General features: G+C 43.8%; 1 protein-coding gene across 4 annotated transcripts; it reads right to left on the bottom strand.

Moving 5' to 3' along the window:
• Positions 1-52,979: 52,979 nt before the first annotated feature.
• Positions 52,980-280,757, bottom strand: LOC138304529 (sideroflexin-1). Of its 4 annotated transcripts, XM_069244665.1 has the most exons (13): positions 280,598-280,757; positions 210,375-210,424; positions 202,040-202,117; positions 175,479-175,651; positions 150,693-150,863; positions 139,359-139,457; positions 138,122-138,197; positions 126,844-126,929; positions 123,274-123,401; positions 121,694-121,743; positions 94,524-94,573; positions 78,562-78,609; positions 52,980-59,156 (listed from the first exon to the last, which is right to left on the bottom strand). In XM_069244665.1, the coding sequence occupies exons 4-13, from the start codon at positions 175,640-175,642 to the stop codon at positions 59,060-59,062; spliced, it is 969 nt and encodes a 322-aa protein (XP_069100766.1). In that variant the 5' UTR covers positions 175,643-175,651; positions 202,040-202,117; positions 210,375-210,424; positions 280,598-280,757; the 3' UTR covers positions 52,980-59,059. The 4 variants fall into 4 exon arrangements, with proteins under 4 accessions (XP_069100766.1, XP_069100768.1, XP_069100765.1 ...); XM_069244667.1 differs by lacking the exon at positions 210,375-210,424 and having other exon boundaries at positions 202,040-202,152; XM_069244664.1 differs by lacking the exon at positions 210,375-210,424.
• Positions 280,758-288,358: the final 7,601 nt, after the last annotated feature.

Genomic DNA, 288,358 nt, shown 5'->3' with positions numbered 1-288,358 from the left:
CCCCATCTTGGATTCCCCTAGGTCTCTAGTTTTCAGAAATGCACAGGTTTGGTAGGTTTCCCTAGGTGGCGGCTGAGCTACAGGCCAAAATCTACAGGTAGTCACTTTGCAAAAAACACCTCTGTTTTCTTCCAAAAATTTGGATGTGTCCACGTTGCGCTTTGGGGCGTTTCCTGTCGCGGGCGCTTTGCCTACCCACACAAGTGAGGTATCATTTTTATCGGGAGACTTGGGGGAACGCTGGGTGGAAGGAAATTTGTGGCTCCTCTCAGATTCCAGAACTTTCTACCACAGAAATGTGAGGAACATGTGTTTTTTTAGCCAAATTTTGAGGTTTGCATATGATTCTGGGTAACAGAACCTGGTCCGAGCCCCGCAAGTCACCCCATCTTGGATTCCCCTAGGTCTCTAGCTTTCAGAAATGCACAGGTTTGGTAGGTTTCCCTAGGTGCCGGCTGAGCTAGAGGCCAAAATCTAAAGGTAGGCACTTCGCAAAAAACACCTCTGTTTTCTTCCAAAAATTTGGATGTGTCCACGTTGCGCTTTGGGGCGTTTCCTGTTGCGGGCGCTAGGCCTACCCACACAAGTGAGGTATCATTTTTATCGGGAGACTTGGGGGAACGCTGGGTGGAAGGAAATTTGTGGCTACTCTCAGATTCCAGAACTTTCTGCCACAGAAATGTGAGGAACATGTGTTTTTTTAGCCACATTTTGAGGTTTGCAAAGGATTCTGGGTAACAGAACCTGGTCCGAGCCCCGCAAGTCACCCCTCCTTGGATTCCCCTAGGTCTCTAGTTTTCAGAAATGCACAGGTTTGGTAGGTTTCCCTAGGTGCCGGCTGAGCTAGAGACCAAAATCTACAGGTAGGCACTTCACAAAAAACACCTCTGTCCCGGGCGCTAGGCCTACCCACACAAGTGAGGTATCTTTTTTATCAGGAGACTTGGGGGAACATAGATTAGCAAAACAAGTGTTATTGCCCCTTGTCTTTCTCTACATTTTTTCCTTCCAAATATAGGAGAGTGTGTAAAAAAGACATCTATTTGAGAAATGCCCTGTAATTCACATGCTAGTTTGGTCAACCCGGAATTCAGATATGTGCAAATAACCACTGCTCCTCAACACCTTATCGTGTGCCCTTTTTGGAAATACAAAGGTTTTCTTTATAGCAATTTTTTACTCTTTATATTTCAGCAAATGAATTGCTGTATACCCGGTATAGAATGAAAACGCACGTCAGGGTGCAGCTCATGTATTGGCTCTGGGTTCCTTGGCTTCTTGATGAACCTACAAGCCCTATATATCCCCGCAACCAGAGGAGTCCAGCAGACGTAACGGTATATTGCTTTCGATAATCTGACATTGCAGGGAAAAGTTACAGAGTAAAACGTAGAGAAACATTTATGTTTTTTTCACCTCAATTTCAATATTTTTCTTTTTCAGTTGTTATTTTCTGTAGGAAACCCTTGTAGGATCTACACAAATGACCCCTTGCTGAATTCAGAATTTTGTTTACTTTTCAGAAATGTTTAGGTTTCCGGGATCCAGCATTGGGTTCATGCCCATTTCTGTTACTGACTGGAAGGAGGCTGAAAGCACAAAAATTGCAAAAATGGGGTATGTCCCAGTAAAATGCCAAAATTGTGTTGAAAAATTGGGTTTTCTGATTCAAGTCTGCCTGTTCCTGAAAGCTGGGAAGCTGCTGAGTTTAGCACCACAAACCCTTTGTTGATGCCATTATCAGGGGAAAAACCACAAGCCTTCTTCTGCAGCCACTTTTTCCATTTTTTTTAAAAAAAACGAAATTTTCACTGTATTTTGGCCAATTTCTTGGCCTCCTTCAAGGGAACCCACAAAGTCTGGGTACCTCTAGAATACCTAGGATGTTGGAAAAAAAGGACGCAAATTTGGCTTGGTTAGCTTATGTGGACAAAAAGTTACGAGGGCCAAAGCGCGAACTGCCCCAAATAGGCAAAAAAAGGCCTGGCACAGGAGGGGGAAAAGGCCTGGCAGCGAAGGGGTTAAACGGGTCTCCTGAGTAGTTTTCTTTTGTGTGCCCAAGGTGCCCTACTCATCTTAATATGGAGACATCCATAGTGTAGAGATAATATCCTCCTCAGCAGTACAAGAAGCACCTATATTTGTATGTAGGTTTTTCAAGCTTGAACCTTTAAAAGGATACCCCACTTTAGTATTTCTTTCTCTGAATTCGGTTTATAAAAATAATAAATCCATTCAATATTCTTTTCAATTGTAGACACGCTGTCACACAACATTTACTACAAAATGGGCAAAATAATATGGGTGGAGATCTTACATTCATTGGTGGGTCACACAATGCAAATAAAACTGAATTATTTTCCATGTAACCTCTCCTGCTGTCAATTCCACAAATACATTTCATACATATCCAGTAGGCAACCTAACAGGCCATTACAGACCATATCAACACTTAGAAATATCCTTAACCTATCAAGAACATGAAAATTGGTTCCAAGGCACCCTACTATACTTTGGTGATGTTAGATTGGGTCCCCTTAGTAATGACTGGGCCACATGGCCAGTTCTAGCTGCCTACATATCATAACTAAACATACAAAATTTAGCAGCTGGTGATTTACACCCTTTATATAATAATGTAGTAAGATCATATAGCTGCCTAACACAATTTGTTATTTGCACCTCAACTACTAACCTAGCAAGGGCTGTTGAAGCTGCTCAGCCAGAAATGGCTATGTCTAGGATTAACCCAGTGACCATTAATGCTATTATGGGTAAAAGGGAGGAAGTTCCATTCTGGATTGCTAAAAAAGCAAACCATCTTGATGCAGTGTCTCCTGATACGGGACCCCAAGATAAACATAGAATTCTCACAATGTGCTCACCACTTGGGATGATATGTTCTATTGACAACTGTGAAACATGGGTTACAGTCTTTGCTTCAATCTACACCATTTCTTGCTGTTTTACCATATGTGTTGAAACAGATACTTGACTGCCACTACCCTTGATTTGGGGATGAAATTAATATGCATTTCTTTCACAGTATCCTCAATTATTTTAGGAAACGAAAAAGGGGAAGCAGCAGCAATGGCAGTTCATCAATGCCTACTGAAGTTCCTTTAGTAGAGCAGGAGTGAAAGTTATCAACATTTTTTGCCAAACCTATACATACATAGGTCATGATAATATAGGGGCTAGACAAAATAAGCCACAGGTTAAAGGTGATCCTGAAAAGGATAATACCAAACAAGCAAAATAGTCTTCTAAAAAATGCTCAGACGAACAAAGATCTAATAAAGATAAAATAAAATCTCCACACCCGGAGAGCTTTGAAAAATGTTATAATTTATTTAACCATGATAATTTGAAACAGCCTGACAGATATCAGTATACTGAAACATGCCCTTCATATTCCTTCAAGGATTCATCCGATAAATGGTCTGAGAGATGGGACAGTCAGACTAGAAGAGTAAGTGAAACTCAAAAAGGAATCATAAGTCTCATTTGACATCATAAAAAAGGGAAGAGCAACTTCCTCAACAAAAACCTCAATTCAAAAACAAGAAGATTGCAGGAAGTTTGGCTATATATACCACATATACTGAGAACATTACTGCGGAAAATGACGTGGGCAGTGACTCTGCTAGACAGTGCAGCAGAGGTCATAATAGGTCCTCAGAATCTTCAAGAGTTTCTGTATGTGGGAGCAACTAACGAATACATGTAATTTGAAACCCCAGATAGGCGGGTCGCCCCTCCAGATAGAGTTTATAAATTGAATATACAGATTGAGAGGGACATAACGTGCACTGTTAAAGTGATTTTCTCGGAAACCCTAATGCTTAATTATGACATCCTCTTGGCTGAAATGGATTGGCCAATGGAGTTTGTTAGAACCTTCCCACAGGGGAAAGATGTGATATTACAATATTTTTTAGTCCATGTTCATGAGCAAGTAAAGAAAGCGTATGCTGCAAAATGGCCTCTGCTCTATATCCACAACAATGTGGGATAGGATAAGGACTCACCTTATAACCATAAGGTCCAGCCCAAACGTGCAACCACAATACCCAAAAACATGAAGCAAAAGTGCCAGTGAGAGAAGTTCTCTCACAACGTGAGTATCAGCGAGTAACTGAACCCCATATATCTTCCGTGAACAACCCCCTGTTTCCAGCAGCTAAGCACTGCTATAGAATCGCTTTAGACACTTGAATAGCTACTTTATCCACGCTTGGCTCTCAACTGTATTTCTGCCATCTTCCACAAGGGTGTAAGAACAGTCCAGGTCTGTTCGCTGTCTGTATGACATCTATATTGCATAATATTGATCTAGAGGCATTGTCCTGTGTCATTGACATATATTTGACCCATGATGAATTAAACACTCATTTAGCCAGAGTATATCACATTATTTTGTGATTTGCAGAACATGGCTATAAATTAAATTAAAAACAAATCACCTTTCTCAGTGTCCTGTTTGTAGGATATGAGTTGTAAAATGCAGGAAGGAGCCTGACATCACACTTCCTTGAGAAGTGTGCTCAATTACATCCAACAAATACCCTAAAAAACCTACAATCCTTGTTATGATTTTTCAGTTTTAGCAGCACATACATACCAGATTATGCACAACACATAAAACCACTGTACAATTTAATTTGGCAGGATTTCTCCAGCAAACATTGGACACTAGAAGACACAAAAATACTCAGATCACTATAGACTAGCATGCTTGACGCATGACATGCACACACACATGTAAACAAAACACACCTGGTCATCCAGATTTTACCGGGTGTCATTGGCTTTGCCCTAGTCACAATCAATGAAGGTGACAGTGCCAATTGCAAATATATCACATTTATATTCTATTGCTGAAGTGCATTTTGTATCCACTGAAAAAATACAGATTGCAGTTCAGTAGGCTGTCATTAAGAAAAGACCACTGTCTCAGGGAAAATGCATCATTGCTGTTACTTCCGTTCCAGCCTTAGAGGCTGTCACAAAGGCTAGAGTACCAAATGAAAAAGCCTAACAAAACAGATCGATACAATGGGCCACTTCCTTGACTTCCCCTGATGCAGAATATATGTTTGACCCTAAATTACAAACCCAAGCATTTCTCCAGTATGACCTGGAATGCCCCATGCCAACTAACAGTTTGCCTCTTGATCAGTATAAATACATTATATATACTGACGGTTCATCTCAACCTGCTATTGGTACCAAACACCAACACCCCAAAGCTTGCTCAGTTGTTTATGGCTAATGAGGGATGGAGAGTTCCACCCTCAACAAGCTTTCACGTAGTCCCTAGTGGATTGCACTACCCAATTAGCTGAAAGAAAAGCTTTGATTCTGGCACTGGAGCATACGGATCCTGAGTTCCCCACTCTTATGGTATGTGATTCCTATTAGATTGTCTAGTCCTTTAATGAAAACTTGCATTACTGGTGATTAAATGGATTCAGAGACTCTAAAGGAAATACTATCAAGCATATAGTGCTTAGGGGAAAGGCGGCAGAACTTAAAGACAGACTGCCACAGACTCATGTAATACATACACTGAATCACCAACGTGTTGGAATACACATAGGGAATTAGTTGGCTGAACAAGCAACCAAATCTGCAGTTATAACTGCCGCAGTAGCTGCGATTTCTCATCCTCATACAAGGGTGGAGGAAGAAATTGTGTCTGCCATTAATGCTTTGGCCAATGGCACCCCTCTACCAAAAGCATATCCAGCAAAACATTTCTACCACTTATGTGCCCAAAATATTCCTTATGTAACCATTTCAGGGGTGGGTGATCGGGTGATCCCCAACCAAGACCGAAGGCTAGAATTAATTAAAGGAGCACCTGAAGGGGTAGCATCTGTCCATGCTGGTGTGGTGGCTACATTTCCTTTACTACAAAACTGCTATTGTTGGCACCCTCAGCACAAACACACAAAGCAGTATATCCTTAGCTGTGACATTCGTCAACAAATTAGAAGCTCCACCATTAAACGCCTACTGCAGGCACTCCTCCTAGTTTCAAATAAAACAATGCAGTGTGTATATATAGAACACAGGGGCCCCCTAAATTCAGAGGGTGCATTCAAATACATTCTGCTTGCTGTAGATTTGTGCTCCAGATTTCTCTGGGTGAGGCCAAAGTGAACGGCTGGTGCTCACACTGTTAGTAAAAATTTGCAAGTCTTTATAAGGACATATGCAGTAGCTACATTCCACTTGGACCAGGACCCTGCTTTTGCCTCCATAGCATACAGGGATACCATGGGAACCTTGGGTGTAGCTGTGCATTATTTCTCACCCACCATTCTGAGGGAAAATCACTAGTGGAGAGCAAAAACTGAGCCTAAACAGCTAGAGTATTAGGTTCAGGTTGCAATTGGATCCTCACCATTGAGGAGTCCAGAGAGCATTAAATAATCTGCCTAGAAGACTTTTGGGTATTTTGGGTGGCTGAACCCTACATGAAGTCCTGTTTGGCATCCAGATGTATGTCCCAGATCTTGATGGTCCTGGCCTAGTGGTGGCAGAGACACCTTTTGACATAAATGAACATCTCACTGTCTTACAGGAACGCCAGGACTTCCAAGGTTAGCATTCCACTACATATGCTGCCACTACAGGTGTGGGGGATCAACCAGCGCCTACCGACTGGATTCCAAAAGTTGATGGTCTGGTTTGCCAGTACTTGGAATTCAAGGTACAAGAACTGTGATTTTGCCACCACTTGCTTTGTCTTCATTGATCAAGTAAAATTGCATCATGTGGCCGATCCTACACAGTAGGAAGCAAGGACTCTTGTGCAGTTCCTTATCCCTTCGCATTGCCATTCAGGAAATACCTCTTCAAGCGGAGAATGAACTCTGGATTTCAGTTATAGATGTAAACGCAAGAAACACACCAGACGTAAATCTAAGGTTCATACTATTCCTCAAAGCAACAGAGAAGTTTATGATTAACCACCATTAGAGGCATCTACCAGTTCACTTTGACTTGCTGAGGCTCCTGTTTTCACACAGACTGCTTCTGGGTACTTTGTCAACATTGATGTCTTATCTTCAAATTTTACTCACACTTCACTTCATGGTATACGTAAATTTATGATATACATAAACACACTTTTCTGATCCATCGATTGTCCTATTTGTGGAATATACTTTCCTTGTTTGCTCTCTTGTTGAGGATTGGATTTGTGACTGTTGTTTTCTTGCTTATAAATGGGCATTATCTTCCTGAATGCTTTGCTGTTGTACTGGTAGATGAGCTTCTGAAGCTTCATTTGTCTTCCCATAAACTGCGAAGAGATAAGCCTCTTGTGAATATTTTTGCTGTTCCACTTTCTGATGGAATTGAGTGGAATGGGTTTCCATGTGATAATTTTGGTCCTACAGAAACTATTCAAATTCCATATTCTTTTAAGATAGCTATAGATTATGTGATAACATCAGGTGTCATATCTGACGATTGGGTTTAAAAAAAGTTCCTTCAATGCTTTCTGAGCTTGAATATTATACTGTATTTAAACGTGAAAATATGTACATGAACAAAGCCAATTATGGTGAAATACTTGTTACCATTACTACACACACCATTACCTACATGGAGCTAGTACTCTATGTGCAATTTTTTATTATACACAATGTGAACATTGCCCGACTCCACCAGTAGGGAGTTCTAAAACATATTTAGACAAACTCACATATTTTTCTGGGCATTATACTTCAGATCCTGTAGCTTATTATTTTATAGTTCAATTCTCTTTATTTGGTATTTCAAGAAAAGAATATAGCGGTGCTTTAAGCATACAGTGCTTTCTCTCATGATATTTATGCAGGTAATACAACAGGACTCAAACAAATACCCCCCTCTTCCTCCCACCCCCTGAATTCACAGAGCTGTTAAACAGTATGCTATGCAACCAATGTGTCTGGTGTTGGCATCCTAGGCATAATCCTCAGAGTGGACAATGTTAGTAACATTGGTGAAGTGCAGTAGGTTGAGATATTTGGGAAATGTGAGTTTCCAAAACTCCTCTGGGAGTAAATCAATATAGGGGCATCAGAGTTTGCTAAAGGAATTGACTTGTGCAGTGAGAGTTAAGGTGAGTTTCTAAATCCCTAGTATGTACCAAAGGTGATGTATCCATCCTTGATGAGTGGGGGTAATACCTGTGCCCCAGTGTGTCAAAATATTCTGAAGAGTGGTACTTAAGATTAGTCAATCTGTCAGACCCTGAGGGAATTGAATGGGAAGGTGAGTGCATTCAGGACCCCAAAACTGTGTAAGCAGGCAAGCATTTGCAGCTGGGTGTCAATGTCATCAAGAATCTTGGTCCAGTAGGGGGTGAGTTTAGGGCAGTCCCATAGCAAGTGGAGTGGGGTCCCCGTGGATCAGCAGCCACACCAGCACGTGAGCCTTCACGTGAGATTGCCTATATGTAGTCACACTCATGTGAGGTACCAGTAAGGGACTATTTTGGTGGCTGTTTCAATGCTAGCGGTGTTGCAGGCTGTGTGCCTGTTCCCCCCACTCCTTCTGTGTCAGCTGTCTCCCAAGCTCTAGTTCCCAGCGCTTTTGACTAGTTTTTTTAAGCTGTAGGATGGTCTGGCATAAAAGGCCATACAGTTTTGTGACTAGACATTTATCTGATATTTTGGTCACCAGCCACTTCTCAAACGGCGTAAGAGAGCGTTGCGCCCCAGGGCAGACAGTCGGTGTGTCAACCAGTATCAGATTTGGAGGTAGTGTAACCTCTAAGTTTCAGGGAGTGCATATCCAGTGCGTAGTTGATCAAAGGTCTGGAGACCCTCCTCGTCAAAGAGGTGACCAACAGAATGACAGCTTGCCCCCTGCCAATGTTGGAACACCACTTGGTCGAGGCCTGAAGTGAAGACTGCATTGCCAATTATCGGTGTCAGGTGGGAGGGGAAAAAGATCAAGCCTTTAGGTTCTCATACCTGGGTTCAGATGTCTAATATACCTTTTGTGTCTGGGGATATGTAGAGGCTTCATGGTCTGGCTGTCTTGTGTACAAATGGCACTTTCCACATCTGCTGCCCTGCGATTGCATGGTCCATGAACAGACAGTGCTTCTCCAATTCCTCTGTACAGGGAACCAAAGTTGCGACACCTGGTAATATTGTAGGTGATTTGGTACACCCATGCTTCCCTTCCCTGGGGGTCAATAGCTCAGTTCCCTCCTCATCCGAAAAAGACTCTCTGCCAAGACAAAGCGATTTATGTCTCTCTGGAGGGCTTGAATGGAACCTGTGGGAGGTTCCACCAGGAGGGCCTGGAATAGGAAAAATATCTTCAGCAGTGCTGACGTCTTCAGGGAAGCCACGCGACCAAGCCAAGAGAGGTGGTACTGCTTTCCTCTAATTAAGTCAGCTTTGATGTGCTGTCATAGAATTTTGTAGTTTAGAGATACAGTTTCCCTGGCTGAGGAAGCTAGCTGAATACCCAAAAGGGAATAGAGATAGTGTCCCACTGAATCGGATACTGACAGGCAGGTTCAGTCCCAGTAGCCGGCGATAACAAAAGATTGAGTGCATGGGACTTGTGAACGTTGACCTGAACTCCAGCTGCTTGCCCGAAAGACTCCAGCTCATCCAAAAAGGCCAGAAGGGACATGATTGGTTCCTCCATAGCTACTATGACATCATCCACATAAAGGCTGATAGTGTGCTTTTCCCCACTGAAGAAGTTGCCTTTAATAGTAAATTTATTGCATATAGGTTGGGCCATGGGTTCCATGCGTAGCACGAAGAAAAGGGGTAAGAGGGGACACCCTTGGTGTGTATCCCCTGCATATGGGAAATAGAGGAGACGCTTGCCCATTCACCTGGATGGTCGTGGTTGGGTGGGCATGTATGAAATCATTTATTGAATCCAAAGTGTTTAAGAGCGGCCCCCAGGTAGGACAAATGGATCTGATCAAATACCTTCTCAGTATCTATGGCCAAGAGCATGGGCCTTCAGGGGGCAGACTTTGTTCGGCATAGGGCTCCTTGTAAAAATCTCAACAAGCTGTGGAAATGGGACCGTTGCTGGTGAGTTCTAAACTGTCCACAGTTAGCAGGGAGTGCATGTCAGCCTCTTGCTGCTACGCTTTCAACCTATTGGCTAAAAGATGCCTGCATTTGTCACCTTCAACATAAAAGGTGTGCCGGAGTCTGAATGCAGTGTACTCAGCCCTGTCCAAGACAAAGCCCTGCAGTTGCTCATGTGCCGTCTCCAGCTGTTGCTACATTCTCTGGGCCTCAGTGCGTTTATGTATGTATTTGAGTTCCCAGACCTGTTGGGATAATTGCTCCCTTTTATCCCTGCAGAGCTTGTGGTCCACCGCTGAGATAGCTAACAGCTTGCCACTTAGGACTGCCTTCAATGTTCCCCATAGTGTGGAGATGGAAGTGTCAGCTGTGTCATTCAGTACCAGAAAATCTACTAACACCCAGTTGATCTTCTTAATGACTTCATGTCTATTTCATAGGGTTTCCTGCATCCACCATGGCCTGGGGGGTTAGTCTCAGCGGAGAGAGGACTATGAAGACAGAGACAGCTGCATGATCAGATAAAGAGCGGGGCTCGATCTCTGATGCCGTGACTAAGGACTGGAGGTCTGTTGTTCTCAGGACATTATCTATGCGGGAATAGGTTTTATGAATATGGGCGTGTGTAGGAGGCTGGCCTGATTTGTAGAGGGTACCTTGGATACTTACACCTTATACCAGGTCCAGTTATCCTTTATTAGTGAAATGTAGTAGTGTTCTAGCAGCTTAGGCTGATAGAGGTAGCTATAGCAGAGCAGCTTAGGCTGAACTAGGAGACATGCAAATCTCCTGCAATACCAATTATAGTTATACAGTACTTATACACAATCAAAGACAATACTCAGTGTTACCAAAAATGAAGGTCGTTTATTTGGATGACACAGTACCAAAAATATCTTAGAGGCAATACTCCTTCAGGAGGTGAGTATTATACACAATATATACACTAGACACCAAAATAAGGCAAGTAATTAGACATAGGATAGTGCAACAAAAGGAAATGCTATAGGATGCAATGGGAGTTAATAGGTCTACTGGCAACACAAACCATATACTAAGAAAGTGGAATGCGAATCACAAATTCCCCCCTAGACAAGTGTAGTGTGTGCAGAATCACCGCGAGAGTAAGACTACAGTAAAGGTGAGTAAATTACCCCACGCCAGAGCCCAGAAAAGCAGGAATAAAGTACTGCAAGTTTCCTTAGGACACACTACACCTCGTGATTGGGATTATGCAGTAACCAACAAAGTCTGCAAACAACAAATGGTGGATTCCTGGACCTGAAGACCTGCAAAGGAAGGAGATCAGGTACAGAAGTCGAAAGAAGTTCCAGGATGGACAGGAGCCCCTGCTAACCCAGAAGAGGGAGCAAAAAAAGAGTCCCAGGTTGGACGAAGACTGCAGAAATGCACCCCAGGAAGATGCCCGTGGGTTCTTGCATGATGAAAAGGATGTCCCATGTCGTGAAGTTGGATGCAGGTGAGTTTTGGTGCTGGATTCCTCCAACAAGCCTTGGTTCCGGCAAAGTCGCATTTTGCATCAACTAGGTGCTATCTGGACCCAGGAGGGACCTGGGGGGCCTCAACTCCATATGAGGAGGAAGAGGGGTGTCTCAGCACTACAGGGAGCCCTCAGAGCACCAAATAGCACCCACGGGAGTCCCAGGACACGGGGACAAAGGAGGTGCAAAATGCGGTTGGTGCAGCACTACAGAGGAAGGTGCCACGCCGCCGGAGAACAACTCAGTGAGTTGAGCGTTGCAGGATAGAGTGCTGGGGACCTGGGCCAGGCTTTGCACAAAGGAATTTTGCAAATAGTGCACAGAGGCCTCAGGAGGTGATGAAGACGCGGTGCACAGGGGTACCGTTGTTCTAGGGGAAGGCAAGGTCTTACCTCCTCCAAATTGCGACAGCAGGACCTCAGGACAGTCTGTGTCGATGGGGTCCATCCTCTGTGTTCAAGGAGAACGCTCGTTGCTGTGAGAGGAGTCCAAGAGAACCGGTCGTCGACTTAGAAGGTGCATGCGTGAGCAGGGGAATGACTCTGTCACCCCACAGGAGATTTCTGTGGTCCTTCTGGTGCAGGGTGAAGACAGGGAGTCCTCAGAGTGTGCACACAGTGAAAACTGTTGCAGTTGCTGCCTGGAGCTGAAGTTGCAGGAGAAAAGTATCCCTTGTGGATACTTTGTTGCTGTTACAGCGTTTCCTGGAGCAGGCTGCGGTTGATCTGAGGTCAGAGGATGCAGTAGTAGCTGCAGATGATTCCTGCTGGAAACCTGCATGTAGAATCTGAAGAGAACCCACAGGAGAGACCCTAAATAGCCCTGAGAGGGGGATTGGCTACCTTATCAGGTAAGGACCTATCAGGAGGAGTCTCTGATGTCACCTGCTGGCACTGGCCACTCAGAGTCTTCCAGAGTGCCCCACACCTTGCAAAGCAAGATCACTGAAGTCTGGGGCACACTGGAGGAGCTCTGGGCACCACCCCTAGGGTGGTGATGGACAGTCGAGTAGTCACTCCCCTTTCCTTTATCCAGTTTCACACCAGAGCAGAGGACAAGGGGTGCCTAAACCGGTGTAGACTGGCTTATGCACGGAGGGAACCATCTGTGCCCTTCAAAGCATTTACAGAGGCTGGGGGAGGCTACCCTGCCCCAGCCTGTAACACCTAATTCCAAAGAGAGAGGGTGTAACACCCTGCTCCCAAAGGAAATGCTTTGTTCTGCCTTCCTGGGACTGAGCTGCTCAGACCGCAGGAGGGCAGAACCCTGTCTGTGAGGTGGCAGCAGCTGTAGCTGCAGTGCAAGCCTCAGAGAGCTGGTTTGGCAGTACTGGGGGTCCTGTGTGGAGCCCCCAGGATGCATGGAATTGGCTCCCCAATACCAGATTTGGAATGGGGGACAATTCGATAATCTTGGACACCTTACATGACCATCTTCGTAGTTAACATTGTGAAGCTACATATAGGTATTGACCTATATGTAGTGCACACGTGTAATGGCGTCCCCGCACTCACAAAGTCCCGGGAAATGGCCCTGAACTATGTGGGGGCACCTTTGCTAGTGCAAGGGTGCCCTCACACTCATTAACTTTGCACCTAACCTTCAGCAAGTGAAGGTTAGACATATAGGTGACTTCTAAGTTACTTAAGTCAGTGAAAATGGCTGTGAAATAACGTGTGCGTTATTTCACGCAGGCTGCAGTGGCAGTCTTGTGAAAGAGTTTGTCTGAGCTCCTTATGGGTGGCAAAAGAAATGTTGCAGCCTATAAGGATCTCCTGGAACCCCAATGCCCTGGGTACCTAGGTACCATATACTAGGGACTTGTAAGTTGAGTCCAGTGTGCCAATTGAAATTGGTAAATGAAGTCACTAGCCTATAGTGATAAATTTGAAAGCAGAGACAGCAGAAGCCCTGAGGTTCTGATTAGCAGAGCCTCAGTGACACAGTCAAGCACCATACAGACAGACATATTAGGCCATAAACTATGAGCACTGGGGTCCTCACCAGCAGGATTCCAGTGAGACAGGCAAAAACATACTGACATACAGGTAAAAACAGGAGTAATATGCCAAGAAAGATGGTACTTTCCTATAGGCTGGAATGTGTAGTCCCAGGTGTGGGGGTGTAGTGCACGCCAGATGTCACTCAGACCCATCTCCCAGAGCCAGAGCACACCCTCCCAGGACAGGGCCCCAGTATGTCCATAGCATTGTGCAGATCCATCCAAGTCATTGTCAAATACCAAGTTAAGACCCCGCACTAGGAGGACCTGCCTAACCTGGATGGCCATCACCTGAGCTACTGCATGGCGGAGGAAGGTTTTCTGCCCTTTGTTAGAGACGTAGATGGTCGCCAGGGGGAAGGTTTGACTGCCAAGGGTCAATGAATGGGCTACTAATCTACCTTTGACTTCGATCAGTTTAGGGCGTATCTTTCTTCAAAGGAACGAAACACTAGTATGGCCACCCTTATAGTTTAGAATATGGTAGAGGAAAATAATTGGTGCAGGAAGTCTTGCGAACGCCATCTGTGCCAGTCGCTTGCTGGTAAGTGGGTTTCCTGAAGGAGGCAGTGGTCTGCCCCAGACTGTTCCAGGTAAGACAGGATGGCACAGATTTGATGGGATTGTTCTGTCCTTTCATGTTAAGGGTAAAGATCTTTATGGAATGGGGCCCAGCAGGGATTTGTTGGACATGTGGTGGAATGCCCTAGAGGTGGGAGCCCATGGAACCAACTGCGGCTCTAGCCTTCGACTGCTAGTGTACTGAGAAAGAGGTGTGCCAGACAAAACGTATATGGTCACACTCTGCTAGTTTCCCCCTGAGGTAAAACCAACAAAACAAGAAAAAACAACAAGGTCAACATTGTTCGTAGATGAGTGGCCCAAAGGCCACACAGTTCCAGTGAGAGTGAAATATTTGGGTGTGTGAAGTGACACAAGATGCCTGCCGTATGCCCCCACAATGGACCCAGTCATCCAGGCCAGTGAAGTCTTCTCTGGGGTCTCAAGGAAGATCAGGTATTGTCTGTTACAGCAGAGTCACCAGATAGCATCTCTAGCACTGCATGTTGCTCCAGTGCTATGGTCTCTGGATCGGGTCTCAGCCCATCCAGCAAAGCCATGATGCCACACCGCTGATGCCTCCTGCAGGCGTTCTGCTCTCTATGAGTGGCCTGTGAGCCGTCGGTAGGGGAGTAGTCAATGATAAGCAACTGGCAGGCTTTCTTGTGGCAGCATAGCTGGTGCAGCTTGCCATCTGGGTGAAAGATCACCTGGCAGGGATTACCCCAGGTGTACAAGATGCCTTTACTTCATAATTAGTTATTGGGCAGAAAACTTTGTGCTTCCGTAACATGGAGGCTTCTAGGCAATGGTATAGCATTGCTTTTTGTCCTTTTAAACTGCACTGGTAGGCAATCCCTGGTGGTGGGGAAGATGCGTTCCTTAAGTTACAAGTGAACGCACACCAGTATGTCAGCAGGGGGTACTGTGTCCGGTCATGATGGGCCCACTCGGTGTTCCCTATTTGAATGCCAATCTGGTGATGCTTCGAAGATAAATCAGAAAAGACCCTGTACAGACTCTCCAATATCCGTGCCTTCCGTACTTCTGGGGACACCTTGATACGTATGTTGTTGTGCCGTGATCTGTTTTCCAAATCTTCGGCATGTGCCTGCAAGTTGAGCTGCTGGTTTTGGAGTCTGAGGACCTCCTATTATAACTGCTGGATTTCTTAATTGCGGTTCATGGCGTGGTCCTCAAGGGTAGAGACTCTGGGGGTGATTCTAACATTGGCGGGCGGCGGAGGCCGCCCGCCAATGTTCCCCCGACAAAATACCGCTCCGTGGTCACAAGACCGCTGAGGGTATTTTGAGATTTGCCCTGGGCTGGCGGGCGGCCGCCAAAAGGCCGCCCGCCAGCCCAGGGCAAATCTACCTTCCCACGAGGACGCCGGCTCCGAATGGAGCCGGCGTAGTGGGAAGGTGCGACGGGTGCAGTTGCACCCGTCGCGTATTTCAGTGTCTGCTTTGCAGACACTGAAATACTTTGTGGGGCCCTCTTACGGGGGCCCCTGCAGTGCCCATGCCATTGGCCCCGGGCCCCGCGGCACCCCCTACCGCCATCCTGTTCCTGGCGGGAGAGCCGCCAGGAACAGGATGGCGGTAGGGGGTGTCAGAATCCCCGTGGCGGATTCTCCCGAGCAGCGGAAAGTCGGCGGGAGACCGCCGACTTTCCGTTTCTGACCGCGGCTGAACCGCCGAGGTCAGAATGCTCGACGGAGCACCGCCAGCCTTTTGGCAGTGCTCCCGTGGTCGGTGACCCTGGCGGTCACCGACCGCCAGGGTCAGAATGACCCCCTCTGTCCCCACCTTATCAAGTTTGCAGCAAATATCATTGAGGTCACTTAAAAGGTCTTTCTTAATTGTTTGGAGCTCAACCCAGAGGGAAGCAAACAGGGCCTCTATGAAGAAATGAGTCACTGGTCTCTATTCCTCTTCACTGTCAGGCACGGTGCCTGCACCAGAAGGCGAGGTACGGTCACCAGAGGAGGGTCCAGCTGATTTGTTAGCATGTTTTTAAGGTACGGTTCTTCTTCCCACGGGTTTTTGGTCATGACTCCTCTTGTCAACAAAACTCTGGTGTGGGAGGGAGGCAACATGGTCCCCCCCCAGAGGGAGTGTTGTAGGTGGCTTGAGGTACAAGTGAGAGGCAGGGTGGCACCACCAGCAGCTCTATCCTCGATAGGTCTGCTGTCAATCTTTGAAGGAGCAAGCCATAGCTAGGCCAAGCCTTGTTTCTGTTGAGGGTCAGCATTGTCCAGTCTTCTGAGAGTGTCCCACTTAAGCTCCGCAGCCACCAGTAGTGCTGTCACTTCAATGAGGGAGGTCTTTAAATCCGTCCCTAGACTGGTCCCTGTGGGAAGTGTGTTGTCAGGAATAAGGCCAGGTGCGGTCCAGGTCTCGCCCGATACTCCACTGCGTGACTCTGCGGTGCTTTATGCGCACCACTTGTCATCCCCTCTTGTTTCAAAGGTGACCATCAGCGTTGTCTGCCCTGTGGCAAAGCTCAGGTTCAGGACATTGGTGGACAAGATGCACTTATCAGTGCTATTCTATGAAGGGACTACAATTCCCATGTTTTTAGAGGCAGCAGCCATCTTGGGGTGGGGCAGGCTTATAAAGCCCAGCCACACCCATGCACGTTGTTCACTATTTTGAAGACTTTGATGCAGCCAGACCTCGTGGGGGTTTCTCTGGAGAAGAACAGAGTTCCTGAATGGCAAAGTGTCAGCTAACCAAAGAATCCTTGTTTCCATGGTGCATTAAAAAATGAGTAGGTCGCACTTGTGGCTGTAAGGCCTTGCTGAATCCAAGTTTGGAGGAAGTCATTACTTCCAAAAGGTAAAGCACCCCTTAGCATAACGAGCAAAGTGTTTTCCAGTGTCTAGAATACAGAGGCCTTGGCACAGAAATTCTAAGCTTTTCCGTTCACAGAGGTACAGCGATCGTTTGCACAAGCAATTCAAAGCGATTCAGTTCACAGAGGTAAAGAGCTTTTGTGCACAGTAATTCAAAGCGTTTCCGTTCACAGATGTAAAGCGCTCTTTTGCACAAGCAATTCAAAGCGATTCAGTTCACAGATATAAAGCGCTTTTGTGCACAGCAATTCAAATCATTTCCGTTCACAGAGGTAAAGCGATCTTTTGCACAAGCAATTCAAAGCGTTTCCATTCACAGATGTAAATCACTTTTGTGTACAGCAATTCAAAGAGTTTCCGTTCACAGATGTAAAGCACTCTTTTGCACAAGCAATTCAAAGCGTTTCCATTCACAGATGTAAAGCGCTTTTGTGCACAGCAATTCAAAGCGTTTTCGTTCACAGATGTAAAGCGCTCTTGGCATAGCAATTCAAACGCTTCAGTCCCCAGGTTTAAAGTGCTCTTGGCACGACAATGAAAGCGCTTCAAATCACAGGAGTAAAAGGTTCTTGGCACAACAATCTAAGTGATTAGGCTACTTGAGTAAAAGCGCTTCCTGGTATTATTGAGTAAAGCGCTTCAAGTTCAATGAGTAAAACTTTTTAGCATTTATTGTTCTGAATGAGAAAGTATTTCTGGAGATAAACAAATCATAGCTTTCATTGTTCTTTGAAAAGCTTAAGATGTGAAAAGCATATTTAATTCTTTGAGATTTTCATGATCAAAAATTTATGTTGTGAATACATAGATGTTACAGGATTGATATTCTGTGTAGAATCATAGTTCAAAGTTCTTGCCATTTCTTAATTCTGAGGTCGTAGTTTACTCTTGTTCCATGTATCAAAGAAGGGGATTTGCCCTCATTTCAAAAGGGGTTTCCATCTGATATCTCGGAGACGCATTTAGTCAAGAGTCAATTGATGAGTTACATTTCTATGAATGAGTAAATGCATATTTGTTCTAACCTTTACTTTTCAGATCTCTCTCCCTGCTGTTCCCTACCCTAATTCCCTTCCCCCGACTGGCTTTGTCATAACTCTGTGCTATAATAGCTTTCTGAGTTGGTAACGCCGGAAGGTGGGCCTTTTGTTCAGCGACGTGCAGATCCTGAGGAAAGGACACAGTGACAGAATAGCGAGCCCACGAGTTTTATACTTTCCTCTTGGTCTGTACGGGAGCTGTTCAAAATGGCCACCCTAGATACCCTTATGCAAGTAGTCACTCAGACGCAAAGGGATTTGACAGACTCAAAAAATGTTACAGCTGATTTAGTGAATAAAGTAACTCAGTTACAGTGTAAGGTAGATGGTTCTGAATCTGAGTCTGGTCCTACACCTCCTGCATCTACTAACAGAGCTGTAAATGTGCTGACACAGATTCCTTTAGCTGCACCAGAGAGGTTTTCTGGGGACCCCAATAAGGTTCGAATTTTTCTGACACAGGTGGAATTACATTTTAAGTGTCGTCCTAGTGCTTTTCCAGACGCACAATCTAGATTTGCATTCCTTATATCATATCTGAATGGTGATGCAGCTACTTGGGCAGTGCTATTAGTCCGATTAGACAGTCATCTTTTATATAACTGGCGTCGCTTTGTAGAAGAATTCATAAAGGTTTTTGACAGACGCGCAATCACTATGACTGCAGACAAAGAGTTACTAGAATTACATCAAGGAAATAAAGACCTGATAACGTATTTGTCACACTTCATCCGGTTAGTGGTGGAAACCGCTTGGCCTGAGGAAAAAAGGTCAGCGTATTTTATCAAGGGCTAAAAGACGAACTAAAAGATGTATTGGCCCAAGTTTAACCAGAAACTTGTACTGATTTAATTAATCGAGCCCTACGGATAGATCACAGACTTTCTGAAAGAAAAGGAGTGAGGTAAAAATGGGAAAAAACAAACTGCTGAATGGAAAGATCCTGACAGTTTCAATTGTCCTCGGATTCTATGATAGAACCAATGGATATCGGAACTGTTCGCCCACCACTGACTAAAGAGGAGAAAGACATGAAACGAAAAAATGGTCACTGTCTGTATTGTGGGAAAAAGGGTCATTTTGTAAAAGGGTGCCAAAAGAAACCCAAAGGCAAAATTGATCCAACAGTTGTGAAAAAGAAAATGATAGAGGTTGCTTTGGAAAACTAAAGTGCCCAGGAAAAAACAAAGGGGACCTCTTGGGCAAATTGACAATCCCTTCAGTGTGCTTTTGCACAAATCGTTATGTCAAACATTTCCGAATATTAGTACAAATGACTGTGCGGGGAAAAAGACATAGGGGGTTATTCTAACTTTGGAGGAGGTGTTAATCCGTCCCAAAGTGACGGAAAAGTGACGGATTTACCACCAGCCGTATTACGAGTCCATTATATCCTATGGAACTCGTAATACGGCTGGTGGTATATCCGTCACTTTACCGTCACTTTTGGGACGGATTAACACTCCTCCAAAGTTAGAATAACCCCCATAATGTTCAAGTCCTAATTGATTCAGGGGCAACAGGAAATTTTGTGGACCAACAAACTGCATATACCCAGTGTCAAGAAAAAGGTTCCAGAAGTTGTGTATGCCGTTGATGGAAGTGAGTTGGCAGGAGGCCCTGTCACTAAACAAACTTCACGAATACAAATGATTTGATAAAATGAGGAGAATCAGAACCACTATGAGATAATTCGCTTTGATATAATCCAAGCAGATCAATATGATTTTATTTTAGGAATGCTGTGGTTAATGTTACATAATCCATGCAGAGACTGGCGCAACCAGGTTTTGCGTTTTTCTTCTTCTTGTGCAAAGAAATGTTTCAATCAAGACGAAACAAAGAAGGAATCTTCAACATTCCATAGCTACTACAGTTGAGAAGGAAATTGATTTACCATCACAGTATTCTGAATATACAGATTTTTTCAGTGAAAAGAAAGCGAGTTCATTACCACCTCACAGGCCGTACGATTGTCAGATCGATCTTGTACCGGGCGCCAATATACCAAATTGTAGGATCTATGCACTATCAGAAAAAGAAAATCAAGTCCTACGAGAATACTTTGATTAATGTTTAGCCAACAAGTTAATTCGGCCATCACGATCTCCAGCGGCTTCTCCCTTATTTTTCGGACCTAAAGCAAATGGCAATTTGAGGCCTTGTATTGACTTTAGAGCGATACATAAGATCACAGTTAAAAATAAATATCCACTACCTGTCATACCAGTCTTGTTAGACCAGGTAAAATCCGCCGTCATCTATACTAAACTTGACTTATGAGGTGATTAAGTCTAAGAATTTGAGAGAAAGATGAGTGGAAAAGGGCTTTTAAGACTCGTTATGGCCTCTTTGAGTATTTAGGGATGCCGTTTGGTCCGAGTAATGCCCCAGCAGCTTTTCAATATTTCCTAAACGATGTTCTGAGAGAATATCTAGACACCTTTGTCATCATTTACATTGATGATATTTCGATTTATTCAAACTCTGAAGATATACATGAAGAACATGTTAAAAAAGTGTTAAAAACTCTACAAACACCTAATTTGTTTTGTAAGCTAAATAAATGTGAATTCCATATCAAAGAAGTTGATTTCTAGGAGTCATTCTAACACCTGACGGCATGCAAATGACTGAAAGAAAGATTCAAGCGGTATCCGAATGGCCCCTACCAAAATCAGTGCATGATATTCAATGTTTTTTGGGTTTTGCGAATTTTTATCGACGCTTCATCCATCACTTCTCTCAAAAGGTGGCCCCAATCACCAAGTTGCTAAGAAAAAAGGCAGTTTTCAACTGGTCCCTAGAGACCGAGAAAGCATTTCAAGATTTAAAAAAGGCTTTTACTACCGCTCTCATCTTAGCTCACCCTAATGTGGAAGAACCATTCGTCGTGGAAGCTGATGCATCTGATGTTGCCGTTGGGCCCATCCTTTCCCCAACGTCATCGAGAAACTGGACAATTGCACCCCATGGCATGTGCATCAAGAAAATTGAATGAAGCAGAACAGAATTACACCATAGCAGAAAAAGAATGACTAGCAATTCGTAATGCCTTTAAAGAATGGAGACATTATCTGTTGGGAGCGAAACACACCATAACTGTATATTCTGATCATAGAAATGTACAATTTATGAGTTCTGCCAGGCTACTACCTACAAGACAACTAAGATGGATGCTCTTCTTTGCAGAATTTCATTTAATGGTGAGTTTTAGACAAGGAATAGATAATCGTAAGGCCGATGCATTATCTAGACAAGATTCTTCAATCACACCTACAGAACAAAAATCCATGCCTATTATAACACCTTCAAAAGTGTTGTGTTTAGTAGCTGCCGAATTTTTTTTCTATCTCATTCGTAATCATTTTCACATCACTAAGGGCCTGATTACAACTTTGGAGGACGGTGTTAAACCGTCCCAAAAGTGACGGATATACCACCTACCGTATTACGAGTTCCATAGGAAATAATGGAGTCGTAATACGGTAGGTGGTATATCCGCCACTTTTGGGACGGTTTAACACCGTCCTCCAAAGTTGTAATCAGGCCCTAAGTGGCAAGAGTGGTTACAACAAGACACCAAGCGGTCTATTCAACAAGGCTTACCGCTACATGAATCTCGAGTATTCCTGCCAACTGAAGAGTTAAGAGAGACAGCTTTTCATTGTTTACACAAGCATCCTTTGGCAGGTCATCCAGGACCTCAAAAAACAACAGAACTCATGAAAAGGTATTTTTGGTGGCCTACATTCGTTCACGACCTTAAGAAAATGCTACAATCACGTGAAGTATGTGCAAGATGCAAAAGCGAACATAGCAAGCCCAAAGGTCTATTGATACTTCTACCCATTCCCAATCATCCATGGGAACACATTTCTATGGATTTTATTACTGGTCTTCCTCAAATAAAACAATTTACAACCATTCTAGTGGTAGTAGATAGTCTTACTAAGTATGCCCATTTCATTGCTTGTAAAGGACTCCCAACTTCCGACACCTTAGCGACTATCATTTTAAAAAATATAGTTCGGCTTCACGGACTTCCAAGAGTTATCCTCTCTGATAGAGAGACACAATTTTCTGCACATTTTTGGCATCAATGGTGCAAGGCTCTACAAATTGATTTGACTTTATCTACTAGTTATCATCCACAATCGGATGGTCAAACAGAGAGACTAAATCAAACTCTGAAACAATATTCACGATGTTATGCAACAAAGTTTCCTACAACCTGGCTGGATCTTTTGTTGCTTGCAGAACTGGCCTATAATAACTCTCACTACTCTTCAATAAACTCAACTCCATTCTATGGTTTATATGGGCGTCATCCGCACATTTTGCCAGTTACGTTACCTGCATCTACTCAAACCACTCCAGCAGTCAAGGACATGCTAACACACATGAAAAAGATTCATGCACAATTACAAACAAATCTTTGTCAAGCAAAGAAAAAATATAAAATGCAATATGACAAAAAACACCAGCCTGGTCCTCAGTATACAATCAAAGATAGAGTTTGGTTATCCACAAAAAACTTTGTATTCAAAAATAAAAATATGTTTCATCCAAAATTCCTAGGGCCCTATGCAGTAATACGACAAGTAAATACAGTAACATATAAGCTAAAATTACCATTGTCTTTGAAAATTCATCCAGTGTTCCACACTTTGCTTCTTAAACCAACTCAAGCGTCACACAACCTGCTCCTCTATTAGTTCAAGGTCATTGGGAGTATGAGGTGCGATCTATTCTAGACTCTAAATATAGGGGGTCTTCCCTTTGGTACTTGGTGTCCTGGAAAGGATACGGACCAGAAAATGACTCTTGGGAACCTGCTAGACATGTCCATGCACCACGTTTGGTACGACGATTTCACCTCCTCCATCGTTATAAACCAGGTCCTGGACCACGCTTGGGAGAGGGGTATAATGTCAGGAATAAGGCCAGGCGCGGTCCAGGTCTCAGCCGACACTCCCCTGCGTGACTCTGCGGTGCTTTATGCGCACCACTTGTCTTCCCCTCTTGTTCCAAAGGTGACCATCAGCGTCGTCTGCCCTGTGGCAAAGCTCATAGAGCTGCAGGTTCAGGACATTGGTGGACAAGATGCACTTATCAGTGCTATTCTATGAAGGGACTACAATTCCCATGTTTTTAGAGGCAGCAGCCATCTTGGGGTGTGGCAGGCCTATAAAGCCCAGCCACGTCCAAGCACGTTGCTCACTGTTTTGAAGACTTCGATGCAGCCAGACCTCGTGGGGGTTTCTCTGGAGAAGAACAGAGTTCCTGAATGGCAAAGTGTTGGCTAACCAAAGAATCTTTGTTTCCATGGTGAATTAAAAAACGAGTAGGTCGTACTCGTAGCGGTAAGGTTTTGCTGAATACAAGTTTGGAGGAAGTCATTACTTCCAAAAGGTAAAGTGCCCCTTAGCATAATGAGCAAAGCGTTTTCCAGTTTCTAGAATACAGCGGCCGTGGCACAGCAATTCTAAGCGTTTCTGTTTACAGATGTAAAGCGCTCCTTTGCTCAAGTAATTCAAAGCGATTCAGTTCACAGAGATAAATCGCTTTTTTGCAATTCAAAGTGTTTCCGTTCACAGATGTAAAGCGCTTTTGTGCACAGCAATTCAAAGCGTTTCCGTTCACAGATGTAAAGTGCTCTTGCACAACAATTCAAAGCGTTTTAGTTCACAGATGTAAAGCGCTCTTGGCATAGCAATTCACGCGCTTCAGTCCCCAGGTTTAAGGCGCTCTTGGCATCACAGGAGTAAAAGGTTCTTGGCACAACAATCTAAGTGATTTAGGCTACTTGAGTAAAAGCGTTTCCTGGTATTATTGAGTAAAGCGCTTCAAGGTCAATGAGTAAAACTCTTTAGCATTTATTGTTGTGAATGAGAAAGTATTTCTGGAGATAAACAAATCATAGTTTTCATTGTTCTTTGAAAAGCTTAAGATGTGAAAAGCATATTTAATTCTTTGAGATTTTCTAAGTCATGATCAAAGATTTATGTTGTGAATACATAGATGTTACAGGATTGATATTCTGTGTAGAATCATAGTTCAAAGTTCTTGCCATTTCTTGATTCTGAGGTCATAGTTTACTCTTGTTCCATGTATCAAAGAAGGGGATTTGCCCTCATTTCAAAAGGGGTTTCCATCTGATATCTCAGAGACGCATTTAGCCAAGAGTCTATTGATGAGTTACATTTCTATGAATGAGTAAATGCATATTTGTTCTAACCTTTACTTTTCAGATCTCTCTCCCTGCTGTTCCCTACCCTAATTCCCTTCCCCCGACAGGCTTCATCATAACTCTGTGCTATAATAGCTTTCTGAGTTGGTGATGCCGGAAGGTGGGCCTTTTGTTCAGCGACGTGCAGATCCCGAGGAAAGGACACTGTGACACGTGTGTTCTCTGTGTCCTTCACAGGGCTCTTGGACCAGTGCCCAGCTGTTCCCAGAGCCCTGCAGCACCTAGAGTCATGGCCGGTTGTAGCACAGTGGATACCCTTACTGCGATTGTGGGAGCCCCTCTGCCACTATAAACATGTGGCAGCACTCACCCCAGTATGATGTGGTAGCAAGCTGGCATCCGGGGCCAGGGAGGGACCACTGTGTAGCATGGGCCGGAGGCCGCCAGTGGTGTCCCAACCTGTGGGAGGCCACCACACAGTCATATCTGGAGGCCTGCGCTGCTGTAGTAGGTTGTACAGGGTTGTCTCTCTGGGACTCAGGTGGGACTCCTGTGCTTCTCATTGCAGGCAGTGTGGGTGGTGCAAGCCTTGCGCAACAGGCATCTCCTCTGGTAGAGTCCAGCTCATTCATGTTGCAGTGTCGGCCCCAGAGCTGAGGGTGGCCTAAGCCTCCCACAGTACCCCAAGCCCAGGCACCGCTCTGTCTTCTAGGCAAGATGTGTATGATGTCATCGCTGGGTCTATGAAGGCTGTGCAGGGAACCCTTGAGTACAGGGAAAGCTGCATCAAGCAGGCCACAATGAGGTTGGGGATCCACTGCTTTCACAGGTCTCTGTGACGTACTTGCATCTGTCTGGCTTCCTCCGTAGTAGCATTTGACTTGCAGGCCCTGGGCACCTCCGGTGCACTTTGCTAGGGACTTACTAGTAAATCAAATATGCCAATCAAGGATAAACCAATCACCAATACAATTTAGACAGAGAGCATATGCACTTTAGCACTGGTTAGCAGTGGTAGGGTGCCCAGAGTCCTCAAGCCAACAAAAAATGGCCAGAAAAAAATAGGGGTAGGAGGCAAAATGTTTGGGCATGACCCTGCAAAAAGGGCCAGGTCCAACATCCACAGTAATTGCATATATATAACTGCATTGTAAATACTGTAATCACTGAATATGAAGGGGAAGTGAAAGTGATTTGGGCGATGACATCACGATGAGAAATGGCTGTACTGCTGCTGACAGATCAAAGTCATCTCTTCCAACTGCAGATTTTGACTTGAACAGTTGAAATATGTGCACCAAACATATATACCCCTGTTGCCATGTTTCACTATGGGTTGACAGCTTCTAATTGCTAGAGGTGTGTGACTCCAGACCAATACTTTCTTCACAAGGCTCAGTTTTGCCCGATGATTATATCCTATGGGCAGAACTTCTTGCGGGAACTACAGTTGATTTCTACTTCTGACTTTATTCCTTCCCCTTTGGTTGTCATATTGGTGTGTGTTAAGGAAATCCCTAAGCCATACCTGGAACTGATACGTGACAAACAGAGAATTGCTATGCAATTGAGTAGTAGCAGAGCTTCAAGTTATGTACTTTGGCTACAGGCCCTTACCAACTGTTCTGTAAATGCTGAAACGTCTGAAACTTTGATTCCAGCGACATCTCAACCCAGGGATATGTGGGCCCCGCTGTACACCTTTTTGAACAACAAATCAACAATTATAACCCCAAAGGCTGATTATTATATATGATGATTATCTTTATCCCTCTTGCTATATTTTAGATATGGCAAACTGCTTGTCAGCTGTCTTATACAGAGCTTCACTATTTGGTAGAATTTTTATGGTGTCCTTTCATTGAACAATCATCACTGTGGTATAATGGTATTCCGTCCTGAATTCTGTATTCACCTGCAAATGTTTACAAAGCTAAAAATAAAAGTTGTGGTCTTCTATGCCAGTGGCTTCAATCCTCAGCACTGCAGTACTAGCGTTTGTCTAGTTGAATGGTTTGACACTTCTGTATTCCAACTTCCAAAATGTTTTGACAATTTTAATCTGGTTTCATCTCTGGTGCTTTGTTCTTTACCACAAATTGCTTGCAAGTGAAAGAGAGCCCAGCGACTGCTTTCAAAATAATCACAGTTGATGTAGTCTGTCAAATGTAGTTCACACTTTCTTGTCTTATACTATCTGACATCAAAAGGACCTAATATAGCATTATCAGTAATCACATACACCCAGGGCCTGATGCACAAACTACATTTTGTAGTGTTTTACAGTACTACAAAACGTATTACAAAATGCAATTCACATACTACATAGAGTTTTAAACTTTGCAATCCCCATACTTATGTGTGCAAATTTCCCCACCCTGACTGCAGATTCTCTGAGTGCAGAGAACTCTGCACATAGGTATAGGGAGTGCTGAGTCCTAAAACTCTGCACAACGTTTCTGAATTCAGAGAAAGTAGCAAATTTACTGCCAAGTGTAAGTTTAGCTGCATGAATCAGGCCCCACTGTTTAATTTGTAAAAATATGAGTGCTGGAGTCGAAGCTCTGCTCTCAGCCAGTTCTTTTAAATGTTGGTGGGCCAAAACCCAAGGCAGTGTATCCTTGAATCCACCTCATGCCTCTTTAAATATCTACCGACACCCACTGTCCCTTTATCTTGTTTTTGCGGTTCCTGCTTTCTCCATTTCTGACAGTGTTTCCTTTATAAGTTGAGGTTAGACCGCGCTTGCGCTGTCACTTAGCAACCTATTGTAGATGGTTTGTGAGATTCAGCTCCACCCTGTCTTTATGATTTGTATATGCCAGTGACCTTTAAAAATCCTTCTTGCTATTGGGTAATCTTACTATTTGTCCCACCTTTTTTGTCTCCTCCCAGGAGATCAGTCAAACTACTATCCAAAAACACTGCCCACCATTTTAAGATGCCTTCAGGGACTACTTTGATCTTTTATCTGGAGCACCGGAGAGGAGTGCTTGCTATTCTGAGCTCTGCTGTATACTGGGCTGTAAATTGCATCTGGTCACATTTGCTGTGCAATAAAAGACTGACATCGCTTAGATGTTTTTCAGCCTCGTTCAGTCTGCGTCTCGAGACCCCACTGTGAGCACCAGAATGGGCTTCATGTTGAAGATCCAAACAGTGCATATTTCCAAGACAGCAGGTAGCGCTACAAAGTTGTCCCAGATGCATGTTCACAGTGCAAGCCCAACTGTTTAATAACAATGTGTGCTTCCTTCGGCAGATAGTGCCCTTTCATCGAGCCGTGAATCCGGGTGGCATAGACCACACACGAGTCTGGACGCCTCAGATTCCCAGGGTATCCATCATTCACATTAATTATGCTGGGTGAGCGTTGCCACATCCTCTCTCAAAAACAATTGTCCTTTTTTTCTTTTTAAAAACACCATGGATGTTACACTCATTACTTTCTATAGTGGCAGTTGCAGTATCATAAACCGTGCACTTCTCTGTTTATGCTAAATGCTGCATTCAACTTGAAAATTGTGTCCCAGCATCTCTTATGGTCCGCACATTACTGCATGATTGATGGCTGTCTGGCCAGCAGCCGGGGCAGATTGTGCTAGGTGTAGAGGAACAGATGCCCACTGGATGCTGGGGCTTGGTGACCAATAAAGTTCAATCAGAACAAAAAACATTCAGGCCAGGGTGAAGGGCCCTCTCTCAGGGGAGCCGTCTGCGGCTGTCTCCTGGAGGACTGAGGTAATGGGATAAAAGAATAGTATCCATCACAAGCTCGAGCTGAACCTCACATCTCTGTTGTCAGCCGTCCAAGAGGCAGTCTGTGTTTGAGAGGCATTGCTTTCCACCTTCTCCAAGATTTTCTTTTTTTTTTTTGCCACAAGATTTGCATCTTTTGTTAGTTACGTCCTCTGAATGCTGGAGGTTTTCATTTGTGTAGAAGCCCTTCAGTGCCGGTGACCTTTTCATGCGAGAATCCACCCCTCTTCACTCATGCACACATGGCGGCCAGTGGGCTAAAAAAAAACATACAAAAGCACAGGAGTCTCTTAACTGGCTGTACATTTTTTTTGTGTGTTTCATATAGCACAAACTCAACCCGTAGGTATTGGAGAGCTTTACATGAGCACCGGATATGTTACACAAGGACACATTTATATTTGGTAGGCATGGGGAGATTAAGGCGGTCATTACAACCCTGGCGGTCGGTGTTAAAGCAGCAGTAATACCGCCAACAGGCCGGTGGAAAAATATTTACAATTACGACCATGGTGGAAACCACCAACAAAGACAGCCACTTTAACACTCCGACTGCCACGGCGGTACAAACAAACAGCTTGGCGGTCACCGCCAACAGACAGGCGGAAGACAATGTACCGCCCACACTATTATGACAGGCCATTCTGCCACCTTTTCCGGGGTGGATTCACAGCGGATAAAAACACGGCGGAAACAGGAATCCCGAAGGAAAAACGCTCACCTCTACACACCCCACGAGGAACGAGGACGCCATGGATCCGGAACTCCAAATTCTCCCTGTGATAGACTTCCTGCTCCTCTACCAGGAGCACGAACGCCGGCGGCGAAGACCACGGTGAGTCCTGCACCTACGACAGAGGGGAGGGGGGAGGCAAAAAACAAGGACACACACACGTAACACCCCCACCCTCACCCACTACAACACACACACTAATGCATATCAATACATCACAGTTACACCCCACAAACCCCCCAAAAGAATGCAAAGACAATAGAAAATGAGTGTAACCATTGTAATATATTAAAAGAAGTAGGCAGAAATATATATATGCACCATGTACATAATATATACCAAGCATAGTAGTCAGGTAGTACACTAAGAAAGTCAGTGGAACACTGGGACCTCACGGTATGGGCGAGGCCCACACACGATCCCCGACCATGATGGAGAGAACACTGCAGGGGCATCAGAGAGCAACTAAACAGGCACCTCAGGGGGAGGGAAAGGGGGGGCACCTCAGCCGCTTGAGTGCACGACGCCAAATCCACGAGGCGGCCACATGCCCACTGTTACATCCTGGGGAGTGCAAAGCCACAGTTTCTCAAGTCTCTACAGTGGGTGGTTTGCCCACTGTTCAATCCTGGGGAGTGCAAAGCCACAGTCTCTCAAGTCTATACAGTGGGTGGTTTGCCCACTGTTGAATCCTGGGGAGTGCAAAGCCACAGTCTCACAAGTCTCTACAGTGGGTGGTTTGCCCACTGTTCAATCCTGGGGAGTGCAAAGCCACCGTCTCTCAAGTCTCTACAGTGAGTGGGTTGCCCACTGCCATATCCTGGGGAGTGCAAAGCCACAGTCTCTCAAGTCTCTACAGTGGGTGGGTTGCCCACTGCCATATCCTGGGGAGTGCAAAGCCACAGTCTCTCAAGTGTATGACAGTCTGCACTTGTTCTGGAGGGGGCATGGTGCCTAGAGTGCTTCATCCTGCCAAGGACAGAGGCAGTGGATATATCTCTCCACTGGTTCTGGAGGGGGCATGGTGCCTAGAGTGCATCATTGACACCGTGACGGACTCAGTTGCGTCAGTGCCCCTGCCGCTCATGAACTAGCGGTGCTTGAGATGGCAGTGCCCTGTTCAGCGGTGCTTGAGGCGGCGGTGCCCTGTTCAGCGGTGCTTGAGATGGCGCTGACCTGTTCAGCGGAGCTTGAGATGGCGCTGCCCTGTTCAGAGGTGCTTGAGGCGGCGGTGCCCTGTTCAGCAGTGCTTGAGATGGCGGTGCCCTGTTCAGCAGTGCTTGAGATGGCGGTGCCCTGTTCAGCAGTGCTTGAGATGGCGGTGCCCTGTTCAGCGGTGCTTGAGGCGGCGGTGCCCTGTTCAGCGGTGCTTGAGATGGTGGCCTCCATTGCAGGGTCTAAGCTGCTTGCGGTCCTTCATGGCCCAGCGGGGCTTTTGAGGCGGTCATTCATGGCCCAGCGGGGCTTTTGCTGGCGGTGGCCTCCTGGGCAGCTGGGCTGGTGCTGGCGGTGGCCTCCTGGGCAGCTGGGATGGTGCTGGCGGTGGTCTCCTGGTCAGCTGGGCTGGTGCTGGCGGTGGCCTCCTGGGCAGCGGGGATGATGGCGGTCTTCTCCACTGTGCTGCTCTTCCCAGACTTGCCAGGTTTCTTGTGGCCCTTCCCCACCTTGGAAGGTGTCACAGCTGACTCCACACTCCGACTGGGACCCCTGGGAGCAGCTTTGGTGGCTGGAGTCTTCCCCCTCTCCCGCAGGGCACTAGCCAACTTCTGATGCTTCACAGGTGGGGGACAGACTGTGCTGTGGCTCCGTGCCACACTGGCTGCCCTGGTGGCCGGTGCACTCCAGATTCCGGTGACTACAGGCACACTACAGACTACAGGGTCCTGGAGATGTTGTGGCTGAGGTGCTAGTTCTGGACCTAGGAGACGGACGGGGTGGGGGAGGTGTGGGAAAGAGGTCAAGGTTGGACAGGAACATTTTTTGGACACACTGGGACGGGTAGCTGGAGGGGGTTTGGGAGTGGAGGTAGATGTGGTGGTGTAGGAGGTGTACGTTTGGTGACTTTGGGTCAAGGTGCATGCGCTGGAGGCTGTCGTGAGGTGGATGACTGTTGGGTGGGTGTGTGCCTACGTTTGTGTATCTTGGGATGGGGCGTCACAGACACACGGGTAGAGGACACAGGGGACGTGTGAATGGTAGTGGGGTGGTGACTGCACGTGAACGGGGTGTGGTGGTGGGTGTGCTGGAGAGGGACGTAGTAGTGGCTGTAGAGGTAGTGCATGCAGGTGTGAGTGTAGATGAGACTGGGAGGGAGGAGGGAGACGAGGAGGAGGGGGACACAGTGGAGGCAGTGGATGTTGGTGTGTCTGCATGTGTGTGATGCTTGCATGAGTGCCTGTGGGATGTGTGGTGCTTATGTTTGCCTGAGCTTCCCTTGGGTGTTGAGGTGTGTGCATGTTGGTCTGTAGGTGTGCTTGGGATAGGCTGAGGTACAGGGGATTGGGTCGGGGTGGAGGAAGTTGAAGGGGGGAGGCTAGAGACGGAGACAATAGCTGCGTACATCGTCACTGGCTCCTGGGACCCACAGGGTCCAATGTTAACCAATGCAGCTTTGCACCGCGGTCTTTGACCGCCTACCGTGACGGTGTACAACGCCAGCGCAGTTACCTCACATCCCATTGTCCCACTTTACAGGTCAGGCAGCCGCCATTTCAGGGGCCCACATGGCTTCATTTCCAACTGCGTCACACATACCTAGGCCTAGACTCAACACACATACAGGCCACCTTTTGTGTATGATTGGTGTTCTGGGTAAACTGTGGGTACATACCTCTGAGTTGTTTGACTCTGTGCTCGCTGTTGTCCTTCATAGGCACCGTTAGCTGGGACATGTGAGGAGATGGAGGCATCCTCTGGTGTACCGACCGTTGGTGGACCTGTCGACAATGGAGGCACGAAATTTGATTATCACATATAGGCTTGACCGTGCCACTATCCAGGAACTGTACCCAGCTGGAGCCAGACCTGATGTCAGCAATCCGCCAACCCACAGGAATCCCCCCTCAAGTGCAGGTGCTGTCAGTGATCCATTTCCTTGCAAGTGGGTCTTTTCAAACAACAGTGGCCATAGCATCAGGGATGTCCCAGCCTATGTTTTCCAACGTATTGTCCAGAGTGTTGTCTGCCCTTCTGAAACACATGCGGAGCTACATCGTTTTCCCTCAGGTGGAGGATTTGCCTACAGTGAAAGGTGATTTCTATGCCCTGGGACACATCCCCAACATCATAGGTGCCATTGATGGGACCCATGTGGCTTTGGTCCCCCCCCACAGGAGTGAACAGGTGTACAGAAACCGGAAGAGTTATCATTCTATGAATGTACAGATGGTATGTTTGGCAGACCAGTACATCTCCCATGTGAATGCTAAGTTTCCTGGCTCAGTGCATGACGCCTACATCCTGCGGAATAGCAGTATCCCATATGTGATGGGTCAACACCAGAGGCACTGTGTGTGGCTATTAGGTGAGCACCTGGAGGCAAGTCAGTGGGAATGGTTGTCTGGGGATATCCCTCCAGGTTAGTTGGTGCCTAACAGTTGTCCCTTACCATTTGCAGGTGACTCTGGTTACTCCAACCTGTCATGGCTACTGACCCCAGTGAGGAATCCCTGGACATGGGCAGAGGAATGCTACAATGAGGCCCATCGGCGAACTAGGAGGGTGATCGAGCGGACTTTCGGCCTCCTGAAGGCCAGGGTCAGGTGCCTCCATATGACAGGTGGATCCCTATTCTACTCACCAAAGAAGGTGTGCCAGATCATCGTGGCCTGCTGTATGCTTCATAACTTGGCTTTGTGACGACAGGTGCCTTTTCTGCAGGAGGATGGTCCAGATGGTGGTGTAGCAGCTGTGGAGCCTGTGGACAGTGAAGACGAGGAAGCAGAGGAAGAAGACATGAACAACAGGGACTCGGTGATCCAGCAACATTTCCAGTGAGACACAGGTAAGAGTATAGACCAGCCTACTACATGTACTTTAACACTACTACCTCTCTACTGTGTGTCGTTTTCACCCACTGTATGGTCACTGTGTTGTCACTTTCCCTTACGATTTCACAGATGTAGGTCCCACTGTGTGACATCTGCTTAGATTCCTCATGTATTAGAGCTGTGTGACATAGGTATGTTGACATTACAATTGAAAGAGCATTTTGTCACTGTAATTGCTAATACACTATTTCAAAATCACAGACAGACTCCAGATTGTTTTGTGCTTTAAGTGTGTTTGTTTAAATGCTCAATATTGGAGGGGCGAGTGAAATGGTGAGGGGAGGAATGTACATGGCAGAGTCCAGTCTATTAGTCTCACAGGTGCACTGCCCAAATGGGCATAGGAAGTGGAGCTGGGGCAGTTAAAGTATGGACAGGGTGACAAAGTGGGACAGTAGGATGACAATCAGGGTGGTCTCATTTCTTGGCTGGGGTCTTGGCATTGTGCTGTCTTTGTCCTGAATCTCAGGGACCGTTTGCGGGGTGGTTCTCCCTCTGCAGGGGGTGGGGTGCTGGTGTGGTGGTCCTGTAGCGGTGCCTCCTGTCCACTAGCGCCGGCGGAGGTGGTGGGCAGTTCATCGTCCATGCTAGTGTCAGGGGCTCCTTGTAGTGCTACAGTGTCCCTCCTGGTGTTGAGTAGTTCCTTCAGCACCCCTACGATGGTGCCCAGGGTGGAGCTGATGGTTCTGAGTTCCTCCCTGAAACACATATACTGTTCCTCCTGCAGGCGCTGGGTCTCCTCAAACTTGGCCAGTACCGTTGCCATCGTCTCCTGGGATTGGTGGTATGTTCCCATAATGGAGTAGAGAGCCTCGTGGAGAGTGGGTTCCCTTGGCCTGTCCGCCCCTCGTTGCACAGCAGCCCTCCCAGTTCCCCTGTGTTCCTGTGCCTCCGTCCCCTGGACCGTGTGCCTACTACCACTGCCCCCATGTCCCTGTTGTTGTTGGGGTGGTGGGTTATCCTGGGTTCCCTGTAGAGGTGGACACACTGCTGATTGACGTGTCCTGGGGACGGAGGTATGGGCCCGCTGGGTGGGTGCTGTGCTGGTGTTTCCAGAGGAGGGAAGGTCTGTGGTGGCCTGTGACTGGGTGAGGGGAACCGACTGTCCCGAGGTCCCCGATGGGCCGGGCTGGTCATCTAGATCCAGTTGGACAGAGCTGCTCTCATCACTGTGGGCCTCTTCTGTTGGTGGTGTGGACATGTGTGGACCCTCCTGTCCGGTGACGTTGGGTAGGGGTCCTGCAGGGGTATAAAAGAATGGTTAATACATCTGTGTGTGTCATGGTGTGCAATGGGTGGGTGACCGTGTACCCCAGTGCTTGCATTCCTGTGTGGGACCTTGTGTGAGGATGCTTTAGGGGGTTGTGTGGGTATGTGCAGTGGGCATGCTTTAGTGATGGGTGTCCATGTTTTGTTGTTGCATGCTGGGCTTGGTGTTGGGATGGGTGGTTTGTGATGTTGGGACATATGTGAGGATTTGGGGTGCTGGGGGTGAGGGTGAGGGTGGGGGTAGGTGGTGGCATGCAGGTACGGTGGGGGATGTAATAATTAAGATTTGTCTTACCAGAGTCCATTCCTCCAGCTACTCCTGCGAGGCCCTCAGGATGCAGTATCGCCAAGACCTGCTCCTCCCATGTTGTTAGTTGTGGTGGAGGAGGTGGGGGTCCGCCGCCAGTCCGCTGAACCGCCAGGTGGTGTCTTGAGACCACAGAACGCACCTTCCCCCGTAGGTCGTTCCACCTCTTCCTGATGTCCTCCCGATTTCTTGGGTGCTGTCCCACTGCGATGACCCTGTCCACTATTCTTCGCCATAGCTCCATCTTCCTTGCTATTGAGGTGTGCTGCACCTGTGATCCGAATAGCTGTGGCTCTACCAGGACGATTTCCTCCACCATGACCCTGAGCTCCTCCTCCGAGAACCTGGGGTGTCTTTGCCGTGCCATGGGGTGGTGTAGGTGATGTGTGGGGTGGAGTGTGTGGTGTTAAGTGTGCGGATATGTAGTGGTGTGTTGTGTGAGGTGGGTGGGAGTTGTGTGGGTGATGGTGTTGTGTGCCTGTGGATGCTGTTGTTCTTGCTGTTGCTATCTCTTTCTGGCCTTCTTTCAGAATTTTTGGTCGTGGGGGTTTGTGGGTGATGTGGGTGTGTGTTTTATATTGTAATGGGTGTGTGGGAGTGGTGTGTGTATGTGTATCAGGTGCGTGTATTTTGAATTGTCCAATGTGGCTGTGGTTTGTAAGAGTGTGTGTATTTTGAGCGCGGCAGTGTGTACTGCCAATGGAATACCGCGGTTGAAAGACCGCCGCGTGGATTCGTGTGTCGTGATAGTGTGGGCGGATTTCTGTTGGCGTGACGGTGGAGGTTTTGTTTTCGCCAGTTTATCACTGACCTTCGGTGTGGCAGACTTGTGTGGGTGTCTGAATTTTGGCAGATTCCGAAATGTGGGTCATAATAGCTGTGGCGGAATTCCGCGGGCGCGGCGGTGTGTTGGCAGTGTTCTGCACGGCAGGTAAGCGGCTTTTACCGCCAATGTTGTAATGACCACCTAAGTGATTTGCCCAGAATCACAGGATGATGAGCCGATGCCAAAACTAGAACCTACTTCCTCTGCTCCAAAGTCTGGCAGTAACATCCTTCTTTAGAAAAGTTATTTTTTCTCTTTCAGTTGCATTTCTTGTGATACATCCCTTGAGAACCGTGATATCCATGAACAAGTGAGCGTTCTTGAAGAGAGTATGCAGATTAAAAGAATTAAATAAAACAGAGGGTTAAGTCACAATTCTGCAACAGTCGCATAATGTAAATTCTTGTAATGTTGAGCGTTTTAGAATTTATTACACACCTTTTCTGGTTCTAACCTGACCTTAGTTATTTCACTTTGATCTACAAATTAAACGTGTTTCTTTACTCTGTCATCAAAAAGTGTGGCGAATTAGTTGAAGTAGGCCATTCTGCTCCCACAGGGACTGCCCCATTTTATTCTTGTCCTCCATCGAAAAACACTTGGTAGGCAGGTAAAAACTGGCTGAGGTGGCAACCCTAGCTCTCACCCTTTGACTTCTGGTGTAACGTGCTATGTGCCAGTGCTTCTTACTCATCTATTGATACACTATCTGCTGCTTGCTGGTACAACCACCTCAGACCTAAGACAGAAATGTCTGCCGTCAGGCATTTGGTGGGCCTATATATGTTCACAAGAAAATCATGCATAGATTGGAATGGCAGGATCATTGACAGTGACCCGACGATGAAGTATTTTTTTACACTGAAGTAGCCCTTACACCGAGCAGCAGCCAAGACACTCTAAGATGACAAGATTTTCTTCGCTCTTCTCCAATTCAAATGTTATTTTTCACTAGCACTCCATTGATGTTGTCCACGCCTATCTTGTTCATGTTAAGAATGTTGAAGTATAATCCAAATGTGTTGATATCTGGGGTTGTCCTATAAGCATCCCGGTGTATCACAATCAGGTGCCTAAGGATGGATTTTAGACATTGTCATTGACAACGCCAATAGCTCTACTCTTGCAAAAGCGAGACCTATTGCTAAATAGCAAGCTGCCTGATTTCAGTTTTATGTGTTTTAGGACCATATGTACGAACACATTTTCCCATAGACACAGAATGGGCAAAACTGCTTGCTACATCTGGCCCTTAGTGTGAAGAGTGCATAGAACAGTTTTGCGATTCGTGTATGTGACCTTTCAAGTGACGATTTAATTAGAGAACGATTTTGCCTATTTATTAATAGCAACAGAAATTAAACACACATTTCTTTTGTTGCCTCAGAATCATAGAACATTTTCTTAAATAACCTTCACAAGCACCCTCTCTTCTGTTACACTCCAATACTCTTGTCTACAATGTCTTTGGTATTTTTCAATCCATCCCATTTGATCTCTTCTCTGCCCCCACTCCTGTGCTCCAATCCATCATAAATATAAAAAACTCATCCCCATCTCACAGTAATCTAATGCCTATTTAATATTCCCACATCTACAATTCCAATACCTCCAAGTGTATCTTTTACCAACTATTATAACATCTATCCTTTCAGTACCATACAGAACAACCCCTTCGGTTATCAAAACATTAAAACTATAACAAATTGGGATTACTTTGATCCCCCATTAATACACAGCTTTTGAAACGGAATGAGGATACCCCGTCTCAAACCATACAGTGGTTTCTGTATTTTCTATAAAATATCCTACTCACGCTGCTCTCCAAAAACAGCCTTTCTATAAAGAAGGAGTCTCCAACATATTTTTATAATAAGGACTATTTATTTTTTTTAAAACTCATTGAAAACTTCTAATTGTATTACTATTGTAATACTGACTATATCAAACAAAATTAAAATAGTGGTCATCGTATGCCAGATTACTACCAGGCCCATTCACCACAGTGCATCAGGCATGTTTGCAAGAAATAATTTAATTAAAAAATAGTCAATAAGGAAACATTTTTCATAGGTAATATACAACAGCCATAACAGCAATGCCATTAGTACCAAGGTAGTGCCATTTGTAAAACGTCTCCCCTGTGCCACTTAATTTCTCATTCCAGTTCATTCATCTGTTCCTAAATAAAGTACCCATCTCGCTCAATCGTCCTATCTATTCTATGCAGCTCTCACTCCGACATATTCACCATGCCACGTAATTCCACTACACAAATACACTCTACGCCACACAATTCCATCCCACACAATTCCAAACTAACAACTGCAATTCCAACTACAAATTTCAACTGCACACCACATACATCCCCTACACTCAAAACCGAAACACATAAAATACATTGTGATTTACAAAGCCAATAGCTCTAACTCTCACAAACGTGACACCTATTGCATTGCACATGCTTGTTTTTTTTCTGCCTCCCTGTTTCCAATTTGAGAGTTTTTCCCTCTTGAGCCCTCTGTAAATGTCTGCTACTGAAAAATAAGTGATGTCCCCAAAAATGAATGCTGGCGGGCTCCACCGTTTCAAATTAAGAACAGCTCTCACTTATTGCGCATGTTTCCATTTTTTCAAAGGTCTCACATTGCCCTTTTTACATATTGTAACTAAAAGTCTTCATTAATTGAAAAAATTGTTTGAACCCAAATTTAATATAATATTTTAACTAGAAAAGGGTGTTGTTAACTGGTAATGGGTGTTGTTCAGAAGCAGCCACTCAGACGAATGCTGCTGTTTTGCTCTCACGCCCTTATCTTGAAAAATACGCTGTTAAACATATTATTTGGCATCAGGGGAAGGAGTCTTGAGATAACCTAAGGTTCAGTGATCCAAAGTCCGTTCTTTCACCTCTATGGACTGTAGTGTGTGCGATATCCAGCAAATATCTTACACTCCGGACGTTAAACTTGGTTTCTCTCAAGTTCAGCGTCCTTGCATGCCAAATGTCTCAGTCGCTCTGGTTGACGTCCAGCTTGGAGCTGCATGGACAAGTCAAATAAACATAATAGTGTCAGGAAATGTCATTTTGATGTTCACAATGCATCTGCAACCTAAATTCTTCACGTTTCTTTCTACACAATGTTTATTAGTGACATAGTCAAACATTGTTAGGAATGACTTAGAACATTACAAACACAGAGTTATACAATCCAAGGACAGAATGTAGCTGAAAATATTTTCTTCACTAGGCTAAAACCCGAATCACTGTAGATGAAAGTGGATGCCACCTAAGGAAGGGACATGGTCCTGAAACATTGTACAGGGTCCATGTTAGATTCGAGGTAGATTTAACAAATACTGACACTTAATCGAAATTTAATGGATCACAATCTTTCTGAAAAGGGTAACTATTCTATGTTTTTTAGAAAAAGGAAGCACCTCTGAGAGCCCCCTACCGGTTTGTAACTGGAAAGCAGTTTTACATTTCGCCTTCGTTTGTTTACTGTTTGGCCACATCTATATAATGAGTAGTACAGTAATGATGTACTCGAAAAGTCAGTCTGTGTGGTATATTTTACAAAAAATCTCAATGTACCCATTATTGGTAAGGAGGACTTCAGAAGAGATTCAACCAAACATGGTAGTTGCGGAGTGGTTACATTTCAGAAATAAGTGTTCTTCAGCATATATATCACAGATTTGATTATGCAGGGGTGGGACGCCGTGCGGGCCTCTGCACCCTGGGGACCACCACCTCCTTGGGACAATGAGCCAAGAATGCAGAGGGTGCCATGCAGGCCCCCGTACCCCTGGAAATGCCACCTCCCAGGGGCAATAAACCAAAAATGTGGGGGATGCTGCACGGGCCTCCCACGCTCCATGGACCACCACCTCCATGGGGCAATGAACCTAGGACGTAGGTCCCCCACACCACAGGTTCTCAAACTTAAAAGTTTGCAGAGGGAATACAATTACAATAAACCCCTGAATCCCGGGAACCACCACCTCCCTGGAGCTAATACTAAAACAATAATAGGACGGACCACATCCCCGGTGCTCAAATAACATTAAAGCAGGGGGTCTGTCCGACTTGGGGACCACCATCTCCCCGGGGCCAAATCGAAAGATGGAGGGGTGGACCCCTGGCCCCCGTCTTGGAGCCATAGATGGCCCTGGGGACCACCCCCAGGGCCGGCTCCCGATACCTCCAGAGATCCCTACTGTCAGGTGTCAGGCGGTAGCTGTTTGCATTTGCTTGGGGGGAGCTGACCGCTCCTGCCAAGCAAAAGCAAACATCAAGCAGGAGCTGTCAAACTGTTCCTGCTTGCTGAAAGCAGAGTTTTTATCTCTTTCCCTGCCTGCTGTCATGCTATTTGTAGCAGCTCCCACAGGAGATGGGATCCAGTGGGACTGCAGGGGCCTTGAGGCTTACCTCTCCGTCACCATAGGTTTATAGTAGATGCCTTGAGCACCCAGTAACATGTCACTGGTCCTGGGAGGATGGGGTCGATGGGGCCAAAATCGGCCTGGAGAGGGGGCCACGTGGACCCCTTCCTTTTATATAAGTATTTGTCGGAGGTGGTGGTCACTGGGCATGGTGGGTCCTTGTGGCCCCCTTTAAATATTATTAGAATAGTTCTGGGGAGGTGCTGGTCCCTGGGGCACAGGAGTCCATGCACTCCCCCCTACATTTTTTTTAAATGTAGCCCCAGGGAGGTGGTGGTCTCTGGGCAACAGGGGGTCCATGTGGCTTCCTTTATATATGTTTTTCTGTGCTTTCAGAGGGAGGTGGTGATCTCCGGGACTCTGTGGGGGCTATGCATCTCCTCCACATAGTTTTCAAATTTAACCCCAAGGAGGTAGTGGTCTCTAGGGCATGGGTCCATGGAAACCCCCTATAGGTGGTGGTCCCTGGGTCATTAGGGGGTGGGGTTTCCAGATGAACCTGCCCATATATTTTATGTTGTCCTGAGGAGGTGGTGGCTCCCCTAAGATTTGTTTTTAGTATGTAGTCGCGGGGAGGCGGTGGTCACCGGGCTGTCTGCGCTACCCCCCCTTCATTTGTTTTACTATGTAAGCCCGAGGAGGTAGTGGTCCCTGGGGCCCTGTGCAGCCCCCTTAAATATAGTTATAGTTAGGAAATCAAATTAAAAACATCATGGAAATTCACTCAAAAAACAAAGGATTTAGCAACGTTATAGTTAGGCCCACATGTTAAGTGTACAAAACCAACAAAATTCATCTGTTATAGTTAGAGTTATTTCAAATAACTATAACTCATGTCCTAAGGTTACTATAACTCAGGCCCCCGCCATGCACTGCTAATTACCCCAGATATTATAGCACTCATTACATCTTTTATAACATCATTGATGATATCAACAATATCACTCGCACCCTAAGGTAACTATAACTTGTACCCTCGCCATGCAAATTTTTTTCTTCATTAATTTGACTGCTAATGCTTCATTGATATTTTTAATGACATTATCAAAGTTGTCATGATGGCTGTAATATCTGAGGTAATTAACAGTGCATGGCGAGGGCGCAAGTTATAGCTACCTTAGGGCGCCAGTTATAGTTACTTGAAATAACTATAACTGCCGAATTCCTTAGGTTTTGTATGAGTAAATTCAGGAGCTCCACAGGTCCTGCAGTCAACCTCCTATAATCACTCAAACCGTGCTGCACACATCCAAATAGTCTGTCTCTTTGGGTATGAGAATAGGTGTGAGAGTAGGTGCATGAGGGTCTGAGTGGGTGTGAGAGTAGGTGCATGAGGGTCTGAGTGGTTCTGTGAGACGTTGTGTGATGGTCTGAGTTGGTCTGTGAGTGGGTGCTATATTTTCACTGAGAAAACCAAAGGTTACAGGGACATTATAGTTAGGTTCTGAATTTACTCGTAAGAAAAAATAGAACTTCAGCAGTTAGAGTTATATCAACTAATTATAACTCTTGCTCTAAGGTAACTATAACTCACGCTCTTGCCATGCACAGTTTTCTCATCAATATTTTTACTGTAAATGTTGCACTCATAATATCAAAGATGCCATAGAAGGTGTCATCAATGATATAATATGTGGAGTAACCAGCTGTGCATGGCAAAAGCGCAAGTTATAGTTACCTTAGGGTGCAAGTTATAGGTAGAGTTATTTCAACTAACTACAACGGCTGAATTTCCATGGTTTTGTACGAGTAAATTCAGCACCTAACTATAACGTCCATGTAACCCTTGCTTTTTTCAGTGAATTTCTATGTTTCGTTAATGTAAAATCTTTTTAATTACTATACGTTAATCTAACCAGTGCTGCGCATGGCCAAAGGCTGTGCACGGCGAGGGTTAGTCACAGAGTGGGGCCAGGCCCTGCAGCCAAGCCCTTATAACCACCCACCCTCTGCCACGCAGGACTTTTGGCTGTGCCAAGCGGGGGTTTACCACAGAGCCTGTCTCCGTCAGTGGGTGCGTGAGTGGGTCTGAAAGTGGGTGCCTGAGTCTCTGAGTGGGTGCATGAGTCTCTGAGAGCATGTATGAGTCAATGAATTAGTGCATGAATGAGTGTGATAATGTTTTTAAAAAATTTTTTTTTTTGCTTTTTCATGATTAATCTCGAATATCGTGCATGGAGAAGGAAAATAATTTTAAACCCATAATTTGACCATAAAGCACCCCTCCATGACACCCCTGGGGTCAGGGTCCCTCCACCTTTACCCCTAATGCTACTTTTAATTTTTTTTGAGGACCAGGGACCATCTCCCGGGACCTTAAAATGGCAGCTGCAACTTTCTGTTCAGGTTGTGGCCAGCCAATTACTGTGCTTCTATTTGCACATGCATTCCCTTTATTTTCTCACAAACAACCACATGGATTTACACCAAACATCCAAAAGCACAATCTGAGCACTAACAGCCAGCGTTCTGTCCAATTTGGTGTAATTCCATCCAGTGGTTCGGGCTGTAGCCGTGTTTAAAGGTCCTATGCAAATTAACATGGGAAACCCAACTTTTCTGATGCCCCCTTTTTCTCGCCCATTCCCCCACAATCAACAGATTACCCCCAAATTTTCCAGGAGCAACAAGAATCACTGGGGCACTTTTTTTTTTAGAAAATGTCGTGAAGATTCGTCAAACAGTGCCAAAGATATAGGCAGGTTAAAAAATGTGTCTTCTATGGCACCATAGTCCTAACTGTATCTACCTACTGGCGACAACCACTAGGATATACTGTGCTCTGTTGGTGACTAAGGGGGAGCCTCAATTCCCCCATGGTGCCTGCTGGCTAACTGCCTCCAGCAGGAGCTGGTATTGTTCCTGCATGCACAAAGCAGCAAAAAATGCTGCTCCCTGCATGCTGGAGTAATTCTCTCATCTGTTCTCCTGCTTGCTGGACAGCAGTTTTCCTGCTCACGCCCGCTGAGATGGACTTACTGTTTGCTCTCACTTGGTAGGAGCTGTCAAAGCTCTTGCCATGCAACAGCAAACAACTATGTTCCGAGGGTGAGCACCTCAGGATATAGGGAGCCGGGCCTGTGTGGTGGCGGTTCCCAGGGCCATTAATGGCTCCAGAACCAGCCTTGGGGCGTGGTGGTCCCTGGAGCCGAAAACGGCCCGGAAGGGGGGCACACAGCCCCCTTTGACTTAATCAGCCTGGCCTCAGGGAGGGGGTTGTCCCTGGGGCCCTAACGGGCCTTGGAGGTGGGGTGGGGCGGGGCCCACGCAGCCCCATTTTATAATTTAGCCTAGCCTTGGGGAGGTGGTGGACCCAGGGCCATAAAAGACTTTGGGAATGGGACTGTTTAGCCCCCCTCCACCTCAAATAAAATTGGCTTGTCCTGGGGAGGTGGCGGTTCAGGTGGCCAACATCAGCCGTGAAGAGAGGGGCTGCGTGTGCCCCTCCCCAACTTAATTATCAGTATTTGCCCCCAGGACCTGGCCCAATCGGAGGGGGCAGAGGTTTGAACAAGTGTAGGAGACCGTACTTTTTTTTTTTTTTTGCTAGCATTCGAAGATCCTCGGAGATTTTGACAGCAAATATTTTTTTTTTTAAAACCTTTTTGGTGTGGCGTGTCCCTGGGGGATAGCGTTACCAGGCCTAGGTGGTCAGGGTAGTCCTACCTTGCTGCCTTCTCTTTCTTCACTTTTTTTGTGGGACTCGGCTGAGTCAGAGTCCCAAAATGACTGCCAACTTTTCCTTGACGAAGTGTTGAAAGTCAATCAGATCTTAGCACGAGATCTGCCGGGTGTATGAAGGATCTGTGTCCCGAGATATCTAGATTTCTTTCTCTTTTAATATTTCAAAAACGATTGCACGAATTTGCACCAAATCACAAAAAGGGAACTCTCTGGAACAAGACTTATCTTTCTGCCAAATTTGGTGTAATTGCGTTCAGCAGTTATGCTGTAGTCACATTTAAAATCTCTATGGGATTTAACATAGGAAAACGCAAATTTTTCTGAACCCCCAACCCCTTTTTTTCGGCCCTCGCTTGACGAACCACCCTGAAACTTCCCATATACAACAAGCAGAGGGCGCTGTTTTTGGAAAATTTTAGAAGATTTGTCAAATGAGGCCAAAGTTATAAACCAATCAAAAGTTGCTTTTCCTATAGAAACTAGGACCTAATTATAACTACCTACTGGCGACAGCCAGGAGCATGTAGATATTTATAGTGATACATTTCACTTGCCACTGTGTAGTTATAGTTAGGTCAGATTTTCCTTAGGAAGTGCTTTGTTTGTTCCAGTAATAACTTTCTAACATTTAACAAGCCTTCACAAAACTTTCCCAAAATAATTATGCACATGGATAAACAGAATTACATCACATTTGGCAGAAAATGTTCTTTTTGTGATTGTGTAAATCTGTTCAGCTGTTTTGAGGAATGAAGGTTAAAAAATAGAGCTAGATGGATGTTTGGTCTAGCGGGAGTCCTGTGAGACCGCAAATTGGAAAACTAGAGTGGTTGTAAAGGCTTTCTTTTTTTCCATTGATCACTGCAGTCCTGCAGGACCCAGTGGTCACATGGATAGGCTGGCCACAACATGAAAGAAAATTTTGCAGCCGCAATCACATGACATGAGAACTGGGTCATTGGGTCTTGAAACTTAAAAAACATTAAAGCAGTACAGCATAGTGGTACACTGACACCTTGGCCCATATGTGCTGCCCCAGAGATACCACCATGGGAAAATATATATAAAAAAAAAAATCATCCCAATGGTCCCGCAGGAATCTCACTGGAGATTCTGAGGCCGTGTAACACACCCTGCCCCCTGTATGGGCCAGCACAGATCCATGTGTTTCAGTAGGATCATCGAAGACCATGGGCAGTTGGCTACTCTTGGAGACTTGATCATCTAGAGTAATTGGGAGACGATACTGGGGTGCAGTCAACCACAAGGCAGTGCACACCGGGGAGGTTGCCTGTCCACTTGGGGCAAGTGAGGTTGACTCTGCAGGCCAACCCTACTCTGCACATGGCAAGAGGCCTTTAGCCTTGCAGTGGTGAGTTAGCTGCCCACAGAGTGTTGGGTGCAGGGCCTGGCCACAGGCAGTGGGTGGTGGGAGGTTGGCCGCCCAAAGACCGTGAGTATGATAATAAGATCTCCCTTTACATTAAGGTAAAAACAGAAATTCATTGAAAAAACCCAAAGATTATAGTGATATTATAGTTAGGTACTGTAACAAGATACTACTTTATGTTAAAAAACACAAAGATTCACTGAAAACACAAAGGTTAAAGATCTGTTATAGTTATGTGAAGTTGTCTTTCATAATGCCATGTTTAAAACACAAAAAACGAAGAAGTTCACAAGTTATATTTTACTGAGCTAACTATAACTTTGCCATTGATGAGATCTCAAATGTTATCATTGCTGACATCATTGCTGACACCCTGAAACCTACTGCTGCTCAAACTACTCTATAAACCAATACAGGATTTCAGATATGAAACGGAGTACCAAATGGCACAGAATCATGTAAACCATAAATTACCATTCACACACAAGCTCCTTTAGGGTGAACTAATGTCAGCCGGTGCACAGGCTTTGTCCAGTACTGAACATTTTACGGATAGCAGAACTTGTGTGATCAATCAATCAGAAACGAATGGTCAAGCTTGTGCTGCAGACAATATTTGCAGGAAAAACAACTTTTCATTGAGAACATACACCATCCAGACAGCCAAGCCCCAGTAAGTGACCAAACCCCTACTATGCACAGTGCTTGCTCTGTCCTGAATCCTTCATAGAAAGTCAACCTCTTGAACGCAATAACACATAACAACACATAAGTGGGAATGTACCTATTACAAACAATGTTTGCCTTGGGCAGAACCTCTTCATCGAAAGCCATTCCCTTTAGACACCCAAGACCACCTAGGTGGTGAAGGCTCTACTACACAGATAGTTGACCTCTTGTGGGCAGTCAAGCACACATGGGTGGTCAACTACCTGGGGCATAGAGTGTCCGCTCCTATTAGCAACTTTTCATGCAGATACTACTTCTTCCAAACACTCAAGATGCCTGAGGAGAGTAAGCTTTTGCTATGTAGACCTTTCGCCCTGCAGTTTGCCTTTACAGATAGCCAACTTCATATGGGCAATCAGTTGGCAAGATGGAATGTCATCACTGATATCATCCATAATGTGAATCAGATTCCTCATTGAAGAAAATTGAGAAAATTGGCTCAAGAAGGCTGAACAAAGTTAATGAAACTGAAAAAAAGAATGGGTGAATAGGCGCTTAAGGGAGAAGAAATGATAAGGGTGGTGCTGAAAATGTTGGGGAAGCTAACAAGTCTGGTAGAGCACAGTACAAACCTACTTCTAAAGATTGTTAGCAGTGTGGAAGCACAATGCACACTGCAGACTACGAGGAGTTTTGCAGTGATAAGGATTGTCACATATGTGGAAACATGTTCACTTAGCCAGTGTGTGCAAATAAAACAGGAGAGGATGGATAGCCAGGTTAGAAGAAGGGGCCGGAGGGATCGTGAGAGTGTTCTGCATAGAAAATAGGGTTGAAGTGAAGAAGAGTAGACACAAAGAGAATCACAGAGGAATAGATTTAATGGGGTACTTGGGGTCCAATGTGTACAACGGTACTAAGAGGGCTGTTTGAGGAAACCTTGTCATAAGCAACATTGCAGCCAAATGACATTCACCAGTAAGCCTATGGGGGAGAGGAGATAAGCATATTAGGGTCCAATAGGTGAGGTTTTCCTCCAAAGAAAGAGTGCACAAGGAAAGAATATGTGTTATAAAGTTGCCCAGTAATTTTAGGATGTGCACAACAATATGATCTCAAAATTATATGAGATCTCAGATCAGCTGAGCAACTCTTGGAGATACTGGGGATCAAAGTGCTAAATAGCAATGTGAGTAAATTTGTAAACATTTTTTCAGGGGAATATTGAAGGAGTAGGTCAATAAAAATAAATTAAAAGATAGGTCAATCATAGTAGTACATGGCATGAGGGAGACTTGACTGGAGGCGTGGGAGGAAGTGAGGAAATGTTAATAGAAATGGAAAAAGAAGGCATCAGATGAAACTGAAACCTCCGAATGGCTTTCCACCAAAGCATTTATAAAAAAGGAAGATGGGTGTCTACGGCTGTGTCATCCTCAGGAGTTCTAAACAGAATATACTGATGGACAACTTTACATTCTTCAACATCAATGAGATGATCTGATTGCCTCCTTTCAAAGCAGCATTCCATTAGATCAATGTGCATTACAAGTCTGAATGTCTGGCCAGCTTCCATAACTACGGAAGGGGTGTTACCAATTAACCATGTTCCCTTTCAGATTGCTGGCTGCAGCCTGTATTCTCTATCAGTTGTTCAAAAACATATTTAATGTTCTTTTGGAGGACAGAGGAGTTGTGGAAACACCTTCAGCCTTTGCCTCAATGTCACTGAGTACTATATAACACAATTACTCAGTGACAGAGAGGGAGATACCGCCAGCTGTCAGGGACGGTGGTGTACTTTCGCACTCACCTGTGTCGTTTAAATTTCAAACTGAAGACGGACCACAAACTACTACTAAAGATACTGCAACAGGAGAGGCAGGCAAAAGCTTGGCAAGGATCCCCAAAATTACAAGAGTTTCCATAGAAACAACAGCAGAAATGGATGTGAAATCAATAGTCACGTCAGAGATAAACTTCCCAACTTGCTTTGGTATTTAAAATTAAAGGATTATTGACCTTTAGAAATAGTGGTAATTTAGTCTTGGAGAGTGACGAAAAAGTTAGTAGAGTTAATACATCAGGGACACTTGAGACAGACACTGCCACAGTGGAAGATGAAAGAAAAGTTATGGGTTGGATGAGGATATGAAAGGGCGAGTTGAGGTCTGTAGTTTGAGTTTGGAGAACGAGAAAAGGTTACAAGTGGTATGGGATAGGAAGGCTATCTGAGAAATTATGATAACTCAAAGGAAGTGTGGCAGGTTTGCCTGGAATATATTGGGCTAATGGATTTTTTTTTTTTGGGGGGGGGAGTCAGACCAAGATATAGTTGTGGTGGTGGATGTGTTTTCCATGTGACTGGCAGTAGAATCTATTCAGAACATAACAAGAGGATCCACAATGGAGTTGCAGAAATCTTTCAGGAGGGAATGGTACCTAGGGTTCTAAAGTCTTCTAAAGGATGTTGCGAAAACAAACCCTGTGGTTCAAAAAAATCACCTAGGTGGCAACCACACCATCCATATTTAGGTTAAAAAAAAAAAAAAAAAAAACTATTTTACAACAATTAATGTTTTTAAACTCATAAAATGCTTTCTACGACCCATACCGAGTTTCACATTGGAAGGGATATGAAAGGGGCATTGTAAACTAAGTATCAGGGGTTTTCAACTGCAAATCTGGTTGCAAACCACTGACAACCTACAGACTTCACAAAGGAGGTGGTAACCAATGGGACCACTGCCTACTCCCCTCTTGATTGTCCAGATGTGTAGGCCACAGTCCCTGTATTTGTAGACAATCACATGGGGGGGGAGACACAATTTGCGACCAAGCTAATTAATATGCAGATCTGCAACCCCCTGCAACTATAGATTTTAAGATCCAGCCTAACAGAACAAAAAAACACAGGTACTTGTAACAAAAAATCAATGTGCAATTATCAACCACTTTTTTAAACCATTTAGTACATCTGTCTCCCTGTTACAAATAACTATATAGAACTTCTTACCTGTGCATGGAGTGAAGCATTTAAGTATAGTGATACAACACACAACTTAATGGCATTGTGGAATGTGTCAGCTTACTGATCAAGGGTATCATACACATGGCTGTGAGTGGTAGGAAGTGTGTGGGGGATGAGGTCGATGAGATTGTTTGGTCGTACTGGGCCACTCACAATGTTGATACAGAGAAGGCTCAATTTTTCAAGGAATGAAAGGCAGGGAGACTAAGTCAAAGTTGTTTCTGCATTGGATGGGCTAGTATAAAGGGAAGGAGTAGAGAAGGCAGGGATGCAGAACACCAAAGAACACCAAAGCCTGCGACACATTGTTTGGGGTCAAGTGCAACAAGTTTTCATGTTTATCTTTGTCCTTGGGACAGGTAGGTCCAACCCCCTGCAGCACAAACCGTTTGGCTGCCAGTTTAAAGAGAAGGGAACTGTCTGCAGTTGAGGTAATGTGTGTCCACATGTTAATGCTGTTTCAACTTGTATTTATGGTTCATTAATGAAAAGCCTTTTTTATTAGAGTGAGCACTGTAAATAAAGATATAAAGGTCACAATGCACTACTGACAGTGGTTCCAGTAAAAAAAAAAAAAAATGTACACACTTTTGAAAGGTTTAACAATATGAGGCTACGTATAATGCTCTCAGAGTGCTCTATCATTATATGCAAATTTTTGCAGAAGCTTGTCAGCATGAGCGATGATTCTTTGCCTTTAAAATAAAATGTTCCAAAACAAAAACTGCAGGTAGAAAAAAATCATTTCGCTACTATGAAATTTTAGGTACTATTTCTTTGAAGCATCCTTTAGTAAAATGTGTTGATGCATGCTAGTATTTTCCCCAAATATTCTTAATGGAAAATCAGTGTAACCATTTTCAACAAGATTACAGGAATTATGAAAATAAACAAGCACTGGCAAAGCCAACCGATCCTTGCTTAGACAAGACTTTTTTTTAACACTTTATTGTTATGGGAGTTGCCAGGCCCTTACCATAGTAACAAACACTGGCAAAAACAAAAAAACAAGTTTTTGGTCTCAAAAAGCACACATTGCCACCAGTGGCATAACAAAGAGCCTGCACCCCCTCCCCCCCCCTCCAGAGGGGCCCCTTCAGCACAGCACATGCCCCGAGTCTGGAAAGGGGGCCCCTCATGTTCTTTGCAGAGGACACCCTCCAGTTTTGTTATGTCACTGATTACCACAGTAGTTCTTGGCACCGAACAAAACTACTCTGTGTGACAATATGCTACTTGTGGAAGAGCAGAACGTGATCACTCACAGTAAAGCCAGCCAATAGATAGAAAAATAGATGTTTAATAAAAACAAAGTGTCTTTGTTAATGCCAGACCTAATTAGGGAAATGATTCTTAAAGAAAGTCACAAACGTGCACCCATGGCATATGTCTTTGAATTAGTGGTTTTCATGAATTTACAAGAACTTACAGAAGTAGACCAGAAAATCGTACTCCTATAAAATATTTGTGAACTGTATTTTAGCATGAGCAAATAAGAATGTGTAGATTTGCTCATGTGAAAATCTATTGAGCGTTTACAATTTAACTTTTTTCCCAACCCAGGAAGAACTTCTACTTCTGCCACTGTCAGGAGTAAATTTCCAACCTTTCTTATTATGGGAAAAGATTAGAGAAGAGCAGGCGAAAATCTGTAAAACATACAAGTTTGCAGACTCAAGGGCATTCCAGCCCTATAACTATTGATTACTGCTTCCTCCATCCCCAATATGTAGATCTGTGGAAAGGTGGCAAAATAAGGAAATTACTATAGAAGGGATTGAAATTGTAAGTATTCAAGCCCTATTATATAGTAGTAGCACCGGAATATTCAGAGAGGCTATTATCAGAGCTCTTACATAATTAGATTGCTGCTACTATTTGTCACTGGACTACATGGCACCAAAAGGACAAGTAGATTGTTTTACAGGACATTTAAGAAGTAACCTGTCCTTTGGACAAGTAGATATTTTATTTAATTCCACACCCCTGTGAGGGAAAGGGAATTAGCGAGGAGATATAGCCAAAGGATTGGGTGAAGATCAAGTTGGGCAGGAAGAGAGAACCACTGCTGGCAGAGGGTGTGTATTGCTGGCATGTGGCGTTACAAAATGGTCAGGGATAGCACATAAGCAGGGTGGATATAGAAGGCAAGAATAAAAGGACCTGAGAGGATTTGGCAGAGGCAACAGTAAAAGGAAGGAGCATGTGGAAGGTTGCAGTAGCTTTGAGGTGGTGAGTGATGAGAAGTTATCAGGTAGTGAGCAATGCTACAGACAATGTGTGGAAGAGAGGTGCAGGTGAAGAGAGGGCACAGTGCATTTAGAAGGAGTTGCGGTTCACAGTCAAGGACAGAGGAACGCGGGGCGTGGTTGTTGCCAGCTATGTTACAAGATTTTGTATCCAATCACATTATATTAACCTCCACAGGTGTCTACATGTTCTCAATAGACAAGGGAACTATGTTATATTTGTGAAAAGATTACTGTTGTTGCTAGGTTGTATATGTAGACCTATTCATCAGCTACTGCTTCTAATTTGGAATGTTTACAGCGCCATCACCTAGTTGCCCCTGAGCAGGCATGGGAGAATCCATAGAACTGGTGAAAGACTAATAAATAAGGAGTTAAATTATGCACATTTTGTTAAGGTTCTTCCTTGTATCCAGGTTTCCAAACATGGATTTTGGGGTAATTGCAGCCAGTAAGTCAAACGTTACTAGAATACGCATATTTTAAATAGGTGAATGAATGCTGTAAGTTTTTCTCTCTAGGATTGTTCCAGAGGTCGGATAAGTTCCACTAAGAGTGCCACAAGTGTAGGATTGTCATGTCAAGTTTACCTGGTGCGGGCCATGAAGAGTTGCTACTATAAGCTAAGCATGGATGTCAACAATCTGGACATTTGTGGCACTCTTGATGTTAATAGGCCTTGATTTTTTCCTAAACAGACTTGGATGAAAGGACCACTTTATATTTTTTGACAAAATCTTTCACAATGCTGACAGTTAGAGGAACTTAAAATGGAAACTTGCAGAAACTCCACCTATGTTCTAATTTTGTTAGAGGTTTCGGATGTCTTTCATACCGTAGACCATAACATCATGGGGTCAGATTTAGTGTTCGATGGATTGAGTACTCTGTCACAAATGTGACAGACATTGTATCCACTTTATAACATGCGCCATAGAATGTAATGCACTTGTAATAAGGCAGACAGTCACATCAGTGACTAAATTACTCATTCGACAAACTTAAATCAAGCCCTTAGTTCCTAGACTGAAACATTGAGGTGTCAAAGGCATTACTCTTAATTGTTTGGTTTCCTTTATCACTGGAAGATCTCAAAAAGTGAAGTTCATCAACCTTTCTTCAACTATTGCTGTAAATAACAACGGAGTCCCTCAGTGGTCTAATGGTTCTCTTCTTTTTAATATATATGTGCTTCCACCGGCATGTTCAATCAGGAAATTTGGTAGCTCATTTTATACTTGCACATATGATATACAGCTGATCTTTCACCTCAGTAAGCCAGGTCCTAAACTTGATAGGTTAGTCAACTACCTTTGTAATGTCAATAAATGATGAATCACATTTGGTTAAAGATAAGAATGGAGAAGACAGATGTCATGATAGTGGGCACCAGCTCTCTCATCTGTTCACCATTCATCTGGCATGACTCCCTTGGTCTTTTTCCCAACCTTAAGACTGTAGTCAAATCACTGAAGCGAGTGTAGTCCGCCTTAAAATGAATTCTCAAACCTCAGCAGTGGTTTCTGACTATGCCTTAAACTTTCTTAAGACAAGACAAATGCTGAGGAGGATAAGGTAAATACAAGCAAGAATATGGAAACACGGCACAAGTATAACAACAGCACCAGGGGCAGAAACTCTTTACCAGAAGGAGAAACTGAGAAAGAGAAAAAACAACAAAGTAAAGAAATGCAGAGCTGGGTGACTAGTTAGTGAGAGAGAGAGTCAGTACAACTCTGCAGCACCTCTGGACTTTAGTGTCCCCCCCAAAGACATGGAAGTGCTATAGACATTTTAGCATGCTCTGCGGTTTAGTCTACATTCCAGGTGCCCCACTTTTACCAGTCTGAATTAAATTGTGGATTGGATTCGGTTTGATGTAACACAAGATGCTGCGTATACCTGAATACAAGTGTATTAGTAAATAGCCTATAACCATGCATAAGTTTCACATCATTAAATTGCCATTTCAAAGAAAGAATTTAAGATTGGGCTGCAACAGTCAACACTGTCAACATTGAACCAAAGCCAGAACAAAGACGTGGTGCTTTTCTACAATATGTTCTCCTAGTATTAATTACAACGCTTGAAGAAAATAATCAAAGAGCAACTATGACCAAAGAATGATGCGCTGGTGGTGACCAACTGCTGATATCTTACCAGCGCAACATCTTTTCAACAAAAGAGACAATCCATAACTACATCGGGGTTGTCTTTGTATTGTACATTGCAAAGTGACTCATGACAACAGATTTACCGCAAACTATTAATTTAAAAAATCCTGATCATGAAGCAGGCTCCAAAAATTACATTCAGATAAAAGAAATGAGAGCCACTCATTTAAATCGGTATTTTATTTTTTATCCAGTTCAATTTTAATAGGACTAAATCCATTTACACCGGCAATACATTGTTCTAATACATAAATTAAAAATGCAATCATTCACTTCTTCACGTTAAATTATATTCCCCAAGTAGAAATATTTCACTGTTCCCGTTTTACCAGTTTCAAAGTTTTTATTGCACTCTACCTGGATATTTGTAAAAAAAAAACTATCACAATCAGATCATTGGAAATTGTCTGATGTGAACTATTTTGTTCTGTTGCAAACCATGAGATTGAACATAAATGAACATTGCGGAAAAACAATGAGTCTCACGCATTTGGCAAACAGAAGATGATTGTGTTTTTAGCATATCCCTCTTTTGGCAGATGAGGTACTTTTAACAAGATGCATTGACTCAACCAAGAAAGAATACAAATTCCAAAAACCTGAAAAAATCCTATTTTACAAGCCAATTAAACAGCTCAATCTGCATTTGCTTTTCAATTGTACCCTGTCCACTGCTAGAGGCCCCTTCTGTCTACGTATTAAAATGTCCATCTCTAGTTCATGTGTTCTTTGGATGTAGACAACAGGCGAACTTGTGCTGCTTCTAGACCTGCAATTCAAGTGACCCACACTGAAAACTGTAATTGGAATGATGAAACCCAACTTTCAAAGCCTGAGGAATGTCACGGACTATTGGCCAAAAAGGAGTGCATGCCCGGTTTGGTCTAGTATCTGCTAAGACAAATAGGAATTTTTAGTGGTAAGATTGCTTTAAGTAGTCCAGCCTGCCCGTTTACATTGCTCAATACACATCCCCTGGATTTGTGTGCATATTTTATAACCCAGGGTGTAAGCAAAGCCATTTGGAAACATGCCCTCCATCAATGTTTTCTAATATTATTGGTGCATTTGAAGACTTGCAAACTACAGAACAGAATTGTGGCTTCCCTGATAAACTTTAGACATAATCTGAAACCAGGTTCTCCCTCGTGTGAATGCATTATGGACACGTTATGCCCCAAGCATGATTATTTTGGTGGTATAACTACAAAAACATTAGGTGCTGCTAGCGAACCCCTTGTTTACAAAAAGGCTGACAAGGAAGATGTATTCCATGTTGAAAGTGGCATGCTTATGCTATACAAAGAATTTCCAGGGGAGGAAAGGAGATATCTGATATGATGACAGGCAAGTCTTTAGAGCACATTCTCATCAATCAGTCTTTAAGTGAGGACTGTTTCCAAAGTGGACACAAAATATGAAGTTGACATTTTGAAATAACGGTGGGAAAGTCTCATCATATTCCAGGACGTTAGACCCTCATATACAGTAAACAAAAAAAAAAGCCTAGTCAGAACAAAATGCCTGAAAAGTCATAATGTACTTTGTACCTTCAAATGTAAACCTTCTTAACAAGCAACATGCACATTCTGGAACACGTCTAGTGTCTTTGGTTCTCTGGGACCTTTGCTACTTACATCTAATCTTTGTACATTAAATTCTCGAGATCCAATAAAAAAATCAATTTATGTTTTTGAAGTGTATCTTGAAGTACATAATGCAGACTAATAAGCGGTGTATAATTTGTCATGTTAACTTCTAAGGAGAACAGTTGTGTGAATATCATTTATAAGGTCTATACTGAACTATGATCTAGAACAGCATGTAAGTAATTTAGAGCTTACAAACGTTAAAAAGTATATTGTTATAGAAAAAGGCTATAAAATGACTGAGCCAAATCAGACTCTGTCAATATCAGTGAATTACTTGACCAAATAACAGAGCGTGTGATATTTTGCAATAGTCCCTGGAAGCTGTGCAATACCTGTAGATAAGATAACCCAAAACATTGAGCCTTAAGAGCAATGAGAGAAATCATATCACTGCACCAAGTGCCTGGGTGAAAATTTCAAGAGACAAATGATTTTAGAAACTAACTTTGGCAAACAAACTGCATGTTGCTAATTACACAAATGCACAAGTGTTCTACATCCATGATTTACTTAAATGTTTTCTACAGTGATGACACATGTGGTCTAATTATTTGCTATACAATCAAAACATCATAACTCCAGAACAGGTAATGATGCTAGTCAAAAATGAAGACTCACAACGTTTGTAGGATCATTTGTTACTAAATAAGGATACCCGGCAAATAAAATCTTAGAACAGAACGTAAGACAATATGCTTTTTGGTTTAGTACAGAGAATAATTTAACCTACAAACAGACAAGTCTGCAGAAAGTCATATTGGGAATCCCTGACTGGCCAAGTGGAGTTTAAGAAATGAATATCTCCATACCTTTTACAGCCTAAATAAGTGTATGTGCAAATTTTGATTCTATTTACTTTTACAAAATAATATAATTTCCAGTGCAAAATATGCCCCAAATGTTTGTCTTCTGTGTGCAACAAGGAAGTATAAAGGATTATTTTTTTAATTGAATATTTATACAAAATTAGTAACATTATTTTCTTTTATAAGGGACTAAGGATTTAAGGGCAAGTGAGCAGTAATGGTAATAGAATCAACCAAACAACTTTGCAAGTATAACCCTATGATGAAGCTGTACCTTCTTGCACAATAGTGCAACATATTGTGATTAACATATATGGCTGGTCACTACCCTCTAAATCTGTAGATGGAAGTGAGAGGAAAATTTGAATTGGACTTATGCATACTTCTGCTACATGGCTCAGACATCACTGCAGTTTCTAAAGGAAGTATACGTTTTAGGTCCACACATCTATAACTATGTGCCTTTCAAACTTGCAGTTTCACTCTCTACATTCATTAGTTGTAATTTTAGGTAAAGGTACATAATCTAATGAGGGTTCAGTGATGTTGTTCTTTAGTTATGGTGAGTCGGCATACTTACGTTTTCTGCCCAATGCTTTCCTTCACAAGGATAGTACTGAAACTACTGGGAGTTCTTAAGAAAGTGGGCATCTGTATCCATCAAACAGTGTGGTCGTTTGTGCAACAGAAACAATCTGCCTCTGTGACATTGTCAACCCACCAACCAACTGGACTGTTGAGTGAAAAGTTGCATCATATTGTCTTGCATTCCTGATTTAGCAGCCATATAATTTGACACAAATAGAGAGTCCTTCAGGTATCAGAGGAGCTGGAGTACTTGCTACAGACTAAAACCAAATTTGAAAATCAACATGTGCACAGTTAAACCTAGGCCACGGACTGAGTTGATGTCTTTTATCTTCATCTATTCGGGTAGACACGGACTTAAATACAGAGATTTTCATAGGGCGGCAGGGGGGTTCACCTGGAGGAAACACACAATGAAGGAGAGACACTACAAGAGTCCATTCAAGTCAGCAACTAAGAAGCACATCAGCACCACTTGTCTAAGAGTAATAAAAAGACTGCCAAGCATATAAGACATAACAAGATGGGGCAAACCTTTAAGGTAGTAACTGAAGGTCTAACTAACAATATCGCAAGGCATGTTCTGACCAAATAGAGAATGTCCTTGTGAGCAGATGTCTAGAGTATTTTTTTTTTAACTAAAGCATGCAGCTTATCTCATAAGGCTCTTTCACAGGTCATAAACAGGAGTAAGGGCTGGTGAAAAGTCATGACATTTGAACAGGGACGTTTCTCCTCACTGCTCTATCAAACACAGTTCCAATGAAAGACAAATGCTAATCAAGACCCAAAGATGACTTAGCTTTACTCAAAAGACAGAGAAGTCCCCTGGAGGAAGAATCCCAGGACATCATAAGGAAAAAGTGTTCTTTTCAGTTAGTCATCAAGATAGGGAAGATCTGTGCAACCAGACGTCTCAACAGGACCACTCCTACGGCTGTGAACTTGTCCTGAAAACGCAGGAAGACAGCAATCTAAGGAGAAATGCTTTGTATTGCTAGTCCACTCCCAGCTGCAAACCAGAGACAGTTCTCTTGAGTTGCAGGATGGGAACATGGAAATGTGCCTTGTTTAAATCAATGACACAAACAGTCCAAATGGCGGTAAGACATCTGCTGCACAGTAGCTTTCTTTGTGCTTTCTTATTTGCATGCTGAGCTGTGCACTTAAAAGGCAGTTTGTTTTTGCATCTCTCAAACATCTCATATAACCCAGTCAGCAAGACAGCCGTGAGGCTGTCCTTGAAATTGTGAATCTTCTTTCACATTTGTCATTACAGCTTGTCAAAGGTGCATTCACAATAATCAGTCATGAAGGGAGAGGGTCCAATGGTACAATCCCTAGTCTACGTTGCCACCATGCTTGGTTGTAGGGAGCTGGAATTTAAGAGAGAAGCTATTTTTGCCTTGTCAGGGCAGTCAAAACAAACCAGGCACAACTGATATGGCAGGTGGGAAGCGTTGTGCATTGCCTTAACTACAGGAGACTACAGTTTGTTGTCTCTACTTGGGTGACTACAATGAAAAGCTGTGGAGCCATAATGTCATAAACTTCGGTAAAAGTGCTTCATTTAACCAGTTCATCAATATTCAACCTCATGAAGTTGGCAAACGTGACCGGTAGTTCATCTAACCACAAGCTGCTTGAGCACATGGTCAATCTGAGGCCTGTCAAGGTGGTTGAGGTGCAGCTAACAGGAAAGGCAGGGAGGGCAGGGGTATCACAGCAGACTAAGCCATACCGAAGTACACACTGCCGGCACTAGTTATGGTAGCAGAGGAAGCCACATTATTACACAGGAAGAGGCAAATCAAAATGCAGAGGCAGACTTTAATGTCCTCGAGTCTTCACACGCCAGCTAATGGGGAGGATAACTCTGTTTTATTTTGTATCTTTAAATAAGAGCTTTGGTACTGGGTGTCAATGACCAATAGCAGCTGCTACCCCTGGCATCCCATTGCTGTCCCTCCCACCGCATGACACCTGATGTCAGAGGTCGTGAAGACTATGACAGGAACAGAAAGTAAACAGGATTTCTGTGAGCTCTCTTTACTTTCCATTGTTTGTATGCTTGCCTTTTCTCCTGCAGTTTTACACCAAAGAGTATGAGGTCAATGGCTTTGGCAAGAGCATGCTTCAGCGCTAGGGTGTCTTCACTGAGCTCAAAGGGGGCATGATATCACCTCATTTGTGAAATGACATAAAAAGTCTGTGCTGCTTCAGAAGGAAAAGGCATTGAGGTACTCTGGCGAAAACCCTGTGTGAGCATCCACGATGCTATGCCACTTCCAGTTTGGTCCCTATTAAATTAGAAAAAAATGGCTTAAGACGGAGGAAACTGTTGTGGGTGAGCTTATGCATTTACGTGCTATTTTCTGATGTGTTAACTGCTCCAGTCCGTGCGAGCAGGAGCCACGATTCACAGGAGTGTTGGCAAGGACTGTGCTGGGGGTACAACATTAAGACATTTCCCACAAGAACATGCAGACATTAAGGGGACTAAAGATAGAATAACACATCGCACAAAAACTGCAACAAAACATGGGCTACAAAAAACGATAAATCTGAGGAAATTAAATCTGCGAGTAGAAGCGAAAATGAACATAGGACATTACTGCATCAGTGTGGAAATATGGAGCACAATATGTGGTTTTAGGGAGGACCTGATTAAGAACATTAACACTCAAAAAGGCGTGGAACGTAGGGGAATTTGGTGAATATCGAGAGGTAGGCAGTGACCCAAGGTGTCAAGTTTATTCCCCTCCTTCTTACCCCGAGCGTCTTAGAACCTTTGGCGGCAATCAAGTCCTGCTTTGCACGTGGTACTTCATAAGACGGAAGAAGCAGAGATATGGCAATGCCATAGGTCCCTCTGCTATACCTCCCTCTACGTAAATGGTATAATTGCTTGGGAGTCAATGTAAACATTTTCGGATATGTGCTACCCAGCTTAAAAAATGGAGAAACAATATAAAGGAGAATGAAGCTATAACAATGATGAGGTACCGTGATTTAAGTTAAAAGTTTTTCTTTGTACAAAATGCATTAATTGCGAGTGTGTTTAAAATCGTTTTCACATTAAAAGGACGCCGTGGTAGAGCTAAAGGGCCCTGGCCCAGACGGGCACACATGCTTTAAAAACGAGTTCACGTGATTTTCCTTGGGTGCTTCCGTCGCGTGCCCTGGCGAGTTTGCATTACAATCCTTTATTAAAGTACACGCGCTCGAGGCCTGGGTTGCTTTCTCGAATCTTGGCTTGCAGTTCCGGTTCCAAGCGTGACACCGACATGGAACTATGAAAAAAACGATAAAAATATACAAGTTACAAAAATGGCTCGCTGTCATTGCACATTTATAGTTGCACGATCAGCAGGCCAAGCCGCAAAGTAGAACTATAGAGGAAGAGAGCGCTACAGGAATGCCTACAAACGAGAAGAGGACACTGCTACTGCTTAAGGGAGTCACCACACACTGGACCTCCTTTACTTACCTGTAACAACAGCAGCACTCCAGCTTAGTCTCCACTTGTGATTCACAGGCTGATTTTGATTGGATTTGTGTTAGCACATTTGTAAAACGTAGAAATAAAATTAAGCACGCTGACCGAAATCCCACAACATTTAGAAAAAATTGAGTAAAATGTAATAAATTGGGAACAAAACAGGAAAAAACACAATCATTACAACCGGAGATATGCAATTTCAAATTTTTAAGTGAAAACAGTGCCTAGAGGCACAAAGCACCAACTGTGGTTATTTGGTCGCGTCGGACCGAGTTGAAGTGACAAGTTCAGGCTGACTGCGATGGAGCTCAGACCTTATTGGGGGGCCAGGTTAGGCCCGCTCAACAAAGTACCTTCTTAAATCCTGGTTTGCAGAGGGTTGCAAGATTCTGTGTCGAGGTTGCATCGCACAGCAGCGGTTCCACGGTAGCTGCTTGGCTGTGATGCAGAGACCTGTGCCATCCTAGAGGATGATGTAGACAAGGGGCTTGCTATGCAAAGGCCTGCGATGTGAAGGCCTGCGTTGAGGATGCTGTGCAATGCAGTTACGAGGAAGCTACGGGCTGCAATGTTGTGCAATTGTGGTTCTGATGCGGCCGCAAGGAGCTGAATCTCACTGCATCAGTTCTGCTCACAGGACCGCGCTGGGTTGGCAGAACACCTACAAGCCCACTTCCATGGGTCCAGGTCTGGAGTGGCACCACTTGGAGTGTAAGACTCACACAGACAGACTCTAGGTGCAGAGTTTCAAGGTGGTTGGAGCCTTCCCTGTACTTGAGGCTCTGATTAGGAGGCCAGCCACCTAGCCCTTGGAGTCACTCTAGTAGTCCTGGGCTCAAGATGCAGGTCCAGAACTTTTCACTCAAGCAGCAGGGCAGGAGAGTAGCAGTCCTTCTTGCAGAGCAGCACAGTAGTCCTTCAGAGTCTTCCACAGGTCCAGAGGTGTACTTAAGAGTTGGGGTCTGAGGGTCTATTGTTTATACCTGGTGCCCAATTTGAAGAAGAAGTTTCTAGAGGCTTACACTCCCAGAGGTGCTTGGAATTTCTTGTCTAATTGCCATGGCCCCAGCCTGTCTGTTTAGCGCCATCTCTGGCATTTGTACAAAAGGCTTATTTTGACAGGTCAAAATGGTAGTTTGGAACTGCACACACAGGCTGCAATGGCAGGCCTGAGAGATGTTTAAAAGGTTACTTAAGTGGATGCAAAATCAATGCTACAGGCCTGCTAGAAATATTTAATTTACATACCCTGGCTAAAGGCAGTATCATGTTACTAGGGACTTACAAGTAAATTAAATGTGCCAATTGGGTGTAAGCCAGTGTTACCATGCTTAAAGAAGCAAGATCAGGCACTTAAGCAATGGTAAAGTGCCCAGAGTCCAAACGTTGTGAGAAAACCACTCCAAGGATGTCAGGACCAACAATGTTTCCCAAGAAGCAGACTGAAAAATAACGTATGTTCTGAAAGGCCCTGACTGTTGCTATGAGACTCCGAAGTCTATTGAGAGGAAACTCCCTGCGCTGGTGGGTCATTGTTATTTCGGTTTTCAAAAACAGACCACTGCTTTCGGGGTTTGTTTCTGAGAGGACGGGTTCAGAAAATCTTACCAGTACTGAAACTGCACTAAAAGCAGCCACATAGGAATTGAGATCTATCTCAGGTGAGGGTGGTAAGGCTGCATTGATTCTACTGGACCTGTGGGCAGTGTTTGATACTGTTGACCACTCCATCTTGAATGATCGTCTTAGACGTTTAGGGATAAGTGGCCTGGCCCTACGATTAACCAAATCATTCCTCACCAACAGAGTGCATAAGGTTGCCATGGAGGGCTTTGTTTCAGATTATTTTTCTCTACCCTGTGTGGTGCCGTAGGAATCCTCATTAGGTTCAACCTTTTGTAATCTTTATGTTACACCTCTGGCTAAACGTATTAAAGCTTTTGGCTTCTCTGCAAATAAATACACTGATGACACACAAATAGTGGTATCCATTTCTAGAAATCTAGATGAAACAGCCGTTAATTTCAGTTCCTGTAGGACGCAAATCAGCATATGGATGAACAAGAACTGTTTAAAGCTGAATTCAAGCAAAACTGAAGTCCTACTTATTGGGAACGGCATTTCAAACTAGACCCCTAAATGGTGGCCACAGGAAATGGGATCATCTAGATTCCAGAGCAGAAAGTTTAGAATCTGGGTATGCTCCTGGATTTAAAAAAAAACTTAAAAAAAAACGTACTTTTGAATCCCAGATCAATGCGCTAGCATCTACAGCTAAGGTTTGTCAATTCATTCCACTTGATCTTTAGAAGATGGTAGTCACTACTCATATATTATCCAAATTAGATTATGGCAACACATTGTTCTTGGGTACAAACAAAAGTCTTCTTCTTAAACTCAAGGTTCCTCAAAATGTAGCTGCCCGGCTTCTGTTGAATATTCCAAAATATCAATCTGCCTCACAAGGAATTGAAAAACTGCATTGGCTTCCCATAACAAAGAGAATACAATTCAGAGCCATTTGACTAGCCTATATGGCTACACACAAGAATACTCCCAAATACATTCAGGACAGACTTATAATTTATAGACAGTCTTGAAGTCTCAGATCCTCAGCAAACAAGAACCTTGTGCTACCCAGGTTCAAACGGGCCTCGTGGGGGTGGTAAGAGCTTCTTTCTTAGAAAAGCACAGCTCTGGAATTCCCTCCCCTTAAATCTTAAGAATTGCCCTGACTTCTTGAGTTTCTGAAAATTCCATAGGAACTGGTATTTTGCACAGAAGAATTTTCAAACCTGATATGCCTCTTTTTCCTCCCCCGTTGGCAGTGTCAGCGCCAAGACGCCCTCGGGCATTCAAGTGATATATAAAAACCAAAATCAAATCAATGACCTGAGCAGAGCAAATAAATGATGGTCCACATGGCACTAAGCTATGACTAAAGTATCCATCAATGCGTCAGATGCGCCTTGGACACCAAGATCTGTTTCAACCTCTGTCGCCTATATAATGTAGGAAACAAAAATGGGCTGTGCTTGGCATTGTTAAACCATTTTGATTTTCTACTGGTTTTACTACGTTTCGTTTTATAGAAAGAGGAGAATCTGGTGACAACGCAAGAACTGGCCTTTTATGAACAGAGAGCTGTTCCTTCTACAAAATAGAAGTGTTATTGAATCCCATATATATGTATTCGATGTTTATGATTTTAATGGATATCTCTTGAGATGAAATAGCCAAATTGCAATTTTTTTGTGTACCAAAACGTAATTCAGTTGCAAAAAAAGAAATGCAAATAGCTAAAACCTTTTCAGGGGTCCCAGCCAATCTGGCGCTACTGGGCTCCAATAGTGACAATGCAAGCATTTTACTGCTGGTACCTGGGGTGCACTTTTCTGTTGAACCAAAAACCCTTTCAGGGTAGGAGTAGGCCTGTGCAGAGATCTGCTTATGCAGAACTTTGCAAAGTGCTGAAAAACTCTGCCGCACTATGTGGAGTTCCCCGAGCAGCAGAGTTCGGGTAAGGTGCACTGTTTGCACTGAATTTCAGTGCAGGAATGCGCTGTAAAATCAGTTTGAATGGCTTCATGTGAGCGCCAGAGGGCACTAACTTCTTTTTGCCGCTCGAGTAGATTTTCTACTCGAGCGGCAACTTCCTCAACGCGAGTGGCAGCTTTCTCATCGCGAGTGGTTGCAACTACCTCGACCGCTCGCGTTCCGAAATCTCATTTGCGCTAGCCAACTTAACGATTTCTCTTGCTCGCTAATGTTTTTCGGAACGGAGTGGGGAAAACTCTGCGAACTCCCCCGGCAGAGCGGAATTCTTCCCCCACCCCTGGGTAGAAGAGTTGAGAAGGCCAAAGATCACTCAGGGAGATGGTCTGCAGTAGAAACTCGTAGTCTAAAAAACATCCAACAGCAATTAACAAATAATTTTCCAGACAGTGGTTCACTTGAAAAGAAAGTCATTTAATCATGATACACAGCTTCACAGCTTATACTACACATGAAATGCAGAGAGTGCAAATGTTATATATAATTATCACTTTGGAAGCGACTAAAGTTTGTACTAGTAACATAACAAAACTAGGATAGAGATACAGTAAATGACACCAAAGGACTCGTAAATTACAAATGCCTTTCACTTTCACGCACTTATGGCTGCATGTTCCATAAGGAATGGGAGTGTAATATGCAGGTGTCTCTTAATTCTCTGTAAACATATGTTAGGGTGCATCAATGAATACTAGGGCCCAGCAACCCAGTACTTTTGAATGTTGCTGTGCACTGAGCAGCACCAACCATCTTTGCCCTGGTCCTTCATGTTCTTGTGCTGCCCCAAGAGGTGCTGTAGTGCATTGGAATACTACTATGTTCCACAGGAATGTAGGCTCAGTGGTCCCTGGTGGACAGAACCTATGCTTACTCTGGCTAGTGGGAGACAGAGTTTACTTCTGCCTGGACTTTTTTGGGCCCAAAGATCCACTCCACCAAAATGAACAGCTCACCTCAGCCACAGTGATGATTTTTCTGATTCTGAGACCACAGAGGCGTGGTCACCGTCTTTCCCTAGCACCTAGGAATTTCCATTTCTGGTGGTGAAACTGATTGCGGTTACAAATATTTATGTGCATCAGGTTGTTACAGCTACTTTGTAGTTGGTTCTGTCTTGTGTTGTCAGATTTGTCAGCTGCCTCCTCCAGTGATCTGTGGACTAGGCAAAGGTGAGAGGAATGCCCCTCGCATGCACATATTCAAAGAGCGGATTACTTTGCTCTTAGTCACACTGCAGCGGAATCAGTGTCACAAGGCAGTTCCCCACAGCCTGAAAGTTTAGATAATTCCCTGGGTTACTGCAGGCCAATTTCTGTCCTTCCTGCACATCTGCTTATGGCCTTCATTTTCGAAATAGCCTTTCACTCATGCAAAGTGTTAGAAATGGGGTCTTTGGTTGGCAGTCAAGTTACCCCCTGTCCCTACCTCTAGTCAGGGTAAGTCACACACAATCCAAATTATCCTATGCCACACTCTGGTAGCTTGGCACTGAGCAGTCAGGCTTAACTTAGAAGGCAATGAGTAAAGTATTTGTGCAATAAATCATGCAATAACACAGTAAAGCACCACAAAATTACACTACAGTGTTTAGAAAAATATATAATATTTATCTGATAAAATGCAGGTCAAAACTATAAAAATGCAATAAGTAAATGCTGAGATATCACTGTAAAAGTGATATAAAATGTCTTAAGTCTTTGAAAAACAAATAAATGTTTCTTAAAAACAATAAAGGTCTCTTGCAAGCACAAAGTCCCTGGTTTGCGTTCAAAATCTCCGCAAGGGACCACAAAGGAGGCAATGCATGGAAAACGGGGAGGTGTGCGTCGGTTTCGCCCCTTCGCACACCGACTTACGTCGTTATTTTCCATGCAGGGGAAGACCGCGCCGATATCCAGAGCGCAGACTTGGTTCCTCTTTGGTCTGTGAGGTTTTCTGACGCCCCGGGGACGGTGCGTGGAATCCTGGGCTTGTGGAGCGAAGTCACACACGCTGCGTCGATCCAGTGGCCGTTGTGTGGAAATTTTTCCAGCACAGCATGCGCTGCGTCGATTCCTCTCTGGAAGTCGGGCGGCGTCGTCCCGGGTCGGCTGTGCGTCGATCCGGTGGGCCGTGCGTCAAAGTTCCGGTCACTACGCAGACGCTGTGTCGATCTTCTCCTTGCGACGTCGGGCTGCGTCGTTCCAGTTCGGCGTGCAGTGAATTTCTCACCGCAGGGCAGGCTGGGTGTTGTTTTTAGCAGGCTGTGCGTCGAACTGTCGCTGCACAAGGAGTCCAGTTGCAGGAGTGAAGTATTTTTGGTCCTGAGACTTCAGGGAACAGGAGGCAAGCTCTATCCCAGCCCTTGGATAGCACTTCTCAGCAGAGCCAGAGAGCAGCAAGGCAGCAGTCCTTCTCAGAAAAGCAGTCCCAGTGAGTCCTTTGGGCAGCCAGGTAGTTCCTCTTGGCAGGTCTGGTTCAGGGATTCTTTACCAGCAGGTTTCTTGTCCAGAAGTGTCTGCGAGGTAGAGTGTCTACCCCAAGAAGTGTCTGTGAGGTAGAGTGTCTACCCCAAGAAGTGTCTAAAGTCTGTGGTTTTCGGTGCTCTTCTTATACCCATTTTGGCCTTTGACGTAGGCATACTTAAAAGGAAAGACTCACTTGTTTGTAAAATCCTGCCTTGCCCAGGCAAGGCCTCAGACACACAACAGGGGGTTGGGGACTGCATTGTGTGTGGGCAGGCACAGCCCTTTCAGGTGCGAGTGACCACTCCTCACCTCCCTCCTAGCACAGATGGCTCATCAGGTTATGTAGGCTACACCCTAGCCATCTTTGTCTGGAGAGAGGTGCAAACAGCCCAACTGTCAAACTAACAAAGACAGGAAATCCACAAACAGGCAGAGTCACAAAAAAGGTTTAAGCAAGAAAATGCCCACTTTCTAAAAGTGGCATTTTCAAACACACAATCTCAAAACCAATTTTACTAAAAGATGGATTTTTAAATTGTGAGTTGAGCGGTCCCACACTCCATATGTCTATCTGCTCCCAAAGGGAATCTACACTTTAATCATGTTTAAAGGCAGCCCCCAGGTTAACCTATGAGAGAGATAGATCTTGCAACAGTGAAAAACGAATTTGGCAGTATTTCACTGTCAGTACATATAAAACACATTAGTATATTTCCTACCTTAACCATACACTGCACCCTCCCCATGGGGCTACCTAGGGCCTACCTTAGGGATGTCTTATATGTAGGACAAGGGAAGGGTGAGGCCTGGCAAGTGGGAACACTTGCCAAGTCTAATTTACAGTTTAAAACTGCACACACAGACACTGCAGTGGCAGGTCTGAGACATGATTACAGGGCCCACTAGTAGCATTTGAGTTACAGGCCCTGGGCACCTGTAGTGCCCTTTACTAGGGTCTTACCAGTAAATCAAATATGCCAATAATGGATAAACCAATCAACTGTACAATTTACACAGAGAGCATATGCACTACAGCACTGGTTAGAAGTGGTAAAGTGCTCAGAGTTCTAAAGCCAACAAAAACAGGTCAGGAAAAATAGGAGGAAGGAGGCAAAAAGTTTGGGGATGACCCTGCAAAAAGGCCCAGATCCAACACAAGGGTACCTCCAGCACCCTTCCTCAACAATCAGGTCGCTTCTACCCACGAGATGGGCTCACAACTGCAGGATGCATAGGTTCTTGTTACTGAAATGGACAGGGGAGCTCACTGACCTTGGCACACAGAAGAGTCTTGGTCTTCACAGGTGTGCAACATCAGGTTCTGGTTGAGGAGAAATTCTGGCAATAAGACTGGTAGTTTCTGCTTCAAGCTTATACCAAGCTTATATTCCTCTGTCTGTCTCTTACTATATGCAGGAAGGAAGGTTGGCATTAGAAGCTCCCTTTTAGTGGAGACCTAAAACAAATGTGCAAAATAGGAGCGACTTCCTAACACAGCTAACTCTCAATTTGTTGTGGGTATCATCTTTTTGGAAGAATAGATCATGAAGAGGGTGTGGTCTGACCCTAAACTTCAAAGTAGCCCTACTTCCTACCCTCCACGGCAGAGTCCAATCCAGTGCAAACTACAAAAAACAAAATACAAAACAGACTTGCTATTGAGAACTCAGAGCAGGGATGCACGCTCTTCTGAGCCAAATAGGAGACCTTTCCCATCCAACAATAATCAATATTAAACTGCAGCCGCAAACTGCAGATCTAGAGTTACAGCAGATTCAGTTTCTGTAGGCAATTACACCCCGACTAAAGTATGCCAGTGCATTGGTGATTCCTCAGGGCAAAGTTTAGGATGATAAAAGCCTGGCTACTTCCAGAAGATGGCCTGCACTTCATAATAGCTAAACTGTAATATCTAAAGAATATATGGAAAAGAAAACACAAACATATGCATTGCTAAAACATGATTATACTGTTTTACACTATAATCCAATAAACCGTAAAAAAACAATTATAATTAATCAATGCTAATTCTAATCCTAATCCTAACACTCTTGGGAAGCCCTAACCCATATCCTAAGCCTTAACATAAAGCTCCTCTATGCCGAAAATAAAAAAATAAAAATAAAGATTTGAAAGAATGATAGGATGGAAAGGGAACTAAGGAGGCACAAAGACAGAGGAAAAAGATGAAGAGAAAGACAGAATGAAGAAACTGCAGAATGAGGTAAGAAATGAAGATAAATTGGGATGAGAGAAAGAAATAGTAGGAAAAATGATGGAAGGAAAAGAAGACAGAAAGGTAGAAGTAATGAAGAAAAAGAATCTCAGAAGTTAAGGTGGAACAACAATTACAAGATGGAAACAAATAGCGAAATAAAACAAATCTGAAGAAAATAAAAAAGTAAAAAAGAAAGACATAGAAGAGCAAGCACTGGTAAAGCCAATATGTCTGGAATTGGTCAGGAATTCACCAGCGTGACATGGGTACATTATTTTTTCATTGCAAACATGTGCCATTAAATAAAAAGGAAAAAAAGAAACCACACAGTCACCTAAAACATAGTCGCCAAAAGCTTAGAACATAAGTTTTAAAATAAAAATAACAATCCCTGAATTGGCAATTTTACCAGTGAAATGTTTAGTCTAGTAAACCTTTCAGTAATGCCATGCACAGTATTATTATTTGTGATGGAGACAAGAATAAATTACCACCTAATCAAGCAACTGCATAAAGCTGCAACGTCAACTACCTTATAACAGCCCCTTTTTTTCAAAAATGTTCTTTGTAAGAAGTGGCTCCTTCAACACCTCAGAAGAGGTAGGCAGACTCTAATGAATTGGATTTTTTATGAATGTATGTATATGGAAAATATCACTTACCCAGTGTACATCTGTTCGTGGCATGAGACGCTGCAGATTCACATGCTGTGCATATCCCGCCATCTAGTGTTGGGCTCGGAGTGTTACAAGTTGTTTTTCTCCGAAGAAGTCTTTTCGAGTCACGAGATCGAGGGACTCCTCCCCTTTCGGCTCCTTTGCGCATGGGCGTCGACTCCATCTTAGATTGTTTTCCCCGCAGAGGGTGAGGTAGGAGTTGTGTATATAGTAATAGTGCCCATGCAATGGAGTAAGTATGTATGTACATAATGTGACTAAAAGTGATATATTTACAAATTTACAAATGTACAAGTTTTATTTTCATCAACTTATAACGGCTACAGGCTCCCGGGGAGGTGGGAGGGCGCATGTGAATCTGCAGCGTCTCATGCCACGAACAGATGTGAGTGACATTTTCCGTTCAATGGCATGTGTAGCTGCAGATACACATGCTGTGCATAGACTAGTAAGCAGTTATCTCCCCAAAAGCGGTGGTTTAGCCTGTAGGAGTTGAAGTTGTTTGAAATAATGTTCTTAATACCGCTTGTCCTGCTGTGGCTTGTTGTGTTGTTAACACATCCACGCAGTAATGTTTAGTGAATGTATGAAGCGTAGACCATGTGGCTGCCTTACAGATTTCTGTCATTGGTATATTTCCTAGAAAGGCCATGGTGGCTCCTTTCTTTCTAGTGGAGTGTGCCTTTGGTGTAATAGGCAGTTCTCTCTTTGCTTTTATATAACAGGTTTGAATACACTTAACTATCCATCTGGCAATGCCTTGTTTGGATATTGGATTTCCTGCATGAGGTTTTTGGAAAGCTACAAACAATTGTTTTGTTTTGCGAATTTGTTTGGTTCTATCAATGTAATACATAAGTGCTCTTTTTATGTCTAATGTATGTAATGCTCTTTCAGCTACAGAGTCTGGTTCTGGAAAGAACACTGGGAGTTCCACTGTTTGATTTAAGTGGAACGGTGATATGACTTTTGGCAAAAATTTGGGATTTGTGCGTAGAACCACTTTATGTTTGTGTATTTGTATAAAGGGTTCTTGTATGGTAAAGGCTTGTATTTCACTTACTCTTCTGAGAGATGTGATAGCTATTAAGAAGGCTACTTTCCAGGTTAGGTATTGTATCTCACAAGAGTGCATGGGTTCAAATGGTGGGCCCATGAGTCGTGTTAATACAATATTGAGGTTCCACGAAGGAACTGGTGGTGTTCTTTGTGGAATAATCCTTTTTAGCCCTCCATAAAAAAATTTATGACTGGGATTCTGAATAGTGAAGTTGAATGTGTAATTTGCAGATAGGTCCAAAATTGCTGTGAGATGTATTTTAATGGATGAGAAAGCTAACTTAGACTTTTGTAAGTGTAGTAAGTAGCTTACAATGTTTTTCGCGGATGCGTGTAATGGTTGAATTTGATTATTATGACAGTAATAAACAAATCTATTCCATTTATTTGCGTAGCAATGTCTTGTAGTAGGTTTTCTAGCCTGTTTGATGACCTCCATACATTCTTGTGTAAGGTCTAGATGTCCGAATTCTAAGACTTCAGGAGCCAGATTGCTAGATTGAGCGATGCTGGATTCGGGTGTCTGATCTGTTGTTTGTTTTGAGTTAACAGATCTGGTCTGTTTGGCAGTTTGATATGAGGCACTACTGACAGGTCTAGTAGTGTTGTGTATCAAGGTTGTCGTGCCCAAGTTGGTGCTATTAGTATTAGTTTGAGGTTGTTGTTACTCAATTTGTTTACAAGATACAGAAGGAGTGGGTGAGGGGGAAAAGCGTAAGCAAATATCCCTGACCAACTCATCCATAACGCATTGCCCTTGGAGTGAGGATGTGGGTACCTGGATGCGAAGTTTTGGCATTTCACGTTTTCTTTTGTTGCGAATAGGTCTATTTGTGGTGTTCCCCAGTTCTGGAAGTAGGTTTGTAGTATGTGGGGATGAATTTCCCATTCGTGGATCTGTTGGTGATCCCGACTGAGATTGTCGGCTAATTGGTTTTGATTTCCTGGTATGTATTGCGCTATTAGGCGAATGTGATTGTGAATCGCCCAATGCCAAATCTTTTGTGCTAAGAGACACAACTGTGTTGAGTGTGTCCCTCCCTGTTTGTTTAGGTAATACATTGTTGTCATGTTGTCTGTTTTGACAAGAATGTGTTTGTGGGCTATTAGTGGTTGAAATGCTTTCAACGCTAGAAACACTGCTAGTAGTTCTAACTGATTTATATGAAGTTGTTCCTGCTGAGTGTCCCATTGTCCCTGGATGCTGTGTTGGTTGAGGTGTGCTCCCCACCCTACCATGGAAGCATCTGTTGTGATCACGTATTGAGGCACTGGGTCTTGGAAAGGCCGCCCTTGGTTTAAATTTATAGGATTCCACCATTGAAGCGAGGTGTATGTTTGGCGGTCTATCAACACTAGATCTTGAAGCTGACCCTGTGCTTGTGACCATTGTGTTGCTAGGCACTGTTGTAAGGGCCGCATGTGTAATCTTGCGTTTGGGACAATGGCTATGCATGAGGACATCATGCCTAGTAGTTTCATCACTAATTTTACCTGAAACCTTCGGTTTGGGTGCTTGCTTTGTATTACGTTTTGGAATGCGTGTACCCTTTGTGAACTTGGAGTGGCAATCCCTTTTTTTGTGTTGATTGTTGCTCCTAAGTACTGTTGAATCTGACACGGCTGTAAGTGTGACTTTTGGTAGTTTAGTGAGAACCCTAGTTTGTGAAGGGTTCTATGACGTATCTTGTGTGTTGAAGACACTGTTCCTGCGTGTTGGTCTTGATTAACCAATCGTCTAGATACGGGAATACTTGTATGTGCTGTCTTCTGATATGGGCTGCTACTACTGCAAGGCATTTTGTAAATACCCTTAGTGTTGTTGTTATCCCGAATGGTAACACTTTGAATTGGTAATGTACTCCTTGGATTACAAACCTTAAGTATTTTCTGTGTGAAGGATGTATGGGTCTATGGAAGTACACATCCTTGAGATCTAATGTTGACATGTAGTCCTGTTGTTTGAGCAGGGGGATTACGTCTTGAAGTGTCACCATGTGAAAGTGATCTGATTTGATGTAAAGATTTAGGGGGTCATTCTGACCCCGGCGGTCTAAGACCGCCGGGGCCAGGGTCGGCGGGAGCACCGCCGACAGGCTGGCGGTGCCCCGCAGGGCATTCTGACCGCGGCGCTTCGGCCACGGTCAGAAGAGGCAAACCGGCGGTCTCCCGCCGGTTTACCGCTGCCCTTTGAATCCCCCATGGCGGCGCAGCTTGCCGCGCCGCCATGGGGGATTCTGACACCCCCTACCGCCATCCTGTTCCTGGCGGTTCGCCCGCCAGGAACAGGATGGCGGTAGGGGGTGCCGCGGGGCCCCTGGGGGCCCCGCAAAGTATTTCAGTGTCGAAATACGCGACGGGTGCAAACTGCACCCGTCGCACCCCTGCAACTCCGCCGGCTCAATTCTGAGCCGGCGTCCTCGTTGCAGGGGCATTTTCTCTGGGCCGGCGGGCGCTCTTTTGGAGAGCGCCCGCCGGCCCAGAGGAAATGTCTAAATGGCTGCCGTGGTCCAAGTGCTGTTTGGACATGTTGTGTGTTCTTGGAGGCACATTTGGTGGTAATTGTAGGAATTCTATGCAATAACCATGTTGGATAATGGCTAGGACCCACGAGTCTGTTGTTATTTCCTCCCAGTTTTGGTAAAAATCTGTGAGTCTCCCCCCCCCACTGGTGTTATGTGTTGGGGTTTTGTGACACTGAAGTCACTGTTTATTTTGAGGGGTCTTTGGGCTTTGGAACTTTCCTCTAGTTTTAGGGAACTGTGCCCCTCTGTATTGTCCGCGAAAGCCTCCTCTTTGATACTGGCCCTGGTATGTGGGTCTGGTTTGTGAGGTTGAGGGTTCTGTACTTTGGGCCCGAAACCCCCCTCTAAATTGTATCTTCCTAAATGTGCCTCTGCTCTGTGGGGAGTAGATCGCGCCCATGGCCTTGGCCGTATCCATGTCCTTTTTTAACTTCTCTATAGCTGTGTCCACCTCCGGCCCAAACAACTGCTGTCCATTAAAAGGCATGTTAAGCACAGCCTGTTGGAATTCGGGCTTAAATCCGGAGGTGCGTAGCCATGCGTGTCTCTGAATAGTGACCGCTGTATTCACAGTTCTTGTGGCTGTGTCCGCTGCATCCATTGCCGATCGTATCTGGTTGTTCAAGATACTTTGGCCCTCTTCCACCACTTGTTGTGCACGTTTTTGGAACTCCTTGGGCAGATGTTCTATAAAGTGCTGCATTTCATCCCAATGAGCCCTGTCATATCTTGACAATAAAGCCTGGGAATTGGCAAAGCGCCATTGATTGGCCGCTTGTGCTGCAACTCTTTTGCCCGCTGCATCAAACTTTTGACTTTCTTTGTCGGATGGTGGTGCATCTCCAGAGGTGTGTGAATTAGCCCTTTTACGTGCTGCGCCTACTACTACTGAGTCAGGTGTCAGTTGTTGTGTGATGTATACAGGGTCTGTAGGGGGAGGCTTGTACTTTTTCTCCACCCTAGGTGTGATGGTTCTGCCTTTGACGGGTTCTTGAAATACTTGTTTCGCGTGTTTCAACATCCCTGGTAACATCGGGAGACTTTGGTACTGACTGTGTGTCGACGACAAAGTATTAAATAAAAAGTAATCCTCAATGGGTTCTGTGTGCAGTGCCACATTGTGAAAAGCAGCTGCTCTGGACACCACTTGCGTGTGGGCAGTACTGTCCTCAGGTGGTGATGGTTTTGCTAGGTAGCAGTCTGGACTATTATCTGATACTGGCGCATCATATAGATCCCATGCATCTGGGTCATCCTGGCTGATCCCTGTGTGCGTTGGTGATTGCATCATGGGGGGGTTGCAATTGGTGACAGTTGTGGTGAGTGGTGTGGTGATGGTTGTGGCGAAGAGTGAGGTGGAGTTACTGCTTTTGCCACTTTTGCTTGTGGTTGTTTTTCTTTGTCTTGGAAAGCAAGTTTCCTTTTCATCCTTATAGGAGGGAGAGTTCTTATTTTCCCTGTTTCCTTTTGAATATGGAGCCTTCTTTGTGTATAATCTGGCTCCCCAGCTTCTAGCTCTTGTCCAAATCTATGGCCTTGTAGTTTTTCTGAAAGGCCTTGTTCTTCGGAGTAGGAGCTTGTTTTCGGCTCCAAAGCTGGATGTTTCTGCACCTAAACTTTTTCTACAGTCTTTTTCGGCTCCGAAGCCACTTTTTTAGGTTTCGATGTACCGCTCTCTTGGTGCCGACTTATCTCGGAGCCGGTCTCTCTGTGTCGAGTCTGGTCTGAGCCAGGTTCTCGGTGTCGAGTATGCTCCGTGCCGGGATCTCGACCGGAGTCGGATGACTTCGACACGTGTGTGCCCTTTTTCAGTGCCGATTGATGGTCACCGATTTTACGGGTTAAGCCATGGCCTGCTGGCGGTGGCGTCCCCTGGGCCTTCATGATTTTTGCTTGAGTTTTGGCCGGGGCTGGTTTACTCACGGTTTTCGGTGCCTGTTCTGTTTCGGGCTCGTCCGAGTCCGAGTCAGCGATGGAGAAAGTCTCTTCTTCCTCGACGTCGTGGTGTCCTGACAGCACCAATGCCATTTGAAGCCTTCGAGCTCTCCGGTCCCGTAGCGTTTTCTTCGACCGAATTGCCTGACAGGCCTCGCATGTATCCTCTTTGTGTTCGGGGGAAAAACACAAATTACAGACCAGATGTTGATCTGTGTAAGGATACTTGTTATGGCATTCGGGGCAGAAGCGGAATGGGGTCCGTTCCATTAGCCTTGAAGACGCACGCGGTCGGGCCGACTAGGCCCCGCCGGGGAATATAAGCCCCGAAGGGCTACCAGAGCTCTTCTTGATTCGGTGTCGATCTGCGCTAACTAACCCGATACCGAACGACAACAATACCGTTTATTTTTACGAGATTTAACTAACTTTCCAGACCGAAACACGGAGCAAAGAGGAACACGTCCGAACCCGATGGCGGAAAGTAAACAATCTAAGATGGAGTAGACGCCCATGCGTAATGGAGCCGAAAGGGGAGGAGTCCCTCGATCTCATGACTCGAAAAGACTTCTTTGAAGAAAAACAACTTGTAACACTCCGAGCCCAACACTAGATGGCGGGATTTGCACAGCATGTGTATCTGCAGCTTACACATGCCATTGAACATATATATATATATATATATATTGTCTGCGAGGTGTTGTTAAAAGATTGAATGCCCTCAGGCTGCTTCGAAATACAAACAACGCCAGCAGGTAAAAACCGGCATGATTAGGAGATATTGATTTTCTCTCAAATGAGAGACATTGCCGGCAACAGAAGATCTAAACAAACACGTGACACGTGTTAAATGTAACGCGGTTCAGATCTCTTCAAATAGATGCTAGGACTGGTGAAATCACAAAAGTAACAACGCGTGCAGGAAAATCTATACATGCGTTCTTCCAGAAAGCAATGAAAACATGAACAGCTGCCTAAGGTGAACTGAGCAGAATTGTCTATTGTGCTTTTACTGTGAGAGAAAAGGGAGCAAAGGAAGAGAGCAATGTGAAAGGCCAAAAAAGAATTTTGGAATTGGAACGAATGAAATGCGCAATGATATTAAACACGTGCCCCTTCGGGATCAGTAAAGCAATTGATCACCATTAAAAAGAGCACCAAGGTGGGAAAAAGGATTTAGTGGTGAAAAGGACACCACTTGACTGTACTCCATGAGCAGGTAGTGAATATATGCATTGAAGGTTTATAAATCATTGTGCACTACGAATGAGCGTATTCGACAATCCCAAGGAGGCAAATACAAACCACACAATATAAAGGCAATCTCCCACTTGTCATGATCATATATTATAAATCATCATATTGCTAGAAAAATTGGTACAGAGTATAGTGTACCTTATTGATATTTAATTTGGAGAACCTGGCCAATCCTCGCATCAACAAGTGCTCCAAATCTCAAATTTCATCCATGTTAATATAAAAAAAACACCAGGACTAGTAGGTGTAACAGTAATAGGAATCCCTTTCCAGTAGTGGCTACGAGATATAAGAAAGATAAATTCTCAAATAGCCACACAGGATCCTCCGGAGAAGAAATTTTAAACCAAAGAAAACCCCACTGAGTAACTACAACTCTACATACTTTGGAGCTGACATCATAACTCTTATTAAACATAGGTGGATCAGTCTTAGGGAAATATGGAAGAAAGACTAGCTAAACGTATTCAGAGAGCTGAATCAGTCTTTGAAATCACTAGTAACATTCGCAACCATGGGCAACCATCAATAAGCGCAGGAACGGTTCCGACAAACAATATTAAACAGATGTTTTTGCAATTGGAACTCCTTATGAAAAAAGAAATTTCAAAAAGCTGGGAAATAATGACATTGCAAAAATACATACAAGCAGGGAGAGTCCCAAGAGGACTGAGGATTTTCATTTTACCAAATCACTCGGATATAAGTCCTGAAATGCTTGGAGAATGGGGTATGAATACTATGGAATGTTCAAAACGTATGATGAAGATCCTAATTAAGTATGCCAAACTTGACATTGAAAAACTAAGGCAGAATATTAAAGAACTTGAAGAACAAATTGGCACGTTAGATCAAGAAGAAAAAGAAAAATGCAAAAAAAACATGAATACTTTTCTTGATAAATATGAAAATCAAATAGAACGGAAAAAAGTAAGTTTTTGAGAGACGCTCATGATTATGAATCAGGACGCATTCTAACCTTTGCAAAAAGATTCGATATATTGAAACAACAGTTACAGGCGGGACATATAGATATAGATTTGGACCAAACTAAGAATACAGAAACAAGTGGATCAGAAACAGATCTAAGCGAAGGTGAAGGCACTGTCAAAATCATAAGAAAAACAACTTTTTTTAGACGAAATTAAATTGGTATACCTGGATCAAACAACACCGAGGAACAGAGGAAGGGGAGGAAGAGGCAGGGGCCAGGGATGGCGAGACCCCACAGGAAGAGGAAGACGAGAAGGGGGAAAAGGAAAAGATTATATGCTACGCAGTCAGAAAGAACAATGAACTCGCAATCATCAGTTGGGCAATCTGTAAACGTGATCGTTAATCTCTCAAATTATGAACTAAATAAAGCAGAAACGGCAGTGTTATCGAAGGATTTGAGCTTTTGCCTGAAAAAACATCAGGACTTTGTCCAAACAAGGACTGATTTATACAAGTTCGTAAGAAAATTTAAATTGGCGAAATATTTTTCCAAAACAGGTCCTATTGTGGTATCAGAAGGAAGTTCTGACATTCGGAATTTAGACATAAAAATCGAACAAAGTACTGATTTAAAAACAACTTATGACTTGACCCATAATCTAAGAGATGAAGAGCTGACTGAAACACAAATTCTGGCCACACTGGGCATTGAGACAGATTCTAGTGTTAGAACAAAATTCAAACCTAAATCCAAGTTTTGCCCATCTCTCTCCCCAGGCAAACAAAATTGATATATTTCACGATTTAGTAGTGAGCGATTTAGAGAAATTACAGCCCTCTCAAAAACAAGACAAGGAAAATTTGACAAAGGATCAACGCGTTAAAAGGTCTGATGGATAATCAGACAATAGTGATTAAACCTGCGGACAAGGGAGGTAATATTGTAATTTGGAACAAGGACGACTATGTAGAGGAAGCACTCAGACAATTTAACATGAATATGAATTATTGTAAACTGATGCAGAATCCCATCAATGATCTAATATGGGATTTGAATGAAAGATTAGAAAAATGGTCCTCAGATGGATTGATCAGTTGTGACGAAAAACTATATATATAATGAATAAATGACAATCCAATTATGCCTACAATATATTTCTTGCCGAAAATCCATAAAACCTTAGATAAACCTCCGGGCAGGCCTATAATATCAGGTTGTGGTTCATTATATGAAGGCATTTCAAACTATGTAGATTATTATTTAGCCCCAATGGTAAAAGATTTAAACTCATACATACAAGATGCTGGAGATTTTCTAAGAGCATTGGATGGCGTAGTATGGCAGTCTGATTATCTGTTGGTTACGATAGATGTTGTGTCATTATATACCTCTATTTCACATCAGGTGGGGACAAATGCAGTGAAATTATTTCTGTGGCAAAAAAGTATCCATTTTTTGAAACACTCTAAGATGTTATTGGAGATGATAGAATTATGTCTCAATAACAATATTTTTTTGTTTAATCATCAGATTTACAAACAAATTTGTGGGACAGCGATGGGAATGTCCTTCTCCCCGAGCTATGCGAATGTCACGATGGGGTGTTGGGAGAGAAACATAGCTTGGGGTCAAGAGAATGATATATATATATATGGACAAAGTGATCATGTGGCTTCGCTACATAGATGATTTGTTCTTGATTTGGCATGGAACTGTACATGAATTTGAGGAATTCTTCTGTGTATTGAATAATAATGATGTAGGATTACAGTTTACATACAAAACAAGCAACAGCTCGATTGAATTCCTAGATGTACAAGTGTATATTGTAGCAGGAGAATTACAAACTACACTACACAGAAAACCCACAGCGATTAACAGTATCTTACATGGCACTAGTTTTCACCCTAGATCTTTGATTAAAAGTATCCCTTATGGTGAGTTCATTTGTATTAAAAGGAATTGTTCAGATGAACGGGATATGAACGAAAAATTCAGCGAGACTAGAAACTAGGCCAGTTAATAATTATAAAAGCCACAGCGAACGGCTCGCAAAGTGATACACAGAAATCCCTAGGAATCAAAAATTGAAAGTTCTGAGAAAAAGAAATGTCAGTCTTACATCGTAATAGTAAGGGTGTCAGACACAAGGAATAGGAGGTAAAGACCAGAGATCACAGTGGATGACTCACGTAAAAGAAAAAAAAGGATTATTTCTTTGGAAAACCCCTAGAAATGCTACAGTGAAGCAACTATAATAGTGCAGACAACACACTTACAACCAATATACGGTACACTAGGTATAGAAAGGCAGATGCGCAGAAAGGTAGCAGTGTGTCCATGATTACCTATTAGGGACAGCATTAGTTAAGTTATTCCTCACTTTCTCTTGCAGTGTTGGAAAATTACATTGGTGGGGAGAAAATTAAATGATTGGGTTAGACAGTTGAGTCATGGAAGGATAAAATAAATATTTCACATTTTTTTCATCTAAACCGGTTTCTGTCCGGGGGTAGGTCTTTTACAAGTATAAACTGACAAACCGGATAAAAGTGTAACATTTGCACAGCTCAATAAAATAATTACCTTTTCTGAGGAAATAACGCACAGCAAAGCGGTGTTGCAAATACCAAGCTGTAAAAGACAAACAACAGGATTTGATTCAAACAACGATCTCTAACCTTTTGTACAATGAGAGCTACTTCTGTTCACTGAAAATCATCCACTTTACTAACTGATATTACCACTGTCACAAAGATGGCTGTGAAAATTTGGACATAATAGTGGCCCCTTGATGTGGAAATACCAATGATGACCGTCCCAAATAATACTAGAAATACAACTACCCAACTTAACATGAATTATCATTCAAACAGCAGCTTAAAATATTTTTAGGAAATGCAATCACTTTAGCCCTCATTTTGAGTTTGGTGGACGGGGAAGCCCATCCGCCAAACTACAGAAAAGGTGGCTGCCGCCATAGTGGCGACCACTACGCCGGATCTATTAGTAGTTTCCTGGTAGTCCGGGGGCAATGCTGTAGCCCACACAGTGCACCAGCTTTCCAGCATTGTTCAATGTCTGCACACAGACAGTTAACATTGTGAGGGTGCTGGGCAAGGGTCCCCCTGAACTGCTCATGCCAAGTGCAAGGGGCCCCCCTGTACCTGTTCTCCATCAGCCTTTTCATGGCGGGGAAACCACCATGAAAAGGCTGGCAGAGAACGAGGTTGTAATCCGCAGGGCAGCGCTGCCCTGACAGATTGCGAGCTCAGCCACCGCCTGGCCGTTGGGATCACCAGGGCCTTTATGTAGAGGTTGCACCCCCACAGCAGTGTAATGAGACTGCCAGCCTCGTAATGAGGCCCTTTGTCTTCAAATATTAGTGAACTACTTTCTGAAAATGCATGTTTTGTATCAAACGCACATACTAAGTAACCAAACAAAATTCACATAAGAAAACTATTTTGCTTCTAAATGGCAGTTTTCCTTTTCAGTAAATTTGTGGTCCCCACTAGTCAATTATATCAAGAACTCACATGCAAACATACACAACATGGACAGACTCTGCCTCATTTGCCTATGGTTTACCAAAGCATGAATGTACAGGCACATACACACTTAAACAAATACATGTATACATGCCTGCACATGCCACACCCAACCCCCTGGGAAAAGAAGTGGCTTTAATACACAGAGCGACAGGTGGTCATGTTGCAGGTACATAAGCCACAACATTGTGTCTGTGTTTTATCAGGTACTCTGCTATTGGGTTGGTTGCATGTGATTTTGATATATTTAATACACAAAGCAATTTTTTAAAAACACTTTTTTACACTGTAATATGGTATTTATTTATTTCTGTCAGCACTGGAGTAAAAGTGTAATTTGTTTTGGCACATCTGTGCAGAATGACCCCAATATGAACAAAGTCTCATGATATGAACAACATAAGCTGTGATCTCATGAGAATTGGGCCATCATTGGGTCAGGTCATTGGTGTTGCAATCAACCCATGACATATCTAACATCAAAGCTGAGCAAGAGGGTGGCCTAGTGCTTACCTACATCACCAGTGCTGTCAGAAGCACAAATAACTATTATTTCAGAACATTAACTAGCACCTCTCGCCATGTGCTAGGAATAATTCAATGGTATGCATATCCTTTGGTAGAATATTTAATATTATTTCGGGGGGGCGGTGGCGCTAGAGGGCCCGAGGCAATGTGGCCACACTGTTGTGCTGCTCGGCTGCCTGGGATCGCAAATCCAACCATATTCTTTCCTTCTGCAGCCTAAATCATAAATACTGATGCAACACCTATAGCTGATCGCTGTGGGCTCCTGGAGGAGCTGTATATTAACCGTGCTGACAGAGACGATCATTAACAGCACCCACCGCAGACGACAGACAGTGTGTGCGAGGCAATGAGCTGGGGAGCAGTGAACTACAGGTCCTGCTGGGCTGTGGCCGGATAGCGGGGGAAGATGCAGACAGCTGAGACTTTCTGCGGCCCAAGCCAGCTTCCGATGGAGGCAAAAATACAGTGAGTGCGCCCAAACGGACGACACCAGCTAGCATTTGGGATAGCGGGGTGGAGCTGGTGAAGAGCAGTAGGCCACCCAAGTGGCTGACCCGAAGTCAGAGGTGTCTGTTGCGTGGTGATTGGCTGGTCCATTGCTGCAGGATATCAGTCAACAGTGGACGGGGAGGGGCTGCATGGCCTAGAGTCAGTGGGGGCACATACCTGAAACACCATGTGGGCCACAAGGAGGTGGCGCGATGCTGAGCTGGGCCGCTAGTGCCCCAGAGGCGGGCAGCCTAGAAAGAACTGCATGTCACTGGAGCTGCGGGCCACTGAGGGCCTTTAGACTCATGGCTTATGTGAGCGCCGCCGAGGTTACCAAGACAGCGTCTTGAACAAAGACAATCCTAGCGCCTATCAACTAGTGCTGCCCCCCCCCCCCTATTGACTGATAAAACTGAACGGCGTGGGGGCCCGTGCCTGGGCCTATGAGGTGAAGATGGCTTCTCTCACCAACTACCATTAGGAGGTGAATGGCACACACCACTGAGATTGCAAGGTGAGGCGACCTGTATTGGTGGGGTGCCCACAATTAGCTGTGAAGAAGCTGCAATGCTGTCCCACCGTGCGGACTGGTGCAACCTTATTGTAATATGTAGGCTTTCACGCTTTCCATCTGTGAGGGAGTAACACAAGGAACTCATTGCCTTCCTCAGAAGAGTGGGCCCACTGGGATGCTCAGCACCCTATAATATCTTATAGGATCCGTCAACTACTCCGCTGTTTAGTGCGTGGGACTAGACAGGTCAGGGCATAATCACAAGGCTGAGCAGTGCCACATCCGCATGACAACAATGGGAAAACAGATAAAAATCAATCCTGCTTGAACTTTGAGACTAGGAACTAGTCCTGGGCATCACTGGGAGCCACGCTTGATGGTGTACAGACATCAGGCACCGCCGGATCAACATCACTGGAGACCACACTACTAGCGATGCAGACCAGTCTAAAGTCTATAGATGGAAAATAGACACCCTCAGTCTACGAACAGATCCTATGACTGTCAAATTAGATCAACAGTCATCGTACATCAAAGCATGGAAACAAAGAATCTTGTCCACGGAAGATGATCTACAAACCATTAGAACAAAATGCCTCAATATGGGGGAGGTACTCGCCGTTATGCAAGCACAAAAAGAAGATTCAGAGGCATGCTTATGGCATAATAACTTGCACATCACAGGTGCGCCTGAATCGACCAATGTGGAAAAGGCGGAGACATATATGGAGAGGTTTCTACTTTCTGTGTTTGGGGCTGAGGCTCTGTCACAGTTGTTTGTTGCAGAACGGGCACACTGTTTGCTCATGGTGCAGCCCTCTCCGGGAGCGCCACCCAGGCTGATCATAGCAAAGCTACTGAACTATCAGGACCGAGACACAATTCTCAGACTAGCGTGCGAAAAAACAAACCATCAGCTATCAGGGGAACCAGATAGCATTCTACCCTGATTTCACAGTTGCAGCTCAGTTGGCCCGATGTGATTTCTGTCTGTAAAAAAGCAGCTCCAAACAGGAAAAATAAGATACGCCATGCTATACTCAGTGCGACTCCAGGAGGATTACAAAGGGAAACAGCACATATTAACCACTCCGAAAGAAGCGAAGGAATATTTCCAAACTGTAACGGCACGTAAATGCAATAGACCCGTTTATGGCTCACCAGAAGACAAAGATATATAAACACTGAATTGACAGCGAGTCATCCTAGGTAACCTATTGGAGACTGTGTAGAGCTGGCCTGAGGGTCAAAGGTGGCACGAGTATTTGTGGAGAAAAGGAGTGACTTCTTCTATCATGTACTTGTAGGCCAAGATGGTGAGCCAATGCTAATTCCCGGCCACCTCTGGTCACACAGAGGCACTGCTGGCCTGGCAACCCCCCTATGTGGGTGCACCCGCAAATGGTTTGGATACGCAGAATTTCCTTAATTCATTCTTATCACTGAACATTACCATGTATACAGTTATTTGGTTTGGGGGTCAATGTCTTTAGCAATGTTGCAATGCTGAAGTGAGGGGGTTGGTAGTTCTGTTCTGTTTGATATGGCACGGCCCCATTGTCACCCACAATATCATTAGTTATCTGCACAATGCAACTTCCCGGGTATCACACATTGCAGTCACCATGGCAACAATACTACGGAGATCACGACAGGGGGGTTGGGTGAACCTGTTAAATTAGAACATACATGAGCTTAATAATACCCTGTAAATCCAGGTTGGTTCTTAATTACTTGGACAGGCATGACATACATATCGCATTCCTCCAAGAATCTCATTTAAAGTTGAGCACAAATAGTATACAGACTGGCTTCATCATATTCCTCATTTGCCCTGGGAGTTTCATTATTAAGTGGGGAGACCTCTTCATGGTTACATCCCCACTGGGCTGCCTGGCCATTGTGCAAAACAGTATATATGGCATCCACCGTACTTTAGTCAATACATACGCACCCAATGTAGACAATCCAGACTTCTTTAAGTCAGTGCGGAGAAGACTGCACAACCTGACAGCGCCCGCCATACTTTGGGGTGGGGACATGAACACCTATTTAGATGCTGAGATGGATAGGTCCACCCTCACTGAGAGGCACAACTAAAAAATCGTCCCCATTGTTATACAAGGGAGCATGGAGGTATACGGAGTAGTGGATGCATGGCAACTCCGCCATCCAATCTTAAAGGAGGGTACATTTCTATTGTCGGTACACGGAACATGGTCCCTGATAGAAATGGGTTCTGTAGTTGGCAGTTGGTTTGCACCCTGTCCAATTAGGGGCCCTCACTCTAGTCAGGATAAGGGAGACAAACGCTCAGATAACCCCTGCTCACCGCCTTGGTAGCTTGGCATGAACCAGTCAGACTTATCTCAGAAGCAATGTGTAAAGCATTTGCACATAACACAGTCAAAACATTCCAAAAGGACACCACACCAGTTTTAGAAAAATAGCCAATATTTATGTATATAAAACAAGACCAAAACAATTAAAATCCGACATATAGTAATAAAGATATTCATTTTGCAAGATTAAAATTAAAAATACAGCTCCTTGAAGTTGATAGCTGCACCCACAGCGCCATGATCAACAAAACCAACAGTTTAGGCCGGCCACAGCGTCGTGGGCCAGCTACGGTGTAGGGAAGACCCGCAAACAGTACCTTTGGAATTGTAGGGTGCGATGATCCTCGCAGTGAGCTCCAGAGAGTGGCGTCGCTGTGTCGGTTCCGGAGTCTATGCGGGGGTCATTGGGCCCTTGAAGTCACGCATGTTGCAGGTCGAACTCTGGGGTGATGAAGCCAGGACCACTGGTGTGGATGGCGTTGGGACAGCGGTGTGAAGCGGGACGATGCAACGTGCGGTGCCCACAGGTCACGGTGCAGGCAGCGGCTCAGTGATGGCACCCAGCAGCGCTAGTGAGACCAGGGCTGAGGTGTGAAGTGGGGCAATGCGAGGTGCAGTGTCACCTGGTCATGGTGCATGCAGCGTAGTTGTTGCTGAAGCATTCTCATTGTTAGGCCCAAGTCGTCAGTGCGGCGTGGGACGGCTCCTGCTGGCATCTACGGGTTGCGGTGCAGATAGTGACGTCTGTTGGCGACACTGGAGTAAATGGTGCTGGCGTTGGTGGACCGTGTCTGCGGTGCAGGACGGTTCTTTGTGTATCTCACCAGCGGGTCCACAGGCCACAGTGCAGGCAGCAGCACCAGTGTAAGCAGGAGCAGCGGCGGGGATGCCCATGCTGTGGTGGGAGCAGGCGGTGCCGGAGTACGGGCCCACAGGTTGAGGTGCGAGCAGCTGCTCGGTGAAGTCATCTGAAGATGGCGTAGGTGAGAATAGGGTCGAGGTGCGAAGCAGGACAGTGTGGCTCCACATGGCATGGGCAGCTCATGGTGCAGGCCAGCAGCATCGTTTGATGACATTGCAGTGGTTTTTCTTCTTGAACAGCACAAAACACACAGTTCCCAGTGCTGTATGCAGATAAAACTGAAGTCTTTGATATCCCTGAGACTTCAAACAGGAGGCGAGCTCTGCTCATAGCCCTTGGAGAACTTTGTCAAGCAGGATACACAGCAAAGTTCACCCTTTGCTCTCCTTTCAGGCAGAAGCAGAAACTGCAAGCCAACCCAGCAAAGCAACACAGCAAAGGGGCAGGACTCTTCCTCCAGCTCTTTAGCTCTTCACCTTGACCGGGGTTCCTCTTGATCCAGAAAGATTCTAAAAGTCGGGGTTTTGGGTCCAATACTTATACCCATTTCTGCCTTTGAAGTTGGCAAACTTCAAAAGAAAATCTCAGGTCTTTGCAAGATCCTTCCTTGTCCAGGCCAGGCCCAAATACACATCAGGAGGTTGGAGACTGTATTGCGTGAGGGCAGGCACAGTCCTTTCAGGTGTAAGTGACCACTCTTCCCTCCACTCTAGCTCAGATGGCTGATCAGGATATGCAGGCTACACCCCTTTGTGTCACTGTCTAGAGGAGAGGTGTAAACAGCCCAACTGTCAAACGGACCCAGACGGGGAATCCACAAACAGGAAGAGTCACAGGATGATTTAAGTAAAAAAAATGCCTACTTTCTAAAAGTGGCATTTTCAAACTAACAATCTCAAGACCAACTTCACTAAAAGATGTATTTTACAATTGTGAGTTCAGGGACCCCTAACTCCATAATTCTATCTGCTCTTAAATGGAATCTGCATTTTAAAGTTAATTAAAGGCAGCCCCCATGTTAGGCCTTGCAACAGTGAGGACTGAATTTAGCAGTATTTCATTGTTAGGACATGTAATACACATCAGGACATGTCCCACCTTTCACATACACTGCACCCTGCCCATGGGTCTACCTATGGCCTACCATTGGGGTGCCTTACATGTAGTAAAAGGGAAGGTTTAGGCCTGGCAAGTGGGTACACTTGCCAAGTCCAATTGGCAGATTAAGAACTGCACACACGGACACTGCAGTGGCAGGTCTGAGCCATGTTTACATGGCTACTAATGTGGGTGGCACAACCAGTGCTGCAGGCCAACTAGTAGCATTTGATTTACAGGCCCTGGGCACCTCTAGTGCACTTTACTAGGGACTTAACAGGCCAATCATGGATAAACCAATCACCAATACAATTTACATAGGGAACACTTGCACTTTAGCACTGATCAGCAGTGGTAAAGTGCACAGAGACAATAAACCAGCAAAAATTCCAGTACACCATAAAAAACAGGAGGTCAGAAGACAAAAAGTCAGGGAGACCCGCCAAAAAGCTTCCAGGTCTAAGAGTCCCCATTAGATGACTTGTTAATATCAAAAGAGGCTTGCCTGTGGGTAACGGAGGCTACGCACCTGCCTAAACATTTGTCAGATCACTCCCCTGTGTTACTCCACCTCACGCTGCTGAGCAGGGTCTCTGCACCCTTCATGTGGAAATTCAGACCACTGGGGCTGCTTGATGTGGCATTCCGGGAATGAGTACGGTTGGCAATTATTGACTACTTTGTTACAAACGCGGGGTCTGTGAGTGGAAGGGACTTCTTGTGGGAGGCTTTCAAAGTGATAATCCAAGGTGTCTATATAAGCACACAAGCCAGGGAACATAAGTCAACTCCGAATCAACTTTGCACCATAGAAGCTACGCTACAATCCTTTGAGCGCGATTACAAGACCAGACAACTGCAGGCTACATTTGCCAAAATTCGCAAGCACCTCACAGAATTCCAAGATTTAGCAGAGCAGGAATCATAGTTCGTATAAAACAGCATGTGGCGCGAGTGTATGTTGAGGATGCACCCTGGACATAGCCTAGCAATTAAACTGGGGACACCTGAAGGACAGGAAGACACAGTAAAGATGAAAGAGGCAGAAACCCGGGACTGCTATGATACGCCATCCTTCCTCACGGCATTTCGGAAAAGTTATACTGAGCTTTATAAAACTCAGGCTTTGGCTCCAATCACTGATATAGTGGGGTACCAAGAAAATATTGCCATGGGCTGGCTATCATAGGGTCAATATGAATATCTACAACAGCCAATTACTGTGGAGGATATTAAAGAGACAATATGGTCCCTCCCTAATGGTACGGGCCCCAGGATGGTTGGATTAACTAGGGAATTCTATAAAGAATATGCAGATCAGTCAGCCCCATACTTATTTGCTATGTATGAAGGCGCGCACCATAAACAGACCTTGCCCGATCCGTCTGAGAAGCATTAATAGTGACACTACTGAAACCAGATAAATCCCCAGAATCTTTGAGTCCTACAGACCACTCTCTTTAATAAAAAATAGATGCCAAAATACTAGCAAACATTTTAGCAACTCGCTTATGACTACTGCTACCCTTGCTGGCCCTATTGGACCAATCTGGGTTTATTCCATCTCGTTCCACTGCACATAATTTGCGAACGATATTTGTGTCACTTCCTCAATTAGACCTCTCCATGCAGATGGCGGCCATGTTACTTGAGGCCGCTAAAGCGTTTTAATCTATCGCTTGGAGTATTATGGAACGTGTGGGTGGGTTTGCCAGAGGAATTTCTCTGCGGGTTCCGCTTACTATATACTGCACCAATGGCACGAGTACGTCTAAATGGACACACTTCAAATAGTTTCCCCGTCGGCAGACGTGTGCGACAGGGATGCCCATTGTTGACCGTGTTTGCCATTACGTTAGAACTGTTAGCATGTATTATTTGCGAACGGCACGCTGCCGCAGCACTGCGGTTTAGCCTGTGACCCATAGATATTTCACTCTATGCGAACAACATGGTGATATATGTACGGGACCCTTTGGTGCAACTCTCCCCGGTGATCAGGGAATCGTTTAGATTCGAACACTACTCTGGGCTGTGCATTAACTGGTCTAAATCTATTATACTTCCACTCACACCTCACACCCTGCAATGCCCCCTTGAATTCCCGCTGATGTGGGACAACAACCCGGTAAAGTATCTAGGAGTATGGATACACAGGGATCCTGAAATAGTGATCCGCCACAATTCTGGCACAGAAATCTTGAAGCTGAAAGCCCAGGTATCACGCTGGTCACACTTACCTCTGTCTCTGGCGGATAGCAATATTAATGATGGTGATGTTACCAAAATTTCTATCTATTTACACTGTCCCCATAATCCTGCCCACACATATTTTCAAGAAAATTTGGTCAATACTATTGGCTCTGGTGTGGGCGGGGAAGCAGCCCAGAATTAGTTGGGTTATCCTTACCTTGCAACATGAGAGGGGAGGATTTAATGTACCGGATTTATACCTCTATTACTTATGCGTGCAAGCTGGTATATAGCACATGAATAAATACCACACACAGCAGTGGAACAAGATGACTCTAATCCTGCCCTGTTTCAGGCTTTACTGCCACATAGTCAGGAAGGAATTCCACACATGGAGAGTATCACCGTACAATGTGCCACACATGCCTGGCAGATGCTGGGATGCTCGGTGGAGAAACTTTCGCTATACGTTCCAGCACTCCCCCTGCAATATCATCCTGAAATTTTGACTACACTGGAAGAAAAGGCAACTAAATTGTTCACCAGGCTGGGTTAAAGACGATGAGAAATGCACACTCAAATGACACATATGTGAATTTTGAGGACCTCGTCCCCACCTGGAAGTGCACCCCACTCTTCAGGTTCATTTACTATAGGATTAGAACTGCCATGTGCAAGTTATACCTCCAGTTCCCTGTGGTCCCTCCTACCCCTCATCTCCCAGCAGGTACTGCTTACCAGTGACACATGCAGACATTCATTAACTACACTATATATAGCAGGCAGCTGACTACAGACAGTGCTCGGGGGCTTGGAGTGACACACAGGGAAAAGAAATAGCGGAGGGAAAATTTTATTTTTGCTGTGCACAATTACACACACACTTACCTCCAACTGTAATTTACAAATAACACACTTTACATTTTTACGTCAAATGGATTATACCCCAGTGAAACTTAGTAGGTGTGATTTGCGTCACAACACAACTTGTGTAGACTGTGGGGCTGAGGAGGCTGACTTCCTATACCTCGCCTGCAACTGTACCACTATTCAGGAGTACTGGAAGCAGATCACAGATGCTCTCACTGAGATGATAATGCAACAAATAATGTGTGATCTGACAGTATGCTTGCTAGGTCTAATTCAGAATCTTCAACCAACTCATCAGCGATTTGTATCCATTGCGCTGCTGCTGGCGAAGTGCAATGTGGCTTCTCATTAGGGCAGCAGAACAGAGCTTACCAAGGAGAACTGGTTGACTGATATGACTTATTGCAAGACTCAACTAGAATTATATGTGGAGGAATTACCTAGAGAGTCGAGACCAAAAGAAATATGGGGCCCCTTAATAACATAACTAGTAGCGCATTCTGATGGAAGCAGCTGAGAATGGGGCTATGAGGGGCCTGGAAGCTGTAAAAATGACATGGGACACCGAATAATTAATGTACTTGTATTGTGATTGTAATGTCGTGTACAATCCGAAGGAGGGACCATGGGTAGGTGCATGTCTGGCTCGTAGTTTTTTTACTTGTTATGCATGCTAATGTTGTATACTTAAACGTGAATAAATCATTAAAAAAAACACATAGATCACATGTCAAAATACCTACCAAGAAAAAAAAGCATATGCAAATTAAAATGAGCTGAAATAAGATTTTTAAAAGCTTTTCTTCATTTTAAAATGTATTTTTGTAACATTTGAAAAAATACAAGCAGATAATAATAACTTGAATTCTATGAGAGATAATTTATTGGGAGGATGTCTTTGAAGACAAGGATGACTCAAACCTGCCAATCTTGAAAATAAATCTCAGCTTGGATAGGAAACTGTGGCGAGGGGATGGGGTTTGAGGCCACTGCCCTCGCAAGCCATGTGGACTTCTGATGAGGTATGGCTTTGGGTCAAACACTGCGTAACAACCACTTCACACTTCCTCTTCCCCACCACCCAGAAAGACAAAGAAAAGCTTCTGAGGCTGCTGATGTCCTAGAGAGGTTGTAAAACCCTTGATGGACATCAGGTGGGCAGAGGTCCATACACTCTGTACAGCGAGCAAATTCCATCTCAAGCTGCCTCACATCTTGGGATATCCACTTGTGAGAGTGTGAATTTTCTAATTTGTTTACTAATGATTTTAGTATACTAAATGCTATAATGAATTAACGTGTAAAACGGGTGACTTTTGAAAATGGTCACCACAGTTCATTTTCTGTTCCTAACTGAGCAAAATTCTAACTAAACAGTGTTGTTATTTTCCATGATTCAATGCTTACATAAATGTGCATTCAGTGATTTAATGGATGTGTCCACAGCTACCCCAAGTGAGTTGCTGCATTAGGTCTTACAAGACCATGCTTTAACTGAATGTTGCATAAGCTGAACATTCTATTGTTTGAAAATGTTACTAATATGTGATCTTTTTCTCGAGGACGGAAGTGGAATTTGTTACTGTAAGAGTTTCTGCCTGCGAAGAAAACTTTGGGCGAGATGGAACAATGAAGCTACAGACGAGACGGAAGAGGAAAAGTTACTGTTGAGAAAATGCTCTTTTTAATGTAGTATTGACCTATTTTAGGTGATCAATTTAGTTGTCGATTGGCTGAAGCGAAACCACCCCATGAATTGGCCAATCATAAGCATTTTAGAGATTAGTATAACAACTTGAGTAGGTTTAGTCTTTAGTCAGAAGATGATTGGTCAGGAGAGAGATCAGATGATGAAAGAGAGACTTCCACATGATGTTCGAGTTGCATTAGCAGTGTGGGTATAGCTGTTGTTAGGCCGATTCTTCTGAAGACATATCTGATGGTGTCCCTTTGCTGAAGTAGACCTGCTTGTTGCTGTCAATTCGATAATGTATGCCACTGAAATGTTATATGTGTCTCTTTAGCTTTCCAGGTACCAGCTGCAACTTATAAATTGATTGCTGCATATTAATAATAATTTTGATATTAACCAGAGTTAAAGAGTTTTCTAAATTTGTGTTACTAAATTCTTTTTACATGAAGCCCAACATGATAATGCTAATTTGTGGTTAGTGAGGGTAATAACTTAGAGTGCTCATGGTATATATTGACAACCTTTGAGTCTTGTATTAATGTATACATTGCCATTATTACCAGTTCTGGTATTATTAATAAGTGTATTTCTTTTGGAGATTATTTGTTTGGCTGTTTTGATTAAACTGAGATATATAAGACGTTCTAATCAACCACTATTAATTCTATATGCTTATCATTTGTGCTTGAGAGTTATTTTTGGTGACATTAGCATTGTTAATTTGGGAAATACATTTTATAATTCTTTGTAATAAACTGGTGTGGTTATTGTTTGAAGTTATATATCTTTGATTGTGTTGATTATTTTTGATGTTTACATTACTCATTGATGACATCCCCTCAAATCTATGTTGCTTCGATCAATTGACTTCTAGCGCAGAATCCACTATTCAGTATAAATAATAGGATTCCGTGGCGCTGCAGCACACTCTTCACGAGGACACTGTGTGAACAGAGCCCACATCATATGTTATACTGAAGCACAGAGCAAGTCTGCTGCCTAAATATTTGGGTTTGACGATGACACCTGAGCCAGTAGGATAATAATAAACTGCACAGAAGATGGTGGAATCCATTTACATCTTTTGTCTCCACCAGTACCTCGTTCTGTTGCTGTATGTCATCAGAGAGAAGAGCAAAGAAGCCTCCACCTCCCACTCCAAGAAGCGGACCCTCCTGTGACTAGGGGCCAGAAAGTTTCATTGTAATCCTGACCGTTCTTCTTTGTCTCTTTATTGTGTTTCCCTTTTGTTTTATTTGCAAGGCAAATCATCTACACAGAATATGCACAAATAGGTCTGAAAGGATGCACAGGCTGGCAAGAAGCAAATAGCGTGCTGCATTTGTGTTTGTTTAACAGGAAAAAGTGTTTGTACATTTGTGGTAGACCACCATGTCTGTGATTTCTTTTTTATGAAGCAACCTTTTTTTTAATGCAGCCCGTTTTTCTTAAATGAAAACGTAATGTATTTCAAAAAATAAAATTAAACATTTAAGTTTCATTTTTTAAGAGTAAGCAATCTTCTGTGGCACCACTGCTTGCTCTTAAAAAACACCTGTATCAACATTCACAAAGAGGCAGGGTCCCCCAAGGGACCACTGCCCATTTGCAAATGGTAACCACCTCCTTTGAGGTGTCAGTAAAATATGAAGAGTCTGCAACTCTAATTCGATCGCAAAACATTCACACCTTCCACTGTGAGTCTGTATTTGGAAGGGACACCCTAAAAATGCCCCTTCTAAATTCTGAATCGCTAACACAAAATGAGATTCAGTAAAATGTTACAGAATCACAGTTTGTGCTTTTGTACACTTAAAAAGCATTTTTGAGTTCGCCCGGTTTCAGACTGCAAAAATTCTCTGAACATAAGTACATTGTTCTATATTGTGAAAGACAACTTACCATACATCCACAAACAGCTCGCTCCTTGAGTTGTAATGCTGCCAAATATTTCCATGATATAATTTGGTATATACCCTCACACTTACAGCTACACATATATTGTCTTTAAAAGGCTGTTCTGCAAATGGGTTTCAGACCAGAACCTTTCATATTTCACATTGTTGTGGGTCCATTTGTAGTTCTCTGACTGGGCATGGTGATGGCTTAGCTTAGGTGTGAAGGCATGTGCCTTTTTACCCAGAAAACATGCTCTGAACTAATTTATATTCAATTTAGTTCAGCTTCTTTTAGTGGCAATGTTTTTATTTTCATAATCATTCGCTATTCTGCAAGAGCGTCACTATCCGTGTTATGGATGACATACTTTGCATCAGTCATTTTCCCTCGAGTTCACAAAAACAGAATGCAAGACACACAGGATAATATTTTGTATTGCTGTCATAAGACTATGTAAACAGTTGAATGCTTAGGTTCATACCTGAGTCAGGCTTCTGTGCAAGAACATAAACATCTCCTATAAAACATCTTGTAGGACAAAGGGCATTAGAGGGTGTTCCAGCCAAGATTTTTCATCAATGCGGAGTGCCGGTTTGTGGCCGACCTCAGCCTTTGTGTCTCTGCGGAGCCTAATCTGAAGACAGAAGGCCTGACCTTGTACCAAGGTAATGGGGGTAGGGTGTGCTTCTCATGGACACTGTACGGACAGATTTGGCTTAAATCACCATATTCTCGTTAAGGGGCTAGAGATTAGACTTTTAGGTAGGAATTGTATATTCAGGTCTCTGTAATATGTTGGGCTTGTCCATATTAATATTTCTGACTTGCACAATCCTGATTTTGTTTTTCCTCATTATCCTAATCAATGCAGCTCATGCATTTTATCGTAGATTGCAGCTTTTACAATAAATGTATTGAAAATTATCCTGCATCTCTTTTCTTTCCTATGTGTGTGTGTGTAAGAGAATCATATTGCCATGCGCAATGCTGCCCAAAATCACCTTTACTATTTAGGTTTGGGTGATGTCTTGCTAGAGAGGATTTGGCCGACAGCTGCCAACTGGTGTTGAAGTGACTCAGTCGCCTACAAGCAGAGGTGCTGCTTCCGCAAACCCAAAAGTCTTGTTGTTATACGAGAGTACTTATGACAACATGGGCAGGGAGACCTGATACTACGACTTTTGAAGAGTGAGCAAGTGTTTCAGCTGAATCATAAATGACAGGCACTTAAATGTCTCCTTGCTGAGGTGAGTCTCAGGAACCGTTGTCCCATTGCCATCTTTCTCAAGGCAACTTTTAACAATAGGTTTGCATTTTTTATCTTATTTTAGCTATTTAAGTTTTGGATACTTACTCTTTCACATTTTTACTAAGGTCGGTTACCGATCAGCAGGACGATTACGATTGTGTACACTAAATAATGAATTAGGTGTATTTGTTGACTGTAATCCATACTCTATCAAAACCCTCACAATTCCATGTCATTTTCTACACACATGCATACTTTCTCTGTTCCTTTCCCACAAACACACGTACATCCGCACACAAACACTCTCGACATATTTTACTTGTTTATTTCTTGCGGTTGCATATATCAAAAACTTGGTCCAAGAGTAATAGAGTGTACCAGATTACAAATACATGATAAGCATGGTTCCTGGTCGTGATGGCTTTGGAAATGATGCCTCTGATTTTGAAGATAGCTTGGGTTGGCAAGCAGAGCTAATGGAATTCCATCAGGAGGGGGGAAGATGTGATCATATTTCTCCAGGGCCTGGATGAGGTGTGCTGTGGTCTGTAAGATGCATAGGTTAAGTGATCTACCTAGAATCACACAATGTTGAATGAAGGCTGGGGCTCAACCAGGGACCCAAATCCAAAGTTGTCGGCTCTGCATATTAGAACACAAGTCCTCCATTGCTCACTCACATTCCCTACAACACACTCTCTGCCTTGTTAGATTTTCTTTGCAAAGATATGTATAGTCTTGCAATGCTATTTACTATGGACTTGCAGCACTGGTGAGTGTTGGTACCTTAGTAGTGACTGTGTTTATGGAATGTCAGCTATGAACCAGTACAGAATTGCATGAAGGGGTGAACTCTTCATTTTGAGTTCAAACCAGCAATGTAAAAACCCTCTCATCCCTAGCCCCCCAGCACTTGTGCCATGCCTACAAGTTTGGCTTTATTGTGCTATAGCATTGTCTCTGGTTTTTACATGTCTATGCACACTAAAGCCTATCCTAATGGCTCTTACAATGCTTATTTTAAAGTTAGAAACTAAATAAATCCAACAGAATCTAGGCAAGCTTTTTTTTATGCAACAGCATAATTAAATGAGATGGCGCAGGCCAAAACTGTTTATCTCACTATCATAAAGGAAGTCTAACATGATGCGTGGAATGGATTAAGAAAGCAAAGATGTGGATATGTTCTCGCTGCAAGACATACAAAGAACACATTTACATGATATACAAATTGTAAATTAAGGATGTTATTCTCACCAGAATCCTACCAATCCAACCTGAATTGGAGCACTCATCCATGGAAATCGCTGTAAAATGAAAAATAAAAAAAATAAAAATTACTTTTAACGTTTGGGCTGTATTGTGTCAGACAGACTTTCTGCGAGTTAAGAAATTCTGTAGATTTTGAATTCATAGAAACTAGAAAATCTGATCATTTGGAATTACAAGGAAATAAAATATAAAGCACAAGTTGAACTCTGACACAGGTAAACAATAAAAAATAATAAAAACAGGCGTTTTGCTCAAATAGAAACAGAAACAATACCTTGCAGTGGGCTCATTTCTGTACGCACAACGTTGGGCCCCACAGACCATTCTAAAATTAAGGCGCCATGCATATGAACCACGAAATTACAGCGTTACAGAGGTTATCACATTAGTTGATTCCTTCTAATAACTCACTAATGCGGTACATGGATTCTTGTTCATAGTGACTTTTGTTTTTAGCGTATTGTAACTTAATAACTTAACAAACACTCAAAAAGAAGGGGAAAAAAGGTTGACCATGACAAATTGTAACCCGGTCAGATTAGTAACAGTGCAATATGTAACTTAAGAATAAGTTATTTACCTTCAGTACGCCTTATCTTGTAGAGACAGGATCTAGCTGCAGATTTCTTACTGTAGAATTCTCCACTACGCACCAGTCTGGATCAGGAATTTTTTCCCAGCAGTACCTCTACACGTCGGAAAAAGGTGTCATGCAACTCAATAGCGAAGTCATCCACCGGATATGACGTCAATGGAGCCCATTAAGTACCCTCTCTGACGTGCTGATGTCAGTTTCTTTCGCAACTATATTCTGCACCAAAAACGCAGAGCCACCCATAGAAACTGCCTAGGGAAAGAGTGTGCCAAAAAAGACATCACTTTGTTGATTAATTACGATCTCCCAATGAAGGCATTGTAATGCCTAGAATGGGATCTTGGGAGAATAAGAAAAGTTACCTTGCAGAGCTACCCCTGTAGGGGGAAAAACCCTGTCCTCTGAAATCAGGTTGCAGAGCAGGAAGGATGGGTGGGTCAGTAAGGAATCTGTGGCTAGATCCTGTCTCTACCAGTTATTGCATTATTGAAGGTAAATAACTTGTTCATCTGATAGAGATATCTAGCTGTAGATGCCTGATCTTGGTAGGTGCTTCTGCAGACCAATTTCAAACAAGAAAGTCCTGCAGGGCCGAATGCGCAAAATGCCAGTCACAATGGACCTGATTTTCCAGACAGTAATGTTTGATAAACATGTGCAGGGAAGCCCATGTTGCTGCCGGGCAGATAACCAGAACCGCAACTCTACATTCTAATGCAGTGATTGCAGATCTGGCTCTGGTAGAATAAGTACACAAATCCTCAGAGGGATGCTTCTTCGCCAGTGCGTAGCAGATTTTAAAGCAGATCATGACTGACCCAATGGAAAGTCACTGACTAGAATAAGCCAGTCTAGAAAAAGAGAAAAGAGACTGGATGCTCTTAGGAATTTAGTAAAAACATATTCCACACCACAAGAACTGTCGGAAGGGCCACAGGCAAGCAAAGACATAAGGCAATGAAAAGCATAGGAACAGTGTTACCATGGGGGCCGGAGACAACAGGCACTGCCACCCAGCTATAGCTGTTTGCCATAGAAAGCCATTATTTTAGCCAAATCCGGTCTTTAAAAGCACTGATAAAAGGGAGGAAACCCAAGAACCCAGCTGTGATGGAGAAAGCATTGAACAATGCTTAATTAGAAATATGGCGAAGTCCTCTGAAAAAAAGTGCCCGAGCTAATGTTAACACCTCCAAGACCATCTGTAATGTATAACGCACATAGGAGAAGAAGGAAAATAATTGGCTATGTAAAGACAAAAAGGAAAATGTCACTTACCCAGTGTACATTTGTTCGTGACATGTTCCGCTGCAGATTCACATGGTATGCACAGGTCCTGCCATCTAGTGTTGGGCTGGGAGTGCTACAAGTTGTTTTTCTTCGAAGAAGTCTTTTCGAGTCACAGGACCGAATGACTCCTTCTTTTCGGCTCCATTGTGCGTGGGTATCGACTCCATCCTAGATTGTTTTTCCGCAGAGGGTAAGGTAGGAGTGATAGAGTGTAAAGAAAGAGATGTCCATGCAATGGAATAGAGATGTATACACATATGTACATATTTAAATGTAACTTAAACGGCTAGAGGCTCCTGGGGAGGAGGGAAGGCACATGTGAATCTGCAGCGGAACATGCCACGAACAGATGTACACTGGGTAAGTGACATTTTCCGTTCGATGGCATGTGTATCTGCAGATACACATGCTATGCATAGACTACAAAGCAGTTCTCCTCCCCTAAGCGGTGGTCGGCCTGTAGGAGTTGAAGTTGTTTGAAATAGTGTTCTTAGTATAGCCTGTCCTACTGTTGCTTGTTGTGTTGCTAACACATCTACACAGTAATGCTTGGTAAAAGTATGGGGTGTTGACCAAGTGGCTGCTTTACAGATTTCTGTCATTGGTATATTTCCTAGAATTGCCATTGTTGCTGCCTTTTTTCCTAGTGGAATGGGCTTTTGGTGTTATTAACAGCTGTCTTTTAGCCTTTAGGTAACAAGTTTGGATACATTTCACTATCCATCTGGCAATGCCTTGTTTTGATATAGGATTACCAGTATGGGGTTTTTGGAATGCGACAAACAGCTGTTTAGTCTTTCTGAATGATTTTGTTCTGTCAATGTAATACATTAAAGCTCTTTTAATATCTAATGTATCTAGTGCTCTCTCTGCCACTGAGTCTGGCTGTGGGAAGACTGGAAGTTCCACTGTTTGATTTAAATGAAACGGTGAGATGACTTTAGGTAGGAATTTAGGATTTGTGCGAAGTACTACCTTATGTTTGTGTACCTGTATAAAGGGTTGTTCAATAGTGAATGCTTGTATTTCAATAACTCTTCGTAATGAAGTGATTGCCACTAGGAATGCTACTTTCCATGTTAGGAATTGAATTTGACAGGAGTGCATGGGTTCAAAGGGTGGATCCATGAGTCGTGTGAGTACAATATTAAGATTCCATGAAGGTACTGGTGGCGTTTTTGGAGGTATGATACGTTTTGGACCCTCCATGAAAGCTTTGATGACAGGCACTCTAAATAGAGATTTGTTTTGTATATTTTGCAAATAAGCAGAAATTGCTGTGAGATGCATTTTAATGGATAAAAAAGCTAAATTTGCTTTTTGTAGATGAAGTAAATAACCTACGATGTCTTGTATGGTTGCGTCCAGGGGTGTTATGTGTTTGGCTTGGCAGTAGAAAATAAATCTTTTCCATTTGTTTGCATAACACTGCCTGGTGGTAGGTTTTCTTGCTTGTTTAATCACTTCCATGCATTCTGGTGGAAGATGTAGATATCCAAACTCTAAGATTTCAGGAGCCAGATTGCCAGATTGAGTATTGCTGGATTGGGGTGCCTGATCTGTTGTTTGTTTTGTGTCAACAGGTCCGGCTTGTTTAGAAGGTTGATGTGTGGTACTAGTGACAAGTCTAGCAATGTGGTGTACCATGGTTGACGTGCCCACGTTGGTGCTATGAGTATGAGTTTGAGTTTGTTTTGACATAGTTTGTTGACCAGAAATGGAATGAGTGGAGAGGGGGAAAAGCGTAAGCAAATATCCCTGACCAGTTGATCCATAGAGCATTGCCCTTGGATCGAGGGTGTGGGTACCTGGATGCAAAGTTTTGCCATTTTGCATTGTGGTTGGTGGCTAACAAATCTATGTCTGGTGTTCCCCACTGGCGAAAGTATTTGTGAAGCACTTGGGGGTGAATTTCCCACTCGTGTGTATGTTGATGATCTCGGCTAAGGCCGTCTGCTAATTGATTGTGAAAACCTGGAATATATTGAGCTACCAGGTGTATGTTGTTGTGAATTGCCCAATGCCAAATTGTTTGTGCTAGAAGGCAAATTTGTGATGAGTGGGTTCCTCCTGGTTTGTTTACGTAGTACTTTGTTGTCATACTGTCTGTTCTGATAAGAATGTGTTTGTGAACAAGATGTTGAAAAGTGCTAGGGATACTGCTAGCAGTTCTAAGTGATTTGTGTGAAGTTGTTTTTGTTTGTTGTCCCGTTGTCCCGTTGTCCCTGAATGTTGTGATTGTTGAGATGTGCTCCCCATCCAATCATTGATGCATCTGTTGTAAGAATGGCGTGAGGCACAGGGTCTTGATATGGCCGCCCTTTGTTTAAATTTGTGGGATTCCACCACTGAAGTGATATGTGTTTTGGCGGTCTATCAACACTAGATCTTGAAGATGACCATGTGCCTGCGACCATTGTTTTGCAAGGCACTGTTGTAAGGGCTGCAGGTTTAATCTTGCGTTTGGGACAATGGCGATGCATGATGCCATCATGCCTAGCAGTTTCATGACAAATTTGACAGTGTACTCTTGGTTTGGCTGGGTTTTTGGCAATATGCCGTGGAACCATTGCACCCTTTGTGGACTTGGGCTTGCAAGTGCTCTTTGGGTGTTTAATGTGGCTCCTAAATACTGATGAATTTGTGCTGGTAGTAGGTGCGATTTTTGGTAATTTATTGAGAACCCTAGTGTGTGTAGGGTGTTTATTACATAACGTGTATGATGTTGGCACTGTTTTTGAGTGTTGGCTTTTATTATCCAGTCGTCGAGATATGGAAAGACATGTATATGTTGTCTCCTTATGTATGCTGCGACTACGGCAAGGCATTTTGTAAATACTCTGGGAGCTGTTGTTATCCCGAAAGGTAACATTTTGAACTGGTAATGTTTTCCTTGTATTACAAATCTGAGATATTTTCTGTGAACTGGATGGAAGGGTATGTGAAAATACACATCTTTTAGATCCAGTGTTGCCATAAAATCTTGCTGTTGTAGCAGTGGGAATACATCATGTAGTGTTACCATGTGAAAGTGTTCTGATCGGATGTAGAGATTGAGAGTCCTGAAATCTAGTATTGGTCACAATGTTTTGTCCTTTTTGGGAATGAGGAAATACAGGGAGTAAACCCCTGTTCCTCTGATGATGTGGCACAAGTTCTATGGCTTGTTTGAGTAATAGTGCCTGTACTTCTGTTTGCAACATTGAAATGTGTTGAGATGGAAGTTTGTGCGTTTTTGGGGGAATGTCTGGAGGAGTTTGTGTGAACTCTATGCAGTAACCATGTTGGATAATGGATAACACCCAATTGTCTGTTGTGATGGGTAACCAGTGGGTGTGGAACTTTTGCAGTCCTCCTCCAACAGGGGAAGTGTGGTGAGGGAAGATGGAGGTAAAGTCACCGTTTGGTTTTTCCTCTAGATCTGGGAAATTGTCCTGTGTAGGTTCCCTGAAACCCCCCTCTCTGGTATTGCGTCTGGGTTTGGCTTGTAAGGTAGATGGCTCAGATGGTTGGGGTCTAAAGCCTCCCCTATATTGAGACTTTCAAAATGAGCCTCTGTATTGGGATGAATAAAGCGCCCCCATAGCTTTGGCAGTGTCGGCGTCTTTTTTCATTTTGTCATTGGCTGTATCAACTTGTGTGCCGAATAGTTGTTGCTCGTTAAAAGGCATGTTGAGGACAGCCTGCTGGATTTCAGGTTTAAATCCTAAGCCATTTGTGTCGCCTAATGGTGACAGCCGTATTGATAGTTCTTGCGGCTGTATCTGCGGAGTCTAACGCTGACCTGATCTGGTTGTTTGTGATTGCTTGTCCCTCTTCTACTATCTGCTGGACTCTCTTCTGTTGGTCCTTGGGGAGATGCTGAATAATGTCTTTCATCTCATCCCAATGAGCCCTGTCATATCTGGCCATTAGGGCCTGCGAATTGGCTATACGCCATTGATTAGCTGCCTGTGATGCCACCCTTTTACCTGCAGCATCGAATTTCTTACTTTCCTTATCTGGAGGGGGTGCGTCCCCAGAGGACTGGGAGTTAGCCCTTTTCCTTGCTGCGGTGACCACTACGGAATCTGGGGGTAGCTGTTGTGTAATAAAAATTGGGTCTGAGGGTAGTGGCTTATATTTCTTTTCTACCCTTGGAGTTACAGCTCTTGCCTTAACTGGTTCCTGGAAGATTTGATGTGCATGTTTTAACATGCCAGGAAGCATGGGTAGACTCTGGTAGGTGGCATGAGTTGAGGACAATGTGTTAAATAAGAAGTCATCGTCAAGAGGGTCTGTGTGCACGGCCACGTTGTGAAATGCAGCTGTCCTGGCTAGAACCTGTGTATATGAGGTGCTATCCTCAGGGGGTGATGGCTTTGATGGCTAGGAATCTGTACTATTGTCTGAAACTGGATCATCAGAGAGGTCCCATGGATCAGTGTCATCTTGTTGTGATTGTACAGTGTGTGATGGAGACTGTGCAGTGGGGGTAGCAGGCGGGGAGACAGGTGAGGAGAATGAGGAGGAGACTGGTGAGGTGAAAACTGAGAAGGCGGAGATTTTTCTCTTGGTTTTGGCACTTTAGCCAGTGGCTGATCAGTGTCCAAACGTCAATGGAAGGCCACTTTCCTCTTTGTTCTTAGAGGAGGTGCAGGGAGGATTTTGCCAGTGTCTTTATGGATTTGTATTCTGGCCTGTTTCTCATCAAAATCCTCCATTTGTGTCAGTTCCTCAGGATATGTATGGCTTTCTTTTAATTGCTTTGAAAGTCCATGCTTCTCAGTGTATGTATGCTTTTTTGGCTCCAAAGCCGGCTTTTTCGGGATCGAAGGGCCTGAAGTACTTTTGGCCTCGGCTCCGAGAGTGACTTTCGGGGCTTCGACTCGATGGGTCGGTGTCTTATAATTTTGGAGCCTGTGCCTCATCTCGAGTCCGAAGGCTTTGTTGTTGGCGTGGTCTTTCTCAGTGCCGAAGATGTTGCTTTGTCACCGGTAGTTTTCTTACGGTTAGAGCCATCGCCTTCTGGCAGTGGCGTCCCCGAGGCCTTGTATTTGGGCTTGGATTGGGTCGGGGCAAGCGTACTCACGTGCTGGCCCGCTGTTATTGGTCGGTCGATGTCGGACTCTTGTTCGGAATCGGACCCCCGAACGGAGACGGCGGTGTGGACCTTCTCCTCCTCTTCTGTGTCGAGGCGTTCAGTACTTCTGGATGCCATCTCTAACCTTCGCGCTCTTCGGTCTCTCAGAGTCTTTTTCTAGCGGAAGGATCTACAGGCCTCGCAGGTATCCTCTCGATGATCCGGAGATAAACACAGGTTACAAACCAGATGTTGGTCGGTGTAGGGATACTTGGTGTGGCACGATGGCAGAATTTAAACGGGGTCCGGTCCATGAGGCTTTGGTGATACTTTTGGTGGGGCCGACCAGGCCCAAGTTGGGCGCGGGTGCCCCGAAGGTCAAGTAGAGATCTGTATCCGCCGATACCGAGGTGTCGATGATGGATGATACTCGATCGAAAACAATACCGACGAATTTAGAGAGTTTGTAATATTTTTCTAACTCGAACAACCGGATTGAAAACAAACACGTCCGAACCCGATGGCGGAAAGAAAACAATCTAAGATGCAGTCGATGCCCATCCGCAATGGAGCCGAAAAGGAGGAGTCACTCTGTCCCGTGACTTTAAAAGACTTCTTCGAAGAAAAACAACTTGTAACACTCCAAGCCCAACACTAGATGGCAGGACCTGTGCATAAGCATATGTATCTGCAGCTACATATGCCATCAAACAAACACACACATATATATATCTATATACATACATATATATATCTATATACATATAGATATATATATATCTCCATATTGGCTACAGTCAGAAGCAGTCACTAAAATGATGCCAAATATATATGTGGCCAGAGCCGAGTAATCAGCAAGATAGTACTAATATAAGAGGATGGAAAGTGTGTAGAACATCACACACCCCAATAAAGCAAAGGCTTGACTAAGTAGCCCACAATCCAGTAGCTGATATCATGAGCTTAAAAGATGAGAGCAGGTGCGCAAAGACCTTGCTAGTATAGAAACAACAAGGCCACGACTTGGACCTACAAGGAAGTCAAGGTTAAATAGAAGCAAACACAGAAGGCCTAGAACAGGTATTCAGTATCAACACCCAACGTTAAGTGATGTCAGACAGAAGGGTACCTGACTGAAGTAAAGAACGAAAGGTCAAGTACATAGTCGTCTAGGGACAAAACCCCACAAAGTGGAAATCCGCAAACAACGTAGTAAAAGCCAAATCAACGGAAGGAGTTGCAACCTACAGAAGAGCAAAAAATATTGGTTATAGGAAAAAATGTTCAGAAAGGAAATAGGAGACATTAAACTCAAAGGAAGGTGTAAGACAAAGCATGTTGACCGCCTTCATTATAGTAATGTACATAGGCATCTTCAGAAGGAAGTAAGGTACGCAGCAAAAGAGGAACAGTCCCTTGTGAAGTAAGGAACCTTAACAATAACGCAGTCATGTTACATCTATCCCCAGAGGGCTAGAATTAGCAGAAACAGAAAATGCTTTTTTCCAGCAAACATAAGGAGTTGTCAGTTTTCAATCTACGGAGGATACAATGGTGTTCTGCCGCAATAAAGAGGTGTGTTAACCCTTAATTGACAAATGATAATTTTCTATGACTTTTGAGCTCAAATGCCCACTCACCAGTGCTGTAAACCTGGAGAACAAAGTGCTTAAACTCATCAAAAGCTCTTTCAATGTGTGAGTACATTATTTGTTGTGGGTGGAGAGTTAAAGAAAACGGCCCCTGAAGAAGCAATGCAGATACAGGTTTCTAAAACATTTGAGGAGGGACCCATAATGAATTGAAGGATGGAAAACATTGGTGGAGAAACTCTAGAAGTACTTAATGATAATTGGCAAGTGTTAGAAATTGGTTTGTCAGATGACTGGGGTATGAGCCCTGATAAAATAGCAATCACAATTCTTCTCAGGGTGAGGTGGAACCCAACCCTAAACTAACCTGTGCTCAACCTTCCCGTAGCTTGGCACAGAACAGTCAGGCTTAACTTACAAGTAATATGTAAAGTATTTGTGCAACACTTCAAACAGTAATAAAGTGAAAACAATACACAAAAAGGATCCCAAACCAAGTTAAACAAATAGCACTTTCCTTATTAAGTAAAATAAGATTAAAATACCAAAAGCCCAATCAGCATAATCTGAGCTATGCAATTACAAAGATTTTAGTGAAAATAGCAGCAGCTCTGGATATCTGGCTGTGACAAAGTCACAAGTTCAGGCCAACCACGGTGGAGTGCACCGTGGCTACAGGGACCCAGTTAGGCCCACTAAAGTACCTTAAATCCTGGCTTATGGAGTGGTGCGAGGATCTACGTCGAAGATGCAGTCCAAGCAATGTGCTGATTCTGAGGAGCTGTGAGGCAGAGTCCGGCATCATCGTCTATGCTGTCGTCAATGAGGGCCGGTGCCGACAATGTATCACACAGCAGCAGTTCTGATGGGCTGCGATATTGGCCTTTGTGATGAGTTCAATCCACGCAGCAGCAATGCATCAATTCTGCTCTGGTTTGCACCTCACAGCAGAGATGTGTTCGTTAGGCTGGATCTCAGAGGCTGGCAGACCACCTTAAGCCCACTTCCAAGGGACCAGGGTTGGCACCACTTGGCAGAGTAGACTCGCAGATGGCAGCATCTAGGTGCAAGGATGTTGGAAAACCTGTTGTGTCCTTCAGGCTTCAGATTAAGGTCAGCCAACTAGCCCTTGGAGTCATTCTGTGGTACTGGTTTCAAGACATGTAGGTCCAGTCCATCTCACCAGGTAACAGGATAGCAGGGCAGTAGGTCAGCAGTGGCAGTCCTGTCAGCAGCACAGCAGTCCTTTTTCCCTGGCAGAGTATCCACAGGTCTAGAAGCGTACTGAAGAGTTGGTGTCCGAGGTCCAGTACTTATGCCCAGTGGTGCCTTTGAAGTGGAGAGAAGCTTCTAGAAGCAGGCCTTTTTGGAGTGAACAGGTGCCCTTTCTTCATGGCCCTGGCTCCAGACTAACTACTGGGGTATGCAGCCCTATGTGAGGAGGCAGGACACAGCCTATTGAAGTGTGAGTAGAAATGGGCCCAGCTCCTCCATCCTATCCTGCTAGAGATGCATCCTGCAATCTGAGCTGTCCAGGGCCTACCATAGTGGTAACTAATATGTACTAAAAAGTAAGGTTTGGACCTGGCAAAAGGTTTATTTTGCCAGGTCGAAATGGCAGTTTGAAACTGCACACACAGGCTGCAATGGCAGGCATGAGACATATTTAAAAGGTTACTTAAGTGGGTGGCACAATCAGTGCTGCAGGCCCACTGGTAATATTTACTTTACATACCCTGGCTAAAGGCAGAATTACTTTACAAGGGAATTACAAGTAAATTAAATATGACAATTGGGTGTAAGTCAATGTTACCGTGTTTAAAGAAGCAAACCCAGGCACTTTAGCTGTGGTAAAGTGTGCAGGGTCCTAAGGCCAGTAAAAACGAAGTCAGCAAACAGGAGGGTAGAAGACAAAACATTAGGGAGAAAACTGTGCAAAGGGAGCCAGTTCTAACAGTAAGAAACATCACTACAAAAGAAAATTATACTTTCCTGACTACAGTGATATCTTGGAATTACGGTTTGGCTGTATTAAGTAAAAAGAGGACAAAACATTGAATGTAATTCAGAAGGTTAGCCTTTAGTAGAAAGATGTTCAAACATCTGTCTGAAGTGAAAGTTTATTAAGCTATTGTATGTATGATTCTAGATAACAATGGTTCTCTAATCCACTTGGAGTGCTTAGGTTTAGTTTACCTCTGCAGATGTGGATGCAGAAAACCCCCTTGTGTTTCAACACTTCCCACCTCTTGTCCTGTAGGAAGGCATTTTAAAGATTTGTTTATTTGACGCTGAAGCCTGCATATTTACTTTTTCCGCAAATGATACCCACTTCAAATGTGTACAGCAACAAATTATTATTTTGCTCCACAAATAGAAATATGGTGCTCTGCCAAAATTAATCTCTTTTTAACCTCGAGAAACAGTAAAATAAACACTGACTTTTCTACACTATTTTTCATTTTTTATAAGTGTATTCAATATTAACTTGTTTTGAGTTTTCAGTGCTTGTAATTTAAAAAAAAATAAGCAAACCCAATGGGAAAACTCAAAATCCTCCCTCTTTCAGAAAGCAAGATAAGATTCTCTATTTATCAAGGGGTACTTTGTGTACAGTAGCAATTGAGTTCTTCAAACAGTGAAGGTAAATTGGAAACACAGAAACTAGAAACAAGATTTAAATATTTAACTATTTTGTGGTAATCTAGGACTGTATTTATATGAATGAAGGAATGTAGAGTGGAGGGACATTCTAGCTCAGTAATGACATGTTGGCTGTGTTTTATGAGTCCAGTTAAAGCCGGACCTAGATATTGCCTGGCCTATGGATGGGATGCTCTGTAATAAAGACTGTACTTCTACCTCAAGCTGATTTTGACACTCTATTACACTGACGAGTGGCCAAGAGCATCCTAATATTTACAAAACCTCTGAAAGCTAAAATGTATTTTATTAAAATAATTTTCCTGATCTGCTGCTTCTACATCAGAAGTTATGATTCTGAGGATTTACCTTTCTTCAACAGAACATCAACCAAGCGCATCTCTACTGGTATGGATATTATTTTGTGTAATTAACAGCATTATCCAAGGCGGTTGGCAGTTGGAGTACATGTGCTGGAGCGGCAGTGTGTGTATCCAGACAGCCGGTGTGCAGCACATGAATGAGAGCCTTTAGAGTGAAGAATGCCGCTGCTATGAGGAACTGTACACATCCACCCACTAATGTGCTGTCTCGTGCAGCACATTGAGCGCTCTCCTGTGCTCTATTTCAAGTTTGCGGCGTTGGTGGCAGATTAGACTTCCCAATGTTACCTCTCGAGCTGAAGCTCACTCTATTGAGGCCAACTTTCCTCACGAAACCGATGCTGCATTCTGTTTTAAAACACAAGGCTGATTCCTACTAGAAACAATGTGAGTCAAGTTGTGGGCCATTTTGAGGCTGGCAAGAATATCATAGAAGGAGACTGCTGTTACGTTTCATTGCTACAGCTAAGTTTGGAAACTAAACACTGTGACAGGCACACCTTCAAAAACTGCAGCAGCATGTTGCAGTGCGATGGCGACAGGCATGTCTTGAAGCGCCCGTTAAGGATTTATTGTTAACAGTCCTTTACTGTGCATTTGCATTGTAAATGAGATAGGCATCCCTTGTAGTGCCTGTGCTGGAATTATTTATAATGGTGATTTATACGCCTTCATGTTCATTGCGCAGATGTTTCTAGATGTTTCCTGTTACACACAATTCTAGGTTATAGGCATACCACTGAAGAAGGAAACAACTTTATGACAAGCAACATTTTTTTTTGTTTCTGCATAAGCATGTTTTCCTTCTGTTTTCCTTAGCATGGATTTTCTCTTTGTTTTCTTTTCCTCAAGATCTAAATGGGTTGAAGTTTGAGATTTTCTAATGATACAATTTGTTCTGCAGTTTCATCATACAGAAAGTTGTCCCTCCACCATTTTTCCTTACTACACCTGGTGAGCCACCAGTTCAGTGGTTTATGTGGAAAAAAGACATTTATGCACTATGCTAGGATGTGTGGGTCTAATCTCACAAAGAAAGGAAGACTTCCTCATAGTTGCACTGTTTAGGGTGTGAGGGACAAGAGGTATTTGAAAATATTCCAGATTTAGGAAGTGAAGATCAATGAATGCATAAAGAAATAAAACTTACACTACTTGCTTAAAATTAGCACAATACTTAAGAGGTATCATTTTGGTATGAAGGAAAAGAAGTCAAGTGAGAGTATGGAAGAATATGTAACATGTTTAAAAAATTAACATCCACCTGTAAACTTGGTGCCACTCTTGAGGAATGCATCAGGGATTAATTTATGTTGAGATGCCGTAGCAATAAGTTCAGGCAAGAGTTATGGGCGAAGGATGATCCAACGTTACATGGTTATTTTTATTGCGAATACAGCACATCTTAGCCTGTGTGAAAAAATTAAAGAAAAGCAAAAAAAAATCTGTGAGTAAAGTGGAGGTGAAAAAGAGAGTAAAGGCAAAGGCATACTTTTTCAGCAACCTAAATTCAAGAGTGTGTGCTTTCTGATGTGGGAATCCGGGGAATTTTGCCTCGCTTAAAAAAGTCCTGGAGTGAATGCCAAATGCAAAGCTTGCAATAGGAAGGTTTTTCTAAATGTTGCCATTCCTCTAAAAGCAATGTTCAGGAATCATTAAAGTTGACTGTTGATTGCATATAGTCTGTATACACCAAAGATAGAAAAAAGAAACATTCCAAGGACCATGTTGGGATTGAAGGTTTAGATGGTGAGACTGTTTGATTCTGGGACTTGGCTTACTCTGATTTTGGATGAAGTATTCGACAAAGAGCTTAGCGATAGAATCTAGACGAAAGATCCTGATGTGATTCTCGGAACGTATGGAGGGCAAACTATTGATCTTGGGGGTTAATTTGAAACTGACATTAGGTTCAGAACGAACATGATCCATTGGAAGGTGTATGTTCTGGTGAAAGGAGATAGTGTGTTCAGTGGGCCATATCAGAGGGATCTAGGTTTCGTACTGGACCCCCACTCTTCATCTCCTGTTAGAATCAGAGAAGATTACATAAAAGAGTTACGACTGTGTACAGTGCAGGAACTACATGTTCAAGGTGGTGAGAATGGTGTCAAGTTTATTTATAAATTTCAAGATGTGTTCAGTAACGAGGCGGGATGTTTGAAAGGTTACGTTCACCAGGTAAGGTTAAAGCAAGGGGCTGGGCCTGTGACGGCAAGAGTGTGACCTGTTCCTATATCCAATGAGAGAGATGGTTGAAACTGCGATTAAGAATTTGCGTGAGGATAGCATAATCAAGCCTGTTGAAAGTTCTGAGTGGGTGGCGCCCATTGTGGTGGCTCATAAGCCGGTGATATCAGGTTATGTGTGGACATAAGGGCGCTTAATAAGTGTGTGATAAGTGACCATTTTCCTCTTCCAAACATCATGGAGAAGGTTTCTTTGTTGCACTGGGCAAAGTACTTCACCATCTTAGCTTTGACTGCAGCATACCACCAGAAAAGGCTACACCTGGCGTCCAAAGATTTCACCATCTTTATAACTCCTTTTGATAACTATTGTTTAGTGCAGATGCCGTTTGGTTTGGTGTCCGCAGCTGCTTTTTTTCAGCATGTGCTATATTATCTATTTGGGAGATTTCAGGTGTGAAATGATTTCAAAACGATATTTTGATCCATGGCGATGCTGTGCAAGTTCATGATGAGAGAGTGAGGTAGGTGTTGAGCAGACTACAGGAGAATGGTTTCACATTTAAATTGAGTAAGAATGCATTTACTAAGTCAGATTGAGTATTTGGGTCATGGTGTCAGTACTTAAGGAGTTGTCAATGGTGTTGAAACCAAAAGAATTACAGATTTATTGAACTAAACTTTTAATTGTGAAGGCTTATTGAATACCATCTTAACCAACATTGGTCCTCATTTTGTTTCAGCTGATAAGGAGAAGTTTTTGCATCAGAAAGGAACTAAGCACATGAAGTGATTTCCCTATCATCCTAGAGGCAATGGAATTGTGGAAAGGTTCAATAGAGCAGTGAAGGTATGTACCCAGCTGGAGTTGAGTGCAGGGAGAAATTGGAAAGAAAGACTAAAAACTTTTAGTATGTGTACAGGTTTTCTCTCAAATTAACGAATGGTGAAGTTCCTTTTCAACTACTTAGGGCACTGGTTCCCAAACTGTGTGCCGCGGCACCTGTGGGCGCCATCAAAACTAGCCAGGGGGACCGTGAACAGATGCACTTTATGAAACAATTATGTGCTAATGTCCTCGGTTATTCCAATGTTCAACACGTGGGCTACCTGCTAGTTGAGGGGGAAACTGCTTACATTGATTAAATATAGAGCGTTGCCCACTGGTAGCGGGTAAGCATCTTTATGTTTTTAATTGAGCAAGTCCATTCCTGCGCACACATTGCAGTTTGTCTTTTTTTTGCACATTGGTGTGGAAAACAATCAATTTCTCTCATCTCAGAAAATTCCTCTGTCATGTTAACCATCATTCCTAGGCCAAGTTTGGGTCTATTTTTTTCTGATTTTCCCCAATGTTATTCCTTCAGATTGGTTAATTTATGCCACAGCACTCTGGCTTCAAGCAGTGCATGTAACGTATGGAGAATAAATATTCTGTGCACATCTGCATTCTGTACGCCACCAAGATTGTGAAAACTTTCTGGAACATCCTGGCTTGCCTATACAGTACAGTTGCACCGATCTGGACAAAGGATTGGATTGCTTCACTTTTGGTGTGCATAAGGTTTACAATGCAAATTTAATCTCACTTTGATCCGCATAAGTCAGCTATATGCTATCTGTAGTCTGCATGGTTTTCTATTTTTCTCATGCCTATAACAATTACGTAATGTTTTCTTGCAAAACTTGTTTTGGAGCAGAAATATCATGCAAGAATATGTCTCATGTTGTTTTTTTCCCCCTCACTGCAACTCTATGTAGGTGCCTCCTAAAGGATTTGTATGTGAATACATACCCCAAATGCCTTTTTCTTGAGACACATTTAATAGTGGAGACCTTATATAGGAGGTCTTCAGAAGTATTTTATTTTAAGAAAGTGTGCACTGTAATGAGCAGCCCAGGTCAGATGTAGTGGAGCCTTCCTACTAGTCCCGCTTTTGCTTCTGTATGGAGATCCCTTGATAACACCGGGCCCAACTACCTGGCTCGTACATAGAATTAAATAGACACAAAGAGGCGCTCCAGTAGACATTCATGGAGAGTTACCGTGCTACCTGTCTCTGAAGCTGTACTTTGGTGAAACAAAAACAGGTTGCGGATTCTGTTGAGGCTCTTGCTTTAGCTTGTAAGCAGTCCTGCTTGGATTCAGACACAAGTCCTGATCAGCCCTGCCTGCTAAGGAACAGGCTGAAAAGACTGTCTTCAAGCCTGCTGCCACCACATGCTCACAGGTAGCCGTGTAAAACTAGCATAGCTATCAGTAGCCTGTAGCACCATTTTGGGATTGCCGGCTTACTTGGTTATATTTTTATTTGTTGTTTGTATAATTTGTTTGACTGTCATCAACGTGTACAAAGATTGTGATTTTCGCAGTGTACAGATGCCTCTGTATTTCCACCTGCCATTTTCCAGCAATCTCCATCGCCATTCTTGAGACTTGGAGGACAGTCTAAGTGTATGCATTTTTATTGCAGTCAAAACATATTATTCAGTTGTATTTCTCCCTGACCACTAAGCTCTGACAGCAGCCTTATGTATTCCCTGTGTATATTTGCAATCGTGTTTAAGAGCTGCTGCTTATGTAACCTGTGTGACCACAACCTTAGTTCTATTGCTCTTATATAACTAAAGCTGCTCCTTAACAACTAAAATGGCCCACTCCATATCAATCGCACAAAAGGTGCAATGAAAATTATTTATTTTGTTCCCCCACCCAACTCCCCCTTCACTTGGTTCTCAGGAGTAAGCCCCTAGCCTAGAGGCAATTAAAAAAAAAAATGTTAAAATAAAATCCATATGTACATCCATGTGATGAAGAGTATTTCTGACTTTACCAATTAAAGTTTTTTTTTCTTAAACAATGGTTACATTTTTTATTTTGTTACATCTATCATTATAATAATACCTTCATTGGCCTTATCCCAATTATTTTCAGGGAGGAAAATGGAAGTACTTTGAGGCCAGGCTTGCATCCCCCCACCCGCCAAAATAAATAACATAACGGGGAGCCACGGCCAATGGGCAATAGGTCAAGGGAGCCGCGGGTCAAAAAAGTTTGAGAACCACTGACTTAGAGGAAGGAAGGCAAATATAGAATCATCCCCTGGTTGGTTGCATTGGGGGAAGAGTGAAACTGTGCCACGGGAATCTCTGAAGGAAGGCAGTGATAAAGAAATGTGGTGTGTGGATTGTAGGAGTTGAATAATGATGCCAGAAAAGGTGCAAAGGAAGACGATGTGTATGGGGGAGATCTGGTTTTGATAAAGAGACCAGTATTGTCAGAAGGTGAATCATAGTGTATTGGTCCTCAAAAGAATTGTCAAACGTTTCCGTAATGCTGTCAAATTGGAGAATGGAAGGATATGGAACCTTAACAGAATAATGGCACACAAATGGAGCAATCTGGTATGAATCTAGTCTCTTTATTTATGTAAAATTGTCATTACAAGCTCTTAATTCATCTTCTGTTTAGCCTATGTAAGTTTCAGTTTTGTTTTGAAGTTTTTTTTTGTTTCAAGTTTGTATAACCTGTTCAATACTTGTTTTGTTGTTTTTAAAGGAGGCGGTTGTGTGTTATTCTAAGACTGTATTTAGATGAATGAAAGAATGTAGCGAGTAGGGAAATTAGTGCTCACTAAGGACATATTGGCTATGTTCTCTGAGCTCAGCTGATGCTGAACCTAGGTGCTGCTTGACCTATGCATGAGATGCTCTTTAAATGAAGAACCTACTTCTAACTCAAGCTAATTTCAGCACTTTATTACATTTTATTACATATTTGTACTGAAGTATGAGCTACAAAAGTGATATACATACTTTATACAAGCTTGTACAAGTAGAGAGAAGCATAACTTTCATTGTTTACCCAGAAACAAGTGCTACTCAAAACCGTTAGTTATGACTCTTGGCTCATAATGAATTAAGATAACTAATATTTATTTACTCCCTAGTCATTACATGATACAGTCGTTTAATAGAAATACTTGTACTCAAGAATCTGAGTTAAGGGGTAGAAGTCATTTGTGCCACACAAAAGTTTAGGACACCCATATTAGCACAATTTTGAGTTATAGAAGGAAAAATCGTTTAGAGATATTCACAAAGTAATCTTAAACATTTTGTGAAAATCAAACATAAATATACCATCATGGATAAAAACACATTTTGTACATATCCTGCATGTGCCTGTAGCAATTTCATACAGAACAAGAATGGAACATAACAGCAACTATCTTTCTTAGCAAATTTCTGTGTGGAATGGCTGGCGTAATTGGCCCAGCACCCAGGATTCCTTCCAACCCAAACATGAATGAAAACTAGACAACTAGAAAAATCAAGGAAGTGTGACTTGCTTGAGTGCTACTACTCTTACCTAAATAGTAAAACTAAGGCAAAAAAAACACTTTCTGTATACATTTATATGCTAGAAAGAACTGATCTTTGCAGCCAACAGAAAAGGTCTAGCATCCTAAGATTTAGCAGATGTGTGGGTGGGCCTACCACAATAAGACCAGACAGGTCTGTGCCCATATCTAGTCCACTGTAAAATTAACTTTTTAAGATTATGGTATTTCCATTCCTGTATGATATGACCATTCACCCATTTGAGTTACTATTTTAACAGAAGAAGAGTAGGAATGCAGGATATTAGCCAGTGGTATCAAATTTTATTCTTTCACAGCAGGTACATGTGAGGAAATACCATAGGCATGTGGGAGTTGTAAAGAAATGCCTCTTTTGTATGGTCACCCGAAGGTTTTGGACTTATACTTTTTTTGGCTCGGAGAGTGCACTGTGACCTGGTAACCAGACGTCAGTCAAAGTGCCCAAAACTAAAATGTGTATGTTTAGTTGGCATATACCCAATTAGCATAAGCAAACTTACTATTAAGTACCTGATATATAGTACCCAGGGTCTGTAAGTTTGAGGGGGTTCAAGTACAACTCTGATTGAATATTGCTCCTGGTCTGCTAATGCTAACTCTACTTTGCTATTAAGTAACATGGCAAACCCCGAACCTCCCTTTTTATAAGGTCGAGCGCACAAGCGCTCTGGCCTGTTGTAATCTATCTGTGGGCTTTTAGCCACGCCTGACGCAATCCTTTGTTATCATTGGTAAATGATGAACATTTGTCCTTCCTTGAAGCGGTGTGGTTACCGCCTTGTACATCGACCCTGTTACAAGGACAATTGCATGATTGCCGATACATTTGACTGAGAGCGAACTTCTTTTTCCTTTTGTGTCTCTCCTCCGCGCTCGCGCTCATGGTGGCCATGGCGCTTTGAATTGTCTTGCTTATGTCAACTGTTTTACTTTTCATTTCAATTTAAGTGGCAAGAAAAGTCCAGTTAGAACTTTACAACGTTAACAGCTCTAACTCAAGCAAACGCAAGACCTATTGCATTGCAAATGCGTTTAATGTTTGTAAGTCACCCCTAAGGCAGGCCTATTGAGCTCTATGGCAGGGTGCTGTATATTAGAAAGTGGAACATGTACTTTTGGATGTTCCACCAGTAACAGCCCACTGTTGATATTTTTACTGTGGAAAAGGCTGGCAGCCCCACTGCCGAGTGCAGTTACAGGCTGCCACAGCAGCCCTGCTGACGTCTGACTAAAACTTTTAAAGATGGTGCTTAATGTATCAAACAACTGGTTACATTAAGGCCGACTTGTTGGCGAAGTTGAAATTAATGTAACTTCTTGCGGTGTGCAACTTTTACAAAGTTGCCACTTTGTTGCCCAAAGTCTTCTGTCCCGGGTTTGGGCTGCATATGAAGTCTGTTCCTGAGACAGCTTTCTGCCATCCTGGGGAGATGTGCAAATGACTCCTGGGAACAGACAGAATAGAAGGCCGCATAGGGGAGAAAGGTTACCTCTCCCTCGCAGACAGACACACAGGTGTTGGCCCAAAAAGAGAGCTTCAAATGAGAAGCTGCCTTTGAAAGGCAAATGGAAAACAGTTGGGATAGGGGCTGTTCTATTGTTTAGGTAGACAGACTGGCACTAGGGACAGAGAGGGGAAACCCGCTGTCAAAATGGTTTTGCCCACATGGTAGCAACACCTCTGAGTTGGGCTATGGAGTTCTGCACAGCAAGAGAGGGGTTCTGCCATTTTGAGAGGGTGCAGAATAGAGAAAGCTATGATAGCTAGATGTAACACTTCACAGGAAGTTGTCATCAGGCGGGAGAGGCATCGTAACCCATTGGTTAATGACCGGGAACTCCCATGAGAGCATTTTCTGGCGATAAAAAGGGCACCCCTGCTACCCTGATCTCAGATTCCGCTGGACTGAAGAAGACAACCAAAGCAGGACTGCCTGGCTGCACACAGGTCTCATTGAAGAGCAGCTGCACCATAGTGGACTACACCGGAGGTACCTGGCTGCTAGCAAAGAAGAAGGCCTGTGCGGGCTGTGTACTGCTCATGGAGAAGTAGTCTCCTGAGCTCAACCGAAGCAAGACACTCCAGTTAATAAGAACGAAGCTGCTGGGGCAAGTTGGTAGCACAGATTCCTGCATCGTCACTCCTCGCCACCATGCAGCATAGGGGACCAAGCCCTGATGCTCAAACGTTGCCCTCAAATCTGTTGAACTCCAGAGAATTGTCTGAGTGCAACTAGGGCACCCAAAAGGTAAGATGCTGTTGAATGAAGAAAACTGGTGAAAGCACTGGACTGCGCTATTGGTAGTGTATTTGCAACTGGTCTTCTACTCTGCTGAAGAGTACTTTGACGGACATCAACCCCCGGGCCAGGATCGCCTCACCAAGCCCACAGACCAAGGAATATCCCAAGAAAACCCCCGTCGACCACACAGCACCTGCAGCATCCTTGAGCATCTTCGGCATCCTGTATCCACTGCATCAGGACGCCCTCAATAGAAGTCAGTGGCAAGGACTCACTGACAGAGGAACTGACATGAAGACTGCTCTTCTTGGAGCGACAACTGTTTCTGTGGACCTTGGTGGTCCCCCTGACAGTCTCCACGCTGAAGTTGGTCACCTCAACTAACTCTAAGTAACGGCATCGATACTTAGCAACGTTTTCCTTGAAGAAAGTTTTTAAGTCTCTGCCGGAGTTGGTAGCTTCAAGTGACTGTAAGTAACTACATTGATAACTACCAAAGCTTTCCATGAAAAAGTTTGTAAGTTTCATATTATTTGAATTTGCCAATGCTTGTTTGTGTTTAATAAAAGTGTGGATTTACTATACCTTGTAAATTCTGTATCTCCTAAAACCACAGGTGTACCTTTTTCATTTTGGTGTCTCAATTTATCTGAAGATATAATCTATTTTTATAAATGGATGTTAGATTTCTTGTGTGTCTCGTGTATTTTTTTCCTCAATTGTTTTGGTACTGTTTAAAGGCTTTAGATTATTCCTTTGTGTAAGCTGGACTGCTCAGAGCCACACGTACCGAGGGTTGAGCTATGGGTGTTTCAAATGATACCTACTGGTCCTAAAGAGGTTGGTAAATGTATTACTCAGTAGGATCGACAACCACATCATATAATACACCCCATTTACTCACAGGAGAAGAATGCCTAGCCAATCCACACAAATCACACACTTTAAATTCTCCAGGGTCTCTAGTTCTAAACTGTTTCCTCTTCCATGTGTTAGGCCCATCCACACAAGTGGGGTACCAATTTAACAAGGGCAGTGGGGGAGTGCCTGATGGTAGGAATTTTGTAGTTGGCAGTGAATGTGAACATTGGCATTACTGTTTCTACCCAATATCGGACATTTCCACGGAATTAAGGGTAAAGTGAGCTTGACCAATTGACGCTAGACACACCTCCTTAGATTTTCCTGGGGTCACTGGAAAATATTTGGACATGGAGAGTTTCCCTCCCGTCTGACCAAGGGACTAAAAATAGCAACATTGCCCTGGTCAAAATTCATTGCTAGTCTTGCTTCCGAAATGCTCTAATCAGTTTTAGTCTACTTCACCTCACTGAAGTATGGCTACCAACAAGCTCCAGAATAAAGTGCAGGACAGCTGCTTCATAGGTTTGTGAGTCAAAATATTGACAAAAATATTGACCTAGAACAATATACACTCCAAAATATTGACTTGATCAATACTGTCAAAGTATGTATACATAGGGACATATGCATTTACTGTTCTAAATCCATATCTACATACCACGAGAATATTGTACAATTAATTATCACAGAGTTTATAATGTTGGAGGTTGATATTTTGAAGTTGATAGTTTGGTACCATGAACACAGGGGACATAAGGATGTAAAACACCATGCATGAGCAGACATCTACTGCAAATTCTCAAGTGATGAAAAGCTAGTTATCCAGTCAAGTTAGTGGAACTCTGCTCCCTAGTCAGCAGGATGGGAGGTTATATCCAAAGACCTGCTTGCCTAGAGCCCTGAAAATCATATTGTTAACAGTTGTTAGTGAGAGGCACGCACTGTGCCAAGATGACTGCAGCCTTCCTTACTTTCTATATTTGTCACAAAAAACTAACCCAGGCCCTGCAGCTAACTCCTGATGTTCATGGCTGCTGGCCATAAACTGCAAGAGTCAGCCACCTATGAAGAATTGGGTGTAGTGGGTAGACCATGCACAGTGGGGTTGTCCACTCATGAAATGTTGGGTGCATGGCCTGGACAGAGGCAGGACCAGTGAGGCAGCCCTTGGAGAGTGTCAAAGGAGATGGCCAGGTCCTGTGGCCAACCCCCAGCTTCACTTGGACAAAGGCTTTGTGGAGTGGATGCTGGCTGGCAAAGGAGGGTTGGGTGGAGAGCGCCTAAGCCCGTGGTGGGTGTTAACCATCTGCATTGAGTTGGGTGCAAGTGCAGGCCAGAAGCCAGGTCCCCGCTGGCCACTCCCATTGCACGCCGTCAAATTAGGACGAGTAGTGGTTGGCATCCTGCAAGGGAGACCAGAACCTGTAGCCAAACCCTGCCATCAGTAGTCACAGACTTGGAGTTTTGAACATAAAATTTGCAATCATGGAGCACAGCTAAAAGCAGAAGTTTGGGCACAGGAATCTCTTGAATGCTGTATATGATCAGATAAACCCCAATAATTCACTAAAAAAACAAAGGTTAAATTGAAGTTATGATTAGCATTATTTATTGCACCTCAACCTATCTTGAAAAAAAAAACATAAACGATTCAACTACAAAAACACAGCAAAGTGCAGTTCAGATTGCAAATTAAACATAAAAAACCTGGAATTTGCATGTTATAGCACATTCAATAACTCGCACAATCGTCATGCCAACCAAAATTTGCACACCAAATCCAATGCTTATGACTTCATAATAATTATACCTTTAAAAACAGTAACTATAAGTGAAATCGAATTCAACAACAGCAACACATAGATAATGTACAGTGGAAGGGGTAGGGGACATGTTCACAGATTTGTTATGCTGTTTGTTGTGCAGCATAAGCCAATAAAAATATTTTAAAAAATACTACATTCATTGTCATCTCTGTTAAAGTATCAAGATCTATAAGATGACTTACATTTGAAATCGCATCGGTTTCACTAAAGGTGAGATCAGGAGCATTTCACATAGTATGCAAGGTATGGTTAGTGTGAGAGTTCACTGAACAGTGCCAAAATTATCAAGAAAACCAAAAATGCCTTTTCAATAGAAATTGTGATGAAAACACGGTTCCTGCCGCATCTGTTAAGAAAATTATATATGTAACACAGTGGCACTCACCCTTGTCTAGTTCTGGTCACACTTTCCAATGAAAAAACAAACTGTTTATTAGCCTATAACATCTAACCTATTCAGCAGTTTTTGAGACATCATTCTTTCAAAAAGGTACGCTGTGCTCTTACAGGGCTATCCATTTTCTACTGTTTAAAACAGTGAATCTTGTGATACCTACGTTGAATTAACTGACTGAGAATTATTAATTACTTTTTTTTTTTTTTAAGTGTGTTCCAGTTCCGTTTAGGTACCTGGAGCTCCCCACAGGGGATACTCCACTTAAGGTTGTGGGTGGTATCTCTTAGCATGTGAACGCTAACCAGATAAAGTGTTTGTTGGAACAGGCTGTCAACAACGTTGATCCTAAACATAGGGATGATAATTTGTTGACAGCTAGTCCTGGTCACCCACAACAATAAATCAGGGAAATTTAAGTCCATCATGGCCAAACACTGGAATATTCTCAATTCTAGCTCTGTGATTTGCAGACTTTTAGGTGCACATGCTGTTATTACCTTTAGAAAACTCAAGGCATTATAACACATTACATTGGCTACTAAGGATAACACATAACTTACTATGCGTAAAGTTTGCCAATAGGGTGGCAGCTGCAAAATATGTAAAAACAGTATTAATCGCAGGCCAGACCCGAAAGACCTCAAATCATATCACCTGTTCGTCAGCCTTTTGTGTGTAGGCATTTGAATGGCCCGTACATTTTTGGCAACATAAGTAAGAAAATGGAGCCTGAAAAATGTATGAGCTATTCAGAACAATTATGACACTTCCCCGGTATCAGTATATTTCCAAAACAGTAAAATTTTACGTAATTGACAGGATTATAGAAAGCAGTCGTAGAGGTGAGAAAGAAAAACTGCATTGGAGACTTAAAACAAGATTAATTTTGGATCTTCAAACAAAGTCCCCAGTTGGTGTGATTAGGAATGAGGAAATGGCTGTATTCACTGGATGAATGTATCTATATACTTGATTAGACAATAAATGGAATTCTTGAACTAAGTAAGCTACAGAGATATTTGATACTGTAAATTGTTGACTATTAATAGAGCAATTTGAACAAATTGGATGGAAGGCCAAAGCCTCATGCGATAGAGGTCACTGCTATGCATCATAAAACAAGGTCTGAGCAATGGACTTAGCCATAATAGTTGGAACCGCACCAATAGATGAGAAATGGGTATGATGAACCATTTATAATTCAAAGACTATTATGTGGTTATATTTATTGTATACTTTATTGCACTAAGGTCATTCTGATTATATAGTGTTCTTGGGATAAACATGTCATTAGTTTTCGTACAGACTTAGGGGGTCATTCTGACCTTGGCGGTCCATGACCGCCATGGCGGAGTGCGGCGGAAGCACCGCCAACAGGCTGGCGGTGCTTCCTGGGCGATTCTGACCACGGCGGTAAAGCCGCGGTCGGAAAAGGGGAGCCGCCGGTTTCCCGCTGGCCCAGGGAATCAGCCATGGCGGCGCTGCTTGCAGCACTGCCATGGGGATTCCGACCCCCTTCCCGCCAGCCTGTTTCTGGCGGTGTCCACAGCCTGAACCAGGTTGGCGTGAACGGGTGCCGTGGGGCCCCTGGGTGCCCCTGCACTGCCCACGCCACTGGCATGGGCAGTGCAGGGGCCCCCGAACAGGGCCCCACAAAGATTTTCAGTTCTTCTGGCGGTCGCCCGCCGGCCCAGGGGGAAAGCCGGAATGGGCGCCGCGGTCTTTTGACCGCGGAGCGGTCTTTCGGCAGGAACTGCTTGGTGGGCGGCGACCGCCGACCGCCGCGGTCAGAATGACCGCCTTAATTCAGGAAGCTTGACTGCTGATTTACTCATGCAAGTTTATATTGCATCGTAATTCATTTTCATGATGGAAACAGAAAGACTTTCAGTCAGAGAATCCAGTGCACATACCTGAAAGTGATTCTGATACATCATCCAGGTGAGAAGAAGTGCTCTACATTCACTCACCTGGTAACACAGCTCTTATATCACCCCCTTAATTAATCCTAGGGACTTGAAATATGAAGCGTCTTGGGATGAGTGGAATTATTCTAATTCATATGATAACTGGCAAAATAGATGCAGGACAACAGGATCACTCCTATGCTATCTGGCATGCAGTTCACTCCCTCCTCCTTAAGAATTATGGGACTTGCAATCATTCCAATTATATATTGGTTATCATTGGTATTGTGCCTGTGATTCTTCTACTGTTGCACTGGCACAACACAAACAGAATACGTCCCACCTATGCTGCTCTTTGGGGTGCGTATTGAGACCTTGACCCTTATATTAAGCAGGTATTTCATCCAACATTTTTCAATTGCACTGTAGACCTAAAACTACAAGAGAGTATATTCTCTACCACATTAAGAGACATCACGGAACACGTAGTTTATACGTCCACCCATGAGGTTGTAAAGTGTAAAATTGTATTGTTTAAAAATGAACCTACACCTCTCCTCTTTTTTCAGGGGCTGTCTTCTCTTTACACAAGTTTATTGCCACTATCACACATGGTAGCATTTGGCATAAAATGAGGACATAGTCTTTTTACCAGATACACCAGTATGGTGCTCTATGATACCATAATTATTCTGATGATATAATCTAATTGAAGATTTTCTTTGTCTTTAGATAATTTGTAATGTTTGTATTATCAAAGCTACTCATAGTGTGCTAGTCCATTTACACTCTCTATGAATGCTGTTGTATTTAATTTTTACTAGTGCTTATTAAGAAAGGCTTCTGTGAAGCAGAAATGCATCAATTTTGATAAGACTAAAAAAGGAGTTGTTGATTCTGGAGTGCTGCTATCATACATTTAATAAAAAATGAAATAATCCCACAAAAAAATAAAAAAAAATATTTTTAATTTTATTAAGAAAATAATACACTTTAATAAATTTCCTTTGCCATTGGGATATGTCCACCTCAGTCAATGATGTCTCTACCAATACATGAAAAATTACTAGTAGCAACATTACACTAGTACATTCTGTTGTCAGAGGCTCCAACTTCCCACTGGAGATGGAGACATGAAAGTCTACACCTAAGTATATTCACACAGAAATTGTGATTAAAAAAAGGGAGTTCGGGGAGAACTACATCTAGATGAAGGATTATATTTACATGTGAGTAAATATACATATGTTCATTTTTTAATCGGTCCCTTATTTACCTTCTAACCCTAAATAACATTTTCATTGAACATTTTATTATTTTGAACACTAAAACAGGAGTAAATAGCATTCATTCTTCCCAAATGTTTCTTCACGGAATATATTTGACAGAAAACCGAACAAGATCAATTTCAACAATAATTAAAAGTCTTAATACTTTAGAAATGTTCCTGTAAAAAAGTTTGTTATACTGAAATACTTTCTTAAATGACACCTACTTCTTTGAAATTTAACTTGTACCAAATGTGCCTGTTTGCACAGTCTACCAGGACACTTTCTGGGAATTCCCAGAGGCACTATCAGTTGTGTGCCAAATCTCCTTCTTCCTCCTCTTTACAATCCGCAGTCTTACACAACGGGTATTACAGTGAGAGGAAAATTACATAACAACAGATTTGACAACAACCTTCAGCTAAACCATGCCAACCTTGCTTTTAGAGATCATGTTACCACTCAGTAAAATGCAATTCAAGAGTAAAATGTTGAGACAATGTGGACTTACTTTTAAAAATGCTTTCTTCTCCAATGTATTCATTATAAACGGAGGGATGGCTGAAAAAAAAAAGAAATTACTTTTAGAGTATCACCTCGTATCAGTTTCTTCCCCTTCCAGTTTTACAAGTAACAGGGCCCGATCTAAACTTTGGCAGAAAGAGTACTTAAGAAAAACATGTTGGATTACCCGGTTCATCAAAACTGTGGTCTGCTCGCTCTTTTATGAATCAGGTGTCCCATCATCTTTCTGATGGTGGCACCCTTGCTAGTTCCATCACTGGAAAGCCTACGCTAATGAGTCTTTTTTGGGGAAACTACAAAAAGTCCCCTGAAAGACAGTAAATGCGCACCAAACTTGCACGGCTTTCAGAGCAAGTGCCATAAAGGCGGCTTCTTTTAAGACACAGAGATCACTGCTGGGGCGGTGGGCATCTCTATTTATGGCGGAAGGTAGCCTGCTGAGATGGTGGAGGTAATGACCACCGTCTCCCTGGGGAACAGGCAGGCCACCAGCCAAACTCTAAACTGGCCCCATAGTGCACAATGACTACAAAACGCATGCGACAGCAGTTGAATGTGCAACCACAGGGCAATTTACGGAAGGCATACAAATACTAAATGTGACACAGTAAGTGTATCCAGCAATAATTACACAACGTTAACAATTAAATTATAATCAGAATAAGCCCCAAAGGCTCAATGTTTTCTTAATGCTGAATATGCAGGAAACATGATTCAGTTTTCTGCACAACATGAGATATAATGGAGAATTCCAGCTGTATAGACCCGCCACAATGATAAAAGGTTTGCCTCAAAATGCAAGTGTCGGCAAATAACAGTCCACACAAGTAATGAGCTACTGTGTTTCAACGGTTTATGAAATTAATTATACATGTATATTTGGTACAGATGAGAAATTAAGGAAATTCAACTATTTTAACATTACCCTGTTGTTAATCAATGATTCTGCTTGCATTGGTGTAGACTTTATACTTGTTGATCTGCAAAAAGAGATGTAAGTCTCCTTCCTTACTAACTGCTCACCCCAGCTATTTATTTTTAAAGCAGACCAAGGGTCTGATAATTTGTTCTTTATAGATAGGTTAAACTTTATGAAGTAACAATATCACTTGTGCGTCTTTATCAACATTATGTTTTTGGTAATGCAATATGGAGTTTTTCCATTTTTCTGCCCTGCAACAACTCAATTTCTAAAACTCCAATAATTCTTGACCAAGGTGAGCCAGGCACTGATCACTAAACAGGCACTGTAGCTGAAACAGATGACCCTACTTTGCTTTAACAACCATTTTGCAAGTTGTTTACATTTGCCCTCGTCCTTTCACTGCCAAAATCAGCCATCCCCTAGCGCTGGTCATTACCCATAGACCCCTCACATATGAGGACCTATGAGACATACCCCTCCCATAAATACTACTGGCATCTAAAATACAAACTATTATTGAAATTGTATAAATATGTTCATGGAGTAGACGTGCATGCAGTCCATCACCAAGATAATGTTATTTGGAGATGCGGAACATCATAGGTTATGTGATATGGTGCCCTCTTGTTGCATATACGTACCCATCCCAGGAGCAGCCATCAGAATCCTAGAGATGACCACTTGTGAAATAGCCTGCTGAGCAGCATTGGCTGACTCGCCTAGTCGGTTCTCATTTTCGTCAGTGATGGGAATACCACATTTCAGTTCCCTGTTCAGTGCAGAGACAAAGGATTACAGATGTATTTTAGAGAGACAAACTTCATAAATGCACACAGCATTTCCGAGTGACATTTTCTACCAATAGAAAAATGTATTAACACCCATCCTGAAAAAGCAGACAAAATTAAAGACAACAAAAACAGGTTTTTTAGGTTGATTTTGCCGTAAGGGCTTAAAGAAAAATCATACAGCTGTTTTAAAATAGCATACAATCATGGTATCGTAATTACTAACTTTAATTATTGTTTGCCTTTTTAATTTTGGTGATTAATTTCAGAATGACAAGCTTTTATATCTATAAAAGACAGATGTGGATAATTACTGCATTTACAGTGTGAAGAAATTCAAAAAGAGCTTCTATTTTTTCTCCTCAAATCCATATGATAAATTTACAGAAATGTAGTCTTAAAGAGAATAATTTAGATAGTCTGCGCTTCTTATGAAAAGCTGAACTTTCCGAAGTATAAAGTGCTATACAGAAAAACTAAATCAATGATTATATTCTGCCCAGGATGTATGATTTTGATAGGATGGCATATATTTTCAAGTTATTTTCAACTATTAGGATGTTACATCAATAGAATATATTTCTGTGTTTCCCTTCTTACAGGACACAAGTAAAGGGCAAGTTACTTACCTTTGGTAAGGCATCTAGTAGAGACAATGTCTAGGTGCAGATTCCTTACGTTAGAATTTCCCCCAGGTGTCAGTCTGGATCTGGAGATTTTTCTCGAGCAGTGTCCCTGAGCGGTGTTGATCGGCTCTGCTTCCGTTTTTTCCGTCATCCGCACCGGTTATGACATTGCGGTACCTAGATAGGTACTACCCTGGCATGCCAATGTTCGTTTTTTGACAACTTTCCACGCCAGAAGCACAGAGCCATGAAGAACACTGACCACTGGTGCATCAAAACTGAGGCCCTGAAAGGAGCGTTCCTGTTCCTAGAAAATCAGTTCGCAGAGTGGGGAAGATAGGTGGGTTGTAAGGAATCTGCAACTAGATATTGTCTGTACCAGATAAGGCGTTACCGAAGGTAAGTAACTTGTCAACCTGATAGAGATATCTAGTTGCAGGTTCCTTACTTTAGAATAGATATCCAGGCAATATCATCCCCGGAGGTGGGCCTGCAAACTAAGATCATACTAGAAAGTCCTGCAGATCCCATCCCTACACATCCCTACATACCTGACTGCCCAGGCAGTAGTGTTTGGTAAACTTGTGCAGAGGTGCCCATGTTGCCGACTGACAGAAGTCAAGGACTGAAACTCTATGAGCTAATGCAGTGGTTACAGCTGCAGCTCTGGTAGAATTAGCACGCAAACTTTCAGGTGGTTTCTTCTTGGCCTGTGTGTAGCAGATTTGAATGCAGAGTACGACCCATCAGGAGACGGTCCACTGCTGCACTTCCCGACATTTCTTCACACCCACATTACTGATAACAAGCTGATCATCCACCTGGAACTCTTTTATACGATCAAGGTAGAACACCAATGCTCTTTTTGGGTCCAGGTGCTGGAAGACCTCCTCTTCCTTAGAAGGGTGTGGGTGTGTGTAAAAAGTGTAACAACTTTTAGCAAAAAGGAAGTCCTAATGCGAAGCACCACTTTGTCAGGATAGATGGAAAGGTGAGGCTGTTTAGATGACAATGCCTGCAGCTCACTAGCCCTGCGTGCAGATGTAAGGGCCACAAGGAAGGCTGTTTTCAAGGTGAGAAGCCCATGAGGACAATTGTGGAAAGGCTCAAAAGGAGTGCACATTCAAAATGTCAGAACCGAAGTCAAGTCCATTGGGGCATAATAAATTGGGATGGAGGAAATATAGGAGTAATACCTTTGAGGAAACTAGTAACAATAGGAGACTCAAGACGAAAAGCATCGCAGATCTATGCCGCCCTTAAAACTCTTAAGTGCAATACTGCTAACACTGCGCGTTCTATGCGGAGGCGAACAGATCTAACCAAGGCTCTCCATAGTGATGAAAGAGACCATACGCCACCTCTGGATAAAGACGCCAATCGTAATCAACTTAGCATTGCTAGCTGAGCTCGTCTGCTCTGGCATTCTGAGAGCCTGCAGGTGTTGAACCTCTTTGGAAATGTCCTGTTGTTCCAGCCACGTCCAGAGCCTCACCCAGATGGCCGCCCCAGCCCAGGAGTGATGCATCTGTCACTACTGTCAGATCTGGTTGGGGGAAGGAGCCAGATGTGGACCATGTCGGAAAGATTCCTCTGATGCTGTGCCCACTAGAACTTCAGGTCCCACTGCAGAGCCCGCATATGCCGTCTGGCATGAGTCATTAGCAGAATGCAGGAGGCCATGAGGCCCAGTAGCCTAAGAGTAATTCTCACTGAAATCCAGAATAGAGACTGAAACATCGGTATCATAACCTGAATATCGGGGACTCGCCACTCGAAAGGATAATCCCACAACTGCACTGTGTCCAGAAAAGCTCAGTTGAAAAGGAGTACCTGAGAGGGAGTCAGGTGTGACTTCGGACATGTATACTGAACCCGAGCAAATGAAGGAGGTCCGCCTTAGTCTGGAGGCGGGGACGACAACCTGGGGCGAGCCTGCCTTCAACAGCCAGTTGTTTTGAGAGGGGAAGACTGAAACCCCTGGTCTGCACAGATGTGCTGTGCATATATTATATGGAAATAAGCATCCTGCAAGCCCTACGCTACCATCCAGTCTCCTGGGTCCAGGGCAGATAGAAACTGAGTCAGAATTAACATTTTGAACTTCTCTTTAATGAGGAAGTGATTGAGAGAGAAAAGATCTAGGACAGGGCAGAGGCCCTTGTCTTTCTCGGGTACCAGAAATAGCAGGAATAGCAACCACAACCTACTTCTGGCACAGGAACTCTCTCTATGGCTCCCTTGGCCAAAAGAGCCAGAACTACCTCTCTGACAAGTGCCAGGTGATCCTCCATCATCTGATCGTCTGATGGAGGCAGGGGTAGTCTTGAAGGGGAGGGAGTAAACCCTTCAGACTATCTGCAAAACCCACCAGTCTGAGGTGATGGACTTCCAGCGGAGCAGGTGATGGCAGAACCCGCCTCAGACTTGTCCCTGGTGGGGATGAATCAGACTAGGAAGGTTTGGAGGTTGAAAAGTTACGAAAAAAGTAAAAAAAAATACATTTGTAATAAAAAGAAATGTACACCACTCAGAAAACTGAATTCCTTGAGTGCAAAATAAGATTGCCAATAGCCCAGATATGCCACAAAACCACTGCCTTTTTTAGTGTTATGAACTGATGTCCAGGAGTCATATTTTTCATAGAATCAAAGTATTTATGTATTCTAAACAGTTAACAAATAAGTCACCCAAGTTGACACGTTGCCCTGAGACTCCATCGATCTAGCACAAAGGTTTCTTAAAAACCATAAATAAACCCAAACTTGTAGTTTTAGTACATCTCCACTAGACTTACCTTTGTCTCATTAAGGGAATATTGATGCAGTTAGCAGCAGCCACGGCAGCAAAGGGAACAAAACGTCCTATGAGAGGTGAGACGTGCTGCATAAAGGAAAAAAGTGTTTACTTGCATTTCCAGCATATACACTTCCAAGATATTCAAGTAATTTGAAACTAGTCAAGGCAAGTATATTAATATGTTCAAATTATTGGATGCAGGTTGTAAACACATCAGTGATAATTCCTTTAGTGACTTGACAGCTACAAAGTGCAAATGTTGGGAACGACAATAAGATTCGGGTCACTTACAGAATTATTTTTAAAAAATTGATGATATTATGTAAACCATACTGCACTGATGCCAATGCACACCGAAAAGCGCTGGATGGGACATCGGCATCACCACTTTTTTGACGACTATCCCATTTTGCCAAATTGTAAATTAGATCATAAGTGACCTGTCATCAAGAGACTGGTCAGTGGACCCAAGGTACCGAGAATATAATGCACAACTGTCACTGCAAAGGGTCTATGTATTCTAAGCACAACTCAGAGTTAACATCAGACTTGCCCCCCCACAACAGTTCAAGACAGAGGAGGTCATTATGACTTTGGTGGACGGTTTTTACCATCCGCCGAAGTCCCGACAGACCAGTTGCAACCAGTGCGGCTGCCTTCGCTGGACCAAATTACAAGTTTCCCGCTGGGTCAGCTGAGTTTCCAACTGCTGGCATAGCAGGAAATGGCCTACTGCATTGTCTCTGGCTTGTAATCGAGCAGGCGGCAATGCTGTAGTGTGCAGGGTGCACCAGCACCATCAATGTTCGCGATGGCCTCCTGTACCCAGTCTCCGCCAGCCGATACAATACGGTGCTACCACCAAGAAACCACTGGAGGAGAGGGGAGTCGTAATCCCCAGGGCAGACCTCCTTGCACAGCTGCCCTGGCAGACTTGGACAGCAGCACCACCAGTCCATCCTGTGGCCGATAAGTAGTGTTGCTGGCAGTTCAACTGCTGCGCTACCGTTGCAGTCGTAATGTGACTCTCGGACAGCCACATTGGCGGGGGTCTGACTGCAACCATGGCAGTATTAAGACTTTAAGTTGGGGAGTAGTGTCTGTTGGAGTATAAGTAAGCATGATTAACCCACAATATGGTAACGGATCAGTCCTCACAGTGTTTGAACACTCAGAAAAAGCAGACTAACACCATCACTGTGAGAACCATCACACTGCAGATGACCAGAACCATAACGTGCTTAGGTACTATCAAGCAAGTGCATCACAAAATGAAAACATCTGTTATACTGGTTTTGGTCCACTGTACTACATACCCTAGTATCAAGGTTAGTGTGGACTTAAAATAGTGCAAACACACTTGATTACTGTCAAAGTCTGGTCCTTGTACAAGAGAGAGAAAGAAAGAGAGGAAAAGAAAGAGGCAGAAAAAGAGAAAGAGAGGAAGAGAGAGTGAGTGTGTGTATGTGTCTGTCTGTGTAGCGGGTATGATTTTCTAAGTGAGAGACCAAGGATTATTTTTAATATAAAGAGTCACAAATAATAATATGCACCACAGCCTAAAAGCTGATACACCTACTTTAGGATCTTTCAAGTCAGCATGCCCTTTAATATGGACACACAATGTATGAACAGTAAAACGGAAACTAGTTTATGTGCAACTTTATTATGCAGGCTTCCACAATTCGAATGTGTTGTTGTGAGTAAGAGACCACTGTCAAATCTCAGGCGTTATTTGATGTAGCACCTACTCAACATTCAACAATACCCAGTTAATCAATCCTGTCCACATCCATCTGCTGAAAGTTTACAATCAAAACAAAGCAAGTCTCGGGTGCCACCAAACAGGACAATTACACACAATTTATTTATTTGTTTGTAAATTGGTTTGCGTTATTAAACACTTAAACTCTAGGTTTGTTTTTACACATTTCAATAGTATAATTTTTACCATAAAATTGAATTGACATTTTAGACAGTTGCATAGTCAACAAAATCATCTATAAGCTTTTATTCAAAAACATATTCTTTATATAAATATTTACCTACTAAATGTTACCAGGGTCTGACCACCACGAAGAAGGCTCTATTTGAAAACATTATGCAGATAATTTGCCCCTCATCTTGCTGTTTATCCATGCAAGTTCAGGTGTCCAAAAGAGGCCGCAGGTTCCGCTTCAGGACAGCTTCAAAGGTTTCACCAGCTTTCCAATACATGTATTTCCTCTATGTGAGCCATCTCATTTATACAATTTCCACATCCTTCGTCCCTTCTCCTATCACCTGTTTTCAGTTCTTTTCAAATCCTCCAAATAAATTAAAAACATCTGTAGTAGCTTTGACTCAAATAGTCTGTGGAGAAGCTATAAGCAACCCCTGACAAATCAATTTCTGTATCTTATCCAAGTCTTCCCAAAAATTGTTTGGATGTTCTTAAAAAGGTGTGGAAAACATTTCACCCTTAACACAGCTCATAAGTTGTCAAAGAGTGCAAGACAATATGTGGCTGAACAGATGACGTTCTTGACAAATAACACATGGATTAATCTTGTAGTGCAACCTCATCCTTCAAAATATTAAAGATGAACACCCGGAGTCTTAGCTGCAAGCAATTCAGTTTCTCATGTGGCATACTGAGCTACTGAAGGCGTTTTTGGAACTATGGCCTGGAGCAAAAATAGGGTCTGTAGCCAAATAATTGGCTTAAGAACAGTGTTCTGATAAAATGTTTCTGGTGATCATGACTATCGAAATGTTCTGGCAGGACCACAGTGCCCCCAGCAAAGTGATACCAATCTTTCTGGGTAAAAACTGGTGTGCGTTCTGTTAGTTACCATGAATGAGCCCAGGTGTCAACTGACCTAGAAGAACGAGTTACTTACCTTCGGTAACGACTTTTCTGGTGGATACATTAGCTACCTGTGGATTCCTCACCTAATGAATACTCCCATGACGCCAGCATTCGACGGAAATCTTCTTACTAGTCTCTGCACGTCGACGAGGACGTCACTCTAGCCCACGCGACGCCGTTTGATGTCATACAGGCAATAAGAGGTCCTCGACGACGTGCGGACGTCAGTACCAATCATTTTTTACGTGCATGAGAACAACCAGGCAATGCAATGAAAGAGCAAGGCAACATCCCATTATATTGTAAAAATACACAACATTGCATGAATAACTGTAAATCTTTTATATATATATATATAACTCTTTTTAAAAAATATATACACACATCAAGTATATACACAAAGATATATACATATATACATATATATAAATATATTATATACAACATCTATTGCACCCTCAAAGACCAAGAGGAGCGCAATCAAGGATTACTTGGTAAGACCAGAAAGGCAACGGGGAGGCGGGTGGGACCGTGAGGAATCCACAGGTAGCTAATGTATCCACCAGAAAAGTCGTTACCGAAGGTAAGTAACTCGTTCTTCTGATGGATACAACTACCTGTGGATTCCTCACCTAATGAATAGAGTCCCAAAGCAGTACCACGCCCGGCGGTGGGTGCCTAAATGGTCAAACCAAGAAATCCTGCAGCACTGACCGTGCAAAATGGCCGTCTCTTCTAACCTCAGAATCCAAACAGTAATGTTTTGCAAAAGTGTGAAGGGACGACCAAGTTGCGGCCTTGCAGATGTCAACCACAGGAACACCCCTGGCTAAGGCCGAAGTGGCCGACTTAGCTCTGGTGGAATGAGCTCTAATGCCCTCAGGAGGATCCTTCTTTGCCAAAGAGTAACAGATTTTAATGCAAAGAACAACCCACCTGGATAGTGTTCTCTTGTGGACTGCCTTTCCTCTCCTCTTGCCCACGTATCCAATAAACAGCTGATCCTCCAGCCTGAAATAGTTTGTTCTATCAATAAAGAAGCTCAACGCTCTCTTTGGGTCCAGACGGTGCAGTCTTTCTTCCTCTTTGGAAGGATGAGGCGGAGGATAGAACGTGGACAAAGTAATTGCCTGAGCCAAATGGAAGGGTGAAACAACCTTTGGGAGGAAAGCAGCCTTGGTCCTCAACACCACCTTATCCCCATAACAAGTTGTATAAGGGGGCTTTACTGATAAGGCCTGCAACTCACTCACTCTCCTTGCTGATGTTATAGCTATCAGGAAGACTGTTTTTAAAACCAAATACCTTAAGGGGCAAGAATGCATAGGTTCAAAAGGGGACCCCATAAGGAAAGTCAGGACCAAGGACAAATCCCATTGCGGCATAACGAATGGTTTTGGAGGATATTTATTTAGAAGACCTTTCAGGAATCTGATAACAATAGGGGATTTAAATAAAGATGGTTGGTCTGGAAGACATATGAAGGCTGACAAGGCCGATAAATAACCCTTAATGGTAGCCACTGCACAACCTTTCTGCGCTAGAGACAGAGCAAAAGAGAAAACGTCCGATAGATGAGCATGCAAAGGATCAATCTGCCTCTCTCCACACCACGCAACAAATTTAGACCATCTATTAGCGTAGATAGATTTAGTGGAGTGTCGCCTGGCCGCTAATATAACATCCACTACCTCAGGCGGGAGAGAGAAGGAACTCAGGTTGCCCCGTTCAATCTCCAGGCATGTAGGTGCAGACTCTGGAGGTTGGGGTGTAGAACCTGCCCCTGCGACTGCGAGAGGAGGTCTGCCATGAAAGGGAGACGGAGCGGAGGGCACATTGAGAGTTGGAGAAGGTCGGAGTACCATACCCTCCTTGGCCAATCCGGAGCTATTAGGATGACTAGAGCCCGGTCCTGGCGAATCTTCCTCAATACTCGAGGAATCAAGGGTATGGGAGGAAATGCGTAAAGCAACTGGCCGCACCAGGTTATTTGAAACGCGTCCCCCAACGCTCCCTGCATCGGATACTGGAGGCTGCAGAATAACGGACAATGCGCGTTCTCTCGAGTGGCAAACAGATCTACCCGAGGAAACCCCCACCTCTGGAAGATTAAACGGACTTGATCTGGATGGAGACGCCACTCGTGGTCTGCCGAGAATTGGCGACTGAGACTGTCCGCACGCACGTTCAAGACTCCGGCCAGATGGTTTGCTATCAAGCAAATCTGATGGTCCTTTGCCCAGGACCATAGTCGAAGAGCTTCTCTGCAGAGAAGGTACGACCCCACTCCTCCCTGCTTGTTTATGTACCACATCGTGGTAGTATTGTCCGTTAGGACCTGTACCGACTGACCACGAAGGGAAGGGAGGAAGGCCTTGAGAGCCAGACGTACAGCCCGTAACTCTAACAGATTGATGTGAAACATCTGTTCCTCTGGAGACCAAAGACCTTTGATCTCCAGATCCCCCAGATGAGCTCCCCACCCTAGAGTGGAAGCATCCGTTATGACTGTGGCCACTGGTGGCGACTGCTGGAACGGCTTTCCTTGTGAAAGATTGTTGCTTGCAATCCACCACTTCAAATCCACAGCAGCATCTCTGGAGATCTTGACAGTACTCTCTAGATCCCCTTTGTGTTGAGACCACTGCCTTCGGAGGCACCACTGAAGAGCCCTCATGTGCCAGCGAGCATGCGTGACCAACAGAATGCAGGAGGCAAACAGACCGAGCAGACGAAGGACCTTGAGGACTGGAACTACCGCTCCATTTCGAAACATTGGAACCAAATCCTGAATATCTTGAATCCGCTGAGGCGGAGGAAAGGCCCGACCCAATGTTGTATCCAGTACTGCCCATATGAACAGGAGGCGCTGAGAGGGCTCTAGGTGAGATTTGGGCTCGTTCACCGAAAAACCCAGGTCGAACAACAACTGGGTTGTTGACTGCAGATGATGCGACACAAGCTCCGGGGACTTGGCTTTGATCAACCAGTCATCCAAGTAAGGGAATACTGCTATCCCCTTCCTTCTGAGTTCTGCCGCAACCACCGACATCACCTTCGTGAAGACTCGAGGTGCTGAAGTAAGACCAAACGGAAGGACCGCAAACTGATAGTGTTGCGATCCCACCACAAACCGGAGATACTTCCTGTGTGACTTGAGTATCGGGATATGAAAGTAAGCATCCTGCAAGTCGACAGACACCATCCAGTCTTCCTTGTTCAACGCCAAAAGCACCTGTGCTAGGGTCAGCATCTTGAATTTTTCCTGCTTGAGGAACCAATTCAAGATCCTCAGGTCCAGAATTGGTCTCAAACGACCATCCTTCTTGGGAATCAGGAAATACCTTGAGTAACATCCTTGACCCCTTTCCTGCTCTGGGACCAACTCCACCGCGCCCTTGGAAAGGAGGGCTTGTACCTCCTGTTCTAGCAACAGGAGGTGTTCTTCTGAACAATAAGAAGGGCGGGGCGGGATGAGGGGCGGGAACTCCCGAAAGGGAAGGGTGTAGCCTTTTCCCACAATACTGAGAACCCAAGTGTCCGTTGTAACAGTCTTCCATTTGGTGAGAAAATGCTGTAATCTTCCCCCTACAGGAGAGGAGTGAGTGGGAAATGGTGGAAGCCTAAGGCTGCTTCCCCTGCTGCACCCCGCCAGAGGATGAGGAAGAGGCAGAGTGCTGCTGAGAGGCTCCTCTGGTGCGGACCCTACCTCTCCCCCTGAAAGATCTATAGGGATGGGAAGAGGCAGGTTGCTGATATCTTCCCCGAAAGGAAGAGGAGGAAGAGCCACGCCCAAATCCACGAAACCTCCTGAAAAATCTGGAAGAGGCCGTGGAAGAAGGAGCTTGGAGCCCTAACGACTTAGCCGTGGCCCTGCTTTCCTTAAAACGTTCCAAGGCCGAATCAGCCTTGGCTCCAAACAGTTTGTCCCCATCAAACGGGAGATCCAACAATGTGGACTGTACATCTGCAGAAAAGCCCGAGTTACGGAGCCAGGCCTGTCTCCTTGCCACCACAGTTGTGCCCATTGCTCTGGCTACCGAGTCGGTGGTATCCAGTCCCGTCTGGATAATCTGGGTCGCAGCAGCCTGGGCATTTGAGACAAGATCCAAAAGACCCTGGGGAAGCTCTGTAAACGATGAGGAAATGTCATCCATCAGAGCATGAATATACCTCCCCAGGATACAGGTTGCATTGGTGGCTTTTAACGCCAGACTGCAGGACGAAAAAAATTTCTTCGACTGCGCCTCTAGCTTCTTTGAATCTCTGTCCCCAGGCACCGTCGGGAAAGAACCAGGCGCTGACTTGGATGAACAGGAGGCCTGCACCACCAAGCTCTCCGGCGTAGGGTGCCTAGATAGAAACCCAGGGTCAGTCGGAGCCGCCCGATACCTCCTGGCCACGGCTCTGTGAACTGCTGGGGAAGATGCCGGCCTCTTCCACACCTCTATCACCGGATCCAGCAGAGCGTCATTAAATGGCAACAGAGGCTCCGCCGCAGCTGAGGCCGGATGTAGCACCTCTGTTAAAAGGTTTTGTTTAGCCTCCACCACCGGCAAAGGCAGGTCCAAAAAACTAGCTGCCTTCCGTACCACTGCATGAAAGGAAGCAGCCTCCTCAGTATACTCCCCCGGGGACGAAAGATCCCACTCAGGGGAAGTGTCCAGCCCACTGGCCGACTCCAGTCCTCGCAGCCCATCACCCGAGTCCTCTAGCTCTCCTTCCTCCAGGGCTCGTTGGTACTCCTGCTCTTCTAATACACGGAGAGCACGTCTCCTGGAATGAAGTCGCTGTTCAATACGCGGAGTCGACAATGCCTCCGCCGAAGTCGAAGATCGGCGCCGATCTTCAGAAGCCACCGACGCCGCGTCCGGCGCCACAGGTAACTTCGGCGCCGACAAAAGAGCAGCTGAAGCAGATGGACCCACCGGAGTCACAGGCCGAAATCCCGACTTCGACGTCGACGGGATGGAAATCCCCGGGGCCAATCCTTCTGAACCCACCGGAGCGGCGAGCCCACGTTCCCAAAAGGGAAAAAGGGCATAAAGGGTGCCGGCCGAAGAGGCGCAGGATCACCCAAAGAAAAGGCCAAAGGCCCAGCCGGAGCACCCCCTGGAGCCATCTGTTGGAAGATGGCATACATCGCATTCAAGAATGCGGAACTATCGGCTCCAGGGGTGGGAAAAGCCGGATACTGAGGTGCCTGTCTCGGAGGCGACCCCGACGCCGGCGTCTGCGCCGGAGATAACACCTGAGGCTCCAATACCTCAATCACCGACGCCTGTCCAGGTGAAGTCGGAGATGCCGGAGAGGGCAACGGCGTTGAAGGATGCGGCGTAACCGTAGGACTGATCTCCCATGTCCTTCGGCGCCGATCCGAAGACCTGGAACGAGTCTCCTTCGAATGACGCCGAGATTCTCTACGGCGCCGGGAGTCTCGATGACGCCGATGTCTTGGAGAAGAAGACTTCTTGTGATGCTTCTCCTTCGATTTAGCCATAAACAGCTTCGCCTCACGTTCCTTGAGGGCCTTTGGATTCATGTGCTGGCATTAATCACAAGTCGAGACGTCGTGGTCGGAGCTCAAACACCAAAGGCAATCGGAATGAGGATCCGTCACCGACATCTTGCCTCCACACTCACGACAAGGCTTAAATCCAGACTTTCTCTGCGACATTATTACCACAGCGAAAGACTACGCAGCAAAAATACACTGTAACCAAAAAAGTAACAGTTGCTCCCTCGAAGATAACCGTTTCGAATGCACGGAAAAAAGGGAACTGACGTCCGCACGTCGTCGAGGACCTCTTATTGCCTGTATGACGTCAGACTGCATCGCGTGGGCTAGAGTGACGTCCTCGTCGACGTGCAGAGACTAGTAAGAAGATTTCCGTCGAATGCTGGCGCCATGGGAGTATTCATTAGGTGAGGAATCCACAGGTAGTTGTATCCATCAGAAACACCCTGTAGAAACAAACCATTTGCCCGGCCTAGAAGTCATGCCAAGACTACACTAGGTGGAGCAATTGCAAACCTAAGTCAAACTCTGTGCAACAGTCATTCATGAGCAAAGTCTGACCACTATCAATGGATAGCATGTAAGAAATATAAATATGTTCACTTGCTCTTCTGTGACAGTTCCGCTGACCTAAAGTCTCTAAGTCAATATGAACTGACGCAGGCCCCACAGGAACACCAAACAGAGAGAGAGCTTTGCTTTATTTAGAAAAATAATGATTAACATAATGCCACAAGTTTATATCTGGAAGAACAAGGATGACCCTGGGAGCACTGAGGAAGCAGATGGGTGGTGCACATTTCCTGTATCTCGCAAAGATTACTGGAGGTATTGTAAAATGATTTTTAGAATCTTTTGTGCTGCACAATAAAAGTGCAACAGTCCAAGTGGAAATTGCGTTGAGGCATTGGGCAGACCATGGAATTCTTTGGCATGACATTTTGGCTTCCTATTTTGACTGCTCCATACAAAGGTGTCTTCGTCAAATCGTGTACCTGGAACGATACACTAATTAGCATTGAGCAAGAGAGACTGAAAGCAGGAGCTTTACCAGCATGGATGTCCAAATCAAGCCTTACTGATTGAAAACTTGCACCTCAATGACACAATATCCTGGTAATCAATCCATTTCTAACTCTGCTACTCATATAACTAAGGAAATATTTAGACAATGGACTTTGCTCCCCCATACATAGTGAGGCTTGAGGATATTGGAGGCATAACCAATAAACATATTCTTTGGAGTCCTGTTATTTTATAGTTGTCGGGGGCACAACTTCAACTGTACAGGGAGTGCAGAATTATTAGGCAAGTTGTATTTTTGAGGATTAATTTTATTATTGAACAACAACCATGTTCTCAATGAACCCAAAAAACTCATTAATATCAAAGCTGAATATTTTTGGAAGTAGTTTTTAGTTTGTTTTTAGTTTTAGCTATGTTAGGGGGATATCTGTGTGTGCAGGTGACTATTACTGTGCATAATTATTAGGCAACTTAACAAAAAAAAATATATACCCATTTCAATTATTTATTATTACCAGTGAAACCAATATAACATCTCAACATTCACAAATATACATTTCTGACATTCAAAAACAAAACAAAAACAAATCAGTGACCAATATAGCCACCTTTCTTTGCAAGGACACTCAAAAGCCTGCCATCCATGGATTCTGTCAGTGTTTTGATCTGTTCACCATCAACATTGCGTGCAGCAGCAACCACAGCCTCCCAGACACTGTTCAGAGAGGTGTACTGTTTTCCCTCCTTGTAAATCTCACATTTGATGATGGACCACAGGTTCTCAATGGGGTTCAGATCAGGTGAACAAGGAGGCCATGTCATTAGATTTCCTTCTTTTATACCCTTTCTTGCCAGCCACGCTGTGGAGTACTTGGACGCGTGTGATGGAGCATTGTCCTGCATGAAAATCATGTTTTTCTTGAAGGATGCAGACTTCTTCCTGTACCACTGCTTGAAGGTGTCTTCCAGGAACTGGCAGTAGGACTGGGAGTTGAGCTTGACTCCATCCTCAACCCGAAAAGGCCCCACAAGCTCATCTTTGATGATACCAGCCCAAACCAGTACTCCACCTCCACCTTGCTGGCGTCTGAGTCGGATTGGAGCTCTCTGCCCTTTACCAATCCAGCCACGGGCCCATCCATCTGGCCCATCAAGACTCACTCTCATTTCGTCAGTCCATAAAACCTTAGAAAAATCAGTCTTGAGATATTTCTTGGCCCAGTCTTGACGTTTCAGCTTGTGTGTCTTGTTCAGTGGTGGTCGTCTTTCAGCCTTTCTTACCTTGGCCATGTCTCTGAGTATTGCACACCTTGTGCTTTTGGGCACTCCAGTGATGTTGCAGCTCTGAAATATGGCCAAACTGGTGGCAAGTGGCATCGTGGCAGCTGCACGCTTGACTTTTCTCAGTTCATGGGCAGTTATTTTGCGCCTTGGTTTTTCCACACGCTTCTTGCGACCCTGTTGACTATTTTGAATGAAACGCTTGATTGTTCGATGATCACGCTTCAGAAGCTTTGCAATTTTAAGAGTGCTGCATCCCTCTGCAAGATATCTCACTATTTGTGACTTTTCTGAGCCTGTCAAGTCCTCCTTTTGACCCATTTTGCCAAAGGAAAGGAAGTTGCCTAATAATTATGCACACCTGATATAGGGTGTTGATGTCATTAGACCACACCCCTTCTCATTACAGAGATGCACATCACCTAATATGCTTAATTGGTAGTAGGCTTTCGAGCCTATACAGCTTGGAGTAAGACAACATGCATAAAGAGGATGATGTGGTCAAAATACTCATTTGCCTAATAATTCTGCACTCCCTGTATAGGCAAGCCAACGAAATGTGTCCTTTTATATATAGGGGTAAAAAAAGAGCAGTATTACCTTTGTAAGTGCATTAAGTCCAAGAGCTGTGGCAACAGCACCTGTGGTGGCAGAAACATAAGCTGTTCCCAGTTGGCTAAAACAAGAAAATTACAAGTGTTTGTATACACACACCATTCTGCTTTCTGGGTTTAAATCCAAACATGGTAAACTATTAGGTTGCAAGCAAACACAACATTCATATTCAAAACTGTACTTTACCGAAAGCGCCACGCACAAATTAACCCCCGAAAGTAATGACATTAAAAATCTCTCCAAATAGCGGATTTTTTTCAGATGCATGTAAATGGGCGCGAGTGTATCACAGAGTTGTAACTGACTGGTATTCAGCTGGCACCTTATATACCCCTGCAACGGGCACCCTCTCTGCCTTCCACAGACTTAACAAAAAGAGGCATGTGGGTGGTAGGAGTGTATGCTGGTGTAGGAACTGTTGAGAGCATTGCGCTGGTCCAACGTTATGACAAGAAATGTTAGATGAAAAAAGTAGAATGTGCTAACATGCATAGATTTTGATACTGGACACTTATAAGAAAACATTTTATGATCTGCAGTTAAGCAAGTTAACACCATGTGGTCATTAAAGAAGAACAAAGGCAAAGAAGAACAAGCATTTGCAAAAACCCTGTCGTCAGGTATTACTGTGTCAACTTATGTAATCACAGGTATTGATAAATAATGTTTATATGTGTCGCATGCACACATTTTTCTGACATTAAGATCAGGCCTATTGGCTTTGCCAGAGCTGAGAAAAAAGTGCAAAAAAGGATTGCTTTCTTTATAGCGCGTACATAAGAGATTGAAAGAAGGAAACAATATGAAGATCAAATGTACTTTATAGATGAAAATTGTCACTCATGCCTTTACAAGTAAGTACTTCCTGGAAGGTGGAATTATAGCAAATAGAGAACAGTTTCAGGATAAATAGAAATACAGTAAACTCTACGTATATTCACAGAACTGGCAAAATACGTCTAGCAGACAGTTGTGTTGGCAAGCTAGATATAAAACAGGTAAATCTGAACACCAACACTGTCTAACTGTGTCTAGTTTCCCGTGTCAATTTCCAAGATATTGGAGTATGTTATACGTATTAGGAAATGCGCAAGCTTTGCTGGCCCAAACCAAACCAGCTACCACTTTGCAGTCTATATGCATCATGCGAGAAACAAATCTAACAAAAAACTTGCAGAAATCATCTTGCTTTAACTATATATTCGACAAAAAATAAACATACCTCACGGTAATTGGGGCATCTCCACTTCGGTTCGTATAATTCACTATTGCATTGAAGGACTGGTTAATCCACTGCCAGAAAAGCACAGCTGGAGTTGTTCTAGGATAAAAACACACAAGTGTTTTATTGAAGTTGAAAAGCTCATGCAAAGTTCAAAAAAATCATATCAACAACCAATACCCTGAGTTTAGACATGAAACTATGATTGTAACTTCCTTAAAGGGTCTGTCACTAATTGTGTGGTTATTTTTAAGAAGTTGAGCCACAGATGTCTGCTGAAAGGGGACCTCTGCCTACATGAAAAATAAATTCAAGACAATTTAAAGACTGATTTTTAAATTTAAAAAAACATAGTAAACGAAGCGAGAAGGTCTACCCTGTGCTTGCAAATTTCCAATCCCGTTTCCTTGTGTTTCGAGCAGAATCAAACCCACTGCGGTCTTTACAATGCCTGTGGCATACTGATGCAACTAACACTAATTCATAGGGAGAAAAGACAGAGCTCCAGCATTAGGAAACAATCATTGGCAAAGCCAATAGTTTTCGGCAATCCAGCAATCTGAAGGCTATAGGAGTTGGCAATGTAACTATTTGTGTACGTCTGTTGAGCTGTTCTTATTGATATACACAAATGCATTAACATTGCCAACGCCTATGGCTCTGAGATTTCTGAGACCTACTGGTTTTGCCAACACTTGCTGCTTTTAGTCGCGAGAAAGTGTCACAGATTTTACAACAGAATGCCACTCCTATGCACACTGAAACCATGGACGTATTACACATAAGGAATCGGAAAATCTGGCACCTATCCTAGCCATGTGAGCCAAACCTGCTCTTTCCCTCTCCCTACAAGTTTGAGGTTGAAATTATTCTAAAATTGGCAGGTCTACTGGCATGAAGCGCTGCACAAAAGCATTAGCAACACAATGCAATTCAATTGAGCTCATCTGAATTTGCAGAGGCATTGCACGGTTTCATTTTGACACAAGTCAAACGTTAAAGTTCGGCAGGGCTTCACAAATCAGACAGTCGTCCAGTGCAAAAGAAAGACATCATGCACGTACTCTGACAGGCTGGGAGAACGCTGATAATAAACATAGGAAGTTCATGCAAGCTGTAGGTGCAATCCGAATGTGCACAGACCCGTGAAGAGCGACCTGAGTGGTTGATTAATAGTATTTTGGGCAGTCAGACTGCGACTTATGAGGTGGCATTCAACCAGTATCAAACTAATGGTGACGCATGGATGCTCTGAAAGGCATCTAAGGTCCACGGCTCTTTGTCACAGACATACCCAGTGGCCTATTATAGGATCTGGGAGAAGCAAAAATAATAAATAACTGCAGGTCAGGAGTGAAACTACCGGAAGAGAGCATGAGCAAATGGACGAAGGCTGCTACGCTAATCCCAAGGACTGAATGGGGTGGAGATGGGGACGCTGGACCAAGGTAGCGGGCTGAAAAGAGAGACAGAGAGTTTGTGATCTGAACGAATAATCTCTTAATGACTGGGAGTACTCGAACAGGACTCTCGACATTAAAGGGAGTTTTAAAACACTAAAGTGTAACGCTGCTAGAGACGTGCTGCAGATTCAACAAAAAGAGCCTGCAGAGTGTGCTGCATGTATGGAGAAAAAAAATTGGGGCTCTGAGACAATTCAAACAAAATCGCTCTTAATGAGTGGCGGACTGGTCACCCATTTAAAAAAGTACTCCTGAAACAATAGTTAAAAAATGGCTGCTGATTAAGTTTATAGTACTTGGCCGGTTCTCTCTGGGATGGCTAAACACCAGAAGAGGTATGACATATGCATGCCCTTGTCAAATGGGGAGTACGAAAAATGGAGTGGCTATGGTGCCATCAAATGAGAAGCCGATAGGCAGGCTGTAAGCCCAGAAGTATATAAAGTATGTCTCGGTTCGAGGCAGCGCATGTGCACCATCTAGAGCTGAGACCTAAAACGTCAGTGACTGCAATGACAAGGGAGTAAATGTGTGAAGGTACTTACAAGGGCCAGGGTGTGGTTTGTGAGTTCCATTATAGTGCAGACTTTTTTTTTCATGGTCTGTGCTGGGAGAGGGAAGTTAGAAAGATAGTTTAGACGGAATATGTACAATTTACTGGTATCTGTATGACAGGAGCTCGTGATTGTAATTTCTACTTTATGGATAAACAAGCAGCATTCTACTGCTGATTCAGCGATCAGAGGATCCGTTGATCTGTTTGGAGCACCTGGTGATTTCCAGTTGCTTGCTATACTCTATTAAGCATTTGCTCAGAAAGCATCAAGTAAATTGATCCTGGGGACAATTAAAGAAGGTTCTCCATAGAGGCGAGTAATCATCTACGACAGCACAGAGTGAGTGAGTGGTAGATTATAATCTGGGGACAATAACGTTTAATCAGTGACACACTTAACCAGAACTGTTAAATCCTTGGGTACATCAGCAACACAGTTCTATGGGAACGTCTGGTGTGAGAAACCTCCAGTGGATTTTATTTTTGAAGTCCAGAACATAGGTTCTTTAAAGAAAAAAAGAGCATCATATGGGTGTGAGGCAGATCGCAAGCTTTTTTATGCTTTCCCGCTGATTTGTGCTTACCAGATAACTGGAGATTGAATTTATCTAACCATGTTCTGACAGAGTTGCAGCAAATCTTCCACTTGGAGTCACTTTTGCCTCTGGTGTTCTTGATCAATTCATAAATCATTGAAACTTTTAACTGACAGTCTGGTGGTGACTGCTCGATCCAAGTCCAGTTGTAAATACATTCATCATTAATGTGTCTGCGAGCTGCTGCCTTATAGATGAGGGGATGTAATTGCTGTAATCTTGTTTAAAGGTAGGTTAGAGGTTCAGGGCTTTTGCCACAGTTCCCCATTATATTTTCCAGGTATGTGAAAGAAAAATACCACAGCACTCAAAGTAGGTCCACAGTAGTTATGAATATTCAGCATTGAAAGTTTGTGGACAGCGTGGCAAATCCAATTCTTTTATCGACACGTAAAGGCATCTTTTCTCATAATCAAATGTTGTCACATCAACAGCCAACACGTGTTTCACCACCCTCGTGACTTTTCAAGCTGCAAAGTACATAAAATGCGATAAGTACAAAGTAAATAACAAAAGAAGACAGTCAGGGATAAAAGCAATGTTTGTCGTATTCCAATCAGTGTTTCGATCAATGAAACCATATACCACGAAAGATGTCAGAATCATCAGAAGTGAGTCTTGATCCACGCCTGTGTCAACACGCACAAGTGATGGAGGCAAACATAAGAAAAATAGGTGGGGAAGGAAAGAGTAACCCGAAAATTGTGCTAAAAATAATAATTCCAAAATAAATGCAATCTACCATAGAGTATAGATGTGAGCACCAATGAGGAGAAAAAGATAGAAAGAGGGCCACATAAACAAATCATAACAACCTAAGGTAGTAAGAATGTTCTCATTAAAAGTAGTACTGCTACAAAGAAATTCAAAACGGTCAAACAAACTAAAAAGAAATAAACAAAGTCAATTAGATCAAGACTCACTCCTGATGATGCTGACCTCTTTCGATGTGTATGGTTTTATTGATTCAGACACTGAATTGTGGCAAACATTGCTTTCATCCCTGTCTTTGTTTTCGTGTGTCATGTATTTTGTACTTATTGCATTTTATGTACTTTACAGCCTTGAAAAAGTCAGAAGGGTGACGAAACACGTGTTGGCTGTTGATGTGATAACATGTCATTATGAAAAGAATGGAAGCTTTTACGTGCCAATAAAAGAATTGAATTTGACATGCTGTCCACAAACTTTCAGTTAGGAATATTCATAACTACTGTGGACTCACTTTGAGTGCTACGTTATTTTAATTTTGCATGTTGTTACAGTGTAACTGTTTCAGCTACACTGTTATGCCTTTCGGTAGTAGGCTATGATATATTTATCAGCACCACCCATATTTATCGTTTGCATATTTACTTGCCCACTTATTACTGGATGCCTTTAGGACATGCGATCAGCAATATCACTACTACCCCCCTTGTTTCAAATATATTTTTCAAATATATTCATTTATTTAAGAGTAAGTATACATTTCTGTATTCAGAGTTTCCCAGAAAGCTGGGATGCAGTTGTTTTGAGCTCATCATTTACCACAAGCATCTGTTTAACAATATTTCTCTGTTCCTTGTTGCTAGGTATGCTTATGGATAATTCGAGTGGTTGATGTTAGTACAAAAGGGCTGAGAAATGTTTGTGATGGTGAACGGAAGGAGTGTGGATAAAGAAGATTCCTGTCTGATCCATGGAACCTCAGAATCTGTTGGTTCATTTAGCCAATAGAAGATCTGCACATATTCTAATGGCATCTTGATGACCTAGAATGAAAATGTCACTTACCCAGTGTACATCTGTTCGTGGCATCAGTCGCTGAGATTCACATGTTCTGCAATAGCTCGCCATCTGGTGTTGGGTCGGAGTGTTACAAGTTGTTTTTCTTCGAAGAAGTGTTTTCGAGTCACGGGACCGAGTGACTCCTCCTTCTGTGCTCATTGCGCATGGGCGTCGACTCCATCTTCGATTGTTTTCCCCGCAGAGGGTGAGGTAGGAGTTGTACTATAGTAATAGTGCCCGCGCAATGAAATGTGTAAGTATGTACCTATTAAAGGTTTAAATAATATATATACAAATGTACAAAATTGAAGGTAACTTCTGAACTGCTACAGGCTTCCGGGGAGGTGGGTGGGCACATGTGAATCTCAGCGACTGATGCCACGAACAGATGTACACTGGGTAAGTGACATTTTCAGTTCAATGGCATCTGTCGCTGTAGATACACATGTTCTGCATAGACTAGTAAGCAGTTATTTTCCCATAAGCGGTGGTTTAGCCTGTAGGAGTAGAAGTTGTCTGAAATAGAGTTCTTAATACAGCTTGACCTACTGTAGCTTGTTGTGCGGATAGCACATCTATACAGTAGTGTTTGGTGAATGTGTGAGGCGTAGACCATGTGGCTGCCTTACATATTTCATGCATTGGGATGTTTCCTAAAAAGGCCATTGAAGCACCTTTTTTCCTTGTTGAATGTGCCCTGGGAGTAATGGGCAGTTGTCTTTTTGCTTTAAGGTAGCAGATTTGGATGCATTTAACTATCCATCTGGCTATACCTTGTTTTGATATTGGGTTACCTGCATGAGGTTTTTGGAATGCAATAAATAGCTGTTTAGTCTTTCTGATGTTCTTTGTTCTGTCAATGTAGTACATTAATGCTCTTTTGACATCTAATGTATGTACTGCTCTTTCAGCCACAGAATCTGGCTGTGGGAAAAAAACTGGTAGTTCTACCGTTTGATTTAGATGGAACGGTGAAATAACTTTTGGTAAAAATTTAGGATTAGGTCGCAGGGCGACCTTATTTTTATGTATTTGTATAAAAGGTTCTTGTGTTGTGAACGCTTGAATTTCACTTACTCTTCTTAGAGATGTAATGGCGATGAGAAAGGCAACTTTCCAGGTTAGGAATTGTATTCCGCAAGAGTGCATGGGTTCGAAAGGTGGGCCCATGAGTCTTGTTAGGACCACGTTTAGGTTCCATGAAGGAACAGGTGGTGTTCTTGGTGGTATAATTCTTTTAAGACCTTCTATGAATGCTTTGATGACTGGTATCCTATACAAGGAAGTTGAATAGGTAGTCTGCAGGTATGCAGATATTGCTGCAAGGTGTATTTTAATAGAAGAGAAGGCTAGCTTTGCTTTTTGTAAATGGAGCAAGTAATTTACTATATGTTTTGGAGTTGCGTGTAGTGGTTGTATCTGATTATGATGGCAGTAACAAACAAATCTTTTCCACTTACTTGCGTAGCAGTGTCTAGTGGATGGCCTTCTGGCCTGCTTTATGACTTCCATACACTCTTGGCTAAGTTGTAAGTGTCCGAATTCTAGGATTTCAGGAGCCAGATTGCTAGATTCAGCGATGCTGGATCTGGGTGTCTGATCTGTTGGTTGTGTTGCGTTAACAGATCTGGTTTGTTGGGCAGTTTGATGTGGGGTACTACAGAGAGATCTAGCAGTGTTGTGTACCAGGGTTGTCTTGCCCACGTTGGTGCTATTAAAATGAGTTTGAGTTTGTTTTGACTCAATTTGTTTACTAGATAAGGAAGGAGAGGGAGAGGAGGAAAAGCGTAAGCAAATATTCCTGACCAGTTCATCCATAGGGCATTGCCTTGGGATTGCTTGTGTGGGTATCTGGACGCGAAGTTTGGCATTTTGCGTTCTCTTTTGTTGCAAATAAGTCTATTTGAGGTGTTCCCCAGAGTGTGAAGTAGGTGTTTAGAATTTGTGGGTGGATTTCCCATTCGTGGACTTGTGGTGATCTCGAGAGAGATTGTCTGCCAGTTGATTCTGGATCCCTGGAATAAACTGTGCTATTAGACGAATTTGATGGTGGATTGCCCACTTCCATATGTTTTGAGCTAATAAGCTTAACTGCGTTGAATGTGTTCCTCCTTGTTTGTTTAGATAATACATCGTTGTCATGTTGTCTGTTTTGACAAGGATGTATTTGTGGATTATGATTGGTTGGAAAGCTTTTAGTGCTTGAAAAACTGCTAATAATTCTAGATGATTTATATGCAGTTTTGTTTGATGTATGTTCCATTGTCCTCTTATGTTGTGTTGATTGAGATGTGCTCCCCACCCTGTCATGGAAGCATCTGTTGTTATTACGTACTGTGGCACTGGGTCTTGGAAAGGCCGCCCTTTGTTTAAATTTATACTGTTCCACCATAGAAGCGAGAGGTAAGTTTGGCGGTCTATTAACACCAGATCTAGAAGGTGACCCTGTGCTTGAGACCACTGTGAGGCTAGGCACTGTTGTAAGGGCCTCATGTGCAGTCTTGCGTTTGTGACAATGGCTATGCATGAGGACGTCATGCCTAGGAGCTGTAGTATTGTTCTTGCTTGTATTGTCTGATTTGGAGACATGTGTTGAATGACTCTGTTGAAATTGTGAATTCTTTGTGGAGTTGGCGTTGCTACTCCTTTTGTCGTGTCTATTATGGCTCCTAGATATTGCTGTACTTTGCTTGGCTGAATGTTGGATTTTGCAAAGTTGACGGTGAACCCTAGTTTGTAGAGGGTTTGTATGACTTGATTTGTGTGGTTTGAGCATTGTGTGAGCGAAGTGGTTTTGATTAGCCAGTCGTCTAGATACGGGAATACATGTATTTGCTGCCTTCTGATGTGTGCAGCGACTACTGCTAGGCATTTTGTGAATACTCTTGGAGCGGTTGTTAAACCAAAAGGCAATACTTTGAATTGGTAATGTATTCCTTTGAATACAAACCTTAGATATTTTCTGTGTGATTGATGTATTGGTATATGGAAATATGCGTCTTTGAGGTCTAGGGTTGTCATGTAGTTGTGTTTTTTGAGCAATGGTAACACTTCTTGTAGTGTGACCATGTGAAAGTGGTCTGATTTGATGAATGTGTTTACTACTCTGAGGTCTAGAATTGGTCTCAGTGTTTTGTCCTTTTTTGGTATCAAAAAGTACAGTGAATAAACTCCTGTGTTTATTTGTGTGCTTGGTACTAATTCTATTGCATTTTTTTGCAGTAGTGCTTGAACTTCTATCTCTAGAAGCTGTGAATGGTGTTTTGATAAATTTTGTGATTTTGGTGGTATGTCTGGAGGGAATTGCAGGAATTCTATGCAATAACCATGTTGGATAATTGCTAGGACCCATGTGTCTGTAGTTATTTCCTCCCATGCTTCGTAATATTGACTTATCCTTCCCCCCACTGGTGTTGTGTGGGGGGGGTGAGTGACGTGTGAGTCACTGCTTGTTGGTAGTGGTTTTGGGGCTTTGAAATCTTCCTCTATTCCTAGGGAATTGCCCTCCTCTATACTGGCCCCGAAAGCCTCCCCTGTACTGTCCCTGGTAGGTGGACGGTGCGGACTGTGAGGTACTAGCTTGTGTGGCCTGACCCCGAAACCCTCCTCTAAAAGGTGTTTTGCGGAAGGTGGTATAAGATCCTCTGCTCTGCGGGGAGTAGAGTGCGCCCATGGCCTTGGCAGTCTCAGTGTCCTTTTTGAGCTTTTCTATGGCTGTGTCGACCTCCGGACCGAACAGAAGTTTTTCGTTTACTGGCATGTTAAGTACTGCCTGCTGAATTTCTGGCTTGAATCCAGACGTTCTGAGCCATGCGTGCCTACGGATGGTAACCGACGTATTAATGGTCCTTGCGGCTGTGTCTGCTGCATCCATAGAGGAGCGTATTTGATTGTTGGAAATGTTTTGACCCTCCTCAACAACCTGTTTTGCTCTTTTTTGTAGATCTTTTGGGAGATGTTCAATGAGATGCTGCATCTCATCCCAGTGGGCTCTGTCGTATCGCGCTAGCAGCGCTTGTGAGTTTGCGATGCGCCACTGGTTTGCTGCTTGGACAGCGACCCTCTTCCCGGCTGCATCGAACTTTCTGCTTTCTTTATCTGGGGGAGGTGCATCCCCAGAAGTGTGTGAATTTGCCCGTTTTCTGGCAGCCCCTACCACCACAGAGTCTGGTGGCAGCTGAGAGGTGATGAATACAGGGTCCGTAGGAGGCGCCTTATACTTTTTGTCCACTCTAGGCGTTACTGCCCTACTTTTAACTGATTCCTTGAAGATCTCCTTTGCATGGCGTAGCATGCCTGGGAGCATAGGCAGGCTTTGGTAGGAGCTGTGGGTGGAGGAGAGGGTGTTAAATAAAAAGTCCTCCTCTACTTGTTCAGAGTGTAGTTCCACATTATGGAACTGTGCTGCTCTAGCCACCACTTGTGAATAGGCTGTGCTGTCCTCAGGTGGTGATGGCCTAGTTGGGTATGTGTCTGGGCTGTTATCAGACACTGGTGCATCGTACAAGTCCCACGCGTCTTGATCTTGGTCATCGTGGCTCATGGCGGTGTGAGCTGGCGAATGTGACGGGGTGTAAGTTGGCGAAGCCGGAGTTACAGGTGGAGGCGAGGGAGGAGGTGTTACCTTCTTTGCTGTTTGTTGCTGAGGAGCCTCTAGTGCTATAAACTGAAGTGTTCTCTTTCTTTTGACAGGTGGAAGGGTACTGATCTTCCCTGTCCCCTGCTGAATAAAGATACGCTTTTGCGTGTGATCCACTTCAGTGGATTGCAGTTCCTGTTCGAATCTGTGTTTTTTCATTTGTGAAGACATAGAATGCTCTTCAGTATAGGAGCCTGAAACTGGGTCTGTTGGTGCTTTTTTCGGCTCCGAAAACCCTGTTGTTTTTTTTTTCGGCTCCGAGGTAACCTTCCTCTTCTTTTGTGCCGAAAAATCTTGGCCCCTATGGTCTTCGGCGCCACTGTCTCGGCGTCGATCCGTGTCGACACCGAACTCTCGGTGTCGATGCTTCTCTTTAGCACTCTCTCGGTCCCGAGGAGGCTGCGTGCCGGTGTCTCGACCGGAGTCGGACGATCTTGACACTGAATGGGCCTTTTTCGGTGCCGATTGTTGGTCACCGGTAATTTGGGTTGAGCCATGGCCGGTTGGCAGTGGCGTCCCCTGGGCCTTTTTGCCTTTTTTAAGTTCTGATCTCGACGTCTTACTCACAGTTTTTGTATTGTCGAGTTCGTCGGAGTCTGAATCCTGGATGGAAAAGGATTCCTCCTGTTCCTCTTCTGTCTCGAACTGTCGATGCTCCTTTGGCGTGGACGCCATCTGCAGTCTTCTCGCTCGACGGTCGCGCAGAGTTTTTCGGGACCGGAACGCCCGACAGGCCTCACAGGATTCTTCGCTGTGCTCGGGTGACAGGCACAGGTTACAGACCGAGTGTTGGTCCGTATAAGGATATTTGTTGTGGCATTCAGGGCAGAATCGAAACGGGGTCCGTTCCATCGGCGTTGTTCTCCACGCGGTCGGGCCGACTAGGCCCCGACGGTGTGCCGAAATCTACCCCGAAGGGCACCGAAGCGCTTCGATGTTCAATGCGTCGTCGTGTGTGTTTATCTCGAACCGGATCGCAACGATACCGTCGAAAATCTTCCGTTTTCAGCTATCTTTCCGTTCCGAAACTCGGAGCGACAGGAACACGTCCGAACCCGATGGCGGAAAGAAAACAATCGAAGATGGAGTCGACGCCCATGCGCAATGAGCACAGAAGGAGGAGTCACTCGGTCCCGTGACTCGAAAACACTTCTTCGAAGAAAAACAACTTGTAACACTCCGACCCAACACCAGATGGCGAGCTATTGCAGAACATGTGTATCTACAGCGACAGATGCCATCGAACACTTGGTTTTTGTAGCGTTTTCTATAGATATTCGGTGACTATCGTATTGTGATCTTTAAAGAATGTTGATGGTAGAGGAAATATAGAAATGTGATATTGGGTACATCTGTATCCCGGTGCAGCTTAAAAAGCTGCTTACTTGAGGTGCCCAAACACATTGTTCAAATTATAACTCAAATGTCAGCCTCTGATGCAGGTTTTACACTTACATGCAGGTAGTGTTTAATTTGAGCCGTGGCTGTAGGAGCTGGACACTGGCACTCGTTATTGTGGCCCATTACTTTTATTTCTTAATCTTCAGATTTTGACAAAGAACAAGAAAGGCAGAACAGGAAATAAGAAGGAGGAAGGGCAAGAGAGGAAAGCATTCACAAAGCAAGGAAGCAGGCTCACTAACAACTTGCAACAGAAAGATAAAAAGACAGGAATTGCGGGGTGGTGGAATTCTGGATGTGGGTTCAAGACTAGGCAGCCTTAGTATTTGTCAGTCCAAGCATTCAGCATTTTGACACATTGTAAGCACATACACGTATACATGTATATTATTTTGTTTTTACAAATTAGGCACTGCCAGCAGAGCAAAGGACAAGAGAGATGCAGTCCTTTGATAATATGAGGCGGGTATGTTTGTGGTTGAAACAGCTCAGAAATGGTGACATTTATGTACAGACAGTAATGAAGAGCATGGAATTCCTCCTTATGTAGATAAAAAAAGTCACATTAGTGTGGAGATGCTCCTTAAATGTCATATGTTTTGTATGTTCATTTTAGGAAACGGTTTAAGAAACAGGCTGAGTTTACAGTATAAACGTATTTTTCATTCCTTCAGACACCATCAACACAGTTCCCTTTCATTTTACCTGAATACAACAAAAGACTAAAAATCCTTCAGGTTTTGAGAATTATAAAAAAAAAAAGATGAATACTCGGTTTGTGAAATAAGTATTGTTTGTATGGTTTATTAGAGACTACGCCCATCCTTCTACAGTCTATAATATCAATGACATATGGTCATGCTGCCCAAAAATGAAAACATGCACCTGTGCAACGTCTCAATAGCTTACCTGTAGAAGGTCATCATGCATCCTGTGATTGTCATGTTCATAGGTACCTGAGCAGACATTCGGCCAATGAGGATCATCTTCTCACCAGTGTCCGGGTGAAATGCGGAGTCATAGACATATTTGGCTCGCCATAGTTCATCTTCTGTCAGTCCAGGAGTCACAATCCCTTGCCTTGGGTTAAAGACAAGAAGACTCTTCAATTTGGTAAACAATGATAAATAAGCCTATTTTTTCCAATTACAGACTTTTTTTTATCAATAAGGCAATACATGGGAAAACCAGATTTATTAATAGACATTCTTACATTTGTAAAACTTGGGAATCTTACAAGTTCATAAAGCAGAACTCAGTGGTCAATACAAGTGCAGTGTAAGTCTGGCTCATAGACCACATAATAGTAATGAGCATGGCATACATGAAGACAAAAGAAGATACAATAAAGTAGACTGTGCAATAGTAACAAAACTAAAACTAAGTCCTATGAACACGTTTTATAGAGTAAAGAGGAAGAAAATAATTAGCCATTTCTTCAGAATAAACTATATGGAGCAAAGACACTCGATATACTACACTAGAAACTTCTCTCCTTTCTGAGAGAGAACCTCAGGCTATTTTAATTCAACTATGGAGTTCATATTTGAATGAGACCCGAGCTGTTCTCTCCTTTTGCACCGTCAGTAACTCTACATTGCACATGAACCATAAAAGACGAGGCACTCATATGATTCTTGTCCTGAGGTCTAGGCCTGCTCCTCATGTCTAGATCTAAAGTCTCATCTGTCATCAGCTTCCTTTTCTTCTCGTTCTTCTGGCCTAGAACTAAGGAACAGGAGGAAAACAAAATACATCTGAAAAGGACAAGATTAAAAAGTGGTGTGTTTATTCATATCTAAAATAAACGACGTATCCACAAAATGATAAGAGTAACCCTCCCAAAACAAACAAGGAGACGAGAACATAGGTTGATGGTTAGCAGGGATTGTTAAACTAATGCAGTCTGCATAATTCTGTCAATTCTTGATACGCTGTTCACGCTGTCCTCCGGACTCCAACCTAGTTCCGTCATCAAAAGTCTGCCTTCTGTGCCATATGCTCAACCACTGACAGTGTAAAAAATAAAAACTTGCAGTCTTATAGTCTTCTTCTAGGATGTTAGGGCTAGCTCCAAAAGTTGAAGCAGTATTTGCTGTCTCACAGTTAGTAAGAACCCAAGACTGCTAAAGAGAATAGTAGTGAAAGGGAAAAAATGAGGAATGATGTCCGCCCAAGGATGTTCCAAACCTGAAGAGCAAATATGGTGGCGAAACATGGTAGAGGGGCATCACCTTCTAGCAGGGATTACATATCTTGTAAAAATGAATGTGGCAGACGCACATACCTAAGAGAATCATAAGGTCTGAGCAACATTTATCCACATCTCTATAGGGTGAAAAATATTTAAATGTGTAAGTCTTTTGTATATTAAAAGTTATTAAATGCTGCAATACTTTCTCTTCAAACATTGCTGTTATTTAATATTTTTAGCCTTAATCAACTCGGACCCACGGTTGGAGGGCGAGAGTTGGCAAAACAATTGTAAAAATTACGTGTAACTAGGCAAGTGACATCTTGAACGCCAAGAGAAAGAACTAGCAGGTGAGTGTGGCATGTTCATAGCAAGCGTCACAGGAACAGTTTGTGAAGAACGGGGTGGACATATTATCCAGCTGATCTCCTCCTACCTTACCCAACAGAACACTGCACGCACCATAAGTGGCAACAGGCCTCGCTGCAGACAATGCCGTCTTGCTTATGGAAAGCTAACACCTCTACCGATGCTGTGGTGGAACAAACATGGGCGTTCTCAGAAACAGCAGCCTTATCAATGGATCAAAATCTGTGAGCCATGAAAGGAATGCTCCGGCTTGATGGACAGAAGCAGCTTGAGGGGTGGGGCACGTGTTACACCCACCTACTAAATGTATTTTCTAATAGTGATATACAGGTGCTTTCAGTTAGGTATAGTGACAGTCCGTCGGATTTCACCAGGTACACACACTCTCTCTCTCTCTCTCTCTCTTGAAAGTCCTAAAAAATTATGGTTGTTGTACAAACTATTGTGTTTTCTCTCTTACTGCTCCTAAGCATTCCTCTCCCTTAACCACTGCTCCATATGCCTCTCTCATGCATTTTATACATTATATGCCGGCCTGATTGTTGGAAAATCTGAAGCTCACACCCCACAATATTACCCCGTATTTATTTATTCAATACACGTGCATAGCAGTCCAAGATTTTGACAAAAAGGCAGTTTCCAAGAGGGTTGCGCGAAGGTGTCAATGTGTGGGCGTTATTGTCTGGAAAAGACACTTGAAAAACTGTATTACACTTCTTTTTGAACACACAGTCCAAGAAGCTTTTTCTGAATATGTGTGCTGCATATGCACATAGCATTAAAAATGAAAAACACATCTAGTCGAATTGTTTATTGTTTTCTAAGGAAAAGGATGAAAAAAAGAATGGCAAAAGAAAACATACACAAAGAATAAAGCGTCACCTGATTAAAAAATAAAGCAAGCGATCAAGCTGCCGGATATTATCCTTTCACTGCTCCTTGCAGAGCAGGCAAAAAGTCCCGTCAGCAGAAATGAAGCCTTATGTGGGGATCTAATAATCCATTCTAGGTTGATACACTGTACTTACTTATGAAATCCTACAGAAATGAATTTAGCTCATATGGTAAAAATACTGTTTGTAGGAGTACAGACCATTATTTCCTGTAAGTGAGAGAGGTTTGAAATCTCCTAGAGTCCCACCATAGAGTGTAGTGTAAAAAGTACGCCTATCAGTAACATAAACAAAAGACAAAATTGCCTTGCATAATTGGGTGGTTTCTAACACAAACGCCTGGTCAATCCCACCTGAGTGTGAACTTCGTGCAGCCATGATTCTAAGGTAAATCCGTCTCCAATACGATAGGACCACAGGACTGTGCGAATAAATGAATTCAGTCTGCAACTGGATGTCTACAGCGAGGACATCTTGACGTGGAGATTGAAGCCGCGCTCTATCCAGTATTTTAAAGATCGAATAATGACAGATAGTGAAGTAACAAGTACCTGTAAATAACACTATTGCAATAGAATATTTTAAGTGACAGTGAAACATCTTCAACTCCACGGAATAGTTCAGATATTCGGACTCATTACTGGCCAATTAATCTAGCTGCCCCTCCAATCCACATACAAGTTATTCATAGAAAAAGTTAAACTCACAAGTGTTGCCCCTATCAGCACTGCATGAGGCTCTCTGGGCCAAGCAGCTGTCTCTTGCTTGGTGAAGTATTCTATAACTGCAGACATTCAAAATATTATGTGGGAGGCCAAGTCTACTTTTTGTCAATAAAATACTTATTAAAGGCCACAGAGAACAGAGCTGATGTTCTAGCTGGAGTCAGATTAGGCACAGGGTGACTTCTGGTGGTGCAGGTTGAACAGTGTGCAGTGTTATCCCAAATAAAATAGCCTCTTTAAATGTAGGTATGTTCAAATAGTGGCTCGTATTCTACCATAAATGGCATATATAAGACCTGTACACCTTACATGCTTCAGGTGCAAAAGAGGGTTGAAACATATGAACACAAAAAAGGTTTGTTGGGCGAAGGGTAAATATCAACTAGTGGAAGCATCAGAACCCGATCACATAGGCCCCTACTATTTTAGACAGAGAACTAGAAATACAAGAATGGACAACCTCCACTTATAAGCAGGGAAGGTAAAAATAACGAAAATAATAATAAAAACCTTGCGCTACGAGGATCCTGTTTCCCCTTAATGCTGTCAAAATGCACAAGTTTAATCTTGCGGAAATGGGGTGAGGCATACACTGGAAGGGCTTTGGAAAAATACAGACCCCTAGGAAACCTAATTATTTCAAGTAAAGTCCCCTTCAATCAAGGACATCGGAGGTGTCTATATTTATGATTTAGACATTCGAACACTTCAGTTTGTAGCCACAACAGATACCAAACTGTAGTGCCAGACGTTCTATGGTTGTTAAAGTGGTTCAAGGTCAGATAAGCAAATTAAAATGCCACCCACAGATTTCAGCACTTTGGCTTCTACAAGCCGATGAAGTGGGTGTCTGGAACAGCATGGCAATAAAAAAAAAGGCTCTATGGATACTGCATACAAAACAGGAAACGGGTAGCCCTTCCTAGTGGCCTGTGAGATTGAAATGTAGGGAGATAAGTGATCATTTATGGATATTACTGTTCTCTGCATTACCTATCGAACCTCATTAATCGATGAGGAATGCAAATTGATACCCATCCATTTTTAAACAAATAAACATTCCACACATTTGCATGCCTTCTCGGGTACAAGAGCAATCAACGCCAGTGATTCAGCCAAGGCTACTAGTGTGGTTACAAAGTTGGTGTGGTTAACAGTGCCTCTCATATGATTCAATCCATGTTACAGATGAGAGATGGCGCAGCTTTATCAGCAAATCCACTCAGTTAGCATAGATTTTTGTAACAACCACAAGAAATGTTGGGCGATATAATCCTTGATTAAGAGGTGGCTTACCTTTTCTAAGAAAGACCAGGTGTTCCCAGTATAGAGGTGGTGTTAACCTCTTTAACACTGGCTATTATTTACAGCTGCCACGCTTCTTTGGCAGTAGCTGCCAGGATGGGTCTAATCTTGTCCCAGAACTTGAAAATGGTATATCTAGCAGTTTGTGGTTGTTGAATAGCATAACTGAATGCATTGCTGTGATCTGGGACCATGAGAAGGTAAACTCAACCAAGTTCTCCTTGGTACAGGATCTGGTTGTTGCACTAGATTAAAACGGTGCCTTCCTATTTCTACTAAGTTATGACAATATTTAGTTTCTTTCTTGATTGCAGCAGGCTATTTAGCTATATGGTACCCTAGTACTGAGCATCTCATACTGACTTTACCAGACTAATGTTGAAGGGGAACTTTCCTGAAAGTACATTGGGGTGCGAGAGAGGGATGATTGGAATTTTCTGATCAAGTGTTATTGAGTCCAGGGTTGTGGAATTCCTATCGCCCGGGACATCTTGTTTGGGGTCAAGGGCAACAAGTTTTTATGTTTACTTTGTCCTTGGGACAAGTAGGTCCAACCCTCTGCAGCACAAACCCTTTGGCTGCCTGTTTACAGAGAGTGGAACTCTCTGCAGTTGAGGTAATGTGTTTCCAAAAGATAATGCTGTTCGAACTTGTATTTATGGTTCATTATTTGAAATCCTTCATTATTAGGGTGAGTGCTGTAAATAAATGTTTTAAGGTCACACTTCACTACTGATGTTGGTTCCAATACAAAAAAAAAAACGTGTATACACGTTTGAAAAGTTTAGGCTATGAGGCTAAGTATAATGCTCCCAGAATGCTCTCTGATTAGATGCAAATGAAGTGTCATTTAGTAAAATGTGTTGGTGCATGCTAGTATTTCCCAAAAATATTTCTAATGGAAAATCAGTGTAACCATTTTCAACACGATTATGGCAAGCATGAAAATAAACAAACACTGACAAAGCCAACTGATCTGACATATTTTTATAAGTCTTTTAGTTTCATCAATGCGTGTCTTGTTTTGACATGGCTTTTGTAACACTTTATTGTTGTGGGAGCTATCAGGCCCTCAACACTGTAACAAACACTGGCAAAAAAAAACCCAAAACGTTTTTGAACTCTAAAAGCACACGTTGCCACCAGTGGCATAACAAAGGCCCCGCAGCTGCCCTCCTGGGGGCCCCTTCAGCACAGCACCTGGCCTGAGTGAGTCTGGAGAGGGGGCTCCTCTATGTTCTTTGCAAAGGGGCACCCTCCAGTTTCGTTACGTCAATGATTGCCACTGTAGTTCCTGACACTGAACAAAACTACTTTGTGTGCCGATAAGCTCCTTGTGGAAGACCAGAATCCGATCGCTCACAGTAAAGCCAGCCGAAAGAGAGAGAAATAGAAGTTTAATAAAAACAAAATGTTTTGTTAACACCAGACTTAATTAGGGACCAAGACCCACATGTAGGTAGCTTTTTCCATGTCGCAAACAGCGACTTTCGCTGTTTGCGGCGTGCAAAAAGCACATTGCGATGCACAAACCCAGTTTTGCCATTCGGTAACCTGGTTACCGAAACGCAAAACGGGTTTGCGACTCGCAATTAGGAAGGGGTGTTCCCTTCCTAATTGCGACTCGCAGTGCAATGTAGGATTGTTTTGTGACCGCGAACGCGGGCGCAAACCAATCGCAGTTTTCACCCATTTCAAATGGGTGCTAACACTTTCGCTAAAGGGAAGGGGTCCCCATGCGGAACACTGCCTGCTCTGAAAAAATTAAACTAAAACGTTTCATTTTTCATTTTTGTAATGCATCTCGTTTTCCTTTAAGGAAAACGGGCTGCATTACAAAAAAAACAAAAAAAAACAGCTTTATTAAAAAGCAGTCACAGACATGGTGGTCTGCTGTCTCCAGCAGGCCACCATCCCTGTGAGGGCTGCCATTCGCAAGGGGGTCGCAAATTGCGACCCCACCTCATGATTATTCATGAGGTGGGCATTTGCGAAGCCCTTGCGAATCACAGATGGTGCCATCCTACATTCGGATTTGCGACTCGCAAATTGCGAGTCTCTCTGACTCGTAATTTGCGGGTCGCAAATCTGAACCTACTGGCATGTGGCCCCAAATTCTTAAAGAAAGTCACAAAAGTGCACCCATGTTATATGTCGTACCCCTATAAAATATTTGTGAACTGTATTTTAGCATGGGTAAATACGATGTGTAGATTTGCTCATGTGAAAATCTATTGAGCATTTGCAAGTTCATTTTCCCTCCAGCCACTTTCTTCCCAACCCTGGAAGAAGTTCTAATTCTGCCATTGTCAGGAGTAAATGTCCAACCTTTCTTATTATGGGAAAATATTAGAGAGAAGCTGGTGAAAATCTTTAAAACATGCAGGTTAGTAGGTTTGCAGACTCAAAGGCATTTCAGCCCTGGAACTATTGCTTACTGCTTCCTCCAGCCCCAGTATGCAGATCTGCAGAAAGGTGGAAAAATAAGGAAATTGCTACAGTAGGGATTGAAACTGCAAGTATTCAAGCCCTACAAAGGTAGTAGCCCTGGCATAATCAGAGAGGCTATTATCAGAGCTCTTACATAATGAGATTGCTGCCATAATTTGTCGCCACACTACATGGCACCAAAGGGACAAGTAGATCTTTTTACAGGACAAGTAGATTTGAGAAGCAACCTGTCCCCTGGACAAGTAGATATTTTAATAAATTCCACACGCCTGTACTAACTGCGCTGTTTTTATAGGTTATCTACTATCTAGATGTTTTCCAAATTCATGTTCTTTTTGGGGACGCTGACAGTGACAAATGATTGACAAACTGATTGCTGAACTCTGCTATTAATGTCGACATATTCTTCTTTGTTGGCTGATGCTGAAGCATTAGAACATATGTTTTCTCAAGTTCTGATTAGATTATGTTATTGGTGGTCATTAATGAGTTTACTTCGAGCGGACTGAATAAAGTCTGATCTAACCTGATGACTTAGTATTGTAACCAGTAGGGAAATAAAATTGATAAAACATATAATTGAGTTGTAGTTATTCACGAAATATTGACATATTGTCTCATGCTTAATAATTATTTTAGTGGTTGATTGATTATATTGATAATTGATGTTCTCCGATTACTACATAGCTTGGATACATCATGAGATCCAAAAGGTTCATCGGCCTATACGCGTCCACTTGTAAGTTTACTTACTAAGGACCAGGCGTGCTAGAACGGCCAACCTATTTAAAGAGACAACTGATGGTACACAAGTTTAGCCAGCAGAATCCAATGGTAAAGCTGACTGGGCCATTATCGAAGTGCACAAGAAGCAAGTGCATTTTGAGGCAGGCTACCTCCAAAAGGGTCACGATGAGCTGTGGAGGGAGTAGGATCATTCTGAAGGAAATAATTATCAGCAAGAGAAAATGTTCAAGTTGCTGAAACATATACTGAAAGAAGTCAGAGACATTTAAAGACTCAGTGGCTACTTCATTGACTTTTAAGGTAGACAAATGATGCTAAAGAGGAACAGTAATGAAGCAGGGTAGTGCAACTCAAGTATCAGATACTAAGAATCACTTTAATGTACCCTCACTAAATAAAGAAATGGTGTCGGTCAAGTTCACCCAGAGAATCACCTGCACTAGGACTTGTTGAGGTTCCCAAGCTTAGGGAAGCCTTGCATTTGTCATCGAGAGCTAAAAAAATGCATATGCCTAGAGATCGCAGGTGACTTCAAAATTACATAATTATTCTATATTCTATTTCGCCAGCCAAGACAGACTACATGTCGCCAACGATTTTGTATAATGCTTCCGACTTTATTATAACTGAGCAAATATTGTTAAGGCCAGTAACAGCTAAAATATTTGAAGTGAATAATGAATCTGACTTTCCAGTCTTTTTATATATGGCAATTAAAACTACCAAAAGAAGAAAATAACGTAGACTACGTATCCCTTTATTTTCATCTAAAGTAGCTCAGACACCCTTAATTCAATAAGTGAAAATGAAGGTTTTGGCAAATGGCATATTCACCATTTTTTCAGGTAATATTGTGAATGAACTACAAAAGTCACAAGAAGTAATTTTATGTTGTTCTATAATCTTCTGAACGTAGATGACTCAGTGTGCAATACAGGAGATGTCTCTCATTAGAAAGAAAAATTTCAGCTAAGTGCTACAAATTGGCACCAAATGGATAAGGGAAACCTCAGTGGAAGGATCAGGGCAGCAGGGCTCTCAATTGCAGGAAAATGGGTGGTGAGGGTGAAGGGGGGGAGAGGAGGATCAACTTCATTAACTGTGGGTGCGTAGGCTGAAAGATGGAGTGGGGGCAAAATACATGGGAGAAAGGGAAAAGAAAATTATCAAGGAACTGAAAGTAGCTCAAAAGTCCTAAAAATATGTAACTGAACTGCAATACCAATTTACTTTGGAGTGCGGTCTCTGGAGGTTATGTCATATAATGCAAAAGGCTTCAAGAATGATTCTAGCAGGAAGAACGCATTGATGGCCTGGCTTTAAGTTCATAACCGATATATACATATTTTGCAAGGGAAACACACTATGTCGAGCCTAAAAAGCAAAAAAGATGCCTATATATATATATATTGGAATCCTCTATATATGCACACAGAAGGAAGACAGGTTGGGGTCAACATCTCTTATATGTATGAACTTTTTACAATAATGAACTGTTAAGGCTCCATACAAAATAAAACCCAGCCATCACATAAAATAATCATTACACCAATGAACGTTCAAGTGGTCTTAATGACAGTGAAATTGTTACTTTTTTCAATTGACCTATCAAGAACCATAAAAATCAGATAGCACAAAAACAATAAGATGTAGCCCTAGAATGAAGAAGAATTTGGCTTGGTTGATTCTTGCAGATAGTTTGCTTGTTTTTTTCTGAAAGGTTCAGCTCCTCTACTTATTTAGAACGTATCTAGCACACTTGATAATATGGATAAGTGTAGTGTTGGTAATTCCTAATGCTGCTACAAAAGTAGAGCTACGACTCTGGTTTTGAACATCTTTCCCTTGATGGTGGGGATTTCATAAACGCCTTCTGAAAGAGGAGAAGTATGTGAATGAACCAAAATAATTATTTAGGATAAGCTATGGCTCCACAAATGTGTTAGTGGAATGGTGTACTACACCCAGAGAAAAAAAATTATAATATATCCTATACTATGACAATATTGAAGGCAAAAAAGTCATAGATTACAGATACGATATCTGATATTGCCAAAATAGAGCAAGATGAGGTTACTATAGGCATCTTTCAAGAGCAAAAACAAGCCTTTTTGCAGGACCGCCCCATGTTTTGCTAGATACTGCTGGTTTGTGACTCTAAAGACCGCTGGGCACTGCTGACTAGGGTGCAGTGCATGTGCAATTGGCCGATCCCTGATTACTTAACTTACCTGTAGGCCCTTAGTAAATTGTACAAAGTGTATCCAGGGTGTTGGACCTGACACCCTGAGGGTGGTATTCCCCTAAACTTTTGCTTACCTCCTGCATTTTTGTGACCTTGTTATTGCTAGCTATAGGACTATGGGGGTCATTCCGACCCTGGCGGTAAAAACCGCCAGGGCTGTGACCGACGGAAAGCACCGCCAACAGGCTGGCGGTGCTTTCCTGCCCATTCTGACCGCGGCGGTAAAGCCGCGGTCAGAAAAGGGGATCCGGTGGTTTCCCGCCGGATTACCCCTGGCTGGGCTGAATCTATGGAGATTCTGACCCCCTTCCCGCCATCCTGTTTTTACCGCCAGGAACAGGATGGTGGGAACGGGTGTCGTGGGGCCCCCTAACAGGGCCCCAGCATGATTTTCACTGTCTGCTTAGCAGACAGTGAAAATCGCGACGGTTGCAACTGCACCCGTCGCACCCCTGCAACACCGCCGGCTCCTGTGTTGCAGGGCCTTTCCCGCTGGGCCGGCGGGCGCTCCCTTGGCCGGCGCCCGCCAGCCCAGCGGGAAAGTCGAAATGGCCCCCGCGGTCTTTTGACGGGGGAAGTTTGGCGGGCAGCAACCGACGCCCGCCAAACTTGGAATGACCCCCTATGTCTCCTTTACCACTGCTAACCAGTGCTAAAGTGTTTGTGCTCTCTCCCCTAAACATGAAAATATTGGCTTATCACCAATAGGCATATATTTGTACTGGTAGCCTGCCTAATAAAGAGCACTACATGTACCCAGGGCCTGTAAACTAAATGCTGCTTGTGGGCATGTAGCACTGATTTTGCCCTTCACTTAAGAAGCCCATTAACCATGTCTCAGGCCTGCCATTGCAGAGCATGTGTGTGCAGTTTTACATTGCCCTATCAACTAGGCAAAATAACCCTTTTGCCAGGTTCAAACCTTCCTTTTTTATACATATTAGTTTCCCCTGGTGTAGGCCCTGCACAACCCAGATGGCAGGGTCCAATGTATTTAAGAGGCAGGACATATACATTTAAGTTTTACATGTCCTGGTAGTGAAAAACTCCCAAAGGTGTTTCTCATTACTGGCTCCAACAGGATAACACTAGGATTACCGTATTACATCTTATAAGCGTAATTCACAATGTGGAAGAGATATGCTTTTTGAGTTTGTTGTCTCTGGAATCACAATTTAAAATTACAATTTATGGTGAAGTACGATTTTAAATTGTAATTCTGAAAATGTCACTTTTACAAAGTTGTCATTTTCTCTCTTTTGCCATTTGTTGGCTGCTGCCTGTCTCTGATAACTTGGGTTGAGTGACAGCTGGGCTTTGTGTATTCCCCTAGACAGCCACACAGAATGGGAGCACAGATGTGACTTGATGGGCCATCCTGACAGGACGGGAGGGAGCAGCTGGCCACAGCATCAATAACACCTTCACAGTCTGTGTCTTGTCCCCACAAGAAGGGCTGTGTTATATTATTGTCTGGGCGCGTTAAGGGAGCTTGAGCGTTTACTCGAGTCCCGAACGCACTCGTGCGAGCTGAAAGGGGGCTTTTGAAAGGGAGGAGCGGTTAACGAGGGTGACGGCAACGCTTGAGTGGGTTGATTAAACCACGCTCATCAAAAACAAACCTGGTTTATTCGTAGTTTTTACAACATTCTTTTGGCGACGAGTTTTGGCCCCTACTCATCGACCTGCCGAGCGGCGTTTTTTTTTTCAGCAGGCTGATGTCCGAAGATCAGGGTGACGAAGGAAGCTGTCTGTCTTGCCTTCCTGGAACAACGCCTCCTTTCAGGAGGAAGAGGCGTGGTGTGTTCTTTATCTTGAAAGCTGCTGTGCATATTTTCAAAGGGAAGTGTTTTAAAGGCGAATTCACTCCTGAAACTGCCAGTTTCTGCCTGCGATCTTAAAGGAGAAGTCACCCATTAAGCTCCTGCATTTTTACAACTAAAGGGGAGTGCGGCTAAAGGAAAAGTCATTGTGAAGCTACCAGTTAGCAAGAATTTAAGGGGCAGCCACCCTAGAAGTTGCTAGTTCTTGCAATTAGCTGCTGGTTTCCTGAAAATTAAGGAAGAAGTCATCTCTGAAACTGTGATTGTTGGCGGTGAGCGTTTCTGTATATTTTTTTTATGTGCCTTGATTTCAATAGTGTGCAGCGATAGATATTCTTCGTGTGTTGGAGTCATCAACGTGGATAAGCGGGAAACACTTAACAGCATTGCAAAGATCTTCTTTGTCTGGGATTTGTATACTGCTTCTGTAGGCTCACCTATTTTTGTGAGCAATGGAGCACGTCTCAATTACTGCACCACCGTGTTTTCTTATACATCCAGGTACGCCAGCGATCCTGTGGGAGGACTGGATAGACATGTTTGACAACTATTTGTTGGCGTTGGACAGTGAAGAGTTTTCTCCTGCACATAAAAAAGCTATTTTATTGAACTGTCTAGGATCAGAAGTGCAGAGATTGTTCACATTTATGCCAGTGGCTACAGACAATGGGGCACGTATTTCAGATGAGTTTAGGGAAGCTAGATTAAGATTGAGCAACAGGTTTGCTAAAGAAACCAATGTGGTCTTAGCAAGGTACAAGTTTTATATCCAACCACAGAGGGTGGGGGAGTCTATTGAAGAATTTGTATCCAGATTAAGGGAGTTGTCAGTTAAATGTCATTTTGGGGAGATGTGCGACGAGATGATTAGGGATCAATTAATGGTTCAATGTAAGAGCAGAAAGATCCAAGAAAGGCTATGGGCTGCTAAAACTCCTTGTTTGAAAGATGCTGTTGACATGGCGAAAGCTGTGGAAGAGTCGGAACTTTGCATGAAAGAGATGGGAAGATATGGCACTGGGAGTAGGGAGCAACAAGTCTTCCAGGAGGTTGTGGGAGACGTGGGAAACAAAAGCAACAGTGTAGCTTTGGTAGAGAAGAAAACACAGGATCTTCTGAAAACCCAGAAAATGAATGCGAACAAGAAGAAGTGTAAAAGATGTGGTAGTAGTTTACACAGTAGTGATTTTAAGGGGTGTTTTGCAGTGGGGAAGGAATGTAGAAAGTGTGGGCGCAAAGGTCATTATGTGCGTATGTGTGTTGAGTGGTCACAGTCAAAAGGAGTGGCGGTGTGTGAGGAGAGAGATGAGGTAGTGGACCGCATTCTTAGCCTAGGCGAGGATGATAAAGGTTACTGCGGTAAGAGGGAATGTAGGCCCAAAGCATGGTTCACTGTTGGAAAAGTGAGTGTTGAGCTGATGGTGGATACTGGATCTAAGTACACAATAATTCCCAAAGATATCTTCATGAAGAATTGGCCTCAGCTTGAATTGAAGTCTAAAGACATCTGCCCTGGGGGCTACCAAGGGGAGGTGATTGAGATCTTGGGCTTCTTTCCAACTGCCATAGGCTTCAAATCAAGAGAAACCTTCGGCAAAGTGTATGTTGCTGAGTCCGGGCCACCAATTTTGGGTTGGATGCAACAATACGACTTGAATATAATTGTGAATCCCAGAGGTAAGGAACAAATCTTGGTAGTGGATGACGGAGGCGTCAATGCGATCCTGGAGGAAGTGGGGGAGGTGTTTCGAGAGGAGTTGGGAGAGTTAAAGGGCTATGTCCATAAGATTTGTATGAAGCAAGGAACCGTTGCGGTGAAACACAAAGTGAGGAAAGTACCTATTGTTGTTAGAGAAGAGGTGAGCAAGATGTTGAAGGATATGTTGAAAGAGGGGATGATTGAACCGGTTGAATCTCCAGAATGGACTTCTCCAGTGGTCATTACGAGGAAATCAAATGGACAATTGAGATTTTGTGTGGATCTCCGCAGTGTCAATCAAAACATAGTGACAGACAACTTCCCTCTACCGAACATCAATGAACTCATTATGTTGCTTAATGGAGGAGGTTTTTTCCAAATTAGACCTCAAAAGCACCTATCACCAGATACGACTACACCACAATTCACGTGATGTTACAGCATTCATCACCATGGATGGTACTTTCCGGTTCGTTAGAATGCCCTTTGGGTTATCATCGGCTGCAAGTGTTTTTCAGCGTATGATGACAAATGTTTTTGAGGGTTTCAGTAATGTCTTTCAGGATGACATTTTAATTTTTGCGTCAACTATTGAAGAACATAACCAAATTTTGAGGAAAGTATTAAAGAAACTTTTGGAGGTGGGACTAATGTTAAGAAAAGAGAAGTGTGTTTTCTTGACCAAAGAGATTGAATATTTGGGACACACCATTTCGGGCGAAGGAGTTAAACCGAAAAAAGATTTGTTGAAGGCAATCAAACTCTCTCTGTCACCAAAGAACAAAGATGAGTTGAGGTCCTTTATGGGTCTCATTGAATACTACTCCAAATTTGTTCAGAATTTCGCTGACAAAACAGAGGGGTTGAGAATATTGTTGCGCAAAGGTTGTAATTTTGTGTGGTAAAAAGTGCAGCAAGAATGTTTCGATAACATAAAGCAAGAGGTGTGTGCTGCAAAGATTTTAGTACCCTTTGAAACTTCTTCTCCCACTATACTGACTGTGGATGCTAGTGTGTCTGGTGTAGGGGCTGTTCTGTCTCAAGTTCACCGCGGTGAAGAGAGGACGGTAGCTTTTGCTTCGCGCTCTCTCACTGAGAGTGAGAGGAACTACTCTGTGATTGAGCGGGAGGCTTTAGCAGCTGCATGGGCTGTAGAGTATTTTAGAACATTCTTGTGGGGTATTTCTTTTAAGTTAAGAACTGATCACAAACCTTTAGTCAAGGTCTTATCAGCAGGTGGTGCGGGTAAGGGTTCTGCGAGGTTGTCCAGATTGGCAGCGCGCTTGCAGGAGTATGTATACAACGTGGAATACATTCAGGGATGGAGGAACATACAAGCTGATGCTCTCTCACGGATGGCTGTGGATTGGAAGTTGGTTGATGGGGAGGCACAATTGTTGAAGGGAGAAGAAGGAGCGGTGGCATTGGTGGAGGGCTTGATACAACATGGAGTGGCGGCTTTCTCTAAAGAAGAGTGGTTGCAAGGTTTGAGGGATGACTCGGTACTGCAGTACGTGAGTAAAATGATTGTTGAGGGAGGAAGGAGAGAGAGTGCTGTGGCAGTGTCTGTAAGGCCCTACATTAAGGTTCTGGATGAGTTGTCATTGGGGGACGGAGGTGTAATAATGAGGGGTGACAGATTTGTACCTCCGGAAAAGTTACAAAGAAAAATCATACATTTGGCACATGAAGGGCATTTGGGACAAACACTGACTCCAAGAAGAGTTAAGGAAAACTTTTGGTGGCCAGGGGTCGATTTGCAAACTGTTCAATGGGTGGAAGAGTGTGTTCAGTGTAAGGAAAGTGAAAAAAGGTTAAAGCTGGGGAAAAAATCTTGGATGGGACATATTGAGGATCCAGGTGAAGCATGGCACACTATTTGTATGGACTTTGTTGGCCCACTGCCCGGTTTGGGCCATGATACAAAATTTGCTTTAGTCCTGGTGGACGTGTTTTCTAAGTGGTTGGAGGATGAGTTTATGAGGGAAGTGTTGACAAGAAGTACTATTTCGGTATTAAAGGTTCTGTTCCAAAGAGAAGGGTGTCCCCTTACACTCATCACTGACAATGGTACACAGTTGATCTCCCTGGAGATGAAGGAGTTTCTGTTAACCCATGGTATCACCAATAGGCGTACTGCACTTTACAATCCCCAAGCCAATGGTATTGTGGAACGTATGAATCGTATGGTCAAGGGTACAATTCAGTTGGCTGTGCAGGGGAATCAAAATGTTAGTTCTGTTGTGCAAGAGGCGAGATGGGCTCAATGCACCACGCAGCTGAGAGATAAGGGTAGAACACCATTTGAGTTCATGAGAGGGCGTAAGGCCAGATCAAAGTTAGTGCCTGGTTGGTTGGAGGGTGATCGAATCAAACCAAGGAATCAAGAGGAGATGCCACAGACAGGCGGTTACTCTGGTATACAAGTTGGAGATTGGGTGAAAGTCAAGGATGGACGTGTGGGTGCAGGTTGGACAAGGTTTTGCAGTCCTTTTGAGGTTAAACATGTAGGAACTTTTAATGTGGTTTTGGCGAATGGCACTAAATGGAACAAAAGGAGAGTGGCCTTATATGAGAAAGGCTGTGGAAGTGCAGGAAACGTAATTTATACTAATGGAGATGGAGGATGCAGCGGGTTTATGCTATCTGAGGGAGGTGTTGAGAGACTGGATGCTGACACTTCGCATGAGAATGAGAATACTGCAGAGGTTTTGGAGGGACAAACTGGTGTGGAGAATGAAGAAAATAAGACAGAATTCAAGAAGGGGAGTGGTAGAGTGAGAAGACCTCCTGCTTATCTGAATGACTATGTGAGAGATGGCGGAAAACTGAATTGAAAACTTTTAATAATGAAACTTTGCTTGAAATTTATTCCTATTAGCTTATGTCGAGCTATTGGTTAATTTTTATGTTTCTTGTTTAACCTGAACAGTTTATAAAAAAAATTAATATGTGCTTATTATTGTAGTATTCTTGTTAAAGAAAATGATGTGATGACGGAGGGGGATGTGTTATATTATTGTCTGGGCGCGTTAAGGGACCGCAAGCGTTTACTCGAGTCCCGAACGCGCTTGTGCGAGCTGAAAGGAGGTTTTTGAAAGGGAGGAGCGGTTAACGAGAGTGACGGCACCGCTTGAGTGGGTCGATTAAACCACGCTCATCAAAAACAAACCTGGTATATTCGTGGTTTTTACAACAGGCTGCATAACTCCCTGTAGTGAGTTTGGAGCCAGGGCAGGAACTCTGAGCACTTCAAAGTCCTGTCTTTGAAGTCTCCGTCACTTTAAAGGCAAAACTGGGTATTAGTACTGGACCTCTGACACCACCAACTCCATACACTTCTGGACCTGTGACGACTCTGCCAGGAAGAAGGATTGCTGTACTGCTGAAGAAGTGCTACTCTGCTGGACTGCTGCTTTGCTGGACTGCTGCCTTGCTGTGCTTCCCATCTGCCTTGATATGCTGTCTTGCTGACTGCTGTCCCCCTGCCTGGGTGAGAAGGACTGGACCTTCATCACTTGAACCCATAGTGACTCAAAGGGTCAAATGACTGGTCTCCTGATAAGACGTCTAAGGGACATAAAAGACTTCAAACTAACCTACTTCTGCACCTGGACTGTGCCAGCTATAAGTCTGCCCTGCCAAGGGTTGCCACCCCAGACCTCGGTCTTTGGAAGTGGGCCTAAGGTGCTTGCTCAAGCAAAACCTACGCATACTCTGTCAACCAGATGCATCGCTGCCGCTGTGTGGTTTGGAACTGGAGCATCAATCCTGTTGTGTGGATCAGGACCAGAGTAGCGCCTCTGCTGTGAGGCTCAACTTCGACGCATCACCGCGTTTGCAGGAACAGACCCAACATATTGCCTCTGGACCCGCTGCATCCTGAAGCAAATGCATTACCGCCGCTGTGTGGAGATAATCGATGCATCACCTCTACTGTGCGGGGAAAATAGATGCTGGCCATAGTTTCTGCTGTACCCAGTATCTTCGATGTCAAACCAACCAGGATTAGGGTACTTTGGTTCAGCGGGCCTCACAGGATCCTTGTATCAGGCCCGTGCTCCTTTCCTGTCAGCCTGAACCTTTGACTTTGTCCCAGTCCGGCGCAACCAGATAACCCTGGTTGGCGCTTCTTGCCTATAAGTGCTATTCTGCACTTTAGTCTTTAAAAATTAATAACTCAAATTCTACCTATTGTATTTTTGTTGTTATGGTCTTGTTTCATTTATTACATTAATTTCTAGTTTTCTAACCTGCTAACTTCCATTTAGGACCACCAAATATAATACTTTAGGTATCAAATTAATTGTTACATTAAACGCAACTTAGTGCTGAAGTTGGATTTAAGATAACTTTTAATACAAAGGTAACTTTAGAAAATCAACACTATTTGTCCCCAAGTGCTAGGAGCTGTTGCTTCCAGGGTCCTGAACCCTTGGCTGGTGCTAAGGTGTACTTTTATCCCTACAGAACTGCAGTCTGAAAGCCAAAGGCAAAAGATAAAGTTTTTCCTGGCACATAGACTACAGTTCCTCTGAGTTTTGTCGTATTGGTGTCCAGCTAAAGATAAACATATATACTATTTTTATACTCTAAAGTGAGAGTTTTATTGTGTCATGTTTCTTACAAATTGACCGTTTTGGTAATAGTGTACGCCTTGCACTTGCTTTCCTTTGAGCTAAATGTGACTGCACTGTGCCACAGCTCCCGAGACTGAGCTAAGGATTGATTTAAAGAAACTTTACCCGACCAGAAAAGGAATAATTACATTAGTACTTAGTGAGATCTCACAATCGCCCGAAATAATAGGCCATTTTCCCACAGATTTCACTTGAATTTTATAGGAAATTCCTTGATAATATGACATTAATTATTTTCAATGAATTTAATACTATAGTAAGAGGTGGCAAAATACCTCACTACTTTTTTGTTTTAGAGGCAAGTATGATTTTTTTTAAACCAGGTAAAACGCCAGGTGATCTTAGTTAGTATAGGCTACAAAGCCACCTAAATTCTTATAATAAACTCTTTGAAAAGATTTTAGCTAGCAGAATTACATCTCAGGAGGATGATCCATGAAGAACAAGATGGGTTTATACCTGGATAGTTGTACCCTGTTGTATATTCTAACAATTTAATCAAGACTTTTCCCTCATCACGCATAAATAAGCTTCAGCAATCACACTAGATGCAGAGAAAACATTTTAGCCTGTGGGCTGGGATTGTCTCCTATTATTAAAAGATTTGGCTTTCCATACCAGCTCACAGGAGTTATGGCTAATCTTTATGAAGGAGCTTCCACTTCTGTACTTAGTAAATAAGGAATAGCAGGGGATGTTTATGTTCCTATTGTATTTGCTTTTTTTATTGAACATTTAGTAATATCAGTCAATAACATGAATAAAGGCAAACTTCTTTGTAGGTATATTAAAACTTTATTCAGATGATTTAATTATGTTTCTGGCGGCTGAGAGAATGAACTCAGATTTAATAATCGCAGTATATGGAGGCTATAAAATTATTCATTTAAAAATGATGAGGTGATGGTCTAGAACTTCTTCTCCCTTCTCTCTGAGATGGATTTGTGAACAAAGCAAAACCTCAGCACTAATTGAGCATGCGGGTGTCAAAAAGATATACACTATTTAATTGTATTCCATTATTAAAAAGTAAACACTTAGAAACTGAAATACTTTGTCTTTCACCGGCAGAGAAGCCTTAATTAAAATGTTAATTTTGCCACTATGTGTATTCTTAATCTCCAATGCTCTGTGCCGATTGCAAACTAAGTTTTGAGAAAAGTTAGAGGGAATGGCCTAAATCTTTCTATCGGGCGGTAAAACACATCTTATGAATTCCTCAAAATCATGCCAAACGAGAGAAGGAGCAGGACTGGCGATAGCCAATTTTAGATTATATTACCTAGCAGAGTTTGCTAATATTCTTTCTACAGATAATCACGATGGTTCGGACAGTTCCATCTCTCAAATCATGTTATATGAATTTTAGATGGATCTGTCATATTTTATTAAGGTGTCCAGTAACCTTAATAACAGTTTAGTACATGTCTTGAACAGAGTTGAGCAAAAGGAAAGATTATTTTTCCAAACTGTTTTGTTAATGCATAAACTACATTGTATGATTGTAATGGCCTATACTGTACGTGAGATAATCTGACTATTAGCAAGTGGCTTGATGTTGGTATAAAATATTTGGTTGTACTTTGTGTTGATGGAAATTGGCAACATGGAATTTGATTGAGCCCTTGTGTCCAGTGGCTAATTATTGATTTTAGCTGCTACAGAACCATATTAAGGCTTCCTCAATTCTGAATACGGAAAATATTGAAATTAACCCAGGAACATTGGAACATTTGTTAGAGCCAGAGGAGCAATAAATAGATTCAGTGAAGTATAAAATGTTGTTTGAGCATGTTCAAAATAATTCAATACTAAGGGACTGATTTAGATTTCAGCAGAGGGAATACTCAGTCACAAACATGACGGATATCCTGCCCACCGTTTTATGATCCCCACGGGATATAATGGGATCGTAATGCAGCGGACAGGATATCCGTCATGTTTGTAGCAGAGTATTCCCCTCCGGCGAAATCTAAATTAGGGCATAAGTTTGTTTTAGAAACAAAAGAGAAAAGAAGGTAGGAATAGTCACTATGATGCAAGTCTGCAAAGAGGCATCAAACATTAATTCAGAATGTATGCAGGGATGTTTTAAAATGCATGGATTTATTTGCAATATTGATAATAAATGATTCCCCAAACATGTTGCATAAAATTAGTTTTATCATCTGTCGATACAGGCCAAGATAAAATAATGCAAATGCTGGAGATAGGTAGAACAGCTTGGAGCTGTCCAATTATAGTGATAGAGTGGAGCGTTATTTTTGTTACACCACAAGAAATCCTTAAAAACTCCACTTATTGAAAAATGAACAAAGTGAAAAGTCTTGAAAGAGTACAAGCAGAAAAAGTTTGCTTTATGAGGCAATTTTAGGAAATTTGGCAATATTTTATTTTTTTGCTTGATGTATTTTAGAGAAATTAAATCAGAGGAGAGGAGGCTCAGTGCTTTCGACGTTTATTGAAGAAAGATTTATGATGAGTTTAAAAATGTTTTAAAAATATTGGCCCTCTTGACAACCCTGGTGGACCGAAGACCGCCAGGGCGGTGTCACCCTTCATCAGCCAGGCTAGCTTGAATCTGGTGGCATAGCAAGCACGGGACCCATGTCTGGGCATACCCTTCCCACTTGGGGTGACAAATGCAAAAACAACTGATGAAGGGTAATACCCTGAAACCGGTCCTTAGATACTTGTTTCCGGTCCAGGGAGGACCTGGCTTGACAGTTCGGACTGGACTGTTCCTATAAGGAACAGGGTCAAGTCTGATTTGCATATGGCTGGGTCCAAACTGGGGTGGCGTGGTGAGCAAAAAAACCTATAGATTAAACCCAGATCTTTGTGACTGGGGGTGAATGTTTGCATTGTTCAACATTCCATCCATTATCTGTTATTTTTTTACAACAAAATAGGAGTCATTTAATATCATTAGGGCGTAAGGTGTGGCCCTCCTATACGTTATCATAACTCAAACTAGATGCATAATTAAACAGAGCAGATTCAGATACTAGGCATTCATGTTCAGCAGTGAAAGAGAGACGAAAGATATTTCTTTACATTCAGAATCATGTGTCCTATGATGAAACTGCCATCCATGGAAAGGACCAAGTAAGCTAAACAAGCATTTGCAATGCAATAGATATTGCATTTTCTTGAGTTAGAGCTATTGGCATTGTCAATTCATAACTGGACATTTCTTGCCACATAAATTGGTCAACCCGGCCTCATAATTTCCTCTTTTCCTGACATATAATTCCAGTGGTCCAGCATTTAACTGAAGCACTTCCATTTACCTTCTTCCTCTATCTTAAAACATATACAATAATCATATAAACCTTTATGAGAAATAAACTTTTGGCATTAGAGGGCAGAAGAGCAAAAGTGCAACTGTCCCACTCTGGAGAAGATGGCGGTGACACAGCTCTGCCTCTCAACCTGCAGCTCGCCAATTCATAAGCAGTAGTGAAGTCCTGCCTCACAGCGTAAATAAATGCACTCAATGCTATGACTCAATCAAATGTACTAAAGTGAAACACTTCTGCATGTTAAACAAAGGTTCTGTTTCACATAGTTAAGAGTCTTTCTTATATTTGTTATGACACTTCTTGCACAAATTACCTGACAGATATATTCATGGCTCGGCACACTGTGGATTTTAGAGCCAAGCCAATTCTTGCCTTGCTCTGCTCTCCTTGTTAATCTGCTGGTTCTATGGTCGATTCATACAGTCCAGAAACAGCGACTCCAAACTGCAGCTGTAATAATGAAAACCCCGCCCCGCACAGAGGAGTGGTGCAACAGTGCAGAAGCTCCTTCAGGACAGTGGTACGATAGTACAAGTGATCCTCATAAGGCCGCGGAACGTCTGTACAGTGGTGCAACACTCCGTGGGACAGTCCCCTCATCTGCCCAACAGATGCAAAAAGCTGCTGTTCAGGTACAGCTTCATCACACACAAGCACTTGGACCCTGGACAGTGATAAATGGTACCCTACTAGTGTAACTTACTCACACGTGCCAGGTGCACTAGAAAAACTCCTTCACACTCTGCAGATGTCCTACATCTCCCTAACACAGCGAGGTGGTTCAACAGTGCAGGGCCATCTCTCTCTCACAGGCAAACACCATAGCGCAGTAATCGTGCACCTCCACGCACCATACAAGTTGTTGTGGTGTAATAATTCAGCACTAATAAACAGAAAACAAGCAGCAAACATATTACCCTCTGTGTCTCTGCACACACACACACACACACACACACACACACACACACACACACACACACACACACACACACACACATTTTTAAAACCATCTTCCTACTGAAAAGATGTCACCAATATTCAGTTAAATACTCAAAATAATTACAAAATTGTGATTTCACAGCAGCAGGTGGTGCGCTCGCAGGGTTTCATTTACCCGTCGTCCGACGTTGAACGATGTGGCGGATATTTCAAACATTTCCTAAAAACTTGCATAATTTTTGCCCTTAGTTGCTATTACAGCACTGGCAATTCCAGAGAAGACAAACGGCTGCACGAGATGCAGGCGACTCACACATTCTTAGGCACTTTTATCAACATTTAAAGCAACAAAAAAAAAAAACCTTCAAAAAATAACGGTTTGAAAAAAATACATTTGATTCCTTGAGACAAGGATTTTTTAATCAGTCCTGTCTTTCTCTGTTACTCTGAGGTCTCCTCTGCTGTAAAGATAATGAAAAATAAGTTGCATGAAATAAAAATAAAAGAAATCAACCACAACCAGTTAGAAGTACACCATCCTGTTTTCACGATGAATCTAGAAAGGTTCAGAAATGCAGAGGTGTCCGTCCAGATGTATGCGACACGCTGAGGCGTGTGTTTTGCTTGACAGCTTCGACATTCGCTCTGCCTGGCCCTGGGGACCAGGTGCAGCACTTAGCTGCGAGCTCAAAACCTTGGTGACTGCATACGACAGGGAAGAATAAGTGAAATAAGTCTGAGGTCAAAAGAAAGAGGCACTAGGCAGAAGGAAAAGAAAATGTATGTGACGATCACAGACATCAAGTAAACAACGTACCATGGCACCAAGCCGCGAGGTGAAATGATTGCGGCTTGGATTATAGGGAAAACCGAAACCAGATGGGGAGGAGGGAGGCAGGGCCATCACATGCTGGAGCAAGCGCTTCGTAGTCTAATGGCCCAAAAAATGCTCTCTTAGTGAATGCTCCCTGAGAGGGATCTTAGCGCGCTAAGGAGAGGCGTTTAGCACAATGCACCAATAAAAGTGAAGCATTTAAGACAAGGACAACAAAGAACGAATGGCAAGTGTGGGCGTGGTAAAGCCCATATGCTTAACACAGCACGTCTCGCAGAGACAGCACATGGGCTGCCTAGGCTTGACCTAAAAACCAGTTGGGGATATACAGATTGCAACTATGTTCATAAAAAAACATTGCTTTGAATATATTTTTGTATCACAAGGTAAAAAGCATAGAGGAACCTCCTTCCACATGTGATAAGGGAGAAACTCCACAGGTACATTGATAAGGACAATAAACCAGTGCAAAAAGCTGATCTGGAAGGACAATGCATGATGAAAATTCCCTAGGTACTTCAGAAGTGCAGATTCCATGTGCATGACGGAGCTTGTGGAGTCTCTATGTCTACATGTTATTCTCTTTCATTAGATGGAGAGTGACAAAGAGCAATATGTAGCATCTAGTCCCATAATGCACATGACTTTCACCTCACCTTGTTCGGAAAAGCACTGGAAAAGCCAACAGGTCTTGCCCAAGCATTTTTTGTCCAAGATGAAGGCAGTGCTTTCACACACAGAGTGGTGCCCATTTTGGAATAGCTTAGTTTTTGTTTTTAAATAAATAATTCAGAGACGACTGAGTGGCATGCAAGCATACGCACAATTGCAATCTTCAAATGTTTTTAGAGCGAAAGAAAACTATTTAAATATGCGTGTACATTCTGAGGCCATTTTGAGGTGTTATTTTATTTTGCTCGAAGCAACATCCTTCAAATATAGTCACGAGGCATTCACATAAACATATTTGATATCTCTGAAAGTTTTTATTTAAATTTAAACAAAGGCATTCCAAAATAGTTTTTGTGCATGTCTGCACATGCACGAACACGGACGACCATCTTGCAATAGGTTAAATTAATTTCACAATGGTCGTTCTCCGATGCACTAGCCAATAGGGGATATTGAGAACAAATGAACAAAGTGGCAAGACTACTAAGCGGAAATTTAGCAATGAGGCAAGGGGGACCAAGTGGTCAGTTATAGCATGACCTTTAATATCTCCTGGGAGGAACCTATTTACAAACTCAGGGTCTTATCTATTAAGAAAGAAACGTCACACAAGAACATTTAAACTAGCAGGCAAATGTGGCATACAAGTAATACACTGATTAATTATGCCAATTTCTGTGTGTTTTTGAGCCATAGAGAAATGTCTCACCGGAAGAATGCAGGAGTTTATCATAGCTATCTATGTTTGACCGTAAGCCAACTCTAATAATAGGCTTCAAACTTTTAAAAATAACAACTTTTATTGATGATAAACTTGAAACAAGCAGGTGAAAAACAACTCCTTTTTCCATACCTGTAATCGTGCACTATCTGCCTTGCGTGCTCAAGGCGTTCGTTGGACAACAGAATATTTCGGGGGTCAGTTACAGTGAAGAAATGCTTGGCTCGTCCTACAAACGTGCCCTGATCCCACCGTGGCTCTTTGATGTTGATGTTTAATGGGATTTCCACCGACATTTTCAGAAGCTGTAAATAAAAATACAGAGTTTTAAAGATTGAATTTACTAAACAGGTAGAGTATTACGTTAGAGAGAAGCACAGTATACGGGCTTAACTTTATTATACGCCTTGTACTGTAATAGTGCATATAAAGCCTTCAAAGAGGTTGGTAAATAGGACAAGAATTTCCCTAAAGTTCCACACAGAGGCAAACACGCGAAAGGTGCATAGAATCAAACATTCAGGTCTGGATGCACACTGCACAATTTAAGTCCAGTGAAAATAAAACCATGGTCAGGAGCTTCACATATAGCTGGCTGCCAACGTGACAAAATCCCCATCCATGCATCATTTCATAGACACGTCAGAGGGAGGCTCCTTTGTAAAGCTTGTCATTCCCCGTGGGGTTTTTTAATGTTACAACAATGTTAAACTGGAGGGCATATGAAGCTGATTTCTTGCTAGGTCCCACTTCAGTCAAGCCACTTTCGATGGAAAATGCAGAAGCAGAATCAACACTAGCATTTCAGGGAATCTTACATTTTCAAAAAACGCCAGATGCACACCAATTCAAGAAAGGTATGGCCTACACACTCATTACCTCCAAACATATATATTTTCATTCATGCGCTGTTTTAACAAAATGTGTACAAAAAGGGTTAACCCGCCCCAGCCCTTACAGCAATCGACCTACAGATTTATTAACGCAATATAAATTCAAGAATTACCGTTAAAGAAGGCGTTCATTTAATATTAACTCCACAGGGACGATATTTCGGGGGTGGCTATAATGGTCTTTATATGCAGATCAATATTTCGAATACGATATTGTGGCACACCACCTAAATCACACGCTCTTGTGACCAATCATCAAAGGGAGATTCATGATGCCGGTGGGGAGGGGGTGTGTGTAGGTGGGGGTGGGATCGGGCCCTGGAAGAGCGAGAGAAATGCCTGACCTCTGTGCTGGCGGAAAAGCATTTCTGCCGTGTCAGCAGCACGAGATGACTGATTACTGCCGTGGACCTTGTTCAGGCCTTGTTTCAACAAATGAGATTTTCTGACTCTAAGCCCGGGAGTGTTGGTGTCAGTTCTGTGCCATTAACCACGGGCACGACAGGTCAATACATCTCCCTCTTTATCATTTGTGGTCTCCTTTAACTAGGATACTGCTGTAAAGCTGCCGGCCTACACGCCTGTATCTACCACCATGAAGAGTAACATCATTGGGTTCTGCAAATATCCAAAATGCACAAGGCTATGTGAGCAAATAATAATTCCTCTCCTTCCTGCGGCGGGGTTCGCTGAAAATATTACTATACCCCTAACTATTTCAAACTAAGTTGCACAAATAAGAACTACCAGTTCAATCCTGCACTGACGCCAAGAGGGAGGTTTTACACAGCAATAACCGATTTGTATACAGAGGGCAGTGCTTAATTTGTAAATATAAAGTGCCGGTGCCCAAAGCCCTCCTCTTAAACACGCGGCTGCTGCAATTAAATGTGTGAACACTGAATACTGAGGCAGTGTAATCCTGAAGCCATCTCTGACCTCTTCAATCCATATAAAGCCACTTCCTGCCTCTTCAGCTCACTCTAGCAGCTTTCTACTTTCGCCCTTTGTGACGCTTTTTCGTTTTTCTCTTCCTCCGTCTTTCCCATGTGTGTCTTTTGCTCGCAGCAAATTCTTGAGGCAAAAGAATAAGCCCCGGCCGTCAAAAATAAGTGCCGGTGCTCAGCACCGGAAACAAGAACAAATTAAGCACTGGCAGAGGGTGATTTTACTCATGTGTAGGTTAACAACTCTGATACGGTATTCTGTAACAAATGCCTCTTCCAAAGAGAAACACTTATTGCACTCTTACAACATAGTGGGCAGAGAACTGTACGTGATTTGCTTTTTCCGTCAGCCCGTATCCTGTCTCTAAGCACTGGCACTTGGAAAAGATGCATAGAGTCACATCAAACAATGTGTTCAAAATTGGAATGCAGGGACTAAAAGTCAAATCTCTTCGGTCCATAGCCAACATTTGCATAAGGAAGGGTGGCCCTCGGTAACAGAGGGACCGCTAAGCTTAAAAAAGCCCTTTTTGTTGAAGGGGTGGTGTGGGACTGGCGTCTTTTGTTTAAGCCAATGACCTATTGAATTTAGGGTGTTACTAAGAACGTGAGATGTTGCCAGATTCGAGATGAATATTAAGTCAGCGATACTCACAGATTTTCGTCAAGAGGGTAATTCCACCAGTTGGAAACTTCCCAAGATCACCCAATGATGCCAAGTAGGCAATCATCGAGATGGTCATTTCTTGTAGGAAAACCAAAATGCAAACCCAGATTCTTGGTTCCACTGTTAACTGTTTAACAAACAGACTGGATATTTCATTTATCACTGTCAAGGTCCAGCGATATTATCAGGGAGGGAACGGTGGTGCAATGCAGTTCATTCCTGAAGAAACTCAGATATTCATCTGTGAGCTTCCATAACGAACTGGTCTCGGGAGCGCATACTATTTACGAGTTGGTTGATCCGGGAGGGTTCCGTTCATCCTTAATTTGGCTGCAACAACTCTCCTACACTGGACTCCCACCCCATGAGCCTGCAAAAAAATAGTCCACATCAAATCTCCTAATCATTAGCAAGCTAGTGGAAGCTACTGTCTGTAACAAGACATAAGAACATTCTGAGAACTATCCAATGCTCAACCATTGTCAATCTGGCTTTAGTTCTTGTCACTGGACTGAAGTAAAGTTACTTGCGTCTTTAATTCAACTTCTCTGTCATAGACTTCATATACAGATGATTACTTCCCTCTACGTGGAGGGTCCTTGAACAGTATTTTACAATATAGTGTTAAACATAAATATTTTCTGTCCTTTTTTATTGCAGTGCCACATTTGTGCCATATTTTTGCCTGGCACTGGAACATAAGCTGCCGAGAGTAGCCCTGCCCACTTTTTCAACAGGCCCTGTTTGCCAGGCTGCAGACAATCCCACAGTGCCCCCTAGTCTCAATAATCAAAATGGAGAAACCTTTTCTCTCTTGTGCAAAAGCCTGTGACACCACCAAGAGTTGAGGCCAGGGTGTAATAAACAGTCCTCTCCTCTGTGCTCACTCAGAACCTATTCTGGTGGTAGCTTTCCTCCCAATGGGTTTGGTGTCAGCCTTTCTGTGTGGACAAAGACAGGCCTTTCCAGTTGTCACCAACATTTGTGACCGGGCAGGCCACCTTAACGTTAATGAAGTTCCTGGGTCCATCTAATTTGCCTTTCTGCAAGGGATAGAAAACACCTCCCCACACACAGGTATTTGTCTCTGCTCTGGGAGCTGTTTGTTCTTTGCCTGAATGAAGACTGTGTAGTGCCTGGAAGCCTAATACAAATTAGCCTCCTGCAGCTTCAGGCAGGGTAAATAACTTTCTAAAAGTTACATTTCCAATATATTTAATAGGAATCCAACTTTACCATTAAACTAGATTTTTGTTAAATAAAAAAATTAGTCTTTGAATGGAGACTGTGGCTAGTATAGATCAACAGTCATATAATAAAGTATATAACCTATACTTTGAGTTCCCACACGCCTGTTTCAGCCTCACCAGTGACAATGCCATTTTGGGCCTAGTTATTGTGGAATCATGTCCTCTCTTATGTAAGACATGTTCCACTCTTAAATATTATGCACCAGACATTGTGGGCAACAAGGTGTGCTTCGGTGTGATTTAGTTCATATTTAAAATCAGGTTTTTCTACTGGTCAAAAGGATGCTTCCGACAGGTCAGCACAGCAAAGTTCACGCTCCACATGTTATCCCAAACCCATGTTTTCCTTTTCACACAAGTTGATGGCAAAATAAGTGCCTCAGTCCTCCTGTGACGTTCACGTTTCTATGCACTAGATATATTTCTGAACCATATGCTGTGACCTTATAAGAAAGTTGAGTAATCCAATTAGGTATTAACCAGTTTGACCAAAATTTAGGAGTCGCAGGATTCACTTGAAAAATCGAGCCTTTTGGGAGCTCACTAAGGAGATACGCTTTTGCCTTGATTTTTTGCCACATCCACGTGACTATCTCGTCATCTATACTTGACTACTCCTAGCCTTGCAGTTTTACTTTAAACAGATCTTTAAAATCGTTCCTCATGTAGGAATCCCTCCCTTCCTTTGGGGATGAATCTACTTCTGTCCCATTTGAGGGGACCATATTTGATTGAAGCGTGAACCCAAACATCTGCAAATATCTTGGTAGTTGGCTTTTTTTAGAAGAATAACATCAGATAGAAGGCAGTAAGATTCGGCTTTGTTCGCACACCTTGTACACTCATCCATCCTTCCTACTAAAGGTCATTGCAGAAGTATGTTGTAGGAGGCTGGACTGGCTTGTAGTGAGTACCAAGGGGTACTTGCACCTTGCACCAGGCCCAGTTATCCCTTATTAGTGTATAGGGTGTCTAGCAGCTTAGGCTGATAGATAATGGTAGCTTAGCAGAGCAGCTTAGGCTGAACTAGGAGACGTGTGAAGCTACTACAGTACCACCTAGTGTCATATGCACAATATCATAAGAAAACACAATACACAGTTATACTAAAAATAAAGGTACTTTATTTTTATGACAATATGCCAAAGTATCTTAGAGTGTACCCTCAGTGAGAGGATAGGAAATATACACAAGATATATATACACAATAGCAAAAATATGCAGTATAGTCTTAGAAAACAGTGCAAACAATGTATAATTACAATAGGATGCAATGGGGAAACATAGGGATAGGGGCAACACAAACCATATACTCCAAAAGTGGAATGCGAACCACGAATGGACCCCAAACCTATGTGACCTTGTAGAGGGTCGCTGGGACTATTAGAAAATAGTGAGAGTTAGAAAAATAACCCTCCCCAAGACCCTGAAAAGTGAGTGCAAAGTGCACCAAAGTTCCCCTAAGGACAAAAGAGTCGTGTTAGAGGAATAATGCAGGAAAGACACAAACCAGCAATGCAACAACTGTGGATTTCCAATCTAGGGTACCTGTGGAAAAAGGGGACCAAGTCCAAAAGTCACAAGCAAGTCGGAGATGGGCAGATGCCCAGGAAATGCCAGCTGCGGGTGCAAAGAAGCTTCGACTGGACAGAAGAAGCTGAGGTTTCTGCAGGAACGAAAAGGGCTAGAGACTTCCCCTTTGGTGGACGGATCCCTCTCGCCTTGGAGAGTCGTGCAGAAGTGTTTTCCCGCCGGAAGGGCGCCAACAAGCCTTGCTACACGCAAATCGTGCGTTTGGCGTCTTTGGACGCTGCTGGGGCCCAGGAGGGACCAGGAGGTCGCAAATTGGACCTGCAGAGAGAGGGGACGTCGAGCAAGACAAAGAGCCCTCACTGAAGCAGGTAGCACCCGGAGAAGTGCCAGAAATAGGCACTACGAGGATGCGTGAAACGGTGCTCGCCGAGGTTGCACAAAGGAGTCCCACGTCGCCGGAGACCAACTTAGAAAGTCGTGCAATGCAGGTTAGAGTGCCGTGGACCCAGGCTTGGCTGTGCACGAAGGATTTCCGCCGGAAGTGCACAGGGGCCGGAGTAGCTGCAAAGTCGCGGTTCCCAGCAATGCAGCCCAGCGAGGTGAGGCAAGGACTTACCTCCACCAAACTTGGGCTGAAGAGTCACTGGACTGTGGGGGTCACTTGGACAGCGTCGCTGGATTCGAGGGACCTCGCTCGTCGTGCTGAGAGGAGACCCAAGGGACCGGTGATGCAGCTTTTTGGTGCCTGCGGTTGCAGGGGGAAGATTCCGTCGACCCACGGGAGATTTCTTCGGAGCTTCTGGTGCAGAGAGGAGGCAGGCTACCCCCACAGCATGCACAAGCAGGAAAACAGTCGAGAAGGCGGCAGGATCAGCGTCACAGAGTTGCAGTAGTCGTCTTTGCTACTATGTTGCAGGTTTGCAGGCTTCCAGCGCGGTCAGCGGTCGTTTCCTTATCAGAAGGTGAAGAGAGAGATGCAGAGGAACTCGGCTGAGCTCATGCATTCGTTATCTAAAGTTTCCCCAGAGACAGAGACCCTAAATAGCCAGAAAAGAGGGTTTGGCTACCTAGGAGAGAGGAAAGGCTACTAACACCTGAAGGAGCCTATCAGCAGGAGTCTCTGACGTCACCTGGTGGCACTGGCCACTCAGAGCAGTCCAGTGTGCCAGCAGCACCTCTGTTTCCAAGATGGCAGAGGTCTGGAGCACACTGGAGGAGCTCTGGACACCTCCCAGGGGAGGTGCAGGTCAGGGGAGTGGTCACTCCCCTTTCCTTTGTCCAGTTTCGCGCCAGAGCAGGGGCTAAGGGGTCCCTGAACCGGTGTAGACTGGCTTATGCAGAATTGGGCACATCTGTGCCCAACAAAGCATTTCCAGAGGCTGGGGGAGGCTACTCTTCCCCTGCCTTCACACCATTTTCCAAAGGGAGAGGGTGTCACACCCTCTCTCAGAGGAAGTTCTTTGTTCTGCCATCCTGGGCCAGGCCTGGCTGGACCCCAGGAGGGCAGATGCCTGTCTGAGGGGTTGGCAGCAGCAGCAGTTGCAGTGAAACCCCAGGAAGGGCAGTTTGGCAGTACCAGGGTCTGTGCTACAGACCACTGGGATCATGGAATTGTGCCAACTATGCCAGGATGGTATAGAGGGGGCAATTCCATGATCATAGACATGTTACATGGCCATATTCGGAGTTACCATGGTGAAGCTACATATAGGTAGTGACCTATATGTAGTGCACGCGTGTAATGGTGTCCCCGCACTCACAAAGTTCAGGGAATTGGCTCTGAACAATGTGGGGGCACCTTGGCTAGTGCCAGGGTGCCCTCACACTAAGTAACTTTGCACCTAACCTTTACCAGGTAAAGGTTAGACATACAGGTGACTTATAAGTTACTTAAGTGCAGTGTAAAATGGCTGTGAAATAACGTGGACGTTATTTCACTCAGGCTGCAGTGGCAGGCCTGTGTAAGAATTGTCAGAGCTCCCTATGGGTGGCAAAAGAAATGCTGCAGGCCATAGGGATCTCCTGGAACCCCAATACCCTGGGTACCTCAGTACCATATACTAGGGAATTATAAGGGTGTTCCAGTAAGCCAATGTAAATTGGTAAAATTGGTCACTAGCCTGTTAGTGACAATTTGAAAGTAATGAGAGAGCATAACCACTGAGGTTCTGGTTAGCAGAGCCTCAGTGAGACAGTTAGGCACCACACAGGGAACATATACATGCACACCTATGAGCACTGGGGCCCTGTGTGACAGGGTCCCAGTGACACATACATATAGGCCACAAACCTATGAGCACTGGGGTCCTGACTAGCAGGATCCCAGTGACACATAACAACCATACTGAAAACATAGTGTTTTCACTATGAGCACTGAGGCCTGACCATCAGGATCCCAGTGAGACAGTGAAAACAGTGACAAACACCCTGACATACACTCACAAACAGGCCAAAAGTGGGGGTAACAAGGCTAGAAAGAGGCTACCTTCTCACACAACCCCCCCCCAAACGAAGGACAATAAGGCTAACCTTGGCCAGTTGAGACTTTATTGTCTAAGTGGTGATAAGTAGAGAGTAGCTCTGCAATAGACTGGTTACTCCCTTTATCATCCACTATATGGTTACTTCCCTGTGGGGATGTAAACCACCCTGTTTGAAGTTTTTTAGCTAAGCAACAATGTGAAGATGTATTTTCAGAGTTTCTATCAGTAAGTTTTAGTTTAGAGCAGTGGGAATTGTCCACTGAACCTATTTGTAGTGATGGAAATGCCAGACAGGGATGCTGTCTCAGAAAAGCCATAGCTGGGCAAAAACTTTGTCCATATGGCTGGAAGAGAGAACAGGGATGCTGTTTCTCTTGGGATGGAGCAGGGCAGGGATGCTGTCCTATCAGCTCCACACTAGGGCAGGGATGCTGTCCTAAGTGTTGTGAGGCAGTGCAGAGTTTCTGCACTAAAGTTTCTCTGGGAGGGTTGGAGGGATGCTCCATGTTAACTAAAATGGTGCTGTTTTTCTCACCAATGTTAGTTATCCCACAGAGAGGTACTTCCACCTCAGGGAGTCCAGCTTTTCCAGCTGATGATTCCCTTGGAAGAAGTGCCACCCCAGGAGAGGTTTCTCCCACCACAGGAATAGTATCCTGAATGGTAGGGTGGTTAGGGGATACTGTGATACCCTTTTTACCTGTTGATGGAGAGGGATCCTGAGTTTTCAGGCCTTCTCTCCTTTGCTTTTTCATTTCACTTGAAATGAGAGGGAACAATTCCTCAGGGATGCCCAGCATGGCTGCATGGGCATAAAACTCTACATCAGCCCAACCTGAGGCCTCTAGGTCATTACCTAAGAGACAGTCTACAGGTAAGCTAGGTGATACCACCACCTGCTTAGGGCCAGTAACTCCACCCCAACTAAACTGAATTATAGCTAAGGGAAGAAACTTAGTGGAGTTATGGACATCAATAATCTTATACTGTTGTCCAATGATGTGTTGTTCAGGAGGCACTAGGTTTTCAGTCACCAAAGTGAAACTGGCACCTGTGTCCCTGTAGGCCAAGGCCTCAACACCATTTATTGAAACTGTCTGCCTGTACTTATCCATTGTAAGGGGACAAGCAGCCAGTGTGGCAAGGCCAATGCCACTAGGTGTGACAGAAACTGTCTTGGGACTGATTACATCAGTTTCCACTATGGACCCATAAGTGAACCCAACTACACCCTTTGCTTGACTGTTGCCAGCAGTCCCACCACTAGTACCACTACTGCTAGGGGCACTAGAGCTTGATGTATTAGTGGTGGTAGGCTCAGGGGGTTTACCTGGACAGGACTTATCCCCTGGCCTATGGCCTCTGTTTTTACACACAAAGCACCAAGGCTTTTTAATGTGTGCAGGTTGGGAAGAAGAGGAAGAATTTGTTTTAGCCCCACCCTCTGAAGAGTGTTTAAGATTTGAAGTGGGATCTTTGGTTTTACCCTTATCCCCATGCTTATCTTGAGATTTTTCACCATCTTTCTTCTTATTGCCATCTTTGTCAGCCCCTGTATGAACTTTTCTGTTCACCCTTGTTCTGACCCATTTGTCTACCTTCTTTCCCAATTCTTGGGGAGAGGTCAGATCAGAGTCTACCAGGTACTGGTGCAACAAATCAGACACACAATTATTAAGTATATGCTCTCTCAGGATTGTGTTATACAGGCTTTCATAATCAGTAACTTTACTGCCATGTAACCACCCCTCCAAGGCCTTCACTGCCTGGTCAATGAAATCAACCCAGTCTTGTGAAGACTCCTTTTTGGTCTCTCTGAACTTTATCCTGTACTGTTCAGTGGTTAAGCCATAACCATCCAGGAGTGCATTCTTAAGAACTTGGAAATTATTAGCATCATTTTCTTTTACAGTAAGGAGCCTATCCCTACCTTTTCCAGTAAATGATAGCCATAGGATAGCAGCCCACTGCTTTTGAGGGACATCCTGTACAGCACAGGCCCTCTCAAGTGCAGCAAACCACTTGTTAATGTCATCCCCCTCCTTATAAGGGGGAACTATCTTGTGCAGATTCCTGGAATCATGCTCTTTTGCAGGATGACTATGGGGAATACTGCTGCTGCCACCATGGGTATCTAAACCCATCTTCTGTCTTTCCCTCTCTATTTCTAAAGACTGTCTATCCAAATCCAGCTGTTGCTTCTTGAGCTTCAGTCTGGTTTGCTCCACTCTCAATCTATTGAGCTCCCTTTCTAACAATCTGTCATCAGGGTGGGTGGGAGGGGCATTTCTAGATACAGAGGTATGATGGGAATGAACAGATGGAGACCTGTCCCTTACAGAGGGCACCCTAACAGCTTGGCTACCAGCATAATGTGAGAGCACACCATTAGTATGGTGTGATTCAACCTCTGTACCAACTATGCTAGACTGTCTAGTAATGGGCAGGCTGAGAAGTTTCTTTCCTGAACCTTTTCCTGGGGGAGTCCCTGGATCAGATTGAGAACCATTAGCTACTTTTTCTACAGATTGGGCACTTATGGCCTTATCCTGTACTCTAAGCATATTAATTAACAGTTCTAAGGAAGGATTCTTCCCTACACTCAAACCTCTCTCTATGCAGAGACTCCTTGCTCCTTTCCAGCTAAGGTGATCATATGCAAGTTTGGACAGTTCAACATTTTGGCCTGTGCCAGACATTTTTAGAGAGAGTTGAAGTGATAGAAAAAGAGAAAAACGTTTTCAGAACTTTTTGGAAAGACAGAAAAAAACTTTTTAAACTTTTAAGAACTTTTTGAAAGTTTAGAAGTACTTTTCAGCACTTAGAAAAGAGTGAAAAGAGGAAATGCAAATTTTTTTGGCTATGTGTATATACACTGACCTTGTTTTGTATATTTTTCTCTTATGAAAAGTACAATGACAAGAGTGGTAAGTAGTCTCAAGCACTTATCCCACCACTGCACAACCAATGTAGGAGGCTGGACTGGCTTGTAGTGAGTACCAAGGGGTACTTGCACCTTGCACCAGGCCCAGTTATCCCTTATTAGTGTATAGGGTGTCTAGCAGCTTAGGCTGATAGATAATGGTAGCTTAGCAGAGCAGCTTAGGCTGAACTAGGAGACGTGTGAAGCTACTACAGTACCACCTAGTGTCATATGCACAATATCATAAGAAAACACAATACACAGTTATACTAAAAATAAAGGTACTTTATTTTTATGACAATATGCCAAAGTATCTTAGAGTGTACCCTCAGTGAGAGGATAGGAAATATACACAAGATATATATACACAATAGCAAAAATATGCAGTATAGTCTTAGAAAACAGTGCAAACAATGTATAGTTACAATAGGATGCAATGGGGAAACATAGGGATAGGGGCAACACAAACCATATACTCCAAAAGTGGAATGCGAACCACGAATGGACCCCAAACCTATGTGACCTTGTAGAGGGTCGCTGGGACTATTAGAAAATAGTGAGAGTTAGAAAAATAACCCTCCCCAAGACCCTGAAAAGTGAGTGCAAAGTGCACCAAAGTTCCCCTAAGGACAAAAGAGTCGTGTTAGAGGAATAATGCAGGAAAGACACAAACCAGCAATGCAACAACTGTGGATTTCCAATCTAGGGTACCTGTGGAACAAGGGGACCAAGTCCAAAAGTCACAAGCAAGTCGGAGATGGGCAGATGCCCAGGAAATGCCAGCTGCGGGTGCAAAGAAGCTTCGACTGGACAGAAGAAGCTGAGGTTTCTGCAGGAACGAAAAGGGCTAGAGACTTCCCCTTTGGTGGACGGATCCCTCTCGCCTTGGAGAGTCGTGCAGAAGTGTTTTCCCGCCGGAAGGGCGCCAACAAGCCTTGCTACACGCAAATCGTGCGTTTGGCGTCTTTGGACGCTGCTGGGGCCCAGGAGGGACCAGGAGGTCGCAAATTGGACCTGCAGAGAGAGGGGACGTCGAGCAAGACAAAGAGCCCTCACTGAAGCAGGTAGCACCCGGAGAAGTGCCAGAAATAGGCACTACGAGGATGCGTGAAACGGTGCTCGCCGAGGTTGCACAAAGGAGTCCCACGTCGCCGGAGACCAACTTAGAAAGTCGTGCAATGCAGGTTAGAGTGCCGTGGACCCAGGCTTGGCTGTGCACGAAGGATTTCCGCCGGAAGTGCACAGGGGCCGGAGTAGCTGCAAAGTCGCGGTTCCCAGCAATGCAGCCCAGCGAGGTGAGGCAAGGACTTACCTCCACCAAACCTGGGCTGAAGAGTCACTGGACTGTGGGGGTCACTTGGACAGCGTCGCTGGATTCGAGGGACCTCGCTCGGCGTGCTGAGAGGAGACCCAAGGGACCGGTGATGCAGCTTTTTGGTGCCTGCGGTTGCAGGGGGAAGATTCCGTCGACCCACGGGAGATTTCTTCGGAGCTTCTGGTGCAGAGAGGAGGCAGGCTACCCCCACAGCATGCACAAGCAGGAAAACAGTCGAGAAGGCGGCAGGATCAGCGTCACAGAGTTGCAGTAGTCGTCTTTGCTACTATGTTGCAGGTTTGCAGGCTTCCAGCGCGGTCAGCGGTCGTTTTCTTATCAGAAGGTGAAGAGAGAGATGCAGAGGAACTCGGCTGAGCTCATGCATTCGTTATCTAAAGTTTCCCCAGAGACAGAGACCCTAAATAGCCAGAAAAGAGGGTTTGGCTACCTAGGAGAGAGGAAAGGCTACTAACACCTGAAGGAGCCTATCAGCAGGAGTCTCTGATGTCATCTGCTGGCCCTGGCCACTCAGAGCAGTCCAGTGTGCCAGCAGCACCTCTGTTTCCAAGATGGCAGAGGTCTGGAGCACACTGGAGGAGCTCTGGACACCTCCCAGGGGAGGTGCAGGTCAGGGGAGTGGTCACTCCCCTTTCCTTTGTCCAGTTTCGTGCCAGAGCAGGGGCTAAGGGGTCCCTGAACCGTTGTAGACTGGCTTATGCAGAATTGGGCACATCTGTGCCCAACAAAGCATTTCCAGAGGCTGGGGGAGGCTACTCCTCCCCTGCCTTCACACCATTTTCCAAAGGGAGAGGGTGTCACACCCTCTCTCAGAGGAAGTTCTTTGTTCTGCCATCCTGGGCCAGGCCTGGCTGGACCCCAGGAGGGCAGATGCCTGTCTGAGGGGTTGGCAGCAGCAGCAGTTGCAGTGAAACCCCAGGAAGGGCAGTTTGGCAGTACCAGGGTCTGTGCTACAGACCACTGGGATCATGGAATTGTGCCAACTATGCCAGGATGGTATAGAGGGGGCAATTCCATGATCATAGACATGTTACATGGCCATATTCGGAGTTACCATGGTGAAGCTACATATAGGTAGTGACCTATAAGTAGTGCACGCGTGTAATGGTGTCCCCGCACTCACAAAGTTCAGGGAATTGGCTCTGAACAATGTGGGGGCACCTTGGCTAGTGCCAGGGTGCCCTCACACTAAGTAACTTTGCACCTAACCTTTACCAGGTAAAGGTTAGACATACAGGTGACTTATAAGTTACTTAAGTGCAGTGTAAAATGGCTGTGAAATAACGTGGACGTTATTTCACTCAGGCTGCAGTGGCAGGCCTGTGTAAGAATAATCAGAGCTCCCTATGGGTGGCAAAAGAAATGCTGCAGGCCATAGGGATCTCCTGGAACCCCATTACCCTGGGTACCTCAGTACCATATACTAGGGAATTATAAGGGTGTTCCAGTAAGCCAATGTAAATTGGTAAAATTGGTCACTAGCCTGTTAGTGACAATTTGAAAGTAATGAGAGAGCATAACCACTGAGGTTCTGGTTAGCAGAGCCTCAGTGAGACAGTTAGGCACCACACAGGGAACATATACATGCACACCTATGAGCACTGGGGCCCTGTGTGACAGGGTCCCAGTGACACATACATATAGGCCACAAACCTATGAGCACTGGGGTCCTGACTAGCAGGATCCCAGTGACACATAACAACCATACTGAAAACATAGTGTTTTCACTATGAGCACTGAGGCCTGGCCATCAGGATCCCAGTGAGACAGTGAAAACAGTGACAAACACCCTGACATACACTCACAAACAGGCCAAAAGTGGGGGTAACAAGGCTAGAAAGAGGCTACCTTCTCACATATGTTAATCAGTGCCATTTCACCGGCCTCTTTTTCTTCGATTTCAGCATCTCTAGAGCAGTGGTCCCTTTATATCTTCAATGTGGAAAGCGTTCTGAAATATCACTTTTGCAAAACTAAAGATATTTACAAACTGAAACAGGTGTTTGTAAATTATGGCTATTTTGTTTGGGTTTAGTATACTTTAAGCAGCATGGTTAAATAACACAAGTTGTTTTTAGATGGCTAACCAACTCCTTATTGTAGAGCCGGGAGAGCACTCTAGGAGATTTATCAATTAATGCTCCTCTTTGAGAGGTCCCAATAAGAGATGTGCGGAGCAGCCAGTTGGAGATCATTTTACAGCTTTACCAACCATTGTTGTCTTGACTTTGATGCCAGATACATACATTGGTGGGGTCAGAGCTTTCTGTGAAATTTGTTTACATCATGTGTTTTTGTCCATTGTCCTTAGAACACTTTCTGGTGCTGCAGTAGAGCAGAATAAAGAGTGTCCTTGCTGCTTGAGACCTGTAAGTAGACCTGAAGGGCTGGACCTGTTCCCACTTGTACCAAAGATAAAACAGTAGACTATAGCTAACCACCTGTGTGGCTACAGGGACACAGAAAGCTGCAGGAGGCTTTCTCCCTGACCCTGAAGGGCCCAGCTGACCAGTAAAACCTGGACAAAACCCCGCTGTTGGCCTCTGCCTGACACCCACAGAGTCTCTAAATGCCTCTGCTGTAGTCTTGGGGATTCAGGACGTTTTCTCCATTGGTTGTTTGTGCACAAGAAGAAAGTTTGCAAAGTTTGAATGGAGTCAGTTCCATCACGTCGGCATGTTTGTCGGTGCCGCGTGGAAGGTAGGCCCAAGTTGAGCACAGACGCCCCGAAGGGCGCATGGTTGATGCCCGGACCGACGATTTGAAGTGAACACTAAGGTGGAAGAAGCACAAGAAAAAAACAATACCGTCAAAAGAGGGTAAGACAGAGGCAAGATTTTGAACTGGAGCGAGTTGAAAGACAGAGCGAATACACACACATCTCAACCCGGCGGTGGCGAGAAAACAATCTAACAAACAAGTCAACTCCTATTGTACATTATCATTGTGAGGATGAGTCACTCGATCCCATGACTCGGAACACTTCTTCGAAGAAAAACAACTTGCACCACTCCGTGTCCAATACTAGATGGAAGGAGTATGCAGAGCATGTGTATCTACAGTCACAAATGCCATTGAACACAGTGTTCTTTATGAAACCAGAAAATGATAGGACTGGGTCAACAGATGTGTGACAGAGAAAAAGTACTCACTACAACAGCATGACCATGCAATTAAGGAGTAAAGGAATTCATTTATCAAACCAACTCAAGATGAAGTTAGAATGGCTCATGCTTATCACTGGCAAACGTCCCCAGATGACTCTGAAGATCATTGGAATCAAACTTCAGGCCACTCTCAATGGTTCCCTTCCACTCTGACAATATTGATAAATCGGAGAGCAAACTTTCCATTCTCATCTCTACAAGAAATAAAAATATTCTAGAAATGTCTCGGACAATAAAAATCAGAGTGGTTTACCAAACCACTGTGGTTCAACAGTGAATGCAAAACTACACACCGCCTGATCTGGAACTTGTGGACTACTAAAGGTTTTTTATGCATCAAGCAGCACCATAATTTAAAATGCAAAGTAAACTTAAGAAGTCCCAGAAAAGAGGCACTTCTAGCCCTGTCCCAAGCACTCAAAGGTTCATGGTCACTAAAGTTCAAAGCCTACAGACAGTATCATTACACTTCTAAACCAACCACCCCTAGTTCTGTCCGAATTTCATAATGAAATGAGCAACCAATAGAAGCAATGACACGTTTTGCAGCATCTCACAGAGAGAGGCCTGGATAATCTTATGTAAACTCTTTCAAAGAAAACCAATGACAAAACAAAGTATTTCAAAGAGCCCCTCACTGCCCTAATTCTGCATCTGTTGTGCAATCAATCTATTACATCATCCACTGGGTGTTGTGCTGGCCTGCGAATAACATTTGCTGGTGTTGCAGTAAAACTAACACTGCCATTTAGCACTGTCTGTTCTTAAAAACTATCAGAACAAATTTTCTTCTGAATTCGTTATAATCCAAAATTTACCCAATTTCTGAAAGAACTTCCACTTCAAAATCTCAGTACAAATCCACTCATTGTCAGCAGCATAATAAAGCTTCTTGATATGGTTATGACAATAGCTCTTCAAATCTTGTCTATATGCCAACATCATTGCAACAGAAGTAAATTACAAGACAGTGATTTCTTACAATTAACTTTGAAATTCTCGTGGACTTCTCTTGCTGACTACTTGAAAATGTGAATTACACAGACAAAACAGAATATGCTAGCACAAGCTCTAGAAATGTTGAAGTCTTGAAATCAATTGAAGACCAGAGACTGTATTAATTTACTTGTGCTTGCACTAAATCTCCAAGAACCTCTCCTCCAGACATCCAATATACTTACTGAGCCACTTAAACCACATTAAACCCTAACTTGCCCCATCCATGCACTCAATTTGGATAGGTAGTTCCACTTCCAGCATCCCAAGTGTACTTTGACCAACCATTGGCCCCTCCTAAACCTGATGCTTGATGTGTTGTGTGCTCCTATTGGATCATTTAATAATTTCCTGTTGCTTCATTGTTTCAATGTCAATAAAAGTTTTTAAAATGAAGAAATACAGAACATGAAGGCCTAAATCAGTTAAATTAAGAAAGATAAATCTTTAGGGTACATTCTTACTACATCTCCATCACAGCATTGTCTGCCCACTACATTTTGGTCAATACATTGTAGAGATAAGTACATAGGGTACAACTACCTTGCCATAGGTAAGTATAACAGGAAAATAATCATTTGTTACCGTAATAAAAAAATAAGGAGGTATTAAAGAGGTTCAGTCCCCATAAATAATTACTATACTCATAGAATGAATAGATATTATTAACAGTAATAGGTTACTCATTTAAATAAATACAAACTTAAAAATTCCCTCAAATAAATGATTATATTATTAAGGTTAATTGAATTAGTAGTAACATTATGTATTTACTAACTGCATTTTCTAATGTAAATGTTATTTTCATTACAACCCTGAGAATAAATTAAATATAGTTATTTCACAAAATAGAATATTTACATTTGCTAAGCATCAGAGTTAGTATAAGATTTTTTTCTTTTTCATAATTAATTTCTAATAAAATATGTTTGGGTTGAAGAAGCAGAAAACATAACACAAAATTAGAAAATAGTTATAAAGTTTGTGATAACATAAGGATTAGGAGAAAACATTAATTCAGAATAACTGAATTAAAGCCAATTAATGGCTGAGTAAAGGTCGCGCTTAGGGATAAGATATTGATTATATTAAATGTAATTACAAATATTAATTGCAAGAATAGGGTAAGTTTAATGTTATAATTCAATTGAAAAACAAACATTAAAATGGGTTACAATTAGAGTCAAGTCAAGATATTTACAAGGTGAATAAGTAGGTAGCGTAGTGGTAAAGTATGTTGCAAATTTACAAGATTCTTTATTAAATGCACATAATGCAGGGTTAGACTGCCGTAGTGACTGGCAGCACTGTAGCAAGCAACAGAGTTTAGTAATCTATCTTGTTCGTGAAACCTTGGGCCAAACACAAATCATCGTTACATTTTAGCAAGGTTCAGATTAAATCTGGTATACTGTTAATCCTGTGCCAAGGGGTTGGTATCAGGTTAAAATACTTAACTTAAAACTTAAAAATCGTTGTGGTTGTGACTCTTTTTCTATCTAGGACACGTTGTACTTTATTTTGTTCTGGAGGTTTTATGCACAATTGAGGCCTAGGAATATTTTACTCTTGTTAAAAGTCTGAATTCTATGCAAGCAAGGTCTGCCTTGTTGTATTTACAGTTATTGTCATCTGGTCAAGGTTGTCTTTCAACGAGATGATATCAAGTAAAGATATTTGATGAATTTTTAATTGCATTAACGTTTTAATGTAGGCCCCTTATTTATTCCTATGCTTTTCTTTGTAAAAACCGTAACAAAGAAATTAAATGACTTTAGTAAGCAACATACTAAAAATATGCTAAAAGTACTGGAAAAGGTTCAAAAGTTACAGTAAATTGTTCAATAACAAAGCTGATCTCCATGGCATATGCAATTTTAAAAATACGTGCTGTGATAAGTAAAAACAAGAATTCACAAAGCCAATAGGTCTGGCGTTGTTTGATAACTTTATGTCTGTCAGTTTCTCTTCTCTTTTATCATGGCTTTTATAAAAAGTTATTGCTGAGGCAGGTGCTGACAGTATATAAAAAATGGTCTAAAAACAAAGATATTTTGGGGATCTCAAAAATCACATACTGCCATTCTAGTCCCTGGCTCAGAAAGGAACTAATTTGTATGTGGCAGTGACTTTTGTGAAATAGCAAAATAGTGTCACTCACAGTTAAACTATTCTGTGGCTGAAGTCAGCGGACCGTCTCTGGCCCATCCTATATGCTGTAGTAGGCAGAAGAAAAATGTGCATGACAACAGACCTGTGGATAAAAAGGGATGGCTGAAAGCCCCTATAAGTTTATTAGACATATAGTTTGAGAAAAATCAAAAGGTCGTGGATAATGCCAGACCTAAAACAAGCACTGGAAATGCAAGTGGGTCTGGCTTTTTACAGCAATATTTTATGGTAATTTGAAGCATTACCGGTAAATAGCATGGGAGTAAATATGTATTTGTGTGGACGCAAAGAACTGTATGATAATATTGGTGTAGGCTAAAAGGTCAGATGACAGTAGACCTAAAATCCATACAGGGTAATGCTTACCCTCCTCTCTCCCCCCAACCCATCTGTGCTGCTTGCTGCAAGAGAAAATCACCATAAATTATCCAATCTAAGACACTTTAATAGCATTCTGTCAGGTTTGTGCCCCTGAAAGTTCAAGCAGCTGAATAATTAAACAAAATGATCACAGTTGTGAGGAAAGACAAGCACCTTTTTGTGGAAGCACACAACTTTTGCCCAATCAAAACATGTACTCCTGGCTCCCAACACGTAGGAGGATCCATAGAACCTCTCTAGTGATGCTCATATAATTGTCTTTGTCTGGCGACAGCTGCACTGTCAAGACAGACCATAAAAAGGGAACAACAATGAAAAAAAGAAAACATTAGCCTCGTGACCCTCCTGAAGGGGTTAATGGCAGAGTGCTCCAAGACGCATGTGCAGGTACTTGGACATGACAACTATGGAGCTGGTGATGTCACATCCCCTTGGCTACACTTGCTTGACAACACTAGTATAAAGCACAATAGTTAAGGTGGAGCAATGGGTGACATCAGCAGCAGTAGGCTAAAGGGGTTTGGCCCTCTGACAACCAAAGATAGTAGACCTTCAATGAAGGTAAATAGTTTTGAGGGATCAGGACTTGGCTTGCATACGGATATTGTTATCATGAAAAAGCAGTTGCTGGATTCAGCTGCACCAATCATTTAATATGTACTGTTTAGGTCTTTCCTGAAGCTATAGTAAGGAGTGACATTATAAACACCAAAGATAGGAGCGGAGTAATGATTAAATATTTCAATAGTTTCAGAATATTGACACCATTGTGCCCAAAAAACAATTAAAAAAAAAAGAAGGGAAACGCCTACTGGAAGAAGGACAGAGCCATGCAGTCAGCAGATCTAACAGCAAGTTCTTTAATTAACTTTATATCTTCCTATAAAGCAGAGTGGGCAGCTCTCAGCTCCTTACCCAAAATACTTTTCTGACATACTGAAGTACTTTCTGAAACCAGAGGAAGCCTAATTTTGAAAACTGTTCATCTAAAACACCGGTCCATGATAGGTAAGATGATCTAAAAATATAAAATCATTCAGGTAAAAATCTTAATTTCTGTTGGGCATTGAACAGAAGAAAAATAAGAGGGTGTGGGGCATTTTCATGTCCTGAATGGAGATTTGTGAGGTCTTGCATCTTGGTCTGGTGTACAAGAAAGAATTCAACTAATTCGGCATACTTTTTTTCATTACTCATTCCCAGCAGGAAACTAACCATTTTTGTACAAAAAGTCTTGTTGATTCACTTGCACATTTTTGAAGGAGCAGTCGATCTATTGGAAGACAAGTGCAAATGGGCATCGGACAAGGCGGATTTAAAAACATTCAGGCTGCTGAATGTGCTTCCAGACAGAGATTATGTATCAAGATTTACATAACCGGGCTACGTAACTATCACAAATGCACACCCTTAGATCATGTCAATGTGCTGCCTTTCGACCAAAGAGATATGGTAATCCGTGTCCCCACCAAAGCATTCCTTTACCCAGAAGGCTGGCACAAATAAGAGAGATGGGCAAGCCACCAAATTCATGAAGCGAGACAAGTCAGAGCAAATTAATTGTTCTGGACTGGATCTAGGAGCCAACACGTGGGCAGCTGAAAGACCCATTTTGTCTAGCTCACATATTTTCCCCTTCTAGTTCTGCATTTAAATAAACTGCAATTTTCTGTGTAAGAAGAAAAAAAACAGTTATTTTATTTATCCTCATATTGTTTTACACCATCTCTCCTTTATTATGCAGGACACTGCTCGTTTGGTTACCTTTTAAACAGCAGCATAATTGAGATGCAAAGTGGTCAGTGGCACATTTTGATTTTCAGTTGGGCCCCTGAGCTAAGTCAGAGACAGACCTTTACCCCAAGCAGGTCTTGTCTAGTACCTTCAGCTTAAGCAAAAGCACCACTTCACCCAGCTAGGTACAGGCGTGAAGAAAGAGCTGAAGAGTTGGAACAACTTCTTGAAATTGTCCTGACGATATACAATGCTGTAACTCTATAGTATTGGGTCAGGAAGCATAGCACATCTTTGTGGGCAATCCTGTAAAAGTTCCACTCAGATAGAAGGTCCACAGTGTAGGTGCTAAATATCTAGAAATCCAAGAGTCGCAAAACTTTGAGCCTGAATAGAGCCTTGACTTTTAAGTGTTTGAGTCACAAAGGAACAATTATCATAAAATGCATACAGGGATGTAAGTAAGGTGAATACCAGTTTCTGAAGTGGAAGAACTTTCATTGGCCGATCCTTGAAGCTTGGAATGAGAAGACTCCTGCTTCCAAAAATCTTTGAAATGCTGGATTCCTGCAGGGGCGGGCTGGAACAAACAATAGGGCAACTTTAGCAACACAAAAGGATGATGGACGGAGTGCTGAACAATGCAAACACTCACCCCCAGTCACAGATGTGGGTTTAATCCATCGTTCTTTTGCTCACCATGCCACCCCAGTTTGGACCCAGCCATATGCAAATCAGTCTTGACCCTGTTCCTCATGGGAACAGTCCAGTCCGAACTGCCAAGCCAGGTCCTCCCTGGACCGGAAACAAGCAGCCTGGGACCGGTTTCAGGGTTTCACCCTTCATCAGCCAGGCTAGCTTGAATCCAGTGGCACAGTGAGCAAGGGACCCACGTCTGGGCATACCCTTCCCACTTAGGGCAACTTTAGCAACACAAAAGGAACAAACAATAGGCCTGGGCTCCAAAATTAAAGTGGCCTCCATTAGCGAAGGAGGTAGCTTAAAAAGTGGCCTGCAAATTAGGCCATTTTTTACACTTCTATCGACACCCTGTATAGGTGTTTTGCATGGTAAAGGAGACTGCATGCATTTACTGCGGGCAAAGCTTGTGGTATTATTAGGAAAAGCAACAGTAAAAACTGGCTCAACTGGCCATAAACTAGGCCTACAAACTGCTAAAAAAACAGCCCACACACTGATCTGTCAGATCAGCCCATCGGGCATTGCCTGATCGCCCTGTAGGCCGTTTCGACCCTGGATTACTGGAATAAACAAATGGACACTGAGATCCAACTCATCGACTACACTCCATAAGTATTATGAGTGCTAGAGGGATATCAATTATTATTTGAAACAGAGTGCAAGATGAAACCCCCATGATTATCAAGCAGTGTTCTGAAGGAGTTTGTAGGAGTTTACGAAACCAGCTGTGATGGCGCCTCTCCCCCCACCCAGCTAGAGGGTATGGTCGTCTATCTGACTGTGGTAGGTCCAAAGGACTCCAAATTTGGCATCAATATGACAGAAATGCAGGGGATTCAAGGATTGAAAGTCAATGGTTTAGTTCAAAAGTTATGGATCTAAGTTAAAAGTTCAAGGGTCGTTTCCCTGTCAAGTTGCATTTAAAAGCTGGTGAAAAAGCCAACAGAAGTGATCTACTGAAAGTGTGGCAAAGCATGGTGATGCTACTGGAGTTTCAGATTTAGGTCAAATGTAAACACTGTCATTGAACCCAGGTGTCCAATACAGATCTGCCAATTCATACAGTGCCACTATATGTCACATGATTACACCGCCTTCGCATGGTCCCCCGGTGAGGAACCAAAACAACAGGGAGGCAGGGAAGAAGAGCTGTAAAACACTGCACAAAGTGGCTTTCCAGATGGTCTTTTGAGGCTGTAAGCAGCCAATGTCCAAAAGGGGAGTAAAAACACCCTAGGGTATCAGCGACAGCATAAACAACCTTTTTTTTTTGTTGCGAGGTCATAGGGGTATTGGTAGGAGTCAGAGTTCCTCTTACGTAGCTCTCGGCACGAGGCCCCGACCCCTCCTCTCACTGTGAAATATGTTTAGAAGTTGCCAGATCTGACAATATATCAGGCACAGTCCTAAAAGTGGCATTTTCTGCATACAGTTCTCCTTGTGTTGTTTAATAATCATATAGTCCTCTCAAACAGTCAATTCTTATTGTGCTTAACACTCTAAAGTTATAAGTGTTCTTTTTTTGTGACCTGTTGAATCAACACAATTGGGGCAGCTGCATAGCATCCTCTCCTTCTGCCCTGATCCTGCCACAACTGTAGTGCTATATGGCATTGCTTCTGACCTTGAATTCTTATGTAACTATAAAAAAAAAATCTCCTCGAGTTACACCTGTTCTTTTTCTGCTCAGAAGTCATGATTCCGAGAATCCTCTTGGAAATCTTCAAACCTGGCAGCGTCAGAGCTTTTTAAGGCTTTGTTACACAAGCTACTTCTTTTTTACCCTACTGCATTAGCATAGGTTTCTGCAAGTACATCATCTTGACAGCTTTCCGTTGTGCCCAAGCAAGAGATGGGTATGCCATTGCAAATTCAAATGCTCCTGTCTACTGCGGTATCTTTGTTTTCCACATCATAAGAGAATAAAAGGACTGCTGTACCGGCCAACAGGAATTCACTGGCACATGTAGAAATATAGACAGGTAGATCCTTTTTATCCATGTGCTGTTTTAAAATATGATTCACCAGTTTACAGTGACTTTGTGTTGAGAAGTTAAAAACATTGCAATCTTTCTTTTCAAATATCACACTAGGTGTACTGCCTGCATATAAGAGACCTACTGTCTAAATTAAAAAACTATAATTCCTGATTTCAACAAACCTTTAGTGTTCGTTCTGTTATGCAGAAATAAAGTATCTGTCCGCGCTGGAAAACTTAAGTACTGTACACCGTCTACATAGACCAGCATCATTTTCTAAATGTTTTTTCTTTGATAAATATGGTAGCACCGATGCTGAGAGCCAGATCCAACTAAGATCTCGTTCTGTGAGCCTTACAAGTCATGCCTGGATCCGGGGTTTGTGCTAACACCGTGACACAGGCAAGAGCGCCCCCATGGCAGTCCCCTTTCAATTTCCATAGAGGAAAGCGTCATTCCTTCCCCAAGGTGCACTGTAATGAGATGTGACAAGAGCCCTTGCTAGGAGCACTATCATTGCATTTCAGTATGCAGAAAATAATACATCTGTCAGCACTGTCTACCTGTGCTCTTCAGTACCCTTAGTATTGCCTGTGTTAGCACGAACGCTCCAACCGTCTAAAAAGCATAACTGCATCAAAATCAGAGAATTATTAATGACTGCAGACTCACATGCAGAGACGTTTCAAGGCATAGTCAAAGTGAGCAATTGCCCAGGGTACCAACCTTCCAAGGGGCCCTGTGAGCAAATTAACTCTCTCGCTCTCTCTGTATTCGACACCTGTCTATTCAGTTTCCCAATCTAAACCTTTCTCCCTCTCTAGCATCCTCTACTTCTAACAATGTCTATCTACACAGTGTCATCATAAGGATTTTTGGGGTCCGAGGGAAGTCAAATTTTAAATGTCTGTGTGATCTTAACGTTTAACATATAATTTAGTACTACTTGGCATCACGCAACCTTGAAGTAGCAGGAATGGGTAATAAAATGCAAATTTGTTCCATAGCTGGGTGCCCATATGTCTTGCCTTCAAAATCCTTAAAATGACACTGCTAATATGTATGTATGTATGTATGTATGTATGTATGTACTATTTATATAGTGCAAATTTAACAACAAAGCACAGTACCTTACGTGAGGGGTTAGGAGAATATTGATCAGAACGTGAACATCATGTGCAGGTTACACAAATACATTTTAGACACATATTTTACAAGATTAAGATTAGGAAGATTTAGGGCCTCATTAGGAGTTTGGCGGTCGCACCGCGGCACCGCTAAACTAGTGAGAAGGACGTGATTGTCAAGGCGGTGGCATCCCTCCCTGCCTTATTTCAATGTTCCTGCCAGTCTGACTGGCGGGAACATTGCAATTGAGCATTCCAGCCGGTCAGACCAGCAGGAACAGTGCTATCTCAAAACACAGAGGGGGCCAACCAGCACCCTCAAATGCGCGCTGTCTGCAAAGCAGACAATTGCACATTCCAGGGTCCTGGGGAGGGGGGCCGCTGTACTGACCCATGCCATGGACAGGAGCAGTGCAGTTCTTTCCTCCCCCCCCCCCAATCCCTGTGGCCCTCAGCACACTTTCAACACCAGCCTTGCCATGCTGGTCAGACCACGATGGAAAGGCTGACGGTGGGGGGGGGTTGTAATCAGCCAGGCGGCGCTGAGTCCAGCACCGCCCTGGCTGAGTACAACTTTGACCGTTGTCATGCCGTCAGAAACAATGTACCCGACAGGAGCGGCGGTCCCCTGCAAGGTCCGCCTGCCAAGGTTGTAATTGGGCAGTTGGAGCGCTGGAGAGCAGCGGTCCGACTGTCAATGTGAGTGTAACGATCTTCTGACAGCCACACTCGTAATGAGGCCCTAAGTAATTTGGCCAAAATCACACAACGTTCGGTCAAGTGCCTAAGCTGGGATTCAAACCTAGGGCCTAGGTTGCAAGAGCAGCCTCTTCGCCACTTCTCCTACCCTATATGTAGTAAAGTGTTATCCTGTTTTCATGGTTTCAAAGGTTCCATACTGTAAAAAGTGCCAGAAGCTGCAAAGGCTAGTAAGAATAAAAGGAAGTAAGCAAGTCATGTTGAATTGCAACAAGGAGGAGCCACGCTAGATGATACAAAACGTTTCAAGTGAAGAGATAATGCCACAGACAAACATAAAGTAGATGTTTCATCGGATCCAAAAAACATAAAGTTGAGGGTTTGTTGGGTGGTCAAATTAATAGTGCAAAATTCCCAATATGAAAACGCATGAAAAAAAAACTAATAACTGCTGCATCATAAAAAAGGGTGAAACATGAGCAAAGGTAGCTAAAAAAAAAAAAAATCATGTGAAACACACAGTCCCTTGTGCCTGCACGACCACCATTTAATTTAGGCTGTTGAATTTATTTAGATACAGAATATAGAATGACCATTTGTAAAGCACACACCAAATTACAAATTGCCTCCAGCTGTTGATTTAACATTATTCATTTTACTAATTTCGGAAATTTAAATCAAGAAATGGAACAGGAATGCAAGCCTGTGACCCGTAGTTTAGGCAGCAGACAACTCACATATTTTGTAATATATATCATTTTTTGTAATATATATCATTCAGAATGGATTTTCTTTGTTACAGGACTGGAGCTTTGCTGTTCGCTGCACGAGTGAGCACCTGCAGGTATCAATTTGTAGCTCATTTTCTAAGCCAGCTAGAGTGTTCATGCTCTGCTCGTTAATTAAAGGAAAAATCATGGGGACAGCACACTCCCTTCAGGAGATCTGAATCATCACAGTTCTACTCAGAATCACCTACGAGACCAGCAAGTTCCTGTAGATACCTAACGAGGTAAACATACAAGACAGCCGCCATGTTCTTAACAGGAATCAAAGGTGTAAGAGTAGAGCATAAAAAAAGATAGCGCTAGGCTCGCACTCCACAACTGCGCTGTACCTTAAGCTTATGTCTTAGCAATCAAATCCAAGCAGTCTGCCCTGCCACCCCCCCCCCCCCCCCCCTCGTCACCCTCCCCCCGTTCACATGACGGTTATTCCTGGAACAAACAAGACAATACAATTGCCAGGAAATTTGAATTGATTTTTCTGGTCTTAAAAAAAAATAAAAAAAATAGATTAAATGATTGTGTATAATGATACCAAACAGATTGGGAACATTCACTGTTCTCCGCTGGGTGCACATGCGTAAGCATGCTTTAACATTTGCAATTTCGAATTGAAAAAAAAAATTCAACTTTTTGCAACATAAAGAGGACATTCACATTAATGATTCGTTTGCTTGTTATATTTCAAACTGTAAATTCAGATTTTACAATTGTCTCAATTCAGGGTTGTAGTTATTGTTTGAATGCAGCATAGGAAAGTGCTAAGATCCATGCAATTTTATCCCACAGGCTGCTATCAAATGTATAAGCAACAATACATTAAACATGATATCTATTAAAAGGCCTAATAAGGTTAGTGACCACCAGCTCCAAAATCCTTTTATGACAATTGCACAGCTGTGAACAAAAAAATAGACCTTACCTTCTCACTGTATTTAAGGAACAGCAAACACTCGCAGAGTAGACTTCTGCTTCCGATTTACTTGATCTTTTCTGATTTCTAAAACAGAAAAAGAATCATTATTTTACAAGCAACTGGGTGAAGTCAGTTTATCGATAGATAGAAAATATGCTCTCATCATAAAGACAAACCAAGATCAAAAATACATCATAAAAAGCATAACAATTATTCGTAATAAATAAATAAAACCCTAACACTCCAGGAAATACACAAGTAAGACATATTACAATAATAAAATCCCTGGAATCCTATATCGGTGGTCTCAGCACACATAGATACTCAAAAATTGAGCTAACAACTGAGAGAAGTGTTTATCTTGCTCATGAACAGAAAACAAGTGTAATTTCCTACTAAAGTGTGAACATGAAGCAGCATGAACAAAATTGAGCGATAAGGAGTACTGAGAAAATAAACGTAAGTAACAAGGGCTAGCCCGACTTAAATTACTCCTACCTAATAACAGTAAAATAAAAAAACAACTGTTTTTCTTTTTGCTCAAAGTAAGTTGCCTGTTTCCTCTTCCCATTAAAAGTGCGTCATAATCTGTGTTCAACCTTTTAACAGTCAAGTATTGGTGGACATAACCTTGACTCACCAATGGAATTTCTAAATGTACGAAGAAAACGCAGGTCCACTAATGCCTCAACTATCATCCAGAACTTGGTAACAGAACTTGGGTATGCCCAACACATATATTGTCAGCTGAAGTTCTTCAGTCTAATGAGCAAGGACCAAAACATTATGCTGACAAGTGGAACATGGAAAACCATACTCCTTTCGCCATTGGCACAAGGCCCTACTCCCAACCTTTGCTCAGAAGGTGATTCTCCTGTGCTTATCTTCCAACTGCATCTGAAAGTCATAACTAAAAGCACAAGCTTTTGTCTCATGATGCTGACAGGTATTCCCACTCTTAACTATACATCAAAACCGTTTTTACATGACCCTGCAACAACCGCAGGAAGACTCACCAAACCCTGCCCATAAAAAAAGTACAGAAGATAGAGATCCAGAAGCCCCCAGAGAAGTACACATCGAGTTGTTCTGACTATTCAAAAATAGTCAGACCACATCTTCTGGCACTAAATGTGCAGCACCGTGTCTCAGTGGAAAATATAATGGTACTCCGTAGAGTCTACAATACCCATTACAGAAAAGACTAGAAAGACCTGTGCACATTTTTCACCATACAGTCTTGGCAGCAACCTAAGATCATGGCAGGATGGGTCATTTGATCAAAACAAAATTATACGAAGGGAGGGGACAATCAGACCTTTCTCATTGTATCAGAGCTAATGAATTGATTGAAGCTGCTGATTACGCCACAACTCTTTTTGTAGCAGGATTCAGGTTTTAAAAATGCTCAGATTTTGCCACCTTCTCACAAATCACACACTGGGCATGGAAGTAGGAAACAGTGGTAGTTCCGGGGTTTGAATGCACCTTTGGGATTATGCACAGTTCAAACATGCACGTTTAAAGGGTCTCAATAATTCCTCTCAATTCTCTCCAAACACTGAGAAACGTTGGAAATATACTCCTGCCAAGAGAAGAAGTAAATCTTTTTCTAGGGAGGGGAAAAAAGGGTTGTACTGAAAATGAACTTAAAAAAGCTCAGAGGATTTTCATCTGAGCAAACATCTACATTGATATTTGCTCATACTAAAATACAGGTGAGAAACATTTTCCAGGAGTATAGTTTTTTACGCCTGCTTTTGTAAATACTTATAAATGCATAGAAGTTGTAAATCTACACTAACTGAAAGACAAACTGATTACTTACTGTAATAATTAAGCTCCTTATTACGTCTGGTGCTAGCCAAAAAAATAATCATATTAGCCTAAATTTACTGTGAGTGATGGTATTCTGCTCTTTTTCAAGGAGCACACTGGCACACATAGGGTCTCATTACCAGTTCGGCGGCTGGTCCGCTAGACCGACATGTTAGTGGTACGGAAAAGAACACCATGATGACTGTCTTCCAGACTGTCCTATTACGAGTCACACAGGCAGGACCGCCGACTGGCAAGCAAAAATGGCAGACCGCCAGCGATGCTGCAGCCTAGTTAAAGGAGGTCCGACCACCAGTGCCGTAAGACCAGCAACAAACTACTGAGCATATTACAAGCACACAGTTGCCGTGGCAGTCCCTTCATGGCGTTCAGCCAACGACGGTCCAAACCACAGCGGTTTGCGGTCTGCAAAGTAAAAGACAACTGCACGTGGGATGAATTAGAAAACAACACAACTGACACAATCTAACTAACAAACTCTCATATCCGCGGCTCAAATTAACTCATAATAATACTAAAACTGTACTCTTATTTCCCGATACTAATCCATCACTAATTTTTGGTGGGTTCCAGAGTAGCGTGCTACTCACCGAAAAGCGCTTCGACGCCTCGTCAGGGGTAGTAAGCGCTATATAAATACTATTACAATACAATACAATACATTGCCACAGTGGATACACCTGCAAAGAGCACTAATACATACCCCTTCACAGACCACAATCCTTAGAATTTTCCCATCTGTCCATGTACAAGGCACCCCCATTCTTTTTCTTTTCACCATCCCATAGAACGCCCTTCCCATACTTTTGTCCATTCACACCCTTTTGCACTTCCCCTGTTTAGTAAGTGACTGTCACCAGTTTTATTTTATTCGCCACTATGTCAAGTTAAAAAAAAACAAATTTTTCTGAGGATGAGTTAAAAATCATGATGGATGAAATCATTAGAGTAGAGCCACAATTGTTTGGATCCCTAGTCCCGCATACTTCTCTCAGAAGGAAAATGGAAAGGTGGGACAGGATAGTTGACAGAGTGAATGCATTAGGCACCACCCTGTGCACAAAGGACGACACCAGGAAGAGGTGGGACAACCTCAGGGGCAGGGTGCGTTCCCTCTTCTCCAGACACCATCTGCAAGCCAATAAGACTGCCGGTGGCCCTCCCAGTGCCCCATTACATCTCTTTCAACATTAAAAACCCAGAGTATCTGGGTGTTCACCCTGTGAATCTGTATTGTTGGACCCAACGTCACAGCTACTAAGGTCCATCACATATCATTTGTCCAAATGGGGCTTTTATGACTTTCATTATACAACAATCCCAGGGTTCATGGTGTGTCTCAATAGGTAAATGTATGCCATACGGTAAAAGAAGTCTGCATACAGATATGTAATTCCCAACATTTGTATAGTGTGTGTGTAGTAGAGAGTGACCTAACTGCATCTCCCAGCAGGCACTGGTTCTGTAAGTCCAAATACTAGATTAGTGCTCACATGTCCAAATGCTCCTGTCTGTAAACTCCCAAATGAAGTGTATCCACCTAGGGGGAATAACGGCTTTCAAATGTGTGAAGTAGAGGGAGGGTTTTCAAGTGTGTGAAGTAGAGGGAGTGAGCTGACTGCAAAGCCCAATATGGCCTGTTTCAGTAACTCCAACCACCAGCACAGTGTACCTTTGACCAAACACACCCCTGTACCAACTCACAAATTAACTTTACTCACCTGGGGAGAAAACATTGTAATAGTGTATGTAGTACAGAGAGAAAGCTAACTGCAACTCCCAGCAGGCACGGTTTCTGTAACTCCAAACACCAGACCAGTGTGCCTTTGACCAAATACATCTGTGTATCAACTCACAAATGAAGTTTACTCACCTGGGGGATACCATTTGTCTACTGTGTGAAGCAGAGGGAGTAAGCTGACTACAGCTCGCAATAGGCCCTGTTTCTGCAATGCCAAACACCAGGCCAGTGTGGCAGTGACCAAATACACGTGTGTATCAACTCACCAATGAAGTGTTCTCATCTGGGGGGAGAACACTGTTGTAATGTGAATAGGAGAGGGGGTGACTGGACTACAGCTCCCAGGAGGGCCAGTCTCACGAACTACAAACAACAGACCAGTCCGCCTCTTGTCCAGACACCCCTGTTTGTCAACTCCCAATTGAGGAAAATTCACCTGGGGGATTACGTTGGTAGACTGTGGAGAGGAGAGGGACCGACTGTACTAAAGCTCCCAGGAGTTCCTTTCTCATCACCTACAAACACCAGACCAGTGGTCACTTCTCCAAACCCCTGTTCCTCAAATCTCAATAGAAGTGTACTCAATTGGGAGTCTTCCATTTGCCAAGTTTTAAGAAGTAGAGGGAGTGACCGGACTTCAAAGCCCAATAGGCCCTGTTAGTCTTACTCCAATCACCAGCACAGTGGCCACTTGTCTAAATGCCCTTGTTTGTCAACTCTCAAATGAAGAATCCTCACCTGGGAGTGATCAAGCACACATTATGCAAAAATCAGAGAGGTATATGTCAACAAAGCTCCATCTTGAGTTGTTACCCCAAGATTAAATATTTGAGGGCAGGAATGACAACTTACCCAGTGTGAATAACAAGTATTCAAAAGGCCTCAATATGCCTCACCAGATTTTTATTAGCAGCAGCCACATTCACCCTGCACTGTGCACATGATGATTCTAGTCACATATACTACAAAGTTCTAGGTTTGCCTGAATCACACTCAACTAGACCTCAAAATAGGTGAATCCATTTCTTCCCAAGCCACTGTCTTGCCTGCACTGGAGGCAAGATGTCACTTTCATGCCATCCTCCAAAGTGCAAATAATCTGCACATCTCATCAGCTGCTTGGGTCAAAATGAATTGGCAAACTTCACACCTCAAGTCAAAACACCCAATACTATACACACCTGGCACAACTGAATTAACCTCCACTTAACTTTGAATAAGGTCTCTGCTTACTCTAACCATAAACCATTGGAGGTAGATGTCACAATAAAATGAGTAACATTGTATGTTTCACAGCAACAGGTAGAGATCCTGCTAGGCACACAGAGCCCACAAAACAGACTTCCACTACCCCCCCCCGGATGAAGTCCTCAGTGAAGAAGACAACCCTGGATGTCTGGAAGTAGAGGATGGTTCTGGCCAATCTGAGCAACCTGTTCAGAGGAACAGTGAGTCTCACTGTGCCTACTACAGCACCTCCCAGCCCTGTTGCTTTGACACCACAGGCAAAAATGTGCCCCCAACCTGTGTGCATAGCACAGTGTCTACCATATTGTGCCCCCCTGTTGTGCATCGCAACACTTCCAACAATGACAGTCCAGGCCCCAATTCGAGAGGGCAACAGAGCAAGGGAACAGACCAGTGGGGGTAGGGTGCGTGGTGAGGCCATTGGGGCTGCTCTTGGCCAGGACACCATCAACCATGTCTTGGGGGTCTATCAGGAGTCCCAAGGCGTGATGAGCCAGGTCTTTACCAAACTCTAGGAAAAGAAGCTGCTGCAGAGGGACATCCAAAGGGATATGTGAGAACAGAGGGAGGCCCACAAAACCAACGTGGCCTCCCTAACAGGGGTGTTGAGGGACATTAACACCACTCTGAGCAGGGCTGTACAACACCGCTCTACCCCTTCCTTTGGCTCATCAAAACCAGGCCCTTCTTCTTCGGCACCAGCACTGGAAGGGTGCCCCTACCAGAGGATCAAACCATAGTAACCTCTGCCTCTGTAGCATAGCAGAAGATCCACCCCTAAGTGGGGACGTCCAGCCAAGAATCCAGAATGTGCAGATGTCAAGACACCCACCACTGCCAGAAATAACCCTCTTCCTTAAGGACCTCTTTGGTGTGTCACACATTCACTCTGTGGACTGATCTTGAACCACCTACCTGTTCCAATGGGCAGAGTACTCTGGACTTTGGACTCCTAATGGTGTTGCATCTACTTCAATTACGTCATTCACAATGACTTACCCCTTCACTTTTCATTTTTGTTTCTTTCACTCCAACATGTATTTTCTGTACTGCGCAAAATAAATTCACCCATCACAAACTCATTGTCTGCTTGCTTTGATTTCTCATTTAGCTATGTAGACATGTAAGACGATGTGGATCCTAAGTCAAAGATACAAGCTACTTGTGCAAGCAGCGATATGTTACAGGTACACAGTGTACAGCTCAGAATTACAAACATTACATACCAACACATGGGTACAAGCGTCTGGTCAATCCAAAATTTTTAATCCACTGTTCAGCACATAGGTGGTCAATATGTCTGGACTATTGGAATTCAAGAATGAGTGACTCATACTGAGTAAATGTATATATTTGCAGATACAGACCACTAGACCACGGAAAAAAGGGATTTGTCATACCCTGTCCTGTAGTATAGGCAAACAATAAAGTGGTTGATGTCATCAGCTTGAGCCTTATCACATACCACACCAGAGTTATTCAACATCACATAATCCAAGATACAGATAGATGGCAGTACAACAGTCCCTGATCACAGGGCCAACCTAATCCAATGACCATGTATCTGGTGGTATGACACAAACATATGTCAGTGTTATGGCACAGGCAGACACTGTAGCCTACAATGATAAAGCACATCTACAGCTACACACAGGTCATACAAAAAGAATGTTTAGCCAATGTGAAGGGAAAATGACTTGGTCAAAAGCTAGGACTACATATTTTATGACCACATGATGACACACATGATGCATACGGGCTACCCCAACACACAAAACAAGTGCAATGGCCACTTCTGTACCTCCACCCAAACACTGTGCAAACTGTCTTGGTATAGACTCATACATTTAAACTCTGCGACCTGCGTTATCTGGTTAGGGGTGTAGAATTCCTATAGCCTGGCACCCAGGACATATTGTTTGGGGTCAAGGACAACAAGCTTTCATGTTTATTTTGTCCTTGGGACAAGTAGGCTCAACCCCCTGCAGCACAAACCCTTTATCTGCCAGTTTACTCGAAAGGGAACTGTAAGCAGCTGAGGTAACCTTTGTGTCCATATGTTAATGATGTTCAAACTTGTATTTATGGTTGCTGAAAGCAAAGCTTTATTATTAATGTGGACATTCTAAATAAACGTTGCTAGGTCACGCAGCACTACTGATAGTGCTCTCTGATTAAATGCAAATGTTTGCAAAAGCTTGTAAGCAAGATTGATGAGTCTTTGCTTTCAAAATAAAATGTTCAGAAAAAAAATGTAAGTAGGGAAAGAAAAGTGTTTCTAAATTACTGTGAAATTTTAGGTACTATTTCTTTGGAGCATCATTTAGTAAAATATTTTGATGCAGGCAAGTATTTCCAAAAAATATTCATAGTGGAAAAATCAGTGTAACCATTTTCAACAAGATTATGGCAAACATGAAAATAAACAAGCACTGGCAAAGCCAACCAGTCCGACAATAGTGGTCAGTCTTTTGGTTTTGTCAATGCGTGTCTTGTTTTGACTTGGCTTTTGTAACACTTTATTGTTGTGGGAGTTGCCGGGCACTCACCATTGTAACAAACATTAACAAAGAGCAAAATAAAAATTGTTCAAAAAAAAATAAATTGGTCTCACAAAAGCACACATTGCCACACTAGTTCCTGGGACTGAACAAAGCTACTTTGTGTGCCAATATGCCCCTTTAGGAACAGCAGGATGCTATCACTCACAATAAAACCAGCCGATAGATTGATAGAGGAACAGAATTATAATAAAAACATAATGTCTTGGTTAACACCAAACCTAATTAGAGGCCACATTCTTAAAGAAAGTCACAAAAATTTACCCATGGTATATGTCTTCGCATTAGTGGCTTTAATGAATTCACAAGAATTAACAGAAGTAGATCAGGAAATCATACTCTAGAAAATATTTATGAACTGTATTTTAGTATGAGCAGTTATGTATGTGTAGATTTGCTCCTGCCTTTATATATTGAGCATTTACAAGTTGACTTTCCCTCCAACCACTTTTTCCCCAACCCAGGAATTCCTACTTCTACCTACTCAGGAGTAAATTTCCATCCTTTCTCAGTATGGGCAAAGATTAGAGAAGAGCTGGTGAAAATCCATAAAACATGCAAGTTAGTAGGTTTGACCTGTCTCAAAGGCATTCCAGCCCTGGAACTATTGCGTACTGCCTCCTCTAGCCCCAGTAGGAACTTCTGCGGAAAGATGGCAGAAAACGAAAATTGCTATAGTAGGGTTTGAAATTACTAGTATTCAAGCCCTACTATAGTATTGGCCCTGGCATAATCAAAGAGGATATTTTCAGACATCTTATATAATGAGATAGCTGCCATAATTTGTCATCGCAGTACATGGCACCAAAGGGACAAGTAGATTTTTTCACAGGACAAGTAGATTTAAGAAGCAACCTGTCACATGGACAAGTAGTTATTTTATTAAGTTCCACACCCCTGCCTGGAACAACCCATGTCCACTTGGTATGTCGGAACAACATCAGATACCTACCAATGTCACAATTCAGATAAGCCCACAGAAAGATGTCAGGTTGAAGGTACCTGTACAAATAACAAAACATGGAGTATAGGCTTAAAACCAGCTGTATGACAAGTCACATAGCAAGCAACTGGAAAACAAAGTACTTTGCAAGGAAACTGACACAAACAAAGCATCATCATCAAGGTGGGGATGTGTCAAAAGCCATCTCATCAAGCAGCCTTTTGCTGAATATTGCTTAATATCAGCTGCCTAGCTGTTTCCAAAATGCACAATTCCACACATTATCACAACTACAGTTCATTGTACAGTCACAGTCTTAACAACACATGACATACACTCATGAAAAGAAGATGCTGAGATCGTCTCGCAACTCGGCTCCATCCTCTTCACCACTGTCATCCTTTTTTTTTGTGACATATTTTTATTGAATTTTTCAAAAGAACCAAACATTGTGCTACATACATGTTATCAATGACAGGATATTAGTGGTTTAAGTAGATCTTTTAAATTCGCACAACTTGAAATAAACAAACAACTAAAACACCTTGTACACTTCCAGGTCCAGGTGATCTAATCAGTGTATTTGAATTATTGCCTACGCCGATAACTAGCGCATTCTTGTGCGGAGAGGCTCCACAGTTACCCAAGATGGAGTCTTAGATTCTGTGCGGGGGTGGGAGCGCAGGCTGTTAGGGTGCTGGTGTCTGATGGTTTGGGCATACTGGCCAGTGGGCACTGTTTAAGGTACATGCTCATGGGGGTTTGGTGTATTGTCAGTGGGGGTGAGGTGTTGTTGATGAGGTTGTGTGCATCCCTTAACGGAATGCTGCATTGTGGCCGGCTACATGCCAGTGACTGCCTGGGAATTCACGTTAATTCGCAGTTCACGGAGGCTTCTCGTCGTTTTTTGCCTCTAGCTTAGAAACTAATGTGTTCCAAGTTTCGCAGCCCGCATGTCGCAGTCCTCCACGCGCTAGTTTCGTGAGTGCCTGGTACTCAGCACGGGCCCATCGCAGTGTAAGAGTGAGCCAGGCTTTCGAGTCGGGTGAATTGGGGGCTTTCCAATTCATAGCTATCAGTCTTTTGTACATTGCATAAGCCAGGTCTACAAACCTATGTAAGTGTTTGTGTTTTTTCGCCCTTATCCTGAGACCAAGTAGGCAGGACTTGGGATTCACGTCCAGGTCAAGACCTGTCATTTCTGCTAATGTTTTTACCACCCCAGCCCATTCCTTTTGTATCCGGAGGCACTCCCAGACCATGTGATAGAACTGTGCTTCTGGAGTTTTACATCTGGGGCAGGCCGGGTCCGACCCGGGGAACATGCGTTTGATCCTGGCCGGTGCTAAATATGTTTGGTGTATGTAATTGAACTGCGTGTATCGGAATCTGGGGTTCCTTGAGGCCTCACGGGTGTGGCTCAAGGCTTTCGGCCATTCTTCCCTTGAGATCGGGGCAGGCAGTACGGCGTTCCACCTCTCCCAGGCTTTTAGCAAATTAGGTTCCGGGGGCTTATTCAGGACTTTATATGAGTTTGAGACTGCTTTTGCTTGGGTGTCGCAGCTCAGCATATGGTGCAGTGCGGGAGAAGTATCTGGTTCTAGTTCTCCAGCTGCCCATGTTTTTCTAATTGCGTGACATATAGCGTGATAGGCCAGGAATTGTCCCGGGCTCACCGCTGTGAGAGCTTGCAAGGATTCGAAAGACATTAATTTACCTTCCTCAAAGCAGTCTCCCACTGTGTGTATGCCCGCATCTGTCCAGGCTGCGGGCGAATGTGATCCATCCTCATCCCACCCGGGAATCCGTTCTAGTGGGAGGAGCGGTGAGTAGGAAAGTTCTTTTGCGTCTCTTTGAATATACCTCTTCCAGCATGCATGAGCCGGCACCATCAATGGGTTTTCGCGTGCGCTTTTTATTTGCTTATTTGTGAGCCATACGAGCAGGGGGACTCCTTGAAGTCGGGACATTAGCCAAGTGGATTCCGCCGAATTGGGCCTATGGATCCAGTTCAGTATCCACTGTAACTGCGCAGCCGCGGAGTAAAGCTCAAAGTTTGGGGCGCCCAGCCCTCCCGCGGTGACCGGGCGGTGTAGCGTGGGGAGTGCGACCCGCCTTCTGCCTTCTCCCCACACAAGCTGCAGTAAGACAGCGTTCAAATTGTTAAAGAAACTTTTAGGAAAAATGAGCGGCAGGGCCGCAAAGTGATATAATAATCTAGGTAGTATCAGCATGTTTGCTAAGGCCACCTTGCCCAGTGGTGAGAGAGGTAACTTATTCCAGAATCGCATTGAACCTTTCATGGAGGCCACCGATCTCCCTAGATTACCATCCCTGAGGTCCTCTGTTCTGTGATAGATGTTAGCCCCTAAATATTTAAATGTGTTGAAGCACCATTTTAGGCGGCCTAATGGGGCATTATCTTGTTTCGTTAAGGGCCAGCTGGCTAGTGGGAATATACAGGATTTTCCCCAGTTAACTACTAGGCCGGAGATCCCTCCAAATTCAGATAGCAGCGACATCACCGAGGACAACACCTCTCCCCCCCTTCGTATGTATATCAAGGCATCGTCTGCGTATAGTGATATGGCGTGGTAGGTCCCGTTCCCGATTACCCCCACCTCTCCTTCTTTGCACGAACGCGTGCGGCCAGCGGTTCCATTGCCAAGGCGAACAACAGGGGGGACAGGGGGCATCCCTGTCCTTGTTTGGGGAGGACCACTATCATTGCCTCCCTCAGTGTTGGGGGTAGGGTCCTACTGGCCCATGCCTCTTCGAATACTTTCAGGAGATGTGTGTTGAGGTGTGTCGCAAAGGTAGAGTAGTATTCTGATTGAAGGCCGTCTGCACCTGGTGCTTTATTCCTGGGTGTAGGAGGCTGGACTGGCTTGTAGTGAGTACCAAGGGGTACTTGCACCTTGCACCAGGCCCAGTTATCCCTTATTAGTGTATCGGGTGTCTAGCAGCATAGGCTGATAGATAATGGTAGCTTAGCAGAGCAGCTTAGGCTGAACTAGGAGACGAGTGAAGCTCCTACAGTACCACTAGTGTCACTTGCACAATATCATAAGAAAACACAATACACAGATATACTAAAAATAAAGGTACTTTATTTTTATGACAATTTGCCAAAGTATCTCAGAGTGTACCCTCAGTATGAGGATAGGAAATATACACAAGATATATGTACACAATACCAAAAATATGCAGTATAGTCTTAGAAAACAGTGCAAACAATGTATAGTTACAATAGGATGCATTGGGGACACATAGGGATAGGGGCAACACAAACCATATACTCCAAAAGTGGAATGCGAACCACGAATGGACCCCAAACATATGTGACCTTGTAGATCGTCGCTGGGACTATTAGAAAATAGTAAGGGTTAGAAAAATAGCCCACCCCAAGACCCTGAAAAGTGAGTGCAAAGTGCACTAAAGTTCCCCAAAGGACATAGAAGTCGTGATAGGGGAATTCTGCAGGAAAGACACAAACCAACAATGCAACAACAATGGATTTCCAGTCGAGGGTACCTGTGGAACAAGGGGACCAAGTCCAAAAGTCACAAGCAAGTCGGAGATGGGCAGATGCCAAGGAAATGCCAGCTGTGGGTGCAAAGAAGCTGCTACTGGACAGTAGAAGCTTAGGTTTCTGCAGGAACGACAAGGGCTAGAGTCTTCCCCTTTGGAGGACGGATCCCTCACGCCGTGGAGAGTCGTGCAGAAGTGTTTTCCCGCCGAAAGACCGCCAACAAGCCTTGCTAGCTGCAAATCGTGCGGTAAGGGTTTTTGGGTGCTGCTGTGGCCCAGGAGGGACCAGGATGTCGCCAATTGCGTCAGGGGACAGAGGGGACGTCGAGCAAGACAAGGAGCCCTCTCAGCAGCAGGCAGCACCCGGAGAAGTGCCAGAAACAGGCACTACGAGGATGCGTGAAACGGTGCTCACCCGAAGTTGCACAAAGGAGTCCCACGTCGCCGGAGACCAACTTAGAAAGTCGTGCAATGCAGGTTAGAGTGCCGTGGACCCAGGCTGGACTGTGCACAAAGGATTTCCGCCGGAAGTGCACGGAGGCCGGAGTAGCTGCAAAAGTCGCGGTTCCCAGCAATGCAGTCTGGCGTGGGGAGGCAAGGACTTACCTCCACCAAACTTGGACTGAAGAGTCACTGGACTGTGGGAGTCACTTGGACAGAGTTGCTGGATTCAAGGGACCTCGCTCTACGTGCTGAGAGGAGACCCAGGGGACCGGTGATGCAGTTCTTTGGTGCCTGCGGTTGCAGGGGGACGATTCCGTCGACCCACGGGAGATTTCTTCAGAGCTTCTAGTGCAGAGAGGAGGCAGACTACCCCCACAGCATGCACCACCAGGAAAACAGTCGAGAAGGCGGCAGGATCAGCGTTACAGAGTTGCAGTAGTCGTCTTTGCTACTATGTTGCAGTTTTGCAGGCTTCCAGCGCGGTCAGCAGTCGATTCCTTGGCAGAAGGTGAAGAGAGAGATGTAGAGGAACTCGGATGAGCTCTTGCATTCGTTATCTAAAGTTTCCCCAGAGACAGAGACCCTATATAGCCAGAAAAGAGGGTTTGGCTACCTAGGAGAGAGGATAGGCTAGCAACACCTGAAGGAGCCTTTCAGAAGGAGTCTCTGATGTCACCTGATGGCACTGGCCACTTAGAGCAGTCCAGTGTGCCAGCAGCACCTCTGTTTCCAAGATGGCAGAGGTCTGGAGCACACTGGAGGAGCTCTGGGACACCTCCCAGGGGAGGTGCAGGTCAAGGGAGTGGTCACTCCCCTTTCCTTTGTCCAGTTTCGCGCCAGAGCAGGGCTAAGGGGTCCCTGAACCGGTGTAGACTGGCTTATGCAGAAATGGGCACCAAATGTGCCCATGAAAGCATTTCCAGAGGCTGGGGGAGGCTACTCCTCCCCTGCCTTCACACCATTTTCCAAAGAGAGAGGGTGTAACACCCTCTCTCAGAGGAAGTCCTTTGTTCTGTCATCCTGGGACAAGCCTGGCTTGACCCCAGGAGGGCAGAAACCTGTCTGAGGGGTTGGCAGCAGCAGCAGCTGCAGTGAAACCCCAGGAAAGGCAGTTTGGCAGTACCAGGGTCTGTGCTACAGACCACTGGGATCATGGGATTGTGCCAACTATGCCAGGATGGCATAGAGGGGGCAATTCCATGATCATAGACATGTTACATGGCCATATTCGGAGTTACCATTGTGAAGCTACATATAGGTAGTGACCTATATGTAGTGCACGCGTGTAATGGTGTCCCCGCACTCACAAAGTCCGGGGATTTGGCCCTGAACAATGTGGGGGCACCTTGGCTAGTGCCAGGGTGCCCTCACACTACGTAACTTTGCACCTAACCTTTACCAGGTAAAGGTTAGACATATAGGTGACTTATAAGTTACTTAAGTGCAGTGTAAAATGGCTGTGAAATAACGTGGACGCTATTTCACTCAGGCTGCAGTGGCAGGCCTGTGTAAGAATTGTCAGAGCTCCCTATGGGTGGCAAAAGAAATGCTGCAGCCCATAGGGATCTCCTGGAACCCCAATACCCTGGGTACCTCAGTACCATATACTAGGGAATTATAAGGGTGTTCCAGTAAGCCAATGTAAATTGGTAAAATTGGTCACTAGCCTGTTAGTGACAATTTGAAAGAAATGAGAGAGCATAACCACTGAGGTTCTGATTAGCAGAGCCTCAGTGAGACAGTTAGTCACTACACAGGTAACACATTCAGGCACACTTATGAGCACTGGGGCCCTGGAGACAGGGTCCCAGTGACACATACAACTAAAACAACATATATACAGTGAAAAATGGGGGTAACATGCCAGGCAAGATGGTACTTTCCTACACAACCCCCCACCAAACGAAGGACAATAAGACTAGCCATGACCTGATGAGTCTTCATTGTCTAAGTGGAAATATCTGGAGAGTCCATCTGCATTGGAGTGGCTACTCCCAGGTCTATGTTCCACTGTATAGTCCATTCCCTGTAGGGATATGGACCACCTCAACAATTTAGGATTTTCACCTTTCATTTGTTTTAGCCAAAGTAGAGGTTTGTGGTCTGTCTGAACAATGAAGTGAGTGCCAAACAGGTATGGCCTCAACTTCTTCAGTGCCCAGACCACAGCAAAGGCCTCCCTCTCAATGGCAGACCAACGCTTTTCTCTAGGAGTCAACCTTCTACTAATAAAAGCAACAGGTTGATCCTGGCCCTCAGAATTAAGTTGTGATAGGACTGCCCCTACTCCTAATTCAGATGCATCAGTTTGGACATAGAATTTTTTTAGAGTAACAAGGGCTTTTCAGGACAAGTGCAGAGCACATGGCCTGCTTCAGCTCCTCAAAAGCTTTCTGACAGTTTGCTGTCCATAATACCTTTTTAGGCATTTTCTTGGATGTGAGGTCATTAAGAGGGGCTGCAATGGAGCCATAGTTCTTAATGAACCGCCTGTAATACCCAGTGAGGCCTAGGAAGGCTCTCACCTGGGTCTGAGTAGTATGGGGAACCCAATCTATAATAGTTTGGATTTTCCCCTGAAGTGGTGCAATCTGTTCCCCACCAACAAGGTGTCCCAGATAAACCACCTTTCCCTGCCCTATCTGGCACTTTGAAGCCTTGATAGTGAGGCCTGCCTTTTGCAGGGCCTCCAAAACTTTCCATAGGTGGACCAGGTGATCATCCCAGCTGGAGCTAAAGACAGCTATATCGTCCAAATATGCTGCACTAAAAGCTTCCAGCCCTTGCAGGACTGTGTTCACCAACCTCTGAAAAGTGGCAGGTGCATTTTTCAATCCAAAAGGCATTACTGTGAACTGGTAATGTCCTCCAATGGTTGAAAATGCAGTTTTAGGTTTAGCATCTTCTGATAATTTGATCTGCCAATACCCTGCAGTCAAATCAAAAGTGCTTAGATACTTGGCAGATGCCAGTGTATCTATGAGCTCATCTGCCCTGGGTATAGGGTGAGCATCAGTTTTGGTTACCTGGTTGAGACCTCTGTAATCTAGACAAAACCGCATTTCCTTCTTTCCATCTTTGGAATGGGGTTTTGGTACAAGTACCACAGCAGAAGCCCATGGACTTTCAGAGTGCTCAACCACTCCCAGTTCTAACATTTTCTGCACCGCTTGCTTTATGCAGTCCCTGACATGGTCAGGCTGCCTATAGATCTTACTTTTGACAGGCAAGCTGTCTCCAGTATTTATAGTGTGCTCACACCAAGAAGTGGTACCTGGCACAGTAGAGAAGAGTTCAGAAAACGGACCCAGGAGATTTATGCAATGGTCTTTCTGCTCAGCAGTAAGACAATCAGCCAAAACTACCCCTTCCACAAGAGCATCTTGTTCTGTGGAAGAGAAGAGATCAGGTAGAGGATCACTGTCTTCTTCCTGTCCCTCATCAGTTGCCATGAGCAGGGTGAGATCAGCCCTGTCATAGTAGGGTTTCAGGCGATTGACATGGAGCACCCTAAGGGGACTCCTGGCAGTGCCTAAGTCAACTAAGTAGGTGACTTCACCCTTTTTCTCAACAATTGTGTGGGGTCCACTCCATTTATCTTAGAGTGCTCTTGGGGCCACAGGCTCCAAGACCCACACTTTCTGCCCTGGTTGGTACTGAACCAAAACAGCCTTCTGGTCATGCCATTGCTTCTGGAGCTCTTGGCTGGCCTTTTTAGGCGTTTTTGAAGGTTTTTACTGGCCTTTTTCATGTACTCAGCCATCCTTGATCTGAGGCCAAGTACATAATCCACAATATCTTGCTTTGGAGCTTTTAAAGGTTTTTCCCAACCCTCCTTGACAAGTGTTAGTGGACCCCTAACAGGGTGTCCAAAGAGGAGTTCAAAGGGGCTGAAGCCCACCCCTTTCTGGGGTACCTCCCTGTAGGCAAAAAGGAGGCATGGTAACAGGATATCCCATCTTTTGCGGAGTTTTTCAGGGAGACCCATAATCATGCCTTTGAGAGTTTTGTTAAATCTCTCCACCAGTCCATTTGTTTGTGGATGATAGGGTGTAGTGAACTTGTAAGTTACACCACACTCCTTCCACATGGCCTTTAAGTATGCAGACATGAAATTGCTTCCCCTGTCTGATACTACTTCCTTTGGGAAGCCCACCCTAGAAAATATTCCCAGGAGGGCCTTTGCCACTGCAGGTGCTGTAGTGGTCCTTAAAGGAATTGCTTCAGGATATCTTGTGGCATGGTCCACTACCACCAAGATAAACCTATTGCCTGAAGCAGTAGGAGGGTCAAGGGGGCCAACTATGTCAACCCCTACCCTTTCAAAGGCAACCCCAACCACAGGCAGTGGAATAAGAGGTGCCTTTGGGGTGCCACCTGTCTTGCCACTGGCTTGACAGGTTTCACAGGACTTACAAAATTCCTTTGTGTCCTCAGACATCCTAGGCCAATGAAACAGGGGAACAAGCCTGTCCCAAGTTTTCATTTGTCCCAGATGTCCAGCTAGGGGAATGTCGTGGGCTAGAGTTAGGAGGAATTTTCTGTACTCCTGAGGAATCACTAACCTCCTGGCAGTTCCAGGTTTAGGATCCCTTGCTTCAGTGTACAAGAGGTTGTCCTCCCAGTAAACTCTGTGAGAGTCACTGACATCCCCATTAGCCTGTTTGACAGCTTGCTGTCTTAGACCCTCTAGTGTGGGACAGGTTTGCTGTGCCACACTCAGCTCCTCCCTGGCAGGCCCCCCTTCACCCAAAAGCTCAGCAGTGTCTGCTTCCAGCTCCTCTGGTGTAGGTTCTGCACAGGGTGGAAATTCTTCTTCCTCAGAAGTAGAATCCACTGTAAAGGGAGGGATAGTAGGAAGTGCTTTACTTCTACTAGCCCTAGCTTTAGGGAGCACTTGGTCCATTGTTCCAGGGTCCAAACTTCTCTATCCTTTTTGCTTTTTGGCCTCAGCCCTGGTTAAAGCAAAAATATGCCCTGGGATGCCCAGCATTGCTGCATGGGCCTCCAACTCCACATCTGACCAAGCTGATGTCTCCAAATCATTTCCTAGTAGACAGTCTACAGGTAAATCTGTGGCTACCACAACTTTCTTTGGACCAGTAACCCCCCCCAGTTGAGATTTACAACAGCCATGGGGTAGCTAAGTGTGTTGTTGTGAGCATCGGTTACTTGGTACTGGTGACCAAGTAGGTGTTGTTCAGGGTGGACCAGTTTCTCTATCACCATTGTGACACTGGCACCTGTGTCCCTGTAGGCCTGAACCTCAACACCATTTATTAGGGGTAGCTGCTTGTACTTATCCATATTAAGGGGACAAGCAACTAAGGTGGCTAAATCAATAGTCCCCTCAGAGACTAACACAGCCTCTGTGGTCTCCCTAACCAGACCAACCCCAACTAAGTTACCAATAGTGAGCCCAGCTACTCCCTTGGATTGGCTATTAGTAGGTTTGCTCCCACCACCACTGCTATTAGTAGGGACACTAGGTGTAGCAGTAGGGGTTGTAGTGGTAGGAGGCTTGGTGCTTTTCTTTGGACAACTGGGATCTGTTGTCCAATGGCCTTTTATTTTACATAAATAGCACCATGGTTTCTTTTCCTTGTTTTGATTAGAAGAGGATTTGGGCCCACCACCCCCACCAGAGTGTTTTTGTGGGCCTGATGAAGACTCATTTTTAGAATTGTCCCCACCCTTGTCAGAAGACTTACTATCCTTCTTCTTGTTGCCATCTTTGTCACCCCCTGTATGAACTTTTCTGTTCACCCTTGTTCTGACCCTTTGTCTGCCTTCTTTCCCAATTCTTGGGGAGAGGTCAGATCAGAGTCCACCAAGTATTGGTGCAACAAATCAGGCACACAATTATTAAGAATATGCTCTCTCAGGATCAAGTTATACAGGCTGTCATAATCAGTAACTTTACTGCCATGTAACCACCCCTCCAAGGCCTTCACTGAATGGTCAATGAAATCAACCCAGTCTTGTGAAGACTCCTTTTTGGTCTCTCTGAACTTTATCCTGTATTGTTCAGTGGTTAAGCCATAACAATCCAGGAGTGCATTCTTAAGAACTTTGTAATCATTAGCTTCATTTTCTTTCACAGTAAGGAGCCTATCCCTACCTTTTCCACTAAATGATAGCCATAGGATAGCAGCCCACTGCCTTTGAGGGACATCCTGTACAGCACAGGCCCTCTCAAGTGCAGCAAACCACTTGTTAATGTCATCCCCCTCCTTACAAGGGGGAACTATCTTGTGCAGATTCCTAGAATCATGCTCTTTTGCAGGATGACTATTGGGAATACTGCTGCTGCCACCATGGGTTTCTAAACCCAGTTTCTGTCTCTCCTTCTCTACTTCTAAGGTCTGTCTCTCCAAATCCAGCTGTTGCTTCTTGAGCTTCAGTCTGGTTTGTTCCACTCTCAATCTATTGAGCTCCCTTTCTAACAATGTGTCATCAGGGTGGGTGGGAGGGACATGTTTTGAAACAGAAGTATGATGAGAATGGACAGAAGGAGACCTGTCCCTTACAGAGGGCACCCTAACAGCTTGGTTAACAGAAACATCACTTCTACTGTGGTGAGAATGAATGCTCTTGCTATGATGTGAGACAACACCAACTGTATGGTGTGACTCAACCTCAGTACCAACTATGCTAGACTGTCTAGTAATGGGCAGGCTAGGAAGTTTCTTTCCTGAATCTTTTCCTTGGGGAGTCCCAGGATCAGATTGGGAACCATTAGCTACTTTTTCAACAGATGGGGCACTTTTGGCCTTATCTTGTTCTCTAAGCATTTTAAGTAACAATTCCAAGGAAGGATTCTTCCCTACACTCAAACCTCTTTCTATACAGAGACTCCTTGCTCCTTTCCAGCTAAGGTGGTCATATGCAAGTTTGGACAGATCAACATTTTGGCCTGTGCCAGACATTTTAGAAAGAGTTTAAGTGACAGAAAAAGTGAGAAAAAAGTTTTTCAGAACTTTTAGAAAGACAAAAAAATACTTTTTAAACTTTTAAGAACTTTTTAGAAAGTTTAGAAGTACTTTTCAGCACTTAGAAAAGAGTGAAAAGAGGAAATGCAAAACTTTTTAGTTATGTGTACACACACTGAACTTGTTTTGTATATTTTTCTCTTATGAAAAGTACAATGACAAGAGTGGTAAGTAGTCTCAAAGCACTTATCCCACCGCTGCACAACCAATGTAGGAGGCTGGACTGGCTTGTAGTGAGTACCAAGGGGTACTTGCACCTTGCACCAGGCCCAGTTATCCCTTATTAGTGTATCGGGTGTCTAGCAGCATAGGCTGATAGATAATGGTAGCTTAGCAGAGCAGCTTAGGCTGAACTAGGAGACGAGTGAAGCTCCTACAGTACCACTAGTGTCACTTGCACAATATCATAAGAAAACACAATACACAGATATACTAAAAATAAAGGTACTTTATTTTTATGACAATATGCCAAAGTATCTCAGAGTGTACCCTCAGAATGAGGATAGCAAATATACACAAGATATATGTACACAATACCAAAAATATGCAGTATAGTCTTAGAAAACAGTGCAAACAATGTATAGTTACAATAGGATGCAATGGGGACACATAGGAATAGGGGCAACACAAACCATATACTCCATAAGTAGAATGCGAACCACGAATGGACCCCAAACCTATGTGACCTTGTAGAGGGTCGCTGGGACTATTAGAAAATAGTAAGGGTTAGAAAAATAGCTCACCCCAAGACCCTGAAAAGTGAGTGCAAAGTGCACTAAAGTTCCCCAAAGGACATAGAAGTCGTGATAGGGGAATTCTGCAGGAAAGACACAAACCAACAATGCAACAACGATGGATTTCCAGTCGAGGGTACCTGTGGAACAAGGGGACCAAGTCCAAAAGTCACAAGCAAGTCGGAGATGGGCAGATGCCCAGGAAATGCCAGCTGTGGGTGCAAAGAAGCTGCTACTGGACAGTAGAAGCTTAGGTTTCTGCAGGAACGACAAGGGCTAGAGACTTCCCCTTTGGAGGGCGGATCCCTCACGCCGTGGAGAGTCGTGCAGAAGTGTTTTCCCGCCGAAAGACTGCCAACAAGCCTTGCTAGCTGCAAATCGTGCGGTAAGGGTTTTTGGGTGCTGCTGTGGCCCAGGAGGGACCAGGATGTCGCCAATTGCGTCAGGGGACAGAGGGGATGTCGAGCAAGACAAGGAGCCCTCTCAGCAGCAGGCAGCACCCGGAGAAGTGCCAGAAACAGGCACTACGAGGATGCGTGAAACGGTGCTCACCCGAAGTTGCACAAAGGAGTCCCACGTCGCCGGAGACCAACTTAGAAAGTCGTGCAATGCAGGTTAGAGTGCCGTGGACCCAGGATGGACTGTGCACAAAGGATTTCCGCCGGAAGTGCACGGAGGCCGGAGTAGCTGCAAAAGTCGCGGTTCCCAGCAATGCAGTCTGGCGTGGGGAGGCAAGGACTTACCTCCACCAAACTTGGACTGAAGAGTCACTGGACTGTGGGAGTCACTTGGACAGAGTTGCTGGATTCAAGGGACCTCGCTCGTCGTGCTGAGAGGAGACCCATGGGACCGGTGATGCAGTTCTTTGGTGCCTGCGGTTGCAGGGGGACGATTCCGTCGACCCACAGGAGATTTCTTCAGAGCTTCTAGTGCAGAGAGGAGGCAGACTACCCGCACAGCATGCACCACCAGGAAAACAGTTGAGAAGGCGGCAGGATCTGCGTTACAGAGTTGCAGTAGTCGTCTTTGCTACTATGTTGCAGTTTTGCAGGCTTCCAGCGCGGTCAGCAGTCGATTCCTTGGCAGAAGGTGAAGAGAGAGAGATGCAGAGGAACTCGGATGAGCTCTTGCATTCGTTATCTAAAGTTTCCCCAGAGACAGGGACCCTAAATAGCCAGAAAAGAGGGTTTGGCTACCTAGGAGAGAGGATAGGCTAGCAACACCTGAAGGAGCCTATCAGAAGGAGTCTCTGACGTCACCTGATAGCACTGGCCACTCAGAGCAGTCCAGTGTGCCAGCAGCACCTCTGTTTCCAAGATGGCAGAGGTCTGGCGCACACTGGAGGAGCTCTGGACACCTCCCAGGGGAGGTGCAGGTCAGGGGAGTGGTCACTCCCCTTTCCTTTGTCCAGTTTCGCGCCAGAGCAGGGCTAAGGGGTCCCTGGACCGGTGTAGACTGGCTTATGCAGAAATGGGCACCAAATGTGCCCATGAAAGCATTTCCAGAGGCTGGGGGAGGCTACTCCTCCCCTGCCTTCACACCATTTTCCAAAGGGAGAGGGTGTAACACCCTCTCTCAGAGGAAGTCCTTTGTTCTGCCATCCTGGCAGACCCCAGGAGGGCAGAAACCTGTCTGAGGGGTTGGCAGCAGCTGCAGTGAAACCCCAGGAAAGGCAGTTTGGCAGTACCAGGGTCTGTGCTATAGAACACTGGGATCATGGGATTGTGCCAACTATGCCAGGATGGCATAGAGGGGGCAATTCCATGATCATAGACATGTTACATGGCCATATTCGGAGTTACCATTGTGACGCTACATATAGGTAGTGACCTATATGTAGTGCACGCGTGTAATGGTGTCCCCGCACTCACAAAGTCCGGGGATTTGGCCCTGAACAATGTGGGGGCGCACCTTGGCTAGTGCCAGGGTGCCCTCACACTAAGTAACTTTGCACCTAACCTTTACCAGGTAAAGGTTAGACATATAGGTGACTTATAAGTTACTTAAGTGCAGTGTAAAATGGCTGTGAAATAACGTGGACGTTATTTCACTCAGGCTGCAGTGGCAGGCCTGTGTAAGAATTGTCAGAGCTCCCTATGGGTGGCAAAAGAAATGCTGCAGCCCATAGGGATCTCCTGGAACCCCAATACCCTGGGTACCTCAGTACCATATACTAGGGAATTATAAGGGTGTTCCAGTAAGCCAATGTAAATTGGTAAAATTGGTCACTAGCCTGTTAGTGACAGTTTGAAAGAAATGAGAGAGCATAACCACTGAGGTTCTGATTAGCAGAGCCTCAGTGAGACAGTTAGTCACTACACAGGTAACACATTCAGGCACACTTATGAGCACTGGGGCCCTGGATGACAGGGTCCCGGTGACACATACAACTAAAACAACATATATACAGTGAAAAATGGGGGTAACATGCCAGGCAAGATGGTACTTTCCTATACTGGGCAATTGCACAAGGGCCATGTTGAGTTCCCCTAGTGTCAGGGGGGCCTCTAGTGTCTCCCTATCTGCCCGTGTAAGTTGGGGCAGGGGTGAACTCACCAGGAAGGACCTAAGTTGTTGGGTACGTTTGGTGTATAATTTTGTGTAGTATTCCCTGAACGTGTCGTTTATTTCATCCTGTGTGACTGCCAGTGTGCCTGCGCCTGTCTCTATGGCCCCGATAGGTGGGCACTGCTGGTCTTCGCGCACAAGCCACGCGAGTAGCCTACCCAATCTGTCGCCTTCCATTTGAAGTCGCATCAAGTGGTATTTGTGATCGTGATGGCGGAGTGTGGTGTCAGCGGCAGCGTATTCTGCGCGCGCTTCTTTTAATGTTGTGTATGGTATTTTGTTGCGGGCTACTGCAGTTTCTAGTGCTCTTAATTTTTTTTTCAGGTTGCTGACCTCTGCTTGGAGGGTACGTCTCACCCCCCATGTAGTTGAGATGCAGTGGCCGCGAACCACTACTTTATGCGGTTTGTGGAACCAGCGTTTACTTCCCAATACTGTTTTAGCGCTGTGTTTAGCGTCTGTGAATGCTGGGTCCTGGAGGGCTTCCACCTGAAGTCTCCATGTAGGGATCGCTTAGGGCTTCCTGCCCCAGTTCAGAGTTACTTTGAGCGGCGAGTGGTCCGATAGTGTTTTAGCTAGATATTCTGTCCCAATGGCGATTGTGCAAATTTCCTGAGTGCCCCACAGTAGGTCTATCCTGGTGTGTACCTTATGTGGTATTGAATAGAATGAGTATTCCCTTTGTAGTGGGCGTTTCGCGCGCCATATGTCATGTAGGCCCATATCGCTGGCCCACGCTTGTAGTGGGCGTCTGGTGTATCTATTGGCTGTCGTTTGTGTGGGGGGAGGTTTGACCTGTCCAGCGCCGGGTCCGGTATACAATTGAAGTCCCCACCCCATATGGCAGGTGTTTCAGGATTCACCAATAATGCTGGGGTGAGTGTGCCCAGGAATTCAGGTGACGCGTTATTGGGGGCATATATCCCTATTAGTGATAATTGTTTGCTGTCGAGTCGACCCTCCACTACCACATACCTGCCTCCCTGATCTATCCTGTATGACGTTTGGAGGAAGGGGACGCTCCCTGCTATCCATATGAGGACCCCCCTCGCGAAGGTGGAGTAAGATGTGCCTATTATCTGTCCCCCCCCCATTTGCTCCGCAGTTCTTGCAGGTCTGGGTCTGGCAGGTGAGTCTCTTGTAGGATTGCGATGTGTATGCCCTGGCACCTAAGTCGTGCGTGCACCCGGGACCTTTTACTCAGGGTCCCCAGTCCCCTGACATTCCAGATGACTATTTCGTATTTGTGAGTACTGTGGACTGCGGGTTGAGCCATGTTTTATTTTGTGAGGGTGCATCTGGCACTCTGCCTACAATTAAGACCCAGCCGGTTCCCCCCACCTCCAGCCCGTTTACAGTCAGCCCCATTAGTCTCGGCAATGTTCCCTGTGTTATGAACGGACCTGTAGTGTACAAACTAACTATTACCCTCTTTCCCTCCCCAACTGGATCCCTTCCCCAACTGTGAACTTGTAACAAACTGTGCACCCCATTGGAGTGCGAGCCAAACTGTGTCCATGTGGATGTCTGTGGGGGAGCAATTTTACTAACCGGATGCGGCTCGTTATGGGGCTCACGTCCTTCCACAGACCCGGTCTGCAGATGGTTTGGGGCGCTCCCGGGGTGAGCTGATCCCCCGTGTGCCATCGCCGCCAGCTGTGCGCAGTTTGGGTGTGGGAACAGTTTTCAAGAAAGAAAAAGATACTTAGGTTCAGATGTGGTAACCACCCACTTCCAGTGGGGCACGCAATGTCCCGTTCCACTCCTCAGTTGTGGCGGCCAAATTCCGGCGGGGTGGATCAGCGATACTCTTTCTGAGTGCATCTGCGGTCCTGGGGGTAAGCACTGGCCTTTTAGTACATCTGTTAATGTAGTGTCCAAGCGGATCAAGTCCGACTCCGAGCCTTCCTCGGGGTGTGTCCTGAGAGTCTCAAAGGAGTTCTGTGTCAGCAGGGGGGTTTCTTTCAGGACCTTGGCTCTCTCTCCTGCGGCATGTTTCTCAGTGGGTTGTCCCCTGGTGCACCTCTTGGTGCGTTTCCACGAAGAGGACACTGACCAGCCCTCGTCGGTGCCATCTGCTTCTTGGGGGCGGGCGAGCCCCTTGGCATGGATCCACGGCCAGGCATCCTCCAGAGAGGTGAACACGTGGGTGCGTTCATCTGTTGACACTCTTAGTTTGGCAGGGAATAGTAGTGCGTACTTTATGTCATGTTCACGAAGGCGCTGCTTTATTTTGACATAGGAGTTGTGTTGTTTTTGCACCTCTTGAGTGAAGTCTGGATAAGCGTTGACAACTGAGTCCTCGTATCTGAATGGGCCTTTGTTGCGGAACTGCTGCAGTATAGCATCGCGGTCTCTAAAGTTCAGGAACCTGGCTATTAACGATCTTGGGGGTTGGCCTGGGACCGGGGGACGTCCCGGGATCCTGTGCGCTCTTTCTACAGAGAAGAACTTTGATGGGGCCCCATTCAGAACCTCTTTGATTAGCCAGTGTTCCAGCAAGAGTTCTGAGTTTTGATCCAGTGACTTTTCAGGGAATCCCATGAACCGTACGTTGTTACAGCGGGATCTGCCCTCCGCCTCCTCTGCTCTTCTCAGCAGTGTCTTTACTTCTGCGTCTAGGCGGAGAATTTGTTTTTGGCTCTCCGCTACTGTGGGGGTCAGTTCACTTAGCACCTCTTCCGTTGACTTCACTTTTTCGGATAATTTGCAATGGTCTACTCTGAGTATATTCAGATCTTGCGATACTGTGTCTATCCTGCTCTCCAGTGAGGATTTAGTGTCCATAATTGCCTGTAGCACTTTCTCGAATTGTGAGGAGTGGGCCTGCAGTGTGCTTTCCAGTGACTGCAAGGTTGGTTTAAGTTGTTGAACGCCGGGTGCTGGTCCGTGTGTGCTCCGGTCTTGGCTTTTCGCTGATTTGGACTTCCCGGCCATTTTACCTGATTTGTAAGCGTCCTTTAAGTAGATGTACTGCACCACCGGGTGCAACCGGGCGGATGACTTCGCTGGTAGTGCACCCGCGCCTCGCTGTTGTGTATCTTCGTTTCACGCGCACCCACGTGGTCACCTACGTTCTCCGAGCAGGCCGGGCGGGGGCTGCGCACCCTCACGGGCCACTGCCGATGGGCGCTCCACGTTCTGGGACTTCGGCCCTCCTGGAGACCTCTGAGGTAGGTTTTGGCCCGGGCGGGCAGGGCTCCCCGACCACTGGGCCCGCCGGCCAGCGTGGGCAGAAGAGGGGGGGGGCTAGACCCACGTTGCCCTCATCGATTCCCCCGCCGACAACAGGTTCCAGGCGTTGGATCCTCTGGTAAGATGGGGGGAGATCCCCCTTGTGGGCGTGTGTTGCACGAGCTCCGGGTGCTCGTGGGATCACCGCCGCAGCCAGGGTCTCTCACGGTGAAGCGGCACCGCGTGCCGTGTACCAGTTCCAGGCCCGGTCCGGTATGGCCGCGCGTGTTCCCCACGGGCTTTAATAGCGAGTGTTTCTTGCGGCCCCTGGGTCCTCTCTGGGGGCGCGCCTCGCATACAGATGTTGAGGGGGGGCAGACCCAGAAGGCTTGGTCAGCAGGGCCACGGCGTCCGCTCCTCCCCCGCCCAGGCGGGGGGGATCTATGGTGAGGAGGGGGAGGGAGGGGGGGAGCAGGGCCCAGATATGGGCCCCCCACTCCTCGATACAAGCCCCTCCCGCTGCCACGCACCCACCGTGTTGCAGGTCCCACTGGTCGGAACTCGGAGCGCCGCCTCAACAAAGATGGCGGCCGCGGCTTCTCCGAGGCCTCCGATTCTCCGGCGGCCGCACCCCACGGCCGCCCGGCTTCAGTCGGCTCCGTTGGTGGGGAGCGGGGTTCCGCGGAGCAGATCCCGTCTCCGCTTTTAGGTAATGGCGCCCTGGGAGCGCCCTGCAATTATTTACTGGCGAGCCCGAGACGGAGCGCTTAACTAAGCATCCCTCCCGGCCGCCATCTTGGCTCCTCCCCCTCACCACTGTCATCCTCTCTTGACATTTCAGGAGTCTCATCCAGTGGCACTGCAGGCTCCCCCCCTCACCGAGATTTATGGATGTTCCGTATCAAGACGAGGTTGTGGAGCATGCAGCAGACCACCGCCACATTTTCCTGGGTGAGTACAGGACGGCTCCACCAGTCCTGTCCGGGCACCTAAATCTGGCCTTCAGGAGTCCAAAAGCCCGTCCAACTGACTGATGTGTTCTCCCACGGGACTCACTGAAGCGGACATCCTCTGGCATAGTTGGATTCCTCACCATAGTCAACAACCAAAGACGGTTTGGATATGCGCAGTCTCCTGTGAAGGAATGGGACATAAATGCAAAAATGAGTCAGTCAGTTCATAGTTTTCGCACCCGACGATGCACCCTCATACACAGAATCGGGACAGAAGTGACTTACCAACCAGACAGACCCTCTCTGGGCGCAGTTGTAACATTAGCTGAGGTATGGTGCTGTTCCACTTTGTAAATGAATCATGGGCTGAGTCTGGATAATGGCACATATATGTGAGATGTACAGATCTGCCAAACAGACAACTTGCACACTTATGGAATGGAAGTTCTTTCTGTTGATATAGACTTGTTCAGTGGTCTGCAGTGGCACCAAGCCAACATGTGTGCTATCAATGGCCCCTACCACATGTGGGAGGTGGGAAAAACCATAAGCGTTCACACTGGCTAAATCCTCACGTCAGGGGAACCTGGTATAGCTGTCAATGTGTTTCATCACTGCTGAGAGGAAATCCTTCAATACATGACTGAACATATGTTGGGACTTAACAACATATAGGGCCACTGTATGTTGGAAGGACCCTGTAGCCAGGAAGTACAAAACTGACATAACTTGTACAATATCGTCACTGGACAAAGCATTTCTGACTGGACAGACATGACACCCAGTACACATCACAGCAATCAACTACACAATGGTAACATGTCCCCCTTGGTTGTCAAAATGTGTCCACAACATAGTTTTTGATGTAAATCTACTATCAGCTACACAATTGGACCTCAAAATGTGACACTATATTCAGTGTGCCAAAAGGACCGTCACCGGTGGTGGACCGTGCACTGCCGTCAAATGCCATCTGTGTCCTACAACACACTACACTGGTGGTTGTGTAGAAGGACCTGCATAACATGACAGGATAAGGATGTTTTCAAAGCCACAACACATATATTGTGGGTGTGACTCAATTTACAAAGCCAAATACAGTATTTCATGACGCCAAAATGGCGGATGCCTGACCTACGCCACTGGACATTATGAACCACCCTATGACCACCGGCGGAAGTCATCAGGGCAGTAGACGGTCCAAATTGCAGCCGACACAGCCATAGGCTTACGGTGCTGCCTGCGGCAGTCGCGGGCCAATGGCTCTGTCCGTCGGCGGTGATGACCACATACATGGAGGACGTGACCGCCACGTTGTGCTTATTCACTCACTTGACTCCTGACACTGCTGCCAGCAACACCTCCACTATCTGAGCTGGTGTGTGACCTCTGGGAGCAATCATGCCATGTCCAGAAGGTGATAGGGAGATGGAGAGACTTATTGATGAGGTCCTACCCCTGTATGAGCAGCCCATTGGATCACCTGAAGAGCAGGTAAAAATCTCATAGACAACTGATGCTATTCATCACCATCCTTTCCCTTCTCACAGGCCAATAGTGCCACTGTGTGGCAGTAATACTTCTTATGCGATTGTTGTTGCAGTCTGTGTGGCATCAATGGGATGTACATTGTGCAGGTACTGGTGTCCAGCACCATATGTTAAGTTCAGTCACATTGTGTTGTGTGAGGTTTTTGAGTTCCTAGATCCTCCTTGAGTTAAATGCATATAACTAGGTAAAGCGACATTCCTGCAATCCAATGACATAGCTTTCTTCATGAGTATTGTACATTTTAGACCACATGTTTGTGCATGACAAAGTGAGCCGTGTATGTATTTTGTGTGTATGTATTTTGTGCAAGTCATTTGAGGATCTTTTCGGTAATGTACATAGTACCACAAATCTCCCAACCCACATCTGGCCTTGCCAAACTGTTGTTTGGAATCCACATCCTGACTCACTCTGCCCTGCAGGTTGCAACACTAACCAAATGCCAAATTGCTGATGGCCATATGATGTACTGTCCTGCATGGAGTTGCTGACAATGTGAGTGTCCTGGAGGTACTGCATGCTCGGCCTGCAGAGACTAGGGCCTGTCAGTTGTATCGCCAAGTATGGACCTAGTCCACGCTGTAGGAGAGTCACTGCGGCTATGGAACTGTGGCACGGTGCATTTTTGTCTTGTACAGGCTTAATGCACTAATGACAGTCCCACAGTGCCAACAGTGTCTTGATTCCTGGGAGGCCATTTTATGTGGGTCAGTATCTTGGTTACATAGCAGGAATTGTACAATGTATACCTTTGTATGTTGGATGTGATCTCTGTAGGATAGACACATATGTCCATAGGGGAGTTCTGTGTACAGGTATATTCCACAGAACCCACCCCCTGACGTGGCATGAGTTTGAATTTGTTAGGTCACATGGCCACACATGCACAAGGAATACACCTTCTGTACCCACCATGTCAGCCCCTTCATGGTCACGCAAGTACAATGGTGAAGTCTGTACTATGTAAGTTGCTTATAGGGACTGTATGCAGTGAGTCAAACTCGCAGAGTGTGAATGTGTCAGTCCATTTAGGCCTAAAGGGTTTACCCTTTAGAAGTTCCATTGTGGCTCACATCACAGTACATGTTGTTGGTGCATGGGCTACCTGATGTCAGTAAGTTTTTTAGGTTATTGTGGGCCCTGGGCAGGGTAGTGGGTTAGTCTACAGGTGAACATAAATGTCTGTAATCATGTCCCTGTACTTATTGGCTTGTGTGCTTTACAGTTATGGTTTGTTAACCAATTGAACAATGGTTTGTTAACCAATTGTGGTGTTTCTGAAATGTGTGCAACCATTTGTACAAAAACATGAGTGTAATCTCATAAAATGACTCTTGCACCTACAGAGGTAAGTGCCCATCAGAAGAAGGAGATATGGAGAGCCATAGCACAGAAGGTGCGGACCCGGGGGGGGTGGATTCTCACTGTTGCAAGAGGTGGGAGGAATGGAGACGCTGGTCCCGGGAGATCACAGAGGTCCAGCTGGGGCTATCCTTCCAAAGTGGGTGAGGTGCCCGTTGGACCATGACCCCTAATGTCTAGCATCCTGGGGGCGGCGTACCCAGACCTTGATTACCCACAAAGGGGTGAATATAGGGCATATTCCTCCCTGTCACATTGGCAAGTTAATATGTTAGGTTCTGACATCCCCCTCTGACGATTAGGGATGAGCGATGTGTGAAATAGTAAATTAGTGCATACTGATGTGTCTTGCCTATTTGCCCGGGGACCTAGGACACAAATGTGAACAGATCACAAACAGTTTTCTATCCAGGGCCTGCACATGGCTGTGTACGTTGATCAAAAAAGCAATGTATGTTGTTGTAGTGGTTGTAACTTCTATGCAACAGACCACTACTCCTCAGTGTTTCAGGCCAAAGGAAGCCATGGATCACTGTCCTGGTCAAATGTGTATATTGGCATCTGCCACCCAGAGGCTACTTGTCTTTAGCTTGTGAAGGGTGTTGGTGCCTCACTACTGTCTATAATGGGAAGGGGGCCATCATACATGTGACACAGCATACATTTTTTCTTTGGGTGCAGATACAGAGCAGTGCTTTCTCTTGGTAAGTGGGGAATGTCCATTGACATGATTTAGGTGCCATCACTGCTGCCAACATTTCTTGTGCCTGCATGTTAGCATGTGTCCCTTTCTCTTTTGACAACATGTGAACACTGATGTGTCATGCATGGTCTACCTGTGTCCATGGGGTGATTTATGTATTCCCTCAAATCTATGTGCATGCCTACCTGTGTGTGGAATAGGACATTTGCAATGTGGGCTATATTTCATCTGGCGTCACAAACAGTAGTGTGCCACCATTGATTGTTGGCTGACACAGACCCTCACCCGTCACTGCATGTCATTTGGCATGTACAACTGCAGTAGCAATGGGATATGACTAGATTTTTGTATCCACTATGTACATTTCGAGGCCACAGAAAATTGAACTGCACATTTGTAATGGGGATGGTCTGATCCATAACTGTTGGCATGCATCATGGAGTGACTTGCAGTTATGTTGGAATCACGTGGTTGGGTACAACCATTCATGTGTAAACATCTTAGTTTGATGGAACAAAATGGATACAGTGATGTTTCTTCCCGTAGGCCAACATGTTGAGGTCCTTCTACAAGTAACTGTATAACTGTGGTCCTCTCCAACATACAAAGGACTAATGGCATCTACTCATGCAATCAGAGTATGTCATTGTAAGGGGTTCCAGACATTAGTGGTGAGTTCCCTGGTACTTACTGATTCAGTATTTTGTAGATTTTAGGGACATATCTCTCCATCAATTTTCACATTCTGTCTACGATGTACATATTCATGCCTATTGTGTGGCATATCTGAGCAGCATTGGTACTACCTCCATGACTTCATTGTGACAAATTTCACTTGGTGAAGTATGCATTGTTATGTTTCCAGTGGGACATGAGTAATTTCATGTGTTAGAAATGGGGTCTCTGGTTGGCAGTCAGTTTATACTCTGTCCAAGCAGGGACCCTCACTCTAGTCAGGGCAAAGGAGAAACACACCTGGTTAACCCTACTTACCCCCTTGGTAGCTTTGCATGAGCAAGCAGGCTTAACTCAGAAGCAATGAGTAAAGTATTTGTACCAGCACACACAATAATTCAGTGAAAGCACTAAAAAATGTACACCACACCAGTTTAGAAAAATAGGTAATATTTATCTAAATCAAACAAGAACAAAATGACAAAAATCTAACATACACAAGTCAAGATATGAATTTTTAAAAGAATGAGTATTACTCCATAGAAAACAATAGAAATGTTGATTTTCCAGAAAGTACCTGGTTTGTGTCAAAAATAAAGCCTCACGGGTGAGCGTGTCGGAAAAGTCAGCGATGTGTTGATTCCTTACTCACAAGTGAGGCTGCACATCGTTTCTTTTCCGGTTGATTAAGCGATGCATAGTTTTTCTCCCTTGCAAGAGAGCAATGGATCGATTTCCGGACAGGCACCTCGGATCCACGCCGAGTCACAATGACTTTGACGGCCAGGGACGATCCGTGAGAAGTCCGGTTGCGCAGTGTTAAAAACCGCGTTGCGTAGGGTTTGCGTCTTTACCAGCAGCCACAAGCAGGTGTTGTGTTGTTTCTCCACAGTGATGCGTCGACCTCCCAGCCATAATGCAGGTGGAGTGGTGATTTTAGCCACAAAGCGGGTGGCGCGTTGTTTATCAGCCGCATGGCAGATGGTACGTCAAAAATGTCCCCGCACAACATTCTGTGCGTGGATTTTAGTTCTTGTTCTGCCAACTTCACCTCTCAAGGTCCCAAGGACTGGTTAGGGCACCGCTTGGCAGGGCTGGAGCCTCAGCAGAGAGTCCAGGTGCTGGCAGAGGAAGTCTTTGATGGCCCTGAGACTTCAAAACAGGAGGCAAGCTCATTTCAAGCCCTTGAAGATTCTTCTCAAGCAATAAAGTCCAGTCTTTGTCCCCTTTCACAGGCAGAAGCAGCAACTGCAGGATAGCTCAACAAAGCACAGTCACAGGCAGGGGCAGGGGCAGCACTTCTTAGCTCTTCTCCTTGACAGAAGTTTCTCTTGGTCCCAGAAGCGATCTAAAGTCTGGGGTTTTGGGTCCAATACTTATACCCCTTTCTGCCTTCGAAGTAGGCAAACTTCAAAGAGAAATCCCTATTGTTTACAGGATCCTGCCTTGCTCAGGCCAGGCCCCAGACACACAATGGAGTCACCAGCCCCCTGGTGTGTAAGGAAGCACAGTCCATGCAGGTGTAAGTGACCACTCCTCCCTCCACTCCAGCTCAGATGGCTCATCAGGATATGCAAGCTACGCCCCAGCTCCCTTTGTGTCACTGTTTAGAGGAGATTCACTAACAGCCCAACTGTCAGTCTGACCCAGACAGGGAATCCACTAACAGGCAGAGTCAGAAAATGGTTAAAGCAAGAAAATGCCTACTTTCTAAAAGTGGCATTTTCAAACTAACAATCTAAATACAAACTTCACTAACAGATGTATTTTTAAATTGTGAGTTCAGGGACCCTAAACTCCATATTTCTATCTCCTCTCAAAAAGAAACTACCCTTTAAGGATATTTGATGGCAGCTCCCCTGTTAACCTATGAGAGAGATGGACCTTGCAACAGTGAAAACTGAATTTGGCAGTATTTCACTGTTAGGACATGTAACTCTGCACTCTGCCCTTGGAGCTACATAGGGCCTACCTTGGGGGTTCCTTACATGTATAAAAAGGGATGGCTTAGGCCTGGCAGGTGGGTACACTTGCCACGTCAAATTGGCAGTTTAAAACTGCACACACAGACACTGCAGTGGCAGGTCTGAGCCATGTTTACAAGGCTACTAATGTGGGTGGCACAACCAGTGCTGCAGGCTCACAAGTAGCATTTGATTTAAAGGTCCTGGGTACCTCTAGTACACTTTACTTGGGGCTTACTAGTAAATCAAATGTGCCAATCATGGAGAGCCAATTAGACATACATTTTACACAGGAGCACTTGCACTTTAGCACTGGTCAGCAGTGTTAAAGTGCCCAGAGTACCAAAAACAGAGTCCAGTACACAGTCAAAACATGGGAGGCAGAGACAAAAAGAGAGGGGAGACCAGGACAAGGATGTCAGGTCCAACACAATGTCATCTTCTCCAGGCTACTGTACTGTTGTCAGCAGCGCAACATGTTCTTGGAGCAGCATTTCATATTGTTGTGTTATTGGTTATGTGACAAATAGATCTGTGCATGACATTGTGTGAGATCTGTGGGACTGAAGTTAGTATTCAGCTACTATTGACAACAGGTAACTGAAGTGTGCGCCCCAAAAGGGTTTCTGCTGCCGGGGGTTCTGCCTACTTGTTCAAAGGACAAACGAAACATGAAAAATTGTCCTTGACCCGCAACAAAATGTCCTGGGCCTTGGTGATAGGAATTCCACACACCTCTAAAATAAGCCAACCAGGAGACAGAAATATCTGAAGGGAATTGTTTTATGAGCTTAATTGTACTTCGTTTTTAAAGACGTTATCTGCGGAACACGGGCAGAACAGCACTAATTTCCTCTACAAGTCTACAGTGAACATGCAAGAAGACAGTGAGGCAACGCTGAATTGGGTTAAGTAAACTAAGTAAACTATAAATCTCCCCCGGCTTCCCCTCAATCTGTGAACTGTGCTTCAAAACAATCTGATTCCTTAAAGTTTCAAAATAAAATGTCACAAACTTCGTAAAAGATCTAAACGCTCAAGCTTTAAGTGCAAGGACCGATTTCTAATATCAAATCAGAAAAATATATGTCCTTGTCCATAGGAGCCGGTCATTATGGATGGCCATAAATGTGTAAAGTGGTATTAGTCAGCCTTACATTCCCACTGAAACACTTGACATTCATTAAAGCTCTGAAACCTCTTCCATGCACCAGATCGTTAACTTTACGTGGCGACGGGGAGAACCAGCCAAGCAGCGAGTCTGTGTACTTGTCTTCACTGAAATCTGTAGTTCTCTGGGAAGGCTGCCGCCGCAGCTGTCAGACGCAAGAACAGCTGCATGATTTTGCAAAACCGTACGCGTCCTCGCATCTGCTACTCTATAATGATAAACAAGTGCATCCGTAATTTATAGAAGATTTCTACCCTGACCTCGTCACAGGCAACAAACAGCAAGCACATCCAGCACCGAGGAAGGCGCATGATCACTCTTTGACAGACGAGAACAACATTAAAATGTAATTGAATTTGGTGACTGCGTTGTCCACCGGCGATAGACAGATATGAAAAGGGAACAATGCTGTCTGTGTGTTTAGAGCAAGTACAAAGCCAGAAGATTAGATTACGAAAGAACATGATAAAATGCCCAACTCGTCCAAGTCTGGCTGTTCATTAATTCGGAAAAAGTGATCACAGAGGAGGGACCCTGAAATATGCTCAAAGAAAACAAAGGCTAGTGTGAACATAGCTTCGCTCACTGACTAAAAAATATGAATACGATTTTACAACTTATAATGATATTGTTCTGTAATCAGAAATCCAAATTTAAGGATGCCTAAATAAATCAAACACGTTTAATACAGCATGAATAAAAATGACTGAAAGATTAAAAGTAACCCTTATGTCTCCAGTGGTAGACACCATAAAGCAAGGCAACGGGCCCAGATTCGTGCCAAATTTAAAAAAGAAACAACAAAACTTTAAAAAATAGATTTTCGTGCAAATTGTGCATATCCTTAAAAACTTGAGGTGGTCTTTCCTGCTGAAATTAGGTTGAACGACAATGTCCTAAGGAGTGAGCCTGCATTGTGCATCAGAGACAGCATCTCAGTAACTAAGCTGCCCATCATTCCACAAGGGCAGATTCAGTCCACTGCATCTCCCATCCCACCTTAAAAGCGACGCTCAGCGCTACCTCTCAAATGCCCACTGGTACAGGATCTCCCAGTGGCACATATCTGAAGTTTATGATGGAAAGGAGCTAGCATCTTCAAAGCCCGTAGGGCGGACCACTGGACAGGGTAGTATTCTGAGATGCAAAAGACTCAGCAATCAGTGATGGATTTCGTGGAAGCCCAGTTGCTGTGAATGTTCATCCAAAAAGACCAACTACTCTCTGATCAAAACTGTCCTGGTTGTGGTAGATACATGCCTTCAGAAGAAAGCTTGATAACAACCTGACGGATAGGAAATGTGAGAAGAGTACTTTAGGAACAAAAGGTGAGTGACACGTTTCAAGTACTATTTTAAATTGTTCCATTGAAACTGTAATATGTGCTCAGGACGTACTTAGCAAAAAGTGGTGGAATTTGCTTTGAAGGTCAGTTCTCCTTGATCTATTATCCACATTTGCAAAGGGAGCTATTTGTGCAGAAATAAGAAGCATTGTAAGGGAATAAACCCTATACTGAATTTTAGGAATCCTGAATTGAGGCATCTCAGATGATGTGCCAAAGCAACGCCTGAGATGAAATTGTAGTGTAAATAAGTCTGGCCCTCAATAGCCAAAATGTTAAAGGTTTAAAAAACAGTTTAATCCGGCAATGAAGCAAATAAAGGATGCAATATTGTTTTTTGTGATGTAAGGAAGCAGTGACCAGCTTACACTGTTTAATAGTGAATATTCAAAATAACTGTTAGTATCTTTATGCTTGCCTATTTTGCAGAAATGGCTTATTTCAAGAATTCCAATTGTTTTTACAACAAGTGTCTCTCACGTCTTCCAAAAAAAGCCATTAGGGAACCAAGAAGCGAGTCATTTGTCATGTGAACCCCCTGGGCGGTATTATACTTGGAACAACTAATAGTTTATTAAATCAGACAGAAGAGAATGTTATGAACCGCACACATCCTGAACGTGTGCATGTTAAGGTGCTCCCATAATTGATAGTGAAGTAAAGGGAAGCAAAGTGAAATAAAAAAACGCATACAACCACATAATTTGTTCCAGAGAAGAAGCCTGGCTTGATTACATGGGTTTTTGGTTCACATTGTGCAAATCAGCCACTACGTGGACATCATTTTCACTTTCACGTTTTAGATTTAAAGTTAATGTTTTTTCTTTAATCTCTGGCTCAAAAAATTAGAGCCTCGATGGCAGACAGACCCTACAGGAAGGCTCGGTTTGTCTTTGGCTTGAAAATTCAAGAGAACCTCGAGCTGGGCCGTCAAGCCTTGTGTGGCTCGCCCACTTCTATCACATAATGACAGTTATGTGGTTAAAGGCATAGGAAGGATATGGTTTGACCCTCACTGTTAACACCATGAACATGCTTTGTTTCCCCTATGCACACCTTACACCACAGCTGACCCTCGCCCTGCTGGCATCACTGCAGCCCTCAGTCATGCCACAGACCATACTTTTTGGCCCCTGAGAAAATGTTTGAGTACCCTTGCTCTACGGGATGCCATTAATTTTGGTGTTCGGAGGCTTGGCCATGACAAATGTGAAGATACATGTTTTTAGGTAATTTCCCACTTCCCATACACAAATGTAATCCTGTAAAGGAGTTGAGCAAGTAAATTGCCACTAGCAAAAACAAAAGTCCTTAGTGGAGGAAAACATGTAAAAGATAGCACGTGCTCTGCACTTTTCGCCACAAGTAGTATGATAAAATGTCCTCTAGTGGATGGAACACGCAGAAAGATGTACGATTTAAGAATTGTACATTTATCCTCCCTCAACATTTAGAGAATCTTTAAAAATGTGTGCACCTCCATAAATTACAGAGAAGTCTGGAATTTGTAGATCTACGTCCTGTTTTGTGAATCTGGCCATAAACGGTTAACTGAAGTACAGGCGTATTCTATACATTGCAACAAATGTATAAAAACATACTTGTAAAATAGTGTTGGCACACTGTAATAAGGAATTCATTAAAATGGATCTTGCCAATTTGCCCATCCAAACATCAGCTTAGGTGAAAAGCATGCTTTCAATACAACGCCCTCCTCTTTCACTGACTACCTCTGAACCAGGAGCAGTCTAGACCAACACTCATTGCTTTAACAAAAGAGAGCACCCCCCTCCCCCCCTTAAACAGATCCGGCCCAGTAACCTTCTTAGAGTTTCTTGCCTTGCCTTCTGGAACGCTTCTCCAGGGATGGTGGAAGTGCTGTCATAAAAAAATACCTCAATTGTGCACGTTGTTTCAACTGAACATTCAAAGGACCCCTGGAGAAGTATTCCAGCAGACAACATAAACAAGACCATCGAGTAGCTGCTAATTGAATTCAGATATGGGACACTGCAGAGACATTAAACTAGAAGTCTAAATATTCGTGCATTAAACTTAAACAAAGGACTTTTATGAAAATGTAAGCTTTTCATCATAAGTGTAAAGCGTTTTAACTCGAGGCTTTACAGGGGACCGGGGCTAAAAACTGAAGAGACCGGAATGCTTTCCCCAGAGATGGCAAGCATGCCCCAGCCCTTAAGGCGAAGCTTCTCCGACTGCCCATCATTGCTCTCCACAGGGTAATGAAGATGAATTACTTCTTAGTTACTCGGTTCACGTGCATACAATGCCAGCCATCTCCTTGTTGACTGTGTATTGTTATGTTATGTTTTAGGCTCCATCCACTCAGTTAAATTGAATCGCAACACTTTCGGTAACACTGAACCGTTCTGTATGAGGTTTAATTAACAGATTTACACAATTCCCATTTCCAATACCAAGTTAAGTACAAGCCAGTTAATAAATGAAGCAAACGATTTAAAAAACCAACAATGAAATAAGAGATGTGGACGACTTTCGAAGCCGAAATGTTGAAAGCATGATGTGTATTCAGCATGTGGCTCAGCTACTTCACACCTCAAATACAAGATGACTGGGCACCTAAAAACTCTGCAATCACTTTTTTGAGGTATTTTTTAATTAATGTGCTGACATCAAGTAATGAGTAAATAAAATGCTAAAGAGAGACCCCTAACGTCTCTTTCGTTATGGTGAAGACCCTCACCTCACTCAATAGGAAAAGCATTTTGGAACTGAGAACATGTCTGCATGACATTTGCCCAGGCTTTGAGCAAAGACCTCAATTTAATTCCTCAGATTATTCTGAAGATTAGTAAAGGGTGCAAAGGTCACAAGGATTCCATTTTGTAGGAGCTTACATTAATTAATTCCTCTTTGGAAACTTCGCCAAAAAGGAGGGAAAGATTTACACCAAATTTGGCAAGAAGATTACAGCGACTTAGTGCAAATCTATTTAACGGTTATCAACAAATTAGAACAATCACTGGCAAAGGAAACGGGTCTGGCTGTGGCAAGCCCCCAATGTGATTTTTTTGAAGCATATGCAATAGAAACGAATGGAGGGAGGCATATGCTTTCTAAGACAAACATAAACACACAGAAGCAAAGCCAATAGGTTTAGTGTTGCTGTCAGCCTTTTGGCTTTGTCAATACCATACCTGTTTTGCTTTGCCATGGTTTTTTTTTTAAACAAAAATGCATTTTAGAGAAGCCTCTGGGCCCTCACCAAAATAAGATAATAAACAATGGCTAAAAGCAAAAGACAATTGGCCTCACAAAGCACACCATAGAAATCCCTGGAGGTGAAGGGAACTACTTTGTGTGTGAGTGTAAACTTTGTCAATAGCAGCATGCCTGCCATCAGTCACTGTGAAGTTAGCCAATGAATGGAGTGGGCTGACTCATTGCTCCATGCTGTATGCTTCTGTGGGTAGAAGAAAAATGTGAATGGCAAAACAAGAAACCAACGCATGAAGAGGACTGGCTGAAAGCCCTTATCGTAATCATATTTGAGATATAATTTTAGTAAAATCGAAAGATCTTGGCTAATACCAGACCTAAAAATGAACCAAAGCCATGCTTGGGCACCAGCTAGGTCTACTAAACCTGGAACTGAATTATATTATTTTTTTATGTGGGTATGCACAGTTGACCAGGCAACATTATGTTACGACAAGTGCCATATAGCTAATGACTGAAGTGGGTCGACCTATAATGTATTCTGTCTTGGATGGAAGAAAAACGTGAATGACAAACAGACAAATGGATTAAGGGGTCTGAATCTAAGTCCCTTCAGGTATGTATTTTATATGTTTTTAATAAAAAAACTGGCAAGATGGCAAAAGTCTGTAGGCCATACCTTATATTAGAACATTGGAACGTTGGCAGCTCCATTGAAAACAATGGAGTGCTCCGAGCTTTTACTGGCCAGTAAAAGCCCGCAGCGCCAACATTCCAATGTTCTCTTTGTTCACAGCAAGAGCTGTGAACAAAGCCTCACGGAGCCCGAGGGGATTTTAATCCCCTTGGGCTTCGTGAGGAATTTGTTTTATTTAATAGAACATTCTGCCTTGAGTGGCAGAATGTTCTAATAGCCTTAGAACCCGCCTTCGGCTCGGGCCTTTAACGCGGGAGCGGGCCTTTAATAGCCGGTACAGCCCGCTACGGCGGGTTCTAATGCTATAATAAAATAAATGTATACATACATAAAATACAGCCAAACTACATCTATATATACCGCTGAGTTTGTAAACTAGATTTTCAAAATCACAATAAATGAGACTAATTGGAATGCACTGTGACTCACAAAGCAGAATATTTAGGAAACAAGAATCACTTGTTTGGCAGTGGAAGATTAGCAATTTTCGGCTACAGGATTTGCAAACTGCACATTCCTGGCTTGTAAATTATGAGTTTAAAAACATGCATTGTACTTTAACCCCTTTGGTGCCAAGGACGTAATGGTTAAGTCCAGTGGCGCAGCGCTGGGGCGCCACGGACGTAACCATTACATCCTGGTACCAGTACTCAGGGGGAGAGCTAGCGCTCCACCTGAGGGCCTCCCCCCCCCCCTCCCCTGGGCTGGGATGTAAAGTGAATCGCTTCCCCTTCAATCCCCTACACCCCCATGACGTCTGATGACATCAGTGCGCGGTTGTGCGCCTACCTCATCAGAGGTCACCCCGGTGCGCTAGAAGCTCAGCTTCCAGCACGATCAGAAGAGAAATGCTTGCATTCCGGGGTGGGGGAGGTCAGAGGGACATGAAAGGAAAGGCTTTTCCTTTCCATTCATATCTTTTCTGAGCATTCCTGCAGCCCGATCGCGGCAATGCCCACTAGACACCAGGGAGTTTTTTGTTTTTTTTTGTATTTGTCATTAAGGGAGAGGCCCCTTGGGCAAGGGTCGCTCACCAAAGCGGGCATTTTTTTTTTTGTAACGCCAATTCCACACAATGGGGTCGTCCCTGGGGGGCAAATTTATTTTAGGCCATTTCTGCCCCCCCTGGGGGTAGATCGGCCTATTTTAATTAGGCTGATCTTCCCACAAGGGGGCAGAAAAGACTAGGTACCAGAGATTTTTTTTTTTTTAACACATGAGGGGGCCCTGAGGCAAGTGTCGCTCCCTTGGGGGGTAATTTTATTTTACGCCATTTCTGCTCCCTTTGGGGGAAGATCAGCCTACTTATATTAGGCCAATCTGCCCCCAAATGGGGCAGAAACCACTTGACACCAAGGATTTCTTTTAATTTTATTTTTTACAGATGGAGAGCGACCCCTTAGGCAAGGTGTAGTAGGTAGGTGGAGTGGTAGGAAATTTGTGCCGGTTCGGTGATCCCACACAGAAATGTGTGAAACATTTGATTTTTTAAACTAAATTTCAGGTTTGCTGAGGATTCTGGGTAAGAAAATACTGGGGGATCCATGCAAGTCACACCTCCATGGACTCCCTTGGGTGTCTAGTTTTCAGAAATGTCTTGGTTTGGTAGATTTCTCTAGATGGCTGCTGAGCCCAGGACCAAACAAGCTGGTGCCCCCCACCTGCAAAAACAGGTAGTTTTGTTATTGATAATTTTGATGTGTCCACGTAGTGTTTTGGGGCATTTCCAGTCGCGGGCACCTGGCCTACCCACACAAGTGAGGTACAATTTTTAATCGGGAGATGTGCGGGAATGCAGAGTAAAAGGAGGTTTGTGGCTCCCCTCAGATTCCAGAACTTTGCAGCACCGAAATTTGAGGAAAAAGTGTTTTTCTAGTCATATTTTGAGGTTTACTAATGATTTTGGGTAAAAGAACCTGGTGAGAGTGCCACAAGTTATCCCATCCTGGGATCCCCTAGGTGTCTAGTTTTCAGAAATGTCCAGGTTTGCTAGGTTTTCATAGGTGCCGGAGGATCTAGAGGCCAAAATCCACAGCTAGCCACTTTGCAAAAAACAAGTCAGTTTTCAAAGTAAATATTTGATGAGTCCATGTTGCGTTCTGGGGCGTTTCCTGTCGCGGGCACTAGGACTACCAACATAAGTAAGGAACCATTTTTATTGTGAGACTCGGGGGAATGGTGGGTGGAAGAAAATTTGTGGTTCCTCTCAGATTCCCGAAATTTCCATCACAGAAATGTGAGGAAAAAGTGTTTTTTTTGGCCAAATTTTGAGGTTTGCAAATTAATCTGGGTAACTGAATCTGGTGAGAGCCCCACAAGTCACCCCATCCTGGATTCCCATAGGTGTCTAGTTTAAAAAAAATGCATAGATTTGTTAGGTTTCCCTGGGTGCCGGCTGAGCTAGAGGCCAAAATCCACAGCTAGGTACCTTGCAAAAAAACCAATAAGATTTTAATGTAAAAATGTGATGTGTCCATGTTGCGTTTCCTGACGCGGGCACTAGGCCTACCAACACAAGTGAGGTACCATTTTTACTGGGAGACTTGGGGGAACACACAATAGAAGAACAAGTGTTATTGCCACTTGCCTTTCTCTCCATTTTTTCCTTCCAAATGTAAGCCAGTGTGTAAAAAAGAAGTCTATTTGAGAAATACCCTGTAATTCACATGCTAGTATGGGGACCCCGGAATTCAGAGATGTGCAAATAACTACTGCTTCTCAACTCCTTATCTTGTGCCCATTTTGGAAATACAAATGTTTAATTGATACCTATTTTTCACTGTTTATATTTCACCAAATTAATTGCTGAATACCCGGTATACAATGAATCCCATTGCAAGGTGCAGCTCATTTATTGGCTCTGGGTACCTAGGGTTCTTTATGAACCTACAGGTCCTATATATCCCCGCAACCAGAAGATTCCTGCAGACTTAATGGTATATTGCTATAAAAAATGTGCCATGGCTGGAAAATGTTATAGAAGAAAACGTGGACTGAAATGGCTCTTTTTTTTCACCTCAGTGCCAATATTTGTGTATTTTAGCTGTTACTTTCTGTTGGAAAACCTTGGAGGATCTACACAAATGACCCCTTGCTGAATTCAGAATTGTGTCTATTTTTCAGGAATGTTAAGCTGTCCGGGATCCAGCATTGGTTTCACATCTATTCCTGTCAGTACTTGGACGGAGCCTGAAAGAACAAAAAAAAAAATAGTGAACATGGGGTATGTTCCAGTAAAATGCCAAAATAGTGTTGAAAATGTGGTTTTCTGATTCAAATCTGCCTGTTCCGGAAAGCTGGGAAGATGGTGATTTTAGCACAGAAAACCCTTTGTGGATACCATTTTCAGGGGGAACAAAACAAGTTTTCTTCTGCAGCACTTTTTCCAATTTTTTTTTTTTAAATAAATGTCAGCTGTATTTTAATGTTCTTGGTCACCTCCAGGGGAACCCAGAAACTCTGGGTACCTGTAGAATACCTAGGATGATGGGGAAAAAAAGGACGCAAATTTGGCTTGGGTAGCTTATGTGGACAAAAGGTTAGGAGTGCCTAAGCGCAAACTACCCCAAATAGCCAAAAAAAGGCTTGGCACAGGAGGGGGAAAAGGCCTAGCAGCGAAGGGGTTAAGGACAAGAGGAACACATCTTAATAGTGGAAACATGAAGTCTGCACTCGAAAATGGTTGAAAATTCCAGCATTCCCCATAAAAATTTTTTACAAACTGAACATAGTAGTGGTCATAAACAGTTAATTTTGGTTTATGAACCATTGGGAAAAAAAATAAAGAGCAATGTAAACCAATAGATAAATCAGTATTCATAGTTAGTGACATTTTTAAAAAGTATATGTAAACAACATTTGTGAAGGGGGGAGTGGCCTGACACCGATGATGTAGGATGCAGGGTTTGTCAGGTCCTGCCTGGTGACTCCTATATCCCTCGTAATCCGGCCGTAATAATGCCGCAACATTGACATCATATCTGCCTGCAGACCCCACGGCATGAAGAGACTGCTCACTAAATGGCCCGAGCCTCTGGTGGCTCTGGAACTAGATCCACCGGCTTGATTTCTGGGCTGCTGCAGTGCAGACAAGATGGTGGCGTCCAGAGCTATGAGCTGCGCAATCAACTGAACCCCGTGCTAGGAATATGCCCAGTGAGACAAACCCAAGCGGCGAGCCCCCAGAGAGTTAGATGCCCGCTCCGCGCGCCGCTGGCCTCCAGTGCTGATGTGAGGACTCCGATGAGGACCTATGCGCGGAGTGCACAGTGCCTTTGAGGCCTACGGCAGGTGCCATACAGGGAGTGCTGCAGCACCTGAGGTTGCTGGAGCTGTTGACTCAGCCATTTAGGAGCTCTGACTGCGCTCCCCTGCTAGAAGTGCACTGGGTGTGGCGAGGGAACAAGAGGGACCTCTTAACCAGTTGCTGGGTGCCCCCTGCATCTTTGGCAGTGAGAGTGCACGAACCTGGGCCCACAAATAGGGAACTTACATCGGGGAGCAAACGAGGAGCTACGCCCCTACAGCTGGGCCTAGCGGTTGAGAGGAGCACAGAACCTGCTGGGCACGGAGGAGCAGAATGTGGAGGTGTACCCCACTGGACCTGCCTATTCAGGTGAGGAGTTAGACAACTGGTGAGAGGAGGAATGCTGGGGAGCCCAGATGTTTCCCTTGCATAGCGCAGCTCACGCGCCTGCGATCAGGTGGGGCCCAGGCTTTGCACTTGCATGGCGTAGCGCACGCAGGCAGGTGGGGCCCAGCCGCTGCCCTTGCACAGCGCAGCTCAAGTGCCGGCCGGCAGGTAGGACCCAGGTGTTGCCCTTGCATAGCGCAGCTCATGCGCCTGCGGGCAGGTGGGGCCCAGGCATTGCCCTTGCATAGCACAGCTCACGGGCCTGCGAGCACGTGGGACCCAGACGTTGCCCTTGCATAGCACCACTCACGCGCCTGCAAGCAGGTGGGAACCCATAATCCATAATTTACTTTGAGGTAGACCCAGTGGCTCCCATAAGGATGTGCTGCTAACAGGGCCTGAGCTGTAATACCTGCCAGATGCAGAGGCACTAATGTACTGGGACACATGCTGGCTTGATTTAATAAGGATCTTGTGGACCCAGAAGAGAGGGCCCACTAGTTCCTTGCATACCACCCGCTGAGAGACTCTGGTCCCTGGTCTGAAATCCTAAACTGACCGCGAAGGAGTAATGGCGGGCCCAAGTGGCACTCTATAACAGACACCATTTGCCTGCATCCCGTTAAGAAAGCGGGGGTGGGAACCCCTTGCTGTTGGTTGAACTGCCTACTTATCCTCCAAACATATGCAGGGGGGAGGGGTGCCCTGAGGTTGACTGCTTGGGACATGGACTGACATCAACAATAGAGGGAAAGTGTCACTTTGAGGGTTCACTGACTTGAACAATAGACCCCTACGCGGAGACGATTGACAAAGCCACCAGTAAACGAGAACCAGACACTTGTGGTTCAGTTCAAGTGTATCAGTCCATGACTCCTTCACTAGTGGCCCAAGGGGGAATCCAGGAGGTACCCACACTACAGGATACACTGCAGGTGATAACTGGCCACCAGTAAAGTGTTTGAAACCAGCACTGACAGGATGGGAGCAGATTTGAGCATCCTGAAAAACAGTCACAGATGAATGGCTGAGAGAGTCACCATGGCAGAGAGAGCGGTGGCATATATCCAACCAGATCTCACGGCCATGAGGGAGAGACTCGCAATTATGGAGACCCAAGTACGGGCATTGGATTTCAGGACACAGGACAGTGAAAACCATTCGAGGAGAAATACCATTGAAATTATTGGCCTACCAACGGTCACACAGAGTTCCATCTCATGTACATCCTCCTGGTGCGCCACCTCACCAGATAGTAGCAAGACTCCTCTACTACAGCGATAGAGATCACCTCCTACCCAAAGACAGACACAAGGGAGACATTCAAGTAGACAACAATAAAGTAATTATTTTCCAGACTTCTCTAAAGAAGTTCAGAAACAGAGGTCTACATTTAATGAGGTTAAAGGACAACTTCACCAGCTGGGTTTACAAGTATGCCATGATGTTTCTAGCTCAACTAGAATAGACAAACGCTGCAAGGGGCGTCAAAATTGAAAAGGAAAAGTTGCTGCCATAGTGAGGCTTGTGGACGAGCGTCAACTCACGCAGAAGTGCAGAGAGATCAACAGAAAGTAATAGAGGTGGTGGCAGCGGCACCAATGAGTGGCAAAGGGACCAAATCGTCTTGTTCACAGAGCAAGGGGGAGGCCGGCAAATCTGACTTGGCCAGTAGATCAGGCTCCTCCGTAGCCTCGGATAATGAGCTGCCAAGATCACCCCTCGTATGGCTGATGAACTCTTCTGAGAATAACGATAAATTGTAAGACTATTTCTGTTCATTATGGGAGGTGGGAGATTCCTAAGTCTCCTCACAATGCAGATGTCTAACTGCTAATTGAACAGCTGGGGTGCTTCTATATTATTTTTTCAGAGGAGCTGGGGGGGAGGGGGGGAGATACGGTTGATTGGTCATCACCCCTTTAGTTTGAGAATTCAGTGGCTGCTCCCACAAATGTTTGTTTTTTAAATGTGTGATTGGAAAGGTGGTATTATTCTGCTTGTCCTGCGGTGCGCATTTTGGGGATGTTACAGTTGGGTGTTTGCAAGTTGAAGTATGGTCCGTGCCCTGTACATTTCTTACCCTTTATGTCAGAGGAAAGAGTTCCTAGGCCTGAACACTATAGCTCCCATGGAGGTGCCTAAGATCCTTTTGATTCTGCCAACGCACAATGGTGGTGCATGAAACTTATAAAATCCTAACTTGGAACATTAGGGGGATGCACACAATGGCCAAAAGGCAAAACGTCTTTTCATTCCTCAACAGGCGGGGTACAGATGCTACTCCTTCAGGAAACTTACTTAGTAGCTAAGGAAGGTGCTGCATTACAGCGCCGATGGAGACGACAGGGCTACTATACAACGTATTCTGTCTATGAAAGACTGGGGTCCAGGTCTGGATCTGCCCCTTCCAGAATACAGGTCACTTAGTGGACCCGGCAGGCCGGTATGTTGTAGCTACAGAATGTTTAGACAGGAGGGATGTAGCCATAGGTAGCATTTATGGACCAAACGTGAATCAGGAGGCATTTTTTGCAAATCTCTCCTGGGCATTACTCATCCTATTTGGTGGGGTCTGTTGTGTTGGGAGGTGACTTTAATTGTGTAGGGATACAGGTCTTGATTGCTCACATCCTCTGATCCAGGATTCCCCCGCTACTAGAGTGGCTCGAGTATTTACTGAGTAACAGGAAGAGTGGTGGATTCTGGACTCCTGGAGACTACATCACCCAAGGGAACGGGGCTATGCTTTATTTTCAGCCCTGCATGAACTCCACGTCTGACTAGATGCAGGGCTTTGCTCACCTGATGTGCAGGAGCAGGTCAGCACCTCAGAGTATTTATCACACACAATATCTGACCATAAGCCCCTTCTATTGGGACTTGAGTGGAGACACACGCATCCCATCATGGCCTCTGCACTCTGAAACGTTGGATGACCTGGTCTTCTGAGACACAATAGGGATGGACTTCCGACAATATCTAGATGAAAACTCTGAGACCACGACATCACCTCGGACAGAATGGGATGCACTCAAGGTTGTAATTCGAGGCCGGTGCATTTCAGAATCGGCAGAAGTCTGAAGAACTTTACTGAAGGAAGGACTGTCTTCTGAAGCCGCACCGCGTAACTGCGAAAAGGGCAGACCTGGGCACTCAGAATCACAAGCTCAAATACTAGATGCCAGGGAAGCGGTAGATGCAAATGTAGAGCGGCTGCTTTTTGTTTTCACCATGAGAACTACACGGAGAGAGATCATGCTGGGAAAGACCACACTGAGTCATTGCTGGCATGGATGGCGAACACGGCTAAATGAGGATCAGTAATTGTAGAATTAGAGGAGGATAAGGGGTCTAGAGTATATCGCAGGAAGACATAAATCACCAATTGTATGAATATTACTTCACCCTTCACCAGAGTGTGACGGGAGATTCCATTGAGGACACTTAGACTTTCCAAGCTCCTCTGACACTTACCATGTTTTCCTCTGGTGAGGCCACAGAATTAAGGAGGTCCGAGCTACCATTAAAAGTATGGCTAGGAACAAAACACCTGGCACAGATGGACTGCTGATTGAACTTTACTCTATGTGGATATTTTAGCTCCCAAACTGGTAGACTTGTATAAGATGGCCAAAGAGTCTGGCAGCTGTTTGTCCCAATCAACCCATGGAGCCCTTATTGTGCCCTTAAACTAGGAAAGGTGGCACATGACAGATGGTCATATCGACCAATGTTGATGCTAAATACTGATTATAAAATATGAATCAAGATACTGGCAACACGACTGGCTTCCCCATATGGCCACTTTAGTACATCGAAATCAGGCAGGATTCACTGCGGTCCATAACATGGCCCATAACATTTGTAGGCTCTTCTGGATCCTCCACCAAGTATAATAATGTGGAAGCTGTAATTCTCACTGTAGACATTGTGAAGGCCTTTGATAGCCTGGAATGGACATTTTTACATAGGGTGATGATGCACTTGGGCCTTTGGCGCAACTTCGTGGCGTAAATCTGTTTATTAGGTACAGATCCATCTGCCAGGGTCAGAACTGGACGCACTATATGAGAGCTACACAGTGGAGCAGGGCACCCGACAGGGCTTCCCCCTTTCTACCTTACTATTTGGCGTGGCCATGGAGTCCATAGCTTGCCTTGCCAGGACAAGACCGTATACCGGGGTGTAGTGGATGGGAAACCAGATCCACTATTTTGTGTTATATGAGGATAACCTACTGCTTTTCCTGCAGGATGCAGGGGTAGTGCTAGCGGAGGCCGTGAACTACTGGAGTGATTTGGCACCCTCTAAGGCCTGCGAATTAACTGGTTGAAATCCTACTTATTCCCAACTCTACCTTCTTGGCATCCTACGGAGGGGTTGGAAGCGCTGAAATGGGAACCTACCTGCCTTCCCTATCCGGGAGTAAGGGTATATTATAGCCCTGCAGATGTGTTGTAGAGCAATATAGGTAAGGCGACTTGTGCCCTCCGGACCAGTGCTGACTTCTAGGGTTACGTGTTGTTACCAGTATCGGGACAGGCGGTATTAATTAAAATGGTTGCCCTCCCCTGTCACTAATACTTCTTTGAGATGCTCACCGATTTTGGATCCCCACCTCCTTTTCCTGAGACCTTGATAAGATCATTATGGGCTTCCTCTGGGGCTTGGGTCAAAGTAGAGTAGCATAGTCCATGCTACGCTGACTGACGACTGAAGGTGGCGTAGCTGTGTCTGACTAGGAGGCTTATTTTTTAGTGGTGCAGTTACAATTGCCGACACAGTGGATGGCATGTAGACTGTCCGATGAGGGGTAGAGAGCCCACACTAATACCGTTCTGGCGTGGCTTAGCTAGAGTGCTCCTCCGGCTCCCAGGCGTAGGCACAGCTGACACAACAGAGTTCCAAATATTGCACCGGTGCTGGGTTTGATGCCTTCAAAGAACGTGGACACGCATACCATATTCTTCTGACATCCTAATGAAATTTTTGATGGTACTCCCACATGGTGGGAATTGGATGGGGCTGACGGAGTGGGTAACGGCGGGAGCAACAACAGTTGGGGCCCTCTTTAAAGCAGATGAGTATTTCCCATATAAAGACCTCCGTATGAGGTATGATAAACCCCTTGAGTCACTTTCTCTTGTATAGGGCTGTGACAACCGCTATTCACGCACCTTGGAGGTCGAGCCTGGTGGAACCACCACAGGCAGCATGCTGCCACTATATAGTTACTTCATCCGGAAACTTTTAAGCTGTCACCTGCCTATACAGGAGGTTGCAACGGGCTATGCTACTTCCCTAGACCGCTTTGAGAACTTGATGGGAGGATGACCTAGGTATCACTATTCCAGACCGGGATTGGGAATATATCCTAGCACTCATCCCCATGGCTACTAGGAATGCCAGGTTTAAACATATCAACTTTTACGTGTTGCATAGGGCATACCTCACACCAGGGAGGATTAACAGATATTATGCTTTGACTAGTGTGATTTGCCCCAGGTGTGGGGATGGAGGGGGCAGATTCCTTCATATGTTCTGGAGCTGTCCGAACCTGTCCCCCTACTGGGAGGGAATAAGCAAGACACTGGCTGATGTAATTGAGAGGGAGGTCCCATGCACCCCAGCTCATTGCCTACTGAGTTGGTCTCCACACAAAGAAAAACTCTAGAGCAACAAGCAAGTTTCAGGACTTGGTCTTTGTCCTTGACAAAAGAGAGATCAACCGGAAATTGGAAATCCCATGTGGGCCCAGATTGGAAATATGAAAGAGTGAGATGATTAGATGGGTGGGGTATGAGAGTGAAGTGTGACCTCGTAAAGCGAAACGAGGTAAAGGAACCCATGAGGCAGTCAAGGCATGCAACACCCAGATCCCTCAGTACAGGAGGAATTATGACATATACCCCCCGCTTTTTCTCCAGACACACTACGAGGTTGATCCCCATACTAAAATACAATTCACAGACATTCCCAGTATATTATATGGCTAGGATATAATAATACTTACGAACATCAAGCAGACTTTCCATTGACATTATGGTTATTTTCGCCCCCCCCCGGAAGTAGGGGGCACTAGTAGGGCACATACCAGGAGGTGGGTGGGCACTAGGGAGGAAACCATAGCTCTTTCGATAGCAGGAAAATTGGAGTAGTGGGTATTTTAGTACGGTACATTTGAACTTTGTGTATAGTTACTCCTCTTACTGCCTGTACATGAGCAACACTGGAATACTCTGGTTTTGCATTATAATTAGATGTGAAGGGAGGGAGAGCTATTACGTCAGTCGTAAAATATGCCATGTACACGACGTGCCCTGAAGGGTTGTATTAACACTGTTGTAAAATGCAATAAAACTTAGTTTAAAAAATAAACATTTGTGAAGCCCCCCTCCCAACCAAAAAAACTGAGTAGACACATTAATGTGAGGTGTAAAATATATAGAAGAACTAAAGCATTTAACTGAGAAAAACGTTAGAGATTTTAAGACATAAATTCTAACAACCACGGAGTTCTAAATGTAATTATCACTAAAATTATAACACAACCCAGAGTAATTTAAAATTCCAAAATTCCTGGTTCTATGATACCTTAAACATATTTTCCACTCTGTGGCACCACGCTCACCTTAACTTCTACCACCACCAGCACAGATGAGACAGCGGTTAATTTATGTTTAAGTACATGAATAATTGAATCACTTAGCTGAGCAAGGGCTACCAAGCTGCGATGGCAATGGCACAATTATTACTTTGATTAGAAAGGTATTGGCATAGTCTGCACGTTTCTGACGGAGGAGAGAACTTCAGTTTGTAGTCATGCAATGTTATTGTACATTAGGACATACTCCTTAAGTACAACTGTGTGATAGCAATTTGCCTGTTGCATCGTTATGTTACACCAACATTTCCACCACTTAACCTGAACTCCCTCTTAAGCCATACAGTCTCACCAACAGACACCTTTCTTGACATACACAACACATTACGTAAGGAAATACATCAACACTGATTACATATACAGCAAATTCATACTTTTGAGGGCAGCAATGTGACACCAACCTTTCTGTTTCAGAATGTTTAGTCACAAAGAGGGAGGAAAGTGGCATAAACACGAAGGAACAGAATACATTTTTGAAGACAAAATATAGCCACTGAGCATAGACAGCCCAGCCAGAAGCTGTTTATCGAGAAAACCAAAGGAGAGAGAGAGAGAGAGGCTTTGCTATAGGATAGGCATCGCAAGCAAGGCCTTTGCAGAACATGTGGTCCCACAATCCATGACATAAGATCTGCATACCCAGAACTCCTAAATTAGTCCTTAACACTTATATTTCGTTCTCTTCGAAAATACTATAAAAGTACTAGGAGGGTTTTACAACGCTTTGATGCCTAATTTTTGTAGAAGAGCTTCAGCCATAAAAAAAATCCCGTAGCATTAAAGGAATAATATTTTCCTTTGTTAGTATCCACTGCTCAGAACTTCTGACTCATAAAAGAAAAGGATCCTCATTCTCAGAAGGCTCACTTCCAAAAGTAGCATAAATATAACAATCATCATCTTGGTTTTAGGAAAAGGGATTTGCTTTACCACCAATGAAAAAGCCCATTCTCAGATATCAACCATTTATTCTTACTTGTGAAAAGCTGCATCACATACCAGTATATAGGAAAATGGCAACTGTTCACACAAAACCAGCAAGGCGAAAGACAGTCCACGCTGACATAAAAAATACAAGAATTACAAAACAGGCTGTAATTAAAGTGAAACCAGCCAATTCGGTTTGAGGAAGGAGCTCATCAATCAAGTACATAAATGCTGAATAATATTAGCAATGAGCTATATTTAAAGAAAATAATTTCTTATACATAGCATTTTCCCCCAAATCATAAAAATTAACCTTAAAAGTATCACAGCGTGTAATACAGGGCTTCTACATACTTATTTTTAATCATAAAGTGCAAAATATTTTTCACGTAGTGCACCACATGGTCCTTTTAAAGGTGGAAGCTTTCTTTTTAAAATGGCTTTAGTGCTCACCACATTATCCCTGCCAAACAGTGAAAACATTGCAACTCATACATTCCAAGAGAAACACTTCCCAGGATGCCTAAAGATACAAAGAGCAGCAAATACCATACTATATAATTCTTTGGGCTGACCCAAGATGTGATTGACAAAGTCCTAAAAAAATGGATAAAGGTAGGTTCCCCAAGGTCCACTGTCTTTGTATTTGAAACAAAGGGTCATGCAGACAAGTTTGTTATCAATTGGTACCTAAAAAGTAAATTATTCAGAAAGATATAAAGGAGCTAACCAGACACCCATCGTGCAAAGATCGGGTGCTCAGTTATCTCACATGTAACTTACAAGTGAAGGTATAAGTGGTGCAGGAGGTTAGATAAGGTGCACCACAATTGTTAGTTTTCAGTAGGTGTGTGTAAAAAGAGACAATTAAAGGAAAATTATGTTTATCGAATTTAAAAATGTTTTAAAATTAAAATATCAAGACGAGTTAGAAAAACAAAAGCAGGCATACTTTATGCAAACATGGAATGGAAAAATATGTGAATCAGCCAAGCACGTGTAAATGACAACCATGTGTAGCAGAGTTTTTTTATACTGATCTCATAGCCTACTTGTTTCTTTGTGCATCACATACTACTTGATCCAAAAGAAGTAGAACGCAGAGCAAAAAGGCATAACAGACGATACATTTCTATGAAGGCCGGATCAACCGTACAAGGTAAAAGGACAGCTCCAGTGCAAAGATGTTCTGAGACCATCCCAATAAAAAAAAAAATCAATTTGCCTGTTGGGTACTCCTCTTTCGCAGTAAAAGGGCAATTTGTTATAATCTAGTGCCCTGTCGTGGTAGCGCCACGAGGCAGCTACCTGCAGGGGCATTAATATACCAACAGTCCTGAAACAAAACGGCCTTGTCTGATTGACAAATGCTTATTCTTCTTATAAATTATTTGAAATTATTTCTTACCACCGACATACCTCAAAGGTGGACAGAAAAAAGATAGTCGTGCAACAATCTGTCGAACTGCGCCTTCAGGGTAAACTAAATGCAGAAAGCAAACAAGGATATTGGTAAACGGCTTATTTTACACATGGTCTGCCTCCAAAGCTGTGCAGTTTCAGAATGTTGCACACGAACGAATAACAGGTTACACAAACTTACAGAAGGTAGATGTTATTTCCTTTTTTTTGCCTTTGCATTTGTTTTCTTTTTTTTCACTGAACAGCTGTTGCTCAAATTGCATCTGCTAGGAGCTTCTAATTTTAGAAAGTAAATGTAGCTAATCAAATTACGGTGGTCTTTCTAAGTGGTGTGAAGGTATCTAGGCAACAGATCCGACACTTATTGACGGGGAGTTTGAAGAGGAACGAGCGAGAAACAAATAGGGGACTGACAAGCACATTTCGGCAGGAAATTGATTTGCGGAAAATGTGTATTGTGTTACTGCAGACAGCAGTCATAACACTTCAGTGTCTTACAAAAGTGCACGGATATTTATTTATTAATACTAAAAGGGGCTCTTCTTGCATTGAACCACCTAAAAAATTCGTATCTGATTACATCGACCATTTCTAGGAAAACAGCAAGTCCCTCTGTAACAGTCGTCATGGAAACCAGAAGGGGACGTTTCACCTACATTGATATCCCGTTGCAATAACCTAAGAATGAAAGAAGAGGTGAGTTCGTGTTTCAGTGATCTCGGATCTAAGTGGAAATTCTATTGTAAACAGGCTAGCATCACCGTTTAGTGCAATTTCGCTATGCAACTGGGCTTTTCATTAACAGTAGCGTGTTGCAGATATATATTTAGTGCGGCTCAGATTTAAAGAGGTGATTTGTGCCGATGTGATCCATGTTTGACGCAGTTATCTGCAAAGTCCAGAAATAACCAAGCAAGGAGAAACTGTCTAAACTGGTCCTTGGAAAAGGTTTTTACACACACTTGACAGAATTCGGTATTCTACATAATTCCAGGCAGATGTAAGTAGCTCATATTGGCTCAATATTTTTTTTACCAAGGATGACGTTGTATATACCAGAAGCAGAACAATTAAACCCGGTGGTGTTGTACGTATGGGTCCTTGGCGCAGCACTCTCTCCCAATTTACCACCAGAGAACTGTTACCTCTGCTATCCTACTCCTTCCAAGTGAATATGCTTTGATCAACGTGACTCGAGATTTGCTTTTCAATGCATCTAAACTTATTCCTACATATGACAACTTTAAACTAGCAAGGTAGATTAGGTGAAAAACACACATGAAAAAAGAGGAACACAATGTTCTTTACCATGCACTAAGAACACACGTAACCGATTGTGATATGGAACGGAACCTGTAAATATGTGATGCTTCTAGAAGAATGCAATGAAAATCTAAACAGTACATTTATTGCATAGCTCCGCAAAAATCTGCAAGAACAAATTAGATTTGTAGTGCTGTTTACCACTTACAAAAAACGTTATTCTCTGCAACGTCTCTCGCAGCAAGAAGGCCGAAAGATAATTGCATTTATAGGAATTTTGGAACTGCACTGCAGTAATTTGCTAGCAAAGGTTAGTCATCTTACCTTTTCTCCCCTATTCAGAGAAGTAACAAGCATTGGCAAAGCTAATAGGTCCCAAAGGCTAGACATATTGGCTTTGCCATGCTGTACAGCATCGGCAATATGCTGTGCAGCATGGTCAAAAGAGAGATTCAAAAAATTGTGATGACACAGCCACATTATTTTGTAATCACACGCATTTTAGATGATAAGTGGATTTTATTTTCAAGAAAGGTTGGCAACGGAGGAGCAGGTAAGGAGGATGAAGCAAGGAGGGGGGCAAGGGAGAAGCAGCACACGAAGGACAGCAGCAAAGAGATAGGAAAGCATGTTAGTGAGGAAGGAGCAGGGAGGGTGGCATTGGGGCGAAGCACACAAGAGTGAGCTTGCAACAGGAGGGTGACTGAAGCATGGTGTGACTCAGGCAGATATTTGGCCGGGGTGTGAAGCACACGAGAGAAAGAGATGGAAAACTCATGGATCCCTATGGAGTGGTTAGGTAGAAAGAAAAACAAGCATTTGCAATGCAATGGGTCTTACGTTTGCTCGAGTTAAAGCTATTAGCGTTGTAAACTCCCAATTGGACTTTTCTTGCCACATGAACTGAAAATGAAAAGTAAAACAGTTTCACATAAGCGAGCTGATGGCCACCACGAGCGCAAAGCAGACACACAAAAGGAAACAGAAGTTCGCTTGCAGTGAAATTTATCGGCAAAAGTGCAATTATCCATGTAACAGGGTCGATGTTATGCAAAGTGCTTGACTACTAACCAACGAGATCACGCGGAATACGAATTAAAGAGAAAAGGGAGTCCAGAAACCACACCGAAAACATGGAGCCTCATATGTTTTCAGTAGTTGGCCAGTGCGCTCGAGGCGGGCTAAACACCAAAAAAGGCATGACGTATGCATGCTGTTCACTAAATAAATCAAGCAAATTTTAAAAGGCAAGCCCATGAACCAACCAAAATGATGGGCATGACATGGGCACAGTTAAAAGCCCACATAGAGATTAGACCAGGGACAGAGTGCTTTGCGCTCAACCCTAAAAAGTAGTTCCTTATAAGTAAGCAGTTGAAGGATACCAGTCCGCCAAGCCAAAGGTCGGTAAAGAGATGGGCTCCAGGGGAGAGACAAACACAAAATTACCCACAATGCACAAGGAAAGCCATTGAATATGACGCAAGCAAATAAGAATTACAATAAGCCAGAGCCAAGCAATGGTAAGCAATCAGCAGGATGTAAGCCAACAGTAAGTTCTTGGTAAGGCCTCAAAAGGTCATTTCCAACAAGATAACTTGTGCTGTCTGGTAAGTTTGACCTAAGAACAGCAATTTTGTACAAGTGCATGACCTTGAAAGACTATGCCTCTAGCAAATAAAATGCTATTGCACATTTCTCCAAACATCTTATGATTTGTTTACGAGTGTTCCAGCACTGTATGCAATATTTATCACACCCAATAAAATCCAACATTGGGGTCTGGAATACATTTCGAATTTACCCATCAAAATCCACATGTCCATTATTTGCGAAGCTCTTTTCACCCCCACACACGTTTTGGCAGATGTGACCTGCCAAAATTCATGCAAGGGATATGGACCTTATAGCACCTTGTAATTGCCAGGTGCTATGACACTGGTACATCTAATAATCGCAATCATAAAAATCCAAGGCAGTTGTAATCGAGGCCTCAATTTGAATGAATTGATTATAATGTTCAACCTCATCTTTTTGATCTGCGACACTATAAACAAATGGAAAAAACCCTCAGTCAACAACTGACACATTCCAAGACCAATACTCAGGCACCAATTTACATTTTTGTAAACAATTCCTTTTCCATTGCAACAGCACATTGTCAAGATTATTTCCAGATTAGGTATTGTGCTGCTTTCAATAAACCAGAAGGGCACTCAAGAAGAAAGTGTTTCTGACTTTTTTTTTTGCCGGAGTAGCTGTGTGGTTCTAATCACCTTGTTGAGTTGAGTCAGTATGGGTGCATTATGAATTCCCAATAATAAGAGCAGCAGTAACTTGTTTATATCAGAGTATTGAATAAAAGGAAACATTGTTTCTCATTTGCAAAAAAGGGAACACATCTGCCCCAGCAAACATCCTACCCAGCCGGATAAGTGTCAACAATCATTTGGCCATTTAATATACATTACTTCCTTTGCCTGAGACAGACTTGCAAAGGTGTGTCAATCATACCAAACACAACCTGCCTGGTCTTAAAACTGAAAGAAGACCTTTGAGAAGGGTGCAAGTCCAGTGTATTGTGGATTTATTGATTTCTCAGCGATCCTTAATAAAAGTCAGTTACAACATTCTGTGATTCATAACGGACTAGTAAGGTCAGAACTTAGAATCAGATGTATAACTTCAAGTTCAGGTAGGGCTGTAAGAGCTATACACTGTTAAAATCAAAGAGTTGGGTTACGCATGGCGTTGTGGACCTCTTTTCTTATTTAATTAAAGGTATGACTACTTTATTTGTGTCTGATTGCAGTTTAGGTTTTCCCAACTAAATAACCAGTCACACGAATGCTGCTGTTGTCCTACACAGACACCACAATTCTGAAAGACTACACTGAATAGACTCCATAAGGGTTGCAAGCCGTCCTAAAATTAAAGAGTTTTCACCTCTCTCATTGATAGAAGTCTACTCAGTTAAGGTGACTCCTGTTCTACGCTGTCGGGACAAAGTTTTTAGTGGCAATGAGAAGTCAAATAATCCATCTCCTTATTAGTCTATGATAGGTACTATGACCCTCTTGCACTAGAAGAAAAACGCATTGCTCTACGTTCCTTGGTATATTAGGTCAAAGTACATCGTGAAGAAATAATTTTCAAAAGATGACTGACCCATTCTAGGAGGAAATTAGTTTTTAAGAACTGCTGCAGCAAATTCCTCGAACCAAGGGTTTCAAGAAACAATTAACAGGGACCATAACAGTCAAAACACAAATTGACAGATCACGAGGTTAAATCTTAAGCCCTCCGTGCAGTTGTTTTTGGACTCTAAAGCAAGCATCAGAGAAACATTTCTGGAATATGTACGAAAGATGCAATATATGCAACTTGGACTTTTGCCCTTTGAGCAATTAAAGGGATTCATTTGGAATCCATTAGGCTGGTCAACCCTACGGCATATGTCAGGTTATGGTGGAACAGATGCTTAGAACAAGAAGGCTAAGGCTAATTTATTTTATTAATTTTCTTTACATTAGAGAACAGTTAGTAGGGATAGTAGACTGATAGTTTGGAACACCTCAGGTCAAAACATACCCTATAAGAGTTTGGTATAAAATGTGTAGTGAAACATTATGAATAGCTGGATTATGAATCACATTTCTGTGGAACTTTCTGCATTATTTTTATAGGACTTAAATGTAACCAGATAAAATAATTTTTGACTGACAGGCACAAATATTTTCAGGCCCTTATCTTTATTAATCACCATTAGTAGCCATAACAGAAAGGCATTTAGAATGTGGTGACAGAACATTTTTGTAACTTAATTCTAAAAATGGTATATGGTGTCCGTCAATAAAAACAAAGAGGTTCCGTTTTAAACATTTTAAAATAATGGGACTGGCTCCACGGGGGTAAGTACAGCATAACAAAAAGCAATGGATATCTTAATCTTGTACTTAACCTAAAGAAATTCAAAAATAATTTTAAAAGACTGCATTTAAGATCTAGAAACGTGAATCCACAAGAAGTCATCAGAACTGTTAACGCACATGAGAATTTCACTTTGTTGAGGGCTGAATCAGTGTCCCACTTGGCAAAGAAAATCTTGAGTGTCATTCATCGTGGTAACAAAGGGAGAACCATAATACACCGTGAAGCAATGAATAAAAACGAGAAAATTCAGCTATGATGAAAAGGTCACATCGCCCTGCAACAACTGCCTTAGTTAGACCTGTGTTAAGATGCCGACTTTAAACAAGTGGGTAGGCACCTTAGAAGCCACAAAAAACTGTTATGGACTGAGCCTCTGACAACACTTTCCCACCATTTATTTCAACAATGGACATCTGCTTGTTTTACATTTGTTTTCCTTCAAAGTTCACAGAAGTGTTCTCCCACCCTGTTTTTGTTTGTTAAGGCTACTTTGAACTGGTTGAGCTGACAAGCTCTGAGTGATGCACCTGCGCTCAAGGACTGGTACTGTGACCTGAAAAGACTTCCCAGCAACTCTAGCTCTGGATGTTACTCTCAACTGATAAAGAACTATCCTGAAACAAGAGCTTAGGTATTCGAGATACTCAGCACCAGCTGCACCAACCACGGTGAGACAAAGGATGTAACCAATCACTGCATTTACCAGACTGCATCTGACTGAACTGGGTGCTGGATGTCAGGGCAGTGTACGCCTGCCCTGTTAAAGTTCACATAAGTGTTACTAACCACTTTGCATGGAGCGCAGCATGGCCCACACTATTTGCCACTTTATGCTGCAGTATAAATAGTTGTACGACCTGAAAGCATTGTTTTAATTGTAAAATGCTGTGTTTTCAATGTCCTAGCAACTATACATGAATTAAAGCTCTTTAAAAAATATTTGTTGACCTTTTCAGGTTTCCCATAAGAAAAAGATAATGCAGTCTTGTACCACCAAAGTTTCTTGCTAGAGTCAGAAACAGTAAAGAAAACACATCTCATTGCATGGGGAGTTTGGCAGGCGCCTGAAACAGAAAGGGAAATGTAGCGTTACATGTGACCTTACAAGACACCCCCACTGAGAGTCATTGTAACAAAAATGTAACATTTTTTGACCAGCATGGGTTCTTCAGTCCTGTGTGGCCATCGAGTGTTTGTATATGTTCACCTTATAACGATGGAATAGCTTTGAACTAAGATGGCAAGATAGTCGCTGTTGTACAGTGGTGCAGTTTATAAAATAGGAATACTTGTGATTTTACTAAGTGTATTAAATATGAACAAATGAATCATTATATTGCATTATATACAAATGCGATTTGGGTAATTTTAAACAGACATCTATCAGCTGTATCCTCTCGCAGAAACTATGCAGTTACAAAATGGCTACCCTGTTTGTGTGCGTGAGGGTGTAGTTACATCACCGGGATGTGGGCATCGTAGTCCTTCTACTTTGGTGGTGCTTTATTCTGCTCTACCTTCTTACCGAGGTGATGTAAAGACCGGCTGTCAACTTGTGATTCTTCAGTCTATAGCTGAAGACAAAAAACTATGGATATCATGAGCTTGCGATCCCTTGACCAGTGTAGTACAACAACCCTCCTGGACCTGTGCCACGCCCACCACTTCTACTAGTGTCACAGGGCTGTGTCTAAAAGAGAAAGGTCAGAGGGTGCATGGTGAGGCAGGCTAGGTTACTATGACCTTCCTGTGCCCCCAGTGGGCAGTGACAGACCATATGTGGCTATGTGCAGGAGCTGCCAGGGTCCTTGGGGAGTGCCTCCTACCTACGCTGTCCTCTGTAGCTCGAGCCTGGACGTGTAAACACAGTCATGTGGCTGCCCGTTGGCCTGAAGGGACTTGGTGTAGCCCAGTTAAACCTCATACTCTTCCAGCCATCTTTCATTCATGCATTTATTATCTTCCCATCGACAAAGCTAAAGGACCTTGCTTAGACAAAATCTATTGGCTTTGCCAATGCTTGTTTTAAAAGTGGGTGTTACTGCTACATGAGATGGGCCACTAAAAGGGCTGACGATGAAGACATCCACTTTGATGAATGAGTCCTGGCTCAGACTGGAAGATGGCAGCAAGATTTCTAATGGCAAGAACAAGGTAAGAGAACGAAGATGCTTTCACTTTTGCTAGGAGGCTTCCCAAGTAAACAGACCACTGCTTTTCAGGTGGAACAGAGGCAGGCCGCACTCTGGTAATTAAGTCAATGTGATAATATCAAAGAGTATCTATCTGGTTATGACATGGCAGAATCTGATAAATTATTATGGATTGTTTCATTCTAACTTTAAGTAGGTTTTTGGTTTGGAAAAGTACAAGCAATCCCCTCCCATGTGCGGATATATCTTTGTTGATCATGGCCCTCTTTATCTTCCTTATTCTCATCAGTTACCTGACCATACAACTTTGTTGTAACCAAACACAGCAATGTCATAAACCCGTAGAGCCCAGGCCACTCACCTATGGCAGCGCCTCATCCTGAAAGATTGAGTCTAGTAGGTTACACAAAATAAAACAACATTCCAAAATAATTAAAAATAATAAAACTAAAACATGGCCAAAGCTAATTTTCCTCCTTGTTTTTAAAAATTGTTTCATATTCTCAACCAAGAGAAACAATACATATATAATGTCCCTTGTGAACAAACACAACAAAACAGAATACAAAGTCCTATATCAGTTTTCATAACTAAGTGAATATGTCCTGCTTTCAATTACTGATAAGGATTCTCGACAACTCTATTAACTACATTTCGAACACAATTTTAACCAGCTTTATCTTCATTGAACTTTCCATGGAAATACTAGCCTTCACATTAAGATGCTGTATATCTGTGGTCACACTCCCAGAGCAGAGAATAAACTTGGGTTAGACAATCAATTTACAAGATTTTGTAATCTTTGTACTTCACAGGATCGATATGGTTGAGTCAACACCACTTGCATATCCTTAAAATGAAATTATGGCTGGCAGGTCTGCCATTCGGTCAAAGCAACGCCAAAAATACGACTAGCTTTCCATTAAAGCGAATAATATTACTTACTGGTGGTTTCTACAGGACATGCAGATAAGTTGCTTGTGGGGGCTAGTAACCTACATAGGGATTTTGACTAAAGTATGCTCAAACTCCTCAACCCTACCAAAATTCTCAAAATAAAAACAGTCCCAAAATGAAAATAATCCCAATGTTTCTTCCTATTTCTACAGGCTAGGATGAAACACTGTAAACCATTAGGAGTGAGGGCAACTAAAAATGTATCTTCGTGGCAACAGTGGTATTCTTAGTACTGGCTTACTCTTGTTTGAGTGGGAAACCCCGTGCTGCACGAATGTCTGTAAAAATGCAGTTCAAAAGGATGTCACTCTAAATGTTTGCCTAAGGGTCAACCATGAGAGTTTGCTCCCTCTGGTGCCAGCTTCGCTGTAAACTGGCGCATCACCAACCATCTCAGTCTAGTTCCAATATTTTTCCCGATCATTGTAAACTTGTAGCAGAGCAGAACCTTAACAAGGGAATGAGTGAAGAATTGTGATTTAGAGCTAGACGTACCAGATTCACCAAAAGGTACTATTTGAAAACCTGATCCTATGCCACACAATGTTGTGAGGGAGACAGAGCATAAACCAGACAAACATTATTGCAAAGTGAAAACAAAATTTCCTGGCCACAAGCTTCATTTTTACAGGAAGGAGGATACAGTGAATAGCGCTTACAGAGGGCATGCTCAGTAGCTGAAACAGTCTCCTTCCAATTTTTCCAAATTAATTTTTTCTTCTTTTTCCTAAATTACTATTATTTTGGTACTACTGCATCCATTTTTTTCTAAAGCATGCCGGCCACTTTACGTCATAGCTACCAGGAGTATTTCAAATTCCTAATTGAAGGCTGTTTTAACTAGCGAGGCTCTGGGTACCACCTTTTTTTGGAAGTTCAGAGACTCCCCTCGACCCACACACGCACGCACACACACACACACACACACACACACACACGTAAATGCCAAAATTATAAAAAATGAAAAAATGTAATGCTTGTATGCATATGTACAACTCATGATGTTTGTGCAGACCAACGTGATGATGTATGCAAACACATACAGTATGAGGTGTCCGTCTTACATTTTATTTGCAGTTCCAAGATGGCGGATGACATATGCAGCAGTAAATTAAGCAGAAATTAATTTCAACGTGTGAAAACTCGCTTTTCAAAAATGGCACGACAGCAAATGTCAGGAAAAGGCTCTCAAAAAAGATAAATTAAAAAAAAAAATGAAAACTTTAAATACAACAATGGGAGCACTGGTTAGCAACAGAGGAGCATGTGAGGAAAACGGATGCGGGAGAAGTCAGTACGTTGAGGCGCAACTGAAGAACTTGAAGGAGACTGAGGAGGAAGAATAAAAAAGAAACAAAAAGCAAAAAAGGATGAGCGGCGGCTGGGGTAGAATGAAGCAACATGAAGAGCACAAGTGTGATTTTGAAGGTGAAGCAGCAAAAGGGGGTGGCAGAAAGAAACCGCATTCTTCTCGTGGAGTACCGAATGAAAAACAAAATCCTAATTCCCTGAAGGGGAGCAGTGGAAGTACACAAGTCATCCTATGAAAGGATGGTAACGAAAATATACTTCACTGCAACAACGAGAGAGAGAGAGAGAGAGAGAGAGAGAGATATTTTATCACACAAGCTGCTCATGCCTTTTGAAATGGTCATGGTGGGTGAAAATGATTGTATGTATATGATCTAAGCCTGCTGGCACCACTTTTACATGCATGATTAGTGCTGCATACATGAGAATGATGTTTCTTCTTTTTTCTTTAGAAATAAGTCCAAAGAATAATTCATAAACTAGAGGGCTCACTTTTCGTGGTGTCTGCCTTTTGGGTCCATTATAAGTGTGGAGTGGCTCTATGCGGTCATTTTGGTCTGAGCAGGTCTAGAGAATGCACGTTTCTTTTACTTTTTACACAATAGGGTGACTGAACTAGTCGAATAGGCTACAAACAATTATATATGGTTTATTTGAGGATTACGTTTGGCACAGGTGGGGCATAAAATGAAGTGTTTTTGATTATTATAATCTATAAATATTCACAGATTTGGTTATACGAGGGGACCACGTCTAAACCTTTCTTGCTTTTAATGGGTAGAAAGTGAGTGGATTTATGTATGATGACACAAACGCACAACTTTTGTGATTCCATTTTTGTACTGTTTTTATTTATATCACATTGAAGAGCTTGAATAAATAACACTTCTTATCAATTTGCATTGTATATTTTGGTTTGTTGCCTTTTACCTGTACCGTGTGGTGTATATTTATTCATGTTTGGTTGTTAGAATTGCCATAGGAATTTAACACATTTAGACGAGACCTAAAAGCCACATTTGTAAAAGCTCTGTAGCTTCCAAATAGAAGGCCTTTTCACTAATAGCACAGACCTAAAGAGGCAAAAAAGGTGCCATCAATACCCTTACATGATAGTAACTTTAAAGCATGCACCACAGGGAACTTCCGGTTTATTCAATCTTCTTGAGATACGCCTGCACAACTGAGTTACACTATCCATGTAGAACAGGGGTCTTCAAACTGGGGGGCGTCAAGTGATCCCACGGGGGGGGCGCCAGGCTCTGGCCAAAAGAGGCATCATGCAGATAACACTGCTTTTTTATGCAGAAAAACACTTATTGTAGTTTTAAAAAGGTACCAGAACTTCACTGCAATGTTTAAATAACTCTAGACATATTTAAACATTGTCCACCACAAGGAACCAATTCACACTGTTTAGTTCCAAAAAAGCATTTGAAACTGTTCTTATTGGGACAATGAAGTACTTGGAAAATAACCTGAGTCTGCTAGATGGCCACATAACAGAAGGCCCCAATTCCCATGAAGGAGTTTTTGAAAAGTCATACAGCAAACACATCTAAATGGCAAAAGCCATAGCACACCGTTAAGTGGGGGAAAACATATACCTATAGACTTTCTAGGAAAACTGTTAAGAGATTTAAAGAAGCACCGGCAAAGCCAATAGGTCTTGCCAACACAAGAGCTATTGGCTTTGGCAATGTGTTTTAGGCATGTGGTATGCCAGTGTGGCTGCTGTTAGCATGGCTAAAGGGTAGATTGGAGTTGCGTAGTATGCAAAGGAGAAGAGTAGACTGGAGTTGCGTGGGGTAGATTGGAGTGGGGTTGAGTGGGCGTGGGGTGAAGTAGAGTGTGGTAGTGCGGTAGAGAGAAGTGGGGTAGATAACAGTAGATTTGAGTATGGTCGAATGGAGTGCGAAAATGGGTAGATTGGATTGGGAGCAGACTGGAGTGGGGTATATTGGGTTGGAGTGAGGTAGTGTGGAGTGGGGTAGAGGGTTGGAGTGGTGCAGACTGGAGTAGAGTGGGACAGTCTGGGTGAATTGGAGTGGGGTAGATTGGAAAGGAGTGGTAGAAATGAGGGAAGTGGGGTGCATTGGGATAAAGTGAAGTGGGGCAGAGTGGAGTAGATTTGAATGGAGAGGGGTAGATTGGGGTGAAGTGGAATAGACTGGAGTGGAGTTGGGTAGATTGGGATACAGTGGGCTAGAATGGAGTGAAGTGGGGTATACTGGGATGGAGTGGGGTAGACTGGGATGGAGCTGTGTAGATTGGGTAGAGTGGAGTAGAATAGAGTGGAATCAGGTAGATTGGAGTGGAGTGAGGTGAGGTAAATTGGGGTTGAGTGTTGTAGAGTGGAGTGGGCTAGAGAGGCTTGGCATGTGGTGGAGTGGGGTAGACTGGGTAGAGTCCAGTAAATTGGAGTGGAGTGGGGTAGAGTGGATCGGAGTCAACTGGGATAGATTGAAGTGGGGTAGATTCAAGTGTAGTGGGGTGGATTGGTGTATCTTGGTGTAAATTGCATGGAGTCGGGTCGACTGCATTGGAGTGGGGTGTAATGGAGTAGACTGCAGCAGAGTGGGTTGCACTGGTGCGGAGTGGGGTACACTGGGCTAGACAGAAGAGTGAGGTAGATTTGAGTGAAGTGAATTGGGGTAGAATGGAATGTAGTAGAGAGGGTTAGATTGAGTGGAGTGTGGTAGATTGGAGAGGAGTGGGGTAGCTTTGATCAACGTGAAGTGGACTGGGGTAGACTGGAGTACAGTGGAGTAGATTTGATTGTAGTGGGGAGTAGATTTGAGTACTTTGGTGTAGATTGGGATGGAATTTGGAACACTGAGGCAGAGTGAGGTGGAGTGGTGTGTGGTAGATTGGGATACAGTGGAGTGAGGTAGCTTGGGGTAGAGTGGAGTCTTTTAGGTTTGATTGTAGCGGGATGGGGTAGATTGGTGTAGTTTGGTGTAGACTGGGGTGCAATTGAGTAGACTGCTGTAAAACTGAGTGGAGTGGGGTAGACTGGAGTAGAGTGGGACAGTCTGGGTGAATTGGAGTGGGGTAGATTGGAAAGGAGTGGTAGAAATGAGGGAAGTGGGGTGCATTGGGATAAAGTGAAGTGGGGCAGAGTGGAGTAGATTTGAATGGAGAGGGGTAGATTGGGGTGAAGTGGAATAGACTGGAGTGGAGTTGGGTAGATTGGGATACAGTGGGCTAGAATGGAGTGAAGTGGGGTATACTGGGATGGAGTGGGGTAGACTGGGATGGAGCTGTGTAGATTGGGTAGAGTGGAGTAGAATAGAGTGGAATCAGGTAGATTGGAGTGGAGTGAGGTGAGGTAAATTTGGTGTTGAGTGTTGTAGAGTGGAGTGGGCTAGAGAGGCTTGGCATGTGGTGGAGTGGGGTAGACTGGGTAGAGTCCAGTAAATTGGAGTGGAGTGGGGTAGAGTGGATCGGAGTCAACTGGGATAGATTGAAGTGGGGTAGGGTAGATTCAAGTGTAGTGGGGTGGATTGGTGTATCTTGGTGTAAATTGCATGGAGTCGGGTCGACTGCATTGGAGTGGGGTGTAATGGAGTAGACTGCAGCAGAGTGGGTTGCACTGGTGTGGAGTGGGGTACACTGGGCTAGACAGAAGAGTGAGGTAGATTTGAGTGAAGTGAATTGGGGTAGAATGGAATGTAGTAGAGAGGGTTAGATTGAGTGGAGTGTGGTAGATTGGAGAGGAGTGGGGTAGCTTTGATCAACGTGAAGTGGACTGGGGTAGACTGGAGTACAGTGGAGTAGATTTGATTGTAGTGGGGGGTAGATTTGAGTACTTTGGTGTAGATTGGGATGGAATTTGGAACACTGAGGCAGAGTGAGGTGGAGTGGTGTGTGGTAGATTGGGATACAGTGGAGTGAGGTAGCTTGGGGTAGAGTGGAGTCTTTTAGGTTTGATTGTAGCGGGATGGGGTAGATTGGTGTAGTTTGGTGTAGACTGGGGTGCAATTGAGTAGACTTCTGTAAAACTGAGTGGAGTGGGGTAGACTGGAGTCAACTGGAGTGGAGTAAATTAGGGCAGAGTGGGGTGTGGTAGATTGGGGTAGACTGGAGTGGAGTTAGTGAAGAGAGTGGGGTAGATGGGGGTGGAGTAGATTGAAGGAGCATGGAGTGAAGTATATTGGGGTGGAGTGGGTAGATCAGGGTGGTGTAGACTTGGTAAATTGCAGGGCGTTTGGAGTAGAGTATGGTAGATTGGGTTAAATTGAGTGTTTTGAGTACATTGGGGTGGAATTGAGTGGACAGGGTAGGCTGGAGTAGACTGGGGAAGATTGGAGTGGAAGGGATACATTGGAGTGAAGTTGGAGTTAAGTAGATTGGGTCAAGTGGGGTACACTGGAGTAGTGTGGGGTAGTTTGGAGTGGCCTGAGGTAAGTGGTGTGTAGAGAAGGGGCATAAAGTGAAGGGGGTAGAGTGTCATGGAGTGTCAGTGTTGAAGAGTGGAGGGGTGTAGAGTAGACTGGCCTGTCATGGAGTGGAGTGGCATGGCAGAGTGGAGGGCATACAGTGGAGTAGTGTGGAGTATGCATTGTGTGGTGGGGCGCTGCCAGTACAGACAACACATTTTTAATTGAAATAACCGTTACATTTGCGCAGGCATACAGTTTTTTTTTTAGCACAAACGATAATGTGTGGCAGTATCGTCACTTAACTATAAAAAAGTGCGTCATTTGTACTTTCCTAATTCGGATATATTCTAAAATATCAGGACTGTTAAATTTTGTTGTATGCTAGAAAAAAAAAGCCTTTAGATATCACATAAATTCTCTTACTTTGAAGTTCAAGAAAGGTACATATCAAGCTCCCTTGTAAGACGGCCTGACATTTGGACTCTGTCAGTTGATTGTCAGCGCACAAGCAAGTGTAACCTGGTCCAAGTGGCCTTTTGTTGCTCCCCGATTATAGAAAGCCTATCATCTTTTCCAACTTTTTTCAGTTTTGTTAGAAATTAATAGGTTTTCACCTCGTTCATAGCAACCAGTTCCATCGGCGAATTTGGGTCATAAGCTTGAACTGGTACAGAAAATAATTAAAATATTTCCTTCCCGTTAGCCTTAAAAACATTAAGTCGAACTACCACAAAGTGGTTGGAGAACTTGAGCAAGGTATTTCGTTCAGCTCAGACTGTCAAAATGTTCATTCTTCTGGAGCTGAGCCTATAGACATATTTCGGTCCCCTTATTATCCAGGCGCTCCACAAGCTGACTCATCAAAATCCTCACAGTCAGTGGCTGATCCACTGGCACAGCGTACATTAAGTAATAGAGAAAGGAAAAGACTCCGTAATCAGCGGAATAGAATACTGAGCCCCTCTTTACCCGCAAATATAAATTGTCAATGACTGGTCCAACTCAATTCACAGCAGCAGCAGGGGTTTGTAAACCCGACTTCGCCTCACCTTTGGTCAGTTTGGGTGATCTACAACCTCCAAGCGAGATTCTGCAAAATTTACTGTCTAATACCCCAACTATGGGGGATGAAACTTTATCAGAAGTGACATTGGGATCCTCCACTATAAGTAAAATCAATGGCTTTGTGACATCAGTCGCTATTAGTCTGGGAGGGGATAAACATGTAAATATACTATAAGCGTCAGTAAAACACAATACTATTTGTGAAACAGTTAGTTGTGACGTAGGAAGACCACAGGTTAACATTTCTTCTGCATTGCCTCCTATGAATCAAAGTAGTTTGCCCCCACCCCCAAAGCAGACTCAACCTATAAAGATAAGACCCTTTTTGCTGATAGCTTGGAATTGGGGAAAGAGGGATCTATAGGTGACTCTAGGCTGGGGGGACGGACTTACCTAAAACCACCAGCCCATCAGCCAACGACTCTCCCTGAGTGTTTAACCACAAAGTCACTTTTCAATCTTGAATAGCGTTTGAAAGGCGCTCATTATATTCTGATCCGGGGGAGCATTTTAAGATTATTTAAGGCAATCAAGGAGTTGGGTGGCATGGGATACAGTGATATTGTTTGTATTGAATTTCTTCCTTCAAAGGGCTCTCAGACCACAGAAGCTACACTGTGGTGACATTAGACTCTGCTGCACTAGCGCAGTCAATTTTGACCAAAGGAGATATATTTTATTTGTGGGGCATTACAATCAGCCCTTTTACGAATCCTGGCTACCCCTCATTGCTGTTCGATTCATTAAGTCCAAAAGCCCTTTACGAGTCAAAGCCATATTCAATCCTGAAAGGAGCTCAGGGCAGTTCTATCGCACATAGCAGCACAGGAAGGACTGAAGCTACGAACCCTTTGGGGCCAAACTGGGACTGACTGACCACAGCCTTAATCAATTGGCGGCCCGAATGAATTTCTTCGGAGGCACTCCCAAAGTCTAAGTATGAATATCTGACATGTTTTTGTAACATCAACGGTGCTGCTCAGAAGATACAATCTGCTGACTTAATTTGATTTCTAAATTGCTATGAAACTGTTGTTCTGGAGAAAACTTGGGTGGAGGCAAGTTGTGCGCTGCCAGGGTACCTAGAATTTTGGAAAGCTGCCTTCAGAGAGTATAAAGGTATAGAGCCAGGGGTGGGTTATCCATTTATGTTGCTGTTAAACTAAAAGGGCAAATCATGCTGCTTATCCTGGAGGAGAACTGGGTAAACGGCATTCAGATCACCAAATGGAGATGGCAGTGAACCCTCTTCTTACTAAATGTTTACATTAATCCTGGAGCAAAAGAAAAAAGGGGGAAGCTGAACCGGCTGATTCAGATTTTGGGTGACCTAGTTAGTGATCAGCCCCATGCTGGTAACAGGGAACTTTAACACAAATGTGTTTCAAGACTCCATAGAAGCTCTTGAGGGTCCCGATCTTTCCAATCATCTGTTGGTGCCTGAACAGTCCAAGCTAAGTTGCAGCCCCTTGGGTGAACATATGGTACTGCATTTAAATAGTATAGGATTTAAAGTACTGAATGGCCGTCTGTTGCAAGACATACCTCCGAGTTCGACGAGCTCTGATGGGCAGATACACTCCTTCTTGGACTACACCATTTGTAATGAGGAAATGTTTCCTTTAATTGAAAAATTCTTAATATCCCTTCGAGCGGAGAGTGACCATCGCCCCCAGATTATTGTTATAAAATCTAGCCTCCATCATCATGCTGTGGCATGGGCTGCTGGGGCGGAGTATGTATTGAGACTTTGAAGCGAATAAAATGGAGCTCCACCATTAGTGATGCAGTAAAAGCAGGATGTGTTGAATACTTACACTCTGACGAGGATGCAACATGTCTCCAAATAAGTTATGGGCTAGCCTCGTCTTTGCTCTATGGTCAAGATTTCATCAACAAGTTAACAATTCTATTCCTACCACAAAGTTTATCACCTCGAAGGAGATACAGAAGAAGGCCGTAATAAAGTTGCTAGGGCATCTCTTGAGAGTCCAGATTTAAAGGTCTCATTGACCATATTTAAGGAAACGCAGAAGGCTTACAGGAAGGCCATTTATGAGGAGAAACAAAGACGCTCTGATCTTTTCTGGGCAAAGCTTGTCTGTGCCAGTAAGGATTCGAACTCAAGAAAGTTTTAGTCTCTAATTAATAAATCAGTAAATGGACAAAGGGGGTATGGTGGCATTAACATCTCGGAAGGAGAATGGGCATCTTTCTTGGCCAGTCCTTTTGCTGTAAGCAAGCTTGAAGACAATTTGCTGGACAAGGGGATGCAGAGTCCCATTGTAGTATTGTCCAATTTCTCACACTTACCCCTGAGGTCCATGCATTTTCACTCTGAAGCCATGTTTCCCTCTTCATATTGCTTTGCTGTATTATCTCCAGGGCAAAACGAGATGGGGCACCAGGCCCCAGTGGCCTCCCACAAGTGCTGTTTAAGCAGGATAACACCTTTTGGGCAGATCGGCTTACAAACCTCTTTGACTATTGTTTGAAGTCCTCCAGAATTCCTGAATCATGGTGTGGTGCAATAATTCATCCACTATATAAAGCAGCTCATGGTAGACCAGTCAACTCTAGGCTAATAGCATTACTTGATAATGAGGTTAAGTATTATGCTAATCTCCTGTTAGAAGACCTGCGGAGTTGGGCTGAGCTGAAAGTGTTAATTGCGATATGTCAAACGGGGTTTATTGCCGAATCTGGTACATCAACCAATTTAATAGCTCTATCTATTTTGATGTACAAGGTAATGTTATCATGCTCTGCGCTGCACTGCTGTTTTGTGGATCTTAAGGCAGTGTTTGATCGAGTCCTAGGAGGACTTTTTGGGTCACATTACAAAAATGGGGAATATCACCCATGCTCCTGGGGGCTGTAACTGAGTTGCACACTGCACCTGGGTCTGCATTAAACTTGGAGATGGCCAGTCACTCTCGGGGAAAATCCCCACATTCTGTGGTGCGAAGCAGGGGTGTGTGCTTGCTCCCTTGCTTTTCAATATTTTTTATTGCAGATCTGTCAACTCTTCTTGATAGTACTAATTGCCATTCCCCCAAGGTTGCTGGTCTACGGATCAGTCACTTGCTTTACGCTGATGATCTGGCAATGGTTAGCCACACAAGAGTAGGCTTACAGCAGCTGCTTAACCAGTTATCACTCTATATAGCTTCCAATAATTTGGAAGTGAATCTGTTAAAAACAAAGGTGGTCTCTTTTGTTAGAAAAAGGCTTTTGGGAGGCACCAGGTAATATAACAGTATTAAAATCACTTCACACCACTGTTATATATATATATTTAGGGGTGTATATTGATGTCAGGGGCAGCTTTGTAAAGCTGAGAAAAGAGGTTGAAGAAAAAGCATTAGCCTTGCAGTGTCTCTCTCGAAACTATTTAAATCTCTTAGGAGGACAAATTTGTCACCATTGCTGGAAGTCATGAGAGCAAAGATTACACCCTTACTGACCTATGCCCAGGAAGTTATGCTGGGTAGAGACAGTTGTATGTTTAACAACTTGGTTACTAAGATCTATAAGAGGTTTTTTTGCTTGCCGAAATCATAATCATCCCCTGCCCAGGTTTGGCTTGAATTCGGCCTTTTAGATCAGCGGCAACAGGTGCCTTCCTGAAATTGTCATAAGTTACGGAGGGCAAAAGAGAGCAGTCTGGAGTTAGTCTTATGGCCTCAAATTTGTTCCAGTGAGATAAAAAGGTCATGATCGTTCTTTGGATGATTGTAAGCAGTTACTGAAAGTAGAGGATCTTTGGGCTGACAACCCATTTCAGTCACTGTTTAAAATCAGTATCAAAGAGAGTACGCAGCTATGGTCTTTCCACTGAGACATAGCCCTTCTTGCTAAATGTAAGCACACTTGGGCATTAATTAGTACTTATCAGCCAGCATCCCCGGCTGGCTACTTTTCATGTACTTATGGTATTCATATGAAAGATAAATTTAAGGCCCTTAGGTTAGGAGACTGGGCTTTTTTTAACCATCTCCCCAATCAGCTGGAGCCAGTGGATGGTGAAACGTGTAGGGGCTGTGGCAGTTGGGAGGAATCTCTTGAACATGTGGTATGTCTGTGCCCAGCTCTGCTGAAGGAGCGTAGATCCCTGCTGCCGGGTAAGTAGAATGAACTGGGGTCCGTCCATGCAGGCAGACCATAATTGCCTCTTTGGACTCAGATGATATGATGCTGAATGCTTCAATGACCAAATTTATTAATGTTGCACTAATTAAGCTTACAAGGGGCACTGCGAGCAGCAACTAATGGCCAATGTAATTTTTTTTGCTCCTCTGCTTTATAGGGTAATATGATAAAGTTTGATTTTTGTAAAGTACATGGGTATCAGATTCGTATTGTTGCTGTCCTATTGATGAATTAACTAAACCATTCTTCGTGTTTGAATGCACATCAAATGTGGCAAGGTAAGAACAAGATTTAATTCACTGTTGACAGAAAGTGAGCATTAAGAAGGACAGAGTAAACAGGTGATTCTCCGCGGAGGGATGAACTGAAGCTGGACACCCTAAAACAAATAAAACCATCATAGAAAGCAAGCAACTATTAGTTACCAACTGCAAAGACAATCGTAAGCAATAGGCAGAATATATTCCCAGGAAAGCTTTCAGAATACCCACAAAAACTCAATTGCAAACCTAACAGCTGCGCTGTCTGGTAGGCTTCAACCTAAAAAGGAGAAATAAACATCCCAAAAAAAGCCACATATTAAGCTATCACGCAAAAGTCAGGAAAGAAGATGCAGAATGAGTATTGCAATGTATAGTTCGAAATGTGCTTCAAGGTGCAAGTGAAATGAGCTAGATACAATAGCTCTTTATTATTGGTTTATAAAACCACACTGATATGTTCTTAATGGGTCACATACCTTCTACCTGCACCTTAAATGCTGCAGTTGTTTAGTTTCCTTTTCCCGCCAGCTGCAACACAATTTGTTTCCTTGAGCAAAAACATTTGTATTAAGCTCAATCGACGTAAAGAAACCTTTAAATTTTTCCTACATGATCTTCCCGTGCAGTGCTTGGTGAAAGCAAACCCAAGCCGAGTCTCTATGGAAATGAGCGACTGGAGGGTAAGGAGATGCCCTCAGAAGCAAGGACGTGCTGCTACCTGTCAGTCTGAAAGCCTAGATACCAAAGGACGGGAGGCAGCAGAGCACCAGAATACAAGTTAGTGCAGATTAGCTGCCATCATTTAAACAAGCATTTTCAATGCAACAGGTCTTGAGTTTGTTCGAGTTAGAGCTATTAGCGTTGTAAAGCAAAAAAAAAACGCAGCGCGATCGCGCTATGTAAAATGCAGCGCAATTGCGTTGCGTGGAAAATAAACAGATAAAGTAGTCCGGACTCCAGGCTGAAAACATCGAGCCTTGTATGTTTTTGGTAGTTTACTGGTGCTGTGTAGGTGGGCTAAACACCGGAAAAGGCATGACGTATGCATGCCTTTCACAAATGAAAGCAAGCGGATTTTAAAAGGCAAGCCCACGAACCAATGTAAGTGAGTGACGTGGCATGGGCGTGGTTTGAAGCCCAAAGAGAGATTACAGAATGGACAGAGCACTTTGTGCTCGCCCATAAAAACCACAGATTGTCACTGAAGCTAATTTGGTGACAATTGTTAAAAGTTGCACTAAAAAAAACAAAGACTTTGACCCTATCTTGTCTAATTAATGATAATCAGTGTCCTTAATGACAGTCCATCTGCTGGCCAGCAATGCTAATCAGGGTTTTTTTGCTAGATGAAGAAAACGAATGCCCACAGCCCAGGACAGTCTATTATGTACCCTGAAAGAAGTGTAATAAGCCATTCTGCTATGTATTGATAGTAAAGAAGCTGAAGATCGATAAGGATTAAACATAATAGGGGATGGCAATAAAATGGACCATCTCAATAAATTCAATACTGAGTATGTGTTAATAAAATTGATGCCACTAAAGGATATTTAAGAGTGTGCAGAAGATGTCTCATAAGTACTACTGTCAGATGCAGGACATCTAGAGAGCTAATATTAACAGTTTCTAGGTGACTTAAAGTTCCAAATGAGTCAAAAAGAGTGCACCAGAGAAGAATCACATAAACAGGGCAACTGGAATTATGTGATTCAGTGGCTGTTGTTTTTTTCCACATAGTTATGAATTTTTCGCACTTGCCACATACTCCCTAACAGAAAATATGTTTCTAGCTCAAACAGAGCAAAAGTTCCTAAAAATGTGGTGACGTGGGTTTGCGTGCAATGGATGGATCTTTGCATATGGTAGCTGGTCATTTTTCGGTTGTTTTTTTCTGTATTTGGCCGTTGAACTGGTACTGAGATGACAGCTTTGCCCAGACAGTATTACCATGTATAAAAAATACCAAATAATTCTGTAATAGTATCAACAAATTTACCACATAATATGCCTTCCCTTGCTGCATAAATTAGTCAACCCAGTAACATAATTGTGCTGCATAATTACAGTGGCCCTGCATATAACTAACAGGCTATAACAATCGCTTTGAGTGGGCAGGCACTCTCAAACACAGTAACTGCGACTTTAATATAAAAAGGAGGGCACATTTACTTCTTCAAGGTGCAGTACTTCTAATTGAAGAGTACGGGCAAGTCTCAGGAGCAAACGGGTATTCTAGGATAGTGAATATCTGCAATTCTATATTTCCATTTCAAACACAAGCTATAACCTAAATTATTGGTGGACCCCAAATTATATGAGCAGTTCCAGTAAGGATACGTGCCATGTGTTGCACATGAGAAAGCATGGCCAATCTGATAACACAAAAGCTCCTGAAATAGCTATGCACCTTCAATAAGTGAAAAATGAGCTACCAACTCAGTTAATAATTTGGAAGAGCAACAGCTTGCCATTGCCAGGCACCCAAGCTGTCATAACTTGAACAGGAAAAGTAAGGAACAAGTTATTTAAAAACAGCATATACCAAGATAGATCACTACATTCACATGGTCACCATATGCTTGAAATAAAAAGTTTACATTAACAAAAACTGTCCACTGCATATATAAAAATTAAAAAGAACAATACAAGTGCATCCTAGCACACAGACATCTAAACTTCTTAAGTGCATTGCACTTAAGAAGTTTAAAATCTATTTTGAGTTTTAATGCACATTATTATTGTAAAATAGATTTCTTACTGACACATGTAATGAAAACAAAAAATTTGGCAAAGGTTTACCACACCATCCCTGGCACTAAAATGCACTCTTTTTGTTGGATGTATATGTAATTAGAACCAATGGCATCACTCACTGTGCTAGAGAGCCAATACTAAATGGGCGCAAGGTGCATTTACAACAAGTATTGGCAAGGCTAATAGGTCTCACCTTTGCAAGAGCTATTGACTCTGCCAAAGTGTCTTCGCCATGATGTACACCAGTGTCCTGCTGATCAAAATAGCTCAAAGTTAGTAGATTGGTGTGGCCTTCACTGAAGTGGTGTAGAAAGCAGTGACAGAGTGCAGTGGTGTAATGTCGCAAAGAGTGCACTGGCACAGAGTAGCTTTGTACACTATAGAGTGGAGGAGAAGCATTAAGTGGCATATAGTGCATTGGCATGGAGTGGTGCTGAGTCCAGTGGCATGGAGTGGTGTAAAGTGAAGTGGTGCAGAGTAGAGTGCAGTGGTGTAGAGCTGAGTATGCGTGGTATGGAAGCCACTACCATTACAGACAACACATTTTCAATTGAAATAACCATTACATTTGACAAGACATTCAGATTTACTAATAGAACTATACAGTGTACAAATGAAAATGTGTGGAAATTGCATCACCTAGTATAATGATTTGTTTTGATCATATTAAATGATTTGTTTCCAACACACTTCAGAACTAACAAAAAACGTGGTTAATTTGTCTTCCTACACCTGATATACTTACATAGTTCATTTAAATGTAGTGGGCTAAAAAAAAAAAAAGTATTTCCTACCCCTGCTGTATCCAACAAGATTGTCACATAAACCCTCTCACTTTGAAGGCAAAGAAAGAAAAGTAAACAAGCGCCCTCAGGACACAGCACCTGACATTTAACCTTGCTCTTGGAATGCACAGCAAATGTGACAAGATAAAAACACGATCTAAAGGCCTATTTACAGAAAGGGAGTTTGTGGAAGAATACAGTATACATAGTTTATGGATTTTTTTGGGGGGGTGGGGCTGAACCTGGAGAGCCCAAAGCAAGAAAGCAAATAGAAAGCCAGAAAATGTGACTTGCAAACCACAAAGCCAATGGTAATCAACAGGAAAAAGGCATTCCTAGGTCAACTTTCTGAAAGTCCCCAAGATGCCTTTAGTAATGCAGACAGCTGAGGTTTCAGGTAGGATGTGGCCTAAAAAGTATCAGGCCGGCACCAAATTGCAGCAGCCAGACCCTTCTAAAACTTCAAAAGAGACAGGGAGAATGTAGGGCAGACAGGCACTCCCATGGGGTGCTAAAAACAAAAGAAAAACAGTTGCTCCCTGAACGTGATATAAATGATTCAAAGCTGCAAGATAAAATAAAAAGATCCTATACAGTAGACTTAAAAGATACTCTTTTATCAAGTAATTAATAAGAATGAGAAACGGCATCAACTGCATCCATATATATGTCTTCACTAGCAGTCTTTTAGTCGTGCGAAGTATTGATTTAACACCAACTTTAAACATACTTTCAGAAAGTACACACTGCGGCAAATATTTTGCTTGCTGGAAATAAAATGGATTCTTTGACACATTTACAGTGGTCTAACAACACTGGCAGCATCACTCCTCCGGCAATCAACAGCTTAGCCTCCACTTTCATGGTATTGAACTACTGCTTGATCCCCTACCCATGAAGTATTGTTGGGGTTAAGCACAGTGAGTCCATGAAAATAGTGTCCATGCCTATAAATTCTAAAGAACACAATTTGTACAATGTGAATGCACTAGACAAGCTTTTCCGAAGTATTGTTTGGCATAAGGGCCGTGGGTATCTAAAATTGGCTTCCACTTATAAAGAACACGGTCTAAACACAATAGGCATGCTAAAGAAAAGTAAAAGTTCACTTATAAGTTACCAGTTCACAGGCATGCTTGAAGAGGAGGTGGACGGCAGCGTGGGAGGCCTACAACACTGTCTATAACTTGGCTTCTGTCCTCTAAAAACAGCAGTATTCGCAAGCATTGAACCCAAAGTGTAAATGACCCCAAACAACTAGTCATGATTTAGCATGTAGTGTGGGTGAGAGTGTGTGTGACCACAAACGAAAAGTTGTCAACCCTTCAAAGGAACACAGGGATTAAGAACCAGAAATAAAAGGGGCTACGTTTCGCACATTGTAGAATTCCAGATTATTATTTTTGTTTTAACAAAGTTATATATAGCCTGTAAAGTCTTAAATAAATGGGTGAGCAGTCATACAAAGAGGACCTTTAAAGAATTCTTTACAGCAATGTTTAACGTTATCTTGGGACTACTGAAATTTAAACAATTCACTGGACAAAGAAAGATATGAACACACACAAACAAATTACATTTCTGGAATATGGTGTATGCTCGAGTGCAAACGAATCAAATTTCTGAATTTTCATTAGCGCTTGGAATTCTTATTAACAAGCGGTAGACTGGAGACCTAAAAGGAAACATTAAACTTTTTTTTTATTTTTAGGGATTCATGCATATTATTGCCTAGGTCTCGATTAACGCGGCCACATCTTCAAGCATTTGACATCGCTGCTGCATAACCTAATTAATGAAAGTAATATTACTGAAGACGCATATACGTGTAGTATGATTTTCTTGCACAGATAAACACTTTGCGTGACCAATTCTACAGACTGAGAAAAATGCTTACATCAGCATAACGTTTAATCAGAGCAGAAGTAGAGAAAAAGCCCTAGAAAACATGCATAAGATATAATGGCAAAGATACCCCTTACAAAGCATGCTCTTTGCAGGTGCCCCCTTCACTGAGCAGCCATCTTTAGTGTAACTTAAAGGAAGATTTCATCATTCTGCAACCAGATGGTTGGACAGTGAAATACACTGTCTCTCACGCACACAGCTTGCGGCAGTTGAGCAAGCAGTTGAAAAACAATAACCCGTTCTCAAGAGAGCTTCAAATATTATGCATCCTTTTTTTGTCAGATAAAATTAAGTAAAATGCAGCGGACAATGAATTTCACTATGCGTTTCATTCTGACAGCATGTATTGTGCAAGGTCCATAGGGTGCAAATGGAAGTTCGGCCACGTCCGTCAAGCGAGACTGATTGCGAAGAGAAGGATCTCTCGCTCAAACTGGTAACATTGGAGATGGGATGATCAGCCGAAGCAGAAAGCATTTTATCAATAGCTTATTAGCGCACAGCTCATCTAGCACAGCAATGAATCCGTGACAGTCCCCACCCTCCCGCTTCCAAATCAGGCGTGTGGGCTCCCGAACGCTGACCTTACCTCTCGTCTCCACACAGAAAATATCAAACATCCGACAGCTCCTACGTGGCTGCCAACTCGAGCCAAGTGCAATATACGAAAAAAGAGGGGACGTAAAAAAGCTGGTTTGAAACTGAATGACAGTCAGAGCAGCAGCACTGGGAGGGTCTTTGTGGCAGTACTTCCCATGAAGGCCAGTGATTGGCTAAGACAAAAATGGCCCGCCCGAAACACGAAGACCCACCCATACTTTTAGAAACCACCCCCTTTGCTGCACCGGAAGTGACCGCCCTTGCGGCCGCACCGGAAAAGACATCCAAGCTGATCGGGAAGGCACAGGCTAGCCACCTACAGCTTTGAACTGTCAGATGCTCATCCCTCCTCTATATCGTAGTGGTTTTCAAGCTTTTTAACCCTTTCGCTGCCAGGCCTTTTCCCCCCTCCTGTGCCAGGCCTTTTTTTCCCTATTTGGAATAGTTCTCACTTAGGCCCTCATAACTTTTTGTCCACATAAGCTACCCACACCAAATTTGCGTCCTTTTGTTCCAACATCCTAGGGATTCTAGATGTACCCAGACTTTGTGGGTTCTCCTGAAGGAGGCCAAGAAATTAGCCAAAATACAGTGAAAAATTCGTTTCTGAAAAATAAAATGGGAAAAAGGGGTTGCAGAAGAAGGCTTGTGTTTTTTTCACTGAAAATGGCATCAACAAAGGGGTTGCAGTGCTAAAATCACCAGCTTCCCAGCATTAAGGAACAGGCAGACTTGAATCCGAAAACCCAATTTTTCATCACAATTTTGGCATTTTACTGGGACATACCCCATTTTTACGATTTTTTGTGCTTTCATCCTCCTTCCAGTCAGGGACAGAAATGGGCGTGAAACCAATGCTGGATCCCAGATACCTAAACATTTCTGAAAAGTAGACACAATTCTGAATTCAGCAAAGGGTCATTTGTGTAGATCCTTCAAGGTTTTCCAACAGAAAGTAACAGCTCAAATAAAAAAATATTGGCATTGAGGTGAAAAAAAAGCTGTTTCAGTCCACGTTTTCTTCTATAACATTTTCCAGCCATGGCAGATTTTTTTATAGCAATATACCATTAAGTCTGCATGAATCTTCTGGTTGCGGGGATATATAGGACTTGTAGGTTCATCAAGAACCCTAGGTACCCAGAGCCAATAAATGAGCTGCACACTGCAGTGGGTTTTCATTCTATACCGGGTATACAGCAATTCATTTGCTGAAATACAAAGAGTGAAAAATAGCTATCAAGAAAACCTTAGTATTTCCAAAATGGGCACAAGATAAGGTGTTGAGGAGCAGTGGTTATTTGCACATCTCTGAATTCCGGGGTGCCCATACTAGCATGTGAATTACAGGGCATTTCTCAAATAGACGTATTTTTTACACACTCTCTTATATTTGGAAGGCAAAAGTGTAGGGAAAGACAAGGGGCAATAACACTTGTTTTGCCATTCTATGTGCCCCCAAGTCTCCCGATAAAAATGATACCTCACTTGTGTGGGTAGGCCTAGTGCCCGCAACAGGAAATGCCACAAAACACAACGTGGACACATCCCATTTTTTGACAGAAAACAGAGGTGTTTTTTGTAAAGTGCCTACCTGTAGATTTTGGCCTCTAGCTCAGCCGGCACCTAGGGAAACCTACCAAACCTGTGCATTTTTTAAAACTAGAGACCTAGGGGAATCCAAGATGGGGTGACTTGTCGGGCTCTCACCAGGTTCTGTTACCCAGAATCCTTTGCAAACCTCAAAATGTGGCAAAAAAAACACTTTTTCCTCACATTTCGGTGACAAAAAGTTCTGGAATCTGAGAGGAGCCACAAATGTCCTTCCACCCAGCGTTCCCCCAAGTCTCCCGATAAAAATGGTACCTCACTTGTGGGGGTAGGCCTAGTGCCCGCGACAGGAAATGCCCAAAAACACAAAGTGGACACATCACATTTTCTCAAAGAAAACAGAGTTTTTTTTTGCAAAGTGCCTACCTGTGGATTTTGGCCTCTAGCTCAGCCGCCACATAGGGAAACCTACCAAACCTGTGCATTTTTGAAAACTAGAGACCTAGGGAAATCCAAGATGGGGTGACTTGTGGGGCTCTGACCAGGTTTTGTTACCCAGAATCCTTTGCAAACCTCAAAATGTGGCTAAAAAAACACTTTTTCCTCACATTTCGGTGACAGAAAGTTCTGGAATCTGAGAGGAGCCACAAATTTCCTTCCACCCAGCGTTCCCGCAAGTCTCCCGTTAAAAATGGTACCTCACTTGTGTGGGTAGGCCTAGTGCCCGCAAGAGAAAATGCCCCAAAACACAAAGTGGACACATCACATTTTCTCAAAGAAACCAGAGGTGTTTTTTGCAAAGTGCCTACCTGTGGATTTTGTCCTCTAGCTCAGCCGCCACTTAGGGAAACCTACCAAACCTGTGCATGTTTGAAAACTAGAGACCTAGGGGAATCCAAGATGGGGTGACTTGTCAAGCTCTCACTAGGTTCTGATACCCAGAATCCTTTGCAAACCTCAAAATGTGGCTAAAAAAACACTTTTTCCACACATTTCAGTGACAGAAAGTTCTGGAATCTGAGAGGAGCCACAAATATTTTCCACCCAGTGTTCCCCCAAGTCTCCCGATAAAAATGGTACCTCACTTGTGTGGGTAGGCCTTGTGCTCGCAACAGGAAGTGCCCCAAAACACTATCTGGACACATCAAAATGATCAAATAGAAAACTACCTGTTTTTGCGGGGGGCACCTGCGTTTTTGGTCCTGGGCTCAGCAGCCATCTAGGGAAACCTACCAAACCCAGACATTTCTGAAAACTAGACACCCGAGGGAGTCAAGGGAGTTGTGACTTGCGTGGATCCCCCAATATTTTCTTACCCAGAATCCTCAGCAAACCACAAATCTAGCTAAAAAATCAAAACTTTCCCACATTTCTGTGTGGGATCACTGCACCGAGACAAATTTCCTACCACCCAACGTTCCCCTCAGTCTCCCGGTAAAAATGATACCTCACTTGTGTAGGTGGGCCAAGTGTTTGTGACAGGGAAGAGCCAAAAACACGTCGAAATTGAGGGGGAACCAAAGTGGGTCCAAAAGGGCAGTTTGAAAAAAATCATTTTTAGGCTGACAAGTGCAGCAGAAATTTTATCGGTATAGATGAGACAATGCTAGGTGGTAGGAAGTTTGTGGATTACTGCAGATTCCGGAAGGTTCCATCACAAAAATGTGGGAAAAATATGTGATTTCCAGCAAAGTTGCAGGTTTGCAGGGCATTGTGGGTAAGGAAATGGTGCGGGGTGCATGTGAAGCACACCACCCTGGAATCAACGAGATGTTTAGTTTTCAGATGTGTCTAGGTCTTGTGGATTTTTCTACATGGCAGCGTCCCAAAGTAAATAAAAGTGCAACCCTCACCATTCCAAGTGGGCCCAAATGTAAAACAAAAACCAAAAATAATCAAATGTCCTCTTGCTTGCCATGGGATAAGATGTTTTAGTGTGCGGGGGAGAGCTGAAAGACTGTTAGACCCTTCAGTTCGGGTGGGGGTATAACCAGGCCCATACTGCTTGGTAGCCACCACCCCACTTTTTTCTTTTATTTTCTTTATTCCCTGGCATCTAGTAGACTTTCTGTCCCCCCGGGGTGTGGATCGGGGGTAATTGCCCAATCTGCCCACTGGTGGGCAGAACAACTTTGGCCCCATTTATTTGGGGTGCGGGTATGGCCATACCCCCAACCTCTTATTTTGAAAAAAAAATCTTACCTGGTCTCTGGTGGGCTTTCTGCCCCCCTTGGGGGCAGATGGGCCTTCCAAAATAGGCCAGTCTGCCCCAAAGGGGGGCAGGTATGGCCAGCAGTAATATGCCCCTATGGGGAGAGACCCTTGCCCAAGGGGCAGCCCCCTCCAAACAAAACACACACCTACACACACACCAATCCATGGTGTCTAGAGGTTTCTGCCCCAAAGGGGGCAGATTGGCCTTACAAAAATAGGCTGATCTGCCCCCAAGGGGGGCAGAAATGGACTAAATACAATTTGCCCCCCAGGGGAGCGACCCTTGTCTAAGGGGTCGCTCCCCATACATAAAAACATAAAGTAAAAAAAATATATATCTATCCCTGGTGTCTAGAGGTTTCTGCCCCCCCGGGGGCAAATCTGCCTAATTATATTAGGATGATCTGCCTCGGGGGGGGCAGAAAAGGCCTAAAAATATTTTGCCCCCCCCCTCTGGGAGTGGCCCTTGCCAAAGGGGCCGCTCCCCTTATGCGTTAGTATATAAAAAAAAAAAAATCCCTTGTGTCTTGTGGTTTCTGCCCCCCGGGGGGGGCAGAAATGGCCTAATAATAAGTTGCCACCCCCCCGGGAGCGACCCTTGACTAAGGGGTCGCTCCCCAAACATAAAAAAATAAAAGTAAACAAACTTTTTTTAACCCTGGTGTCTAGTGGTTTTCTGCCCCCCCGGGGCAGATTGGCCTAATAATATTAGGCCAATCTGCCCGGGGGACAGAAATGGCCTAGAAATAATTTGCCCCCGAGGAGTGGCCGCTCCCCTTACTTGAAATAGCCCACAAAAAAAAAAGATTGCCTGGTGTCTAGTGGTTTCTGCCCCCCCCCCCCTGAGGGCAGATCGCAAGGCCGATCTGCCCCCAGGTTGTGCAGAAATGGCCTAATAATGATTTGCCCCCCCCCTGGAGCGACCCTTGCCCAAGGGCTCGCTCCCCAAACATAAAAATAAAATAAAAAAAAATTATCCATGGTGTCTAGTGGATTAGGCCGATCTGCCCCCAGGGGCGGCAGAAATGGCCTAGAAATAATTTGCCCCCGAGGAGCAGCCCTTGCCCAAGGGGCTGCTCCCCTTACTTCAAATAGCCCACAAAATATATATTCCCTGGTGTCTAGTGGTTTCTGCCCCCCCCCCCTGGGGGCAGATCGCAAGGCCGATCTGACCCCGGGGGGTGGGGGGGGCAGAACTGGCCTAATAATAATTTTTCCCCCCTGGAGCGACCCTTGCCCAAGGGGTCGCTCCCCAAACATACAAAAAACAAACAAAAAAAAAGAACATTTTCCGTGGTGTCTAGTGGATTTCTGCCCCACGGGGGCAGATCAGCCTAATAATTTCAGGCCGATATGGCCCCGGGGGGCAGAAACAGCCAAAAAACAAACTGCCCCCCTGGAGAGCGGCCCTTGCCCAAGGGGCCGCTCTCCTTATTTAGTAAATAAAAAAATCCCTGGTGCCTAGTGGTTTCTGGCCCCCTTGTGGGCAGATTGGCCCAATAAAAATAGGCCGATCTGACCCCAAGGGGGGCAGAAATGGCATATAATTTTTTTTGCCCCTAGGGGAGCTAAAGACAGTTGCCGGGCTGGCGAGAGCATGCACAAGCTTTGTGGGAGCGCTCTGGCTAGGCGCTCCGAGCCAAACCTGATACTGCTTCTTAGTTGCGTTAGGATTGGCTGCAAGGCAGGCTGGGAGCCTGTGCCTGCAGCAGAGGAGCTGATGGAGCGGAGCGGCGGCGATGAAGGTACGTGTTGTTTTTTTATTTCTATTTTAATTTTTATACCCCCCACATGCGTGCCCCTCCCTTCTGCTTGCCTTGAGCCACGACTGAGGCCAAGGTATTTAAAACTTGATACTTTTTCTTTACATGAGCCGTCTATAAACCAGTAACCCTTTTCTTTTTTAAATCAAATTTCTACTTTTCATCTTAGTTAAATTGATAATGAAGTAATTGTCTTCACAATATTGGGCAAGAACATTAAGAGCCCTCTGAAGTCCCACTTTGGTGTGGTATAATAAAAGCATATCGTCTCCATATTGTAAAATTTGTGTTTTCCTCCTCGCAAGGCGAGGCAGGCAGATCCTCGAGGCAAATTACTTTCCATATCTGCCATATAGAGTTTAAATGCAGAGGGTCGAGAGTACAGCCTTGTTTTAATTCTTTGTTTGTGTAGATCTTTTCCGAGATCACCTACATGGCTGATTGTTAGAAATGAGGGCTCTAGTTGGCAGTGGTTTGCACCATGTCCAAGTGAGGCATCGCTGGAACTGGGGCAGCGTCGGTTTATCACTGCCACCGGGGATGTGAGGCGTTGCTTCCTAACTACTAGGCGTTGGTGTCTTACAGGGAGGTGATGTGGTGTTGGCAGCGAGGCGTCGGTTCCTTACGACAAGGCATGGTCTATGAATCCAGCAGGGCAAGACGTGAGGCGTCGCCTTCTCAGTGTTGCAACCACACCACAGGGACTTGGGTGCTGTGACGGAGTCAGGTGCACGGACATTGGTGACACAGCAGTCTGGACTCACGCTGTGGCAGGACTACAGAGGTGCTGTGGTAGCATCAGGCCTGCATTGTAGGTTGCGGTCGTTGCACTCAGCGAGGACCACGGCTTTGGTACAGGCAGCATCAAGGTCAGAGATTAGTGCCAGTTCCGAAGTCGTTCAGGAAGTCAATGCACTAGTTTCTTCCTTGTTGCAGCAGAACTTACTCCCAAGGGCCCAGAATCTGGATTTGGCACCACGTAGCAAGTCAGGACTCTCATCAAGAGAGCCCAGCCACTGGCAGATGAAGTCTTTGATGTCTCTTGGACTTCTTAACAGAAGGCAAGCTCATTCCAAGCCCTTGGAGAACCTTTGGAAGCAGGATCTATAAAGCAAAGTCTAGTCCTCTCACTCCCAGGACAGAAGCAGCAAGCAGCAGGCCAGCACACCAAAGCAACAGGTAGAGTGGCAGCCCCTCCTACAGCATCCAGCTCTTCTTCCTGGCAGAACTTCCTCAGTCCAGAAGGATTCTAACTATGTGGTGTCAGAGGTGCAGTACTTATGCCCATCTACTTCTGTGAAGTAGGCAAACTTCAAAGCGAAGTCTTTGTAGTGCACAAGACCCTGCCTTTCCCTGCTCTGACCCAGTCACATTCCAGGGGGTTGGAGTTGGCTTTATGTGAGGACAGGCACAACCCTATTCAGGTGCAAGTGTCAGCTCCTCTTACCACTCTAGCTCAGGAAGACCCATCATCATATGCAGGACCTCAGCTCCCTTTGTGTGACTGTCTAGAGTGTCTGCACAAACAGCCCAACTGTCATCCTGACCCAGACATGTATTCAGCAGACAGGCAGAGGCACAGAATAGGTAAGCAAGAAAATGCCCACTTTCTAAAAGTGGCATGTTCAAACTCACAGTTCAAAAACCAACTTCACCAAATGATGTATTTTTAAATTGTGAGTTGAGAGACCCCAAACTCCATATCTCTGCCTGCTCACAATAGGAAATTGCACTTAAAAGACATTTCCAGGCACTCCCCATGTTACTCTATGGGACAGATAGGTCTTGAAATAGTGAAAACGGAGTTTAGAAATATTTCATAGGACTTGAAATAGTGAAAAAGGAGTTTATCAATATTTCACTATCAGGACATGTAAAGCACACAGGTACATGCCCTTCCTTTTAAATACAGTACACTGTGCCCATGGAGCTGCCTTGGGCCTACTTTACGGGTGACTTGCATGTAGTAAAAGGAAAGGTTTGGGTCTGGCAAGTGAATGCTCTTGCCAGGTTGAAATGACAGTTTAAAACTGCACACACAGACACTGCAGTGGCAGGTCTAAGACATGTTTGCAGAGCTACTCGTTTAGGTGGCATAATCAGTGCTGCATGCTCAATAGTAGCATTTGATTTACCGGCGCTGGGCACATATAGTGCACTTTACTTGAGACTTACTACTAAATCAAATATGCCAATCATGGATAAACCAATCATCAATACAA

Source organism: Pleurodeles waltl, chromosome 7 (assembly GCF_031143425.1).
Source record: "Pleurodeles waltl isolate 20211129_DDA chromosome 7, aPleWal1.hap1.20221129, whole genome shotgun sequence".
NCBI classification, from domain to species: domain Eukaryota; kingdom Metazoa; phylum Chordata; class Amphibia; order Caudata; family Salamandridae; genus Pleurodeles; species Pleurodeles waltl.
Note: the sequence above shows the minus strand (reverse complement) of the source record. Positions and strands in the feature narration are given on the sequence as shown.

Excerpts from the sequence above, each read along its gene's own strand:
- LOC138304529 (XM_069244665.1), bottom strand. The coding sequence starts at position 175,642 with ATGTCGGTGGAAATCCCATTAAACATCAACATCAAAGAGCCACGGTGG. Across the intron at positions 139,458-150,692 it reads TGCATGATGACCTTCTACAG|AACAACTCCAGCTGTGCTTT; the intron begins GTAAGCTATTGA and ends TTTTTATCCTAG. Across the intron at positions 121,744-123,273 it reads GATGGCTGCTCCTGGGATGG|CCATCCCTCCGTTTATAATG; the intron begins GTACGTATATGC and ends TTTTTTTTTCAG.